The following is a 288,358-nucleotide window of genomic DNA, read 5'->3' as shown; positions in this document are numbered from 1 at the left end:
ATATTAGATCATCAGGATGTGGTGGTGCTTCTTTATGAATCCAGTGCACAGAGCAAAGGTTTGGTGTATCGGTTATGTAGAGGGGCCCCTTGGGGATGGGGGACCTGATGAAATGTCCCATGTGCATTCTCCCAATGCAGCTTTGATGATAAGAAGTGACTGACTTTATTGTATCTATATTGTAATAACACCTACCTTCCAATTTTGAAAGAGAAGAAAGAGGAAACATTCTACTACATGTGCCATAGCAATTTTTATTTTACGCTAAGCCTCTTCTCTAATCCATGAATTCATCCACACAGTTACAATAGCCTTCTCATAGCCCCCCCAATAGCCCACAACACAGTATGATATTCTTACAGTACATTCCCCCCACACAGTAATGTTACCCCACAGGCTCTCACACACTTTGATGCCCACAGTTGCTCTGCCACCCCTCACACAGTATGCTACCATACAATACCCCACACACAGAATAATAACCCACAGACCCCCATATACATAATCTGAAAAAATCAAGCTTCGAAGTCCAGAAAATATAAACATTCGTAGATGTTTATAAAAAAAATTATTAATAAGTACATCATGCAGAAAGTTAAGTCCATAATAGGGGCAGTGAGAATTCTTTAAACAAATATATTGGGTAGGATCCATATAAAAGATTTTAAAAGACAAAATTAATAATACCTTGGTTAAATTAGAAGATTCCATTACTACTACCAAGGAAGGTAAATTCAAATGGGATCTCAATGATTATGAGACCAACAGAATTTATAATTGGCGTCAGTTTCGTAGGAACCGCAGATTTGAACCAAAAAAGGCTGAAAAAAATGCAACAAATAGAGTAAGTTTTCCTCTACTGTGCAAGAATCAATGGATTACAATACTGATGCTTCAGATTTAGAATCGGATCTCCCTTCCATTTCCTCAAATATACGGACATCTATTTAAAAAAAACCTTTTCCACAAAGACAAAAAAATCAAGAAAAAAAACAAACAGGAGAGCCGGCCGCAAACACAGGAGGACAAATCGGTCACTCTACCAGGAGGAAGGATTATTAGAACATAATGAGGAGTTTACTGTCATCAAGTTGTCAGCCTGTACTTTGAACAGTTCTGAATTACAAGTGTTAAAAAAAAGGACACAATTTTGTACCCAGTGCTAAATTTGATCTTTTTGATACCATCATGGACGTTAATAAATTTATCAGAAGATTAACTATTAGGAAACATTTTTTTCTGGAAGATGACATAAATACAACAGATGTTTCTGTACCAAGCTTGCATGAATTTGCTCCTTCTACCTTTACTGAACAAATGGCTTTACAGAGCTTGCATGATCTACCTAATTCGGAATGTAACATACCAAGCCTTCATGATGCGGCTTTTCTGGATAGGGTTCCTAACCCCAGATTTTATCTGGTGCAATCAAGGTGTCAACAAATGGAAGATTTTCAGAAAGTAATAGAGCAAGAACTAACGAAATTATGTAAAGAAAATAAACCTATATCACTGAAATTGTCGAATCCTGAAAAAGCCACCATTAATCCCTTAGAGATAACACAAATATTGTGATTAAGAATTCTGATAAAAGGGGAACACTGGTTATCATGGATGTTGGTCTTTATGAAAGAGAAATTATGGAAATGCTGAAAGATGGAAATGTATATAAAAAAATTTCACAGGATCCCATTAATGAGATTAAAATATCTTTGGAACATCTTTTGGAAGAAGGTGTACACTTAAATCTCATTACAATGAAACAAAAAGAATATATTAACCCTGAACTCCATTATTACATGCACTTCCAAAATCACACAAAAATTCCTTTCCGCCTAAGTTAAGACTTACAGTCCCTGACAGAAGTTCTGTCGCTTATCCATGTTATGTAAATAAAAGCTTATAACCTGACTTTAAATTCATCCATTGGTTTCATAAATTACTCTTTTGAAAGCTGAAACCCTCCCAAATTTGGTTTAGGTTATGAAAATAAAGTTGCTGCAAAGCTGAAATATTGATCATTTAATGAATACAGAAAGGTCAGATTATGGCAAGACAAATGTTTTGTCGCGTTGTCATATAATGCACCCAAACCTAGTTTACATCCTCACCTGCGCTCACTAAATGATCGGTTAATTAGTGGGTGTGTATAAAAAGAAACCCAGCACCCCAGACCTTCAGTTGAACTGCAACTTGACCTCTGACAATATGCCAAAAATCCACCCTGCGACCAAAGCCTTGATTATCAAGAGGCTGAAGGCCAGATCTACTGCAGAGGTGCCTGGCACCTTTAATGTGTCTCAGCGTCAAGTACAAATAATTAAAAAAAGATTTGAAGAGACTGGAGATGTTTTTGACAAACCCAGGTCCAGCAGACCCCGCAAGACAACTGCTCAGGAGGAACGATTGTTGGTTAAAAAATCCAAAGCCAGCCTCTCTTCCACTGCAGCAGAGCTACAAAAGGCCTGGTCACCTCAAGTCCCTGTGTCAACTAGAACAGTTTGTAGGATTCTGCAATTAAAAAACCGTGTGGCATTTGCCAAGTCCCACAGCTTGCTAAACAGATGGACGCTGGAAAAGTGGCAGAAGGTGGATTTCTCTGATGAATCTTCAGTTGAATTAAACCAGAGCCACCGTAAATACTGCAGGAGACCTAATGTAGCCCGTATGGATCCAGAAAACAGTTAAGTTTGGTGGTCGAAAGATCATGGTCTGGGGTTACATTCAGTATGGGGGTGTGCGAAACATTTGCAAGGTGGAAGGCAATATTAATAGCCTAAAATATCAAGAAGTATTAGCTACCTCTTACTTTCCCAATCATAAAAGGGGTCAAAATGGATGGTGCTCCATCTCATACATCCATCTATGCAACAAAGTTCCTCCTGGCAAAGAAGATCAAGGTGTTCAAGGACTGGCCAGTTCAGTTACCAGACATGAACATCATTGAGAATGTTTAGGGTAGGATGAAAAAGGAAGCTTGGAAGACAAAACCAAAGAATCTAGATGAACTCTGGGAGGGACGTAAGACTGCATTCTTTGCTATTCCTTATGACTTCAACAATAAATTGTATGAATCATTGTTGAACCGCATTGATGCAGTCCTTCAAGCTCATGGAAGTCACACAAAATATTAAATATGGCTCTAATAGCACCACAACTTCATTCACCAATGTTATGCAACATATCTTTGTATTAGAAGTTAATTATTTGTTTGAATTTCACATTACTTTCTGTGGGAGACATAACTTTTGTCTTGCCAAAATCTGACCCTCCTGTGTTCATTAAATGAGCAATATTTCAGCTTTGCAGCAACTTTATTTTCATAACCTAAATCAAATTTGGGAGGGTTTCAGCTTTCAAAAGAGTAATTTATGAAACCAATGGATGAATTTAAAGTCAGGTTATTAGTTTTTATTTACATAACGTGGAAAAGCGAAAGAACTTCTGTCAGGAACTGTATTATCAGAGGGATTGGTTCAGTTTCTGAACATCTATCTGAGCGGCTGGACGATAGATTACGCATCTTGGCACAGATTTCTCCAAGTTACATATGTGACAGCAAACATGTTCTAACCATTCTTAAACATGTAAAATGGCATAATGACCATAGTTGGACAAAATGTGATGTACAAACCTTGTATACCGCATTATTTGGCTATTTTGGCCTGCATCCCCAACACAATCCCTCTCTCTTTCCTACTCACTGATCACGGGCGTCTCGCTGCACGGCTGTCAGAAATCTGCGGCGTCTTTTCCTCTTTAGAAAATGGCTGCCGCTTCATTATTCAATCAGGTATTCCGTGCTTTCCCCGCACACCGGCGCCCATGATTAGTTGCAGTCAGACACGCCCCCACGATGAGTGACAGCTGTCTCACTGCAACCAATCACAGCCGCCGGCGGGCGGCTCTATATCGTGCAGTACAATAAATAAATAATAAATTAAAAAAAATGCTGTTCCCCCATATTTGATACCAGCCAGGATAAAGCCGCACGGCTGGAGGCTGGTATTGTGAGGATAGGGAGCGCCACAGTATGGGGAGCCCTCCAGTTTAACAAGATCACCCAGCAGCCGACCCGGAATTGCCGCATCCATTAGATGTGACAGTCCCGGGACTCTACCTAGCTCATCCCGAATTGCCCTGGTGCGGTGGCAATCAGGGTAATAATTTGTTTAATCATGCCAGGCGTCTCCCCGAGCTACCTTCCATGATTAAACTGTAAGTGAAAGTAAATAAACACACAGCGAAAAATCCTTTATTTGGAATAAAAGACAAAAAAACACCCTCTTTTACCAGTTTATTCATTCCCAAATACACATCCAGGTCCGACGTAATCCACACGACACTGTCAGCTCTGCTACATGAAGATGCAGCAGCACCGTAGAACACAATCACACTGTGTCCTCTCCACGTAGCAATGAAGTGAATCGCGCTGTCAACAGGGACTACACTCTGCAATGCAGACGTCAAGATTACCAAATCTGCCTATCTTTATCATTAGAGGCAGTATCTCAGTGGATAGAACACTCGCTGAAGAAGCATAACTTTACGAGTTCTAGTCCCGGTCAAGATTTTATTATTTTTTTTTTATTTTTAATTTTAAATTATAATTATTATATATTTATAATTATAATTTAATTTAATTATGCACTGAGGGGAGTGGCTGGACATCAGCTGTGAGCCACGGGACACACCTCTAAAATTGGAGCAGTTCACGGAATGAGGCTGCATTGCTCTCTCCTCACTCTCTTCTCTCTCTCTGTCTCTCTCACTCTCTATCTCCTCTCTCTCCTCTCTCTCTCTTTTTCTCTCTCTCTCTCTTTCTCTCTCTCCCTCCTCTCTCTCCTCTCTCTCTCTTTTTCTCTCTCTCTCTCTTTTTCTCTTTTTCCCTCTCTCTCTCTCACTTTCTCTCTTTCTCTCTCTATCTCTCCTCTCTCTCTATTTTCTCTATCTTCTCTCTCTCTCTTTCTCAGACCTGGCGATGATCAGCTGATGCGGTCACCTGACGGAATCAGCTGACACTATAAGTCGAGCGGTGAGGCCGGCTTTTTACCGCCCAGCCGGCTAAACTATCAGCTGATGCTGTCGGACAGGAATCTGCACTGAAGTGTGTAGGTTTGGGTTTTTTTTTTGCACTAATGCATCAGCTGATTGTATAAAAGCCGTTTATACAATCAGCTGCTGTGTCATGGAATTCAGGCCCTTGAACCTGACACATCATCTGATCGCTTTGCCTTCCAGCAAACCGATCAGATGATATTGGATCCGGATTGGACGGCGCGGGACCCTTGACCCAGGATTACTGCGGAGGGGGTTCTTTATATCAATAAAGATGGAGTCACTAATTGTGTTGTGATTTATTTCTAATAAAAATATTTTTGTGTGTTGTGTTTTTTTTTATCTGTACTAGAAATTCATGAAGGCCATGTCTAATATTGGCGTGACACCATGAATTTCGGGCTAAGGGCCAGTTGATAATATACAGCTATCCCTAACTCCATTATTACCCAGTAGAGTTGGATCCAGCGCCAGAAGATGGCGCTTCTATGAAAGCGCCATTTTCTGGGGCGGCTGCGGACTGCAATTCGCAACATGGGTGCCCAGAAAGCTTGGGCACCTTCAGCTCCGGATTCCAATCCCCAGCTGCCTAGTTGTACCCGGCTGGACACAAAAATTGGGCGAAGCCCACGTCATTTTTTTTTTACTTATTTCATGAAATTCATGAAATAATTAAAAAAAAAAGGGCTTCCCTATATTATTGGTTCCCAGCCGGGTACAATTAGGTAGCTTGGGGTGGGGGCAGCCCGTAGCTGCCTGCTGTACCTGGCTAGCATACAAAAACATGGCGAAGCCCACATAATTTTTTTGGGGGGCAAAAAACTCCTGCATACAGTCCTGGATGGAGTATGCTGAGAATTGTAGTTCTGCAGCTGCTGTCTGTCTGTATGGAGGAGAGCAGACAGCAGCTGCAGAATGACAAGGCTCAGCATGCTCCATTCACTAGTGTATGCAGGAAAGCAGACAGCAGCTGCAGAACTGCAAGGCTCAGCATACTCCATCCAGGACTGAATGCAGGAGTTTTTTTCCCACCAAAAAAATGACGTGGGCTTTGCCATATTTTTGTATGCTAGCCAGGTACAGCAGGCAGGTACCACTGCCCCCAACCCCCAGCTGCCTATTTGTACCCATCTGGGAACAAAAAAAATAGGCAAGCCCTTTTTTTAATTATTTCATGAATTTCATGAAATAAATAAAAAAAAAAATTGACATGAGCTTCGCACCATTTTTGTGTCCAGCCAGGTACAACTAGGCAGTTGGGGATTGGAATCCTCAGCACAGGTTAGCCCGAGCTTTCTGGGCTCCTTTGCTGCGAATTGCAGTCCGCAGCCGCCCCAGAAAATGGCGCTTTCATAGAAATGCGCTGTATCCAACTCTTCCAGCTGCCCTGGTGATGGGTCGCTTGCTGGGTAATAATGAGTTAATACTAGCTTTGTTTTACTAGCTAGTATTAAGTCAGAGATTCTTAATGTCAGGCAAGTTTCACCTGGCCATTAAGAATCTCCAATAAAGGGTTAAAAAAAAAAAGACACCACACAGAGGAAAAAATACTTTAATAGAAATAAATACACAGACACACTTAGAGACTCTATGTTCATTACTCCCTCGCATCCCTCCACGATCTATGGTCTTCTGTCTCCTTTCTCCTTCAACCCATGCAGCTCTGCTACATCAGAAAGCGCTGCATGGGAGGAAGACGCTGCTGCTTCCCGTGCAGTCTATATCACTTAGTTAGTGAGCTGAGGCTGCAGGCTGTAAGCGGTGACGTCACCGCTGACAGGCACGTTGCTATAGCAATGGTGATCTCCGTTATTGACCGGCTGTGGCATCCGGTGAATAACGGAATGGGGAAGCAGAACGGGAAGCCTACTATGTGCCAGAGCATCTCGCCGGTACACGGGGATGCACAAACAAGCACCGCGTACCAGAGAGATGCACTGACAGGACCTAGCAATGACGTCTAGCCATATGACCAGTCTGTAACCAATGAGATAATAGACACGTGACTGGTCACATGCTTTTTTTGACGTCACGGAAGGTCCTATCTTCAGTGCTGGTTACCGGGAGGACGCAGCGATTATCAGAAGGAAAAGTGGCGGGAGACAGAGTGCAGTACGCATCGCGGGGACCTGTAAGTGTTATGGCAATGTTTATTGACTGTATGTGTACATTTATAATGTGTTTTTATGTGTTTTTGTTTGCCTCACATTGTTTTCAATGGGGTTCGAAAGGTTCGTCAAATGGTTCGCCGAACAGAACTCGAACACGGCCTCCGTTCGACAAACCAAACCGAACTCGAGCCTTGAGAGGCTGGCTCATCTCTAGTTACGAGTTTCTTGTTGAAAAATAATTACTTCTCTTTTTTGGGCAATTTTTTTGTACAAATGCAAGTCTGCTCAATGGGGGCCCACTTCTCATCCTTCTTGGCATATATCGTTATGCTTTGGTGGGAAGAGGAGTTTATTTTTAACAATCTTAACCCCTTCTATTCCGATATTATCATTTACTTAAGGTATATAGACGATATACTCATAATCTGGCGTGATCCTGTGTCTGAAATTTCTAATTTCATATTTATACCAACAATAATGCTTATAATCTGTCTTTTACTCACCAATATGAACATCGAACAATACCTTTCTTGGATATCACACTAACTGGTAATTCCTATACTAATAATATTGATCATACTGTGAGGCTAGCGTCCCTCACCTCTTGGTTCACTAGCCAGGTCTATTACAGGGTCTGCCAGGGTCTCAGGTATCCTGTTCGTCAAAAGGTACGGAACCTGTATAGGGAATGGCTAGGAGTGTAGTGGACAGCTGCAGGTGAGTGAGGAGGTGTCCCATCTTCCCCCTCACTAGTGCTAGGGCCCACCATTGTTAAAGTGTCCCTGGTGTACCCATTGTGTTGTAGATTGCTGTGTTGTGTTCCATTGTAGTTCAAATTTGGAGAGAAAAGGGTTAATAAACCGTGCTGCCATAGAAAAGAAGATCCCTATAGAGGGAATGATTTTATTTGTCTACACGTTTCAAAGCCTTATGGCTTCTTCCTCAGGACAAATCATATATGTATATAATATATATTATGTATTAACCCTTTTCTCAGCAAATTTGAACTGCATGTCCACGTGGGTTCTGCTGCAGCCGTATTTACGCCATTAGGCTAAGTTAACACAAGGCATTTCAACGTAACCCAATACGTTTGACAAATTCTATGTGTGGAGTAAAACATATCGGTTTGTTCATTGTTAACCCCTTCAGCCCCAGAGCGTTTTCGCATTTTTGTTTTTTGGACCCCTTCTTCCGAGAGTCGTAATGTTTTTATTTTTCTGTCAATCTTGCCATATGAGGGCTTGTTTTTTGCGGGACGAGTTGTACTTTTAAATGAAATCATAAGTTTTACCATATAGTGTACTGGAAAATAGCAAAAAAATTCCAAGTGTGGAATACTGCAAAAAAAAGTGTGATCACACAATAGTTTTTGAGATATTTTATTCACCATGTTCACTATATGGTAAAACCAATATGTCATTGTGATGTCTGAGGTTGGTGCAAGTTTGTAGACACCAAACATGTATAGGTTTATTTGTATCTAAGGGGTTAAAAAAAATTCACAAGCTTGTCCAATAAAAGTGGCGTACGTTTTGTGCCATTTTCCGAAACCCGTAGCATTCTCATTTTTTGGGATCTATGGCTCAGTGATGGCTTATTTTTTGCTTCTCGAGCTGAAATATTTAATGGTACCATCTTTGCGCAGATGCTAAATTTTGATCGCCTATTATTGCATTTTGCATAAAACTTGTGGCGACCAAAAAACGTAATTTTGGCGTTTTTAATTTTTTTGCCCCTACGTCATTTACCAATCAGGTTAATTGATTTTATATTTTGATAAATCGGGCATTTCTGAATGTGGTGATACCAAATATGTGTATATTTTTTATATTTTTAACCCTTTAATTTTCAATGGGGTGAAAGGGGGATGATTTGAACTTTTAGGTTTGTTTTTTTTTTCATTTTTTAAACCTTTTTTAACTTTTTTTTTTTTATTTTGCTAGTCCCCCTCGGGGCTATATGGATTAACAATGCGATCGCTCTGCAATATCTGCTGATCACAGCAACACAGCTGTATACAGCAGATATGATCACTTTCTGATTCATTCAGCTCCGGGCCGAGTGAAACCAAAAGTGAGTCATGATAGCTAGAGGCGTCATCACATGACCCTGTGCTACCATGGAAACCACCAAAAGTCACGTGATCACGCACATGACTTCTGGTGGGGGCGGCGGTAAGTGAAAATAATGGCCGCGCGCATATACATCTCGCTGCCAGACTTTGGCGCGATATGTAAGGGGTTAAATGTTCCGGGTGGAATGCGATTCCACTTGCAGGCACACATGTCAGCTATTGAAAACAGCTGATATGTGCGCAGATCGCCGCGACCTCACACGATCCATGACGGATAGATCTGTCCTTGGTCGTGAAGGGATACAATAAAGTTTTCTGCGGACAATTTTTTTTTTACACACATTGGTACTTACATTCCTCAGGTAGCTGGGATTAATGTTATCTCTCCAATGTGCAATGTGGTAGCAAATGGCCGCCTGAACACTTCCGGTCACGTTAGAACATCACATGATGGGTTACATGTCTTTGTTTATATTGACAAGGTTTCTGAAACACAAAAATAACGTTTACCACAAATATGTACAATCATGGATCATACGGTACAATGCTTTTTCCAAAGACTCTAATGTTAAAATAACCGTTAACGTTTAGTGTACGTTTTCTACAAAGTACAGAAAAACGTAGTAGTATACGTTTTCCGGTACGTTTAAAAAAACGTACATTTACCAAACGTATGCTATTTTTCACATGCGATAGCATACGTTTCTTAATGAAAGTCTATGGAAGCGTTAACGTATACGTTTGGGGTGGATTCAAACGTATACGTGTAATGGACTGCAGAAACGCAATGTGAAAGGGGCCTTATTCAGAGATTTCTCAGTCTCTCTGAGTATGTGGACATCCTTATCAGTAAACTCAAACATAAATGAGATAGGATTACGGTTTCATTAGACGAGTAAGTGACTCACTGCAGGCGATGACAAACTGACATTTTTTATGTTATTCTAATGTCATCTAAGCGGAAGCTGAAAGGATGTTCAAACTGTGAAACAAAAGTAACATTGTATGTAAGTTATTTATGATATCTCCTACTAAGGTTAAAATATGTAGATTACAGACACAATAGTGAGGATTGGCATGTTTGATAAAATTACGTGTTTTAAAATGGTCATTTCCTTTTCAGAAAATCTTGGTCCCCGGGCACAATTTCTTATTAATAAACAAACCAGACTTTACTCATCATTGCCAGGTTTAGCAGTGAGTCTCCTGGTATTTACAGTGAAGGAAATAATTATTTGATCCCTTCATGTTATCACCCCCACACAGGGGCGTGATAACACGGAAAGAGGGCAGACTAGTCAGGGTGAAACAACGACCTTGCAACTAGTCACAGCCCTAATTAGCATAGGAAAAACGTAACTTAAAAATCCTTTTGTAAACATTGCTTTTATACTATATTATTAAACAGGGATGATAGGCAGGGATTCTTGGCCCACACATGTCCGTGCTGCAAGGTTAGAGGGCATATGGGACCTGATAGGTTCCCTTTAAGAATATTATAGACAGTTTTGGAGCTAAAGTCAAACTGGATAATGGCCATTTTGTGGAATCATTCCATGATTACCCAAAAAGAATAAAATCATTGATCAGAAAGGTCTGTAACAAAGTCCATATATTTTCAGAACAAAGGTTATTTTGAAATGAGTAGGACTCAACGAGAAGACTTGTATTGAGAGAATAGTGAACTTGATGCAACAATTTCCTTAACATCTTTTCCTCACGTAGGCTACCAGCAGATACACAAAAAAAATTCAATGGTTTGTTTGACTTCTGCATGGCCAGAAAAGTGTGAAGAGTGTGCTTAGGGCAATACTTTCAATGGAGATTGCTGGAGATAAAAGATCAACCTTTGTGAAAAACAGGAGATATAGTAGAGATAGTTGCTAAAATACATGTAGCTCTGGCATCCCTTCACTGTCTGCAGGGATACTGACTTACCGCCCCAGCCGGGTTGCATCATTCCTCGTTTCCTTGTGGCTGTCCATGTGTACTCCTGCTCCTTCCAGGGCCTGTGCATACTGTACAGGACTCGTGGGCATGCGCTTAGGGTGTACGCGCCCATGTACACCCATCTTCCTCTTAAAGGGACAGCACGTCATTTGTCAAAACTGCCTCTCAACCTATTGTGAGAGGTACTAAATATTTTAGGCACCCTCCCATTATGGGAGGTGCCTGCACAATACCTTTAGTTAGCCTTCCAGTCTGCTAGCTAGTTGTCAGGTTTACGTGCTCCTGTCATGCTACCTATTCCTAAGTCCACCTTCCCATACCTTTCTGATTCTGCCGTGCCCACTACACCTGTCTGTACCCACCTTTGCTGTCTGCTTCAGCCATCCCACCTGTAATTGCCTGTACCGGTGCCCATACCTGAGTTCGTATCCTGTCCTTGGGGTAAGTTGCCATAGTCCCTGTCACTGCCCTGCGAGTGGTAAATGGCATCTGCCTTGTGGCAGGCAATTAGTTAAGCTCCTCCTAATAAAGGGTAAGCTCAGGTCCCTCCTGTGGTCCAGTGGCTGCACTCCTACTAGCCGCCTCAACAACACTGATTGTGATTGTTACAATACATTGAAGTTCGATAGCATTAAAAGGCGTATTTGAGATCTTAAAAATAAAAGTAAAAGTATCTTCCCTGTGATTCTTTCCTGTTGATTGGTACAAAGTCAAGCTGGGAGATAAACACTATCAATCTTGATGTGGATTCACTTAGGAGGCAAATTAAAGGTATTCCAGACTTTTATGGCCAGGAAAGATTGTCAATCGATATTTAGCATCGTCCAGAAGATGACAATTCTTCCAAGGCTAATTTAATAGCTAAAAGTTCCCAGTCTCCAAAGAAAGTCTCTTAGAAAAGAAGCAGCATGGTTTCTGGACTCATGATAAGTAGGTTGTAATAGATCGACTTATATTGCATGGAAGTGACATCAGCCTCAAGAAAGAATGGCTTGTTGACATCAGAATAATGCAGCACTAAAAAGAAAAGAAAATTTGGTTTTGGAGAAGACTGAAAATTTGGATAGAAAAATTTACCATGTTTTGAGAAGCTGCATCCTTCCCAGTTAGGGCTGGCAGAGGAGAAACTACTTAGTTCTTGATTAACTGTCCATTGTCATTTGTGATAACAAGAAATCTTTTAAGAGTTTGAAACCCATAGGTTGTGGTGAGTCCAGGATAGCTGAGACCATCTCTGTATACATCTGCAGACCTCCTGAAAAGACAGTGCCTCCATTAGGGCATTACAACCCTTACTGGTGTATGGGGCGCAGAAGGAAGGAGGGGGGCCAGATTCAACGTAGACACCACCTGAAGCGATAAAGGATACGAGAAGCTGCAAAGCTAATAAATGGGGAAGAGCAGGTCAGACCTGGCTGCTGGAGAGCTAATACCCAGGGTGAGGGCTGGAAAGTACCCAACAGAACAGTGGCAGCAGAATAGGAACATAGAATGAGAGTGCCCATGTCTGTCCAGGAGTTGTCTGTCATGGAGATTGCAAGTAATATAAAGAGTTTGTTGTTGTGTTGCAAAGAATCTCTCAGCGTGATGTTATCCACGTACGTTTCCCATGGTGACCGGCAGTGGGGTGACGAATGTGCTCCTGAAGATTCAAGTAAGTGTTGCACCCGCTAGCCGGGGCGGAACACGTGCACAAGTTCAAACTAAGGAAGGGGTGTGGAGCCCTGTCAGCCATCACCTGGCTCCCCCTTTCAGCAAGATGGAGACATATGGGGGCAGGAGGGGTAAACATATGGGGGCAGAATGAAGAAATATAAAAGGGGGGTATTGTTACACACCTGTCCCTTACCCTGGTGTGGGATCTGCTCCTTCCATCCCAGTCTGATATACTTTTTTTGTGCTCCCTATCTGGATTTGCAAGTAGCCCAGCGTGTTCTCATGTGATAAACTTCCTATGCCTATTTAAGGGCTTCTAAAAGACACACTTGGGTCTTGGTATTAACTGTTGGTGTCCTGCATGCCTCACCTGACTGCTGCACTTATACCTGTAGCCCATGTGCCCACCCAGACTTTGGGCTTAGAGGATCCTGCTCATTATGAGAACGCTCTAACATAACCATTGAGCTTCAGAATAGTCTGAAAACTTCCTGCTCCATACATATCATTTATAAGGATTACAATAATGGTAAAATAATGGATGCAGGAAACTTCTGGCAGGTGGATGACGTCCAAGATACAACAGGCAACCAGGCTGGATGCTGGAAAATGCTGGAAGGTGAAAGACTATGAGGAGATCGCAGGCAGGCAGGTGGTATGCAGGAAACTGCTAGTAGGAGGAAGATGTCCAGGAGACCACAGGCCAGCAGGTGGGATGATGGGAACCGATGGCAGGCAGAAAACGTCCAGGAGACCACAGACAGGCTGGCAGGATGCAGGAAACCCGTGGCAGATGGAGTTCCAGAGACTGCGGGCAAGCAAGTGGGAGACTGGGGTGTAGAGCAAGCCAGAGCCTTAGCAACACTAGAGTCTTAATACCAAGACACAAGGGTGTGTCTCGGTGAGCCTTATAAAGGTCAAAGCAGATGTTCACATGGGATCACATTCGGTCATTTACAAAGCCCGACACAGGGACAGTCATAAACCTATTGAGGACCAGGGGGTATAGAAGAGAGACATGAAAGGCATTAGGGATTTTCAAAGTAGGAGGTAGTGTCAACCAGAAGGTAACCAGATTGACTTGGTCAATAACTGTGAAAGGATCAGTGAACTTGGGCACCAGGTTTTTGAACGAGTCTTTAATTAGATGTTTTTAGTGGAGAGTCATACCTTATCTCTGAAGGCAATGTTGGGCACAGGTCAACAGTGTCAATATGAGCATTGTTCTTAGCCTTTGCTGCAGCTGTAGCTAAATTAGCTGAAACCTCAGTCAGATGTTATGGAGGTCCTGATAGATGCTGTTCACTGAAGGAAGTGGACCTACAGTCGGAGTAGTCAGAAGGAGACGCGGTTCTCGACTAAACACTGCAACAAACGGAGCTGTCCCAGAATACTCAGAAACAGAATTTTATGGGCGAATTTGGCCAAAGGAAGCAGGTCAGGTCAATTACTTTGGTAGAAGTTGGAGAATATTCACAAATATTGTTCCATGGAATTATTTCAATCTGCCCATCACTTTGGGTGTGATAGGCGGAGGGGAGGGCTCTCCAGAACCTAAAAACAAATTGTACAACACGGTCTGACTCTATACAAGCTGAAGGCCATGAAACCGGAAAATCTTTTTGAGAAAAAGCTTGAGCCAATTGTGGAAGGGATGGAAGACCTGGTAGGAGCACGAAACGTGACATTTTGGAGAATCCACAACAACCCAGATAGTAGTGAACTCCTGTGCTTCAGGAAGATCCTTGACAAAGTCCAAAGAGATCTCAGGTCAAGGCTCTTGTGGAATTGGAAGAGGCTATAGAGGATAGGGAGGAGCTTAACAGGAGAGTTTGAACCTGTGCACAATCAGGACAGGATGCTATGAATTCCTTGACGTATTGTCTCCATTTGGGCCACCAATAGAAGCAAGAGAGAAGTTCAGTGGTATGTTTAACTACCAGGTGACCATAGAGGAGAGATGAATGAGCCTAAGATAAGACCTTCCGGCAGAGTGCCTTGGACACCAAAGAACATCCCATAGATAGTTAACTAGGGGAGGAAAATATGGCAGCAGCAATACGTTCTGCTTCAATCACATGTGAAGAATGGTCATCTGTAGCATCAAATGGATCAAGGGACCATGATAGGATGTTAGCTCTTACACCAATAGCAGAGGCATCAACCTCAAGGAAGAACAGACTGTTCACTTCAGGATGATACAAAACAGGAGCAGTAGAGTATCAAAACTTGACTTCCTTAACACTAGAACTACTGGACTCGTCACACCTATATAGAAATACATGGTGCAAAGTAGTCAAAATGACTACCTCAGTAGTTCTAGTGTTAAAGGTTTGAATCAGATAGATAATACTGTGGAAGATAGAGCGTAATAGGGTCTTACCTGGTAGGGATATCAGACACAAAAAGGGATCAATGTACTCTCACCTTTTCAGGTTGTGAAAGTAAGAACCCCTGTGTAACACATTCAGTAGTGGTATCATCTGTGTAGAGTATGTAGTATGATATAGGTGGAAATCGGGTATATACCACGCTGATACTCAATAGTATATTAATATGAGTCTTTTATTGTTCGTACAGGTCTAGTGACCTGTACGAACAATAAAGGAATCATATTAATATACTACTGAGTATCAGCGCAGCATATACCCGATTTCCACCTATGTCATATTACATATTAAAGGTTCGAATAGCAGATTCCATCCAGTTCCAGAAAATACCGCCTTTCCGGGTTAGGCCCATAAGAAGGGAAACCACTTGAGAGTTGTTTTTAATAAACTGGTGGTAATAATTAGCAAAGCTAAGAAATATTTGGAGAGCCTTGAGGCCGACTGGCTGTGGCAAATCCAATCTGGCGGACACTTTTTTTTAGATCCATACGAAAACCACCAGTAGTGATGATGTAGTGAAGAAATGGCAATTCTTGTCACTCAAAGAGCCATTTCCCCAAGTCGACACACATGTGATTTTGTTGCAGTCTCTTTAGAATGGGGTGGACATGAAGGCAATGAGAGTCCAAGTCTCTGAAGAAGATTAGAATGTTGTTCAGATGGACTAAAGAGGGCTTTACATGAGGCGATAGATTGTGCGATATGTCGTCGGGGTCCCCGTTTTCGTGACGCACATCCGGCATACCGCACGACATCGTCTCGGGTGACACCTCCTAGCGACGCAGTATCGCTCACAAATCGTGAGTCATGTACTTGTCGCTAGGTTTTATAAAATTGTTTAATTAAAATGGCGGCGGTTGTTAATCGTTTCCGTGGCATCACACGTTGCTCCGTGTGACACCACGGGAACGATGAACAGCAGCTTTACCTGCCTCCCGCGGCACCCGTCGGCTTAATGGAAGGAAGGAGGTGGGCGGCATGTTTACATCCCACTCATCTCCGCCCCTCCGCTTCTATTGGCCGCCTGCCGTGTGACGTCGCTGTGACGCCGAACGTCCCGCCCACTCCAGGAAGTGGACGTTCGTCGCCCACAGCAAGGTCATCCGGAAGGTAAGTATGTGTGACGGGGGGTAAACGAGTTTGTGTGCCATGGGCAACTAATTGGCCGTGACACAAAAACGATGGGGGCGGGTACGATCGATTGTGCTATCGCACAATCTATCGTCTCGTGTAAAGCAGGCTTAAGACAAATTGATACAGGACATAAGTTAAGATCTAGTTCACAAAGTGCTTTAATACAGCTGGTGCATTGCATATTGGGAAAGGCATCACTAGATATTCATAGTGACCATCATGAGTGTTGAACATCGTCTTCCATTCATCATCCTTGTTGCAGATCAAGTTATAAGCGCCACACAAGTCTAATTTACTAAAGATGGTAGTAACCTTAATCCTGTTATATAACTCAGAGATGAGGGGCAACAGTGTGATTTTCCTCAAATCCTCACAGTGTATACATGATCTCAGAGAGCCGTATTTATTTTTAATGAAAAAGGCCTGGAGATGAAGATTTCCCACAGCAAAGAATCAGACATGTTGAAACTCTTCCTTCTCCTAACATATACTATGGGAGGAGTGAGGGCAGTTGCAAAGCCTTCTTACACATTACATCATCACACAATCTTCAGCACGTCTAAGCTCAAAATGAACCAATGACAGTCATTGGTTCATTTTTAGCTTACATGTGCTGAAAATTACGTGATACATTGTGTATCTAGTGCTGTGGGGTATTCTGAGGACTATTATGTGATACATTACATCATCAGTAGGGATGAGTAAACTAGAACTGTAAAGCTCAGGGTTCATACCGGACACTGGGTGTCAGGGGCTCGGATCAAACATGGAATTTAAAAAAAAATCTGTGTCCGAGATTGGTGTTTTGGTACTGTTCATATGTTAATAAAGTTAATTGAAATCAACAAGTCAATCAAGAAGCTATATTGCATGCATTAGATGACTGTATGCTGTTGTAAACAATAAGGATTAAAAAAAATGACGTGGGCCCCCAGCTGTTTTTGATAACCAACACAGGTAAAACAGACAGCTATGGGCTGCAGCCCTCAGCTGTCTGCTTTACCTTGGTTGGTAATCAAAAATAGAAGGGATTGCACTCCAGGTTTTTCAATTATTTAAATAAATAAATTTAAAAAAGCAGTGTGGACTCCACCCTGTTTTTGATAACAAGCCAAGGTAAAGCAGACAGCTGGTGGCTGGTATTATCAGGGTGAGAAGGGCCATGATTATTTGGCCCCTCACTGCATAAAAATAGCAGCTTGCAGCCGCCCCAGAAGTGGCACATCCATTAGTTGCACCAATTCTGGTGCTTTACCTAGCTCTTTCCAGTTGATGTCAGATATGAATAGACCACTGAAATCAAGCTCAATGGTTAGTAATGGATAAGTTTTTATCAGGCACCCCCATTACTAACCTGGCAAGTAAAGAGTTGAAAAAAGACACAGAGAAAAAAAATAAATACTCCCCCATACTACCTCAATCAGCAATTTATTACTTCAAAATAAATCCAAGACGTTCTGACGTAATCAAAATCCTTTGGAGCATTGTTCTGAGAACTTTATCAGAAGAAGGCTTAAGAAGTCACTCCCAGTCAGCAGCAGGCGAGAAATTTCTCACGAGTGTGAGAAATTAAATACCTACCACTGACCATGGGGAGTGATCTCTGGATCCTCGTTCTGAAAACTTTCTCAGAACGATGCTCCATAGGTCCCTGCTGTACTGGTTAGCGCAGGCCAGATATTCTCATGCTCATAACCTATGGAGTGTCGTTCTGAGAAAGTCCTCAGAACTCTCAGAACAATGGAAGGAATCGATGGGCTTCATGGGACTACTCTTTGGATTCCGTTAGAATAAGTAGATATGAGTGGATCAGGCAAAATTCTATTTCGACTCTTCATGTGGATTTTCCTGTTACATTTGATTCACAAAGAATTTTATCTCCATAAATGTAATGTCCCTTATGCTCTGGGATCTCTCCAGTCTCCAGAGCTTAATAAACATATTATGTAAAATTTAAATTAAGAAAAAAATATTTAAAAATTTAAGAAAAAAAACTTATATCATCCCTAAGCTTTTTTCTTCAGCCCCTCCATTACTCACCGCCACCCATCTGGTCCTCACTCATCTTCTGATTCTCCACCACTAGAGTTGGAATCTTTTAACCTCTCATTGGGTCAGACTTAAGACTGTCATGGCGTTCGGAAGAGTTATGACACTACGACAAGCGCTATGACTTTCCATGCATGTGAAGAACTTTCCTGAGCACCATGACATAGTCTATGAGGTTAAAGGGTATATTTGTTAAGCTAAATGTGCCAGAATTCTGGCATAATTTAGGCCAAAAAACATGAACATTATGTCCCAATATCTCTTGTTCCTCAGTTTTTACTGAACATGCATATCTTTATTTCTCCATCCCTGAAAACTATTTAAATAAATATCAGGACTATATTGGGCGGCAAGATTCACCATCCAAAGTGCTCAGTTTGTTCTTTGCTATGGACCGCTTCTTTTCTATTTACACCACTTGTACAAGTTCACAAACAACAACCCATTTTCTCACTTTTCTCACTTTTAGCTGGAGTTTTCCTTTCAGGCATTAATATATTACTATGTAGAAAAATGTTTATATTTTTCTCATTCATGTTTTTTTCTATTTTCAGGAAATTCATTCCACATTTAAAACATTTATTCTTTTCTCTGTTAAAACAAAAGCTGTCTGGCACGTTGCGAAGATAACTGAATTATCTGCCTATGGGAAAATGACTGCCAGCCGCACTGAGAAATGGATGCAGAATATGACGTTGATCTATGATGTGTATGAAATAAAGGAAGGTGGAAACACTAAATTCAGCTCAGGGAAAGAGCAATATAGACATCATGAAACAAAGTGATTTACTTAACGTCTCTTTGAGATGTACATTTCCTTGCTTTGAAGCATTGGCAAAAAGTCTTGTGGCATGTAATCTGGAAGAAATCCCAGGTCTTCATATCAACACTTAAAATCTCAATTTTTGATTGGTTTTTCATAGTGGGATTCTGAGCAGGTTTTCTCATTCCACATCTCATTAAACTACTGTCTTCTAATATCATATATCTTGGCTGTGAAAATCAATACAGCAATAGGTTTGAGTTGTTGGCATACGGATAATTTCTCAACACATGTATGGGCTAATGTTTTCTTTAGATGGCATATATAACCACATCGTATATTTATATATTATACTGGATCGAGGCATAGATAACATTTTTCTTCATCTTTTACTGGCGTGGACTGTTATAAGATAATGATATTGTACAGTATACTATATTTTGCATCGGTACCATACTTTGCATCTACTTTCAAAAGTAAACTATGAAAACATTATAATACAATTACAACGGACAAGTGCAATAAGTAAATCACTGTTTCATGTATAAATAGACTACTATATTCGGTGGCAGGCGTGGGTTGCCAGCACACGGGCAAGTCAAGTATTTTGTGGCCCCTAACCTGTTGACCATTAGCACCTCTTAGGCCCATTACATCAGTCCAGTATTGATAACGCTGCAGCCAATCAGTGAGTTCAGCAGCTTGTTCCATCAACTCATGCCATCAACTCATACAGAATCACTGAGCTCAGCACACTGTATCACAATGATATGGAATAAAAGATAATGTACTATATTTGTGAATACAGGGGATTTGTGAATAAAGTTATCTGTGACGCCACTGGCGGTGATGTGGCAAAGTTTAGGGAGCCACCGCTGCAGGTTTTGCTGGGGCTGATGGAATGTGCAGCTCTGATGACTGACTTGGGACCTCCGCAAGTAGGGTACTACTTGTGGCCCCTAACCTCTTAGGTCCATTACATCAGTCCAGTATTTAACCCCTTGTTCCCTAAGCACATGCATTCAAAGAAAATATTGATGTAATTAAAGTGACATTGAAATGTATATAATGCAAGTAGGGTACATTTTTCAGATTTGGAAAACCCCTGTCCTCCGGATGCAGTTTGTTTTAAAAACAAACAATCTGTATGTTACTCACCTTCCCTGGGTCCTGCTCCAAGTCTAAGCCATTATTCCTGGTGTCTGTTATTACCTGCAACAATGTCATCACATTGATAACGCTGCAGCCAATCAGTGAGTTCAGCAGCTTGTTCCATCAACTCATGCCATCAACTCATACAGAATCACTGAGCTCAGCACACTGTATCACAATGATATGGAAAAAAAAATAATGTACTATATCATCTTACAGTACTAGAAATCCAAGGCAAACACTGCTATATGTTTCTGGGTGTGGTGCACAGACAACTCCAGATTGGTTCATGGGCAAGTAGCTATGGAGAAATGGGAAGGATCCAGCATCTGCAGGGAAAATATAATTAAAACTCCCATTTTATTTAGAATTAGGGACTGTTAGTCATGACTTTTAAACTAATTAAAAATAAACTGTGCTTTCTAATTCTATTTTACTTGCAGATGTTGGACCCTTCTCACCTTTCCACAGCATTGTTATATATGCACTATAAAGCCTACTATAACATTTTGAAGATTTATTAGAAACCTACACTTAAGGGCCATTTACACGCTGCGACATTGCTAACGATATATCGTCGGGGTCACGGTGTTTGTGACGCACATCTGGCGCCGTTAGCGACATTGCAGTGTGTGACAGGCAGGAGCGACCTTAAACGATCGCAAAAGAGACAAAAATCGTTGGTATATTTTTGGTTCATTTACCAAGAATCGTTGTTTCGTATGTAGCGAGGTTGTTCCTCGTTCCTGCGGCGTCACATCGCTATGTGTGACACCGCAGGAGCGACGATCCTCTCCTTACCTCTGTCCACCGGCAATGAGGAAGAAAGGAGGTGGGCGGCATGTTGCGGCCGCTCATCTCCGCCCCTCCTCTGCTATTGGACAGCCGTTTTGTGAAGTCGCTGTGATGCCGAATGCACCTCCCCCTTGAAGGAGGGATTGTTCGGCGGGCACAGCGACGTCGCAGAACAGGTATGCACGTGTGACCCTGCTGTAGCGATAATGTTTGCTACGGTAGCGATCACCACATATTGCACCAATTACGGGGGCGGGTGCTAACGCTCGCGACATCACTAGCAATCGCTAGCGATGTCGCAGCGTGTACAGCACCCTTTAGATTTAAGACCACCGAAGCCAGGATGTACTCATAAGACCCTTATTGAGGAGATTCCATAATAACACATTCTGTGTCAGTACTTAGTATCTATGGCTGCCACATATCTCTGCATCGCTATGTACACACTCTGCCACATGTCAATGCCCTACACTCTTCTGCCTTGGTCCGCAGTTGGCACTGAGTGCAGACCTATCTGGCCAACCTCACACCTGAATCACTTCCTAGAGAATACAAGTTTTTTGCAAGAAAACAATGTGCTAACATCCTGTTTCCAACCTGCGGGATGCAGAAATTTGGTGCCTCACAAAATTTGGTGCCAGTTGCAACTGCCATTGTGCCAGCTAAACACCTTCCCCAATTCCTTATACAACTGACTATATTCAATAATGATTCTGTATGACTAAACTGTAATGTAAATCACACTATTACAAAGCTGCACGTCCTGGTGGAGCATTGAGTAGACAAGCGACAAAATAGAATAGTATCGGAATAGTATATATTTCATCGTGCATATTATAATGAAATGTCTACTTCTATAAAACAAAAGAACACAATGTTTAGAAAACACACTTTGTTAATGTATGTTTTCATCACAGTCTAACAGTAACATTTTAACAGGTTTAATAAAACTAGTTGCAGTAATAATTCTTTTGATCACAACTCATTGTCTGATAAATTTGGCACTGAAATAGCTGAAGGCACCGCGTTTGTGAGAAAAGAAAACAGAGCCCCAGAGACTACATATTGAGGAGTTGGAGGAAAGCCCACAAAGTCTGGGGATACAGAAAGGTTATATGGAAACAACCAATTTTTAATGAAAACCTACATTAAGCAGGTTTATATCATTGTTCATTACTAAGGAGATGGACATAAAGTATAACTGGAGATAGAGAACGCCATTATCTCTTAGCATGATTTAACTCCTGCAGCGTAATGCAGAAAACAGAACTATGACAAGGAGAATAGCATGTTCCAAACCAAGTCACATATCGTAGTAACATAAAGGCATAAAGGCAAAAACATTGAACAGAAATGTTTGTTGCAATCAGTTGGAGCTACTTATGTAGCACCCAGGGATATAGGGTACTCGGTTCCGGGCAGTGGCTTTATTGAGAGTGTCACGGTGGTGCCCGTTCCCGGTTCCATGCCCTGTGCCCTTTTTCTAATGGGGATGTTTACAGGGGATTTGTGAATAAAGTTATTTGTGACGCCACTGGCGGTGATGTGGCAAAGTTTAGGGAGCCACTGCTGCAGGTTTTGCTGGGGCTGATGGAATGTGCAGCTCTGATGACTGACTTGGGTCCTCCGCAAGTAGGGTACTTCCCTAGCGGGTGTATGGTGCAGTAGATGTCAAAAGAAGGAGTCCAGACAGGTATTCAGTGCAACTGGTTTACTCACTTTTCGGGTGTTAACTGGTTGCTCGAGGCCGGATGGTTTCGCCTCCAGGTCCCCTTCGTCCCAGTGCCAGTGTGGTTCTCTGGTACCTTCTTCCCCTGCACCTGTTTCTGGTAAGTGGGTCCCCGTGTTATGGAACACTGGGGGTCCCCGGTCTGTAGTTTGTCCACCTCTGTCCGCCTGATGGTAGCATGAACCCTGTGCGGATGGAGTGTCTGGCCCTGTCCCCTACACCCTCTTTGCTACAGAGTCTTCGGATTCTTTAGGGTCAGCAAGGTCCTTGGTGGTCCTCTTTGCTGTACAGGTGTTAACAGGTCGGCTTGAAGCTCTTTCTTGTCCTAGGGTCCTGCACCCCGTCGGTGCGTAGCTCCGGGAGTACTCCACCGGCAACTACCTCTCCTAGGTACTAGGTCACCATCAACCCCAGTCAGGGAGTCACTTCACTTCCACCTTTACACTTCCCCAGTCACTATTCAACTGACTACTCTCCACAGTCTGCCCCTCCCACCTGGTCAACTAGTGGACTGGAGTGGTTCCACCTCTAGGTGGCCATTCGGGGTCCCACCCTAGCTAGGTACCATTGTATGTTAGGGAAAACTGGGATTACCTGGGTTTTTGGTCTTACCGGCACTGGGGTTCTGGGTCCCTAAGGGGGTAGGCCCTGCATCCTGGCGGGGATGAAGAACCTTGTAGCACCCTAATGGTCTCAGGGGCGCTACACTTACACCCGTGTTCAAAGAAATCATGTAAAGTTTCAGCATTTAAATTGTTAATAAATAAGATTAATACAGTTTATTATGTCAGATTCACAATGAGCACTTTTGAGGGGGGACCTGAGGAACCTGATGAATCAATTTGCTAAAAGGGTCCACCACCACCCACATGACTATCACTGCCAGAGCTAGGCAATTCAATGACAAAGAGCATGGACAAGTGGGTCCAGCTGCGACAGAACATCATTAGGCAAGAGATAACCCACCAAAACTTGATGAAAGGCTTTAGCCCTGGCACAGACTCTAGAAAGAGATCTCCAAGTAGCAGAAGAACCCAGATGCCCAGCTGAAACAGAATCATTCACTTCATTAAGAAGAGCTGCTCGTAAAGAGGGCAGTATCTAAAGTTTGTTTATAAGTAAACCTTCCGGTGTTCTGTCCTGAGTATCTTGAATGTGCAGCCTGACATCTACTCCCAGAGCACCAAACACCCCCTCCTCACTAAAACTATTGACTGGACTTTTGTCCCTCAACTCTGAGACAAAAATACAGGACAATTCGTTAGCTTTGACATTCTTAGGGGCACTTTGCACACTATGACATCGCAGGTGCGATGTCGGTGGGGTCAAATTGAAAGTGACGCACATCCGGCGTCGCAGGCGATATCGTAGTGTGGAAAGAATTTTTGCTTTGACATGCTTGCAATGCTCATCCTGAGTGCGCAAGTAAATCAATATGTCATCCAGGTAAATTACCACAAATCTACCAAAAAAGAGAAAAAAAATGTCATTCATGATATTTTGAAAGACTATCTGAGCATTGGTTAAACCGAATGGCATGACCAAATTTTCAAACTGACCTTCAGGCATATTGCATGTGGTCTTCCATTTGCCACCTTGACAAATGCGTATAAGTTCATATGTCCCTCTCAAGTCAATTTGGAAAATTAGTATAAGGGGAAATGGTAAAGTAAAAGTCACAGCATGACATAAAGGGAATCCGTGATCAGGTTTTCTCATCCCATCTGAGAGCAGCATAATGTAGAGACAGAGACCCTGATTCCAGTGTGTCACTTACTGGCCTGCTTACTGTCATTTTGATAAAATTACTGTTTTCTCTGCAGCAGATCTAGCAGTTATTTGAATGTGAAGCTCTGTAACACCATCCACAACACTGATTGGCAGTTTTCTGTTTACACTGTGATCAGTGGTGTGGGTGGGCTTATACAGAGCTCATGAATATGCTGGACTACCTGGCAGCATGCCAAGTAGTCCTCTATTGATAATCTCCTGTTGATTAAAAAAATATTTTATCAAATCTACACTGAGCAGGCTAGTAAGTGACTCTGCTTGAATCAGTATCTCTGGCCTCACATTATGCTGTTCTCAGATTACGTGGCAAAAACCTTCTGACAGATTGCCTTTAATCTCTTCAGTCTCCAAATTGATAATAGAATTGTGCTTAATTAGCCATGGCAACCCTAACACTAACTTTGCAGGTAGAGAAGGAAAAACCATGAATGAATTGTATTCAATATGTAACACTCCTACCTTCACATACATTCCAGATTTTCAAAGTAAAGTGACTTTGTTAAAAAGGGGAGTTATCCATTGCCGAAACCTGAATGAGAAGGCCAAGAGAAGAGAAATCATATCTGCAGTTTACAGTGAAATCATGATCAATTAGATTCAAGGCAGAACCTAAATCCACAAATGCAGGTGTAAAAATAAAACTAGACATAAGGGTGCTTTACACGCTGCGAGCTCGCTAGTGAGATCTCTAGCGAGCGTACCTGCCCCCGTTGGTTGTGCGTCACGGGAAAATCGCTGCCCGTGGCGCATAACATTGCTTACACCCGTCACACGGACTTACTTTCCCTACGACGTCTCTGTGGCCGGCGAACCGGTTTCAGTGGCGGTTCGTGCGGCGTCACAGAGACGTCACACGGCAGCCGTCCAATAGAAGCGGAGGGGCGGAGATGAGCGGAACGAACATCCCGCCCACCTCCTTCCTTCCGCATTGCCGGCGGTCGCAGGTTCGAGGTTGTTCCTCGTTCCTGCGGTGTCACATAAAGCAATTTGTGCTGCCACAGGAGCGACAAACAACCTCGCTACTGACCAGACAACGATTATTGGTAAATGAACGACGTATCACAGACCAACGATTTTTGTCTCTTTTGCGATCGTTTAAGGTCGCTCATAGGTGTTACACACTGCGATGTCGCTAACGATGCCAGATGTGCGTCACAAACACCGTGATACAGACGATATATCGTTAGCGAGATCGCAGCGTGTAAAGCACCCTTTAGTCTCCAAGGATTCCTTTAAAATAAAATGCATGTTTGTATGAGTCAATCTCAGACTCTTAGCACCTGCAACTTTACATTTTAGAGTTTCCTCCTTTCCTTTTTTTAGAAATGCATTATTATATTTGAAACATTTAACCGCAATGTGACTTTAATGACCACAGTATAAACAAAAATGAGCTGATGTTCCAAGTTCTGTACACCCTCTGGGATTTCGGCAATAACCAATTTGCATAGCTTCACAAATTTCAGCTAATAGCAAAGAAGATGCCTTTAAATGTGCCTCTATCTTTCAGGCATTCAACTAAAAGAACAAAAGGTTTTATAGCCTCTGACAGGGGACTACGGACACTGTAGACCAGGGGTCTCAAACTCGGCTGAGCACATAGTAAAAAAAATTATTTGGGGGGCCACATTATTTGCTGGACCCAGTGACATTTTTAGCTATCCAATATTTTTTTCTCTACACCTTTGGATCACGTCTTTTGAACATTTTTTGCTTGTTTATTATAATAAATGTGCACATTTTTATTTCAATTTATATATTAAAAATACTTTTTATTGGAAAAAAATAATGCTTTATTTTGATTTATTTATTTTTTTATTTTTTTTACATTTTAACCCCTTCTTGTAAGTAATATTGTTTTACAATTAGCACCATATAGTAATTTTAAACATATTTCCTTCCTGGTCCTCATCTTTTAGTAATGTTCTCATCCTGTGGTAATGTGCCCATATTGTGCCCCTTTAGTAATGTGCCCATATTGCCCTCTTGTAGTAATGTACCCATATTGTGCCCTGTAGTAATGTGCCCATATTGTGCCTTTGTAGTAATGTGCCCATATTACCCACTTGTAGTAATGTGCCCATATTGTGCCCTTGTAGTAATGTGCCCATATTGTTTTCTGTAGTAATGTGCCCATATTGTCCCCTTGTAGTAATATGCCCATGTGGTGCCCCTGAGCATGTCAAGGTGCCACAGGGAACTGCACCCCCTCCCAAGAGATGCAGGGCCTACCCTCCCTTGGTTCCAGGTTCCACCCTATGGTATTGCTAACAACCGCATTCAAATCCCAATCCACGCTCACACCAGTACAGGACAGACAACCCAGTGGGTAGGTCTAGAGGGGAAAGGGCCGCCCACCTAGGGGTTATGCAGAGGTGGGAGGTGACAAGGCAGTCAGCTCCAGGGGAGCAAAGGGAGAGGAAGTGAAGTAGAAACTCTCCTAAGGAAGAGGGAACTGGGGGATGGAGCTCCCAGGAAAAGTGAAGTAGTGGCCCTCATAGTGTAAGGGGCTGAGAAGCTGAAGCTCCCGAGAGGTCAGACTAAATTGGGACATAGCAAAAGCAATACTATTGGGAGCAGATACCTAGACGTACTCTCCTTCCCAAGCAGCAGTGGTGCACTGGGACTTTTGGTTCACCTGCAGCATGTGTGTGTAATGACTTTACAAAACATCATCCAGCACCACCATAACCGGCCTGAGTGAGTACATGGTCATCCACTGCTTCCAGCAAGCCTGCACTCCCCCACACCCCACCATCCAGAGTCCCGTAGCCTTCCCTACCTGTGGAGGGAAAACGTCATCTAGCTGCCCCTATTCCATCAACCCTGGTACTTCCATCGGCAGCGCCGGTACTCTCCGTTACCGCACACCACGGGTGGCATCACAAACTATATCTCCCCTGTAAATAAACCCCCCTTTTACATTTAAGAGTGCCGCCAAGCCCCTGGGTCCGGAGACCCTCGAGCCACGAGTAATCACCCCCGGTTCTGAGCGGTTCGACGGCTGCAGGGGCGGCACACCCATATTGTGCCGTTGTAGTAATGTGCCCATATTACCCACTTGTAGTCATGTGCCCATATTGTGCCCTTGTAGTAATGTTCCCATATTGTCCCCTTGTAGTAATATGCCAATATTGTGCCCTTGTAGTAATGTGCCCATATTGCCTACTTGTAGAAATGTGCCCTGTAGTAATGTGCCCATAGTGTCCCCTTGTAGTAATATACCCATATTGTGCTCTTGTAGTAATATGCCCATACTGTGCCCTTGTAGTAATGTGCCCATATTGTACCCTTGTAGTAATGTGCCCATATTGTACCCTTGTAGTAATGTGCCCATATTGTGCCCTTGTAGTAATGTGCCCATATTGTGCCCTTGTAGTAATGTGCCCATATTGTCCCCTGTGGTAATGTGCCCATATTGTCCCCTTGTAGTAATGTGTCCATATTGTGTCGTGCAGTAATATGCCCATATTGCCCACTTGTAGTAATGTGCCCATATTGTGCCATATAGTAATGTGCCCATATTGCCCACTTCTAGTAATGTGCACATATTGTGCCCTTGTAGTAATATGTCCAGATTGTGCCCTGTAGTAATGTGCCCATATTGTCTCCTTTAGTAATGTGCCCATATTGTCCTCTGTTGTAATGTGCCCATATTGTCCTCTGTTGTAATGTGGCCATATTGTCCTCTGTTGTAATGTGCCCATATTGTCCTCTGTTGTAATGTGCCCATATTGTCCCCTTGTGGTAATGTTCCCTGTAGTATCCAGTTATGACGTTGTTCACACGCAAAAAAAAAAGATTTTTCTCCCCATTCTTTCGTTCCCTCGATGTCTTGCAGCCGGCAGGCACCTAGACCCCGTGACGATTGCTGTTCGGTACATGGGGCCGCCACCATCAGCGTTTTCCTACTGGGGAGTGATTTGCGGCACTGCTGCTCTTCTCACATTTTTACTAATGGCAGCCACGCCCGCCAATCAGAATACACCCATGTTAGCTACTGGCCTCTGATTGGCCGACGACAGTTGCCAATAATAAAGCTGTGTAGAGGTGTGCTGCTCTGCGCAGTGCCGCCGGAAAGTGCTGGCGGTAGCGGCCCGTGTTCTGGGCCGCAATCGTCACGTGGTCTAGGTGTCTGCGGGCCTCAACAAGCAGCCTCAAGGACTGCATGCGGCCCACAGGCCGCGTGCTTGATACCTCTGCTGTAGACCATCATATCCTTAATCTCATGCAAAAGTCCCTGGCAGAACTGACTGCGAAAAGCGAGGTCATTCCACGAGGTCTCTACTCTCTACTGCCCAGTGTCTAAACTCTGACCAGTAATCCTCACATCTACGGTTTCACCCGAATAAAGGTGCGGATCTTAGATTCAGCCACAGCAACTTTGCTGAGGTTGTCACAAATGAAACAAAGAGCCAAGAAAAATGCCTCAACAGAGGATAACTCCAGGGAATCCTCACATAGAAAATGCTCAATCTTGTGGATACCCATGGAGCAAATACAAACAATACCTAATTGCCAACTCTCAAACCCAGAGAAGTCATGATGCTGGCAAAAGTATAATTTACATGAGGCAGAAAAGAGTGAGAACTTACTTCTGTCCCTGTCGAAGCAATCCGGCAACTTTACCTTGAGTTCAACTGTGATGTTCTGTTGCTCGGAGACATTTGGAGCATCTCAATATGTGACATTGTTGACTCTTAAAATCCGCAACCTCCAAGGACAATGTTTGTACTTGTAACTTAACTTGAGCTGTACTGATGCCCCGAACACACTATAGGCTAACAATAATGCTATAAACGTAAACACTCTCACACATGGGTAAGTGAAGACCTACTAAAGGGAAATGCTGCACCCTCGCCTAATTGATCCCTATACAGACTAGAAAGACTCATAGCTGAAAACATCACCTTGGACCTGATTTTCTAAAAGCCATTCAAGGGGTTAATCGTACCTTCTGAAGGACTAGTGGGGGGGCCACAATACACTGTCAACAAGGGGAGAGGAAAATATGCAGGAAGATTCAAAAACCCACAGTGAGAAAACTAAAACATGTTGATATAAGTTAGAGAGGTAAAGCAAAAGAGAGTTACAAATAAGTGGAACAAGTAAAACCTCCCAGAAAACTAACAGAGTTGAAAGTAAAAAGGTGCTGGGCAGGAAAACAAACTAAATAACTGAAGGAATTAAACAGGTGTTTACTAGAGATGAGCGGACCCACGGATGTTCGTATTCACAAGGTTCGACTGAACTATAGTTAAAAGCTCGGTTCAGTATCAGAACTTGACCCCAAACCCCATAAAACTGAATGGGGATCTTAACGTTTGTGTTGTAAAATAGTTGTAAAATGGTCGTAGTAAGAGCTAGGGGGCTGCAAAAGGAAGTGAAATGGGAGAAAAAGCAGGACAATTGCCCTGCAAATAAAGGTGGATGGGGAAATTACTTAAAATATCGTAGAATAAACAATAACAAATAATCTTGAACCAGGAGTCAGAGGTCCAAGTGGGGGAGGAAGTTGAGGAGGAGGCGGAGATGGATGTGGCGGTGTAGGTGGAAAGGGGACAGAGTTAGCCAACAATGTTATTGTGTTTGTTAATTTCTAATTTGGGGATACCCCAAAACATTGAGAAAGGCAAATAGATTAAAGAAACTGCAGTGTAGTATAACAATGGCTTGGTGCGGTAGGTATACTTGTCTAGTCAGCAAAAGGTACGGACAAGTCCTAGTGAATGTGAGCTTGCCCAAGTGGGCTGTGGATAGGTGGATGTGCCTGTCTGGGATCACACCCCTTGCTGTGCTAAACACATGTTCCAACGGTACACTTGATGCATGGCAGGCTATTGCCTCCGAGGCATAAAGGGCAAGCTCAGGTCCTGTGTCCAATTTGGAAACTCTGAAGTTAAATTGGGCAGACCCATCACTCAGTACGTCGAGACGTGTGGACAAATACTCTTTCACCACGTTGTGTAAACGCTGTTTCCTGATAATATGGACAGTATCAGATGGTGGTGCTGGATGTTGTGGCATGCTGAGGAAGTTTCCCACATTTCAGCCAGGCATATTTCCCCTTTTCATGTTGGTGCCGCTGCCCCAGCTGTGTTGGCAACTTTCTCATCCTCCACTCCCTTTTGTTTCCACTGAGCAACCGCTGTCAGTGGGAATGCTGTAAGTAGTGCGTCGATCAGTGTGGCCTGTATTTTCTCACTTTCCGATCACACTCCAGAGATGGAAGTAAGGATGGCACGTTGTCGTTGTACTAGGGATCCAGCAGTGTGGCCACCGCAGCCATCATAACCATGCCAAGTATTGGCATGTTTGTGATTGGCCAGCACACAGGATGTGGCTTGATTGAGGGACAGCGTTAGGCTAATCCTCTTTTTTTATACTCAGAAAAAAAGGGTCTGTGGGGGTACTCTGCTATAGGCTCTGTGGGGATACTTTGCACCAGGCTCTGTGAGAGTATTATGAATAAAGGCTCTGTGGGGGTACAATCAAAAAAAGCTCTATGGAGGCATTCTGAAAACAGGCACTTTGGAGGGAATCTGAAAAAACCTATGGGGTTACTGTAAAAACAGGATCTGTGGGGGTAGTCTGTACCAGGCTTTGCGGGGTATTTCAAAAAAAGGATCTGAGGAGGTACTCTGAATACAGGCTTTGTGGAGGCACTCTGAAGAAAAGACTGTGAGGACACTGTGCACCAGGCTCTGTGGGTGTTCTCTAAAAACAGGCTCTGTGGGAGTATTCTAAAAAAGACTTTGTAAGGACACTCTGCACCAAGCTCTGTGGGGCACTCTGCATCAGGCTTTGTGAGGGCACTCTGCACCAGGCTTTGTGAGGGCACTCTGCACCAGGCTTTGCGGGGGCACTCTGCACCAGGCTTTGTGGCGGTACTTTGAAAACAGGTTGTATGAGGGAAACTCTGCACCAGGCTCTGTGAGGGCACTCTCCATAAGGCTTTGTGGAAGCACTCTAAAAACAGACTCTTTCGTGGTATTCTGAAAACAGGCCCAGAGGTGGCACTCTCAAAAACGTTTGGCAGTTCTCTGAAAAAAGGCTGTGTGGGGGTACTCTGAATACAGGTTTTGTGGGTGTACTCTGAATACAGGCTCTGTGGGGGTACTCTGAAAAGAGGCTGTGAGGGGGTACTCTGACAACGGACTCTGTGGGTGTACTCTATAAAAAGCGTCTGTGGGGGTACTCTGAAAAAAAGACTCTCAGGGAGTACTCTTCACCAACTTCTGTTGCGTACTCTACACTAGGCTACGTGGGGGGACTCTGCACCAGGCTCTGTTGGGTTATTCTGAAAAAAGGCTCTATGGGAATACTCTGAAAACAGGCTGTGTGGGAGTACTCTGAATAAATGCTGTGTGGATGTACTCTAAAAACAGGCTGTCATGAACGGGCCGGGGGGGTCACCTGGACGTCTCTCCGTTCGATCGTGACCCTGTCAATCTGTGACAACAGCATTCCACACAGCCCCTCTTGGTGTCTGTAATACATCGGAGCTACACAATATGACCTCGCCACTTACGCCAATATGCGACGTTCTGGACCCCCAAGGGGTACGCAAGGTTGGCTTGGCGTAATGCCGCACTGACACCTCCTGTCCCTGTGGGCACAGGAAGGCATGGGGTTGGGAAGAGAGCAGGCCACGTGACCTCCGGTCCGGCACCCAGCTTTCTCACAACCTGGACAGGCCAACAGAAACTTTACACTAGCCCCAGTGGAACACAATTCTTAAAGTCCATTACACTGCGGTAGACTGCCACCAGTTCCTCGTTAGATATAGGCTTGGTCTGTTAACAGGGCTATATTCAGGGCCGTATTTATCACTAGGCACCTGTGGTCCGGTGCCTGGGGCGGCGCTATGCGGGGGGGCGGCGCCTTCTAGCAGCAAAAAAAAAAAATTAATTTTTATTTTTTTTTTACCTATCCCACTAAATCCGCAGTCTTTTCGCGGCGGGGGGGGGGGTGTTGGGCGCACGGGCGCCCCTCTATTGATTTGCATGTATCCGCGTCTTTAAAGCGGATACAAATACACTGAAGGCAACAGGCACAGGGAGCTGATTGAACCCGGAACTGCCGACAGCTGCATTTCCGGGGTCACAACACGCGCGCTCCAATCAGCTTCTTGCCAAGAGCTGGGGCATCCAAACCTGTGCAGAGCTCACAGCAGGCACCAGTGTGACGTCTGGAGGATAATCACCGGGTCCGGAGCAGGTAATAAGCTGTCTATATGTGAAGGGGGGCTTTACTGCTAACTGTATGTGATGGGGGGAGGGGCGCACTGCATACTCAGAAATGCCTGTGCTATCTGTATGTGATGGGGGGAGGGGCGCACTGCATACTCAGAAATGCCTGTGCTAACTGTATGTGATGGGGGGAGGGGAGAGCCTAGAATGTATGGGCTCCTTACAGGTTAGTTGATGATCGTTGCGATGTTTCTTTTTGTCCACTATAATCATGCAAGGGGAGGCTGGGGGGAGAGAGGCTGAGGCTGGGGGAGGCTGGGAAGAGAGAGAGGCTGGGAAGAGAAAGAGGCTGAGGCTGGGGGAGGCTGGGAAGAGAGAGAGGCTGGGAAGAGAAAGAGGCTGAGGCTGGGGGGAGGCTGGGAAGAGAGAGAGAGGCTGAGGCTGGGAAGAGAGAGAGGCTTAGGCTGGGGGGAGGCTGGGGGGAGAGAGACGCTGAGGCTGGGGGGAGAGAGAGGCTGAGGCTGGGGGGAGAGAGGCTGAGGCTGGGGGGGAGGGAGGCTGGGGGGAGAGAGACGCTGAGGCTGGGGGGAGAGAGAGGCTGAGGCTGGGGGGGAGGCTGGGGGGAGAGAGACGCTGAGGCTGGGGGGAGAGAGAGGCTGAGGCTGGGGGGGAGGCTGGGGGGAGAGAGAGGCTAAGGCTGGGGGGAGAGAGAGGCTGGGGGGAGAGAGGCTGAGGCTGGGGGGAGAGAGAGGCTGAAGCTGGGGGGGAGGCTGGGGGGAGAGAGAGGCTGAGAGGAGAGAGGCTGATGCTGGGGGAGGCTGGGGGGAGAGGGAGGCTATGGGGAGAGAGAGGCTGAGGCTGGGGGGGAGGCTGGGGAGAGAGAGAGGCTGAGGCTGGGGGGAGGCTGGGGGGGAGAGAGAGAGGCTGAGAGGCTGAGGCTGGGAGGAGAGAGGCAGATGCTGGGGGGAGGCTGGGAGGAGAGAGGCTGATTCTGGGGGAGGCTGATTCTGGGGGAGGCTGATTCTGGGGGAGGCTGATGCTGAGGGAGGCTGATGCTGAGGGAGGCTGATGCTGAGGGAGGCTGATGCTGAGAGGGAGGCTGATGCTGGGGGAGGCTGGGAGGAAGGAGGCTGATGCTGGGGGAGCCTGGGAGGAGGGAGGCTGATGCTGGGGGAGGCTGGGAGGAGGGAGGCTGATGCTGGGGGAGGCTGATGCTGAGGGAGGCTGATGCTGAGGGAGGCTGATGCTGAGGGAGGCTGATGCTGGGGGAGCCTGGGAGGAAGGAGGCTGATGCTGGGGGAGCCTGGGAGGAGGGAGGCTGATGCTGGGGGAGGCTGGGAGGAGGGAGGCTGATGCTGGGGGAGGCTGATGCTGAGGGAGGCTGATGCTGGGGGAGGCTGGGAGGGGGAGGGTGAGGCTTGGAGGAGGGAAGCTGATGCTGAGGGAGACTTGGAGGAGGGAGGCTGAGGGAGGAGGGAGGCTGATGCTGGGGGAGGCTAGGAGGAGGGAGGCTGATGCTGGGAGGAGGGAGGTTGATGCTGGGGGAGGCTGGGAGGAGGGAGGCTGATGCTGGGGGAGGCTGATGCTGAGGGAGGCTGATGCTGGGGGAGGCTGGGAGGGGGAGGGGGAGGCTTGGAGGAGGGAAGTTGATGCTGAGGGAGACTTGGAGGAGGGAGGCTGAGGGAGGAGGGAGGCTGATGCTGGGAGGAGGGAGGCTGATGCTGGGGCAGGCTGGGAGGAGGGAGGCTGATGCTGGGGGAGGCTGGGAGGAGGGAGGCTGATGCTGGGGGAAGCTGGGAGCAGGGAGGCTGATGCTGGGGGAGGCTGGGAGGAGAGAGGCTAATGCTGGAGGAGGCTCATGCTGGGGGAGGCTGGGAGGAGAGAGGCTGATGCTGGAGGAGGCTCATGCTGGGGGAGGATGGGAGGATAGAGGCTGATGCTGGGGTAAGCTGGGAGCAGGGAGGCTGATGCTGAGGGAGGCTGGGGGTAGAGAGGCTGAAGCTGGGGGAGTCTGGGGGGAGAGAGGCTGATGCTGGGGGAGGCTGGGGGGAGAGAGGCTGATGCTGAGGGAGAGGCTGCTGCTGGAGGCGGGGGGAGAGAGGCTGCTGCTGGGGGAATGGAAGAGAGGGGCCAATGCTAGAGACAGAGGACAAGGGTTGAGGGATAGAGCAATGACAATATCGATGGGGGGGCAGTGTAAGGACTCAGAATAAGAGGGGGCAGCATTGGGAGCTCATTATGGAGAAGGGGCAGCATGTGTGGGCTCAGTATGGAGTGGAACAATGTAGGGGAGTCAATATCAAGAGTGGGGTAGTGTGTGTGTGTGTGTGTGGGGGGGGGTCTCAGCATAAGCGCTAGTGTGGTGGTCTTAGTATGATGAGTGGGGCAGCATGGAGGTGTCATTATGGAAAAGAGGAAGGCAGCATTAGGAGCTCATGGAGAGGGGCAGCATTGACGGGACACTGTGAGGAGGGGGCAGCATGCATGGGACATTGTGAGGAGGGGGCAGCATGCATGGGACACTGTCAGGAGGGGGCAGCATGCATGGGACACTGTCAGGAGGGGGCAGCATGCATGGGACACTGTCAGGAGGGGGCAGCATGCATGGGACACTGTCAGGAGGGGGCAGCATGCATGGGACACTGTGAGGAGGGGGCAGCATGCATGGGACACTGTCAGGAGGGGGCAGCATGCATGGGACATTGTGAGGAGGGGGCAGCATACATGGGACACTGTCAGGAGGAGGCAGCATGCATGGAACACTGTCAGGAGGGGGCAGCATGCATGGGACACTGTCAGGAGGGGGCAGCATGCATGGGACATTGTGAAGAGGGGGCAGCATGCATGGGACATTGTGAGGACGGGGCAGCATGCATGGGACATTGTGAGGAGGGGGCAGCATGCATGGGACATTGTGAGGAGGGGGCAGCATGCATGGGACATTGTGAGGAGGGGGCAGCATGATGTGAGGACAATGTGCAGATCATATTTCATAATTGAGGATGGTGTGGTGGGTATAATTTATAAGGGAGGGCAGTGTGACAGTCACAGTATATAAGTGGGGACGGTGGGAATATTTTATACTCATGCTATGTTTTGATGTGCCTGTGGTGATCCCCATTGGGGGGGGGGGTTAGTGCCCTTCGTTTCTCATTGATACTTTTTCAAGTGTTTTACAAAGTAGATCTGCCTTAAACAGATGTCGTGTGCGAAAACTCAGTTTTACGTTGTCACTAAGGGGCGCGACCACTTAAAGTGCCTAGGGCAGCATGAAGGCAAAATACAGCCCTGGCTATATTGGGCCAGAAACCAGCCCAGGTAGCTTTTAAAACTAAGCCGAACTCATGGACATGGGATTCGTGAACTGAGATAAAAGAAACAGCCCAAGATTAATGTTATATTTAATCGCCTTAAGGGCGCACTAGATAATACACTATATACAAGATGGAATTTACAGATATTATGTCAGAAGTACAGTTACAGCTAAGATATGGTTACAAACATACACAGATGGATCAGTTACCTTATTCCTTATGAATTTGCCTGGTGTTGCCTTGCACAGGGAGGGCACTGTGGAGCCACAAGTTCCTAGAACTCCAATCACGTGTTTTGCACATGACCTCTCAGAGAAGAACACCCACAAAATGTCCACTCTGATGTTATGAATCTATGTACATTTCATGTCCCCTCCCACCTGGTGACCTAAGACTGGGCTGGACATGGATGTCCCTTTTAGCTTCCAGACAAATATGGATTTTCAGTTTTCCTTATATCTCCGCCCCTGAGTATCCCATGCGGAAGATATGACCCTCATTTTTACAGTTATGATTTGATCTATCTATAGATAGGAAACGCGAGGTGTCTCTGGGCTTCCTATAGCTAGTTAATTATCGACAGCTATGAATGCCTCACAATTTAGCGGAAATCTGTGTAACGTGTGTTTCACCATCAAGAAACTGGAAATATACCTGTCCTATATGTGGGAGCGACGCACACCCCGATATTGTAACTCTTACATAGACACCTCGAAGTCTGCCCAAAATGCTTTAATGCTTGGTCATAAACTTGTAAATACCTGCCTATATCCTGAGCTGAATACTCAGCTCAGCAGGGGGACTTTCTGGCTTCCTTGGCCTTAATTGGATTATGTCACCTGGCCATTTGCTGATTTCTGCCAGAGACGGATGTGTGTTAATGGAATGTGACAGCTGGTTGACATGTATGAATGTCATAATCCTCACAATATTTTTCAGAATAATCCTCACACAGGCTTTGTAAGGATATTGTGCACAAGGCTTTGTGGTCAAATTCTGCACCAGGCTCTGTGGGGACACTCTGAAAACAGGCTCTGTGGGCGTACTCTGAAAAAAGACTCTGTGAGGGTACTCTGAAAACAGGCTCTGTGGGGGTACACTGAAAACAGAATCTATGGGGGCACTCTGCACCAAACTTTGTGGGGGCACGTTCCACCAGGCTCTCAGGTGGTACTCTGAAAAGAGGCTGTACTCTGAAAACAGACTCTGTGGGGCATCTCTGCAACAGGCTCTGTGGCTGTACTGTTAAAAAAAAAAAAAGAGACTGTTGCCTCCATCTTTATTAGGGTTTTTTGCTGCATCCTGTGAGTGCATTTGTTTCTGTGGACTGGGGAGGTAAACATTGTTGCCCTTGAAGGGGCACTTGTTTCGACCAAAATCTGATCTTAGGTCTCTTCTACACGTTCGCAATGTTACTGCATATTGGTTGACGTACTTGGATATGTGTACAGCTTTTTCTTCAACTCAACCCACAAGTGTTCATTTGAGTGGAGGCCTGGGGACTGTGGAGGCCAATCCAGCGCCTCTACTGTATTGTCATTAAACCATTCCTTTGCCAATCTCAATGTAACTTCGAATTGTTGTCCTGCTGGAACACTAGGTCATCCTTTTCAAACTCATATTACTCAAGTGTACAAAGTAACTCATCTTGTAGGACACTTTCAGCATTAATACCACCATCAAACCTAGTCAAGTATCCAACGCTTTTAGCTAAGAAAGCATGACAAAAATCTACATAACTATTCATATGCAAAATAGTTGCAAGTGAAATTTATGTACAAGATAGATAAGTTGATTGCCTATAAAATGACGGTAGTCTCAGGCTCAAAGCTGTAGTGGATGGTGAGCTATAGCGCCTGAAAGTCATAAGTTCAAAACATTGTTACCCTTTTGCTCATCAGTGTATTGTATATATTTAAGCTAAAATCACTTACAGTGTCTTGAAAAAGTATTCATACCCCATTAACTTTTCCACATTCTTTTTCCCAATACACTTACAAACTAAAATGTATTTTATGCGATATAACAACACTATCATTTCATAACACTTAAAAGTATTTGTGAAGTGTAAAGGAAATGATACATGGTTTTCTAAATATTTTAAATATATAAATCTGAAAAATATGATTTCTATTCATCCCCCCTGTGTCAATTCTTTGTAGGAACAGCTTTTTCTGCAATTACTGCTGCAAATCTTTTGGATTATATCTCTACCAGCTTTGCACATCTAGAGGCTGACATTTTTGCCAATTCTTTGCAAAATAGCTCTACTTGAGTGTGATTGGATGGAGATTGTCTGCAAATTGCATATTCAGATGTTGACTACTCAAACTGCTTAAACTGTGTATAAAACCTCTGTCCTATGTAATATATACAGCAGTCTCAGTGTATCCTATAGGATATAAACAGCAGAGTCTCATTTTATACTATACTAGCTGTAGTACCCAGGCGTTGCCCGGGATAGTAACTGTCTCTCTGTCTCTCTCCCAGTCTCTGTCTGTGTGTCGCTGTATGTCTGTCTCTTTCCTTGTCTGTCTGTGTCTATGTCTCTGTCTGTTTCCATTTCTCTGTCTTTGTATCAGTCTATCTCTGTGTCTGTCTGTCTCTCTCTCTGTCTGTCTCTATGTCTGTCTCTCTCTTTCCTTATCTGTCTCTTTCCCCGTCTCTCTTTCCCAGTCTGTCTGTCTCTGTCTGTCTGTCTCTATCTCTCTGTTTCTTTCCCCATCTGTCTCTTTCCCAGGTCTGCCTATTTCTCCGTCTGTCTTCCCGTCTCTTTTCCTGTCTCTTTCCCTATCTGTCTTTGTCCATCTCTTTGTCTGTGTCTTTTCATGTCTGTCTCTTTCCCTATCTGCCTGTCTGTCTCGTTCCTTGTCTGTCTCTATTTCTTTGTCTCTTTCCCCGTCTGTCACGATCAAGGTCTGTCTCTTTCCTCGTCTGTCTGTTTGTCTCTTTCCCTGTCTGCCTGTCTCTGTCCCTGTCTGCCTGTCTCTTTCCAGGTCTGTCTCTGTCTGTCTCTTTCACCGCCTGTCTCTGTCTGTCTCATTCCTTGTCTGTCTCTATTTCTCAGTCTCTTTCCCCGTCTGTCTCAATTAAGGTCTGTCTCTTTCCCCATCTGTCTTTGTCTGTCTCTGTGTGTCTCTTTCCCTTTCTGCCTGTCTCTGTCCCTGTCTGCCTGTGTCTGTCTGTCTCTTTCCCCATCTGTCTCTTTCCAGGTCTATCTCTCTCACTCTGCATCTTTCTGTCTGTTTGTCTCTTTGCCTGTCTCTATCTGTCTCTTTCCCTGTCTGTCTGTCTGTCTCTCTGTCTCTATCTATCTCCCCACTGACCTTTGTTCCTATAGCAACCAATCACAGCTGCAATTACCAAACTGTAGTTCCAGGCTCCATTCACTTTAATGGAGGCATGTTTTTTGGAGAGTAACTGTAAAGCGTGGGGTTAAATTTTCCTGTCAAAACATAGTCTGGGTCACATGAGGCGTCTGTGCAAAATTTTGTGATTATAAATGCGACGGTGTGGATTCCTTTAGCGGACACACACACACTCTCAGCTTTATATATTAGATGATGTATACAGCAAGCTCTTAGTGTATCCTATATGGCATATACAGCTGTTTTATTGCATCCTATGTGATGTATACAGAAGTCTCATTGCATCCTATGTCAGGTATACAGCACAGTCTTAGATTCAGTCTGTCTCAGCTACTGTATTACTGCTCCCTTCCATAAAATAGAAATTATATTGACAGATTTATGAAACTGTCTAAAATAAGAACGATCTATGCTTGCTGCCGGTGAGAGAGCATCTTTCAAGTTCAGAATACAAAACAAATTCTGCTGTATGATTTGATACAGGCAACAACAGTTTCTTGACAGTTTCATAAATCTTTACCCACATTTTTGGTTTCATGGGAAAATATACAGAGGAACAAAGCAGGGCTGGGTTGGAAGGAGTGAGACAGCTACTAAGGTGATGTCATTGGACTTAACAGGAAATAAGAAACTGACTTCCTGTTTATACATTAGCTCATGTAATGACCTGGCAGTCAAACTAAGGGTCACATGACTCAACTTCCTAAAATAAAGTAAGGGAAATGTATAGATGTGAGTAGGGTGGGATTAAATACATTTAAAAAGGAGAATATGGATGGTGAGTAAATATTATAAGTGTGAAAAAATTGCTTGTGTGCTACTTTATTTGCTCAAATTCTAATGTAAAGTTGTTGCAGCAAAATAAAATACTGCACTAAACCTTTTCCTGATTTATAGTGGACTAAGATAAATACAAGGAAAAAATGTCAGCTTTAAGCTGAAATTAGAGCATATATGATATGAAAGCTATTTTTTAACATACTTAAGCAGATCTCAATCCTATTAATCTTTTTTTTATAAATGTAATCCCTTCTACATTCTTTTCTGAACTACGGCAATAAAGATTACACATTATATTTTAAACAAAAAGTCCACTTAAACTAATTTTGGCTCCAAAACAAATTTGATGAGACAGGGGTCATTTAATAACCCTTCTACTTTTCAGGCGCTGCACTCAGACAGTTACACAGTGGTTATAGAGCAATAAAGTGGACACATTTCGACTGGAGATTCTGCGCCCTGATTCAATTTGGCTTCATATTTCGGTACAAGTTCCCTGGGACACATTAAATGAGCCTCTAGATAGACTGATGCATACAGACTTTTCCAACCATTGGACGATTCCCAGCTTTTGAATGGTTACAGACATTTGTGACAACAAACACTTTTTTTTTCCCAGACAGTGCAGTTGAAAGTTGAGGCCGTCTCTAGACACTTGCATCTGAATTAATGTCTACAACTCTGTATTGTTACATTTTTTTCTACCACCCAAATACTTAAGAAACAAGTTCTCAAACCGTCTCATTTATAAGTTTCTTCACAATTTCACAGCCATACTATAATGTCTGTGGGAAATAACCCCAACCTTAGAGATAAACATTGGTATGTAGTCCAAGATACTATTTCAATTTTATTCCTGGAGTTATGTCCAGAAGTCAAGCGCAGTGTCCCAATCTAAGACCTCAATCAAATGTCCATTTTCACATGTATATTTCTCACAAAAAGTTAGGGATATTTGTTTTTGTGGGTACAATTTATGAAAAACGTAAACCGTTCACGCTACAGTGACATTTTATCATGACAGTACAGCATTTACATAGAAACATGCAATGATGATTTCCACATCTCTAACAAATTTATGGAAATAAAAGCCAACAAAAGTGCTTGGGTGTACCCCACCAAAAAATGTCAATGTCTCAAAAACTTGTCATGTGGCCTTCAGCATTATTTATAGCTTGACAACGACATCTCATGCTGTTCACAAGTGGAGTTATAGACTACTGAGGCATGGCATCCCACGCTTCTTGAAAGGCAGCTGTCAGGTCATTGAGGTTCTGGGGTACAATATTATGAGCCTCTACACGAAAACTCAGCTGATCCTATAGGTTTTCAATGTGAATCAGGTTTGGAGAAAGTGAAGGTCACTCTATTTGAGGTACCCCAGTCTCCAGCAGCCATTTCCTAAAGATGCAACCATGATGAGTTGGAGCATTGTGGTCAATGAAGATGAAATTAGACTTGTGTTGTTGTTCATGCAGAGGTACAATGCCTGGATTAATTATGTTATTCACTGTATCATTCACAAAGTGTAGGACAGTGGTGTATTTATTGACTAGACGCACCTCCCCACACTGTGACACCACCACCAAAGGCTTGTCTGGTGACAACAGTGGCTGAAGCATAGTGCTCTCATTGACGTCTTCAACATCATTGGTGGCCATTATTTCTGCTCAGCATGAATTGACTATCATCAGTGAACTGAGCCCCACTGGTCTTTCATCCAGTAAAACAATGACATCTGTGCCTGGTGGTGCAGTGAGGCACCCTTGCAGGTTATTGAGCACGCAGACCACGTTGATATAAATAGTTTCAAATGGGCTGATGTGAAACTTGACTGCCTGTTACTTCCCTTAAATGTGCCTGGAGTTGTGAGGCATTCATCATCTGGTTCGAAGGACATTGTTCAGAATTAAGCGGTCACCAGTGTGGGATGTGGCCAAAGAACGTCCACTTCTCTGCCTTTCTGTGACTCTTCCATCTCTCCGTTTCTCTGTTGCAACCTGCTGTTGACACTTTTTTTTTTTTTTTTAAATTCTTTATTTATACAGCAGACCCTTACAAACCATAGAGCAGTCAGTTGGCAAAATAGACAAAAACAGTTGAGCAGAGTTTGGGAGAATACATGTCAATACAAAATCACTAGCATCTGAGCCAACCCCACAAATTGTCGAACAGGTCCGTTCTTTTTCAATTTTTATCATAGACAAGAAAGAGAAGTACCAAAAAGGAGGCAAGAGTGCCTAAAGATCATTCAGACATCTCTCAACATGGGCTGTTGACACTTTTTGACGCTCTAAGCTCAGTGGCCACTCTGGTCTGAGAACATCCTGCTTGAAGCCTCACAATAGTGAGGAACTGTTTATCAAGTGTTAGGTGTTGTCTTGGTCTTGTGATGTCAAAATGTGAACAGCATGATGAGGAGGACTGTTTAAATACCAGTTCTAATTGAACCCAGAAATGTATTGGGCGGTTCATGAATCAAACACTTGTGAAGTTTGCCATTAAGCATCTTGTTAGAGAACAGGAAGTTGTGCAAAAAGTACTGAAACATTGAACAGTTTAGAGAAGGTCACATTAAATTTAGCTGAAAACAGAGTGCATTTTAGGATCAACCTGAAATTTCACCCTAAAGCCAAATATCCCTAACTTTTTGTGAGTAGTGTATGTTCTATCCATGTTTTTCACAAACAGAACACATACCTATTATAGTCTGTAGGGTTCACATTTTTTTCTGGACTGTGTTTGTGGGGAAGAAAAAAAAATCATAGACACATCCAAATGCCGGATAAAAATGATCCATACAAGTTCATGGGCCTATGAAAATGACAGACAGCATATGGATGCCATACATGTGCAAATCACGTGCTGCCTGCTTTGCCTTCTATTTTGTATGCATACAGGAAAACCAATTGAAAAAAAAAAAGACACTAATGAAAATCTGATCCAAAGCAATGCTGAAAATCAAAATATTCTTAGCATATAAGCAAAATCAATGACATCTGAATGAGGACTAAAGGCTACTTTACACGCAGCGACATCGCTATCGATGTCGCTGGTGAAAGCACCCGCCCCCGTCGGTTGTGCGTCACGGGCAAATCGCTGCCCGTGGCACACAACATTGTTAACACCTGTCACACATACTTACCTTCCTAGCGACATCGCTGTGGCCGGCGAACCGCCTCCTTTCTAAGGGGACGGTTCGTGCGGCGTCATTAAGCGGCCACCCAATAGAAGCGGAGGAGCGAAGATGAGCAGCCGGAACATTGGGCCCACCTCCTTCCTTCCTCATTACCGGCGGCCGCAGGTACAATGTTGTTCCTCGTTCCTGCGGTGTCACACATAGCGATGTGTGCTGCCGCAGGAACGACGAACAACCTGCGTCCTGCCACAGCAATGATATTTCAATGATTCAACGAATAGGATGAGTCATTTTGATCATTAGCGGTCGTTCGTGCGTTTCACACGCAACAACGTCGCTAATGAGGCTGGATATGCGTCACGAATTCCGTGACCCCAACGTCATCTCGTTAGCAATGTTGTTGCGTGTAAAGCCCCCTTAATTGTTATCTGTTAAGGTAAAGGTTTGCCACTCATTTCCTTCCAAAATAATGATTGCTACCTGGAAACATTTGGTGTCATCTTTGCTCTGGTTTCCATTTTTCACTGGTTTATACCTTTGATGTGGTATAAAAATGCTGGAGGAAAAATAATGCCAGAACTGATCCCAGGTATCCGACCCATCAGTTGTGGCACCATATTACTACCACTACTACTGATGCAAACTCAGCATTCCATCACTGATCTCTTTCTCAGGTCCAGTGTATGTACCTGATGAAGAAATTAAAAATCTTGAATTGCATTGTCCTACTCATAATAAAGAGCTTAAACTTTATCTCCGGTCTGGGCAACACCACTGTTGTCTGCAGTGCTCTTTCCCTGTGTATTGGCATGTTCCACTACAGATCACCAGTGACCACAGATTAACCCCTTTGTGACATGGTGATCTTCCGTGGGGTTTTTTTTCCTCCCCTTCTTTCAAGAGCGTGAGTAAATAGATATTCTATTGTTAAAATATAGCTTTTAATAGTAACCTTTAAATATAGGGAAATACCCAAAATAATGACCAAGAACCTATGCAGATCAGCTTTTAACATGACAAAGGACATAAATAGGTATATGACAGGTTAAGTAGATGCTATAATGTGCAATGCGGATATCGGTATTAGTAATACATTGTTGTAATCTCACCCAATCCAGGTGACAGGTTCTTGTAATTCTTGGAGGAACTTTAGGTGCCACATCAGCATGGATGCCTGATTTACCCTAGTTCTCCCTGTCATGTCCCGTGTAGTGGCTCCTGCTCTCACAAGGGGTGTACCCAAGTGTAATGCTGCACCTCATGTACCCAAAAACAAAACGCTCCCAATGAGTTTCTGCCTTTTGCTAAGGAGTCGGGGGGGGTTTCTTTTTGGGGACACAAAGTGCAGCACTACACTTGGGTACTGCCCGTGTGAGAACAGGAACCACTACATGGGACACCACAGGGAGAACTAGGGTAAATCAGGCATCCATGCTGATGTGGCACCTAAACAGGCTCCATAAATTTAAAGAACCTCTCATCTGGATTGGGTGAGATTACAACAATTTACTACTGACACCGATATGTATTGCCTTTTATGGCATCTACCGTATTTTTCGGACTATAAGACGCACCGGACTATAAGACGCACCCTGGTTTTAGAGGAGGAAAATGGGAAAATAAAACTAAGCAAAAAATGTGGTCATGACACACTGTTATGGGGCGAGGATCTGCTGCTGACACTGTTATGGGGGTAATGTCCCCAAATTCTCTACTAAGGTACCCCATCCTGGTAATGATCCTCCTGCCTTGTATATAATCCTGCTATAAACCCCCATCCAGCCTGTTCACATACCCCCCATCCAGCCTGTTCACATACCCCCCCATCCAGCCTGTTCACATACCCCCCCCATCCAGCCTGTTCACATACCCCCCCATCCAGCCTGTTCACATACCCCCCCCATCCAGCCTGTTCACATACCCCCCCCATCCAGCCTGTTCACATACCCCCCCATCCAGCCTGTTCACATACCCCCCCCATCCAGCCTGTTCACATACCCCCCCCCATCCAGCCTGTTCACATACCCCCCCCATCCAGCCTGTTCACATACCCCCCCCCATCCAGCCTGTTCACATACCCCCCCCATCCAGCCTGTTCACATACCCCCCCCCATCCAGCCTGTTCACATACCCCCCCCATCCAGCCTGTTCACATACCCCCCCCATCCAGCCTGTTCACATACCCCCCCATCCAGCCTGTTCACATACCCCCCCCCCATCCAGCCTGTTCACATACCCCCCCCCCCATCCAGCCTGTTCACATACCCCCCCCATCCAGCCTGTTCACATACCCCCCCCATCCAGCCTGTTCACATACCCCCCCATCCAGCCTGTTCACATACCCCCCCCATCCAGCCTGTTCACATACCCCCCCCATCCAGCCTGTTCACATACCCCCCCCATCCAGCCTGTTCACATACCCCCCCCATCCAGCCTGTTCACATACCCCCCCCATCCAGCCTGTTCACATACTCCCATCCTGCTATATGCCCCCATCGTGCTCATATACCATCCTGGTATATGGCCTGTATCCTATAGCACAGAGAAAAAAATAAACGTTTATACTCACCTTTTCCTAACTCCCTGCAGCACCGATCATATCTTCCTCTCTGGCACGCTGATCTGTGTGTGTGGAGCCGTTCCCCTGCAGCACGCGATGTCTTCCTGTCTGTGCCGATCAGCTGACCAGCTCGGCACAGATCAGCTGACCGGCACAGATCAGCTGACCGGCACAGACAGGAAGACATCGCGTGCAGCAGGGGGGCGGCTCCACACACGGGGACGGGTGAGTGCACTGATTCACTGCACCCCGCGCTGGTAATGACGCGCGGGGGGCAGTGAATACAGCCGCACATGATCACTCCAGGCTGTAATTGCCAGGGGTGATCATGCGGCCAGCTCTTTACTATGCGCGCGTCACCGCTCGTCCTCCCGCCCACCTGTCAGCGCCGGCTTCAGCGCTGAGAGATGGGCGGGATGATGGGTGTGCATATGTAATGAGCGGGCCCACGTGGTCACAACAGGCGCTGCTGCTGCCTGCTCGTGCCCCCGATGACCTGCAGCACCCTCATTCCCAGCCGCAGCCCTATAGTCAGACCATAAGACGCACCCCCAACTTTCCCCCAACATTTGGGGGAAAAAAAGTGCGTCTTATGGTCCGAAAAATACGGTATTTATGCTTTGATATACCTATGTATGTCTTTTCTTGTGTTAACAGGTGGTCTGCATAGGTTATTGGTCATTGTTTTTAAATGTTACTATTAAAAGGTAAGGTTCAGTCCTTGGCCCTCTTCTTTTCTCCCTGTACACTGCCCCAATTGGAATGACCATCAGCAGATTTGGCTTTCAGTACCATCTCTATGCTGATGACACACAGCTATACACCTCATCCCCTGAGTTCACCCCCGCTGTACTACAGAACACAAGTGACTGCCTGACTGCAGTTTGCAACATCATGTCTGCTCTCTATCTGAAACTTAACCTTTCCAAAACTGAACTTCTGCTTTTCCCTCTATCTCCCAACCTTCCTAAACCTGACATCTAGCTCTCTGTGTGTGGCACAACGATAAGTCCTAGGCCGCAGGCCCGCTGTCTGGGTGTTATACTTTACACTGATCTCTCCTTCACCTCCCACTTACAATCTCTTGCCCGCACCTGCCGCTTGCACCTCAAGAACATCTCTAGAATCCGCCCCTTTCTCACAATGGAAACGACAAAAACCCTTACCGTGGCCCTGATCCACTCTCGCCTTGACTACTGTAACTCTCTATTAATTGGTCTCCCCCTAACTAGACCTTCCCCTCTACAGTCCATCCTTAATGCAGCAGCCAGGGTCACCTATCTGGCTAACCGCTACTCGGATGCTTCTGCTCTTTGCCAGTCATTGCACTGGCTGCCCATACAGTTAGGTCCAGAAATATTTGGACAGTGACACAAGTTTTGTTATTTTAGCTGTTTACAAAAACATGTTCAGAAATACAATTATATATATATGGGCTGAAAGTGCACACTCCCAGCTGCAAAATGAGAGTTTTCACATCCAAATCGGAGAAAGGGTTTAGGAATCATAGCTCTGTAATGCATAGCCTCCTCTTTTTCAAGGGACCAAAAGTAATTGGACAAGGGACCTGTAATCAATGAAGTAGTTAAAAGGTCTGGGGTTGATTACAGGTGTGTGGTTTTGCATTTGGAAGCTGTTGCTGTGACCAGACAACATGCGGTCTAAGGAACTCTCAATTGAGGTGAAGCAGAACATCCTGAGGCTGAAAAAAAGAAAAAATCCATCAGAGAGATAGCAGACATGCTTGGAGTAGCAAAATCAACAGTCGGGTACATTCTGAAAAAAAAAGGAATTGACTAGTGAGCTTGGGAACTCAAAAAGGCCTGGGCGTCCACGGATGACAACAGTGGTGGATGATCACCGCATACTTTCTTTGGTGAAGAAGAACCCGTTCACAACATCAACTGAAGTCCAGAACACTCTCAGTGAAGTAGGTGTATCTGTCTCTAAGTCAACAGTAAAGAGAAGACTCCATGAAAGTAAATACAAAGGGTTCACATCTAGATGCAAACCATTCATCAATTCCAAAAATAGACAGGCCAGAGTTAAATTTGCTGAAAAACACCTCATGAAGCCAGCTCAGTTCTGGAAAAGTATTCTATGGACAGATGAGACAAAGATCAACCTGTACCAGAATGATGGGAAGAAAAAAGTTTGGAGAAGAAAGGGAACGGCACATGATCCAAGGCACACCACATCCTCTGTAAAACATGGTGGAGGCAACGTGATGGCATGGGCATGCATGGCTTTCAATGGCACTGGGTCACTTGTGTTTATTGATGACATAACAGCAGACAAGAGTAGCCGGATGAATTCTGAAGTGTACCAGGATATACTTTCTGCCCAGATTCAGCCAAATGCCGCAAAGTTGATTGGACGGCGCTTCATAGTACAGATGGACAATGACCCAAAGCATACAGCCAAAGCTACCCAGGAGTTCATGAGTGCAAAAAAGTGGAACATTCTGCAATGGCCAAGTCAATCACCAGATCTTAACCCAATTGAGCATGCATTTCACTTGCTCAAATCCAGACTTAAGATGGAAAGACCCACAAACAAGCAAGACCTGAAGGCTGCGGCTGTAAAGGCCTGGCAAAGCATTAAGAAGGAGGAAACCCAGCGTTTGGTGATGTCCATGGGTTCCAGACTTAAGGCAGTGATTGCCTCCAAAGGATTCGCAACAAAATATTGAAAATAAAAATATTTTGTTTGGGTTTGGTTTATTTGTCCAATTACTTTTGACCTCCTAAAATGTGGAGTGTTTGTAAAGAAATGTGTACAATTCCTACAATTTCTATCAGATATTTTTGTTCAAACCTTCAAATTAAACGTTACAATCTGCACTTGAATTCTGTTGTAGAGGTTTCATTTCAAATCCAATGTGGTGGCATGCAGAGCCCAACTCGCGAAAATTGTGTCACTGTCCAAATATTTCTGGACCTAACTGTATATCACAGGATCCAATTCAAACTGCTTGTTCTCACCCACAAAGCTCTCCACAGTGCAGCACCCCCCTACATCTCCACCCTCCTCTCTGTCTATCATCCCACCCGTTCTCTACGCTCTGCAAATGACTTTCGACTAACATCCACACTAATTCGAACCTCCCACTCCCGAATCCAAGACTTCTTCCGAGCTGCACCAAACCTCTGGAACGCTCTACCCCAAGAAGTTAGGACAAATCACCACTTACTCAGCTTCAGACGCTCCCTAAAAATGCATCTTTTTAGGGCGGCCTATCACACTCCCTAGCCAAACTAATTTCACCTAATCCCTCTACAACTTCTCAGAACATAACCCCACGTCAAACTCCATGGCACCCAAATGCATCTCAAGGCTCTGGCCAACTGGTCCAGGAAGCCATTATCTATCCCCCATGAGATAGCTGGATTGTCATTGTAAATAAGCACTTGTACCTTGCTCCTCCCCGCATCTCATTGTAGATTGTAAGCTCTCACGAGCAGGGTTGCCATTTTTCCCTTCAAATATTGTATCTTCTATAATTGTTACTTGTTTGTATATGTTTATCTATATGACTAGAAGGTGGCCCGATTCTACGCATCGGGTATTCTAGAATTTACGTATTGTGTAGTTAATGTATGATTTTTGTTATATATATATATATATATATATAGATGTTGTTGTCTGTAGTTACCAAGTGTTTGTGTAGGGCCCTGTACATGTTCTGGGTGTTGTCTGGGTGTGGCGGGGGGTGAGAGAGGTGTTGTATGTGTGTTGCGTGTGTTGCGTTGTTTGTGGAGCGCTGTGTGTCTGTAGCGTTGTGTGTGTGTGTTGCGCGGTTTGTGTGGGTGTGGTGTGTTTTGGGGGGATGTATGTTTTGTGCAATGTGTGTGTTGTGCGGTATGTGCGTATATTTGTGTGTGCCGCGGTGTTTGTGTGTTGGGTGTTGTGTGTGTGCAGCGTTGTCTGTGTGTGTGGGTGTCTGTGTAGGGCAGTTGTTTGTGGTTCCCAGTGTGTGTGTGTGGTGTGTTGTGCAGTGCGCGCGCGTGTGTGTGTGTGTGTGTGTTGGGGGGAGGTGTGCACTTCCCATCGTGCTCCATCCCCCATGCAGCGCACTCCCCATCGTGCTCCATCCCCCATGCAGCGCACTCCCCATCGTGCTCCATCCCCTATGCTGCGCACCCCCCATCGTGCTCCATCTCCCATGCTGCGCACTCCCAAACGTGCTCCATCCGCCATGCTGCGCACTCCCAAACGTGCTCCATATACCATGCTGCGCACTCCCAAACGTGCTCCATCTGCCATGCTGCGCACTCCCAAACGTGCTCCATTCGCCATACTCCGCACTCCCCATCGTGCTCCATTCCCCATGCAGCGCACTCCCCATCGTGCTCCATCCCCTATGCTGCGCACCCCCCATCGTGCTCCATCTCCCATTCTGCGCACTCCCACACGTGCTCCATCCGCCATGCTGCGCACTCCCAAACGTGCTCCATCCGCCATGCTGCGCACTCCCAAACGTGGTCCATCCACCATGCTGCGCACTCCCAAACGTGCTCCATCCGCCATGCTGCGCACTCCCAAACGTGCTCCATCCGCCATGCTGCGCACTCCCAAACGTGGTCCATCCACCATGCTGCGCACTCCCAAACGTGCTCCATCCGCCATACTCCGCACTCCCCATCGTGCTGCATCCCCCATGCTGCGCACTCCCAAACTAGCTCCATCCGCCATGCTGCGCACTCCCAAACGTGCTCCATCCGCCATGCTGCGCACTCCCAAACGTGCTCCATCCACCATGCTGCGCACTCCCAAACGTGGTCCATCCGCCATGCTGCGCACTCCCAAACGTGGTCCATCCACCATGCTGCGCACTCCCAAACGTGCTCCATCCGCCATGCTGCGCACTCCCAAACGTGCTCCATTCGCCATACTCCGCACTCCCCATCGTGCTCCATTCCCCATGCAGCGCACTCCCCATCGTGCTCCATCCCCTATGCTGCGCACCCCCCATCGTGCTCCATCTCCCATTCTGCGCACTCCCACACGTGCTCCATCCGCCATGCTGCGCACTCCCAAACGTGCTCCATCCGCCATGCTGCGCACTCCCAAACGTGGTCCATCCACCATGCTGCGCACTCCCAAACGTGCTCCATCCGCCATGCTGCGCACTCCCAAACGTGCTCCATCCGCCATGCTGCGCACTCCCAAACGTGGTCCATCCACCATGCTGCGCACTCCCAAACGTGCTCCATCCGCCATACTCCGCACTCCCCATCGTGCTGCATCCCCCATGCTGCGCACTCCCAAACTAGCTCCATCCGCCATGCTGCGCACTCCCAAACGTGCTCCATCCGCCATGCTGCGCACTCCCAAACGTGCTCCATCCACCATGCTGCGCACTCCCAAACGTGGTCCATCCGCCATGCTGCGCACTCCCAAACGTGGTCCATCCACCATGCTGCGCACTCCCAAACGTGCTCCATCCGCCATGCTGCGCACTCCCAAACGTGCTCCATCCGCCATGCTGCGCACTCCCAAACGTGGTCCATCCGCCATGCTGCGCACTCCCAAACGTGCTCCATCCGCCATACTCCGCACTCCCCATCGTGCTGCATCCCCCATGCTGCGCACTCCCAAACTAGCTCCATCCGCCATGCTGCGTACTCCCAAACGTGCTCCATCCGCCATGCTGTGCACTCCCAAACGTGCTTCATCCGCCATGCTGCGCACTCCCAAATGTGCTCCATCCGCCATGCTGCGCACTCCCAAACGTGCTCCATCCGCCATGCTGCGCACTCCCAAACGTGCTCAATCCGCCATGCTGCGCACTCCCAAACGTGTTCCATCCGCCATGCTGCGCACTCCCAAACGTGGTCCATCCGCCATGCTGCGCACTCCCAAACGTGCTCCATCCGCCATGCTGCGCACTCCCAAACGTGCTCCATCCGCCATGCTGCGCACTCCCAAATGTGCTCCATCCGCCATGCTGCGCACTCCCAAACGTGCTCCATCTGCCATGCTGCGCACTCCCAAACGTGCTCCATCCCCCATGCTGCGCACCCCCCATCGTGCTCCATCCCCCATGCTGCACCAGCATCAGCCTCTCTACCCGCAGCATCAGCCTCTCTGCCCGCAGCATCAGCCTCTCTCCTCCCAGCATCAGCCTCTCTCCTCCCAGCATCAGCCTCTCTGTCCCCAGCATCAGCCTCTCTCATCCCAGCATCAGTCTTTTCTGTCCCCAGCATCAGCCTCTCTCCTCCCAGCATCAGCTTTTTCTGTCCCTAGCATCAGCCTCTCTCTTCCCAGCATCAGCCTCTCTCCTCCCAGCATCAGCCTTTTCTGTCCCCAGCATCAGCCTCTCTCCTCCCAGCCTACCCCACCCTCAGCCTCCCCCAGCATCAGTCTCCCCCAGCATCAGCCTCTCTCCTCCCAGCATCAGCCTCTCTCCTCCCAGCATCAGCCTCTCTCTTCCCAGCATCAGCCTCTCTCCTCCCAGCCTACCCCAGCCTCAGCCTCCCCCAGCATCAGCCTCTCTCCTCCCAGCATCAGCCTTTTCTGTCCCTAGCATCAGCCTCTCTCCTCCTAGCATCAGCCTCTCTCCTCCCAGCATCAGCCTCTCTCCTCCCAGCCTACCCCAGCCTCAGCCTCCCCCAGCATCAGCCTCTCTCCTCCCAGCATCAGCCTTTTCGGTCCCCAGCATCAGCCTCTCTCCTCCCAGCCTACCCCAGCCTCAGCCTCCCCCAGCATCAGCCTCTCTTCTCTCAGCCTCCCTATCCCAGCCTTCCCCAGGATCAGCCTCTCTCCTCCCAGCCTCCTCCAGCATGCCGTGCTCCTCTGCCGACACTCACAGATCTGATCGCATACACTCACACACACACCCGATCGCATACACTCACACACACCCGATCGCATACACTCACACACACCCGATCGCATACACTCACACACACCCGATCGCATACACTCACACACACCCGATTGCATACACTCACACACACCCGATTGCATACACTCACACACACCCGATCGCATACACTCACACTCACCCATCAGAACACACTCACACACACACGATCGCATACACTCATGCACACACACATTGACGATATTTCACATACGTGCTCACACTCACAACATCCGGAGATACCACTTGCTTCTGGCCATGTGATCCTCCGGCAGGTCCTGGAAGCTCACAGCACAGTATCGCCGCCGAGAAGCAAGCGATATCCCAGGATGTTGTGAGTGTGTGGATGCGATGTGAGGTGTGTGAGGTGTGTGTGAGAGTGAGTGTGATCTGATGTGTGTGTGTGCTGTTATGTGTGTGCGTGTGTGTACGTTCCGCCGCTGCAGGACCTTGATGCGCTGGTAACTATGCTACCATGGTTACCAGCGTATCTCGTCCCCCGCTCGCATGGGAGCCCACACCAGCATACGCCGGCCAGCCCCAGCAATGCGAGCGTATGTGTCGGCGGCGTACGCAGATGTGGGCTCCCGGGGGTACAGTACTCACCTGGGAATCGTGACCGTGTCGGTTCGGGGAATGTGTGGGGGGGGCGGGGCCAGAGCTAGCGTGCATTGCGTGAGAGGGCGGGGCGTGGCCGGGTTGTCAATGCCTGCAGGTTGCCGTGGCGAGAGGCCAATCTGTGGGGGGGGCGGAGCCTGGGCGAGCCACTGGCCAATCCGTGTGGGGGCGCAGCCTGGGCGAGCGGCCAATCCGTGCGGGGAGGCGGGGCCATGGCGAGCCCAGCGGCCAATCAGCTTTGTGTCACCGTAAGGACACAATTTTGGAGCAAGACAGACAGACAGACAGACAGACAGAATAAGGCAATTATATATATAGATATGTATATGTATATGAGCCTCCTGAATTGTAAAGCGCTGCGGAATATGTTGGCGCTATAGAAATAAAGATTATTATTATTAAAAGCTATATTTTAACATTAGAATCTCTTAATGGTATTAACTGATTATCACTATACAGTACATCCTTCCAACAACCATAATGATTTTTCAATTTTTTTTGTCCACAAAGCCATATGATGGCTTTTTTGCAGGATGAGTTGTAAAGTTATCATTTTTTGGGATATGGGGCTGTGTAAGAGCTTATTTTTTTGTGACCTGAGCCATCATCTGCCCAGAAGGATGCAGGCTTGTAAGGACTCCAGATATGACGTACATGTACATATGTCGTGACAGGGTTAAGCTGCAGGAGTGACCCTTCTATTTCACCTACTTTCACTAGAGTTGGGCCTACTTTGCTGAACTTAGCCAGCTGAGTACATTAGATACTGAATACTTTTTAATATACAAATTTCCCATTTGATTTCACCCATGGTGACATCTGTGGAATCTTTTAAGTTCCTGTTTTGTTGCTAATAGCGTAGTCATTCACAAAAACATCCTATTGTTTTGCTAAAAAACATGGTAATTATGGTGAAGTGCATTTCTTTATCCCACACTTCTCGAATGCATCTAGCATAGTATTAAAGGGAACCTGTCATTTTATTAATGCTGCCCTAACCTCGACAGCGTAAATCAGAGCCTGGCTGCAGGATTCAAGTCAGGTATATTTTTCTGTAAAATGCTCTGGTGTTTCAGAGAAAATATATCTTAAAGATCCAGTCAGGGACCATTGGTGGAGATTAAACTAATCTGGCTCCGTCCTGGCCAACTCTTCCCAGTACCACTACATATGACAGACAAGTGTCTCCCATAGACTAGTCCAGCTGTGACCCTTGCCGGCTTCTCCCAGTACTGCTAAAGGTGATTGACCAGTTTCACATAATGGGAGGGACCTGTCAATTAACTGCAGCAGCACTGGGAAGAGTTGACCAGGTGCAGAGCTGGACTATTCTCTGCCTTTGGTCCCCGGCGAGCTCTGAGTAGTCCCGACACATCATGAGTGACAGGTTTCTGTGTTCACTGCTTGTCTGTCTATTATGCTGCTCTTAGTTTATAAGTGCTCAGGAAACCACTCCAAAAAATGCTAAAAAAAAAAAAAAAAAAAGTTACGTTTACACATACCCTATGGATGCAGACATGATGAACTCCTCAATAACTACTTACCGGTAGGGCCAATTCCTACTTTCAGGGACTTTCATCCTGCCAAAACCACAAAAAAAGTACCAAAGGACATTAGGAAGGAATAAGAGAATGATTTTCCTTAAGTTTCTACCTTCAGGGAGGAAGGATGGATCTATCTTTAGGTAAATATTGTCTTACAGAATTTTAAGGTAGGGTTCTGTAATGGAAAATAGCATGAATCTTCCCAATTTTGCTAGCTGATGTTATAGCTACAAGGAAGGATGTCGTCAAAGAAATATGTATTAAATTTGGATATGAGAGAAACAAGTGTCCCGTCAGGCAGTATCTCAGCAGGAGAGGACAGTATGGGGTATGTAAGTAATTTCTGTTTGGATGATATACATTACATTAATCCCCTAGATTGTGGTTCCCTACTTTATAGCCATAACATATGAGACCCACTGTTGAAAATAGTATGTGTCTGTCTGAGTATAGTTGTGCTTGCTATTAGTCTCTAAGCCAGTTTATTTGTTCTTAATGTGTACCTCCCGCATAGGTACTTTGCCATATACAAGTGCTTCTCAATAAATTAGAATATCATTAAAGTTAATTTATTTCAGTAATTCAATACGAAAAGATAAACACATATATTATATAGAGTCATTACAAACAGAGTGATATATTTCAAGTGTGTATTTCTGTTAATGTTGATGATTATGGCTTACAGCCAATGAAAACCCAAAAGTCATTATCTCAGAAAATCAGAATAAGTACCACAACACCTGCAAAGGCTTCCTAAGCATTTAAAATGGTCCCTTAGTTTGGTTCAGTAGGCTACACAATCATGGGGAAGACTGCTGACTTTACAGGTGTCCAGAAGGCAGTCATTGACACAATCCACAAGGAGGGTAAGCCACAAAAGGTCATTGCTAAATAAGTTGGCTGTTCACAGAGTGCTGTATCCAAGCATATTAATGAAATAAATAAACTTTTTGATGATATTCTAATTTATTGAGATGCACTTATACTTTAGGTAACTTTTTATAGGGGAGTATGCTCTTCTTATTGCTGAAGTTTGACTATTCATAGCCTGTGTCTTATTGTCTGATTGAGATTAACACAAATGATATCCCTATGCCAAGGATTAGTAATAAATTTTAAACTTTTATTGTGTTTAGTAATAAAATCTAATATATTTTTCCCTATCGTTCATATTAAAGTGACACAATGTGCACAAGTGCTGTTAAACCAGCATCCACCCTGGAGATAAAACAATACGTTAACATACAGCAACATAAATAGTCAATGGCTAATTCCCTACTACGGTAGGTAGGGAATGTAGATATAAATCACAATGGCTGGGTTACTTTCCTAGGTCTTGTGTTTTGATACAGGTAAAATATATCTTTGTACCGTGTTAGCCAGTAGAGGTAAAAAAGTGACTCTTCAGATTTTGTGTTATACCTTGCCTGATGAAGAGACCTGAGTAGTCTCGAAAGTTTGCTATTATTACCATCTTTTCAGTTAGCCATTAAAAGGTATCAACTACTGAGGACTCTCAGTACTTTTAAACAAACTTTTTTTAGGTCTTGTGGAAATTTTTCAGCTATTAGGCACTTTACAGTCACCAGTATCCTGGTGAATGACAGTTTGCAGTGTTAACTAATGTCCTTTCAATGGAAGTGTCAGTGCCTATTGTCTAACATTCAAATGATTTTAATTGTTTAACTCCCTATGACTTAAATATTAATAACTAGATGCTACTTAAATTGAAGTCCTGTAATGGTAACAAAATTAAAGGGTTGCTCCGACATACCCAATAAATCCCTATTTATTTAATGCCATAATCTAAACTGGAAGGGATCAAAGTGCGCATACGCAAGAGCGCAATGGATGCCTCTCTGTGAATGACGCAGGACATGTCATGCACACGGGGTTCGGCAGAAGGATGGCGATTGCACGATATGAAGGAGGCGCCAGACCGAGACCAACGACACCCATTGGACCGGATCGCCCCCTAGGTGAGTATTATAAAGATTTTGAACTACAGAGCAGTCATTCTGGAATGCTGTATATAAGGGCTTACCGATGGTGGTTGCAACTTAAACGGGAAAAACCTGGTGATAGGCTCCCTTTAAACCTTTACCATATGTTCAAAGGCAGTATTTATTTATTTATGCTTCTATAGCAACTTTTGCTAATTTTTATCAACTTTTACTCCTTCACGACCACGGGCAGTAAAATTACGTCCTATTTTAACGTGACTTAACGACCAGGGACGTAATTTTACGGCCTAAAGTTCATTTGATTGCCGTGGCCATAGCAACGGCTTTCAAATGATGTCCCCTGCTGTTTCTTACAGCAGGGGACCTTTGCTTCACCCCAGGGGGGTGGCATCGCCACCCCCCATCGACGATCGATGTTATTGGCTGTTCAAATCTGAACCGCCAACCACATCTTTCGCACTGATTTCGGTAAAAATAATGCCGGAAATAGTGCGATACTGTGAGATTCGGCTATGAGATGCCGTAGCAGGTACAGCAGATCATAGGTGGATCTCAAACATGCCGCCCCCAGCCCCTGCAGCACTGATTGGAGCTATCGTGCTATGACGCACAATCGCTCCAATCAGTGTGCAGTGGGGCGGTTTGATTTGCTGGTGGCCACCCTCACCAGGCCTGTGCTGGTCTGGGGATCCTCCCCCAACATGTCTGCAGCGTGCAGCACTGGCTGGTACTAGTGGTACCACGCCACCACTGCTGCTGCCACTGCTGTCACGTGGAGCAGGAGCGGTGAGTATTGTGCTCACCTTGCAGCCCCTGCACGCTCCTGTGATTGCTCCTGCGCGCTCCCGTAATGGCCCCTGCCCGTGCACCCCTGCGATCTGCCCCCCGACATCCCAATCTGCCCCCGACATCCCAATCTGCCCCCCGACATCCCAATCTGCCCCCCGACATCCCAATCTGCCCCCCGACATCCAAATCTGCCCCCCGACATCCCAATCTGCCGGCCTCCCCCGTGATATCTATTCTGCAGCTCCTCCGGTATCTCCCTCCTCCTCTGCTCTCCCCCTTCCCTCAGCTGTCCCCCCGACGTCCCCTTATCTGTCTTCACCGGGTCCTCCGAGGTCTTCACTGGCCCGATCACATCTGCCTCCATCGCTGGGTCCTTCTTCCTGGGTCTTCTGCTGAGCTGTCCAACTTTCTGCCTGCTGCTCCTGTAAAGCTGTTACTCCTGCTAATCCTCTGGGTACTGTGAGTATTTTTTTTTTTTTTTCCTCTATCCCCTGTCCATTTTTACACCTCATGCGTCCGTGCGTCCAGCCGAGCGCTGATCAGGGATGCAGATAACGTATCTGCATCCGTGGTCAGTTTTCGGCGGGACTTTTTTTTTCCCATATCCCCGACGCTTTTTGTATCGCATCAGTCCGTGCATCCCGCCGAGCGCAGATCAGGGATGCACATAACGGATCGGCATCCCTGCTCAATTTTTGCCGTGACAAAAAGCATCGGGGATACGGAAAAAAAAAGTCACGCCAAAAATTGAGCAGGGATGTCGATCCGTTATGTGCATCCCTGATCAGCGCTCGGCGGGACGCACGGACTGATGCGATACAAAAAGCGTCGGGGATACGGAAAAAAAAAAGTATCGCATCTGTCCGTGCGTCCCGCTGAGCGCGGATCAGCATCCCTGCTCAATTTTTGGGGTGACTTTTTTTTTTTTCCGTATCCCCAGCACTTTTTGTATCTCATCCGACCATGCCTCCTCCAGCGGCCGATCAGTGCACTGCGTCTGTGCGTTTGAAAAGTCAAATGGCGTTCCTTGTCTTCTGAGCCCCGTCATGCGCCCAAACAATTGATATCCACCACATATGAGGTATCTGCGTACTCGGGAAAAATTGCACAATACGTTTTATGGTGCATTTTTTCCTGATACCGTTGTAAAAAAGAAAAAAAAAAGCTACCTTGTTGCTGCAAAAATTTAAAAAAAAAATTAAAAAAAAATAAATAATTTTCATGGTTCAACGTTATCAACTTTCAGTGGAGCCCCTGGGGGTACAAGGGGCTCACTAAACATCTAGATAAATTCCTTGAAGGGTCTAGTTCCAAAATGGGGAAATTTGTGGGGGAGCTCCACTGTTTAGGCACCATAGGGGTGGTCTAAAAACGTGACATGGCGTCCGCTAATGATTCCAAACAATTTTGCTGTCAAATGGTGCCCTTCTCTTCTGAGCCACGCCATGCACCCAACAATTACTTTCCACCACATGTGAGGTATCTGCGTACTCAGGAGAAATTGCACAATACGTTTTATGGTGCATTTTTTTCCTGATACCCTTGTGAAAAAAAAGCTACTTAGTTGAAGCAACAGTTTTGTGGTAAAAAAAAAAAAAATCTTTTCACAGCTCAACTTTATAAACTTCTGTGAAGCCCCCAGGTGTTCAAAGTGCTCACAGTTCTGTGGTATAACAAAAGAAAATTGTATTCATGGCTCAACATTATTAACTTCTGTGGAGCCCCTTGGGGCTCACTAAACATCTAGATAAACTCCTTGAGGGGTCTAGTTTCCAAAATGGGGTCACTTGTGGGGAAGCTCCACTGTTTAGGCACCTCAGGGGGTCTCCAAATGTGACATGGTATCCGCTAATGATTCAAACAAATTTTGCTGTCAAATTGTGCTCCTTCTCTTCTGAGCCCCGCCATGCGCCCAAACAATTACTTTCCACCACATATGAGGTATCGTCGTACTCAGGAAAAAATGCACTATATATTTCATGGTGTATTTTTTCCTGATACCCTTGTGGAAAAAAAAGCTACTTAGTTGAAGCAACAGTTTTGTGGTAAAAAAAAAATATTCTTTTCACAGCTCAACTTTATAAACTTCTGTGAAGCCCCCAGGTGTTCAAAGTGCTCACCAAACATCTAGAAAAATTATTTGAGGGCTCTAGTTTCCAAAATGGGGTCACTTGTGGGGGAGCTCCATTGTTGAGGCACCTCAGGGGGTCTTCAAACCTGACATGGCGTCCGCTAATGAGTGCAGCTAATTTTGCGTTCAAAAATTCAAATGGCGCTCCTTCCCTTTCGACCTCTGCCGTGCACCCAAACATTTGATTTTTACCCCATATGGGGTATCAGCGTACGCAGGAGAAAATGCACAGTAAATTGTAGGGTGCACTTTCTCTTTTCTCCCTTGTGAAAATGAAAATGTTATGGCTAAAGTAACATTTTTGTGTTAAAAAGTACAATTTTCATTTTTTCCTTCCACATTGCTTTGGTTCCTGTGAAGCACCTAAAGGGTTAATAAACTTCTTGGATGTGGTTTTGAGCAGTGTGAGGGGTGCAGTTTTTAGAATGGGGTCACTTTTGGGTATTTTCTGTCACCTCGGCCTCTCAAAGTCACTTCAAATGTGATGTGGTCCCTAAAAAAATTATTTTGTAAATTTTGTTGGAAAAATTAGAAATTGCTGATGAACTTTGACCCCTTCTAACTTGCTAACGAAAAAAACATTTCTTTCGAAAATTGAGCTGATGTAAAGTAGACAAGTGGGAAATGTTATTTCGTAACTATTTTGTGTGACATATCTCTCAGATTTATGGGGATAAATTTTCAAAGTTTGAAAATTGCAAAATTTTCAAAATTTTCGCACAATTTTCTAAATTTTCACAAATAAACGCAAAAAGTATCGTCCTAAATTTACAACTGACATGAAGTACAATATGTCACGAAAAAACAATGTCAGAATCGCCAGGATCCGTTGAAGCGTTCCAGAGTTATAACCTGTCAAAGGGACACTGGTCAGAATTGCAAAAAATGGCCCGGTCATTAGGGTGTTTTAGTGGCCGGGGGTGAAGGGGTTAATATTTATCCTACCCATTTCATTAGCAATATAACATTTTTCCATGATAGCATTTGCTTTTGACCATTATGCACTGTCTGTAGTGCTTCTCTACCATGATTTTTTTTTGCCTTCATCCCTTTTACTTTCATTGTCTTGTTGACAGTTTATTAAAAATTAAATATCAAAGTTATGCCGCTCTGAGAGGTATATAAATAGTTTCAAATGGTGACAATGCATCATAAATTTTATATCTGTATAATTGTTTTAATCATGGATGAACATAGATTTAATTTTACTGGGTGTTGTCATATTTTTAGGATGATTATTAAATGGCTACAGTCAGCAAATCGTGCTGCAGCTTTCAGCAAATATATTTCAGTTCAGCACTGGACTCACAGCCACACAGCTTAATACTGCTGTATAATGCCCTCCATGAGAAAGAATAGCTCCACTGAGAAAGAGCAAGAATCAGTTTCTATGTCTACGGTGTATAGGAGATATCATAGAAGCTAAACTCTATCCACTGAGTGGAGACAATTGAGAATTAGTGATAGAGGCTGCAGAAGGGAGAACGGATGAAAATGCAGGATATAAATACAACCACTTTTTCTGAAACGTTACTCAAATCACAAATATACTTTATATAGTTGGAGACTGGGCCTCTATACCCTCTGTTCAAGATCAGGCAAATATAAACATTTTTTGCATACGAGGTTTTAAAACTTCTTAAAAAATTTCATTTGGATATTTAATAATTCAATAGATTTTTCCCCTCTTTTTTTGTGGTACATGAGCCCTAATCTTTAGGTCACCCCCCCCCCCTATTTTGCAGATACAGTTGGAGTATGTAAAGAAAGAAAGAAGCACTTATCTGTCACTTTTTTTTTTTTTTATTACTGAGCACAAAGGGCCAAGAAAATACATTTTAAACAGTGTTTTCTTTTTAAAGCAATTCACAGGTCTGCAAAAAAATTTTTTTCGAGAGCTGTTTTGGTTATTCCACATAGTCTTTATGTTTTTGAGTGCGCTGAATCCAAAAATGACCTCCGTTTTGTCATAGGACATCACGTTTTCTGACCATTTAAGTAACTATTAAATAAGACAATACCTCAAAATAAATGAAAACAGACTCATTAAAATTTATTTTTTATTACAAATGTTTCATGAAAATCATTTTTTTAACTGCAATGAGCTCACTAACACACACTAAAATCGATTCTTCTTCCCTGTGAGTCTTCTCTTGGTACATTTACGCTTGTGAGTAGCATCTGTAATGTCTCTCTGAAGCGTCCAACAGTAGTCTGCCATCATTGTAATGCTCCATCTTCCCTGGTATCTTCTTTCCATCTCTTTAATGTCCTGGTGGAATCGTTCACCTTGCTCTTCACTCACAGCTCCCAAATTTTCAGGAAAGTTGCCAAGGTGGGAATGGAGGAAATGCACTTTCAAACTCATCAGGCAACCTAAAGCTTGAAATGCTTTCAGCATTCGCCCGACGATTTGTTTGTAGTCAGGGTCTCTGTTATTGCCTAAAAATTTCTCTACGACCTCTTTAAATGCAATCCACCCTTTTTTTTGAGGATGCGTCATGGTATTGATAAACTCTTGATCAGCTATAAGCCTTCTCATGTCTGGTCCGACGAACACACCTTCCTTCAATTTTGCCTCCGAGAGTCCTGGAAATTTGGCGACCAAGTATTTGAAGCATTCTCCATCTTTTGGAAGTGATTTTACGAATTGCTTCATCAATCCCAATTTGATGTGGAGAGGTGGTAGAAGAACTTTATGGGGAGGAACCAAAGTTTCTCGGAGGACATTTTTTCACCAACTGTGAGCACCCTCAGCTGCAAATTCTTCTTGGTCCAGTGATTTTGTCGGTCTCGACTGTCCCATAGACACAGAAAACAAGGGTATTTGGTATACCCAGCATGTTGCCCGAGCAGCATGCACAAGACTTTCAAATCCCCGCACACTTGCCAACCGTGGTCTTCATATTTAAGTTTACGAAGAACCAATTCCAAGTTCTCCTAGGTTTCCTTGAGGTGTACGGAATGACCTACAGGGATGGAAGCATAAAAACCGCCATTGTGGAGTAAAATTGCTCTGAGACTTCTTTTTGAAGAATCTATAAAAAGACGCCATTGCGCTGAATCATATTGGATTTTGAATTGACCCATCAAACCTTCAACATCAATGCAATAAACCAACTTATCTTGCTGGGCAAAGTAAGGAACAAACTCGTCTTCACGATGTCTGTACCATGAAAAAGACACTCCTGGCAACAATAAATTCTTGCTTTTGAGCCTTGAGCCGAGTAACTCAGCAGCATCTTTGGGAAGATATAAGTCTCTTACCAAATCATTCATCTCCTCCTGGGAAAACAATTTTGGTCTTGTATCATCTTCAAAGTCAGAACTTGATTCATCTGGTTCAGGTATAACTCCACCTTCATCGGACATAGTTATCTCTTCCAAGGTAGCAGGGGCCTTGTGTACTGGTATATCTGTGCCATGGGGGATAGGACGAATAGATGAGTGAATATTGGGGTATGAAATGGAATGCTTCCATTTTGAATTATACCCTTTCACATCGCATGAACAAAAGTAACAATCGTCACTATGGTTCTTTTGCTCTCGCCATAACATAGGAATCCCATAACGGAAAGCTTTTTTTCTTACCCTTGAACCAATTTCGGAGGTCCTCAACACACCGTTTGCACACTTTATGAGGCGCCCAAGCTTTATCTTGATTTCCAAGCTTTAGTCCAAAATATGAGAAGTATACTTTTTTCACAAAGTCTGTAATATTCAGCTGTTGCTTCAACACTGTATATTCACCACAAATGTAACAGAAACTGTCAGGCGAATTAATACACTTCCGCTGAGCCACAATGCTAATTTTGGGAAACACGGTTGAATATGAAGAGCTAACACGAACGGAGATTAAAAAGTGTGAACAAGCGAGAAGAAAGATAAAATTATTGAAACGAGCCCGGGATTGTCAGAGCCCGCTCATTCAGCTTGCAAAATGTTGATGCTGGTTCCATTAGCTCACTCTGAAAGTTCTTTTCTTTGAAAGTTATATTTTTTTGGCATTATATATCTTCAATGCATTGATGTGAATTAATTTATAGTAATTTTGACTTTCAAAACCCTAAAAAAAAAAAAAAGAAAATATTATGAGAAATGTACTAAATTTGAAGAGAATTTTGCATTTTGTGGCAAATCCGGACGTCCAGGATTTTTTTCAATATTTTTTTCATTTTCAGCACACCAAAATACATGGAAGTTAGATGAAAATAATCAAACAGCTTTTTAGTCGCAGACCTGTGAATTATTTTTGTATATTGGCCAAGTTATTTATTTATTTATTTTTTACAGGAGCTAGAAAAAGCGACTCAGACTGGCAGTGAGTAATTTTTATTCCACACATTGTGCCCCTCCATAATACCATAAAAAACCCATGGGAAGCATTAAATACATTTTTTTTTATTATTGTTCTTATACCATATATGGTAATTAGGGCTGGCATACATTCATGGCTAAAAGATTTGAAACCAAAACAAATTAGTTTTTTTTTTTTTACAAATTTTACTGCTTTAGTGTTTTTAGATGTTTTATTAGTCAGATGTTTCTAGGGTTACTCAATTACAATTATAAACATTTATTAAGTTTCTAGATTTGTTTGCAAAGACTAAATGTTTACAGTGTTGACCCTTATTTTTCAAGACTTTTGCAATTCACCCGACCAAGCTGCATATCCGCTTCTGTGCCAAATCCTGACTGATGGCCTATTCTTGGGCCTGATCAGTGCCTGGAGTTTATCTCAATTTCTGTGTTTTTGTCTGTCCACCCACTTATTGAGGATTGAACAATGGAATTGAGATCTGGGAAGTTTTCTGGTCCTGTACCCAAACTTTCAATGGTTTGTTACCAATTTTGCCATAGTACTGTATAATGCTGGAAACATCATTTTTCATCACCGAATAGGTGGAAAAATTAGCTTTTCAAGGATGTTTAGATATCATTACTCATGACAATGTTGTAAGGCAAACGTTTGTGTGAGCCAACTTGCCTGCATGAAAAGAAACCCTATATACAGTTAGGTCCAGAAATATTTGGACAGTGACACAAGTTTTGTTATTTTAGCTGTTTACAAAAACATGTTCAGAAATACAATTATATATATAATATGGGCTGAAAGTGCACACTCCCAGCTGCAATATGAGAGTTTTCACATCCAAATCGGAGAAAGGGTTTAGGAATCATAGCTCTGTAATGCATAGCCTCCTCTTTTTCAAGGGACCAAAAGTAATTGGACAAGGGACTCTAAGGGCTGCAATTAACTCTGAAGGCGTCTCCCTCGTTAACCTGTAATCAATGAAGTAGTTAAAAGGTCTGGGGTTGATTACAGGTGTGTGGTTTTGCATTTGGAAGCTGTTGCTGTGACCAGACAACATGCGGTCTAAGGAACTCTCAATTGAGGTAAAGCAGAACATCCTGAGGCTGAAAAAAAAGAAAAAATCCATCAGAGAGATAGCAGACATGCTTGGAGTAGCAAAATCAACAGTCGGGTACATTCTGAGAAAAAAGGAATTGACTGGTGACCTTGGGAACTCAAAAAGGCCTGGGCGTCCACGGATGACAACAGTGGTGGATGATCGCCGCATACTTTCTTTGGTGAAGAAGAACCCATTCACAACATCAACTGAAGTCCAGAACACTCTCAGTGAAGTAGGTGTATCTGTCTCTAAGTCAACAGTAAAGAGAAGACTCCATGAAAGTAAATACAAAGGGTTCACATCTAGATGCAAACCATTCATCAATTCCAAAAATAGACAGGCCAGAGTTAAATTTGCTGAAAAACACCTCATGAAGCCAGCTCAGTTCTGGAAAAGTATTCTATGGACAGATGAGACCAAGTTCAACCTGTACCAGAATGATGGGAAGAAAAAAGTTTGGAGAAGAAAGGGAACGGCACATGATCCAAGGCACACCACATCCTCTGTAAAACATGGTGGAGGCAACGTGATGGCATGGGCATGCATGGCTTTCAATGGCACTGGGTCACTTGTGTTTATTGATGACATAACAGCAGACAAGAGTAGCCGGATGAATTCTGAAGTGTACCGGGATATACTTTCAGCCCAGATTCAGCCAAATGCCGCAAAGTTGATCGGACGGCGCTGTCATGATGTATTTTACCTTCTCACTGTATTTGCTGTAATACTATGTCAGGATGTGATGTCACTTTCCTTTGGTTGTACTTACTGAACACTTTGAAATGTCTTGGGATGTAAGTAACCATACCTTCCCCCCATCTCCTGTGTCTCTGGGCCCATAATGCAATTATCTCTTGTCCACACAGCCAGGGGAACTTCTCATTGTTTCGTAAGCAGTGGATAACGCCAACTACACAAACCTGTAGACATCTCGGAGCCAACCTTCTAGAATCTTCTAGTGGGCCCAACCATTGCATAGACCTCTACCCTTGAGGGGCGGGCCCACGAGCTCAAACAATTCACTCCTGTTTCTAAATGCAGTTGGGAGTTGAGTTTTTGGAAGAGGAAGGGAGCGAGATCTGAATCTGCGGACAGACCTCGCCGTCCAGTGGATTGTGTGGGATTTCTGGGACTCTGAAAAGGACTATTACGTTGTGATCTGGCATTTTGGATTATCGGGAGGTGCCCCCGAATCTGTTTTATTTGGACTTGTCGTGTGCTGTTCCTGTATTCCTGTTAGTAAACCTGTTGGATCATCCTCGGCCTGTTGTCTCTCTTTGCTCTGATGTACACCCCGTCACAAACTGGTGGCAGCAGCGGGATCAGAGCAGAAGAAATGGAGGACAACAGCCAATCGACGTCTGAAACCAGAACCTCAGGATACAAGAACTGGACTGTGGCGAGTCTACAAACAAAGGCCCGTGAATTAGGTGTCGGCTACAAAGGACTCTCTAAGGAGCAACTAATTGAGGCATTGGAACACGCTTGCCTGCAAGATGGCACCGAGGAACAATTTCCACAGCAAGGGGAGCAAAGACGGGAGCCGGAGGTGAATACCCAAAAAAGTCAATGGGTTGTGTGGTACAAGGAAAAGATGGCACTGCTTGGAGATGAGGCCACCATAGAAGATAAGAGGGAGGCCATGCGTGGAGCTGAAGAGAAGGAGCGCAGGATGGAGGAGATGGCATTGCTGGATAAGCAGCTCGCTGTGGAAGCCGCGAGAGGTTCCAGACAGACTGTAACCCCAGCACCCATCATGAGGGAACTTCCCAGAGTGTCCCGCAAAGACTTCAAGCAGTTTAATGAGGCTGCTGGTGACATTGAGGGCTTCTTCCAGGACTTTGAGCATCAGTGTCGATTAATGGAAGTCCCAGAAAGGGAGCGCGTCCGGCATCTGGTTGGGCTCTTAGAGGGTGGAGCTGCTGCAGCCTATAGAGCTATGGACCCTTGGTGGAACTGTGAGTATGCGGATATTAAACAGACTATTCTAGAACATTATGCTGTAACGCCAGACACTTACAGGACTCAGTTCCGTACTCTAGCATGTGATGAGGAAGTGTCCTTCAAGATGTATGCCCACAAACTCAAACATCTGTGGCATCGTTGGTTGGAGGCAGAGGAGGCCTTAACCTTGGAGACCGTCCTCCAGGTCCTCCTAAAAGAGCAGTTTTACTTCAAGTGCCCCGCTGAGATCCGGGAATGGGTGCGTGAAAGGAGACCAGCCACTGTGGAGGAAGCTGCAGCTCTAGCTGATGAGGCTCTCACCATCAAGCCTCAGTGGAAAAAACTACTACCCAGTGAGAAAAAAAACACCAACCCCCCAACGCTGGTGGCCCCTGGTCCTTCTGGCCCCAATGTTCACCATCACCCTAGACCGTCAACTCATGGGGACCTTCGTGTGACTGTGCCTCGCATTACTCATGCTCCACCTTTGGGAATACGACGCGGAGGAAGAATCCCAGAGCGCAGATGTTATGGATGTGGGCAGCCTGGGCACATGCAATTCCAATGTCCAGGTGTTCGTAGACAGAACAGCTACAGACCGCCTTTGCCTGTTCATTACCTACAGACACCTTCACCAGGAGAAGAGCTGGATTCTGTGCCTGATGACTTGCCAAGTGACTCAGATATCCTGGCTCCCCTACCCGGAGTCTATGGGGTGCGAGCTCCAGCCACCTGTTCTTCTGATCTTCAGGACAAACATCTACAGGAGGTCGTGCTGGATGGCCAAAAAGTTGTTGGCTTCCGTGACACTGGGGCTTTCCTCACCATAGCCGATCCCCGAGTAATTCAACCACAAGCAATTCAAAAGGGACCAGGAATTGCCATTGAACTGGCAGGAGGTACCCAGAGATATATTCCAAGAGCGAGTGTGACCCTAGATTATGGCTTTGGGGCAAAACAATGTGTGGTCGGTGTGATGAGCGGCCTCCCTGCAGACGTTCTTCTAGGAAATGATGTGGGGAATCTTCATTGCCACTTTGTCGGTGCGGTAACCAGAAGTCAAGCCAAGAGAGCAGCCCATGTGGACGTGTACAACCCATCCATGGAACTGAGGCCACCAGAACTGCCATTACAGCCGGTGAGTGATTCTTCTTGTGGGGATAATAGGAATGTTACTTGGGATAAAGTTCAGTTTAGACAAGAAGTAGAGACTGACCCCACCCTTGCTAGTTTTAGAACTCGGGCTGAAATAGGGCAGCTAGGGGAAAACGGAGAAAGAATTATCAGAGAAAATGGACTTCTGTATCGGGTTGCCAATGCCGACTCCCTAGATAAGCCCTGGACTTATAGCAAACAGCTGATTGTTCCTCAGAAGTACAGAATTCCCCTATTACACCTGGCTCATGACATTCCTACGGCTGGCCATCAAGGCAAAACCCGCACCGAGAGACGATTGACTCAAACTTTTTATTGGCCGGGGATTTCCCAAGCAGTGGCGCATTTCTGCCGAACTTGTGACATATGTCAGCGTAGAGGGCGACCCGGAGATCACCCAAAGGCACCCCTGCAACCGCTCCCTATAATAGAAGAACCCTTTCAAAGAGTAGCTGTTGATATCATTGGACCTCTGGCTAAACCAAGTAAATCTGGAAAGCAGTACATTCTCACTGTTGTGGACTACGCCACCCGATATCCAGAAGCCGTGGCCTTGTCAAGTATCTCTGCAGCCAAGGTGGCCGAGGCCTTGGTTATTATTTTTACCAGAGTAGGATTCCCCAGTGAGATCTTGTCGGACCAAGGCTCCCAGTTTATGTCAGAGTTGGTCCAGTGTCTGTGGCGCACCTGTGGAGTACGAGCGATCCGAACGACCCCGTATCATCCCCAAACAAATGGACTTTGTGAACGATTCAACGGCACTCTGAAGAATATGCTGAGGGCCTTCACGGACCGAGATTCAGACTGGGAGAAGTACCTACCCCATCTCTTGTTTGCCTATCGGGAAGTTCCCCAGGAGTCCACTGGGTTCTCCCCCTTTGAACTACTCTATGGAAGAAAGGTCCGAGGACCCTTAACCCTGCTCAAGGAATACTGGGAGGGGCAAGTTGAAGATACAGGAACCCCTGTTGTCCCTTATGTCCTAAAGCTGCGAGAAACCTTTGCCCAACTTGCTAGTTTTGCACAGAGTCATTTGCGTATGGCTCAAACCAGACAGAAGACATGGTATGACCGTAACGCACGCTATCGGGAGTTTGTAAAAGGACAACAAGTCTTAATGATTGTTCCCCATCGGCAGAATAAACTGCAGACCACATGGGAGGGTCCCTTCCGGGTTCTCAGAAAACTGAATGATACCAATTACCTTCTTGCTTTAGATGATCAGGGGCTAAGGCAAAAGACTGTCCATGTGAATATGATTAAGGAGTACCATGACCGGAACATTCCAATGATAGCAAGCTGTCGGTTGGCTTCAGAAGATGGTCAAGAGGATGAGGAATCTCTACCTGATCTCGTGGAAGCAGCGAGAGCCCCATCCACTGTGGAACAGGTTCCCCTGGGAGATTACCTGGACTCCTTACAGGAAATCCAGATGCTGGAAGTGCTTCAACAGAGACGGGCTGCTTTCTCATCCCAACCAGGTCGAACCACCGTCACCCAACATCATGTGGACACTCAGGGCATCCGTCCCATACAACTGGCTCCTTACCGGGTACCTGAATCAGTTCGAAACACCATGCAGCACGAACTGGAGGAGATGTTACAGCTTGGGGTAATCCAGGCCTCCCATAGCCCTTGGGCCTCCCCTGTGGTGTTAGTACCCAAGAAGGATGGGAGTACTCGATTTTGTGTGGACTATCGGCGACTAAACGACCATACCGTCAGCGATCCTTACCCAATGCCTCGTATTGACGAACTTCTAGACCGACTGGCTGGGTCCCGATATGTCACTACCTTGGATCTCAGTAAGGGATACTGGCAGATCCCTCTAACGGATGAAGGGAGAGAACGGTCCGCTTTTATAACCCCCTTTGGTCTGTATGAATTTCTAAGCATGCCTTTTGGAATGAAAAATGCCCCGGCCACCTTCCAGAGAATGGTGGATCAGATCCTCCGGGGATGTGATGACTTTGCTTGTGCCTACTTGGATGATATCGCCGTCTTCAGCCACACATGGGAGGAACATCTGAATCAAGTAGCCATTATTTTGGACCTGATTCTTGCAGCCGGCCTAACTATTCGACCCGATAAATGCCAATTGGGGATGGGGGAAGTCCAGTACCTAGGACATAGAGTGGGAGGAGGGAAGCTCCGACCTGAGCCTGCCAAAATCCAGGCTATTAGAGACTGGCCTGTACCCCAAACTAAGAAACAAGTTATGGCTTTTCTGGGCACTGCCAGTTATTACCGAAAATTTGTTTCTCATTTCAGTACTGTGGCCAAGCCTCTTACCGACCTGACCAAGAAAACAATGCCCCGGCTGGTGATCTGGACTCCAGCCTGTGATGAGGCTTTTAACCGGCTGAAGGATGCTTTGATCTGCGATCCTGTCCTGGCTGCTCCAGACTACAAGAGGAGATTCATTGTGCAAACGGATGCCTCTGCTTATGGACTGGGAGCTGTCCTCAGCCAGGTGAATGCAGCTGGGGACGAGCACCCCATCGCCTATCTCAGCCGGAAACTGCTGGACCGAGAAGTGGCCTATGCAACTGTTGAGAAGGAATGTCTGGCTGTAGTGTGGGCCCTTAAGAAACTACGGCCGTATCTGTATGGACGGGAATTCACTGTGGTTACTGATCACAATCCCCTCACCTGGCTGAACAGAGTCTCTGGGGACAATGGACGCTTACTGCGATGGAGCCTGGCTCTGCAGCCCTATAACTTTACCATACAATATAGAAGGGGCAGCCAACACCAAAATGCAGATGGACTGTCTAGGCAAGAGGAGCCTTGAGTCCTGTCAGCCATGCCTGCGTGTACTTAACCAGCGACCTGTAGAGGTCCCTAGTACGTACACAAGTTGGGAGGGGAAGGAATTGTCATGATGTATTTTACCTTCTCACTGTATTTGCTGTAATACTATGTCAGGATGTGATGTCACTTTCCTTTGGTTGTACTTACTGAACACTTTGAAATGTCTTGGGATGTAAGTAACCATACCTTCCCCCCATCTCCTGTGTCTCTGGGCCCATAATGCAATTATCTCTTGTCCACACAGCCAGGGGAACTTCTCATTGTTTCGTAAGCAGTGGATAACGCCAACTACACAAACCTGTAGACATCTCGGAGCCAACCTTCTAGAATCTTCTAGTGGGCCCAACCATTGCATAGACCTCTACCCTTGAGGGGCGGGCCCACGAGCTCAAACAATTCACTCCTGTTTCTAAATGCAGTTGGGAGTTGAGTTTTTGGAAGAGGAAGGGAGCGAGATCTGAATCTGCGGACAGACCTCGCCGTCCAGTGTATTGTGTGGGATTTCTGGGACTCTGAAAAGGACTATTACGTTGTGATCTGGCACTTTGGATTATCGGGAGGTGCCCCCGAATCTGTTTTATTTGGACTTGTCGTGTGCTGTTCCTGTATTCCTGTTAGTAAACCTGTTGGATCATCCTCGGCCTGTTGTCTCTCTTTGCTCTGATGTACACCCCGTCACAGGCGCTTCATAGTACAGATGGACAATGACACCAAGCATACAGCCAAAGCTACCCAGGAGTTCATGAGTGCAAAAAAGTGGAACATTCTGCAATGGCCAAGTCAATCACCAGATCTTAACCCAATTGAGCATTCATTTCACTTGCTCATATCCAGACTTAAGACGGAAAGACCCACAAACAAGCAAGACCTGAAGGCTGCGGCTGTAAAGGCCTGGCAAAGCATTAAGAAGGAGGAAACCCAGCGTTTAGTGATGTCCATGGGTTCCAGACTTAAGGCAGTGATTGCCTCCAAAGGATTCGCAACAAAATATTGAAACTAAAAATATTTTGTTTGGGTTTGGTTTATTTGTCCAATTACTTTTGACCTCCTAAAATGTGGAGTGTTTGTAAAGAAATGTGTACAATTCCTACAATTTCTATCAGATATTTTTGTTCAAACCTTCAAATTAAACGTTACAATCTGCGCTTGAATTCTGTTGTAGAGGTTTCATTTCAAATCCAATGTGGTGGCATGCAGAGCCCAACTCGCGAAAATTGTGTCACTGTCCAAATATTTCTGGACCTCACTGTATGATCAGAATGTTTTACTTTGACATGACCACAGGATTCGTGGTAGAGTTCACCTTTTTTCCTTCAAATATTCTTCCAGATATCCCAAGAATTCTGGAGGGGTCCTATCAAAGAAAATAACTTTACCCCACTTCTCTGCAATCCAACCACTGAACCTTGAGCAAAATTATTTTCTCTGATGAAGACTGTTTGGGACATCTGAAAAAAATATTGTCCAGAGAAGAAAAGGTCACCACTTTATAAAAACAAAAATGTGGTCAATCTTAAAACTTTTGACCACAACTGATATAGAGTATACTTAGCCTCCTGAATATACAGTGGAACCCAGCTTAACGAGTAAAGGTCCAGTCACACTAAACAACTTACCAGCGATCCCAACAACGATAGGGATCGCTGGTAAGTTGCTAGGAGGTTGCTGGTGAGATGCCACACTGCGACGCTCCAGCGATCCCACCAGCAACCTGACCTGGCAGGGATCGCCGGAGCGTCGCTACACGAGTTGCTGGTGAGCTCACCAACAACCAGGGACCAGCCCCCAGCGCCGCGTGGAAGATGCTGCGCTTGGTAACTAAGGTAAATATCGGGTAACCAACCCGATATTTACCTTGGTTACCAGCGCACGCACGTGCAGAGAGCAGGGAGCAGCGCACACTGAGCGCTGGCTTCCTGCTCTCCTAGTTACAGCACACATCGGGTTAATTACCCGATGTGTGCTGCAGCTAAATGTGCACAGAGCAGGGAGCAGCGCACAATGCTTAGCGCTGGCTCCTTGCTCTCCTAGTTACAGCACACATCGGGTTAATTACCCGATGTGTACTGCAGCTAAATGTGCACAGAGCAGGGAGCAGCGCACAATGCTTAGCGCTGGCTCCCTGCTCTCCTAGCTACAGCACACATCGGGTTAATTAACCCGATGTGTCCTGCAGCTACATGTGCACAGAGCAGGAGCCGGCACTGACAGTGAGAGCGACGGAGGCTGGTAACAAAAGGTAAATATCGGGTAACCAAAGGACAGGGCTTCTTGGTTACCCGATGTTTACTGTGGTTACCATCTTCCGCAGAAGCCGGCTCCTGCTGCCTGCACATTTAGTTGTTGCTGTCTCGCTGTCACACACAGCGATCTGTGCTTCACAGCGGGACAGAAACAACAACTAAAAAATGGCCCAGGACATTCAGCAACAACCAACGACCTCACAGCAGGGGCCAAGTTGTTGCTGGATGTCACACACAGCGACATCACTAGCAACATCGCTGCTACGTCACAAAAGTTGTTCGTTAGCAGCGATGTTGCTAGCGATGTTGCTTAGTGTGACGGGGCCTTAACCCAGTTAGCGAGTATTTCGTTTAACAAGCAAAGCTTGCTGTAAATTTGTAACTGTTTATGAGCAAGCTTTGCTGCATAAGCAAAATACTCACCACACACACTTCCGGTTCCATACTTTCACCGGGCTCTAACCCGCTCGTGCAGTCTGCACAAACACGCACAAACACACACATATTATGCTTACCTTCCGTTCCATCGCCGGCCTCATGGTTCTTGTAGTTCGCCGCTAGAGGATGTTAGTCGGGTAACTATCGCGACGAGGGAGGAACTTCCGCTGCCAGCCGTTAATCAAAGGCAGCGCGCTGGCCAATCAGAGGCAAGTGTATCCTGCCATTGACGTCAGCGCTCTGGCAGCGGAAGTTCCTCCCTCATCGTGATGGTTACCCAATACACATCCTGTACCGGCGACTGCAAGTTTGTGTGTGTTTGTACGTGTGTGGAATAGCTCAATAGGGGACCAGGATTGGACATTTAACAAGTTGTGGAACGAATTGTCTGCATTGTAATGATTTCCTATGGGAAATCTTGCTTTGCTGAACGAGTAACTTGGTTAACAAGCACACTCCCAGAAAGAATTATTCTCGTTAACCAAGTACCACTGTACTCCAGAGCTGATCTGGGTGTGTTAAGTCTGGGTGATCAAATCATAGTTATTATGGTAGGATTAAGTGCAAATTCATTGCTAAACTGGATACACAAGCTCATTCAACAGTGATCAGGAAGGAAAATATGGCAATAAACCATCTTTGCCTTCTCTATGGGTTGTTTGTGTCTTACACTCGACTCTTGAATGCCGTGCAGCTGCCGACTCTGCCTTGCAGAGACATATGCGTAATAGCCCATTTCCAGGCTTAGGACATTTCATAAGAAGTTACGAATGCCGTATAAATTTTAATAAAGTATAGAAAAAAAAACTATAGCAATACAGTTAGTTTAATTTGGTCCAAAGATGTGATATATTTCTTAGGAGGCTATGCTATATGCACATGCCCTTTCCTTTTAAGTAACACATACCATTTTACATATTTGTATATTTTGATCTGGTATGTGAGACTACCCTTGAGAGAAAAAAAAAATCACGATGAGGAGACTAAAACCCATAACAAAGGAATGTTTATTATCTCAGCAGAGAAAAAAAAAGCAGACTACATGCTTTTCCCAATCCATTCCCATCAGATAGACTACTGCTTCCATGTCGAGACAAATGGTGTGGAGATAGAATGTGTTTGGGGGGGGGGTTATCTGATAGTAATAATCTTCTGTTCTAACATGATGCTTCAGCACTTGTAGAATCTTCATAGATAAGCTAAACATTAGAAGAGTAAATGCAAACTCAAAGATAAGTAAATAACGGTCATACACTACTTTGTGTATATTCTAATAAAATAAAATGTTCCAATCTGCATAAAAAGAAATAATATAAAATGTCTACCATCAGACAGTCAAATTAAGAAAGTCCAATACAGCTTTAAGAAATTCATTCTCCAATAAAAGGCATATTAATAGTATAAAAAAACAAACAAATAAAAAACTAAAACAGATCAGTCATGTTTAATATACTGTGCCATCTACAGCATTTGTTAAACAGGAATATCTTAGCAAACTTAAGGAAAAATAGTCTACAAGATGTACTCAATTAACCCCTTAATGATCGTTAATACAATCTTTTTACTGACCAAAGATATATGAATAACTTCCCCCGATGGGTGACAATGCAGCAAGTGACAGCTGTATACTAGAATACGTAGGACACTCTGCTGCATCATTCATGATTCGTGTTGGCACTGACCATGGCTGTTTAACAGCTTAGATGCTGCTGTCAATAGTGACTGAGGCAGCTAGATGGTTAACAGAGTGTGGGGGCTCCCTCTTTAATCCCTTTGGTGCCCGGAGATCATGATTGTGTGGTCCCGTTGGTTGTCATGACGTGTAAAACAAACCAGAATTTGTTAGACCTTAAATTCCTCAAAAGTACCCCATTTGTACTCTGATAACAGCATGCTCTCTAGGTAGTCACATAGAATGACTTCAAATGAACAGGTAAGCCTCATCAAAAGTTCATTTGTAAGTCCCTGGCCTTCAGAAGGGGTTTTCAACCATGGGGTATATTTTACAGAGGCAGTGTTGGTACAGTTTTATACAGTACTAAGCCCTAATCCACAACTGTTCTAAACCTGAATATGGCAAGAACAAATCAACTAAAAGAAACGACAGTTCATGATTACTTTAAGGCTAGAAGGTGAGTAAACCAGATAATTGCTAGAACCTTGAAGGTATCCAAGTGCAGTCATGAAACCATCAATTGCTATGATGGGACTAGCTTACTGCCTCTGGAAAAGATTAAGAATTACCTCTGCTGCACAAGATAGATGATAATTACTTACTGGTAATTGGATTTATAAGGACCCAAAACTGCAACGGAAAGGATCTCCCCCCTCCAGGGACAAGAATCCTACAGAATAAATAGGTGGAGCCTCTCCAATGCAACAGTGGTTTTCTGAGCATGAGAGGACATCCTTTGTTACTTTAGATATCGCCAGGAAGAAGTGGAGTAGAAGAAAAACATCAATCCTTTGGGAGTGACGATTGCACACAAAACGCTTCTCTTAAATGGAAGGATCAGCAGAAAAACCCAAGTCCAACCGATAGTGCTTATAAGAGGTACCAGGTAATGACTAGGCTGCTGCCTTACAGATTTGTTCAATACCAACATCTACCCTTTCTTCCCATGTTGTGTAAATAGCTCTTGTACAATTAGCTTCTATATCGTCCTATAAATTTTAAATTATTTGATTTCTGCTTTTTTGCACTTTAGAGGTCAGATTACTCAAAAATCCTTCCTTATCTAGTAGCTTCCTTTCAAATTTCAAACTGTTAAACACATGCAGAATACTCATTGGTGAAGAATTGGTCCTTGGGATAGTAGTTCCAGAACCTCCAGCAGAACCCAAGATTCTCGAGCAAAAGAACCAGAGTTTCTTCGGAAAGAAGGGAGCCATGAAGGCCACTTTTGCGCAGTCTTCCTTGAGCGTTCACACAACAGCCAGGATTAGAGCAATTGGAAGAAATGTGTAAGCAAACTGGAAAATTCATTAGAGTAGAAAAAAGCTCTATTGACTTTTGGAGAGCAACATTTACAGTTTTTCTTGTATATGAAAAGATCTCTTTCAGAGAACCCCCACAGATCTCTGATCGGATTGACCTCCTGTTTTAACGTCCATTATCCTTGTCCAAGTTGAAAATGAATTAGAAGTCTGCATTGTCACTTTCTGATCCTCTTATGTGGGGAACTAATAAGAGATACTGCAAATTCTTGGTATGGAAGAAATAACCCTGTCTTAACAGTCTTGGACTTCAGCCCCTTTGGTGATTTAGGTAGGCTGCTGTCAACAAGTAGTATGTGACAACTTCTAGCAAACCTAAAAATTTCCTGAAGTGCCGATTATGCTATCAAAAGCTCTTTTAGACTTGAAGAGGCAGAAAATTCCTGTAGAGTCCAAATTTCCTAAACAAAGACTTCCCCCATATGGGCTCACCAGCATTGCGTCTATGCTCATGACATATTTCGGATATACAGTGAAGAAAATAATTATTTGCTCCTTTGCTGATTTTGTAAGTTTGCCCACTTACAAAGACATTAAAAGTCTATAATTTTAAGGGTAGGTTAATTTTAACAGTGAGATAGAATATCCAAAATAAAATCCAGAAAAACCAATTGTATAAATGATATAAATGTATATGCATTCTGCAGACAGAAATAAGTATTTGATCCCCTACCAACCATTAAGAGTTCTGGTTCCTACAGACCACTTAGACGCACCTAATCAACTTTTTACCTGCATTAAAGACAGCAGTCTTAAATTGTCAACTGTATAAAAGACTCCTGTCCATAGACTCAATCCTCTACAACATGGGCAAGACCAAAGAGCTTGCTAATGATGTCAGGGTCAAGATTATAGACCTGCACAAGGCTGTAAAGGGCTACAAAACAAAAAGTAAGACACTGGGTGAGAAGGAGACAATCGTTGGTGCAATAGGAAGAAAATGGAAGAAGTACAAAAGGAGTGTCAATCGACATCACTCTGGGGCACCGTGCAAAATCTCACCTTGTGGGGTATCCAGGATCATGAGGAAGGTAAGAGATCACCTAATACTACATGGGGGGAACTTGCTAATGATCTCAAAGCAGCTGGGACCAGTGTCACCAAGAAAACCATTGGTAACACATTATGTCGTAATGGCTTAAAATCCTGCAGTGTCCGCAAAATCGCACTGCTTAAGAAGGCACATGTGCAGGCCCATCTGATGTTTGTCAATGAAAACCTGGATGATTCTGAGAGTGATTGGGAGAAGGTGGTCATATGAGAAAAAAATTGAGCTCTTTGGCTTTAACTCAACTCGCCATGTTTGGAGGAAGAGTCTTTCATGTCTTTGTCAGTGGGCAACTTACAAAGTCAGCAAAGGATCAAATAATTATTTCCTTCACTGTACCCCAGAAATGCCTCTGGACTGATTTTCCTCTTCTAACAACTATTAAAGAGACTGAATAATAGCCACAGACAGGATTATTTTTGTGTCTAGATGCCTCTTTAATTACTCTTTCACAGATCTCGCATTGAAAGACCCGAGAGTAACTTTGCACTCAAGCAACTGCAAGGCTTCCTATGAAAATGCAGTTATTCAAAAGCACTATTGTGAAAAAGAGGAGGAGGCAGCAACTGCATGGGCAAAGTAACCACACACCGTGTAACTCAATGTTACCAAGCACAGAACAGCCGCAGAAAAAAAGAAGTGCTGTCTACGTCATACACACGCGCCGGCATTGAGGTCCTGCGCAGACGCACTTTGATCTGCCCTACTCAGGGAAAAGTATTGTAGTGCATCTGCGCAGGACCTCAATGCCGGCACGTGTGTATGACGTAGACGCGTCATGCACCGTGGCTTCAGAATAAAGAAGACCAAGATGGTCAAAAGGGGAGGCGCCGCTCCCAGAGAACGGCGCCACCCATCAGATTGCCATGCACCGGAGCGACCTTCTAGGTAAGTATTATAAAGTGTTTATGTTTTACAGCACAGCCTGGGCTCTTATTTACAGCATGTTAGAATGCTGTATATAAGAGCCCAGTGGTGGTGGCCGCAGCTTATAGGCCGAAAATGTGGTGACAGGTTCCCTTTAAGTATTCTCATGCCTGTCTGGGCCTGAGCAGCACAGCCCCAGTCCCTGGAAAAGCGACCAGCACAAGCAGGTACTTGTAAGTCAGTTTAAGGGACGGATTCAGGGTATTTCCCCCTGCTAGCAAAGGGTGTAAGTTCCTTCTCCAAGGGCAAGAAACCACTGAAGGAATTGAGGCCCCACCTTTTTATTTTGTAAGCTTACTGTCTTTGGAGACCGGATCCTGTCTCTCGGTTGTTGTTATGGGTGAAAGGAAAAAGTTAATTTGATCATAGTTCCCACACTCAATCTGCAAATGACCAGAACCTCAGATAACAGTCCACATGAATGATGCAAAGATGTTTAGTAGAGGACATCTCAAATCATCGGTCAGTGAGAAACAAACATTTATGGTCAAATTACTGCAAAGAAGTCACTACTGAGGACTGCGAAGAAGAAAAGTCGTGTTTGGGCCAAGCAATGCAAGGGTTGGATATTAGATCAATGGAAATCTGTGCTGTGGTCTAATGCGTCAAAGTTTGAGATTTTTGCTATCAAACTCAATGTCTTTGTGAGATGCTGAGTAGGTGACTGGATGTGTTCTAGATGTGTGGTACCCTACATGAAGCATGTGAAGGTGCTAGGCAAATGAATCGGTCATTGATTTATTCCAAATTCAAGAAGAAAACTGTGGACACTTTTAGACATTTCCAAACCATCTAGGAATTTAAAAGTTTCTAAATTAATTACACAGTGCACACTTTATTAATTGCACTGTTACAATCAGAAGGGGGAAAAAACAAAACACAGAATAAAAGCAACACACAAAGTCAAATAAAATAAACAGGTTTTTAGTAGATTCTTAAATTACAATATTACAAAAATATGAATTGATCTGTCCAGGAAAAGTAAAAAGATTATGTTTAAAAACAATATACAGCCCTAGCCTCTTGTATCTTTAGACCATCCGTGTGAAATTGAACCATGGATAGTAATCACAATTCTTTAGAGCACAGTGGAAAATGTTGGTCATATCAGTTAGCATGTCATCTGATGCTCCTTTTTGCCATTGTCTCTCGAATTTGACGATCCAGCTCACTAATGATCCGATCTTCATGAGTATAGACACCTGTTCTTAACAAGGTGTCTCTCTCTTCAATTAGGCGAGACAAAAAGTCATCCAAACCTTCATTTTGTGGCCTGGACCCTGAGATTGTCGGTCTTAGTTCCTGGCTTTTAGAAGTGTCACTTTGTTGTTGTTTTCGGTCTTCTTGCTGCCGAAGTCTAAAGGAAACAGAAAATGTTTTTGTTTTAGGGAAATAACAGAAGTTCCTATTACAAATCCCCTACCAGAGGCGGGAAGACAAAGAAAAAACCTTAATTTATTCATGTATTTCAGCATTAACTTACGAAATGTAATGATAAAATTGAATTTATTTCAATGACATCAGCACGAAAAGCTGTGTAGGACAGTCAGTGGGCATTATAAAACGGAGGACATATCCCAACAAGATACAAACATATATACAGTGCCTTGAAATAGTACTCACAGTAAATAGTACTCATAGCCCGTAAACCTTTCCACATTTTCTTCACATTACACCCACAAACAAATCTAGTTTAAGATTTTTATGTGATATACCAATACTAAGTAAAAAGAATTTGTGAAGTGTAAAGGAAATGATAAATGCGTTCCTAAACATTTTAAAAACAAAAATCTGAAAATTGTGATGTTTATTTGTATTCCGACCCCCTAAATCAATACTTGGTAGGACCACTTTTTGCTGCAATTACTGCTGTAAGTCTTTTGTGGTAAGTCTCTACTAGCTTTGCACATCTAGAGGCTAAACGTTTTGCAGATTCCTCTTCGCAAAACAGCTCTAGTTCAGTGAGATTGGATGGTGAGCATTTGAACAGCAATTTTCAAGTCTTTCCACAGATTCTCAATGGGATTTAGGTCTGAACTTTAACTGGGATATTCAAATATATGGATTTGGTTTTATATAAACCATCTATTGTAGTCCTGCCAGTATGTTTAGGGTTGTCGTTTTGGTGGAAGGTGAATCTATGCCCCAGTCTCAAGTCTTTTGCAGCCTCTAAAAAGTTTTCCTCCAGGAATGATCTGTATTTAGCTCCATCCACCTTCCAATCAACTCTGACCAGCTTCCTCGTCCTTGCTGAAGAAAAGCATTGATGCTGCCACCACACTGTTTGACGGTGGGGATTGTGTTTTAAGAATGATGTGCAGTGTTAAACTTTCCACTACACACAGCGTTTTGCATTTAGCCCAAAGAGTTCCATATTGGCTTCATCTGACCAGAGTACCTTCATCCACATGCTATGTGTGCCCCCTACATGGCAGTACATGCATCTGAAGATTGACTCAATACAATAGGAATGCTAGCATAGATATAGAATATATTTATACATACACACACACACACACACACACACACACACACACCACAGGTATATATACAAAAACATACAACATGTTGGCACCCTTGAAATCGTTCCACAAAATGAAGTATTTCTCCCAGAACATTAGAGCAATTACACGTTTTGTCATACACTTTTATAATTTATTTCCTTTGTGTGTATTGGAACAACACAAAAAGGCAAAGAAAAAAAAAAAAAAGGCAAATTAAGAGAGCGTTATGAAGCATCCAGCAATGATTCCGGATCTAAATCCCATTAAACAGCTGTGGAAAAATCTTAAAATTGCTGTTGGGAGAAGGCGCCTTCAAATAGAGACCAGGAGTAGTTTGCAAACTGGTCCAAAATTCCAGTTGAGAGGTGTAAGAAGCTTGTTGATGGCTATAGAAAGCGACTGATTGCAGTTATTTATTCCAAAGGGTGTGCAACCAAATAATAAGTTGAGTGGCAACAATTTTGTAAGGACCATTTTTCACGTTTTGTGTGAAATTGTGTTCAATATGCATTTTTTTTTCTGTTTTGTGTTGTTCCAATACGCACAAAGGAAAGAAAACATATTTATAGCAAGACCTGTATTTACACTCTCTTGAACAATTTCAAGGATGCAACACTTTTGGTCAATGGTGTGTGATACACATATTCCCCAAGGTCTCAGGTGTGAATGTGGGGCAGGTGTGGCAAAATTTGGTGTCATTACTCATGCACTCTTTCATACTGGTAACTGGATGTTCAACATGGGACCTCATGGCAAACAATTTTCTGAGGATCTGAAAAAAATTGATGCTAAACACAAAGATGGCCTAGGCTATAAGAAGATTGCCGACACCATGAAACTGAGCTGGCCTGTGGTGTAATGAGACAAAAATAAACTTATTTAGTTCAGATGGTGTCAAGCGTGTGTGGTTGCAACCAGGTGAGGAATACAAAGAAAAGTGTGTCTTACCTACAGTCAAGCATGGTGGTGGGAGCATGAGTGCTAACGGCTGTGGGCAGCTATAGCTCATTGAGGGAACCATGAATACCAACGTGTCCTGTGACATACTGAAGCAGAGCATGATCTCCTCCCTTCGGAAACTGGGTCGCAGAGCAGTATTCAATGATAACGACCCCAAACACACCTCCAAGATGACCATTGCTTTACTAAATAAACTGAGGGTAAAGGTGCTCAAACCGTATTGAGTATGTGTGGGGCATCCTCAAACGGAAGGTGGAGGAGCGCAAGGTCTCTAACATCCACCAGCTCCGTAATGTTGTCATGGAGAAGTGGAAGAGGATTCCAGTGGCTCCTGTGAAGCTCTAGTGAACTCCATACCCAAGAGTTAAGGCAGTGCTTAAAATAATGGGGGCCACACAAAATATTGACACTTTAGGCACAATTTGATCATCTTAACTTAGGGGTGTACTCACTTTTGTTGTCAGCAGTCTAGACATTAATGGCTGTGCAGAGTTATTTAGGGGGCACGCCAAATTTACACTGTTATACAAGCTGTACACTGACTACTTTACATTGCATCTAAGTGATCAAATCTTCAGTGTTTTCCCATGAACAGATTTAATAAAATATATATGACCGGAACCAGGGCTGTGGAGTCGGTAAGCCAAACCTTCGACTCCGACTCCGACTCCTCAAATTCTCTTGCACCGACTCCGACTCCGGCTCCGACTCCGGCTCCGACTCCTACATATATTGCTTATAGTTAGGTGAAAAATTTATTGTAGTACATGAATATGTGTATGTGAACATCAGACATTTAATAATTTTTATGATACAATAATCAAGATATTTGGATAGAACATAAAATATATTTATTGGAATACAACTTTAGAACACAAAAAACTGTAATAAATTGTAAATATGTAATACACTATGTAATATACAGTAGATTACATATATATCTTGTGTGTGTGTATATACACTGTATATATATATATATTATATATATTACATATTTACAATTTATTAGTTTTTTTGTGTTCTAAAGTTGTATTCCAATAAATATTTTATGTTCTATCCAAATATCTTGATTATTGTATCATAAAAACAATTAAATGTCTGATGTTCACATTGTACTACAATACATTTTTCACTTAAATATAAGCATTATACTAAATGTTGTTATTTAGTAAAAATATTCAGCACATTCTGCATTGCACTCCTGTCCCCAATGTATTATATATTTTAGGAGTCGGAGTCGGTGCATTTTATACCGACTCCGACTCCACCAAAATGAGCTCCGACTCCGACTCCACGACTCCGACTCCACAGCCCTGACCGGAACTATATCGAATTCCTTAATTGCTGAAGTTAAGAGGGACTGTGGCATCTGTGGTATTTGACAGAGGTAGGAGACAGTATCAGTCCCTCATTAACAACTCCCACAGCCCTACGCAATGCAATAACAAAAAAAGCAACATACACACACACACACAATATTGGCGCTCATTTTGGTACCTATTTAATTCATTTCGGATTTCGTCCAGCTCTAGACGTTCGTTCTTCACCATATCTTTCTCTTCTGCTGCCAAATAGCGCAATCTCATTTGTTCAAGTTCTTCTTGTTGCTTTTTCAGTCTTGCCATAGCATTCTCTTGCTCACGCTTTATACATATATATATAAAAAAAGTATATGTATATTAAATTGCATTACAAATGTGTAAAATAATTGAATTACAAAATGTCAAAATTATAATGTTCAATAAATAACTGGGCATGTTCTTTTAATGGCACATCTCCACACAGGATTGTTCTGATTTGCTAAAATACTTTGTTGATGTAGAATTTCCTCCCTAATATTCTAATATATGAGGCAGAGCCAAAAGTTTTCCTAGACTTTTATTCCAAGGCTGTTAGTACTATCTAGACATATCTGACACTGGGTGGTTATCTGTAATCATATTACGGTTGGTTCGGTGCAGATGGGTCAAATGGGTGGCTCCGTTCTCCGGGTGCGGCGCCTCCTCTTTCGCCCATCTTTGTCTTCCTTCTTCTGAAGCCGGGGGTGCATGACTCGTCCGTCATGCACATGTGCCGGCATTGAGGTACTGCGCAGGCTCACTTTGATCTTCTCTGAGTAGGGCAGATTAAAGAGTTGTACTGCACCTGCGCAGGACCTCAATGCTGGCACGTGTGCATGACGTAGGACGCGTCATGCACCCCGGCTTCAGAAGGAAGACAAAGGTGGCTGAAAGAGGAGGCGCAGCACCCGGAGAACTGAGCCACCCATTTGACCCATCTGCACCGAACCGACCGCTTAAGTATTATAAAGTCATTTTTTTCGTTCTACACAGTGGCCAGGGCTCTTATATACAGCATGTTAGAATGCTGTATATACGAGCCCACTGGTGATTGCCGCAGCTTATAGTCACCAAATCTGGAGACAGGTTCCCTTTAAAGGGCCACTTTTGACTTTTAGGATTGCTATTTCCAATAGGTGGCACTAGAGTTCCTCTCCTTCCTCCCTGAAGAGACAATTTGAATATTTCCCAGAGGAACATTGCAGCTATAAGATTTCTCACTGGCAGCCAGACTGGTTTGTAAGGTCTCCACAAGGAGAAAGGTTTTCCCCTTAGACTCCTAATGATTTTGGCACACGTTTCAGCTGCCATTCGTCAACGTAAGAAATGTGCTCCAGCTCATGATGGAGTGTATATCTGTCATAACTGATGCAACTATACAGGTGTACATTATGATGCAATTGGCAGAACGACCTCCGCAAAGCCCCTCCCTCTAAACTTTGCATGGTAAAGATGCCAGAGGTGGCATAAAAAAAAAAATCCCAAAAGTCAGTTTTTTTGTGCTACATTTAGTTTTATGCCAGATTTCTGGTGACACTGTTGATGAATCAGTCCCAATGTCTGCACGTGAAAATACTACAACACCCTTTTATTAATTACAGTACTTCTTTAACCTCTTCACAAATCGGCCATTTTTTTAATTTTTGTGTTTTCCTCCTGTCACGAACAGGGGGGATGAAGAGGAAGTTACACCCCCCCTTTCCACCAGACAGAGCATGTGACTCGCTCTCTAGCGCCCCTCTTATAGTCAGGCCAATTATGGAATTGCCCGACAATAAGCAAGGAGGCCGCTATTCTACTATGCCGATGATTGAAGGGTTCCCGGTGAGAGTAAGGAATATTTCCCCCGACCTCTGTGGACGGAATATATCTAAACCTCCCCAGATCTCACTGGTTGCCCCACAATGATCCTTGGCATAAACTCGCTGCTACCAATCGATTACGATAACTATTAAGCCGAGCCAACAGACGTGGAATTCAGGATCGAGATAACAGAACAGCCCAAGATTAAATTATATATTTTAAACGCCCTAAGGCACACTAGATACTACAATATATACAATAAGGAATTTACAGAATATATATATATATATATATATATATATATATATATATATATATATATATATATAGGTCAGAGTACATTTACAGACAAGACGGGGTTACGACAGAGTCAGATCAAGCAGTTACCTTTTGCTACAGGGGGGCGCCGTTCGACCAGGGTTTCATGGACTTCCTCACATGTGTATAGTATGCATGGCCCCCGAGAAAAACAAGCCAAGAAGCCTACGTTGTCTTTATCAAACTGGCTACAATCCATGTCCCCTCCTACCTGGTGACCTCGCAGGGGTGTACTGCCCCACCCCTGTCCTGTCTAAAATAATATCCCAAAGATATCATCCGCAACTCCGGACTGGGAGGTCCGATCGGGACGGTTCTGGTGTCATCAGATCCGTCTGTGTCCCCTCTGCATACTGAGTCCAAGCACGACTCCTCTACTGGACTCCTACTCACAGTTCTCTGTATCTCGCCGCCCCAGGGCGCGACAAAGAATTCAAGGGTATACAGAGGTGCAGCTCGAAGTCCCGTTTTTAATGATGCAGTGGGTGTATGGCTCAGACGCACGGTAATATCATAACTGTGTATAACGTTATGGAGCAAGGAATATAAACTCATGCTGGGATAGAGCGTCTTGGATCTCTTTTGAAGCTTCCATTGTTTTTCTAGTTTCCCACCCACTCCCTTTGATGAATGGACATAACCCCCAGGGGGTCTTCCTCTGGCTTGGCCATGTAATTGGATTCAACACCTTCCCAGATGCTGAGCGATCTGGGGGAATCTCTGTGTGTGCAGGGAGGGGGGTGTATGTGTGGGACCAGCTGGCTGACATAAATAACTGTCATAATAATCCAGCATAATCCTCACATCTCCCCTTTATCCAAGAGCTATAACTAACTTTTTGTCCACATAGACATACGAGAGCCTCTTTGTTATGGGACGAGTTGTACTTTTGTATCACACCATTCATTTTACCACAAAGTGCACTGGAAAATGGGAACAAAAAATTCCAAGTGCACAGAAACTGCAAGAAAAAAATTCTGATATCGTTTTTGGGAATTGTTTTTATGGTGTATATTTGTGTGGTAAAATGACAATACAATTCTGATTATCCGTACAATTGCAGCAATACCAAACTTGTCCAATTTTTTCTTTTCATTGTGTCCCCATTTTTCGAGACCTGTATTTTTTCGGCCGATGGAACTGCATGATGGCTTATTTATTGCTGTGAGACTATGTTTTTATTTCTGTACAGTTATGATAGTTTGATTGCTTGTTACAGCATTTTCTGTGCTATTATGGAGACCAACAAAAACTACATTTTGGCAATAATGATTTTTTTTTTTTTGTTTATGGGGTTTACTAATCGGGTTAATTATCTTTATAGTTTGATAGATCAGACTTTTCAGAATGTGGCGATAACATGTATATTTATCTTTAAATGTGAAAAATGATACTCTGAACTTTGTTTTCTTTTTGTTTTTTTTATTTTTTTTCTTACTTTCACTGTATTTACTATACTTGAACCTGTGATCGTCTGATCACTTGTACTATATACTGTAAGGCTATGTGCCCACGGGATAACGTACCCGCGTATTTTACCATGGAAAAACCTGCGGATTTATCTGGATTTTCAGATAAATTCGCAGGTTTGCGCAAGTACAGACTGTGCTGTATCAATGCTATGGTATGTGCGGCTGCAAATTTCCCGCAGCCACACGTAACTGCATGTCAATTATTCATGCGGCAATATCCGCCTTTCCTCTATGGAGATAGAGGGCGGGACTTCGGAAGGTAATTCCGCACTTGTCCCGCAGATTTACCGCAACAAAAATGCTCGAATCCCGCAGCAATGTATAGCTGCAGATTCCGGGTAGCAGCTGCGGTAAACCTGCAGACAAACCTGCGACAAAATCTGCGGTATGTTGTCCCGTGGGAACATAGCCTAATACCACAATATTGCTACATGTATTAAAAATCACAGTCTCCTTTGAAGTCCAGCCATAGGCAGACTTTCAAAGGAGCCCCGTAATAACAAGCAGTCATTACAATCCATCAGCGCACCAGTGATGTGATCACATAGAATGATGCGCCCCCATGTCGGCGTGCTCTTAATGCCGCTGTTGGAGTTGGTTTATTAGACGCAGGTTCTTAACCGCTGTGTGTGGGATGAGCTCACCCAGTGAGCCCCGCACCATACACCCGCTACACACGTCTGCCATACAAATATGGCAGATATCAGTAAGTGGTTAAACTGTGAGGTGCTCTCCAGTTGCTGCATTGTCAGAATCAATAACTGACACATCTTGTACATAGTTTATTGCTACACAGAATTCAGGAAACAAAAAAAAAAAAAATAAGTTAAACGGTATTTTTGATTGTGGCATAATCTTGTATCATTAATGGTTAGGGACTACAACGGATTTAGATTGAGAAGCCTTGCTAAAAATGCAGAAAATGAGCTGCATATTTTGTAGAACCCTGTACTTCCACGTCTCAGTAACTTGTTAATATCTCTGTAGTAAGCCAACACAATAACTATAATAGAGTTGAGAAATGTGATGTAGGTAGGTTTTGCCAGAGAATTGGATATCACTTTAGTGCAAAAAGCAAAGAATATCCTTGACCATGTATTAAACCTATATAAAGATATGTCATGTCTTCGGAATATCCCTATGTAAGCATCGTAAAACTGGAGCAATTAATACAGAGATAGTGGGGATTTGGGGAATGTATAATTTACAGTACACAGTTAAATCCCACAAATCAATCTGTTCTCAAATACCCCAACTCCGACTCAAACAATTCAGCATTAACATTGAAGACATTCTGGAAAGTAGCAGGGGTGCAGCGATAGTTTGCATTTGCTGTGTTATGGGATCCTGCCGAGTGACTCCCTGAACCATGTCTGGCTCCACATTAGAACATCAATCTTTCACTCATATAAGCAGTGTTTTACTTGCTTCATCTGAAAATTAATTATCACTTTAAATATTCTCAATGTTTTGGCAAGCTGACCAAGTCATTAATACATGAACTCACTGGTTATACATGTAAAGTCTGATGGTTATGGTCCAAGACAAATCATAGGGCGGATCATAGATGCAAGAAGAGTAAAGGCTGCTTTACACGCAGCGACATGGCTAAAGCGATGTCGTTGGGGTCACGGAATTCGTGACGCACATCTGGCCGCTTTAGCGATGTCGTTGTGTGTGACACCTAAGTGCGATCAAAAATGGTCGCAAAATCGTGCAAAATCGTTAGTCGTTGACACGCTCCCCTATTCCCAAAAATCGTTGCTGCTGCAGGTACGATGTTGTTCGTCGTTCCTGCGGCAGCACACATCGCTATGTGTGAAACCGCAGGAACGAGGAACCTCAGATTACCTGCGGTCGCCGGTAATGAGGAAGTCCCGGAGCAGCGGAGGGGCGGAGATGAGCGGGACGTAACATCCCGCCCACCTCCTTCCTTCTTCATTGCCGGTGGGTGCAGACAAGGAGATGTTCCTCGTTCCTGCGGTGTCACACATAGCGATGTGTGCTGCCGCAGGAACGACGAACAACATCGTACCTGTAGCAGCAACGATATTTGGGAACTGGACAGCATGTCAACGAGCAACGATAAGGTGAGTATTTTTGCTCGTTAGCGGTCGCTCGTACGTATCACACGCAACGACGTCGTTAAGGAAGCCGGATGTACGTCACGAATTCCGTGACCCCAACGGCATCGCGTTAGTGATGTCGCTGCGTGTAAAGCGGCCTAACACAAACTCTTAAGGGTGCTTTACACGCTGCGACATCGCTACTGATATATCGTCGGGGTCACATCGTTCGTGACGCACATCCGGCGCCGGTAGCGACATCACAGCGTGTGACACCAAGGAGTGATGATCAACGATCGCAAAATCGTTCAAAAACTGTTATCGTTGACACGTTGCTCCTTTCCTTAATATCACCGCTGCCACAGGTACGAAGTTGTTAGTCATTCCTGCGGCAGCACACATCGCTATGTGTGACACCGCAGGAATGACGAACATCTCCTTACCTGCCTCCACCGGCAATGCGGAAGGAAGGAGGTGGGCGGGATGTTACATCCCGCTCATCTCCGCCCCTCTGCTTCTAGTGGCCGGCCGCTTAGTGACGCCGCAATGACGTCGCTATGACGCCGAACGCACCTCCCCCTTGAGGGAGGGATTGTTCGGCGGTCACAGCGATGTCACTGACAAAGTATGTGCGTGTGACGCTGCCGTAGCGATGTTTGCTACGGCAGCAAGCACCAAAGGTCGCACAAACGACGGGCGGGTGCTATCGCGCACGACATCGCTAGCAATGTCGCAGCGTGTAAAGCACCCTTTACACTTCTTTCAATCGCTTGTGGGTAGGTTTTCTTTTTTTGCTTTTTTTTACCACGTGGTCAACGCACTCTGGGACCATAACTTTTACAGCAATAACTCCCATACACAGTGGATGAAAGGCAGCAAAACCTGAGGATTTTGTCAGGACTGGATGACCATCTGGTGTGCATGAGAACCTGCAAACTCTCCCCTGACATAGGATGATAAGGGGATAGGGACGGTGAGTGGGGATAAATATGGCTTCTCAAACTTAAACACCTGACTTTTGCTTTTCCGCTCTCCCCCCAACAAAAAACCACACAGATGCTTTGTTAAGACAAACATTCACATATACAAGGGAAGTTGGTATAAGTGTCTGCCGAATGCAGCAACTAACTCATGTCTGTGGACATCTTGAAAGAACTGCTCATGGTCCTAACCTAGCCAGGACTCTGGTATGTTGACCCTTAAGGCTTGTTTTCCTTTTGAAGCTTGTATAGAAAATGTAGAACTCGTTCATTTGGTGTCTCAGTTCACCATCTGATGACCGAATAAAACAGTTTTCTTATTGAAAAATCCAATGGAGAGTGCCACATTCTATGTTTTCTATTGTCTACAAGTTTCAAAGTTGGATCTTTTTAAGCTGAGCCCCCATGATCTGAGCATATTCTCTGAATACTTTGATTCATTGGATTTTTTTTCTTGTGGATTCAGGTATATTAAGCAGTGCCAGCGTTTTTCTTTTTTACTTGTGTTTTTCATTTATTGGTGGCAATGCTGACTTAAGGCCCTGTCACACACAGAGATAAATCTTTGGCAGATCTGTGGTTGCAGTGAAATCATGGCCATATTGTTCCATTTGTACACAGCCACAAACCTGGCACTGATTGTCCACAATTTCACTGCAACCACAGATCTGCCGCAGACTTATCTCTGTGTGTGACAGGGCCTTTAGATGAATCATCCTGACATTTCACCTGAAAGACAATACACTCTACTCCCAAAAAGTTAGAGATAGGTCTTTTCGTCTAATGGTTATTAGCGTATCACTTTTTTATACTATACTTTTCCACTGTAATTGAGGCAGTTACAATTGCAACTTACAGACAGTAATTATCATATTAATGGCAGAATTGTTTTGTAGGTAAAATTGTGGTATCACCAGCAAAATCTCGCAGCCAATGACCACTATTTGAAAACCCCAGATGGAATGTGGTCATGGATTTGGCTTCCCCAGCGTTTGTCATGCGCTGTCCGGGTCCGCACACGCAAATTACTACTACGGCGTCGAACTTTGTTCACATTGCAGAGTCCGGCAGGTAACCTGGTCTCTGTTAAGTGCTCAGCTTTGCTGGGCGTCAGCTGAGTTGATTCACTGCCCTCATCTGTGCAAGAGTTAATCCTTTTTGAAGCAGCGTGCAACTCAGAGTCGGGTTACTGTTTAAGGCCCCCTTCACACGTCCGTGAAAATCACGCACGTTTCACGGACGTGTCAGCGTTTTCCCCTCCGTGTGCCGTGTTTATGGCACTACGTGTATTCTCCGTGTGATATCCGTGATAACACACGGAGAACGGAACTTTCTGCTCACCTGTCCCTGGCGTCGCTGTCCGTATTGCTGATCTTCGGTCTCCAGCTCTGAAGACTCCCCGCTGCTGCTGCTGCTGCCGGCCGCAGTGAAGTGAATATTAAATGAGCATAATGAGCGGCGGTCGGCAGCAAGTGACAGCAGCGGCAGAGACAGGAGGGCTGGAGAAGGGGAGTAAAGATTTTTTTTCTGACACGTGTGTTTCTCCGGCGCATGTCACACAGGACCGCATCCACACTACATCCGTGTGGTCCGTATGCGGGCTGTGTGACACCCGTGCTGACAGAGAAAAACGGACATGCATCCATGTAGAGCACACGTCTGCTCCACACGGAGGCATGGGCCAATGGCTGCACATGTGCATGCACATAAACCCATTGATTTTAATGGGTTTACGTGTGCCAGTGTCTCCGGTACATGTGGGCACGGACCTAGCAAGTAGCGGAGACACGTGCGTGTGAAGGGGGCCTAAGGTTGGGGAGTGTAGTAAGAGAAGATCGCATCAGCATAGCTCCAGAGATCCTGGTCTCAGTGGTTATTCCATTCATGGTGAACTACAGTTGCTGTTCTGCACGGTGTGAAGGTTCCCCTGTTGTGTGATTATTCCCCATCTGGTTTCTTTATTCCCCTGTACACATTGTCTCCCCTTTGTTTGAGTGCAGTGTATACGAGGTTTCATTCTCCCTTGTTCGTTTCTTTTTTCTGGGGTTTTGTTACTGGGTTTCCGTCCCACTCCCAGGGTGGGGGGAGTAAGATCAGGGCTCGGACTGGAGTCAGGGTCACGCTGGCGGCTCAGACCTGGCTACCATCAAGCTTATCACCGAGATAAGGCACAGCGTAGGGTCTCGAGTCTGAGGGTCATCTTAGGAGCCCCTGTTCTGTCAGTACATACTCCGTGACAACGTCACAACGTCAGAACATGGCCTGTATGTGCTCATTTAGATCGGCTGCACTGTATGAAAGCAACCAGGTGGGTTATTAAAAAAACATTTTCTAATATACTTCTGTCCCCCTCATTAGTAATCCACAGCTTTCTTATCACAAAGTGATACACTGCCTATGGTGTCATCAGATCCTGCAGTGATGTAACAGTCAAATATATGGAGTCATCAGTCACATCATCATTATAGATATTTTAGTACTGTCAAAGGCTGATGAGAACACTGCTTTCACCAAACTGATACAAACTGCTGAGAGGACACTACAAATGAATTCTAGTGTCCGCTCCGTTATCAAAGCCCTTAATGTCTTTGACACTTCCCCTTCATGTATTGTAGGCAAAACTAAAAAGGAATATAAAAATACAAGCAATGTGGAATAGAAAGGAGATAAAAGGCATTATCTGGACTTCAGGAAGATGCAGCTAGTACCAGTTATCAGCAGCTCTCTTACAGTAGGATGCCAAGAACTCTTTGTTTCCATCACATTTTCAGCACTTGCTGGGTGCGAGATCTCTTTCCACCCAAGTGATGAAAGTCCAGAAATCCAGCCATAAATATACTAAAGTGTCTTATGGAGACACAAGTCTTCCAGAATCAAAGAAAAAAAAAAATCACTAATCTGAAGAGACTAGCATCGTAGTTAAATATATTTATGGCGAGAATACAGGATGGTTGTCAGTGTGACATCCCTAGACACAATGTGGATTTACCATAATCCTGTACAGCTACACAACCCGCAAAATTATGCGGCCAACACAGTAGGACGCCAGGTGTCTCCATCACCAGTCCTTAGAGTGTGAGCCCATAAGGGCAGGAATTATCCTTGTACTGTCCATATCTTCTGTCCATTTTATACAACATGGTTTTGTTTAACCCTCCGATGACTGGGAAATTTTTAATGTTTGCACTTTTTTTTTTTTTTTAATACATTTATTTTTTCCATTGCCACAGCCATATGAGGGCTTGTTTTGTTGTGGGACGAGTAGCAATTTTACATGACACTATTTATATTACCATTCAATGATATGGAAAACAGGGGGAAAAAATTTCAAGTGTGGTAAAATTTTGAAGGGGAAAAAAAAAAAAAAAAAAAACAATTTAGCCATCTTTTGGGGGTTTTTTTTGCTTTTTTTTGGGGGAGGGGGAGGTGGAGGTGGTGAGTGGGTTTGTTTTTACGTTGTGAATAGTGTGGTAAAAAGGGCTTGCTTTCTCCACGTCTGTACGACTACAGAGTTAGAGTCTTTACATTAATTTTTATACGTTTTTTTCCCCATTCATTAGAAAGGGTTTGAAAATCAAGTGAGTTCCAAGTGCAAGCCACTCAAGCGAGCAGCGCTGTGCTTGGGTATGAGTGGTGCTCAGCCCTGTGCGAGCTGCGTGGTGTGTTTGAACGGCTCGCGCTTGGGGTAAAATCAGCGTGATCAGATGTTGTGTGCACACATAAAAATAAAAAATTGAAAAACCCCACCCACACTCCCCGGAGGTTTTCTGCTTATGGCTGGCAGCATGTGGTTGGAGCCACAAACTGCCCAATTGCAGACTTCCATTGAGGTTCCGATCAAGTCGGGGTCACAAACCAAACTTTTTTAAGGTTCGACTGTACCCGGTGAACCGAACTGCCAAAGGTTTGCTCATCTCTAGCCTTATGTCTCTAATAACAGCAGTTCTGATGTCCTCTGACAACTCATTTTTTTCACAATTGTGACAAAGGAACATGGCCTAACATGTGCCTTTTTAAAACTCTGAAGTCATCATTCATTGGCTAATTCATGTCACATGGGCACCAACAATTTATCACAAGTGATTTTTTTGTGATTTACCACAGGTGAGTCAAAATGTGTTTCCATACTAATATAATGTAAGGGGGGGGGGCAATACCAGTGCCACAGCAAGTTTTAGGTTTTTCTATTTTTCCCTCCCATTGTTTTGTGTTTTAAATTATTTTTATCATTTGCTCTTTTGTATTTAACATGATTGCTCTATACAAAAAGCTGTGTCACTTGATTCATTTACAGGAGATAATCCACATTATGCACTTGAATTTCATGGGTGCAAATAACAATGAGCAGGACTGTAACTCATGGATTTTGCTGTGGAATCCACTCAATTTGTGTGTTGTATACCTGCAATTTTAAATTTAATTGTAGCCCGTTCAACTGATACAGTCTGAATGTGTTCCAGAGACAAAAAGAAAAAAAAACAAAAAAAACGCTCATCTTCAATGTCTGTTATACTGATTTTATGAAATAGTGTTAATATTTAATTTTTTTCCACCCCTAGCTGTAACACTACAAATGTGGAGCTATGAGGATTGATATTAGAAATATAATTCAAGAAGTGGTAGTTATAAGGGAATCTGTCAGCAGATTTTTGCTACCCCATCTGACAGCAGCATAATGTAGGGTTAGAACCTGATTCCAGCGATGTGTAGGGGGCACGGCGGCTCAGTGGTTAGCACTGCAGTCATGCAGCGCTGGGGTCCTGAGTTCAAATCCCACCAAGGACACCATCTGCAAGGAGTTTGTATGTTCTCCCCGTGTTTTCTCCGGTTTCCTCCCACACTCCAAAAATATACTCATAGGGACCTTAGATTGTGATCCCCAATAGGGGATATTGATAGAATTAATTATTTGCTGCAGATCTAGCAGTTCTCTGAACGATTCCTTTAAGATCAAGCACAACCTTCTCTAAATGATATAGGAACCCCCCCCCCAAAAAAAAAGGTGTGGGGAAATAATGGTGTTATATCCTTAGGGAAGAGGCAAGATCTGAGGCAGAAATATTTCTTTTGTAAACATCTCTGCTCCTAATCCAATACGACTGAATGAGGATGTGAACCTAAGCAGTTACTGCCATTTATTATTTTAGTTAATCCAGACACTATAAGAGATTTCGATAAGTCGTTAAACAATATAGAACTCTTAAAAAACTTTGCCTATACAGTTTTAACTTCCTTTAGGGACCAGGGAGGTTAAATATTCATTAGAGACGTGCCAACCCAGAGAGTGAAGAGGACAAACGGCTTCTCAGTCAAGCAATCACAATCTTTCCTTTGCTCCGGCTGCCTATAAATCCTGAGAAGAGCGGTAAACACACATACAGTAGACTAAACAATCACTAAATAGTGGCCACTGCTTTCTCTCCCACTCGTACATACCAAGTCAGTCTGTGGGAAAATAATGCCTCTCTCGCTAAGGAACTCAAGTCAAGTTTTCTGAAAATAACCCAGATCTGACAAGCCAGTAGGAGGGCCTGGATGGTTTCAAGACACAGTTTTCACCCTACCCAAGATCCCCGACTAATATATTCTTAAACAAACTCTTGCTTCAAATGTTTGGCCAAACGACTTAATAATGAATCAAATTAATTATGGCGAGTGGATAAGCACGGGACAGGAGAGGGACAGTCCAGATGTCAGACAGAAAAATTTCTGCTGAGCAAAGGCAGAAAGAGAGCTGCTTGTGTGATTAGACGACAAATGACCTGGACATGCTTCTTTTATTCGCCCTTACAAAAATAAGGAAGAGAGATAGGCGGCATCCAGACAGCCTCAGATAATTAACATTTATGTCCCCATGTACAACGGCCAAAACCATTCTGTCCTGCACATCATCAAGAACGTTTGGACAAGAATGACTTTATAGGTTTCATGGTATGGGCCCAGGAAAAAAAGAATAAAGGTAAAGACCAAGTAAAGGATTAAAGTGAATAATGAAAAAAAATAATCCATTCTCAAGACTGCAGAGACTGGCGTGCATATGTTACATGGAGCCTCTTGCCCCTATACATCCACAGCCCCCTTTTGAGAAGTGAATGTCTGAGGCAACTACACGGCTTTACGAGCTCATGGTACTTAAAGGGAACCTCTGGTTGGATTATCCTAGTAATCTGCAGGTTAATAGTGTTATCAAGGTGCCTGGGATAAAATCTCCTCTATTTCTCCTAAGAGCTGCAAGCTTTCAGTCATACAGGTGTGCCTGGAGCAATTACAGTCACCGCTCACAGCCGCCTCTGTACTGATGCACTGCTGAGCAAACAGTCTATGTGCCAGGAATGCTTACCGTCCTGTGAGCGGTGCCTGTAGCCGCATGACTGAAAACCAGCAACTCCCAGAGGAAACAGTTCATATTCTTTCAGTACAGCATCCAGACATCCTCATAATGCTATTAATCTGCAGATTACCCCAAACACTGCATAATAGCATTATTTGACGTGACCAATTCCCTTTAAAGAGGTTCTCTAGAATGTACTTAAAGGGGTTGTCCACTAATAGGACAGCCCTTTCAGATTCTACGTTTCCCCCATGAAAAATAAAAAAAAGTCTATACTCCCCTCCGCGGCCGGCGCAGTTCCAGTGGTGCCAGGGTTTGCGTTTCTCATGTGACGTCATGTAAGCCCAGAATTCTGTAAAAAAAAGCCCCTAATCCAGCCTGCAGATTCCAAAAAATACCTATGGCGTAGTCCAGTTCGATCTCTGGTCTTGATCCGGCACCTCCTCTCTTCCTACAAAGACCATGGACCAGCTTGCTTAATGTGAACGAAGCGTCCTATGTCTTCCACACAGTGTCTTCCAATCAAATGCCTGTGCAAGCACTCTTCCCTCTGACCTGCTTCCTCTACATGAAAGAAGGTGGTGGACGGCAGCCATTATATGAAAAGAGGAGGCGCCGGATCCAGACTAAAGGCATCCAACAGACTGGACCATGCCACCAAAGGGGATAATAAAAGGTCTTTTTTTTTGGAATTTACAGAGGGGATTGTGGACATACGGTACATACTGCCATTTAATGTGCAGTAAAAACTGCCTTAAAAAGGTGCTGGCAGTATTTTACAGTGGCATGTAAAAGTTTGGGTACCCCTGGTCAAAATTACTGTTATTGTGAACAGTTAAGCAAGTTGAAGATGAAATGATCTATATAAGCCATAAAGTTAAAGATGACACATTTCCTTTGCATTTTAAACGACAACAAAAAAAATAAACCAAAAAGGAAAATTGGCTGATGCAAAAGTTTGGGCATCTTGCATGGTTAGTACAGACTAGCACCCACTTTGGCAAGTATTACAGCTTGTAAATGCTTTTTGTAGCCAGCCAAGAGTCTTTCAATTCGTGTTGGAGGATTTTTCATCCATATTGTTCCTTGGAAAAGTCTTCCAGTTCTGTGAGATTCCTGGGTCATCTTGCATGCACTGCTCTTTTGAGGTCTAGCCACAGATGTTCAATGATGTCTAGATCAGGGGATTGTGAGGGCCATTGTAAAAACCCCCAGCTTGCGCCTTTTGAGGTAGTCTATTGTGGATTTTGACGTGTTTAGAATCACTATCCATTTGTAGAAACTATCCTCTTTTCAACTATAACTTTTTTTTTACAGGTTGTGTCATGTTTGCATCAGGAATCTGTTGAAATTTCATTGAATCCATTTGCATCAGGAATCTGTTGAAATTTTATTGAATCCATTCTTACCTCAACCCGTGAAATGTTCCCCGTGCCATTGCCTGCAACACAACCCCAAAGCATGATTGATCCACCCCCCCCATGCTTAACGGTTGGGGAGATTAAATGTTGTGCACTTTTTTTCTCCACACGTAACTTTCATCATTGTGACCAAAGAGTTCTATGTTAATCTCATCGGTCCACAGGACTTGTTTCCAAAATGCATCAGCCTTGTTTAGATATTCTGTTGCATACTTTTGATGCTGAATTTGATGGTGAGGATACAGGAGAGGTTTTCTTTGGTTGACTGTTCCATGAAGGCCATATTTGTGCAGATGTCTCTGAACAGTAGAACAATGTACAACAACTCCAGAGTCTGTTAAATTGTCGTGAAGGTCTTTTGCAGTCAAGCAGGGGTTCTGATTTGCCTTTCCAGCAAACATAGGAAAAGCTCTCACAGAAATTTTGTTTGATCTTCCAGATCTTATCATGACCTCCACTGTTCCTGTTAGCTACAATTTAATTACATTTGAACTGAGTAGAGGGCAACTTGAAAACGCTTTTCTATCTTCTTATTGCCTTCTCCTGTTTGTGGGCCTCCACCATTCTGATTTTCAGAGTGCTAGACGAACCAGTGCTTAGAAGAACCCGTGGTCGCTGTTTTTTGTGGGTTTTTTTGCACAAGGTTATAGGAGGCTGGGTTTTTATAAAGTTGTGAAATTTGCATCACCTGGCCTTTCCAAACAATGATAGTGAACAAGCCATAACTCTTAGGCAATGTGCCCACGTTGCGTTCTGTTCCTGCAGAATTTTCTGCAGCGATTTGAACAGCACACATGCGCTTCAAATCGCTGCAGAAACAGTCCGTAATGAAAAGCCGATTTCATGCGCTCTGCATGCAGCCTCTCCTATAGACAGAGTGGGGGATGCATGCAAAGCGCATGAAAGAAGTGACATGTGACATGTCACTTCTTAGAATGCAGCGCTTCGGCAGCAGCCGAAGCGCTGCGTTCTTATACGCACGTGGGCATGAAAATGCAACTGCATGAAAATACGCTACGTGGGCACATAACCTAACAGGCTACTTAAGGTCTGAAACCTTGGTCAAAGTAATCTCCAAGGATGCCCAAACATGGCATGGCAAACATTCACCGGTTTGTAATTTAATGTAAAAGATGAAAATATATATTTTTTTGCCTAAAATACAAAGGAAATGGGTCATCCTTAAAGGGGTTGATAACCCATATTATTGACCTCAACGATATTATGTTGAGAAACAAGGCTTCTCTCAAATACCTTGTGTTGCCAATAGTGCCTGTGAGCGTCGCCATTGTAGACCCCCCCCCCCCATTGCCTGACTCACGGGCTTCGTGACCTCAGGGATCCGGGCTGTGGGTGGAGTTTCTACGCATGTCACAGCCGAGCGTCACAACGCAGAACCTCCCTGCTTACTCGTCCTTCACTGCAGAGCGCACAAGCAGGAGTGATGCTGGGCTGTGACAAGCGGTGAATCTCCATCCACAGACCAGTGACTCACAGAGACTGGGGCCGGCCGCGGTGATGTCAGGTGAATAGGAAGTTGATGTGACATCACCGGATCCCTGAGGTCACAGAGCCCGGGGAATAAGGCAATGGGGAAGAACGGTGCACAATAGCGCCACTCATAGGCACTATTGGCAACACAAGGTATTTGAGACAAACCTTGTTTCTCAACATATCATCATTGTGACCAATAATAAATATGGGTGAACCACTTCTTTAACTTTATGCCTTTTAGAGCTCATTTCATAGTCAACTTGCTTAACTGTTCACAATAACAGTAATTTTGACCAGGTGTGCTTAAACCTTTACATGCCACTATACATGGGGAAAAACATGACAGGTTCCCTTTAAAACAGTGTGTATGGATCTATGAAACTATGGGTCAGTTTGCTGTCCGAGGAAAAAACTGAGCACATGAATGTGTACAATGGATGTGGGAATGTAGCCTTAGCTGTATGTGTGGGTCAAGTTTGGTTTTCTCTTTAAGCAAAAAAAATAGAAATGGCAAAAAAAAAAATACAAAAAAGGCAAAACATTTTCTTTTCTCTTTCTCTCTAAACTTCTGCGATGACCAACTTAGCCTTTTTTGGATAAGATACAAACTGCCTCATTCCACTATTATAGAGATGATTCCCTATTTTCTATGGGAGAATTAAAGGGGGCAATTCCTTAAAATAGTTCTGCCAGAAATCTGTGGTAAACAACTTAAGTTGTCACAATATTTTTTTGCACAACTCCGCATCATGCGCAAAATAGAGACTTTTGGCGTTTATACGCCAGTCCCGGCCAACCACACCAATATAGGTGAAGCATGAGTGGGACGGGTTAAGGTCACACCCTCCTATCAAAATAAATCACAATTTAAGCCACTAAAATGGTGTAACGTATACCAGAAATGTATGCTGGGTATAAGACACACCCGATTCATTAAGCAGCAATCTCCACTTAATGGATCAGGATATTGCGCTCAAGCAAGAAGTTCCTCAAAAGGGAATCGGTCACCAGGTTTTTAATACCTAATCTGATTGCAGCATAACGTAGGGGCAGAGACCCTGAATCCAGCGGTGTGTCACTTACTGGGCTACTTAGTGTAGTTTTCATAAAATCACTGTCTAATGAGCAGTAGATTATCATTACAGGACTGCTTGGTATGCCGCAGGTAGTCCAGCATATTCTTCAGCTCTGTATAACTGCTAGATCTGCAGGAGAGAAAGCATTGATTTTATCAAAATGACAGCAAACATCTCAGTAAGTGACACACTGCTGGAATCAGGATCTTTGCCCCATGTTATGCTGCTCTCAGATACAGTAGCAAAAACTTGGTGACAGATTCCCTTTAAGACTGGCGTGCGCCATGTTTTTTTTTTTCTTTTAGAAATACATGGAAGTAAAGTTCCAGCAATGCACTGCTATTTGATTGACAGGTGCAACAGGAGAGGGAATATGTGGACCGGGTTTTGTTATCTATTCCCGCCCCTGTATGGCTTTGGTAGATGCTAGACTATATGGGCTCCTTCCCGGGACTACGTCATTTCTGTCATGTGATAGGGGTGCGTTTGAAATGCAGCCAATACAATCTACAATCTACAGGGACCAGGGAGCAGACAGGGGCGGGAATAGATAGCAAAACCCAACCCACATATTCTCGCCCCGATTGCACCTGTCAATCAAATAGCAGTGCATTGCTGTAACTTTATTTGCACATATTTCTGAAATAAAACCTCCAATCTCAGAACAAAAGGTACATTCAGCATCCTAGCACCAGGATAGCACTGGCTTTACTTTATATATGAAAATCCTGATGGTTGGTTCTCTTTAAATAGATCTTACACCTGATGAGACTGGTGTACTTGCTTTGAATATTCATGTCAGAATGGCCTTATAATCCTGATATTAAGACGAGTATTTTATGAATCCGGTTATTGAATGAAATAGCTCATGAGTCCAAAAGTATTCAGTGTCCACCCGCACACCCTTACAGTTAACAGCTTGTACTTAGTGTGAGATCTCAGTAGGAGGGACACTCTCAACCTAGATGGGCAGAGTTTGAGTTAAAGGGAACCTGTTACCAGTTTTGGGGCCTATAAGCTGCAGCCACCATAACTTGGCTCTTATATACAGCATTCTAACATGCTGTATATAAGAGCTCAGGCCGCTGTGTAGAACGTAAAAATCACTTTATAATACTTACCTAAACGGTCGCTGTGGTGTAGTTGGGTCATATGGGCGTCTTCGTTCTCCGATGCCGGCGCCTCCTCTTTCAGCCATCTTTGTCATACTTCTTCTGAAGCCAGGGTGCATGGCGTGTCCTACGTTATGCACACGCGCCGTCATTGAGGTCCTGCGCAGGCGCATTTTGATCTGCCCGGAATAGAGTAGATCAAAGTATTGTAGTGCGCCTGCGCGGGAACGGCAAGTGTGTATGACGTAGGACGTGTCATGCACACAGGCTTCAGAAGAAGGAGGACAAAGATGGCTGAAAGAGGAGGCGCCGACACTGGAGAACGGAGACGCCGATATGACCCAACTCCACCGCAGTGACCGTTTAGGTAAGTATTATAAAGTGATTTTTATGTTCTACACAGCGGCCTGGGCTCTTATATACAGCATGTTACAATGCAGTATATAAGAGCCCACTGGTGGTGGACGCAGCTTATAGGCCGCAAAACTGGTGGCAGGTTCCCTTTAAACGAGATCTATTGTGCACTGCATATAGTTTGTATTGTGAAATCAGGGGACAGATGCATATTAATCTACACAGCTCTGCACCACCATATATCTCATCCCTCATCTCTGTCTATCATCCTACCCGCCCCCTTCATTCCGCAAATCATCTTAGACTAACATCCTCCATAATACGAACCTCACACCTCCGTGTCCAAGACTTTTCTCGTGCCGCACCAGTTTTCTGGAATGCACTACCCCAAAGAATACAACTAATATCCAGCCCCCAAGTTTTTAAGCGTACATTAAAAACACATCTCTTCAGACAAGCTTATCATAATAACTTACTAACTTAACTCTCCCCTGTCCCACCTTCTAAATGTTACTCTACTCGTAACCTTCTCTCTCCTATTTCTGTCCTCACATCCTACATACAACCAATAGCACGTAAGGGGACCCAAAAGGTTACTGTCTAAAGACCAGATCATTCATCTTTATACGTAATCAATAAACTAGCATAACGATGGCCGGCCAGATCTACAAGTGTGCTTCACCTTTTGTGTCCCCCTTCTTCCCCATAGATTGTAAGCTTTCGAGCAGGGCCCTCATTCCTACTGTAGCTGTTGAATTATGTACTATTTCGTTTTGTTTTTGTCTGTACAACCCCCCCCACCTGATTGTAAAGTGCTGCGGAATATGTTGGCGCTATATAAATAAACATTATTATTATTGACAAATCCCATAAGTTTTCTTCGAGTATAACTTTAAAGAAAACTGTCATGTCAAAGGGAATAGCCTCAAAATTGTCTATGTGAAGCTATGTGGTGTTCGGGGTAGATTGCTGGCAGCTGGGAAAGGAGCAAATAAGGTTATAATCACATCACAATGCCTCCTTTACAGCCAATTAGGCGGAGCCTGACACTGAGAAGTCACAGCTGATCGTCAAATCCTTGCCACTATTCACTTGACTGATGTCCCACCTAGTCTGTGATTGTGCTGAGTGGTCAATTAAATGAACAGTGATCACTTTTGAAAGAACAGCTCAGTCTGCTCATCGATGCTACAGGTCAGATGGATGTAACAGAGCAAGGGCATTAGATGATATTTTTTTTTTATTTTTTATCCCTGCCAGCAAACTACAGTTGAAAGGTTCCTTCACAAAAATAAAAAAACACAGTGTGATCTGCAGGCAGCACATTGTAGTGAAGGCGTAGGGGAGCAGAATGATATATCTATTTTAGGAAAGGGTTCGATAGAACTGATAATGAACTTAGGGTGGTCCCATTCAGCATGAAGAGTCATTCAGGCTGCCCACCACCGAGTAGGACCGCCTACTGGACTCCGAAGTGCAGCACGACAAAGGTGTACATTAAGCAAATCATTTTATTACATATTATATTTAATATAGTTAATCTAAATTTGTATGAAATAAAAAATACTTCTCAATCTGCTCCGTTCATTCCATTGTACAACATGGCATCTGCAGGTTTGACCATATTTTTATTAAAGGAGATCCCTTTAAATGGTTCCATACTGTAGATCAAACACCATATAGCTCTACGTGCTGGAAAACACACCTTTTATTTCAGTCTTAGGAGCTTTAGATGTAAAACTCCAAGTTTCATTAACAGCCTTTTACACATTCTGGTGTGATTAACATTAAATCCATACAAAACACAGGCTACAGCTAAAAAGAAAGAAATATGGCTCGAGTGACTGTAATAAGTCAAGATTTATTATTTTTTTAATGAAGAAAATGCAGAAAGGGATCTCTCAAATCACAAAGAGGGCAGCTTTTCAAAATGTTTACTCTCTAGGCTAAGTCTTAGAATAATTCACTAAACGGACTTCGCGCAGGCACAAGTTAGTAATGGAAATCATTACTCACGGCTTATTGGCAGCGGGCACTCGCACAGGCCAGCCGTCTGACACTCTTACCAGTTGGGCTTTGTCATTAACATTTAATAACAATAAGACATAAATCCCAGCATCTAATTTGCATTATGGTTGGTATTATAGAGCAGTGCTCGGTACGTAGGTGTAACAAATGGCTGGCACCGGCAGCTTTCCAAGAGTGCGAAGAAGTATTCACAGGATACATTGTTTGAAGAAAGCATTTTCTACTGGCAGAAATATATGTGTGAACGCACATGTGCCAGACCGAAGAGTGCGGGGATTGCTAACAAGGACATAAAATCGTCAAACAGCCCCAGCTCCTTCTGGATATCACTCTCTGATCTCCGGCCATGGGCCCCTAAAACGCACTCCATGTTGGAGGAAAGCTACAGTCTCTAAAAACCAGAGCAGGGATTTTAGGCAAATGACACATTGCTGCAGTATGTGAGGTCCTGACGAACTCCCATGTTCATTAACCCATTGTCTAATCTTTTGGAAATTTAATTACAGTATGAACAAAAAGCCCCATATCCTTTTTGTGGGACTTGGATAATTTAAGTAGCTACATTTTGACCACTTTGCTTTAGGGTAAAACCAATATGGTATTGTTGACCATACTATGTCAACAGAAATGTAGTGAATGAAACCTGTCAAGTGCAATATGCACCCAGGACCACAAGCAGTTCTGTATGTATATTACCATTCTCTGCCTAAGGCTATGTGCCCACGCTGCGGAAAATACACGGAATTTGCCGCGGATTTTTTGCGGAAATTCTGCGGATTTTTAAAAAATCTGCGGCACAGCTACTCCCCAGCCATTTCTATGGCATTTGGGAACTGCTGTGCACACGCTGCGTTTTTTTCCGCAGCGGATTTTCCTGCGGAAAAATCAGCAGCATGGGAATTATTCCTGCGGACTTCTCCACAGGGTCCCAAATACTTACCTGCCTTGATAGAAGACAACGATGTCACTTTATCCGTCCGGTGCACAGGAGCGCGGTTGATCCAGGTACAGGAAGGAAGAGGTGGGCGGGGCCTGCACGAGCTCCGGTCATGTGACAGCCGGAGCTAGTGCAGGCCCGCCCACCTTCTCCAGCACAGTGCACCAGACGCTAACAGAGTGACCCGGTCGCCGGAAAGCGAGGTGCTGCATGATGGAGATAAGTATGAACGCCCCGATCACTGCAGCACTTGTTCTGCATTGAGAATGCAGTGCCGAAGCCATGGTACTGTATCCTCAATGCAGAATGCCCGCACCATATCCGCAGGACATTCTGCAATACATCCGCAGCATGGAAACAGACAGAAGTTTTGCTGCAGTTTTCTGGGAGCACCTGCGGAATGTCCTGCGAATACAACCGCAGGACACTGTCCCCGTGGGCACATAGCCTAACAGTTCCTGAATCTAATAGTATAGATAAAGGAATCTTTAAGTATTTCTAACGATTCTTTATGATATGCTAATGAGCGCAGGGACTAGTCCCAAGGGCGTTAGTTCTTCCGACTAGTCTGCCCTTTTGGCATGTTAGCACGTGCTAACATACAAAGAGGATGGACTAGTGGGAGGAACTAAAGCCCTTTCGAATAGTCCCTGGCCTCATTAGCATATCATAAAGAATCTTTAGAAATCTTATATCTATATATATAATTGCCTTATTCTGTCTGTCTGTCTGTCTGTCTATCTGTCTGTCTGTCTGTCATGCTCCGAAATTGTGTCCTTACGGTGACACAAAGCTGATTGGCCGCTGGGCTCGCCATGGCCCCGCCCCCCCAACACGGATTGGCCTCTCGCCCCGGCTCTCTGCAGGCCCCGCCCCCTCACGCAATGCACGCTCGCTGTGGCCCAACTGACACGGGGCTCCGATTCCCAGGTGAGTACACACACATCAGATCACACTCACTCTCACACTCACTCTCACACATCACATCCACACACTCACAACATGCTGGGATATCGCTTGCTTCTACACCGGCTCCGTCAGGATCCCGGCAGCGCCAGACATAACCTTGCGATGCTGGGATCTTAACGGAGGCCGTGAAAGCTGGTAACCATTATACACATCGGGTAACTAAGGTCCCTTAGTTACCCGATGTGTATCATAGTTACCAGTGTACACAGGCTCACACTCACACACACATCACATCGCATCCACACATCAAGGTCCTGCAGCTGCAGAACATACATAACATAACAGCACACACACACACACACACACACAAATCAGATCACACTCACTCACATACACACATCACATCGCATCCACATACTCACAACATCCTGGGATATCGCTTGCTTCTCGGCGGCGATATTGTGCTGTGAGCTTCCAGGACCTGACGGAGGATCACATGGCCAGAAGCATGTGATATCCCCGGATGTTGTGAGTATCAGCGCGTATGTGCAATATCGTCAGTGTCTGTGTGTGTGAGTGTATGCGATCGGGTGTGTGTGAGTGTATGCGATCGGGTGTGTGTGTGAGTGTATGCGATCGGGTGTGTGTGTGAGTGTATGCGATCGGGTGTGTGTGTGAGTGTATGCGATCGGGTGTGTGTGTGAGTGGATGCGATCGGTTGTGTGTGTGAGTGGATGCGATCGGTTGTGTGTGTGAGTGGATGCGATCGGTTGTGTGGGTGAGTGGATGCGATCGGTTGTGTGGGTGAGTGGATGCGATCGGGTGTGGGTGAGTGTCGGCAGAGGAGCACGGCGTGCTGGAGGAGGCTGGGAGCAGAGAGGCTGATCTTGGGGAAGGCTGGGAGGGGGGGGCTGATGCTGAGGGAGGCTGGAAGGAGAGAGGCTGAGCAAACGTGCTCCATCCGCCATACTGCGCACTCCCCATCGTGCTGCATCCCCCATGCTGCGCACTCCCAAACGTGGTCCATCCGCCATGCTGCGCACTCCCAAACGTGGTCCATCCGCCATGCTGCGCACTCCCAAACGTGGTCCATCCGCCATGCTGCGCACTCCCAAACGTGCTCCATCCGCCATGCTGCGCACTCCCAAACGTGCTCCATCCGCCATACTGCGCACTCCCCATCGTGCACCATCCGGCATGCTGCGCACTCCTAAGCGGATGGAGCATGATGGGGGGTGCGCAGCATGGCGGATGGAGCACGTTTGGGAGTGCGCAGCATGGCGGATGGAGCACGTTTGGGAGTGCGCAGCATGACGGATGGAGCACGTTTGGGAGTGCGCAGCATGACGGATGGAGCATGTTTGGGAGTGCGCAGCATGCCGGATGGTGCACGATGGGGAGTGCGCAGTATGGCGGATGGAGCACGTTTGGGAGTGCGCAGTATGGCGGTTGGAGCACGTTTCGGAGTGCGCAGCATGGCGGATGGAGCACGTTTGGGAGTGCGCAGCATGGCGGATGGACCACGTTTGGGAGCGCGCAGCATGGCGGATGGAGCATGTTTGGGAGTGCGCAGCATGGCGGATGGAGCACGTTTGGAAGTGCGCAGCATGGCGGATGGAGCACGTTTGGGAGTGCGCAGCATGGCGGATGGAGCACGTTTGGGAGTGCGCAGCATGCCGGATGGTGCACGATGGGGAGTGCGCAGTATGGCGGATGGAGCACGTTTGGGAGTGCGCAGCATGGCGGATGGAGCACGTTTGGGAGTGCGCAGCATGGCGGATGGACCACGTTTGGGAGTGCGCAGCATGGCGGATGGAGCACGTTTGGGAGTGCGCAGCATGGCGGATGGAGCACGTTTGGGAGTGCGCAGCATGGCGGGTGGAGCACGTTTGGGAGTGCGCAGCATGGCGGATGGAGCATGATAGGGGGTGCGCAGCATGGCGGATGGAGCACGTTTGGGAGTGCGCAGCATGGCGGATGGAGCACGTTTGGGAGTGTGCAGCATGGCGGATAGAGCACGATGGGGAGTGCACAGTATGGCGGATGGAGCACGTTTGGGAGTGCGCAGTATGGCGGATGGAGCACGTTTCGGAGTGCGCAGCATGGCGGATGGAGCACGTTTGGGAGTGCGCAGCATGGCGGATGGACCACGTTTGGGAGCGCGCAGCATGGCGGATGGAGCACGTTTGGGAGTGCGCAGCATGGCGGATGGAGCACGTTTGGAAGTGCGCAGCATGGCGGATGGAGCACGTTTGGGAGTGCGCAGCATGGCGGATGGAGCACGTTTGGGAGTGCGCAGCATGCCGGATGGTGCACGATGGGGAGTGCGCAGTATGGCGGATGGAGCACGTTTGGGAGTGCGCAGCATGGCGGATGGAGCACGTTTGGGAGTGCGCAGCATGGCGGATGGACCACGTTTGGGAGTGCGCAGCATGGCGGATGGAGCACGTTTGGGAGTGCGCAGCATGGCGGATGGAGCACGTTTGGGAGTGCGCAGCATGGCGGGTGGAGCACGTTTGGGAGTGCGCAGCATGGCGGATGGAGCATGATAGGGGGTGCGCAGCATGGCGGATGGAGCACGTTTGGGAGTGCGCAGCATGGCGGATGGAGCACGTTTGGGAGTGTGCAGCATGGCGGATAGAGCACGATGGGGAGTGCGCAGCATGGCGGATGGAGCACGTTTGGGAGTGCGCAGCATGGGGGATGCAGCACGATGGGGAGTGCGCAGTATGGCGGATGGAGCACGTTTGGGAGTGCGCAGCATGGCGGATGGACCACGTTTGGGAGTGCGCAGCATGGCGGATGGAGCACGTTTGGGAGTGCGCAGCATGGGGGATGCAGCACGATGGGGGGTGCGCAGCATGGGGGATGGAGCACGATGGGAGGTGCACACCTCCCCCCAACACACACACACACGCGCACTGCACAACACACACACACTAGGAATCACAAACAACGCCCTACACACACACCCACACACACAGACAACGCTGCACACACAAATATACGCACATACTGCACAACACACACATTGCTCAAAACATACCTCCCCCCAAAACACACCACACCCACACAAACCGCACAACACACACACACACACAACGCTACAGACACACAGCGCTCCACAAACAACGCAACACACGCAACACACATACAACACCGCTCTCACCCCCTGCGACACTCAGAACATGTACAGCGCCCTACACAAACACTTGGTAACTACACACAACAACATCTATATATATAACAAAAATCATACATGAACTACACAATACGTAAATTCTAGAATACCCGATGCGTAGAATCGGGCCACCTTCTAGTACTTTTATAAAGATCTCTATCTATGCTACTAGATACAGGGACAATTAGGAATGGATTAGCAACATGCACCCAGAACTGCTCGTTGTCCTGTGTGCATATTGCACCTGACAGGTTCCCTTTAAGGCATTAAAGTAATACCTGCCCTCCTGTACAACAACATTAGCCATATGGACTTAAGGGTAATGCCACAATCATCACCTATGCACAGGATCCACAGCGTAGGAGATTGAAGGGGTTGTTCTCAAGTGGTATAATGGGTAAAGTTACTAAGTGCTTGTAAAATCAAACACTTTCCAATTTAATTATTATTTATAAGTCCCTGTTCTCAAGAATTAAGGGATTTTTCTTTTAACGTGTGTTGCTCATTACCCAGGTTACCGACCATTTCTGCAGTTGATCAGCATTAGTCGGACGCCAGGGCAAGGAACACGGGACTTATAAGCTCTTTCCAAGTGCTACTATTAGGCTATGTGTGCACGTTGCGTACAGTCACTGCAGAATTTTCTGCAGCGATCTGAAGAGCACACGTACGCTTCAAATCGCTGCAGAAAATGTCCGTAATGACAAAAAAAAGCCGATTCCATGCGCTCTGCCTGCAGCTCCTGGCATAGACAGTGCAGGGGCTTCCGGCAAAGCGCACGGAAGAAGGGACATGTCTCTTCTTAGAACGCGCGCTTCTGGCAGCAGCCGAAGCGCTGCGCTCTAAAACGCCACGTGCGCACGGCCCCTGCACAATCTCCATAGATTATGCAGGGGACGCAGGACATATGCAGTTACGCCACGCTACAAAGCGCAGCGTAACTGCATGTATTTACGCAACGTGCGCACATAGCCTTAATCTGACTGGATAAGGCCAGTGCTGTAAGGCAAAGAGGTGCGGTGATGCTGCTGGTCCACACTGACAAGCAAATCAAGAACGCAGCCCCTGGAAATCAGGAAGCTGGGGCGTGTGGAGTTACTGAAAAGCTATCATTAGACCCCTTTAAATGAACTGGTCACGTCTGGAAACACTATTTCCCTTAAAAATATAGGAGCAATCTGCAGGTAAATATGGCTTAAATCCTGTGCAGCTGGTTTACTGGAGCAGCGAAAAAAAAAGAAAATTGAGTTATATTTTACCTGCACCCACTCACTTCCACTCACCGAGGCGGTGCAGGGAGCAGTTACCCTCACCGCTCACTATACTGTTATAATCAATCCCACCACACTGACTAACAGCCTGCTGTGTACACACATGCAGCAAAGAAGCCTGCTGACCAGTTGCCTTTAGGCTATGTGCCCACGGGACAACGTACCCGCGGATATTTCTGCAGGTTTCCCGTAGCTGCTCCCCAGAATCCGCAGCTATCCATTGCTGCGGGTTCCGAGCATTTTTGTTGCGCTAAACCTGCAGGACAAGGGCGGAAATACCTGCGGAAGTCCTGGCCTCTATCTCCATAGTGGAGGAGCGGGAATTCCGCAGATATTTCCGCATGAATAATTGACATGCAGTTACGTGTGGCTGGAGGACATCCGCAGCATATTTTGCAGCCGTACGTAACGCAGCATTGATACAAAATCCCACAGGATAACCTGGGGACTGTCTGTACTTGCTAGAACCTGCGAATTTATCTTGAAAATCCAGATAAATCCGCAGGTTTTCCCGCGGCAAAATCTGCGGGTACGTTGTCCCATGGGCACATAGCCTTAATGTTTAATCAGCAGTGGTATTCCACTGAGACCTAACTGATCACAAAATGGGATTTCACTGTCCCCTATGTGGGTGGGGTGGTTGTGTCTGCACTAGTGTTCACATAGTCACTTATTTCATGCATGCCCACTACCACTCCATTCACAAAGGTGTCCGGGAAAGCTGTTCTCAGGATCATACAGTTATGGCTACATTTTAAGGCAATCATTTTATTTTTGAAGTTTTGATGGGAAAAAGGAAAAGGTGCCAATGATTTTTAGGATCTTTTGTATGCCCGTAGCTGTGTAGTAAGGTCATTCTTCATGTTTAATGATTACATTGATAACAAATCTGAACGTTTATTTTACTATTTTTATGGCTAAATGGGATGGGTTTATTTTTATTCTTTTCATCATATTTAAAAACTTTTTATATATCATATACCTCCCTAAACATCTTCAACAAGAGCCGTCTAAGGCTGCTTTCACGCTACCTTTTTTTTAGCATGCGTCATGAACGTTTTTTTGCTGCAAAAGCGGATCCTGTTTTTGCAAAGAAAAACGCATGCAAACGCATGTGTTATTTTGCAGGATCCTGTCAGTTTAAGTTTATGGGCGGGCATTGGAGTCATGTGAGCAGGAATGAGGGGAAACTGAACGTGAAAGACTGGGAGCCGACATCTGATAGCTGCGGAGGCTCGTAACCAAGGTAAACATCGGGTAACTTGCTTGGATACCCGATATTTACCTTGGTTACAAGCGTCTGCAGCTGCTAGGAGCAGGGCTGGCTGCTCCTTGCACACGTAACTTAGGTAAACATCGGGTAACTAAGCCCGCGGTTACTTGTTATTTACCTTGGTTACGAGCGTCCTCCGCTCTCAGGTGGGGGAGAGAGAGAGAGGGAGAGGGAGAGAGGGAGGGGGAGAGAAACTGATCACGCCAGGCTGGTTTCTGGGCATGCTCAGTAGAGCAAGCAGGATCCTGTCTATCCGCATGCCAGCGTTCACCTGCTGTTTAGTCAGGATCCAGCAATTTGCAGTATTTGGACGCAGCTCAAAAACGCTACAAGTAGCGTTTTTGAAAAAAGTTAAAAAACGGCAAGTCGCTGGATCCTTACTTTAATGCATGCAAACGCAGGTGAACGCATGTTGACGCGAGTCCATTGCAAATGCATTGAAATGAAAACGCATTTGCACTGGATCCGTTTTTGCGTTAAAAAAAACGTTCATGACGCATGTTAAAAAAAACGTAGTGTGAAAGCAGCCTAAGTATTTACATAAGCGCTCACCTGTTTTATTCTTGCTAGTTCCTTTAACGCTCTTCCCCATTGCTGCTTATAGTGCAACTTGGATTTTGTAGTCGATTCCAACTTTCTTTCAAGTTCAACCTAAAGACAATAAGATTTCCCAAATTACATTCATACTACCATAACATTTTTAAGAATGGCTTCATATAAACATATTTTTTGTTTTTAAGCCCACCATCCCACAGTTTCTATAAGCAGTTTTCAGCATTAAAGCCAGACGTATATGAAGAGAAAGGAGAAATACCAGTCTTTCCGTTTCATTAACCATTCCCATTAAATCCATTTCTGATTTTTTTCCTTGAAAAAAGTGCCCCAAATAAATAAAAAAACAAGAAGAAAAAAAAAGCTGTGTGTAACAACCCTCAGGAAAACTTACATTTACATAAACTATTAGTGTTTTTGAGCGTCCAGAGTAAATTACAAACTAAAAACGATCAAAATTACTAGTTTTGTTTAAAATTAAGTGACAAAACGTAGATTTTCTAAAGATGACGGACTGTGCCAAATATATTTACAATTAAATGGTGGCCCGATTTCCATCACGATTCTGGACCGTGAAGAAGGCGGATTTTACCGCTGAAACGCGTAGTCCTATCTGCGCTATTTTCCTGCGATAATGCTGTTCTGAATTGCTTGGACCATTATATTTTAATGAATTTATGAATAAAAAGAAGGAAAAAAATTTTTAACAGCATCCTGGATTGCTCACGTTATTGCTGGATTCTGCCTTGTTGTTGTTCACATTTGTATGGATGGACTCCTACGTCCTGATCCAGGCACAACGGAGTTAACCAGGTGAGCTGAGGATCCAGGTGATTCACAGGAGTGAGCTGGTCTACATTGTTGGATATATATATATATATATATAGATAGATAGATAGATAGATAGATAGATAGATACGTGCCCATGACACAGGTTTAGGACCACTCTCTTATGGCAAGCTACGCGTGCTACGTGACAACTTCCTGCGCAGGGCAAGACATAGGGTGTCTGTGCCTTACATGGCATTGGAGGAGATGGAAGAAAAGGATCTATTCGTGCTGCCAGAAGAAGATCACTGACGATCAACGGGGATTAAGACATCGTGTTTTAATGTACATTATTGATTTTTGTTCCTGAAGAAAGGGTTTTACAGCTCTGAAACGCATAAAACAATAAAAATCTTCTGGCAGCGCAGATAGATCCTTTTCTTCCATCTCCTCCAATGCCATCTTCCTGGGTTCTGCAGCAGCCTTCCTCAACACGTGGTTATAGGGGTTGTAGAAGGTAAAGAGAGGGAAGTGGACCCAGCATCAATCCAGTAAAAATGTAAAAAAATCTTTATTGGTATGCTTTAAAAATAAGCCAGGAAACACACTGTACAGAATTATGTCACGGGCAAACTAACCAGGCACTGCTCATCACCTGCCCAATACAATCCCAACAGTGAAACATGGTGGTGGCAGCATCGTGTTATGGGGGTGTTTTTCAGCTGCAGGGACAGGACGTCTGGTTGCAATTAAAGGAAAGATGAATGCGGCCAAGTACAGAGATATCCTGGAAGAAAACCTCTTCCAGAGTGCTCTTGATCTCAAACTTGGCCAAAGCTTCACCTTCAAAACAAGACAATGCCTCTAAGCACACAGCTAAAATAACAAAGGAGTGGCTTCAGAACAACTCTATGACCATTCTTGACTGGCCCAACCAGAGCCCTGACCTAAACCCAATTGAGCATCTCTGGAGAGAACTGAAAATGGCTGTCCACCAACGTTCAGCATCCAACCTGACGGAACTGGAGAGGATCAGCAAGGAAGAATGGCAGAGGATCCCCAAATCCAGGTGTGGAAAAACTTGTTGCATCATTCCCAAAAAGACTCATGGCTATACTAGCTCAAAAGGGGGCTTCTACTCAATACTGAGCAAAGGGTCTGAATACTTATAGATTAGCAAAAGGAAAATGAAGGATTCAGCTCTCCCATTATGAGTCCATATTCAGTGGTCAGTGCAGGTTGGCTCCTGGGCATAGGTTCCAATAGATTCGATAGGTTTTGTCCAGCACCATCCAATATATTTCTTTTAATCCACGATAAACTTTCTTAGATTAAAATGATATTTTTTTTATTGTGCATACTTAAAAAATTCCATGCTTTAAAACCACGTCTAAGTATGAACAATAAAAAAATATAATTTTAATCTAAGAAAGTTTATCGTAGATAAAAAGAAACATATTGGATGGTGCTGGACAAAACCTATTGAATCTTCTGAATACTTATGACCATGTGATATTTTAGTTTTTCTTGTTTAATGAATTTGCAAAAATTTCTACATTTATTTTTTTTGTCAAGATTGGGTGCAGAGTGTACATTAATGAGAAAAAAATGAACTTTTTTGAATTTATCAATTGGCTGCAACGAAACAAAGCGTGAAAAATGTAAAAGGGGTCTGAATACTTTCCGTACCCACTGCATGTATAATTTATTTTTTAATACCGCAGGGACATGATGGCATTAACTGCATCATCCATTTACTATATTATGCATTACTATTGCAGTATTTAGTAAAACGTCACAGTCTCTTAACCTTTTAGACCCAGTGCATGTATGGAGGACTTCACTGGACTGCCAAGACAGCAATGATGAGGCATTAAGAGTGCCCACGGGGGTCCATGGCAACCTACAATCCTGGTAACAGAGTGGTTACCCACAATCCTGATGGATATCCCTCCAGGACTGCTCCATGAAAGCGCTACTGTCAATCTCCAGCCATTATTTGAGCTAGCACTGATCGCTGCTGTTATAAACAGGAGCTAGATGTAATAACTTCCCTATGCTATGCAGGCTCGACTCCTGAGCCTGCATTACATACCAGAACTCACAACATGATGGATATAGAATTCACAGAGAAACTTAATTTTATACCACAGTGATCCCGTACTAATTTGTTTTAAATCCATTTCACAAATCTCAAATTTTTGATCTGAACAATAAAAACCCTACCTCTCGGTCATGGTTAGTCTTCTAATATCAGTAGCCTCAATGACTCTTACAAATGTACAGTAAAAAGATGTCATGAGCAGACACAGCAATTCTGCATACCAGTGTTCGGTGCTCTCACAGGTCGGTGGTGACCCTCTAATACTGTGTGTGCCGACAGCTCGCAGGTCTGGTGAGGCATTTTCAGCCACTCACTCTAAGCATTTGGTTAGAGGGGGGTGTAGATAGAGGGGGTACAAAGTCTGAATCAAAATGCTTATTTTTACTTGCCATAGCTGATCTGTTATAACTGAATTCGAGCCAACCTGGCCTTGTTTTAGGAATGTACTTTCTCAGTCTCAAACAGAGAAACAAGTTGGCTAAAGCACTCAGCAGACAACGTTTTACTCTTTATTTTAATAAAATGATAGCAAGTTTAAAGAAACACAAATGTCAGCCCTCCTTTACCGTGCACTTTCAGAAAAGAAATCCGCTCCAAAGCAAATAAATTATATATTTAACTCTGCTCAGAAATGAACCCTCTGCTGTGTTGACTAGTTAATATCAATAGAAGACGGGAAAATGAATGGCTCTGTTTGTATGTATAGGCACAATAATAACAGTGCCGTTACTGGACTCCTTATAACAGATTACAGGACGGTGTTTATACTGAAAGCTGTTACATGAATGATTAAGTCGTTTTACAATATAAGACTTCAAAACAACCTAAATCGGTCATTGTTTACACGGGGTAAAAATGCCGAAAACCACAAAATAATGAGATTTAGAACTGCACAGAGTCAGACATGCTGGGAGTGAACTACTGCATTACTTCTCGGTAGTATCAGTTTGGAAGTACTAATCGTAGATTACTCAGAAAGCAGACTGTAGAAAACGCCAACAGGGATTGGAAAATGGAGAGGGCCATGAAATTTTACTATGAGGGTAGATAAAGGGAACCAGGTGGTTGATTCATGCTTCCCAAAACACGGGCAGCATGAATCAGAGGCGGGCAGCATGAATCAGAGGCGGGCAGCATGAATCAGAGGCGGGCAGCATGAATCAGAGGCGGGCAGCATGAATCAGAGGCGGGCAGCATGAATCAGAGGCGGGCAGCATGAATCAGAGGCGGGCAGCATGAATCAGAGGCGGGCAGCATGAATCAGAGGCGGGCAGCATGAATCAGAGGCGGGCAGCATGAATCAGAGGCGGGCAGCATGAATCAGAGCCGGGCAGCATGAATCAGAGCCGGGCAGCATGACCGCAGCCTGGTTTGTTTTTCTATGAAAAGCTCCATGTGTCACAGAACACAGCTTGAAGGGTCACGGAATCATAGAATAGTAGAGTTGGAAGGGACCTCAAGGGCCAATGGGTCCAACCACCTGCGAGTGCAGGCTTTCCTAAATCATCCCAGCTATACGTTTATCCTGTTTCTACTTGGAGATTTCCATTGATGGAGAGCCCACCATCTCCCGTGGTAGCCTGATCCACTCACTCCCTGACTGCCCTCACTGTCAGAAAGTTTTTCCTAATGTCTAATCTGAATCTCCTTCCTTTAAGTTTGATCCGACTGCTTCTGGTATTTCCTTGTGCTAATGAGAATAGGGTAGTTCCCGCTGCACTGTGATGACCTTTCAGATATTTTGTAGACTCTATTAAGTCTCCTCTCAGCCTTCTCTTTTTCAAACTAAACATCCCCCCCCAACCCGGCCTCCTTATCCCCAGAGTGCTCAATTAACTATAACGTTGCAGGGAGAAACCATCCGGGAGCGGTGCTGGACTAGTCTCATCTCGCTCTATAGTCCCCAGCCAGCGTTTCAAACAATGTTTTGTCTAAAATGTTGGAGCTCTGTGCTTGTTGAAATGCCCCGGTGCCTCAATGTGGAAATACAGTGATGACCATGTAGACTGCAGAACAAACCACGGAGTGTATTATAGCAGAACTTGTGCTGAGTTCTACTAATACTACAGCACCGCTACTCACCAGAATGGTCACTAAAGGAGAGCCTGACCTGACAGAAGCCCAGAAGTAAAGGAAACTATACTGCAAACCTCTGAAGCTGCTTGAGAGACAACTTAAAAATACCCCTTTTATGTCTAAAAAAGGTGGACAACCCCTTTATTTATTTTGGACCATCAAAATTATAAAAAAAAAAAACAAACAAAAAAAAAAAAAAACACAAAAACAAAATACAGCCAATAAAAGGAATGAATCAAAAGGTTTACATATTAATTGTCCTTTTTTATATAGATTCCTTTCAATCTTGCCAAATAGCCCCAATCTGTTCAGAGAATCTTGTCCTCCCAATGTAAGGGTTTGTATTTACTTTACATACCAGGAGTGCTTAAAATGCAGCAATTAGTAAAATACAGTAGGCACCATGTGATTGCATACAATTGCTTTCCAATTACAATCAGGGTCATTATGACTATGAAATGAAGGGGAAATCCATCTAGAAAATGAGTCTGGGAAGCAGACTCTATTGGGAATGGATGTTAATCATTTTATTTTCAGGGAGGTTATCAGGGTGAAACCTTGTTCTAATGACGGACTTGAAACATTTCTGACTGTGAGCCAGGCCATTGTCTGGGGCACTGTAGGATTAGAAGCCAAGAAGAGAATTAACTTTATGACAATTCATACAGCACAGAAGAGAGGGAGGTCTACTTCTCCAATACATAGAGCAGTTCTCACCATTCACTACATTAAGCACATCCACTGGTCGGACTAGAACAATTTACACAGGAACTGGTGCTAAACGCTCTCTGAAAAGTGGTGTGAGCAGGGCTTAACCGTTTAAAGGGAATCTGTCACCAGGTTTTTTGCTCTCCCATATGAGAGCAGCATAATGTAGAGACAGATACCCTGATTCCAGCGATGTTTCACTTACTGGGCTGAGTGCTGTCGTTTTGATAAAACCAATGTTTTCTCTGCTGCAGATCTAGCAGTTATACAAAACTGCTGAATATGCTGGACTACCTGCAGCACACCAAAGAGTCCTCTAATGATAATCTCCTGCTGATTATACAGTGATTTTATTAAAACTACACAAAGCAGCTAAGTAAGTGACACATTGCTGGAATCAGGATCTCTGCCCGTACGTTATGCTGCTCTCAGATTAGGTGGCAAAAAGCTAGTGACAGATTCCATTAGGACATAACGGTACGTCCTATATCATGAAGGGGTGATCACCGCCAGCTGCTGCTGAGTTGAACAGCAGACACGTGTGCCTTGCAGGTGCAGGTGGATCTGCGATCCACCCATGCCTGTTGGCTTCTTAAATCGCACTGTCAAAATGTGACAACATGATTTAAATGGCCGCAGCAGGGAACACTTTTCCCAGACGCCATTGGAGGCCCCATGATCGCGTCATGTTGCCTATGGTTGCCATGGTAGCACAGGGTCATGTGAGGACTCCTGTCGCTATCATGTCGTAGTACCTGTTACAGCCAACAGAGCAGCGGCTGTAACAAGAATGCAGCATTCCTGCTGACCAGCGCTGTGCTGCTCTAATCAGCAGAAATAAATCAGCGATCAGATACTGCTGACCCTTAAATTCCCCTAAGGGGACTAGTAAAATTAAAAAAAAAAAAAAATGGGAAAAAAAAAACCCTAAAAAGTTTAAATCACGACCCATTCAACCCTTTAAAAATTAAAAGGTTAAAAACAATAAACACATTAGGTATCACAGCATTCTGAAATGCCTGATCTATCAAAATATAAAACCAATTAACCTTATCAGTAAACGGCAAAAAAAATTCCAAACTCCAAAGAAGGGAATTTTGTTACTTACCGTAAATTCCTTTTCTTCTAGCTCTTATTGGGAGACCCAGACGATTGGGGTATAGCTACTGCCCTCTGGAGGCCACACAAAGCACTACATTAAAAGTGCAAGGCCCCTCCCCCTCTGGCTATACCCCCCCCGTGGTATCACGGGTTCTCCAGTTTTAGTGCCAAAGCAAGAAGGAGGAAGCCAATAACTGGTTTAAACAAATTAACTCCGAATAACATCGGAGAACTGAAAAACCGTTCAACATGAACAACATGTGTACCCGCAAACAACAAAAAAACATCCCGAAGGACAACAGGGCGGGTGCTGGGTCTCCCAATAAGAGCTAGAAGAAAAGGAATTTACGGTAAGTAACAAAATTCCCTTCTTCTTCAGCGCTCTATTGGGAGACCCAGACGATTGGGACGTCCAAAAGCTGTCCCTGGGTGGGTAAAGAAATACCTCATGTTAGAGCTGCAAAACAGCCCTCCCCTACGGGGGTGTCACTGCCGCCTGCAGGACTCTTCTACCTAAGCTGGCATCCGCCGAAGCATAGGTATGCACCTGATAATGCTTGGTGAAAGTGTGCAGACTGGACCAGGTAGCTGCCTGGCACACCTGTTGAGCCGAAGCCTGGTGACGTAATGCCCAGGACGCACCCACGGCTCTGGTTGAGTGGGCTTTTAGCCCTGAAGGAACCGGAAGCCCCGCAGAACGGTAGGCCTCTAGAATTGGTTCTTTGATCCATCGAGCCAGGGTGGCTTTAGAAGCCTGCAACCCCTTGCGCGGACCAGCGACAAGGACAAATAGTGCATCGGCACGGCGCATGGGCGCCGTGCGGGAAATGTAGATTCTGAGTGCTCTCACCAGATCTAGCAAACGTAAGTCCTTTTCATACCGGTGAACCGGATGAGGACAAAACGAAGGCAAGGATATATCCTGATTAAGATGAAAAGAGGATACGACTTTAGGGAGAAACTCCGGAATAGGGCGCAGCACTACCTTGTCCTGGTGGAACACCAGGAAGGGAGCCTTGGATGACAGAGCTGCCAGCTCAGACACTCGCCGAAGCGATGTGATCGCAACAAGAAACGCCACTTTCTGTGACAGCCGAGAAAAGGAAACTTCCTTCAGAGGCTCGAAGGGCGGCTTCTGGAGAGCAACTAGTACCCTGTTCAGATCCCATGGATCTAACGGCCGCTTGTACGGGGGCACAATATGACAGACCCCCTGCAGGAACGTGCGCACCTTAGAAAGACGTGCTAGACGCTTCTGAAAAAACACGGATAGTGCCGAAACTTGCCCTTTAAGGGAGCTGAGCGACAAGCCCTTTTCTAACCCCGATTGCAGGAAGGAAAGAAACTTGGGCAATGCAAATGGCCAGGGAGACACTCCCTGAGCAGAGCACCAGGATAAGAAAATCTTCCACGTTCTGTGGTAGATCTTAGCCGAATTCGACTTTCTAGCTTGTCTCATTGTGGCAACGACTCCTTGAGATAATCCTGCAGATGCTAGGATCCAGGACTCAATGGCCACACAGTCAGGTTCAGGGCCGCAGAATTCTGATGGAAAAACGGCCCTTGGGACAGTAAGTCTGGTCGGTCTGGCAGTGACCACGGTCGACCGATCGTGAGATGCCACAGATCCGGATACCACGACCTCCTCGGCCAGTCTGGAGCGACGAGTATGATGCGGCTGCACTCGGATCTGATCTTGCGTAGCACTCTGGGCAAGAGCGCCAGAGGCGGAAACACGTATGGGAGCTGAAACTGCGACCAATCTTGAACCAAGGCGTCTGCCGCCAGAGCTCTTTGATCGCGCGACCTCGCCATGAATGCCGGGACCTTGTTGTTGTGCCGGGATGCCATTAGGTCGACGTCCGGCACTCCCCAGCGGCGACAGATTTCCTGAAACACGTCCGGGTGAAGGGACCATTCCCCTGCGTCCATGCCCTGGCGACTGAGGAAGTCTGCTTCCCAGTTTTCTACGCCTGGGATGTGAACCGCGGATATGGTGGATGCTCTGTCCTCCACCCACATTAGAATGCGCCGGACTTCTTGGAAGGCTTGCCGACTGCGCGTCCCTCCTTGGTGGTTGATGTATGCCACCGCTGTGGAGTTGTCCGATTGGATTCGGATCTGCTTTCCTTCCAGCCACTGTTGGAAGGCCAGTAGAGCAAGATACACTGCTCTGATCTCCAGAACATTGATCTGAAGGGTGGACTCCTGCGGAGTCCACGTCCCCTGAGCCCTGTGGTGGAGAAATACTGCTCCCCACCCTGACAGACTCGCATCTGTCGTGACTACTGCCCAGGATGGGGGCAGGAAGGATCTTCCCTGAGACAATGAGGTGGGAAGGAGCCACCATTGTAGGGAGTCCTTGGCCGTCTGGGAAAGCGAGACTTTCCTGTCCAGGGACGTTGACTTCCCGTCCCATTGGCGGAGAATGTCCCATTGAAGTGGGCGCAGATGAAACTGCGCAAAGGGAACTGCTTCCATGGCTGCCACCATCTTCCCTAGGAAATGCATGAGGCGCCGCAAGGGATGCAACTGGCCCTGCAGAAGAGATTGCACCCCTGTCTGTAGTGACCGCTGCTTGTTCAGCGGAAGCTTCACTATCGCTGCTAGAGTATGAAACTCCATGCCAAGATACGTTAGTGATTGAGTCGGTGATAGGATCGACTTTGGAAAGTTGATGATCCATCCGAAAGACTGTAGGGTCTCCAGCGTAGCATTCAGGCTGTGCTGACATGCCTCTTGAGAGGGAGCTTTGACCAATAAATCGTCTAGGTAAGGGATCCCCGAGTGTCCCTGAGAGTGCAAGACTGCTACCACCGCCGCCATGACCTTGGTGAAGACCCGTGGGGCTGTTGCCAGACCAAATGGCAGAGCTACGAACTGAAAATGGTCGTCTCCTATCACAAAACGTAGAAAACGTTGATGTTCTGTAGCAATTGGCACGTGGAGATAAGCATCTTTGATGTCTATTGAGGCAAGGAAGTCTCCTCTGGACATTGAGGCAATGACAGAACGCAGGGTTTCCATCCGGAACTTCCTGGCGTGCACATGTTTGTTGAGCCGTTTTAGGTCCAGAACAGGACGGAACGAGCCGTCCTTTTTTGGAACCACAAAGAGATTGGAGTAAAACCCTTGCCCTTGTTCCTGAGGAGGGACTGGGATCACCACTCCTTCCGCTCTTAGGGAGCCCACCGCCTGCAGCAGAGCATCTGCTCGGTCTGGATGTGGGGAGGTTCTGAAGAACCGAGCTGGAGGACGAGAATTGAACTCGATTCTGTACCCGCGAGACAAAATGTCCGTCACCCACCGGTCTTTGACCTGTGACATCCAAATGCCGGAAAAGCGGGAGAGCCTGCCCCCGACCGGCGATGCGGAGGGAGGGGGCTGGAAGTCATGAGGTAGCCGCTTTGGAAGCGGTACCTCCATTTGCTTTCTTGGGGCGCATGTGAGCCCGCCACGAATCTGAGTTTCTTTGCGTCCTCTGAGTCCCTTTGGACGAGGTAAATGGTGTCTTGCCCGAACCTCGAAAGGACTGAAACTTCTGCTGCCACTTTTTCTGCTGAGGTTTGGTTGTTCTGGGTTGTGGTAAAGAGGAGTCTTTACCCTTAGACTGCTTAATGATATCAGCCAATGGCTCGCCAAACAGTCTATCTCTAGATAAAGGCAAACTGGTTAAACATTTTTTGGAACCAGCATCTGCTTTCCAGTCCTTTAACCACAAGGCTCTGCGCAAAACTACCGAATTGGCGGACGCCATTGAGGTGCGACTGGTAGATTCTAGGACCGCATTGATAGCGTAAGACGCAAACGCCGACATCTGCGAGGTAAGGGACGCCACTTGCGGCACTGCTGGATGTATGATAGCATCCACTTTTGCTAAGCCAGCTGAAATAGCCTGGAGTGCCCATACGGCTGCGAATGCCGGAGCAAACGACGCGCCGATAGCTTCATAGACAGATTTTAACCAAAGGTCCATCTGTCTGTCATTGGCATCTTTAAGTGAAGCGCCATCCTCCACTGCAACTATGGACCTAGCTGCGAGTTTGGAAATCGGGGGGTCTACCTTTGGACACTGTGTCCAGCGCTTGACCACCTCAGGGGGGAAAGGGAAACGCGTATCTTTAGATCGTTTAGAGAAACGCCTTTCTGGGTGAGCGTCGTGCTTCTGGATTGATTCTCTGAAGTCAGCGTGATCCAACAAAGCACTCAATTTACGCTTGGGATAAAGGAAACGAAACTTCTCCTGCTCCGCAGCCGCCTCTTCTGCTGAAGGGGCTGGGGGGGAAATATCCAACAGCCTATTGATGGCTGAGATAAGGTCGTTTACCATGGCATCCCCATCAGGGGTATCCAGGTTGAGAGGGGTTCCAGGAATGGATTCCTGATCACTCTCATCAGACACATCACAGGGAGACTGATTGCGCTGAGACCCTGAGCAGTGTGATGACGTCGAGGGTCTTTCCCAGCGAGCTCGCTTAGGGTGGCTGGGGCTATCATCTGACTCATAATCCTCGGCCTGTGAAGCCGGGGACTCCCCTGTGGGCTGGATTAATTCCAAGTGAGGGGGACCTGAGGACAGAGGCCTCGCCGTGCCCAAAGACTGAGCCCCATGCATAGATTGCAAGGTTTCAAGTATTTTTGCCATAGAGACAGACATATTATCAGCAAAAACTGCAAAGTCTGTCCCTGTCACCGGGGCAGGACTTACAGGCGTCTCAGCCTGGGTCACTCTCCCTCCTGACTCCGGCTGGCGAAGCAGCACCGGGTCGGAGCATTGCACACAATGGGGGTCATCGGAGCCTGCTGGTAGATTAGCCCCACATGCAGCACACGCAGTATACACAGCCCTAGCCTTGGCAGCCTTGCGTTTTGAGGATGGCATGTTGTTGCTTCCACAGAGTGATCTGGGAGATGCAGCCAGAAGCGACCTTACAGTGCAAGAAATACAATATCTCTATATCCTACACAGTACACCAATACACCGTGAGGCACTAGAGGGACCAGCACAGAAAAATCGCTTACCGCCCGCTTAAAAAGCGGGTGTGTGGTCGCCAGATAGCCCCTAGTCCAGGTCTCCCAGAGCCTTGCGTCCTTCCTCCAGCCAGACTGCATGTAATGGCTGCCGGCGTCCTAAGAGAGAAGGGGGGCGGGCCCTGGGCGTTCCTGGCTAAGAGCGGGAAGCCTGCTTCCCTCTGTGCCTAGTGTGAGGGCTGGAGCATGTAAATCAGGCTCCAGCCCTCGTCGCTGCTAGCGAACAGCGTCTCTCCCCTACCCTGAATGACAGGGTGGGGGCGGGAACGAATCGGAGCTGCCGGCGTCCTAGGCCCAAAAAGCCGGAGACTCAATTTATAACCGCCGCCGCCGTAAAAGCGCGGACGGCGGATCCCCGGCGCACCACAAGTCACAGCAGCGCCGCCCGGTCCAGAGGGGGTCGGCGCTGCGTTCCCATACACAAACAATCCCCCAGTAATCTGTAGGGACACTAGCTCCAACGTTGCGGTCCCCGGCGCACTACAACACCCAGCCAGCCCGGAGTGTGTCTGTGCCTGCCGGGGACACAGAGTACCTGTATGATGCAGGGCCTGTCCCTGATCGTACTCCTGCTCCGTCTCCATCAGGTTCTAATGGGTCTGTGGATGGAGCCCGGCGTCAGAGCTGAGAGGCCGGCAGGATCCCACTTCCACAGAGCACTACCAGGGGATGTGGAAGGAAAACAGCATGTCAGGCTCCAGCCCTGTACCAGCAATAGGTACCTCAACCTTAAAACACCATCCAGGGGTGAGAAGGGAGCATGCTGGGGACACTATATGTGTCCTCTTTTCTTCCATCCGAAATAGTCAGCAGCTACTGCTGACTAAAATCTGTGGAGCTATGCATGGAATGTCTGACCTCCTTCGCACACAAAGCTAAAACTGGAGAACCCGTGATACCACGGGGGGGGTATAGCCAGAGGGGGAGGGGCCTTGCACTTTTAATGTAGTGCTTTGTGTGGCCTCCAGAGGGCAGTAGCTATACCCCAATCGTCTGGGTCTCCCAATAGAGCGCTGAAGAAATTCTGTTTTTTGGTCGTTGCAAATTTTGCACAAAATGCAATTACAGGCGATTAAAACGTAGCATCTGCGAAAAAAATGTACCATTAAAAACGTCAGTTCGTGTGTTCGAGACGCAAAAAATAAGCCGTAACTAAGCCCCATATCCCGAAAAATGAGAATTCAACGGGTTGCGGAAAATGGCGCAAAAAGTGCGCCACTCTTTTTGGATAAACTTCAGAATTTGGTTTAACCAATTAGATAAAAGTAAACAAATATTTGGTGTCTATGAACCTGTACCGACCTGAGGCATCACACAAACAAGTCAGTTTTACCATATAGTGAACACGGTAAATAAAATACCCCTGAAACAATTGTGGAATCGCACTTTTTTTTTTGCAATTTTTTTGCACTTGGAATTTTTTTTTTATGCTTTCCAGTACAATATATGGTAAAATCTATGGTTTAATTTAAAAGTACAACTCGTTCCACAAAAAGCAAAGCATTCCTCATGTGGCAGGAGTCAGGGAAAAAAAAAAAAAAAAGTTACGGCTCATGAAAGAAGGGGAGGAAAAAAAAAAAATTTGCCTGGGGGTGAAGGGGTTAAGAAGAGGCTATTTTTCTCTTTTGCGGTTAGTTTTTTCTTCCCCTCATTCCAAGAGGTATAACTTTTTATTTTTCCGTTGATATAGCTGTGTGAGAGCTTGCTTTTGCAAAATGAGTTGCACTTTTTAATGACATCATGCATTTTATCATATGACTAGCTAGCTGTAGTACTTGGCGTTGCCCAGGATAGTAACTAAAGGCCCCGTCACACTAAGCAACATCGCTAGCAACATCGCTGCTAACGAACAACTTTTGTGACGTAGCAGCGATGTTGCTAGTGATGTCGCTGTGTGTGACATCCAGCAACAACCTGGCCCCTGCTGTGAGGTCGTTGGTTGTTGCTGAATGTCCTGGGCCATTTTTTAGTTGTTGCTCTCCCGCTGTGAAGCACAGATCGCTGTGTGTGACAGCGAGAGAGCAACAACTAAATGTGCAGGCAGCAGGAGCCGGCTTCTGCAGAGGCTGGTAACCACAGTAAACATCGGGTAACCAAGAAGCCCTGTCCTTGGTTACCCGATATTTACCTTTGTTGTCAGCCTCCGCCGCTCTCACTGTCAGTGCCGGCTCCTGCTCTGTGCACATGTAGCTGCAGGACACATCGGGTTAATTAACCCGATGTGTGCTGTAGCTAGGAGAGCAGGGAGCCAGAGCTAAGCATTGTGCGCTGCTCCATGCTCTGTGCAGCTGCACCCTGTACTCTATACCCTATATATGTACTCTGTGCAGCTGCACCCGGTGTGCGCTGCTCCCTGCTCTGTGCAGATTTAGCTGCAGAACACATCGGGTAATTAACCCGATGTGTGCTGTAACTAGGAGAGCAGGGAGCCAGCGCTCAGTGTGCGCTGCTCCCTGCTCTCTGCACGTGTAGCTCCGTGCGGTGGTAACCAAGGTAAATATCGGGTTGGTTACCCGATATTTACCTTAGTTACCAAGCGCAGCATCTTCCACGCGGCGCTGGGGGCTGGTCACTGGTTGCTGGTGAGCTCACCAGCAACTCGTGTAGCGACGCTCCAGCGATCCCTGCCAGGTCAGGTTGCTGGTGGGATCGCTGGAGCGTCGCAGTGTGACATCTCACCAGCAACCTCCTAGCAACTTACTAGCGATCCCTATCGTTGTTGGGATCGCTGGTAAATTGTTTAGTGTGACTGGACCTTAAGTGTCTCTCCAACTCTATCACTCTCCGCGCGTCTCTGTCCCTGCATGTCTCTGTCCCTGCGTGTCTCTGTCCCTACCGATGTCATATTACCTCACACAAACTTCTTATACTAAGAATGTCCATTTTCGTCTATAGCAACCAATCAGCGCTGCCATTAATCACCTGTAGTTCCCAGCTCCATTGACTTTAATATATCCAGGTTTTGTGGTGAATAACTGTAAAGTGCAGGGTTAGATTTTCCCCTCAAAACATAGTCTATGACGTTCCCTGAGTCACATGGGGCGCCTGTGCAAAATTTCGTGATTGTAAATGCGACTGTGTGGATTCCTTTAGCGGACACACACACACACACACACACACACACACACACAGCTTTATATATCAGATGTAATGGTAAGCGGCAAAAAAAAAGTGAAATTCTCCAATTGTTTTTTAATTTATTGTATTCATTTTACCATAAAAGTGTCCTAGCGGTATTATTCTCCAGGTCGGTATGATTATGTAGGTTCCAAACAGGTCTGGTTTTTCTTTTTTATAGATGGTGAAAAGGAAAGAAAAATATCAGAAATTTTGAAGAAAAAAAAAAAATAATCTTATTGTGTTGACAAACACAGGGGTCTTCAGTAGACCCCTGGCTGTCAAGACAACTCATTGGGCATCCAACAACCATGGCATGGCAAACCTTGATCTGCCAACGCTCATTAAAAGCAGCTGTCAAAGATTGACAGAGGCATTTAAAAGGTTAACAGCCACAGACGCAGCACCACTCCACCCGTGGCTGTAAAGGGGGCTTTACACGCTACGACATCGCTAATGCGAACTCGTTGGGGTCACGGAATTGGTGACGTACATCCGGCCGCATTAGCAATGCCGTTACGTGTGACACCTATGAGCGATTTTGCATCGTTGCAAAAATGTGCAAAATCGCTCATCGGTGGCATGGGGGTCCAGTCTCAAAAATCGTTGCTGCTGCAGGTACGATGAAGTTCGTCGTTCCTGCGGCAGCACACATCGCTCCGTGTGACACCGCAGGAACGAGGAACCTCTCCTTACCTGCCTCCCGGCCGCTATGTTGAAGGAAAGAGGTGGGCGGGATGTTACGTCCCGCTTATCTCCGCCCCTCCGCTTCTATTGGGCGGCGGTTCAGTGACGCAGCTGTGACGTCGCTCTGACGCTGAACGAATCGCCCCCTTAGAAAGGAGGCGGTTCGCCGGTCACAGCGACGTCGCCGGACAGGTAAGTAGTGTGACGGGTCTGGGCGATGTTGTGCGGCACAGGCAACGATTTGCCCGTGTCGCACAACAGATGGGGGCGGGTACCCACGCTAGCGATATCGGTACCGATATCGCAGCGTGTAAAGCGGCCTTTAGAGGTAGTTGAATTCTGTTAAATGATTCAGCCTTCTGCAAGGAAAGAATCAGGCTCGACGTGCAAGCCCACATCAAAGGCAGGGAAGCAACTCGTGTCATCCTACGTCATCCACACTAGCCAGCATTAAGGTCCCGTGCATGCGCTCTACAATACTTTCATCTGACCTGCTCAGGGCAGATCAAAGTGTGCCTGCGCAGGACCTCAATGCCGGCTAGTGTGGATGACATAGGACGCGTCATGCACCCAGGTTTCAGAAGAAGGACGACAAAGATGGCTGAAAGAGGAGGCACTGGTATCGAAGAACGGAGACACCCATCCAACCAGTCTGCACCGCACCGCCCCTCAGGTGAGTATTATAAAGTGATTTTTACGTTCTTCACAGCGGCTTGGGCTCTTATATACAGCATGTTAGAATGCTGTATATAAGAGCCCACTGGTGGTGGCTGCAGCTTATAGGCCCCAAATCTGCTGGCAGGTTCCCTTTAAAGGGAATCTGTGAGCCCAAGAATAAATGTTCAAATCAAGTATACGTGCTCAGTGCATCATGACGGGACCAGTCATTTAAGTGCATCTACCCAACTGCTTGATGTCCTTCGACCCTCAATCCCTTTTCTTTCATTTACAGGTTTGGCTTTATATAGAGGCAGAAAAGGGAGGAGACCTAGAAAACCAGCCTGTGGGAAGCTGCACTTAATGATTTGGTCACATTATGATGCACCGAGTGCTTGCACTTGGTTTGAACAGTCATTCTGTGCTGACAGACTCCATTTAAACGGGCTGTACAGGACTAGTAAAACAATACAAGCCTTTTGTACATATTCCAGGGTTCTGTCTGGTACTGCAGCTCAGCGTCACTGAAGTGTTGAGGCCGAGCTGCAAACAATTTGTGGGAAGTCTGCCATGTTTTTGCCACCAACTAATGAGCAAAAGACTGGAAAGACCGGGCATTTTGAACGTAAATGCCTGATCCATTCAGCAAGTAACTTTACAGTAAGTACACAGCTGGGACTGAAGATCTGGGGTACAGGTATTTCCACTAATGGAGATCCCTCTACACGCTTTGGGAATCTGTAAAAATGAATGTCCAGAGAAGAAAAGATGACCACTACCAAGAGAACTGTGTCCTGCCAACAGTGTCCTGAGACCACTTATGTGCGGGGTTTCTTTTTATCCAAGTGGAGGACTCATAATTTTGCCTGGGAGCACTGCCATGAGTAAGGACTGGTTACAAGCATCCTCAAAGAGTAGCTTCTCCCAGCGATCAAGGAGCAATTTAGTGATGAGCAATGATTTTTCCAGCATGATGGAGAACATGTCAGAAGACAAAAGTCATTACTAAGTGGCCCGGCAAACAAAACATTTGTATTTTAGGTCACCAGCCCATAAACTCCCCAGATCTCAAACCCATTGAGAACCCACAAAAAAACGGGTAGACAAAAATAAAAAAAAAAAAGATTTTGTGATAACCTATTCTTGCCTAATCAGTGCTTTGAGTTGGTCAATAGTCAGGATACACCCCTGAAGCAGATATACAGCAAAGCAGGGTGACTTGCAGAAGTCTTTAAAAATAAGGGTCAACAATGCAAACGTTGAGTCTTTCAATAAGCGATTCAAAACAGAGCCATTTTCCCCATTCCTAATCAGGCATTTTCAATTTTTATCAAATGTGCCATTAACCCCTTCAGCCCCGGGGCACTTTCCGTTTTTGTTTTTTGCTCCCCTTCTTCTGAGAGCCGTAACGTTTTTATTTTTCTGTCAATCTTGCCATATGAGGGCTTGTTTTTTGCGGGACAAGTTGTACTTTTAAATGAAACCATAAGTTTTACCATATGGTGTACTGGAAAACAGCAAAAAAATTCCAAGTGTGGAAAAACTGCAAAAAAAGTGTGATGGCACAATAGTTTTTGGGATGTTTTATTCACGGTGTTCACTATATGGTAAAACTGATATGTGGGTATGATGCCTGAGGTCGGTGCGAGTTTGTAGACACCAAACATGTATAGGTTTACTTGTATCTAAGGGGTTAAACAAAATTCACAAGCTTGTCCAATAAAAGTGGCGCACGTTTTGCACCATTTTCCGAAACACGTAGCGTTCTCATTTTTTGGGATCTATGGCTCAGTGACTGCATATTTTTTGCGTCTCGAGCTGTCGTTTCTAATGGTACCATTTTTGCGCAGATGCTACGTTTTGATCGCCTGTTATTGCATTTTGCGTAAAACTTGCGGCGACCAAAAAACGTAATTTTGGCGTTTGGAATTTTTTTGCCACTACGCCATTTACCAATCAGATTAATTGATTTTATATTTTGATAGATCGGGCATTTCTGAACGCGGCGATACCAAATATGTTTATATTTATTTTTTAACCCTTTAATTTTCAATGGGGGGAAAGGGGGGTGATTTGAACTTAGGTTTTTTTTTTTTTTATTTTTTAAAACTTTTTTTTTCCCATTTTTTTTTATTTTACTAGTCCCCCTAGGGGCTATAGCGATCAGCAATCCGATCGCTCTTATCTATCTGCTGATCACAGCTATACAGCTGTAAACAGCAGATTCAGTCACTTTCTGTTTCTCTCTGCTCGCGGCCGAGGGAAAATGAAAGTGAAACTTCATAGCTGCAGGCGTCATCACATGACCCTGTGCTACGATGGCAACCATCGAAAGACACGTGATCACGCACGTGACTTCCAGTGGGGGCGGCGGTAAGTAAAAAACATGGCCGCGCGCATATAGATCTTGCTGCCAGACTTTGGCAGCGAGATTTAAGGGGTTAATGGCCGCGGGTGGAATCGCTGATATGAAAATATCGTTGAAAACAGCTGATGTGTGCCGACCGCCGCCGCATGCCCACGGCAGGGGGCGGGGCTTAACGGAACACGCTCCATGATGGATATATCCGTCCATGGTCGTAAAGGGGTTAAAGGCTAAAAAAAAAAAAAAAATATTCATATTAAATTTTTTTCAACTTTTTTGTGACACATGGGGCTTCATTTCAACATATTTTTTATTGTTTTGCTGATATTGGGGGAAAATAAAGAAAATAAAAACCTAAATGCATGTATTTTTAGATTATACCAGAATGAACCGCTAAAACCATTTTAAGTTGAGCTATGTTATGTTATCTTTTCCCACATTGAGCTGCTCGCAGATGAGGTAGCAAGAACCCAGTGACAGATTCCCTTTAAGGCTCAGCAAGTACTGACATATAGTCACCATTGGTGGTCATTAATAGGTTAAAAAAGTTTCTTGAAATGTTTAAAAAAAAAAAAAAAAAATGCTATATTTCTTAGGGCAAACTGCCCCACATTGGTATTTGGTTACTTTATCATTTTACTCTTATAGACTATTTACTCAGCAATGGCTGACAACGGCAAACTACGGTATGCGAGGCAGTTATTGACACCATATCTATATCTTATAAATACACTTTGTACTTTCTTCTGTTTGGTGAAGAAGATAATTTATATACATTATACACATATCTAGCTATCTATCTATATATACACACATACACACACATGCACACACATACACACACATACACATAATATACATAACACACACGCTTTATAATATATACCGTATTTTTCGGACTATAAGACGCACCTGACCATAAGACGCACCCTGGTTTTAGAGGAGGAAAATAGGAAAATAAAACTTTAAGCAAAAAAATGTGGTCATGACACACTGTAATGGGACGAGGATCTGCTGCTGACACTGTTATGGGGGTAATGTCCCCAAATTCTCTACTAAGGTACCCCATCCTGGTAATGATCCTCCTGCCTTGTATATGATCCTGCTATAAACCCCCATCCTGCTTATATACCAGCATCCTGCTCATATTCCCCCATCCTGTTCATATACCCCCATCCTATTGATATACCCCCCATCCATCCTGCTCATATTCCCCCATCCATCCTGCTCATATACCGCCATCCTGTTCATATACCCCCATCCTGTTCATATACCCCCATCCTGTTCATATACCCCCCATCCTGTTCATATACCCCCCATCCTGCTATATGCCCCCATCGTGCTCATATACCATCCTGGTATATGGCCTGTATCCTATAGCACAGAGAAAAAAAAACAAACGTTTATGCTCACCTTTTCCTCACTCCCTGCAGCCGATCATCTTCCTCTCTGCACCACTGACCTGTGTGTGTGTTGAGCCGTTCCACTGCAGCACACGATGTCTTCCTGTCTGTGCCGATCAGCTGATCAGCAGAGATCAGCTGACCGGCACAGACAGGAAGACATCGCGTGCAGCAGGGGGACGGCTCCACACTCGGGGACGGGTGACTGTACTGATTCACTGCACCCCGCGCTGATGATGATGCGCAGGGAGCAGTGAATACAGCCGCACATGATCACTCCAGGCTGTAATTGCCAGGGGTGATCATGCGGCCGGCTCTTTACTATGCGCGCATCCCCGCTCGTCCTCCCGCCCACCTGTCAGCGCCGGCTTCTGCGCTGAGAAATGGGCGGGAGGATGGGCGTACATATGTAATGAGCGGGTCCACGTGGTCACAGCAGGCTGCTACAGCCTGCTCGTGCCCCCGATGACCCGCTCCACCGCAGCACCTCATTCCCCGCAGCCACAGTCAGACCATAAGACGCACCCCCAACATTTGGGGGGGAAAAAGTGCGTCTTATGGTCCGAAAAAAGAGAATTTTGTTTACTTACCGTAAATTCTTTTTCTTATAGTTCCGTAATGGGAGACCCAGACCATGGGTGTTTAGCTTCTACCTCTGGAGGACACACAAAGTACTACACTTAAAAGTGTAGCTCCTCCCCCTGAGCTTATACACCCCCTGGTGAGCAGACCCAGACAGTTTAGTGCAAAAGCTGAAGGAGAATAGCCACCCACAAGTAGAACAGAGCAAGAGCCGGAACAACCGGAAACTCTGTCCACGACAACAGCCGGTGATAACACGCAGAACAAGAAAAGTGCCAACAGGCAACAGGGAGGGTGCTGGGTCTCCCATTACGGAACTATAAGAAAAAGAATTTACGGAAAGTAAACAAAATTCTCTTTTTCTTTATCGTTCCTATGGGAGACCCAGACCATGGGACGTTCCAAAGCAGTCCCTGGGTGGGAAATAAACCGAACAAAGTAAGAAGTAGGCAAAACCTAACTTCACAAATGGGCGACAGCCGCCTGAAGGATGCGTCTGCCCAAGCTCGCATCTGCCGAAGCATGAGCATGCACTTGGTAGTGCTTTGAAAAGGTATGCAGGCTAGTCCAAGTGGCAGCCTGACAGACTTGTTGAGCCGTAGCCTGGTGCCTGAAAGCCCAAGAGGCACCAACAGCTCTGGTCGAATGTACCTTGATCCCCGGCGGGGGAGGCACCTGAGAACTCTGGTAGGCGTCCGAAATGGTCGATCTGATCCAACGGGCTAAGGTCGGCTTAGAAGCAGAGAGACCCTTGCGCCGACCTGTGGTTAGCACAAAAAGAGAAGTGCACCGCCTAATAGAAGCGGTGCGAGACACATAGATCCGGAGCGCCCGCACCAGATCCAGAGTATGCAGCGCTTTTTCAAAGCGATGAACAGGAGCAGGACAAAAGGAAGGTAGGGTAATGTCCTGGTTAAGGTGGAAAGGGGAGACCACCTTAGGAAGAAAGTCCGGAGTCGGACGGAGAACCACCTTGTCTTGATGAAACACTAAAAAAAGGTGACGCCGAAGAGAGCGCGGCCAAATCAGAGACTCTCCTGACGGAAGTTATGACCACCAGAAAAGACACTTTCTGAGAAAGACTATGCAAAGAGACCTCCCTAAGAGGCTCAAAGGGGGGTTTCTGCAAAACCGTGAGAACCAAATTAAGGTCCCAGGGATCCAAGGGCCGCCGGTAAGGCGGAATGATGTGAGACGCGCCCTGCATGAAGGTGCGGACATGAGCCAGCCGAGTGAGACGCCGCTGGAACAGTACTAACACAGCTGAGACTTGTCCCTTGAGAGAGTTGAGGGACAGTCCTAGCTGCAGACCGGACTGTAGAAAAGACAGAAGGGTCGGCAAGGAGAATGGCCAAGGAGGATGGTCAGTAGAGCGACACCATGACAGGAAAATTTTCCAAGTCCTGTGATAGATCTTAGCGGAGGAAGACTTACGGGCCCGAATCATAGTGGAGATGACTTCAGGAGGAATACCAGAAGCCGTCAAGAGCCAGGACTCAAGAGCCACGCCGTCAATTTGAGGGCCGCAGAATTCAGGCGGAAGAACGGACCTTGTGAGAGTAGGTCTGGACGGTCTGGGAGATGCCATGGCATCTCTACGGACAGATGGAGCAGGTCTGGATACGAAGCTCGCCTGGGCCAGTCCGGTGCAATGAGGATGACTCTACAGCCCTCCATTCTGATCTTGCGCAGAACTCTGGGCAAGAGAGCTAGAGGGGGAAACACGTAGGACAGACGAAACTGGGACCAGTCCTGAACCAGTGCGTCCGCGGCGAATGCCTGAGGGTCGTGGGAGCGAGCCACGTAAACGGGAACCTTGTTGTTAGGACGGGATGCCATTAGGTCCACGTCCGGGGTGCCCCATTTGCGGCAGATTGACTGGAACACTGCCGGGTGCAGGGACCACTCGCCACCGTCCACGGTTTGACGGCTGAGATAATCTGCCTCCCAGTTTTCCACGCCTGGGATGTGGACTGCGGATATGGTGGACGTGGAGTCCTCCGCCCATTGAAGAATGCGTTGTACCTCCAACATTGCTAGGCGGCTGCGTGTCCCGCCTTGGTGATTGATGTAGGCAACCGCTGTCGCGTTGTCTGACTGGACTCGAATGTGCCTGCCCGCCAACAGGTGGTGAAAAGCTAGGAGAGCTAGAAGCACGGCTCTGGTTTCCAGCACATTGATTGGAAGGGCTGACTCGGACGGAGTCCAAGTGCCCTGCGCTCTGTGGTGGAGATATACCGCTCCCCAGCCGGATAGACTGGCATCCGTGGTGAGAATCACCCAGGACGGGGCCAGGAAGGAGCGTCCCTGGGACAGGAAGAGAGGCCGAAGCCACCACTGAAGAGAGCTCCTGGTTTGTGGCGACAGAGCCACTAACCTGTGTAAGGAGGAAGGCCGCTTGTCCCAACAGCGGAGAATGTCCAGCTGCAGGGGACGCAGATGGAACTGGGCAAAGGGAACAGCCTCCATTGACGCCACCATTTGACCCAGCACCTGCATCAGACGCCTGAGGGTATAACGGCGGGGCCTCAGCAGAGAGCGCACCGCCAGTTGGAGGGACTGCTGTTTGACTAAGGGCAACTTCACAAGTGCCGGCAAAGTCTCGAAATGCATCCCTAGGTACGTGAGACTCTGGGTCGGAGTCCGAGTGGATTTGGGCAGATTGACCAGCCACCCGAATTGGGCTAGAGTGGCGAGAGTGAGCGAGACACTCCGCTGACAGTCTGTGCTGGATGAAGCCTTGACTAGAAGGTCGTCCAGGTAAGGAATTACTGCCAACCCCTGTAGGTGCAGAACTGCAATCACTGCTGCCATGACCTTGGTGAATACCCGAGGGGCTGTGGCCAACCCGAAGGGGAGAGCCACAAATTGGAAATGATCTTCTCCGATTGCAAAACGTAGCCAACGCTGGTGTGAAACTGCAATTGGCACATGCAGATAGGCATCTCTGATGTCGATGGACGCCAGGAAATCCCCTTGGGTCATTGAGGCAATGACTGATCTCAGAGACTCCATGCGAAAGTGCTGCACCTGAACATGCTTGTTGAGAAGCTTGAGATCCAGGATGGGCCGGAAGGTACCGTCCTATTTGGGAACTAGGAAGAGATTTGAGTAGAAACCTCTGAACCGTTCCCGAGCGGGAACCGGTACAATTACTCCATTGGCCTGCAAGGCTGCCACGGCCTGTGAGAAGGCGGCGGCCTTGGAGCAGGGAGGAGTTGAGAGAAAAAATCTGTTTGGCGGACTGGAAGAGAATTCTATCCTGTAGCCGTGGGAGATGATATCTCTCACCCACTGATCGGAGACGTGTTGAAACCAAGCGTCGCCAAAATGGGAGAGCCTGCCACCGACTAAGGACGTTGCTGGAGCGGGCAGATAGTCATGAGGAGGCTGCCTTAGTGGCAGCAGCTCCTGCGGTCTTCTGTGGACGCGCTTTTGGGCGCCAGTTGGATTTCTGGTCCTTGGCTGAGTTAGCGGACGAGGCCGAGGGCTTAGAGGACGACCAGTTGGAGGAACGAAAGGAGCGAAACCTCGACTGATTCCTACCCTGGGCATGTTTCCTGGCTTTGGTTTGTGGCATGGAAGTACTCTTCCCGCCAGTTGCTTCCTTAATAATTTCATCCAAACTGTTTCTCCGAACAGCCGGGACCCAGCAAAAGGGAGCCCAGCAAGGTACTTCTTTGAAGAAGCATCTGCCTTCCACTCTCGAAGCCACAAGATTCTGCGGATAGCGAGGGAATTAGCCGAAGCCACTGCAGTGCGGTGAGAAGCCTCCAGCATGGCTGACATGGCATAGGATGAAAAGGCCGAAGCTTGGGAAGTTAAGGCATCCATTTCGGGCATAGATTCCCTGGTGATGGAATGCATCTCCTCTAGAGAAGCAGAGATGGCTTTGAGAGCCCACACTGCTGCAAAAGTCGGAGAAAACGCGGCCCCCACCGCTTCATACACGGATTTGGCCAGAAGGTCAATCTGGCGGTCAGTGGAATCCTTAAGGGAAGTGCCATCAGCCACCGACACAACGGTCCGGGCTGCGAGCCTAGACACCGGAGGGTCTACCGTTGGGGAGTGAGCCCACTCCTTGACCACCTCAGGTGGAAAGGGAAAACGGTCATCAGAACCACGCTTTGGGAAGCGTTTGTCAGGACAGGCCCTGGGTTTGGTCACAGCGGCCTGAAAACTGGAGTGGTTAAAGAACACACTCTTTGCTTTCTTAGGCAAGGTAAACTGGTGCTTTTCTGCCAGAGAGGGTTGCTCCTCTGATACTGGCGGATTGAGATCCAGTACAGAATTAATAGAAGCAATCAAGTCACTAAGATCTGAGTCACTTTCGGACAGATCAATGGGGTACATGGAGTTAGCCTCTGAGCCCCCTGTAAAGGCATCCTCCTCATCCTGCGAGTCAGCTCTGGAATCAGAGCCACGGGAGGAGGAGGGAGAGGGAACCCTGCGTCTCTTCTCAGGAGGACGGAATCTGGGCCCTGATGATGAATCCTCTGTGAGCTCCGGTCCTGAGAGACCCCTAGCAGCAGAGGCACCCTGTGAAGGGGGCTGATGCATATTCATCAATTCATCAGAGTCCTGGACAGAAGTCCCATGGACTCAGCAAAGGACTGGGAGATAGACCTAGAAAAGGATTCTACCCAAGCCGGGGGTTCAGCCACAGGAGCAGGAACAGCCTGAGAGACCACTGGGGGTGAGACTCCAGGCTGTGGCACCGCCAAATTAGAGCAGGCATCACAATGTGGGAAGGCTTACCAGACCGCTGGAGCGGTGTTGTGTGCCCTCCAGATCCCGAAGCCCGGACCCCCAAGCACAGCACCTCAGCAGGGATGCTGCAAACCAGCGCTGCTATGACTGATCGCAGAGAGAACGCTGAAAAAATGGCCGTCGGAGCGAAGAGAGGGCGGGACTTGCTTGAGGAGCGGGATCTGGAGGGCCATTGAGACCTACAGGGGAGGGGACACACACTGTAGTGGGGAGTGTCCCTCCCCTGTACAGAACGGCCGCCGGGAGGAGCCGAGCCTGTCCCTCTGCATGAGTGACATGCGAGGGCAGTGAAACAGAAACTAGGCCTCCGGCGAAGCCGGGGCCTAAATTTGAGCAGCGCGGCCGACGCGCAGGCACCATCGGCGCGATTCTCAGGCGACAGCTAGAGAACCCGCCGGAAATGTCAGTAAACATACACTCTCCCCCAACAATAAAGTACAGGGACCCCGAAATATAAACGTCTCAGGTACTTAGCTTCTGAGACGCAGGGCCAGGTCCCTGGGGATGAGCGCTCCGTTCCAGCAGGGTCCTGAAGGGCTGTGGATGGAGACCGGTCTCCTGCCAAGCATGGAGACCGTGCTGGCTCCCACTTCAAGCCAGAGCCCAGGAGGGATGGTGAAGGAGCACGGCATGTAAGGCTCCAGCCTAAGAATCAACCTTACAACACCACCGACACAGTGGGGTGAGAAGGGACATGCCGGGGGTCCAGACGTGGACCCCACTCTTCAATCTCGTTCCAAAAGGAAAAAATCATATGAGAATGCATGTGTGGATGTATGCCTCCTGAACACAAAGCGATAAACTGGCTGGGTCTGCTCACCAGGGGGTGTATAAGCTCAGGGGGAGGAGCTACACTTTTAAGTGTAGTACTTTGTGTGTCCTCCAGAGGTAGAAGCTAAACACCCATGGTCTGGGTCTCCCATAGGAACGATAAAGAAAATACGGTGTATATATATCTCACACATACAGTGCCTTGCAAAAGTTTTCGGCCCCCTTGAGTTTTTCAACTTTTTCCCACATTTCAGGCTTCAAACATGGAGATAAAAAAATGTAAATTTTAATGGTGAACAATCATCAACAAGTGGTACACAATTGTGAAGGTGAATGATATTTATTGCTTATTTTAAATTTTTGTAAAAAATAACTGAAAATTCGGGCGTGCAATATTATTCATCCCCTTTACTTTCAGTGCAGCAAACTCACTCCAGAAGTTCATTGAGGATCTCTGAATGATCTAATGTTGTCCTAAATGACTGATGATGATAAATATAAGCCACCTGTGTGTAATGAGGTCTCCGTATAAGGCTATGTGCGCACTTACCGGATTTTGCCGCGGATTTTCCGCGGATTTGCTGCATGTTTCGCTGCAGAAAATGTTCATAACATCTCTGCAGTGAATCACCAGCAAATCCTATGGAGAAAAAAAATCCTGTGTGCACTGGGCGGAATTTGACAGCTGCATGTTTTGCTGCGGGAATCCCGCAGCAAAAACAAGTGCATGTCACTTCTTTTCCGCACATCGCTGCGGGATTTCACTCCATTGACTCAATGTTAATCATGAAATCCCGCAGGGAATAATGCAGGCAGCAAATTCTGTGCGGTTCACTGCGTTTTCCTGCGTTATTCCCTGCGGTATTTCGCGGTTTACCTCCGGTAATGTGCATCGCTTGTCTGCGGTTTTGCAGGGAAGTGATGTCATTACAGGAAGAGGAAGCAAAGCAGACTGTAAACACACAGATCACACACACACAGACATCACAGACATAGAACACATAGACACATAGAACACACATAGAAAGAAAACGGAAATATAGGAAAAAAAGAACGTGGGCTCCGCTGTATTTTTACCTTCCAGCCGAGGTAAGCACACAGCGGCGGCCCGGTATTCTCAGGCTGGGGAGGGAGAGGGGCAGGGTTAATGTCCCCCGCCTCACTCCCCCTCCGGCAGCCGAGAATATCAGCCGCAGCTGCCCCGCCACTGTCGCATGCATTATGCGGCACTACCGGAGTGTCCTCGGCTCTTCTTGCCACCGTGTAGCAGTGGTGGCAAGGTAATACAAGGGGTTAATGTTGGTGGGGGACCACCGCCATTAACTCCAGGCTTGATCATGGCAGCGTCTATGTGACAGCTGACATGATCAACCCGTAAGTAAAGTGAAAAAAAAACACAGACACCGAAAAATCCTTTATTTTAAATAAAACAAACAAGCCTCGTTCACCATTTTATTACCCCCCCCCAAACAAAGCTCCGTCGTAATCCACAGGTCCGACGTCCTGCACTGCTGACATCCAGCCGCGACTGTCAGACACAGCGCTGAATGAATGCAGCAGACAGCAGAGGTAATTACCGGTCATTTCCCACGGCCGGTAATGTGAACTCACTGCCGACCGTGGGAAATGCAGCGATCTGTCCTCTATCTATCTATCCCTCTATCTATTCTTCTGTCTATCTACTATCTCAGAATTAAATGACTTTTTTTTTTTTTTTTTTTCAATGTGCTTTATTGCATTGAATGCAATAAATCACATCCCAACCCGCACGCGGCAAAACCGCGGCAATACCGCGAATAATACCGCGGTAAAACCGCAGCAAACCGCGGCAAACCGCATGCGGTTTTCGGGTGCAGTTTCCTGCGGTTTTTTACCGCGGGTGCGGTAATCTTTGAGAGCATGCGGAATTTTCACAAGAAAATTCCATTTCCCAGTGTGCACAGAGCCTAAATGCACCTGCTCTGTTATAGTCTCAGGGTTCTGCTTAAAGCACAGAAAGCATCATGAAGACCAAGGAACATGAAGACCAAGGAACACAACACAACAGGCAGGTCCATGATACTGTGGTGGAGAAGTTTAAAGCCAGATTTGGTTGCAAAAAGATTTCTAAAACTTTAAACATCCCAAGAAGCACTGTGCAAGCGATCATATTGAAAATGGAAGGAGTATCATACCACTGAAAATCTACCAAGACCCGGCCGTTCATCCAAACTTTCATCTCAAACAAGAAGACTGATCAGAGATGCAGCCAAGAGGCCCATGATCACTCTGGATGAACTGCAGAGATCTACGCTGAGGTGGGAGAGTCTGTCCATAGGACAACAATCAGTCGTACACTGCACAAATCTGGCCTTTATGGAAAAGTGGCAGGAAGAAAGCCATTTCTCAAAGATATCCATAAAAAGTGTTCTTTAAAGTTTGCCACAAGCCACCTGGGAGACACACCAAACATGTGAAAGAAGGTGCTCTGGTCAGATGAAACCAAAATCAAACTATTTGGGCACAATGCCAAATGATATGTTTGGCGTAAAAGCAACACAGCTCATCATCCTGAACACACCATCCCCACTGTCAAACATGGTGTGGCGGCATCATGGTTTGACGGATGGAGCCAAATACAGGACCATTCTTGAAGAAAAGCTGTTGGAGTCTGCAAAAGACCTGAGACTGGGACGGAGATTTGTCTTTCAACACGACAATGATCCAAAACAAAGCAAAATCTACAATGGAATGGTTCACAAATAAACGGATTCAGGTGTTAGAATGGCCAAGTCAAAGTCCAGACCTGAATCCAATCGAGAAGAGCTGAAAACTGCTGTTCACAAACGCTCTACATCTAACTTCACTCAGCTCCAGCTATTTGCAAAGGAAAAATGGGCAAGAATTTCAGTATATCGATGTGCAAAACTGATCGAGACATACCCCAAGCAACTTGCAGCTGTAATCACAGCAAACGGTGGTGCTACAAAGTATTAACTTAAAGGGGCCGAATAATATTGCACGCCTCATTTTTCCGTTATTTATTTATTAGAAAATTTTAAAATAAGCAATAAATTTCATTCAACTTCACAATTGTGTCCCACTTGTTGTTGATTCTCCCTTACCATAAAATTAAAATTTTTATCTTCATGTTTGAAGCCTGAAATGTGGGAAAAGGTTTATAATATATATATATATATATATATATATATATATATATATATATATATATATATATATATATCTTGGTATTTTTTTTCATAAAAAAAATAAATAATCTACAATCAACAAAAAGGTAAAGGAACAAAAGTAAACTAATAGGATCGAAGTCTGTGTTACCTTTTCTAGTGTGAGAAGATTGATCTCGGACTGTAATCGGATTTCTGGCTTACTGCTTTGCTGCTCCTTATAATGCTGAAACTCCTTGTCCAGTAATTTAAACTTCTGCTCCGCTTCTTGAAGCTAGGAGGAAAAAGCAGACAGACATTGATATAAAACCCATTAAAACTGGCTACTTAAAGAAGCAAGCTGAGGACATAGAACATGTCAGTACTCAACCCATGAACTCTATGTTTACAGACATTAAACAGATATCAAAATAGCACTGCCACCATAAATTACAGCAGAAAAGACAAAACCAACCATGTTAAAACAAGCGCTTAGGAAACAAACGTGAAAAGTTATTTATTTCCTAGTGACATAAGAAAAACACAGACAGGAGATAAAATACAGAAACTGCCCTTCACTAAATCCTACTAACAGCGACAGTTTGGATGTGTGATTTATATATTTAAATGCATTATTTATTAACATACAATACACTTTTTTACCTAGGAGAAATTTCCTTTAATCTCCTTCCCGACCGGCAACTTTCCATTTTTTTGTGCTTTTGTGTTTTTTTTCTCCCCTTCTCCCTAGAGCCATAGTGTTTGTTTTTGTCCTGCTACATACCCATTTGAGGGTTTGATTTTTTTTGTAGGGCGAGTTCTACCATTCAGTGACCCCATCAATGCTACTGTGATGTACTGGAATATAGGAACAAAAGTCCAAGTGCAGCGAACTAGCAAAAAACCAAAAAAAAATGAAATTCTACAATTGTTTTTATTTATACCATCCATTATACAGTAAATATGACTTGCCAATTTGATTCTTAAAAGGATTGTTTACTATTTTAACACTGAAGGCCTATGCATAGGATCGGTCATCAATGTCTTTTCATATGGGGTCTGACACCCAGCAGCCCCTCTGATCATTTGTTATCGGTGTGGGCAGTGGGCGGTGGAAACCAATCAGTTCCGGAGCTGGCCACAGGGACTTAAATGGACAGTTACAATGTTGCGCCCCCTTGCTGGCGTGCTGCTAATGCAGCTTTCACAGACTGACAGAGGCATTTAACAGGTTAAGAGCCGTGGGCAAAGCTCTGTTCCAGAGCCCACATCAAAATCAGGGAGCCAGCATTGAATGTACCAGTACATCTAATGTCGGTAAGGGGTGATCTACCATATGCATCATTAGGTTCCCTTACTGAGGACAAATGCTATGTCGCACGCTGAGGATTTACCGTGGATTTTACCACGGATTTGCTGCAGAAAACGTGTCTAACATTACTGCAGTCATTCCCCAGCATATCCTATGGGTTTAAAAAATGCTGTGCGCACACTGCATTTTTTTATACCCGCGGATTTTTCGCTGTGGAATTAATGAGCATGTCACTTCTTTTCAGGTACCTGCGTTTTTTGCCATAGATAATGGTAAAAATCCGCAGGGACCAACCTGTGGAAAATACGCAGCAAACCGCGGTAAAACCGCAGGCGGATTTCGGTGCGTTTTTTTACCGCAGGTGCGGGATTGTTTAAGAGGGTCCGGATTTTCCTTAAGAAAAAGTCACTTTCTAGTACGCACATGGCCTAAAGCAAATGTAGAAAATGATTCTTTGGAAACTCAAATAAATTGAGAATTAAAAGGGAAGCTTTGGTTTTTGCCACCTAATTGGAGAGCAGCATAATTTATATACAGAGACCCTGTTCTAGCGATGTGTCACTTACTGAGCCCCTTAATGTAGTTTAGATAAAAATCACGTTCTGTCATCCACGTTTAGTCTGGTCTGATTTATCAATTTTCCTAGTATTTGAACAAAAACAAAAGACTAAGGTTTCGCACCCTTCTCCTATCTAATAGTCGATGAAAAGCAGAGAGCACTCGGATGGTATCCAAATACTGTCCGATTTATTCACAGACCCATAGACTTGCACTGCAGTGTTTGATATGACACTGATCAATATCAGACAGGTCTGCGTGATTTTACATGTACTACTATAAAATCACAGATCGGTGAACAGTCCCATAAATTACCATAGGTACGAGTACTATCCGAGGAAAAAACACTGATAGCATTCATATGTCAAAAAAACTGACTTGTGAACCCCAAGTTGAATTTATTTGAAGATTCTTTCGTGGTATTATTTATTTATATTTTTTTTTCTTTTTTTGGTCTTTGCCCTGGTGTTTTCAGGACTTTTTTCCACCAATAAAGAAACTGGTAGCGATTTCTGAATGGAAATGATGGCAAAATGCTTAGAAACACAATCTGGCATTTTCTGGGCATACATGCAGGATAAAACAGTTCTACAAATATTCCTCCTCTTTAACACTTCAGAATATCTTTCATCTCAAATTTCAATTTATTTCTGGTCAAATTGGCATGGTCAGTCTGGCTTGTGATAAACTGGCAGACAAATGAAGATATTTGGTACAAGGAAAGTATCCCCCAATGAAGGCTATGACAAGGATTTTACAGTGTGCACCAAATATCTTTATTTATCGATTGCTTGATTGGGGGACTCAGGAACCATGGGAGGTCCTAAAGCTGTCCCTTGGGTGGGAAAATTAATACCAGTACGGAAAAAGGAAGAATAGCAATCCCTCAGATTAGTACCCATGCAACTGCGCTTGTACTATCATTCTGCTAAGACTTGCATCCAAGATGTGGACTGAAGACTAAGTAGCAGCTCTATTGAGAAGAATAGAAATGTAGATGAGTAGGACCCAGGAGGCTTCTACCCCATGTAGTTATTGAGCAGCGCCCTGGCAGGGGTGCCCCAGCTTAGTCCAATCTCTGCATTGGCAGATCGAAACCAGAGAATAATGGTAGCCTTAAAGATGGTCTGACCTTTGCAAGGGCATACCAGAATGACCCACAATGCATCCAAACATCTGAGAGACCTGTGAGAGAAAGGTAGAGCTGCATGAGGACTACATTAGATTGTGTCAGAACCACCTTATTAAGGTGAAAGGCAGAGCAGATGCATAGAAGAAAGGAAGAAGCTAAACACCAGACCACCCTGTCTTGGGGAAGGAGACAGGCAGGCAACAGCTCTCACTTGGAGCCTTGCCTGATGGAAGAGATTGTTAAAGAAGAAAAAAAGATCACCCTGCCGGAAAGCCGAAATGGAAAGATATCTCTGATTGGTAAGAAAGGAGAGGACTCAAGTTGACCCTGACCAGGTGAGCAGTCCTGACCTATGGCCTACAAGTCAAGTTCCACTGGACTAGGATAGCCAAGGCAGGATCCTGGGAATGAACCCTGGCTCAAGATAGGCATGCAAAAATTAAAAAGAGGATATTGCCATATGACCATGGTCGATAGCCTTTTTTTCCATATATGTGAGAATCTTTCTAAATGAAATGGTAGAAACATTATGTCTAACGCCCTTGTTCCCAATCCCTAGTTAGGCACACCTGTTTCAAAAGGTCTGAAGTCTTGTAAACTGTGGTCCCAACAGTCCAGCCCATAAAATGGAGTAGAAAAAGGGAGCTTTGGGAATCTGCAAAGAACAATGCAAATTCTGGACTCAAACTGAAAAATCTTAAAATTTTAGTCAAAACTGGGGGAAGGAGAATCCTACCCTGATAGACCAAGATTCCTCCTGGAATGTAGAATGTAACACAGCCTTGACATCCGCCTTGACCCGTCACATACAGGCGGAATCTCTAATGGTGGAGGTAGGCTCCTTTAGATACTATCAAAGGCATAAAATCTCCAAGCTCCTTGGTGGTCCAGGCAATGCAACTAAAGTCAGTCATCTGAATTACCCGCCCTAACCCTAGAAAGAGACAGATCTTGCTAGCACTCTCAAAGTTGGTGAAAAGATGGAAGCACTGCTAGCATTCTCTAAGCCAGCCATCAATGTCCTGAAGAGGCTTGAACCTGTGGCTAAGCAAAGGAAGTCTCAGCTCCATACGATCCATGCAATCGTGCCACCCTATGCATGGCGGGCAGTAGTCAAAGGCAAAAAAGGGCCATCGCCCCATGTACCTGATCGCCAACTGTGTCAAGGTATAAGGTCTTGCCATACCAACGAGAGAGGACACAGGCTGCCAAGTACAGCTGTAGTCTTCATCGCTCCATGAAACCAGTGCTGTGGAGTCGGAGTCAGTATAAAATGGTCAGACTCAGACTCTTAACATATATAATACATTGGGTACAGTAGTTCAATACAGAATGTACTGAATATTTTTCATAAGAATTATGAAATGTCCTTTAAATGTCTGCTCCACCCTTATATAAGGATCTGGGCTTTTAGTTGAGATGAACCTGTGCTGCACTTTATGTACATGCTTTGTAGTGATCTACAGATCAGAGGAGAAAGGCACTGGGAAGGACTGTCTGCACTCATCTCAGAACTGCTAGAGTGAATGAGAAAACAGCTGAATATAGAAAAAAGAAACTTTGACAGATGTAGCAGTTAGGAAGAGTGGGCAACAGGACTGCCAAGAGCAAGAGGACATAAGTCCTGTCAGTGCTACTGCTGCTGTAACTGCAGACTGATCAGAGGCAGATATTTGGACAACATGAAGCAGCAAATCGTTGCCGCAGGAAAAAGATTTCACTCCCATATTGAACAGATTGACCATATTTCAGCAAAATGTTTCACTTGCTCTCAAAGAAGTAGAAAAGTTCAACCATTCATCAAAACTGTGCATGAGGTGTTGCCTGTGTGGTCACCGCTTTGCCTCCAACCCAAGTTAGTGAAGAGAAATACTTTCGTCCTGGAGGTTCCAAACGTAATCGTATAATTTAAAAAGTTTGGAATTGCTACAATAAAGGGAAAGATTTTATGCACTATGAGCTACAAATACCAGTGCGGCTATGAGAGGTTGTCTGGCCTACCACCATAGTTGTGCCTTACTCATACAAACTTCTAATCCATAAAAAGTACACTTACCTAGTCTAGTGTGGCAGCTCTGCCAGGGCACACGTTAACTAACAAACTTTTTGGAAAAGTAGCATTTAAGGTAATGCAACTGTATTTTATCGATCTTTTGCATTACTAGACATGATATCATGTAAGCTTTGAACAATGGTGTCGTTATGTCTGGTTACTTATTACTGTAGATACTTCGATGGATAACTATGGACCCTCCTTATACAGTACATCGTATGGGCACTAATTGTTCACGATGTATTAAACAATATTTTAAGCGGTGTTATAAAATAATACAATTACATCCCGGGGATAACAGTAATAATCAGTCAGTTACCTGCTGCTGAAGCCGGAGCTTGTCCTCCTCCAGCTGCCTGACCTTCAGCCTCTCCATCTCGATCTGATGTACGCAGTCTTCTCTCACTCTCCGTATGGAGTCCTGCCGCTCCTGGACGCTGCGCTCACACTGCAACTGAAGCTCAGCCTTAGCCTTTTTCAACTGGAAAGTAAAACACAGCAAAAGCTTTAGAGAAAAGTAGCGCAAGAAAGCAGCAGGGAAATTGGAAGTCATGACAAAACCGCATTTTAAGTGGAACAGTCATTTCAGATGTAATTCATAAATCAATAGTACACATGAAAATAAGGAACTCTGTAATGCATCTTATCAGACAAATCTGCTTCTTTCTCTGCCAGAATGGATCAGTTATTATCAAACTTCTCAATTCTGAGGTAAAATCTTTATTTGATGAAGTCTTTCACATTACTGAGATAGGAGAGGGCAGTTTGTACTGATGAGATTAAAAAAGGGAGGAGGGGGCGGAGCTCTGCTTTTAGCCCGCACCCCTCCGCCTCTAGCCCGCACCCCTCCGCCTCTAGCCCGCACCCCTCCGCCTCTAGCCCGCACCCCTCCGCCTCTAGCCCGCACCCCTCCGCCTCTAGCCCGCACCCCTCCGCCTCTAGCCCGCACCCCTCCGCCTCTAGCCCGCACCCCTCCGCCTCTAGCCCGCACCCCTCCGCCTCTTCCCCAGCAAAGTCTATGAGTTTTCATTTTTGCTGTCCGCATACAACTTTTTTTTTTAAGCTGCGTTTTTGAGCTTAAAAAAAAAAAATTAAAAAAATGGACATGTCAATTCTTTCCTGCGTTTTCCCCCCATGCAATGCATTGGAAAAACGCAGAAAACCGCAGAGATCAAAAACGCAGCAAAACAGAGCCAAAAACGCACCAAATCGCAGTAAAAACGCATGCTTTTTTGCCGCGGGTGCGTTTTTGTGCGTTTTTAGAAGCCAAAAACGCACAAAAACGCAGCGTCAAAAAAACGCAGCGTGTGCACATAGCCATAGAGGACAGTTGGTGCTCATAAAGCTCCATGGAGAATGGTAACTGTTGTTCCATTAGTTTCTGCTCCTGCCTCTAACTTCTTCTTCCATAGAATTTTAGAAGCACAAATTGTCATTTATATCAGTAATGGGAAAATCCGTCTTAATTGACAGTGAAAGATCAATCCAGGAGCAAATTTCTCTGATAAGATATATTACAAAGTTGTTTATTTACATCTGTAAATTTCTATCAATTTATGAAATAGACATTTTAATTTACCTTACAGTACTCTTAAGGTAAAGAACCCCTTTAACCATCAGTGATAAAGAAAAATATTGGTTATCGGCAAGAAAGAAGTGACTTGCCTAAAACAAGAGGAGAACGAAAGCACAAATCTAATAGTAACCGGCTATAGGATACTAATACAAAGTGAATTAGGCATATGTACACGCTTACACTGTAACAGAAGGCAATCTTAATAAAACTTTCCTAGTACACATCCAGTATGTCAACATGTCCAGAATAAATTAATGCGTCTTAGATAAGGAAATGTTTAAGGCACCAGAGTTACTTTCTGCTTTATGTCTGTATCATAGCAAATGTCGGATTTTACCAATAGGATTGTGCCAAGAACACAAAGCAGGATATTCTCCATGACCCCGAAGATTTATGACTCCTCTACTCAATCCTCGCCAGGCGGAAAGACTTACATTTCATAGGTGAAACTATGGCAGCGTGGTCATATTTTACAATATATGAGAATGGAGAACAAACGTGAACAACTTATCACTGTCAGCATCAAGACACAATTTCCAGGTCTATACTGCTGTATATGGGACTGACGTGAATAAGACATCTCCACTACAATATCCTAACAGGACTTCTCTATTTTTATTCTAAATTTTGTGCTATTTCACTATTCCCGTGATTTAACATTTTACCTTTCTAGGATTTATTGCTTTAAATTAATGACTTCATAAGAAGTTAATAAATATTAAGGCTACTTTCACACTGCGTTTTGCCTTACATTCAGTGGTCCCGTCGGGGCATCCGTCCGAACCGCCCCTCCCCCACCCTGCAAAACGTGCTTTGGACGCATGCGCGACAGGGCCATTGACTATAATGGAGCACACTACGTTAGCGTGTGCTCTGTTTTGTACCATTTTTGCACATATACGTTTTCTGCAGGCGGACACCCGAACGCAGTCGACTACATTCGGGTGTCCGCCTGCAGAATACGTATATGCACGAAAATGGTACAAAACAGAGCACACGCTATTGTAGTCTGCTCCATTATAGTCAATGGCCCTGTCGCGCATTCGCCCGAAACACGTTTTACAAGGGGAGGGGCGGTACGGACGGATGCCCCGATGGGACCACTGTTTGTAAGGCAAAACGCAGTGTGAAAGGGGCCTAACTATTTTTGCACCCAAACTATTTCCTCATAGTTGACATCTATTTTATACTTTCAGTAAAAGGATCGGGGAGGCGATAATACCTCGAGTTCGTCGCTTGATATTAGAAGTTCTCTCTTTTTTAAATCAGCCAACGCTTTCTGCAGTTGTTCTTCCTGTGCCACGTAGTCAGCCACCTGGAAAGGATGAAGCAAATAGCAATCAGCAATTACAATTTTGAAACAAACAACAAGAAAAAAAAAACGAAACTAAAAATGCGTAAAAACTATACTTTTCTACTACACAGTGACAACTAATGACCATTCCAATCAATCGAACTCTAAAACAGATTTGTATACATAACTTAAAGGGAACCTGTCAGGTCCAATATGCACCTAGAACCACGAGCAGTTCTGGATGCATAGCTATAATCCCTGCCAAACTGTCCCAGCATATAGTAGCATACAGAAAGAGATCTTTAGAAAAAGTATTTCGAAAGATTCTTTATGAGATGCTAATGAGTGCAGGGACTAATCGAATGAGCGTCATTTCCCCCAACTAGTCCGCTCCCCTAGCATGTTAGCACGCCCCGCCCCTGTAGGTGTTCTAACTTTTTATTCAATGCCTAATGTCATGCTATTAAACGCCCAACGTCATCGGCATAGAGACGCGTACCTGTGTCCGCTGAAGAATTACATATCCGTCACTCAAACTTGTGGAACATTCACGAATTTTTAACTTAAACGCGTATAGAATATATGTGTGAATATAAACATGTGACCTTTCGGTCAATATGACCTTCCTCAGATTCACACAATTGTCTTGTACTATTTAGGTCCTGGAAAAAGGCGCTGTATTGAATGCTGCCACCCTTGGTCTCTGTGCGTGCGTGCGTGCCAATAAGCATGGGTCTTCCCAACCGTGACCGCGACTACTGTAGCCATGACCTTGGTGAAAACCCGGGGGGCTGTCGCCAGGCTGAACGGCAGTGCCACGAACTGGAGGTGTTCGTCTCCTATGGCGAAGCGCAGGAAGCGCTGATGCTCTGGAGCAATCGGAACGTGAAGATAAGCATCTTTGATATCGATCGATGCAAGGAAATCCCCTTGGGACATTGAGGCGATGACGGAGCGGAGGGATTCCATCCGGAACCGCCTGGTCTTTACGTGTTTGTTGAGCAGTTTTAGGTCCAGGACAGGACGGAAAGACCCGTCCTTCTTTTGAACCACAAACAGGTTGGAGTAAAAACCGTGACCCTGTTGCTGAAGAGGAACAGGGATCACCACTCCTTCTACCTTCAGAGTGTCCAACGCCTGCAGAAGAGCATCGGCTGCAACCGCCGTACGGCTCGCAGAGTCCAGGATAGCATTAATAGCGTAGGACGCAAATGCCGACGTTTGAGAGGTTATGGAAGCCACTTGCGGCGCAGACGTACGTGTGAGTGCGTCAATTTGGGCTTGACCCGCTGAGATAGCTTGGAGTGCCCATACTGCTGCGAATGCTGGAGCGAAAGACGCGCCGATAGCCTCATAGATGGAGTTCAAACAGAGCTCCATCTGTCTGGCAGTGGCATCCTTGAGTGAAGCCCCATCTTCAACTGCAACTATGGATCTAGCCGCCAGTCTGGAGATTGGAGGATCCACCTTGGGACACTGAGTCCAGCCCTTGACCACGTCAGGGGGGAAGGGATAACGTGTATCCTTAAGTCGCTTGGAAAAACGCTTATCTGGACAAACTCGGTGTTTCTGAACTGCCTCTCTGAAGTCGGAGTGATCCAGAAACATACTCGCTGTACGCTTGGGGAACCTGAAACGGAACTTCTCCTGCTGAAAAGCTGACTCCTCTGCTGGAGGAGCTGAGGGAGAAATATCCAACATCTTATTTATGGACGCAATAAGATCATTCACTATGGCGTCCCCATCAGGAGTATCAAGGTTGAGAGCGGCCTCAGGATCAGAATCCTGGTCAGCTCCCTCCGCTTCATCATACCGAGAGTCATCTCTCTGAGACCCTGAACAATGTGATGAGGTCGGGGGGATTTCCAAGCGAGCTCGCTTAGGCGGTCTGGGACTGCGGTCCGTGTCAGAGACCTCACCCTGGGATCTATGAGACACCCCGGGGGGACATTGTTGTTCCAACTGAGGGGAACTAGGGGGCAGTGATTCCACAGTGCCCATGGTCTGAGATACCGGTCTGGACTGCAAAGCTTCTAGTATTTTAGCCATAGTCTCGGAAAGTCTGTCAGTAAAAACTGCAAACTCCGTCCCTGTCACCTGGACAGTGTTAGCTGGTTGTTCCCCCTGGGCCCCTCTTAGCAGAGGCTCCGGCTGAGTAAGTGCCACAGGGGCCGAGCAGTGGACTCAATGAGGGTCAGTGGAACCTGCCGGTAGCGAGGTTGTACATGCGGCGCAGGCAGCATAGTAAGCCTGTGTTTTGGCACCCTGCTTCTTGTGGGCGCCATATTGTTGTCTCCTTTGAGCAACACAACAGGGTATATAGCCAGAAATCAACTGTGCACCATACAGTGTAAAGTATAGCCTGTAAACGTATAAACTATAAGCACACTACTGCACAAGTGGGGCCAGCACCTCAGGTGCTGCTTACCGGCCGCTTAAAGCGGTTGTGTGGCCACCAGAATCCCTGCCTGGGACCCCTAGAGTTTGTCTCCCCTCTGCAGCGTCCTAGGAGCTGACAGTAATGGCTGCCGGCGTCCTGAGGAGAGGAGGGAGCCGTGGGCGTGACCCAGAAAGTGCGGGAGCTGGTGCCTCACTGTGCACAGTGAGGGGGGTGGAGTATGCAAAGCATGCTCCAGCCCTCAGTGCTGCCGTGCTGTACAGCGTCCCGCCCTTCCCCTGACTGGCAGGGCTGGGGGCGGGAAGAAAAAGAGACTAGGCCCAAAAGCCGGGGGCTCGAGTTATAAGCGCGGCCGCCGTATAAGCGCGGCCGGCGCAGAGTCCCCGGCGCACTAACAGTCCCAGCCGCGCCTCAGTAAAAACAATGGCAGCGGCGGTCAGCGCGGTAGTCCCCATACACAAATACACTCAGCGACGCTGCAGTGTATAATGGCACAAACGCGGTCAGCGCCGCGGTCCCCGGTGCACTAGCACACCCAGCAATGCTGGAGTGTTGCTGTGCGCGGTCCCCACGGGGACACAGAGTACCTTAAAGTAGCAGGGCCATGTCCCTGAACGATACCCGACTCCTATCCAGCAGGCTCCTCAGGAGTTGTGGATGAAGCCCGGTCTCAGTGCCTGGAGACCGATAGGATCCCACTTCACCCAGAGCCCTAAGGGGGATGGGGAAGGAAAACAGCATGTGGGCTCCAGCCTCCGTACCCGCAATGGATACCTCAACCTTAACAACACCGCCGACAAGAGTGGGGTGAGAAGGGAGCATGCTGGGGGCCCTATATGGGCCCACTTTTCTTCCATCCGACATAGTCAGCAGCTGCTGCTGACTAATCTGTGGAGCTGTGCGTCCATGTCTGCCTCCTTCGCACAAAGCAAAAAAACTGAGGAGCCCGTGGGAGCACGGGGGGTGTATAGGCAGAAGGGGAGGGGCTTTACACTTTTAGTGTAATACTTTGTGCGGCCTCCGGAGGCATAGCCTATACACCCAATTGTCTGGGTCTCCCAATGGAGCGACAAAGAAAATGCCCTTTGTGAACATAGCCTTACAGCGGCAGCCAAAAAAACATTCTGCAGTTTCAATTTTTTTTCTCATTATGTAATCTCTTCATGTTTAATGGGGGAAAAATAGCGGTGATGTAAGCTTTGATATATTTACTTTTTTTCATGTTTTAGAAACATTTATTCTACTGCATGGGCCTTAAGGTGGCTTTACACGCTAGCGATATCGGTACCTATATCGCTAGCGTGCGTACCCGCCCCCATCGTTTGTGAGACACGGGCATATCGCTGCCCATCGCGCACAAAAACGCGCTCCTCCGTCACACGGCTTACCTGCCCTGTGACGTCGCTCTGGCCGGCGATCCGCCTCCTTTCTAAGGGGGCTGGTCGTTCGATGTCACACGGCAGGCGTCCAATAGCGGCGGAGGGGCGTAGATGAGCGGAACGTATCATCCCGCCTACCTCCTTTCTTCCGCATAGCCGGTGGAGGCAGGTAAGGAGATGTTCGTCGCTCCTGCGGTGTCACACACAGCGATGTGTGCTGCCGCAGAAACTAGGAACAACATTGCTAATGAGAGATAAACAATTTTTTGTTTTAGGGCAACCTCTCCGCGGCAAATGATTTTGGCCGCTTTGGCGATCGTTTTAGGTCGCACATAAGTGTCACACGCTGCGATATCTTTAATGACGCCGGATGTGTGTCACTAACGATGTGACCCCGACGATAAAACATTAACGATATCGTAGCGTGTAAAGCCCCCTTTAGGGTATGTGCCCACGATCAGGACTCGCTGCGTTCAGAATGCAGCGCAAGTCTCCATACCGGGGGGCCGCATGTCTCCTCAGCAGGAGAACGCAGCTGTCAGTATCCACGATCAGGGTACCGTGCGTTTGTGTTCCCCCCACGGAGGATGCATGCGATTCCGCAGCAAATAATTGACATGCTGCAGTCTGGATAGACACTCTGCAGGTCAGTGTAGAAATCCTGTCCACTATGCTTGTACTGTACCCCGCAGCAGTTTGGATGCAGCTAATGTTGGCTGCGTCCAAACCACTGCAAATACTGATCGTGGGCATGCACCCTTAAACTGCGATCATTCAACTGCTGGTACTAACACACAATTACCATAGTAGTACTATGTATAGCAAAATTCATGGTATCCTATAAATGGCAGCTGCTGGCTGTCTTTCACAGGAGTAGCAGGATGACAGAGGGGACTTCAGCAGATCCCTGGCTGTGCACTATATATGCCGCTGTCAGTCAGACTGACAGCAGCATTTAACAGGTTAAGGGGAATCTGTCAGCAGGTTTTGGCTATGCAATCTGAAAACAGCAGTAGTGGGGCTGACGCACACATTTGAGGGCTGTGTCAATTATTAGGCTGTATGCGGTTGTTCACTTAGGCTAAGTGCACACACTGCGTTTTTTTGACGCTGCGTTTTTGTGCGTTTTTTAGCGCTAAAAACACGCGTTTTGGTGCGTTTTTTTTTTTTATCAGTGAACATTGCCATTAAAGGTTGTTGAAAAAAAAAAGAAAAAAAAAAAAAAAAAGGTCTGATGTCATTTCCTTCTTCCATATGTTCTTCATTCTCCACTAGTGTATGCAGGAGAGCAGACAGCTGCAGAACTACAAGGCTCAGCATGCTCCATCCAGGACTGTATGCTGGAGGGCGAGTCAGGCGGAGCAGACCTACAAGGCTCAGAATACTCCATCCAATAGTGTATGCAGGAGAGCAGACAGCAGCTTCAGAACTACAAGGCTTAGCATCCTCCATCCAATAGTGTATGCAGGAGAGCAGACAGCAGCTGTCGAACTACAAGGCTCAGCATCCTCCTTCCAGGACTGTATGCAGGATTTCTTTGCCCCCCAAACAAAAAAATATTACGTGGGCTTCGCCATATTTTTGTATGCTAGCCGGGTACAGCAGGCAGGTACGGACTGCCCCCAACCCCCAGCTGCCTATTTGCACTCGGCTGGGAACCAAAAATATAGGGAAGCCCTTTTTTTTTTTTTTTATTTTTTTTTTTTTTTAATTATTTTATGAATTTCATGATTAAAAAAAAAAAAAAAAAAAAATGACGTGAGCTTCGCCTAATTTTTGTGTCCAGCCGGGTACAACTAGGCAGCTGGGGATTGGAATCCACAGTGCAGGGTGCCCATGCTTTCTGGGCACCCCCGCTGCAAATTGCAGTCAGCAGCCACCCCAGAAAATGGCGCTTTCATAGAAGCGCCATCTTCTGGCTGCCCTGGTGACGGTGGCTCGCTGGGTAATAATGAGGTTAGGGCTAGCTGTATATTATCAACTGGCCCTAAGCCCGAAATTCATGGTGTCACGCCAATATTAGGCATGGCCACCATGAATTTCTAGTAAAGATAAAAAAAAAAAAAAAAAACACAGCACACAGAAAAATATTTTTATTAGAAATAAAACACAACACAATTAGTGACTCCATCTTTATTGAAATAAAGAACCCCCCCTCCGCAGTAATCCTGGGTCAAGGGTTCCGCGCCGTCCAATCCGGATCCAATATCATCTGATCAGTTTGCTGGAAGGCAAAGTGATCAGATAATGTGTCAGGATCAAGGAAGTGAATCACATCACACAGCAGCTGATTGTATAAAAGCCATTTATACAATCAGCTGATGCATCAGTGCAAAAAAAAAAAAAAAAATACTCACTTATGTGCTGATTACCGGCAGCTCCTGGAGCAAGTCTGATCCCGTCTGATCGCTGCAGGAGCTGCCGGTAATCAGTGATGAAGTCTCCTGACGGCATCCGCTGATAGATTAAACCGGCCGGGCGCCGGCGTCACCCCGAGACTTACGATCAGCTGACGCGTCAGGTGACTGCATCAGGTGATCCATCGCCAGGTCCTGCAGGCATACGTACCCGGGGAGACTGCACACAGCCGGAGCGGCGGTACCGGGAAGAGGAGCTGGGAGCGGACATGGCACCGGGAGTCTGCAGACAGGTGAGTATGACTTTTTTTTTTTTACTGTTCACTTTTGATTTCGCAGCTGCCTCCACCTCCCGCCCAGACATGGCGCCGTACGGCAGCAGACATGCACAGGACTGGAGGTGGAAGCGGCGGTGACGGTACCGGGAAGATTCACGCTTCTGTGTTTACTGACAGAAGGAATCCTCTTCCTGTACATGTCACTTTACTGCCCACCTCCTGCGTTTTTAGCTATAATAACAATTTGCGTTTCTCATTGCGTCTTTCAACATCCCATTGCACTCAATGGATGAAAAACGCGGTGAAAAACGCGGGAATAATTGACATGCTGCGTTTTTGTGGTCACCACAAAAACGCAGCTGAAAAAAAACCCGCTGTGTGCAGACAGCAAAAATGAAAACTCAGACTTTGCTGGGGGAAGCAAAGTCATGCAGTTTTCTGGGCAAAAACGCACCCGAAAAACGCGCAAAAACGCACTTTGTGAACTTACCCTTACAATGAAGGTATTATCACTACCGACTACGGCTCATGTGACTGCTAGATAAGACCATATCCCCCTCCTCCGATAAGCAACTCACTGTCAACAGATAATGTACCAAGAAAGCTGTGGTGTAGATGGGGCTACCTTTCTGAGCTTATGTTGCTCACAAAAGTGGTAGCAAAAACTTGGTGACAGATTCCTTTTAACAGCTGCGCTAGAAGCAGAGCTGTAAAGAGGCAAATAAAGAATGAACAACACAGCCATCATATACAAGGAAAAATGAGGGCTCAGCTTGCGAGCCTGCATCAAAGTCAGGTACCCAGTATATAATCTAAATGTACAATATACAATACAGACCAAAGGTTTGGACACACCTTCTCATTCAAAGAGTTTTCTTTATTTTCATGACTCTAAAAATTGTAGATTCACATTGAAGGTATCAAAACTATGAATTAACACATGTGGAATTAAATACTTGAAAAAAAAAAAAAGTGTGAAACAGCTGAAAATATGTCATATTCTAGGCTCTTCATAGTAGCCACCTTTTGCTTTCATTACTACTTTGCACACTCTTGGCATTCTCTTGATGAGCTTCAAGAGGTAGTCACCGGAAATGGTCTTCCAACAGTCTTGAATGAGTTCCCAGAGAAAGAAAAAACTCAAACTTGGCCCGTCGTGAAGAGGATAAGGTATATAAAATACAGGGAGGTCAAAGTTAGGCCTCAAGTTGCCATAGTAACCCATAGACATCCTACGATTACACTGCGAGAGTCATAATGGGCTGATGGAGGCAGTGCTCTCCCACTGCCAAGCTTATGTGCTGTCACTATTAGGCTATGTGCCCAGGGGGAAAAAGTGTCCTGCGGATATATCCACAGGAGCTCCCAGAAAAACGCAGCACAACTTTGTCTGTTTCAATGCTGCGGTTGTATTGTGGAATGTCCTGTGGATATGCTGCGGGCATTCTGCATTGAGGTTACAGTACCAATGGCTTCGGCACTGCATCCTCAATGCAGAACAAGTACTGGCGTGATCGGGGAGTTCATACTTGCCTCCATCACGCAGCGCTTCACTTTCCGGCCGTGTCTGTGTGCACATTGCCGGAGAAGGTGGGTGGGCCTGAACTAGCTCTGGCTGTCACATGACCGGAGCTCATGCAGGCCCCTCCCATATCCTGCTTCCTGCTCCTGGCTCCACCGCGCTCCTCTGAACTGGAGGAAGTGACTCCGGTGTCTGCTATCAAGGCAGGTAAGTATGGGATCGTGCGGAAAAATCCACAGGAATAAATTGACATGCTGCAGATTTTTCTACAGGGAAATGCGCATTATTTCCGCTGCGGAAAAAAATGCAGCTTGGGCACAGCAATTCCAAAAGGCCATAGAAATGGCTGGTGACTTGCTGTACTGCGGATTTTTGAAAAATCTGTGGAATTTCTGCGAAAAAATCGCGTCAAATTCTGCAAATTTTCCGCAGCGTGGGCACATAGCCTTAGCAAGAAGGGATAAAGGGGTGTTCAAAACAACAAAGTTAATTTTACAGTTAATTTTAATCAATAGATCTTAGAATTATAATAAGTTCCACAATCGGATGTGATTAACAAAAAATGTTCCTATGCTGAGATAATTTTATATATGTGTTCCTGCTATGTACTGTGTAATGGCCGTGTCTGACCATAGAGGGACATGGTCTGATCATACCACATCTCCTGGGCAGGGGAGGACACAACAGAGTAATCAGACATTACAGTATGGGATCACAGCTGATTCTTTTTGTGAGGTAAAACATGTCCCTGCAGGTTTTCAGGTTTTTAAAAATATTTTACCTCAAACAAATAATTATTTGCAATCCCCTGCTGTGCTATCTGTAGAATTTTCTCCTTCCTCCCTTGCCCAGGAGATGGGGTATGATCAGACCATGTCCCTGCACGGTCAGACACAGCACATAGCAGGGACATACTAATATTATATTATATATATATATATATATATATATATATATATATATATATATATATATATATATATATATATATATATATATATATATATATATATATATATATATATATATATATATATATATATATATATATATATATATATTTATTTTTTTTTTATTTATTTATTTATCTCAGCACAGGAACATTTTGTTTTTTGTTTTTTTTTTAAATACATCCAATTGTGGAATTTGTTATTATTCCAAGATCCATTGATTAAAATTAACTTTATTAGTGGGGAAAAACCCTTTAAACTGCTAGGATCTGTGAGACCACAAATCCAAGCAGTTACAGCAAGGAGCCAGGCTGTGTATATCAGTCAGGCTTCTGCAGATGATTGCAGCAGTACAGAAGTTAAGCTGTACAACCAGCATGGAGCAAAAAGTGACATGCTCAGGACTGACACTGTACATATGTCACATAGCACTAAGGGTTTACGTAATCATCAGTGCTACAGGAAAATATGGATTAACAAGAAAGAAAACGTTGCAGATCTCAAATGGTAGTACAGATCCCCCATACACTTTAGTGGTTGTCACCAATGGTGCAAAATGAGATAAAGTGCATAATTGCTAAGAGTTGAATAGAGAAAATTATGGCACTGGACCAAGAAGAAGCACTTTCTAGGCACAAAATGACTGTGGTCTATGTGGTATTCCACATCTTTACTACCTCCTTGCTACTCTTTTTTGCAAAAAACATAATTTGGCATTGAAGAAGGGAATTTTGTTTACTTACCGTAAATTCCTTTTCTTCTAGCTCCTATTGGGAGACCCAGACAATTGGGTGTATAGCTACTGCCTCCGGAGGCCACACAAAGTATTACACTTTAAAAAGTGTAACCCCTCCCCTCTGCCTATACACCCTCCCGTGCATCACGGGCCCATCAGTTTTGGTGCCAAAGCAGGAAGGAGGAAACTTATAAATTGGTCTAAGGTAAATTCAATCCGAAGGATGTTCGGAGAACTGAAACCATGAACCAAAAGAACAATTCAACATGAACAACATGTGTACACAAAAGAACAAACAGCCCGAAGGGAACAGGGGCGGGTGCTGGGTCTCCCAATAGGAGCTAGAAGAAAAGGAATTTACGGTAAGTAAACAAAAGTCCCTTCTTCTTTGTCGCTCCATTGGGAGACCCAGACAATTGGGACGTCCAAAAGCAGTCCCTGGGTGGGTAAAAGAATACCTCGATAAAAAGAGCCGAAACAACGGCCCCCTCTTACAGGTGGGCAACCGCCGCCTGAAGGACTCGCCTACCTAGGCTGGCATCTGCCGAAGCATAGGTATGCACCTGATAGTGTTTCGTGAAAGTGTGCAGACTCGACCAGGTAGCCGCCTGACACACCTGCTGAGCCGTAGCCTGGTGCCGCAATGCCCAGGACGCACCCACGGCTCTGGTAGAATGGGCTTTCAGCCCTGAAGGAATCGGAAGCCCAGAAGAACGGCAGGCTTCAAAAATCGGTTCCTTGATCCACCGAGCCAAGGTTGACTTGGAAGCCTGCGACCCCTTACGCTGGCCAGCGACAAGGACAAAGAGCGCATCAGAGCGGCGCATTGGCGCCGTGCGAGACACGTAGATCCGGAGTGCTCTCACTAGATCTAACAAATGCAAATCCTTTTTATATTGGTGAATTGGATGAGGGCAAAATGAAGGTAAGGAGATATCCTGATTGAGATGAAAAGTGGACACCACCTTAGGGAGAAAGTCCGGGACCGGACGCAGAACCACCTTATCCTGGTGAAATACCAGGAAAGGGCCTTTGCATGACAGCGCTGCAAGCTCTGACACTCTACGGAGTGAAGTAACCGCCACTAGAAATGCCACCTTCTGCGAAAGACGTGATAGAGAGACATCCCGCAGCGGTTCAAAAGGTGGTTTTTTGAAGAGCCCGTAGAACCATGTTGAGATCCCAGGGTTCCAGCGGATGCTTGTAAGGTGGGACTATGTGGCAAACTCCCTGCAGGAACGTGCGGACCTGCGGAAGCCTGGCTAGACGCTTTTGAAAAAACACGGAAAGCGCCGAGACTTGACCTTTGAGAGAGCCGAGAGACAACCCTTGTCCAACCCCGATTGAAGGAAGGAAAGAAACCTGGTTAAGGCAAACGGCCAGGGGGTAAAACCCCTCTCAGAGCACCAGGCTAAGAAGATCCTCCAAGATCTGTAATAGATCTTGGCGGACGTTGGTTTCCTGGCCTGTCTCATAGTGGCAATGACATCTTGAGACAACCCTGAGGACGCTAAGAGCCAGGACTCAATGGCCACACAGTCAGGTTGAGGGCCGCAGAATTCAGATGGAAAAAAGGCCCTTGAGATAGCAAGTCTGGTCGGTCTGGGAGCACCCACGGTTGCCCCACCGTGAGATGCCACAGATCCGGGTACCACGACCGCCTCGGCCAATCTGGAGCGACGAGAATGGCGCGGCGGCAGTCGGACCTGATCTTGCGCAACACTCTGGGCAGCATTGCCAGAGGAGGGAATACATAAGGCAGTTGAAACTGCGACCAATCCTGAACTAAGGCGTCCGCCGCCAGAGCTCTGTGGTCCTGAGACCGTGCCATGAATGCCGGGACCTTGTTGTTGTGCCGAGACGCCATGAGATCGACGTCCGGCGGTCCCCAGCGGCAACAGATCTCTTGAAACACGTCCGGGTGGAGAGACCATTCCCCCGCGTCCATGCCCTGGCGACTGAGGAAGTCTGCTTCCCAGTTTTCTACGCCCGGAATGTGAACCGCGGAGATGGTGGAGGCTGTGGCCTCCGCCCACAGCCGAATCCGCCGGACTTCTTGGAAGGCTTGACGACTGCGAGTGCCGCCCTGGTGGTTGATGTACGCAACCGCCGTGGCGTTGTCCGACTGTATGCGGATCTGCCTGCCCTCGAGCCACCGATGGAACGCCTTGAGGGCTAGATACACTGCCCTTATCTCCAGAACATTGATCTGAAGGGAGGACTCTGTCGGAGTCCAGGTTCCCTGAGCCTTGTGGTGGAGAAAAACCGCACCCCATCCTGACAGGCTCGCGTCCGTCGTGACCACAGCCCAGGATGGGGGCAGAAAGGATTTTCCTTTTGACAGAGAAGTGGGGAGAAGCCACCACTGAAGTGAGGTCTTGGCTTCCAGAGACAGAGAGACGTTCCTGTCTAAGGACGTCGGCCTCTTGTCCCATTTGCGGAGAATGTCCCATTGGAGAGGACGCAGATGAAATTGCGCAAATGGAACTGCCTCCATTGCTGCCACCATCTTCCCCAGGAAGTGCATGAGGCGCCTCAAGGAAAATTGATGATCCACCCGAACCTCTGGAGAGTCTCCAGAGCAACGGTCAGACTGTGTTGACAAGCCACCCGTGAGGGTGCCTTGACTAGGAGATCGTCTGGGTAAGGGATCACCGAGTGGCCATGAGAGTGTAGGATCGCTACGACGGATGCCATGACCTTGGTGAAGACCCGTGGGTCTGTCGCCAGGCCGAAAGGCAGTGCCACAAACTGAAGGTGTTCGTCCCCGATGGCGAAACGCAGGAAGCGTTGATGCTCTTGAGCGATCTGCCATGGAGATAGGCATCTTTGATGTCGATTGATGCTAGGAAGTCTCCTTGGGACATCGAAGCGATGACAGATCGGAGGAATTCCATGCGAAACCGCCTGGTTGTCACATGTTGGTTGAGCAATTTGAGGTCCAAAACGGGACGGAATGAGCCGCCCTTTTTTGGCACCACGAACAGATTGGAGTAAAAACCGCGACCGCGTTCCTGAAGGGGAACGGGGATCACCACTCCTTCTGTTTTCAGAGTGTCCACCGCCTGAAAAAGCGCAACGGTCCGTTCGGGGGGCGGAGATGTTCTGAAAAAAACGAGTCGGAGGACGAGAGCTGAACTCTATCCTGTAACCGTGAGACAGAATGTCTCTCACCCATCGGTCTTGGAAATGTGGCCACCAGGCGTCGCAAAAGCGGGAGAGCCTGCCACCGACCGAGGATGCGGTTTGGGGCGGCCAACGACCGCATTAATCTCAGCCAGAGAAGCTGAGATAGCTTGGAGTGCCCTCACGGCTGCGAAGGCCGGAGCAAAAGATGCGCCTATGGCTTCATAGATGGATTTCATCATAAGCTTTATTTGCCTGTCAGTGGCATCCATGAGAGATGAACCATCTGCCACTAATACTACGGATCTAGCCGCCAGTCTGGAGACTGGAGGATCCACCTTGTGACACTGAGCCCAACCCTTAACTACGTCAGGGGGGGAAAGGGGAACGTGTGTCATTAAGGCGCTTAGTAAAGCGCTTGTCCGGAAAGTTCTGTGCTTCTGGACAGCCTCTCTGGAGTTAGAGTGATCGAAAAAACGCACTCCGTGTACATTTGGGAAACCTAAACTGGTGTTTCTCCCGCTGTGAAGCCGACTCCTCCATAGGAGAAGATGGGGAAGAGAGGTCTAGCACCTGGTTGATGGACGCTATAAGGTCATTTACTATGGCGTCCCCTTCAGGTGTTCCAGATTGAGAGCAACGTCAGGTTCAGAGCCCTGAGCTGCGACCTCCGCTTCATTCCCCCGAGAGTCCTCAAGCTGAGACCCCGAACAGCGTGATGAAGTCGTGGATGGTTCCCAGCGAGCCCGGTTAGCCTGTCTGAGGCCGCGGTCCGTGTCGGAGTTCTCACCGTGGGATCTGGGTATTACCCCAGGAGCCCCTTGTTGTACCGACCCAGAGGGGCCTGGGAGCGATGAACTCACAGCGCCCTGGCCCTGTGTTACCGGTCTGGACTGCAAAGCTTCCAGTATCTTAGCAGCCCCTCTGTTCATAGACTGGGCCATGGAATGTGAAAGCGACTCAGAGTTGCTCAGACAAACGTGCAAACTCTGTCCCTGCCATCTGTGCAGTGGAAACCGGTGGTACCACCTGAGCCGAGGGTCCCACCAGTGCCGGAGGCTCCGGCTGAGTGAGTGCCCCAGGGGCCATTCATTTGCAATGATAGGTGGAACCTGCCGGCAATATAGCCGCACAAGAGGTACAGGTTGCAAAGAAAGCCTGTGCCCTGGCACCCTTACTGTTTGCGGACGACCTGCTGTTGTCACCTCTTAGTAATCAGCGAGGGTATATAGCCAAAAACAAATAGTGCAATCATATACCATATAAATATATAAATATATGTATTATGTATTATGTATTAATATATATATATATATATATATATATATATATACATATACATACATATATATACACACACACACACTTCGGCACCCAAGGGTGGCCAGCACCCGAATGGGAAACTGGTGCCCCACAGTGCACAGTGAGGGGGGAGGAGGATACCAAGTATGCTCCAGCCCTCACTGCCGACGTCCAGTCGGCCGTCCCGTCATTACCCCTGACTGGCAGGCCCGGGAACGGGAGTATATGGTACTAGGCCGCAAGAGCCGGGGACTAAAGTTAAAAACGCGGCCGGCAAACAGGCGCGGTCGGCGCGGTAGTCCCGGTCTCACAAACCACACGCAACCGCTGCGGCGTTTGCAACCCAGGTGCTGCATGCAGCGTCCCCAAAGGGGACACAGAGTACCTCATGGATGCAGGGCTCTGTCCCTGATGATGTCCAGTCTCCTGTCCGTCAGAATCCCCCAGGGGCTGCGGATGGAGCCCGGTCCCAGTGCATGGCGACCGGTTAGGAACCCCCTCTCCCATTAGCTGCAGAGCACATTCTGAGATTCTCCACCGGCAGAATCATACTGAGAGCCATATAACAATGGCTGCCGGCGTTCCGAGGGGAGGAGGGAGGTGAGGGCGGAACCACAAAAGTGCGGGAATCTGCGCCCCATAGTGAACAGTGAGGGGGGAGGAGGACAGCGAAGTGTGCTCCAGCCCTCACCGTCGGCGTCATACCGACCGTCCCGCCCTTCCCCCTGACTGGCAGGCCCAGGGGCGGGAGATTACTACACTAGGCCGCAAAAGCCGGGGACTAAAGTAAAAACCGCGGCCGGCAAACAGGCACGGTCGGCGCGGTAGTCCCGGTCAAAAAAAAAAAAAAAACACACCGCAGTCGCTGCAGCGTCTGAGGCCAAGGTGCTCCATGCACCGTCCCAAAGGGGACACAGAGTACCTGTAGATGCAGGGCCATGTCCCTGACGATACTCAGTCTCCTGTCCGGCAGATTCCCCCTGGGGCTGCGGAGGGAGCCCGGTCCCAGTGCCTGGATGACCGGTTAGGATCCCACTTCACCCAGAGCCCCTAAGGGATGGGGAAGGAAAACGGCATGTGGGCTCCAGCCTCTGTACCCGCAATGTGTACCTCAACCTTAACAGCACCGCCGACTCAGTGGGGTGAGAAGGGAGCATGCCGGGGGCCCTGTTAGGGGCCCTCTTTTCTTCCATCCGATATAATCAGCAGCTGCTGCTGACTAAAATGTGGAGCATTGTGTGAATGTCAGCCTCCTTCAACACAAAGCATTAAACTGATGGGCCCGTGATGCACGGGAGGGTGTATAGGCAGAGGGGAGGGGTTACACTTTTTAAAGTGTAATACTTTGTGTGGCCTCCGGAGGCAGTAGCTATACACCCAATTGTCTGGGTCTCCCAATGGAGCGACAAAGAAATACAATATTACTACAGTGGAACCTCGGTTTACGAGTAACTTGGTGAGCGAGTATTTTGCTTGCTGTAAATTTGTAATTCAGTTGACAAGCAATGCTTTGCTGTACGAGCAAATACTCACCGTACACACTTCCAGTTCCGTACTTTCACCGCGCTCTGACCTGTTTCTGCAATGTGCAGGAGCACACACACACACACACACACACACACTGCTCACCTTACCCTCCGATCCCTCGGCGGGCTCCTGGTTCTTGTAGGCCGCAGGTACAGTATGTGTATCCGGTAACCATCGCGACGATGCAGGAGCTTCCACTGTCAGCCGCTTTTCAAAGGCAGCCAAACAGAGGCAAACGGCTCCTGCATATGACATCTGCTGTTGAAGCGATGATAATGGAAGCTCCTGCATCGGTTGCGATAGTTACCGGATATACATGCCTGCGGACTACAAGAACCAGGAAGCTGCCGAGGGAACGGAGGGTAAGGTGAGCATAATATATATATGTGTGTGTGTGTGTGTGTGTGTGTGTGTGTGTGTGTTTGTGGAATGACACAATAGGGGACCGGGATGGGACATTGCACAAGTTGTGGAACGAATTGTCTGAGCTGCATTTATTTCCTACGGGAAATTTTGCTTTGCTAGACGAGTAACTTGGTTTACAAGCACAGTCCCAGAACGGATTGTTCTCGTAAACCAAGGTTCCACTGTACTATTATTCCAAGTGCACATAGAAAATTATGTCCTTCACAAAACAATAGAGATGGTAGCCATTGGTGCCCTCAGCAGGCTCCAGGTTGCCATGAAAACCCATCGATATCTTGCAATCATGACATGGAAGGCCAATGGGAGCCACTGTGTGCAGACACTGGCCTTTGAGCCATCTAAAATTCTGTGTTCATTTCAATTGCTGCTGTTACAGGTAGATGCTGCTGTATAACACACTCCATTTATTACATGCTTACAATCGGGGAAAAACACAATGAAGCACAAATAAAGAAAAAATACATTCATATAAAATAATTTGCCGACGAGTCTTACCTTTTTCTTTACCAACGCTTCCCTTTCTTGCTCTCTTCTTTTCCATTCCTCTACCAGGACTTGCATGTGAGCCAGTTCTTTCTTTTTCAACTGTCCATGAAAAAAAAATTAAAAAAAACAAACAAAAAAAAAAAAACAAAACAAAAAACTTAGTTCTCAATATTTTTACAGACTGCGTCAATAAGAAAAAGCAATACCAAGCAACAAGCAATACAATAATGAAAAATCACAGCAAAAGTTGAAATACGAATTACGTTAGGTCTATGTAGTAAACGCATCTTGGTTCAGAGCTGAAGAAGGATTCATTGTGCTCTAGTTACAAATGTATATTACATGAAGAATAGCGGAAATGCTAAAGAGGTACTTAAAATAAAAAACGTGCCCAAGCACTAACAGGCAGGTAGTTGCTAACCATCTGACTGCTGGACCCGGTGCCATTCTTTGCCAGCATAGAGCAGTCACAGACCATTAGTGTCGGTGATCCAATGGCTTTGCCAACAAAGCGAGGGCTTCTTTTCCGCTCTGGTCTGTAGATGGTGGGGGACAGCCGACATCGTGCTGGCTCACAGCTGGCTGTCCGCTGCCTAACTGGGGAAACCGGATGTCAATCAGAAGGATGTCGGCCCAGTCTACAGAGCAAAGCGGATGAGAAGCCACCGCTCCATTGTCAGCAAAAACAGCTGAATCGCTAGCAGGAATGGTCGGTGACCACCCTGTGTTGGAGAAAAACGGCGCTGGGCACAACAGGCAGGAAGGTAGCAACTACATGCTTGTTCGTTCTTTGGAACTTTTTTTTGCAGGCTGCGCTGAAGGAAAAGCACGGTCTTCTCTAGATTCAGATATTGCAAGATAGGAAATAAAAGACAAAAAGAAAATCACCAGAGTTCACTTAAACAGTGATAAAACCTGTTAGAGAGCTTAATACCAGCCTTCAGATGCCAACAGCCTACCCATCCATGCTGCCGGAATCTGCTTCCCCTGTGAGCCACAAAGCAGAAGACATGCTTCAGTGCCCCACACCACTTAAAAGATGCCACGCCGCGAGGAAGAGGCGGAGCCAAACGAGGAGGGAAACACAGTGTGTTCAGCCACAGTCACTGATTGGCTGAGAGCTCCAAACAGCCACACATGCTTACAGACTGCCAGTAAGACCCTCAGCAACATCATTCAGCCCACTACATGCAACGCAGAGGGAGAGAGGCTCGCAGAAAAACAGTTAGCCGCAAAACATGGTCCCACTCCAGCCCACCGAGCAGACCAGGCTCACCAGTCCTCTGCATATAGATCGTCCACCAATACCTGCTAACTACTACCCCAAGGAAAGGAATAAAGGGGAAGGTTGGGGACAGGAAAAAAAAAAAAAAAAAAAAAAGGAGGACTCCTGAAGGGGCATACATGCCTGTCCTGAAGATCCAGAACTCCCCATCTTCTGCCCCATGCACATATGCGCTGTGTAGGGTGGCGGGCAAAAGCTCATTGGCTTACGGCCTCGGGCCCAATACCCTACCAGCAACTGAGTAAAAGTACAAATGGTCGGGCCACACCAGCGGGAGAAAATACAGACTAAACAATTACATGCTATACTCTCAAATCGCTAAGCGGGTGAAACATGGTACACAATTACTTTGTTACCCAAAAGATATCTATCTGAAAAGAAGGGAATTTTGTTTACTTACCGTAAATTCCTTTTCTTCTAGCTCCTATTGGGAGACCCAGACAATTGGGGTGTATAGCTTCTGCCTCCGGAGGCCACACAAAGTATTACACTTTAAAAAGTGTAACCCCTCCCCTCTGCCTATACACCCTCCCGTGCATCACGGGCTCATCAGTTTTGGTGCCAAAGCAGGAAGGAGGAAACTTATAAATTGGTCTAAGGTAAATTCAATCCGAAGGATGTTCGGAGAACTGAAGACCATGAACCAACAGAACAATTCAACATGAACAACATGTGTACCCAAAAGAACAAACAGCCCGAAGGGAACAGGGGCGGGTGCTGGGTCTCCCAATAGGAGCTAGAAGAAAAGGAATTTACGGTAAGTAAACAAAATTCCCTTCTTCTTTGTCGCTCCATTGGGAGACCCAGACAATTGGGACGTCCAAAAGCAGTCCCTGGGTGGGTAAAAGAATACCTCGATAAAAAGAGCCGAAAACGACCCCCTCTTACAGGTGGGCAACCGCATCCTGAAGGACTCGCCTACCTAGACTGGCGTCTGCCGAAGCATAGGTATGCACCTGATAGTGTTTCGTGAAAGTGTGCAGACTAGACCAGGTAGCTGCCTGACACACCTGCTGAGCCGTAGCCCGGTGCCGCAATGCCCAGGACGCACCCACGGCTCTGGTAGAATGGGCTTTCAGCCCCAAAGGAAGCGGAAGCCCAGAAGAACGGTAGGCTTCAAGAATCGGTTCCTTGATCCACCGAGCCAAGGTTGACTTGGAAGCCTGCGAACCCTTACGCTGGCCAGCGACAAGGACAAAGAGCGCATCTGAACGGCGCAGGGGCGCCGTTCGAGACACGTAGAGCCGGAGAGCTCTCACCAGATCTAACGAGTGCAAATCCTTTTCCCATTGGTGAACTGGATGAGGGCAAAATGAAGGTAAGGAGATATCCTGATTGAGATGAAAAAGGGGATACCACCTTAGGGAGAAATTCCGGGACCGGACGCAGAACCACCTTATCCTGGTGAAAAACCAGGAAGGGGGCTTTGCATGACAGCGCTGCCACTAGAAAATGCCACCTTCTGCGAAAGACGTGATAAAGAGACATCCCGCAGCGGCTCGAAAGGTGGTTTCTGGAGAGCCGTTAGCACCCTGTTAAGATCCCAGGGTTCCAGCCATCTTGAGATAACCCTGAGGACGCTAGGAGCCAGGACTCAATGGCCACACAGTCAGGTTGAGGGCCACAGAATGCAGATGGAAAAACGGCCCTTGAGACAGCAAGTCTGGGCGGTCTGGGAGCGCCCACGGTTGACCCACCGTGAGATGCCACAGATCCGGGTACCACGACCGCCTCGGCCAATCTGGGGCGACGAGAATGGCGCGACGACAGTCGGACCTGATCTTGCGCACACTCTGGGCAGCATCGCCAGAGGAGGAAATACATAGGGCAGTCGAAACTGCGAGCAACCCTGAACTAATGCGTCCGCCGCCAGAGCTCTGTGATCTTGAGACCGGGCCATGAATGCCGGGACTTTGTTGTTGTGCCGTGACGCCATGAGATCGACGTCCGGCGTTCCCCAGTGGCGACAGATCTCTCGAAATACGTCTGGGTGGAGAGACCATTCCCCCGCGTCCATGCCCTGTCGGCTGAGAAAATCTGCTTCCCAGTTTTCTACGCCCGGGATGTGAACTGCGGAAATGGTGGAAGCTGTGGCTTCCACCCACTACAGAATTCATCGGACTTCCTGGAAGGCTTGGCGACTGCGAGTGCCGCCTTGGTGGTTGATGTATGCGACGGCAGTGGCGTTGTCCGACTGAATCCGGATCTGCCTGCCCTCCAGCCACCGATGAAAGGCCAATATGGCTAGATACACTGCCCTTATCTCCAGAATATTGATCTGAAGGGATGACTCTATCGGAGTCCAGGTTCCCTGAGCCCTGTGGTGGAGAAAAACCGCCCCCCACCCTGACAGGCTCGCGTCCGTCGTGACCATAGCCCAGGTGTAGAAAGGATTTTCCCTGCGATAGAGAGTTGGGAAGGAGCCACCACTGAAGTGACGTCTTGGTTGCAAGGGAAAGAGAGACGTTCCTGTCGAGTGAAGTCGACCTCCTGTCCCATTTGCGGAGAATGTCCCACTGGAGTGGCTGCAGATGGAATTGCGCGAAGGGCACTGCCTCCATCGCTGCCACCATCTTCCCCAGGAAGTGCATGAGGCGCCTCAAGGGGTGCGACTGACCCCGAAGAAGAGATTGCACCCCTGCCTGCAGCGAAAGCTGCTTGTCCAGCGGTAGCATGACTACTGCTGACTGAGTATGAAACTCCATCCCAAGGTACGTCAGTGATTGGGTCGGTGTCAACTTGGATTTTGGGAAGTTGATGATCCACCCGAACTTCTGGAGAGTCGCCAGAGCGACGGAAAGGCTGTTTTGACACTCCATCTGAGAGGGTGCCCTGACCAGAAGATCGTCTAAGTAGGGAATCACCGAGTGGCCCTGAGAGTGTAGGACCGCCACAACAGATGCCATGACCTTGGTGAAAACCCGTGGGGCTGTCGCCAGGCCGAAAGGCAATGCCACGAACTGAAGGTGTTCGTCCCCGATGGCGAAACGCAAAAAACGTTGATGTTCGGGTGCGATCGGCACATGGAGATAAGCATCCTTGATGTCGATCGATGCTAGGAAGTCTCCTTGTGACATCGAAGCGATGACAGAGCGGAGAGATTCCATCCGAAACCGTCTGGTGCTCACATGTCTGTTGAGCAGTTTGAGGTCCAGAACGGGACGGAACGAGCCGTCCTTCTTTGGCACCACAAACAAGTTGGAGTAAAAGCCGCGACCATGTTCCTGGAGGGGAACAGGGATCACAACTCCTTCTGTCTCCAGAGTGTTCACCGCCTGAAAAAGTGCATCGGCTCGCTCGGGGGGCGGAGATGTTCTGAAGAAACGAGTCGGGGGACGAGAGCTGAACTCTATCCTGTAACCGTGAGACAGAATGTCTCTCACCCATCGGTCTTGGACATGTGGCCACCAGGCGTCGCAAAAGCGGGAGAGCCTGCCACCGACCGAGGATGCGGCTAGGGGATGCCGAGAGTCATGAGGAGGCCGCCTTGGAGGCAGTGCCTCCGGCGGGTTTTTTTTTTTTTTCTGGGGGCGTGCCTTAGACCGCCACGCAAAAGAGTTCCTCTGGCCCTTCTCTGGCCTGTTGGACGAGGAGGATTGGGACTTGGCTGAGGACCGAAAGGACCGAAACCTCGGTTGTATTTTCCGTTGCTGAGGTCTCTTCGGTTTGGACTGGGGTAAGGACGAGTCCTTTCCCTTGGATTCCTTAATAATTTCATCCAATCGTTCGCCAAACAATCGGTCGCCAGCAAACGGCAAACCGGTTAAGAACTTCTTGGAAGCAGAGTCTGCCTTCCATTCGCGTAGCCAAATGGCTCTGCGGACTGCCACCGAATTAGCGGATGCTACCGCTGTACGGCTAGCAGAGTCCAGGACGGCGTTCATGGCGTAGGACGAAAAAGCCGACGCCTGAGAAGTCAAAGACGCAACTTGCGGAGCAGAGGTACGTGTCACCGCATTAATCTCAGACAAACAAGCTGAGATAGCTTGGAGTGCCCACACGGCTGCAAAGGCCGGGGCAAAAGACGCACCTGTGGCTTCATAGATGGATTTCACCAGGAGCTCTATCTGCCTGTCAGTGGCATCCTTGAGCGATGAGCCATCTGCAACTGATACCACAGATCTAGCCGCCAGTCTAGAGACTGGAGGATCCACCTTGGGACATTGAGCCCAACCCTTAACTACGTCAGAGGGGAAGGGGTAACGTGTGTCATTAAGGCGCTTAGTAAAGCGCTTGTCCGGAAAAGCTCTGTGCTTCTGGACAGCATCTCTGAAGTTGGAGTGATCAAAAAACGCACTCCGTGTACGTTTGGGAAACCTAAACTGGTGTTTCTCCTGCTGCGAAGCCGACTCCTCTGTAGATGGAGCTGGGGGGAGAGAGATCTAGCACCTGGTTGATGGACGATATAAGGTCATTTACTATGGCGTCCCCTTCAGGTGTATCAAGATTGAGAGCAACGTCAGGGTCAGAGCCCTGAGCTGCGACGTCCGCCTCATCCTCCAGAGAGTCCTCAAGCTGAGACCCCGAGCAGTGTGAGGAAGTCGGGGAAGATTCCCAGCGAGCCCGCTTAGCCGGTCTGGGACTGTGGTCCGTGCAGGAGTCCTCCGCGTGAGACCTAGGGCCCACCCCGGGAGCACGCTGCGGCGCAGACCGAGAGGGGCCTGGAGGCGATGATCCAACAGTGCCCGGGGCCTGTGTAAGGACCGGTCTGGACTGCAAGGCTTCTAGTAGCTTGGCAGACCATTTGTCCATAGACTGAGCCATGGATTGTGAAAGTGACTCAGAGAGTTTCTCAGCAAAAACTGCCAACTCTGTCCCTGCCGCCTGGACAGGGGAAGCAGGAGGGTCTGCCTGAGCCGAGGGGCCCACTAGTGACCGAGGCTCCGGCTGGGCAAGTGCAACAGGGGTCGAGCATTGCTCACAGTGAGGGTAGGTGGAACCCGCAGGTAACATAGCCCTACAAGAGGTACAGGTTGCAAAAAAACCCTTTGCCTTAGCGCCCTTGCTCCTTGTGGACGACATGCTGTTGTCTCCTAGGAGAGTGATCACTGAGGGTATATAGCCAAAAGCAAACAACCCGGCCGAACAGAGAAAATATATATATATATATATATATATATATATATATATATATATATATATATATATATATATATATATATATATATATATATATATATATATATATATATATATATATATATATATATACACTCCGGCACCCTACGGGGACCAGCATCGGGTGACCGGTGTGGCTTACCGACCGCCCAAAGCGGAGTGTGTGTCCACCAGATTCCCTGCCTTAGGTCTCCCAGAGCTCGTTCCTGAAATCCTCCACCGGCAGAATGTTGTATAAAAATGGCTGCCGGAGCTCTCAGGGGAGGAGGGAGCCGTGGGCGGCGACTATTAAAGTGCGGGAATCTGGGGCCCTACAGTGATCAGTGAGGGGGGGGGAGGACACCTAAAGTATGCTCCAGCCCTCACTGCCGACGTCAGGTCGACCGTCCCGCCCTTACCCCTGACTGGCAGGCCCGGGGGCGGGAGTTATGCTACTAGGCCGCAATGAAGCCGGGGACTAGATTTAATACCGCGGCCGACAAACAGGCGCGGTCGGCGCGGAAGTCCCGGTCTTCACAAACCAGCAGCTGCTGCAGCGTCTGTGAAACAAGCGCTCCATGCACCGTCCCCATGGGGACACAGAGTACCTTTTGATGCAGGGCCTGTCCCTGAGGATACAATAGACTCCTGTCCGGCAGATTCCCTCAGGGGCTGCGGAGGGAGCCCGGTCCCAGTGAATGGATGACCGGTTAGGATCCCACTTCATCCAGAGCCTCTAAGGGATGGTGAAGGAAAACGGCATGTAGCTCCAGCCTCTGTACCCGCAATGGGTACCTCAACCTTAACAGCACCGCCGACTTAGTGGGGTGAGAAGGGAGCATGCCGGGGGCCCTGTGGGGGCCCTCTTTTCTTCCAACCGATAAAATCAGCAGCTGCTGCTGACTAAAATGGAGATGCATGAGTGGATGTGTGCCTCCTTCTACACAAAGCATAAAACTGATGAGCCCGTGATGCACGGGAGGGTGTATAGGCAGAGGGGAGGGGTTACACTTTTTAAAGTGTAATACTTTGTGTGGCCTCCGGAGGCAGAAGCTATACACCCCAATTGTCTGGGTCTCCCAATGGAGCGACAAAGAAATCACAAGTCAAAAACTGTCCAATGGTTCTGTGTCCCCCAATAAGACGAAAGAGAACTTTTTATGTGCTGTGCAATCAGCTGTGCAATCAACTTTTTGATTGCACTTTATTTCACTTTTTTGGCAGTATGATGAACAAGCATAGTTTTTCCCAGAAAACAAAACAAATTGGTATCATATTTTACTTAATTTTATTATTCTTTATTTTGTGATTTTTTTTTTATTTATTAGATGTATATTTTTACCATTTTAACATTTTTACTTAGTCCCACTATGTGACTAACTTTTGTCACTCTAGAAACTGCTACGAGTAATGCATTGGAATGCATTATACCTGTCAGTGTTACACTGACAGAACACCTTTTAGACCATGCTGTTGGCCTGATCTAACTGGCTACTATACCTGATAGAGCCAGAGGTTGTCATGATGACCTTGGGTTGCCATAACAACCTTTGGGTCCTCGAGATGCAGTTGCAGGGATGCTGATCGGGTGGAAGAGTGCACGCAATCCCTATCAGTATGGATAGTGGCATTTGGGGTGTTAAATGGCCCAGTGTGGTGCGGAGAGCATCCCTGGCTGTGACAACCATTACCTGGCTATCACTTAAGTCGAGATTCTGGCGTGGTCATGCAGGTACCACTGCTGTGCCACATGATTGCCATGATGCAAGTTTACCTTATGCTGCAGGAAACCCTTTCAGACTATGACGTATGCTGTCGTCAAATGTTGTAAAGGGGTTAAAGAGATTCTCTGAGAAGTAATCTAAGATGAGCAATGTCATCTATTTCAGGCAGCAACACATCCTAAGCAGGGGCATGCTGTTCATATTGAATGTCAGACATTTAATAAGATGTCCCCATTTATTCTGCAGCCCAGCTGTTTCTTAAGTGTTAATCTGCAGGAGGAAAAAATGGCTGTTTATAAAGGGTTAATATGCTAAAATAGAACACAACTGCTTGTAAAGGGTTAATCTGAGTCTTTTGCTACATACTATACAGAGTCAGGAACAGCTGACCTATGTAGAGAAGAATGTAAGATTTCCTTCTACTCCTGCTTTTATCTTTCTCCTCCAAACTGAAGTTGGAGACTCTCCTGTGTTGTTTGCGGCACCCTACCAGTCTCCTCCCATACAGTATCTCCCAGTTTAGAAGCAGGAAGTCTCACATAGCTACTGAAATAGAGAGACAGTGGAGAGCAAGACCTAGGCAACCTTGACCCTCCTCCTATTAACAGAAGTTTTTATCACTCAATGAGGAAATGTTTTCATTTACCTAATTATTCATAATGTATTGGGAAAAAGAAGGGAATTTTGTTACTTACCGTAAATTCCTTTTCTTCTAGCTCCAATTGGGAGACCCAGACGATTGGGTGTATAGCTACTGCCTCCGGAGGCCACACAAAGTATTACACTAAAAAGTGTAAGGCCCCTCCCCTTCTGCCTATACACCCCCCGTGGGATCACGGGCTGCTCAGTTTTAGTGCAAAAGCAAGAAGGAGGAAAGCCAATAACTGGTTAAACAAATTCAATCCGAAGGAACATCGGAGAACTGAAACCATTCAACATGAACAACATGTGTACCCGAACAAACCAAAAATCCCGAAGGAAACAGGGGCGGGTGCTGGGTCTCCCAATTGGAGCTAGAAGAAAAGGAATTTACGGTAAGTAACAAAATTCCCTTCTTCTTCGGCGCTCCATTGGGAGACCCAGACGATTGGGACGTCCAAAAGCAGTCCCTGGGTGGGTAAATTAATACCTCAAGTTTGGACTGTAAAAACAGCCCTTCCCTACATGGAGGCAACCGCCGCCTGCAGGACTCTTCTACTTAGGCTGGCATCCGCCTAAGCGTAGGCATGCACCTGATAACGCTTGGTGAAGGTGTGCAGACTCGCCCAGGTAGCCGCCTGGCACACCTGCTGAGCCGTAGCCTGGTGCCGTAATGCCCAGGACGCACCCACGGCTCTGGTAGAATGGGCCTTCAGCCCTGATGGAACCGGAAGCCCAGCAGAACGGTAGGCTTCAAGGATTGGTTCCTTGATCCATCGAGCCAGGGTGGATTTGGCAGCCTGCGACCCCTTGCGCTGACCAGTGACAAGGACAAAGAGTGCATCCGATCGGCGCAGGGGCGCCGTGCGGGAAATGTAGATTCTGAGTGCTCTTCACCAGATCCAACAATGCAAATCCATTTCATATCGATGAAATGGATAAGGACAAAAGGAAGGTAAGGAGATATCCTGATTGTGATGAAAAGGGGATACCACCTTAGGGAGAAACTCCGGAATCGGGCGCAGCACTACCTTGTCTTGGTGAAACACCAGGAAGGGAGCTTTGGATGACCGCGCTGCTAGCTCGGACACTCTCCGAAGAGACGTGACCGCTACCAGAAAGGCCACTTTCTGTGAAAGTCGAGAAAGTGAAACATCCCTCAGAGGCTCGAAGGGCGGCTTCTGGAGAGCAATTAGTACCCTGTTCAGATCCCATGGGTCTAACGGCCTCAGTACGGAGGGACAATGTGACAAACCCCCTGCAGGAACGTGCGTACCTGAGGAAGTCGTGCTAGGCGCTTCTGAAAGAATACTGACAGCGCTGGAACTTGTCCTTTAAGGGAGCCGAGCAACAAACCTGTTTCCCAACCAGATTGCAGGAAGGAAAGAAAAGTAGGCAATGCAAATGGCCAGGGAGACACTCCCTGAGCAGAGCCCTAAGGTAAGAATATCTTCCACGTCCAGTGGTAGATCTTGGCAGACGTCGGCTTCCTAGCCCGTCACATGGTGGCAATGACGTCATGAGATAATCCTGAAGACGCTAGGATCCAGGACTCAATGGCCACCCAGTCAGGTTCAGGGCCGTAGGATTCAGATGGAAAACGGCCCTTGGGACAGTAAGTTTGGCCGGTCTGGTAGTGCCCCCCGGCTGGCCGACCGTGAGATGCCACAGATCCGGGTACCACGACCTCCTCTGCCAGTCTGGGGCGACGAGGATGGCGCGGCGGCAATCGGAGCTGGTCTTGCGTAGCACTCTGGGCAACAGTGCCAGAGGGGGAAACACATAGGGTAGCTGGAACTGCGACCCATCCTGAACTAAGGCGCCTGCCGCCAGAGCTCGTTGATCGTAAGACCACACCATGAAACTCGTGACCTTGGTGTTGTGCCTAGACGCCATTAGGTCGACGTCCGGCCTCCCCCGAAGGCCCCAGATTTCCTGAAACACGTCCGGGTGCAGAGACCATTCCCCTGCGTCCATACCCTGGCGACTGAGGAAGTCTGCTTCCCAGTTTTCTACGCCCGGGATGTGAACTGCGGATATGGTGGATGCTCTGTCTTCCACCCACATCAGAGTCCGCCGGACTTCTTGGGAGGCTTGCCGACTGCGTATTCTGCCTTGGTGGTTGATGTATGCTACCGCTGTGGAGTTGTCCGACTGAACTCGGATCTGTTTGCATTCCAGCCACTGCTGGAAGGCTTGCAGGGCAAGATACACTGCTTAGATTTCCAGAACATTGATCTGAAGGGTGGACTCCTGCTGAGTCCACGTACCCTGAGCCCTGTGGTGGAGAAAGACTATTCTCCACCCTGACAGACTCACGTCTGTCGTGACCACCGTCCAGGATGGGGGTAGGAAGGACCTTCCTTTTGACAATGAGGTGGGAAGAAGTCACCACTGAAGAGAGTCCTTGACCGTCTGAGAAAGGGAGACGTTCCTGTCTAGGGACGTCGACTTCCCATCGCTTTGGCGGAGAATGTCCCATTGAAGTGGACGCAGATGAAACTGCGCGAAAGGGACTGCCTCCATTGCTGCTACCATCTTCGCTAGGAAGTGCATGAGGCGTCTTAAGGGGTGTGACTGGCCTTGAAGGAGAGACTGCACCCCCGTCTGTAGTGAACGCTGTTTGTCCAGCGGAAGCTTCACTATCGCTGAGAGAGTATAAAACTCTATGCCAAGATATGTCAGTGATTGGGTCGGTGTCAGATTTAACTTTGAAAAGTTGATGATCCACCCGAAACTCTGGAGAGTCTCCAGCGCAACGTTCAGGCTGCGTTGGCATGCCTCTTGAGAGGGTGCCTTGACAAGTAGATCGTCCAAGTAAGGGATCACAGAGTGACCCTGAGAGTGCAGGACTGCTACCACTGCTGCCATGACCTTGGTGAAAACCCGTGGGGCTGTCGCCAGACCTAAGGGCAGGTCTACGAACTGAAGATGCTCGTCTTCTATAACGAATCGCAGCAAACGCTGGTGCTCTGGAGCAATCGGCACGTGGAGATAAGCATCCTGATGTCTCTTGATGCTAGGAAATCTCCTTGAGACCTTGAGGCAATGACGGAGCGGAGGGATTCCATCCGGAACCGCCTGGTTTACACTGCTTTTTGAGCAGTTTTAGGTCTAGAACGGAACGGAAGAGCCGTCCTTTTTTGGCACCACAACCAGATTGGAGTAAAAACCGTGACCTTGTTCCTGAAGAGGAACAGGGATTATCACTCCTTCTGCCTGCAGAAGAGCATCGGCTCGGTCGAGAGGTGGGGAAGTTCTGAAGAATCGAGCCGGAGGACGAGAACAAAACTCTATCCTGTACACGTGAGACAAAATGTCTCTCACCCACCGGTCTTTGACCTGTGGCAGCTAAATGCCGCCAAAGCGGGAGAGTCTGCCACCGACCGCGGATGCGGAGAGAGAGGGCTGAAAGTCATGAGGAAACCGCCTTGGTAGCGGTTCCTCCGGCTGCCTTCTTTGGGCGTGATTGAGCCCGCCAGGAGTCTGAGCCCCTCTGAGCCTTTTGAGTCCTTTTGGACTAGGAAAATTGGGACCAGCCCGAGCCTGGAAAGGACCGAAACGTCGACTGTCCTTCCTTGGGTTTTGTTTGATCTGGGCTGGTGTAAGGAAGAATCCTTACCCTTGGCCTGTTTAATGATTTCATCCAATCGCTCAGCCAACAGTCTGTCACCAGATAATGGCAAACTGGTTAAGCCCTTTTTGGAAGCAGGAGCTGCCTTCCATTCCCTTAACCCCAAGGGTCTGCGCAAAACCACGGAGTTGGCGTACGCCACCGGCGTACGGCTCGTAGAGTCCAGGACAGCATGAATAGCGTAAGTCGCAATGCATGCGAGGTTAAGGACGCCACCTGCGGCACAGATGTACGTGTGACAGTGTCTATCTGCGCAAGACCAGCTGAAATAGCTTGGAGTGCCCATACGGCTGCGAATGCCGGAGCAAACGACACGCCGATAGCTTCACAGACAGATTTCAACCAGAGGTCCATCTGTCTGTCAATGGCATCTTTAAGTGAAGTCCCATCTTCCACTGCAACTATGGAGGATGGCGCGGCGGAGAAAAGCTTGTCTGGATAAGCGTAGTGTTTCTGGACTGCTCCTCTGAGTCAGAGAGGCCCAAAAAGTACTGAATTTACGCTTGGGATACCTGAAATGGAATTTCTCCTGCTGAAGCTGCCTCCTCCACTGGAGGGGCTGAGGGAGAAATATCCACCAGTGTATTGATGGGCGCTATGAGATCATTCACCATGGCGTCCCATTAGGAGCATCCAGAATGAAAGCGGTCTCAGGATCAGAAACCTGATCAGCTACCTCATCATACAGAGAATCCTCTCGCTGAGACTCTGACCAGTGTGTGAAGTCGAGGGTCTCTCCCAGCGAGCTCGCTTAGGCTGTCTGGGACTGTCGTCCGTGTCAGAGCCTTCAGTCTGGGATGTATGGGACCCCCTTGGAGCACGGATTAGTTCCAACTGAGGGAGACCGGGGAGCCTTGATTCAACAATGCCCATGGTCTGAGTCACCGCCCTGGACTGCAAAGTTGCTAGAATTTTGTTCATAGTCCAAGACATTTTATCAGCAAAAAAACTGCAAACTCTGTCCTCTGGACAGTTTCACAGGTGGCCCTCTCTGGGCCACCACTAGCAGAGACTCTACCCATTAGGGGTTAGTGGAACCTGCCGGTAAAACAGCCTCACGTGCGGTACAGACAGCATAGAAAGCCTGTGCCTTGGCCCCCTTGCTCTATGCTGACGACATGCTGTTGTCTCCTCAGAGCTATCTAGGGGTATATCGCCAAGAAGCGACCGTACAGCCACAAGTCTCAGCCGCGCCGCAGCCTCCAGCGCGGCAGTTTCCCACAGATAAACTCACTCAGCTAAGCTGCAGTGAGTATAGTCCAAGCGCGCAGCGCTGTTGTCCTCGGCGCACTAACACGCCCAGCAATGCTGGCGTGTGTCTGTGTATGGTCTTGCAAATATAAGTACAAGGATAAAGTACACAAAAAAACACTGTGGCAATAGTGGGGTCAGCACCAAGGTGCTGCTTACCGCCCGCATAAGCGGGTAAGTGGTCGCCAGAATCCCTTTGCTGGGTCTCCCAGAGCCTGTGTCCGTTCTCCAGCTTAGATTGCCTGCAGGAATGGCTGCCGGCGTCCTGTGAAGAGGGGCGGGCCGTGGGCGTGCCCCAGACAAGAGCGGGAAACTGGCGTCCCCCTGTGCCCAGTGAGAGGGCTGGAGTATGTAAATAAGACTTCAGCCCTCGGCGCTGATCATTGTACAGCGTCTCGCCCCTTCCCTGACTGGCAGGGTTGGGGGCGGGAACGAAACGTAACTAGGCCGCAAAAGCCGGGGACTAGATTTATAAGCGCTGCCGTCGTAAAAGCACGGCAGCGCGAAAGTCCCCGGCGCACCACAAGTCTCAGCCGCGCCGCAGCTCCAGCAGCGGCTGGCGCGGTAGTTCCCGACACATAAACTCACTCAGCTAAGCTGCAGTGAGTAAAGCCCAAGCGCGCAGCGCTACTGTCCCCGGCGCACTAACACACCCAGCAACGCTGGAGTGTGTCTGTGCATAGACTGTACGGGGACACAGAGTACCTTAACGTTGCAGGGCCTGTCCCTGACGATACTCCGCTCCATTCCAGCAGGATCTCCGGGTCTGTGGATGGAGCCCGGCCTCAGAGCCTGGAGGCCGGTAAGATCCCACTTCACCAGAGCCCTCAGGGGGATGGGGAAGGAAAGCAGCATGTGGGCTCCAGCCTCCGTACCCGCAATGGGTACCTCAACCTTAACAAACACCGCCGACAAGAGTGGGGTGAGAAGGGAGCATGCTGGGGGCCCTAGTATGGGCCCTCTTTTCTTCCATCCGACATAGTCAGCAGCTGCTGCTGACTAAAACAGTGGAGCTATGCGTGGATGTCTGACCTCCTTCGCACAAAGCTTGAAAACTGAGCAGCCCGTGATCCCACGGGGGGTGTATAGGCAGAAGGGGAGGGGCCTTACACTTTTTAGTGTAATACTTTGTGTGGCCTCCGGAGGCAGTAGCTATACACCCAATCGTCTGGGTCTCCCAATGGAGCGCCGAAGAAAGTCTAAATACAATCCTTCATTTTGAGGTTTTATTTTTCTATTGGACTGAAAGATAACCTAAATTACTTTAAAATAAACTGGTCAGGCAGCTAAAGCCATAAAAAGCCCAAATCAGAGACATGCTCCCTAATTGGAAATATTGGAAAGATCTCAGAAAAACTGAGAATAGAAAACATATAGCAAGCAATAAAGATAGCTCACATAATTGGGGTCAGGTCTGGTTCGAGTTGCATCCATTGTTTCACTAAACTTAAGGAAAATAAGATCTATAAATTTCAACAATTTAGGTATGCTTTATCTTCCCTTTTACTTTATAGCTGTTTAACTTACAGATAATAGACAATTTATACAATCCTGGAATCCATATTTTTAAGATCAGCGGTGCATTCAGCACAGAGCCGGCTGTCACTCAAAGTTACGGGGTGTGCTTACAGCCGCCACATATAGTATAGCGAGCAATGACTAAAGCCGCGTTGGGACGTCACCATGACTGAAAGCCAGTGGCTCTTTGGAGAGATAAAGTTCATTTTCTCCCGAGTGCTGCACTTCTGTACAGCGGCCAGGAACCTTCAGAACACTAATAACTTGAAGATTAACCCTATAGATGCAAGTTGGTAGCATAATCGGACAAAACAGGTCCCCTTTTTTTCCCTTTTCAGTCTCGACATATAACCTACCTAACATGGTGTGTGAACAGGCATAGAAAAATAATAACTGCAGCCATGCCAGATCAAAAGTCCAGAATGTTCTAATGGTATTTAATAAAATACGAGTTTACATTAAAACAAAGAATCTCACGAACAGTACAAGAATCCTGCCAACAATATCTATATTACTGCTAGAAATCATGATAAAAGTATGTTGGCATATAATCATTATACAGACCCGGTATGAGAACCCCGGATATATTGCTAAAAGGGTAGGACTGGAATTCATTTATACACAAAACATAGAGGTCACGTCTAGAGCAATACAACTGCTGCCCTAATCAGCCATGCACAGGCCTTCTAAAGGCCCCGTCACACACAGAGATAAATCTTTGGCAGATCTGTGGTTGCAGTGAAATCATGGACATATTGTTCCATTTGTGCACAGCCACAAACCTGGCACTAATTGTCCACAATTTCACAGCAACCACAGATCCGCCGCAGATTTATCTCTGTGTGTGTGACAGGGCCTTTAGTCATGCCTGGAAGCAAATGCAACTAGTTCTCTCACATGGTTGTCTACTAAATGGGCCCAAAGTGGTCTTATATTTAAACAAAACAAAAAAAAAAAAAAAAAAAAAAAAAAAAAAGCTATTCATCTATAAGACCTCTACAAACAAAAAAAAAGGTATTCACCTATAAGACCCCCAATGGTTCACAGCACAATTGCTAGTGTCTCCGGCTGGTCCTCGGTTAACTAAGCAAAACAGACATTTTTTTTCCTCAATCTGCAGTCCTGCTGTGTGCTCAGTCTCCGTGCCCTGCTGTAAACCTTTCTGATGGACCCCGCAGAGCAGGTTCAAAAATGAGCACGGAGGACTGAACCCTGGGAGAAACAAGCCTACTGTGCTCAGTCAGCCAAGGAGGAGTTTTGTATTTTTTTTTCATCTCCTGTCACAGCCCTGCTCCATGGAAGAATTAACTATTCAGGTACGTTTGTTCACGATGCTGCTCTTCCGATTGTCGAGACACGTCTCAATCTGTTTTTTCAGGCTGCAACCCATCTGACAAGTGTCTAGAAGAAGTTGCAGATTGAAATATAGGACGACTGCAATTTTTATCACTTTCTAGGTGAAACCCTTGAAAGGATTGGTTGAACTACTCTGCTGCATGCAATAACCATATTTTTCTTTGTTTAACTTTTGCCTTCATCACTGCAAACAACTTATATGCTTGCAAACTAAAATATCTATCTATCTCTATATCTATATCTCTATATCTATCTATCTATAAAAAGGGAACATATGGAGGAGTGACCTTTGGAGAAAAGTTGAGAAGGCTTCCACAGTAAAATCAACATTCACAATTGAGTCCTCCACACCGCGTACCTGAGATGTGAAAACTTCCTCCTGCATTTCCTTCCACATTTCCAGCTCAAGGGCAGCTTTGTACTCAAGGGTTTCACGTGGCTCAGAAACATGTTTCGGAGAAGAAGGTGATTTCTGGGGAGGAGGATTCGGAGGAGCTGAATTCTGGAAATGTACAAAAATTAAAGCGTTACAATTAAATGGGAAACACATCATAGGAAGGACATGAAACTCCAGAAAAAAGCAAGAGCTGCTCATAGCTTTAAAGTATGGTCCTATCTTTTATTATTTTACCAAGTGATCAATTATTACCATTTCTTTTATTGTATGCTACGATTACATGCTAGGCCTTACTGACATCACAGCCTTGTATCAGATGTATAGATTGTGCACAGCGTCTACCTCTAAAGGCCGCTTTACACGCTACAATGAAGGGAATTTTGTTTACTTACCGTAAATTCCTTTTCTTCTAGCTCCAATTGGGAGACCCAGACAGTGGGTGTATAGCTACTGCCTCTGGAGGCCGCACAAAGAACTACACTTAAAAGTGTAAGGCCCCTCCCCTTCTGGCTATACACCCTCCCGTAGGAGTACGGATTCCTCAGTTTTAGTACCAAAGCAAGAAGGAGGAAAGCCAATAACAGTTTCAAAAACAAATTCAATCCGATAACAAGATCGGAGAACTTAAGAAACAACATGAACAACATGTGCACCCGAAAAACGAAACCCTAAGAACAAATAGGGCGGGTGCTGGGTCTCCCAATTGGAGCTAGAAGAAAAGGAATTTACGGTAAGTAAACAAAATTCCCTTCTTCTTTTTCGCTCCTAATTGGGAGACCCAGACAGTGGGACGTCCAAAAGCAGTCCCTGGGTGGGTAAAAAGATACCACATGAACGGGCTGTCAGACAGCCTCTTCCTACAGGTGGGCCACCGCCGCCTGAAGGACCTGTCTACCTAGGCTGGCATCTGCCGAAGCGTAGGTATGCACTTGATAGTGTTTGGTAAACGTGTGCAGACTCGACCAGGTAGCCGCCTGGCACACTTGCTGAGCCGTAGCCTGATGCCGCAATGCCCAGGACGCACCCACGGCTCTGGTAGAATGGGCCTTCAGTCCAGATGGAATCGGAAGCCCAGCAGAACGGTATGTGTGAAGAATTGGTTCCTTGATCCACCGCGCCAGGGTGGATTTGGAAGCTTGCGATCCCTTATGCTGACCAGCGACTAGGACAAAGAGCGCATCAGAACGGCGTAGAGACGCCGTGCGAGAAATGTAAATCCTGAGTGCTCTCACCAGGTCCAACAGATGTAAACCCTTTTCAAATTGGTGAACTGGATGCGGACACAAAGATGGCAAAGTGATATCCTGATTGAGATGAAAGGAAGAAACCACCTTGGGAGAAAACTCTGGAATTGGACGCAGTACTACCTTGTCTTGGTGAAACACCAGGAAGGGAGATTTGCAAGATAACGCCGCTAGCTCGGACACTCTTCGAAGAGACGTGACCGCCACAAGAAAAACTACCTTTTGTGAAAGCCGAGAAAGGGGAACCTCTTTCAAAGGCTCGAAAGGCGGCTTCTGGAGAGCAATGAGAACCTTGTTCAGATCCCAGGGTTCCAATGGCCGTCTGTAAGGAGGAACGATATGACAAACTCCTTGGAGAAACGTGCGTACTTTAGAAAGCCGTGCCAAGCGCTTCTGAAAGAATACGGATAGCGCGGAGACTTGACCCTTAAGCGAGCTAAGCGACAAACCTTTTTCCAACCCAGACTGCAGGAAGGAAAGAAAAATTGGCAATGCAAATGGCCAGGGAGAAAACCCTTGAGCCAAGCACCACGCTAAGAATATCTTCCACGTCCTGTGATAGATCTTAGCTGAGGATGGTTTCCTAGCCTGTCTCATTGTGGCAACAACTTCATGAGATAAACCTGAGGCCGCTAGGATCCAGGACTCAATGGCCACACAGTCAGGTTCAGGGCCGCAGAATTCAGATGGAAAAACGGCCCTTGAGACAGCAAGTCTGGTCGGTCTGGTAGTGCCCACGGTTGGCCCACCGTGAGATGCCACAGATCCGGGTACCACGACCTTCTTGGCCAATCTGGAGCGACGAGTATGGCTCGATGGCAGTCGGACTTGATTTTCCGGAGAACTCTGGGTAACAATGCTAGAGGTGGGAACACATAGGGGAGTCGGAATTGCGACCAATCCTGAACCAAGGCGTCTGCCGCCAGCGCTCGGTGATCGTGAGACCGTGCCATGAAAACTGGGACCTTGTTGTTGTGCCGTGACGCCATCAGATCGACGTCCGGCGTCCCCCAGCGGCAACAGATCTGCTGAAACACGTCCGGGTGAAGGGACCATTCTCCTGCGTCCATGCCCTGGCGACTGAGAAAGTCTGCTTCCCAGTTTTCCACGCCTGGGATGTGAACTGCGGATATGGTGGACGCTCTGCTTTCCACCCACGTCAAAATCCGCTGGACTTCTTGAAAAGCTTGGCGACTGCGTGTTCCCCCTTGGTGGTTGATGTACGCCACCGCCGTGGAATTGTCCGACTGAATCCGAATCTGCTTGCCTTCCAGCCATTGTTGGAAGGCTCGCAGGGCAAGATAGATTGCTCTGATTTCCAGAACATTGATCTGCAGGGTGGACTCTTCCTGCGTCCACGTCCCCTGAGCCCTGTGGTGGAGAAACACCGCTCCCCACCCTGATAGGCTCGCATCCGTCGTGACCACTGCCCAGGACGGGGGAAGGAACGACTTTCCCTGTGACAATGAGGTGGGGAGAAGCCACCAACGCAGAGAGTCCTTGGCCGTCTGAGAGAGGGAGACAGTCCTGTCGAGGGACGTCGATTTCCCATCCCATTGGCGTAGAATGTCCCATTGTAGAGGGCGCAGATGAAACTGCGCGAACGGGACTGCCTCCATTGCTGCTACCATCTTTCCTAGGAAATGCATGAGGCGCCTCAGTGAGTGCGACTGGCTCTGAAGGAGAGATTGCACTCCAGTCCGTAGCGAGCACTGCTTGTCCAGTGGAAGCCTCACTATCGCTGAGAGAGTATGAAACTCCATGCCAAGATAAGTCAGAGATTGGGTCGGGGTTAGATGAGACTTTGGAAAGTTGATAATCCACCCGAAACTCTGGAGAGTGTCTAGTGCCACCTTCAGACTGTGTTGGCATGCCTCTTGAGAGGGTGCCTTTATAAGCAGGTCGTCTAGATACGGGATGACCGAGTGACCCTGCGAGTGCAGAACAGCTACTACTGCTGCCATGACTTTGGTGAAGACCCGGGGGGCTGTTGCCAGACCGAAAGGTAACGCTACGAACTGCAGGTGTTCGTCGTGTATGACGAAGCGTAGGAAACGCTGATGCTCTGGTGCAATCGGCACGTGGAGATACGCATCTTTGATATCTATTGATGCTAGAAAATCTCCTTGAGACATTGAGGCTATGACGGAGCGTAGGGATTCCATCCGGAACCTCCTGACTTTTACGTGTCTGTTGAGCAACTTTAGATCCAGGACGGGTCGATACGATCCGTCCTTTTTTGGGACCACAAACAGATTGGAGTAAAAACCGTGACCTTGTTCCTGAAGAGGGACGGAGGTCACCACTCCTTCCGCCTTTAGAGCGGCCACCGCCTGCAACAGAGCATCGGCTCGGTCTGGTGGTGGAGAAGTTCTGAAGAAACGAGTTGGCGGACGAGAACTGAACTCTATCCTGTACCCGTGAGACAGAATATCCCTCACCCAACGGTCTTTGACGCGTGACAGCCAAATGTCGCCAAAGTGGGAAAGCCTCCCACCGACCGCGGGTGTGGGAATCGGAGACCGCAAGTCAGGAGGACGCCGTCTTGGCAACGGTTCCTCCGGCTGTCCTTTTTGGGCGTGACTGAGACCTCCAAGAATCTGAGCGTCTCTGGTCTTTTTGAGTCTTTTTTGACGAGGCGAATTGTGACCTGCCCGGTCCTCGAAAGGACCGATAACCAGACTGACCCTTCCTCTGTTGGGGTTTGTTTTGTCTGTGTTGCGGTAAGGATGAGTCCTTACCCTTGGAGTGTTTGATGATTTCATCCAAACGCTCTCCAAACAATCGGTCACGAGAAAAAGGCAAATTGGTTAAGCACTTCTTGGAATGAGAATCTGCTTTCCAATGTCTCAACCACAGGGCCCTACGCAAAACAACGGAGTTGGCTGACGCCACTGCCGTGCGGCTTGTAGCGTCAAGAACAGCATTAATCGCGTACGACGCGAATGCCGCCATTTGCGAGGTCAATGGTGCTACCTGCGGGGCAAATGCACGTGTGACTGAGTCGACTCGCGCAAGCCCGGCTGAGATAGCTTGGAGTGCCCATACGGCCGCAAAAGAAGGCGCTAATGACGCTCCAATCGCTTCATAGATGGATTTCAGCCAGAGCTCCATCTGCCTGTCAGTGGCATCTTTAAGTGCCGCTCCATCTTCAACTGCAACCAAGGATCTAGCTGCAAGCCTGGAAATTGGAGGATCCACTTTTGGACACTGGGTCCAACCCTTGACCACCTCAGGGGGAAAAGGATAGCGTGTATCTTTAAGCCGTTTAGGAAAACGCCTTTCAGGATAAGCGTGGGGTTTCTGGATTGCGTCTCTAAAGTCAGCGTGGTCCAGAAAAGTGCTTAATGTACGCTTAGGGTATCTGAAATGGATTCTCTCGTGCTGCGAAGCTGACTCCTCTACAAGAGGAGCTGGTGGGGAAATATTTAACATCTTATTGATGTTAAATATAAGATCATTAACTATGGCGTCACCATCTGGTGTATCTAGATTGAGAGCGGTCCCAGGATCAGAATCCTGATCAGTTACGTCCGCCTCATCACCCATAGATTCATCTCGCTGGGATTCTGACCATTGAGATGAATGTGAAGGCCCGTCATAGCGAGCCCGCTTAGGCTGCCCGGGGCCATCGTCCGAGTCAGAGTCTTCACCCTGAGGTGTATATGCCCGTCCCGGAGCTTGGAGGTAATTCAGCTGAGGGGGACCAGGGGGCAATGATTGCACAGTGTCCGTGGCCTGAAGTACAGGCCTAGCTCGCAATGTGTCAAGAATTTGTGACATAGTGAGAGACATTCTGTCAGCAAAAGCTGCAAACTCAGTTCCTGTCACTTGGACAGCATTCACAGGTGGTACACCCTGGGTCACGTCCAGCAGAGGTCCCGACTGTGCAAGCGCCGCAGGGGCCGAGCACTGCACACAATGGGGGTCCGTGGAGCCTGCCGGTAGAAAAGTCCCACATGCGGTGCAGGAAGCATATAATGTCTGTGCCTTGGCACCCTTGCGTTTTACGGACGACATGCTGCTGGCTCTCTGCAATGTGAGAGAGTCTATAGCCAAAGGGCGACCAGCGCTATGTAATACCAAGTATTTGTAGAAACAAAATACTAAGAATAATACTGGCACAAGAGGGGGTGAGCCCTGAGGGCTGCTTACCGCCCGCTGAATAGCGGGTAAGAGGCGCAGAATTCCTTGTCTGGGTCTCCCCGGCTCCCCTCTGCAGCTCAGCGTGTCAGCAGGAATGGCTGCCGGCGTCTGTGGAGAGGGGCGGTCCGTGGGAGTTTCCAAACAAAAGTGCGGGAAACAGTGTCCCCTCTGTGCCGATTGTGAGGGCTGGAGTATGTAAAACGACTCCAGCCCTCGGCGCTGATGCACTGGCCAGCGTCCCGCCCCTCTCCTGACTGGCAGGTCTGGGGGCGGGAACGAACGGAAGCAGGCCGCAAAAGCCGGGGACTCGAGTTATCAGCGCGGCCGCCGTAAAAGCGCGGGCCGCGCTGAAGTCCCCGGCGCACCACAAGTGCCAGCCGCGCCGCAGTCCCAGCGGCCGGCGCGACCGATTCCCAGAAGTGTGCCTGCTTCAGCGAAGCTGAATGAGGCCATGGCACAAGCGCCGCAGCGCTGATGTCCCCCGGCGCACTACAACACCCAGCATGCTGCGGTGTGAGCGCCAAATGCACGGGGACACAGAGTACCTTGAGGAAGCAGGGCCATGTCCCTGATGTACTCCGCTCCATCCAGCATCTTCTCCAGGGGCTGTAGATGGAGCACGGTCTCAGTGCCTGGAGACCAGTAAATCCCACTTCACCCAGAGCCCTGTAAAAAGGGATGGGGAAGGAATCAGCATGTGGGCTCCTGCCGCCGTACCCGCAATGGGTACCTCAACCTTACAAACACCTCCGACATACAGTGGGGTGAGAAGGGAGCATGCTGGGAGCCCTGTATGGGCCCTCTTTTCTTCCATCCGACATAGTCAGCAGCTGCTGCTGACTAAAAACAATGGAGCTATGCGTGCGTGTCTGACCTCCTGCGCACAAAGCTAAAACTGAGGAATCCGTACTCCTACGGGAGGGTGTATAGCCAGAAGGGGAGGGGCCTTACACTTTTAAGTGTAGTTCTTTGTGCGGCCTCCAGAGGCAGTAGCTATACACCCACTGTCTGGGTCTCCCAATTAGGAGCGAAAAAGAAAAATCTTACGACGTGACCCGGCCGACACATCATAAGTGACGCACATCCGGCATCGTAAGTATGATTGTAGTGTGTAAAACCTCCGTACAATTGCGATTGAACGAAAATCCGTTCATCGCATGCATGTCGTTCATTCCTCAAAGACTGAACGTGTGGTTGTGAAATGTTCCTGAGGCAGCACACATCGCAGTGTGTGACACCCTGGGAACATTGAACGACAGCTTACCTGCGTCCCGCGGCTCCCGGCCAGCAATGCGGAAAGGAGGTGGGCGGGATGTTTACGTCCCGCTCATCTCCGCCCCTCCGCTTCTATTGGCCGGCTGCCGTGTGACGTCGCTGTGACGCCGAATGTCCCTCCCACTCCAGGAAGTGGACGTTAGCCGCCCACATCGAGGTCGTATGGTCGGGTAAGTACGTGTGAAGGGGGTTAATCGATTCTGCGGCACGTTCAACAAATTGAACGTGCTACACATACGATGGGGGCGTTGCAAATCGCATACGATATCGTATGTGAAATTGCAACGTGTAAAGCAGTCAGAGCCTAGAGTAAGATTTCTGGCTTAAGGTATGCCACAGCTTTACACCAGAATTCTTGCATAATCGCTCTGAAGAATCAGGGACATAGAGCATAGTCCACAATTTTCCAATGGATCTCTGCATAGAATAGTGTAATCTACCAAACGATAAATATGTATACCAACATAAACTAGGATAACCTTTTTGGCCTCCTGTGGCAAAATGGAGCCCTATGGCTACGTTTTACATTTACACTGGATATATGGAAACTAGAGGGCTTAAAAGTAATGTGAACAGTGCTTTAGAGAGTGTGTAATTAGGCAAACAAAGCCTTCTGGCTCCCTAGTTTACATTGCATATGAATTCCATTCACTGCAGAGCTTGGGTTTGTTAGCCGCCATTTAGGAAGTAACAGATGGTTGTTCGGACACGGTGAATATCACAGTAGCACTTCCTACCGATTTCAGGCTTTTAGGCACTAACGAGTATAAAGTACTGGACATCATTGACCCATTTTACTTCCTTTTCAAAGTGCATCCTCCACGTTTCATTTTTTGCATGTACACTTATCATACCTGAATACAGTATATATTGCAGTTTGGGCCTGTACTGGTTCTACACGTTGTGTCTGCTCAGATTATAAAGCCATCGGACGGTCATCAAATAAATCAAATATAATAATACCTGAAATGACTCGGACACAACAACTTCTCGTTCTTTCACCAGTCCATAGTCCTCTAATATGATAGAGTATGAAAGATCGGCCACTTTGTTTTCAGATCTGAAAGGATTATATGCAAATGTTCATCATAGCATTCACAATAATGTAAGAAAAAGAACAAAATAAGAAGTAAACCACAGGAGAACAGAAAATGGCTGTGGGGAACAGAAAAAACAAACCACAATCTATGTAACAATGAAAAACATCAACCTTATTTTATGTAGAGATACTGCTCAGTTAACGTAAAAAAAAAAAAATATATATATATGGGATATTACAATTTTAAACAATTATTTAATTGATTGCATAATATTAATTTATACATCTTTTTTAAAAACACATTGTTTTATTCACTGGAGGAAATAATCTCATAGATCAGCATAGCCTCTATCCTGGATTAATGTAGAAAGCAGCACCCTCATCTACATACAGCTCATATCCAGCCTATATTTCTGGGAGGGAAAATCCCATAAGAAAAAAAAAAATCTGAAACTTGAATCAAACTACAGAATGCACATCAGATGGTTTAGAAATGAATGAATGAATGAATGAATGAATGAATGAATGAATCAATCAATAACATTTGCAGACTGAAAGTAAAGGCAATTTACTTAACTAACGGAAAACACTCACATATGTAAAGTCATTTTACCACGTCTAAGGTGTATATGTTTTTTTCATAACACATAATTGATAACTCACTGTTTGTTGGGTGTCCCCGCATGTGACACATTAATCCCAAGAACACATTTGAGCAGCGCGCGGCTCAATCCCACCTCTTCATTACCTATTCATGGTCTATGGGACTTCAGTAAACAGAAAAGTACCATATTTTCCAATGTATAAGATGACTTTTTTAACCCCTGAAATCTTCTTAAGTCGGGTGTCGTCTTATACGGCGGTGTATGCTGTCTGCCGTCATGGCTTTACTGCTGTTGAATGCTTTACGGCGGCGCAAACCATTCAACTGCAGTAAAGTCCTGACAGCAGCAGCAGCCCTGTGTATTGGATGCGATCATTGAGGGGTCTATGTACCTGCGGTCCACAATAAGCACTCCTGCATGATTGCATCCCACACGGCGCCGCAAAGCATTCAACTGCAGTAAAGCCATGATGGCAGCCAGCAGCGGCCATTCCGTGTACCAGACAAAATCACCGAGGAGGTCTATGTGCCTGCGAACTACAAGAAACAGCTGAGGACACCGCAGGAACGGAGGAGAGGGGAGAATATTTTTTATGGTGTGTAAACAACGGCATAATAGGGGACAAGAAGGTGACCTGTAGGAGGACATTACTAAACAATGGGCACATTACTGCAGGGGACATTACTAAACAATGGGGATATTACTAAACAATGGGCACATTACTCGGGTCGGCTTATACAGTATATCCCAAACTCTATATTTTAACTGGAAAAGTTGGGGGTCGTCTTATACACCCAGACGTCTTATACGTCGGAAAATACAGTATTGTACTTCAAGCTCTCTGGACTAAATACAATGAAAGAAGTGGTGATGCTCATGTAAGCCCATCACTCATTGAAAACAGGGCACTCCAAAGCCCAGTTCTTGGGATTAGTGGGGGGTCCTAAGGAGAAGTCTTAGCATATTCTGTGGATAGGTGATAACTTGCTATTATGATCCTACAGGCTTAAAAAGCAATGTCCAGTCAGACAAACTGTTTCCATTTGTTCTATACACGAAGACGGACAGGATCCCTTCTAACAAATAACATCTGACTTCTAAAAATAAATAAATTATAATATGCCTCTGTACCAGTATATTTTCTAATACATTGTCAAATTGTCACCTAGCACATTACAATCATGGACATCTTCATACAAATTTTAATCAAAAATCCTTAAAAAGAATCTGTCAGCAGAATCAGACTGACGGACAACAGGGCGCGTAAGGATTCATCTATGCGCCTCTTACGCTTATGGTGTCGTGCAGAAACGTTCTTGGCGAAATCTAAAATTGTAAACCCTGGCTAAATACGGATGTTTAGTGCAACAAGAATATACATAATAAAGCACAAGATCATGGAGGTATCTAGTGTATGCTGACATATTAGGAATGCTCTTCTCCTATAAAAGGGCACTATAAACAAAAGCCGACTATAATGTGAGTAATGATCCGCAATGATTCCTTTTCAGACAGCGCCATCAATTGGTTTGAATGTGTATCGTTGTAGTGCTCTAATCACACTTGCATGTGGGACACAATAGCATAGCAAGTACTGAATATTAGGCTACTGGAAAATCCCTTTAAGTCTGGCCCAAACTTTCAGATTGTGGGATCGCGACAAAGAGCAGGATTACACAATACTGCAATATGCTGATGGAGGCTTGTGATATGTGCTATCCTAATCCAGCACCCATCATGCCCCAATACTTGATCGTGGCGCCTCATTGGGTTGCCATGTCATCTGAGGAGTACCCATTCACAGCCACACTGGTCCTCCAATGAAGCTTTGCCACATTATTATTTTCACTATTGATATATTCAACATTAAAAGTAAAATATATATATATATATATATATAAATATAAAAAATATATATATGTATAATTTTTTTCTTTCTTTCTATTTACTGTGTGGATAGAGATAGAGATAGATATATATATATATATATATATATTTGCCTTATTCTGTCTGTCTGTCTGTCTGTCTTGCTCCAAAATTGTGTCCTTACGGTGACACAAAGCTGATTGGCCGCTGGGCTCACCATGGCCCCGCCCCCCGCACGGATTGGCCGCCACTCAGACTCAGACTCACTCACTCACACTCAACGCAGCAGACACACAACACCCAACACACAAACACCGCGGCACACACAAATATACGCACATACTGCACAACACACACATTGCACAAAACATACCTCCCTCCAAAACACACACACCCACACAAACCGCGCAACACACATACACAACGATACAGATACACAGCGCTCCACAAATAACGACACACAACGCAACACACAAACAACACCGCTCTCACCCCCCGCTACACCCAGACAACACCCAGAACATGTACAGCCCCTACACAAACACTTGGTAACTACACACAACAACATATATATATATATATATATATATATATATATATATATAACAAAAATCATACATTAACTACACAATACGTAAATTCTAGAATACCCGATGCGTAGAATCGGGCCACCTTCTAGTATTATATATATATATATATATATATATATATATATATATATATATATATATATATATATATATATATATATACACACATACACACATACACATATATACATACACATATATATATATATATATATATATATATATATATATACACATACATATATATATATATATATATATATATATATATATATATATATATATATATATATATATATATATATACATACACACATATATACACATATATACATACACACACACACAAGTGTAGTTTTACTTGTAAAAAAATATACGCACACACAAAATACGACTTATCCCACAAAAAAAAATATACAACTTGTGGTTATATAGGAAGAAATTAGGGTGTTGAAAACTAAAATTGGCTTCGAAAGTGGTTAAAACTAATCTGGTCATCTCCCGTTTTCGAGGGAACTTTTTATCACCCCTAGAGAAGCTATATAACGTGAAGTGTATAGTAAGGTGGGTCCGCACGCTACATTTGGCAGCAATCTGCGAGAATTGCATGGCATTCTGCTTAGCAAATTTCTCATTGATAAGTAAAAACCAAGAAATTCCAGCACACATTCATTCTACAGTAATGAAATGGAAAAAGGTGACACTAGGATTAATATTTGGGGATTGCCCAAGTCCTTTGCTCATGACCATGTCTTACCCCTGCATGGACAGAACTGGAGCCTTCTCATTAAAGGTCTGTCTCCAGCAGTTGTCTTCATTTTGTCCTAGGAACCGTGTCTTTTCTGTACTTAACACATTTGATAAATGAACTCTCGCTATTCCGATGAGAAGATCCTTTGCAGATTTGTCCTTGTGCCACACTTCAACAAGCAGCGGCATCCTAGAAAAGATCAGGGGATCAGACAAGGGATGATGTGAGAACAGCGGTATTCTACATGGACAGAGCCACACTGCCCTCTAGTGGTCATATGAAGAAAACAAATGTAACATAGTAAAAGGGGTTTTCAATTTTTTAATAAAACCATTAGATTAACCTTAATCTGTAACTTGCGGTAAATGGCGGAAAAAAAGTGAATTAACTTCTGGTAAATTCTGACAAACACGATCCAACTTTAATCAGGTCAATTCAAGACTTCAGGAGTTGAAACTGAATGTCGATGTGATCCACCCCCAAACCTGCTTATAAGGGTATGCGACCCTTTAAACGTCACAAATCTATACATTAGTCTGCAATCAGATACTCAATTAATGGGAAAATCACAAGGTCTTCTTCCTTATGTAAATGAGACTTTTGCCGCAGCATATCTCGAACCGCTGCGCCCCGGTCTCTATACACGACCTTGTGCCAACGTCTCACCGGTAGTGTAATCAAACCCATGTAAGCGGGTTCTGAGGGTGGATTGTGCGGATAGATTCCTAGTGTGGATCATAAGCAACATATATATAACCTAATGAAAGAACACAAGATAAAAAGTACAACTGCAGGAGGTCACGCTGCAGGAATCCCCGCTGTTAGAGATATAGGGAGTCCAGAGACCCGTTATTGAGAAACTGTAGTCACTAAGTTTAATCTCTAGGGCTACGTCCCCACGATCAGTGTCTGCAGCGTCTTGGACAAACCGCTGCATTGTACAGTACAAGCACAGTGGATGGATTTATAGAAATCTTGTGCCCACTGTGCTTTTTTCCACAGCATAAACTGACACGCAGCGAAGCTTTCCAAGCCACAGCACGTCAATTTATATTTGCAAAGACATGTGTGTTGTTGGTGGGAAACCACAGCGAAAATTTACTGAGCCCAGAACTCTGATCATGGGCACTGACGCTGCATTCTCCTGTCGAGAAAACCGGTGTCTCCCCAAGAGAAGCCATGCTGCGCCTAGAACGCAGTGTGTCCGGATCAAGGGCACTTACACTACGCTCACTAATCACAGTAAGTCCTATTAGTCATGGGCGCTATTTAAGTACAATGGGGCATTTACGGTACAAGAGAATCGCAAACGAGTATTGTATAAAAGTAAAAAAAAAAAAAGCTTGTTCATTGAAATTGTATTTTGTGCAGCAAAAAGAAGGGAATTTTGTTTACTTACCGTAAATTCCTTTTCTTCTAGCTCCAATTGGGAGACCCAGACAATTGGGTGTATAGCTACTGCCTCCGGAGGCCACACAAAGCACTACACCCAAAAGTGTAAGGCCCCTCCCCTTCTGGCTATACACCCCCCCGTGGGATCACGGGCTCCTCAGTTTTAGTGCAAAAGCAAGAAGGAGGAAAGCCAATAACTGTTTTAAATACAAATTCAACCCGAGAAACAACCTCGGAGAACTGAACTGTTCAACATGAACAACATGTGCACCCGAAAAAAACAAACTTCCTAAGAAAACAGGGCGGGTGCTGGGTCTCCCAATTGGAGCTAGAAGAAAAGGAATTTACGGTAAGTAAACAAAATTCCCTTCTTCTTTGTCGCCCCTAATTGGGAGACCCAGACAATTGGGACGTCCAAAAGCAGTCCCTGGGTGGGTAAAAGAATACCTCGTGATAGGGCCGTCAAACAGCCCTTTCCTACAGGTGAGCCACCGCCGCCTGAAGGACTTGTCTACCTAGGCCGGCATCCGCCGAAGCGTAGGTATGCACCTGATAATGCTTGGTAAAAGTGTGCAGACTCGACCAGGTAGCCGCCTGGCACACCTGCTGAGCCGTAGCCTGGTGCCGTAATGCCCAGGACGCACCCACGGCTCTGGTAGAATGGGCCTTCAGTCCTGATGGAATCGGAAGCCCAGCAGAACGGTAGGTGTGAAGAATTGGTTCCTTGATCCAACGCGCAAGGGTGGATTTGGAAGCTTGCGACCCTTTACGCTGACCAGCGACAAGGACAAAGAGTGCATCCGAGCGGCGCAGAGGCGCCGTGCGGGAAATGTAGATCCTGAGTGCTCTCACCAGATCCAATAAATGCAAAACCTTTTTCAAATTGGTGAACTGGATGCGGACACAAAGACGGTAAAGTGATATCTTGATTGAGATGAAAGGAAGATACCACCTTGGGAAGAAATTCTGGAATTGGACACAGAACTACCTTGTCCTGGTGAAACACCAGGAATGGAGATCTGCATGATAACGCCGCCAGCTCGGACACTCTCCGAAGAGACGTGACCGCCACTAGAAAGGCCACTTTCTGTGAAAGACGAGAAAGGGAAACCTCCTTCATAGGCTCGAAAGGCGGCTTTTGGAGAGCAATTAGAACCTTGTTCAGGTCCCAGGGCTCCAACGGCCGCTTGTAAGGGGGGACGATATGACAAACCCCTTGCAGGAACGTGCGTACCTGAGGAAGTCGCGCCAGGCGTTTCTGAAAAAATACGGATAGCGCGGAGACTTGACCCTTAAGGGAGCCAAGCGACAAACCTTTTTCCAACCCAGACTGCAGGAAGGAAAGAAAAGTAGGCAATGCAAAAGGCCAGGGAGAAACTCCCTGAGCAGAGCACCAAGATAGGAATATCCTCCACGTCCTGTGGTAGATCTTGGCGGAGGATGGCTTCCTAGCCTGTCTCATGGTGGCAACCACTTCATGAGATAAACCTGAGGCCGCTAGGATCCAGGACTCAATGGCCACACAGTCAGGTTCAGGGCCGCAGAATTCAGATGGAAAAACGGCCCTTGAGACAGCAAGTCTGGACGGTCTGGTAGTGCCCACGGATGGCCTACCGTGAGGTGCCACAGATCCGGGTACCACGACCTCCTTGGCCAGTCTGGAGCGACGAGAATGGCGCGGCGGCAGTCGGACCTGATTTTGCGGAGCACTCTGGGCAACAATGCCAGAGGTGGGAACACATACGGTAGCCGGAACTGCGACCAATCTTGAACTAAGGCGTCTGCCGCCAGAGCTCGGTGATCGTGAGACCGTGCCATGAAAACCGGGACCTTGTTGTTGTGCCGTGACGCCATCAGGTCGACGTCCGGCATCCCCCAGCGGCGACAGATCTCCTGAAACACGTCCGGGTGAAGAGACCATTCCCCTGCGTCCATGCCCTGGCGACTGAGAAAGTCTGCTTCCCAGTTTTCTACGCCTGGGATGTGAACTGCGGATATGGTGGATGCCGTGTCTTCCACCCACGTCAGAATCCACCGGACTTCCTGGAAGGCTTGCCGACTGCGTGTTCCCCCTTGGTGGTTGATGTATGCCACCGCTGTGGAGTTGTCCGACTGAATTCGGATCTGCTTGCCTTCCAGCCACTGTTGGAAGGCTTGTAGGGCAAGATAGACTGCTCTGATCTCCAGAACATTGATCTGAAGGGTGGACTCTTTCCGAGTCCACGTACCTTGAGCCCTGTGGTGGAGAAACACTGCTCCCCACCCTGATAGACTCGCATCTGTCGTGACCACCGCCCAGGATGGGGGTAGGAACGACTTTCCTTTTGACAATGAGGTGGGAAGAAGCCACCACCGGAGAGATTCCTTGGCTGCCTGAGAGAGGGAGACCTCCCTGTCGAGGGACGTCGACTTCCCGTCCCATTGGCGGAGAATGTCCCATTGTAGTGGACGCAGATGAAACTGCGCAAAAGGAACTGCTTCCATTGCTGCTACCATCTTCCCTAGGAAGTGCATGAGGCGCCTCAAGGGGTGCGACTGGCCCTGAAGGAGAGATTGCACCCCTATCTGTAGCGAGCACTGTTTGTCCAGTGGAAGTTTCACTATCGCTGAGAGAGTATGAAACTCCATGCCAAGATATGTTAGTGATTGGGTCGGGGTTAGATTTGACTTTGAAAAGTTGATAATCCACCCGAAACTCTGGAGAGTCTTCAGTGCCACGTTCAGGCTGTGTTGGCATGCCTCTTGAGAGGGTGCCTTGATAAGTAGATCGTCCAAATACGGGATCACGGAGTGACCTTGCGAGTGCAGGACTGCTACTACTGCTGCCATGACCTTGGTGAAGACCCGAGGGGCTGTCGCCAGCCCGAAAGGTAGAGCTACGAACTGCAGGTGTTCGCTTCCTATAACGAAGCGTAGAAAACGCTGATGCTCTGGCGCAATTGGCACGTGGAGATAAGCATCCTTGATGTCTATTGATGCTAGGAAATCTCCTTGAGACATTGAGGCGATAACGGAGCGGAGAGATTCCATCCGGAACCTCCTGGTTTTTACGTGTTTGTTGAGCAGCTTTAGATCCAGGACGGGACGGAACGACCCGTCTTTCTTTGGCACCACAAACAAATTGGAGTAAAAACCGTGACCTTGTTCCTGAAGAGGAACAGAAGTCACCACTCCTTCCGCCTTTAGAGCGGACACCGCTTGTAGCAGAGCATCGGCTCGGTCGGGCGGTGGGGAAGTTCTGAAGAAGCGAGTTGGAGGACGAGAGCTGAACTCTATCCTGTACCCGTGAGACAGAATGTCTCTCACCCAACGGTCTTTGACCTGTGACAGCCAAATGTCGCCAAAGCGGGAGAGCCTGCCACCGACCAAGGATGCGGAGAGAGGAGGCTGAGAGTCATGAGGAAGCCGTCTTGGTAACGGTTCTTCCGGCTGGCTTTTTTGGGCGTGATTGAGTCCGCCAAGAATCTGAGCCCCTCTGATCCTTTTGAGTCCTTTTGGACGAGTAGAATTGGGACCTGCCTGAGCCTCGAAAGGACCGAAAACCAGACTGTCCCCTCCTCTGTTGGGGTTTGTTTTGTCTGGGCTGAGGTAAGGATGAATCCTTACCCTTGGAGTGTTTAATGATTTCATCCAAACGCTCACCAAACAATCGGTCACGAGAAAAAGGCAAACTGGTTAAGTACTTCTTGGAAGAATCTGCCTTCCATTCTCTCAAGCACAGGGCTCTGCGTAAAACCACAGAGTTGGCTGACGCCACCGCCGTACGGCTCGTAGAGTCTAGGACAGCATTAATCGCGTAAGACGCGAATGCAGACATTTGAGAGGTCAAGGGTGCCACCTGCAGAGCAGATGTACGTGTGACCGTGTCGACCTGTGTAAGGCCAGCTGAAATAGCTTGGAGTGCCCATACGGCTGCGAATGCTGGCGCCAACGACGCTCCAATCGCTTCATAGATGGATTTTAACCAGAGCTCCATCTGTCTGTCAGTGGCATCTTTAAGTGCCGCCCCATCTTCCACTGCAACTAGAGATCTGGCTGCAAGCCTGGAGATTGGAGGGTCCACCTTGGGACACTGTGTCCAGCCCTTGACCACGTCAGGGGGAAAAGGATAGCGTGTATCTTTAAGCCGTTTGGAAAAACGCTTATCTGGATAAGCGTGGTGTTTCTGGATTGCGTCTCTAAAGTCAGAGTGGTCCAGAAAAGTGCTTAATTTACGCTTGGGATACCTGAAATGGAATTTCTCCTGCTGTGAAGCTGCCTCCTCCGCAAGAGGAGCTGGTGGAGAAATATCTAACATCTTATTGATGGACGCTATAAGATCATTCACTATGGCGTCACCATCCGGGGTATCTAGATTGAGAGCGGCCCCAGCATCAGACTCCTGATCAGTTACATCCGCCTCATCACACAGAGTCGTCCCGCTGGGACCCTGACCAGTGTGATGAAGTTGAGGGTCGCTCATAGCGAGCCCGCTTAGGTTGTCTGGGACTGTCGTCCGAGTCAGAGCCGTCACCCTGGGGTGCATGTGACACCCCCGGAGCTAGGAAGTGGTCCAGCTGAGGGGGACAAGGTGGCAATGAATCAACAGTGCCCATGGTCTGAGTTACTGGTCTAGACTGCAATGTTTCAAGAATTTTAGACATAGTCATAGACAATCTGTCAGCAAAAGCTGCAAACTCCGTCCCTGTCACCTGGACAGCATTCACAGGTGGTTCTCCCTGGGTCACCTCTAGCAGCGGCCCCGGCTGAGCGATTGCCACAGGGGCCGAGCACTGCACACAATGGGGGTCAGTGGAACCTGCCGGTAGAGTAGCCCCACATGCGGTACAAGCAGCATATAAAGTCCGTGCCTTGGCACTTTTGCTTTTTGCGGACGACATGCTGTTGTCTCCTTGAGAAATCTAAGGAGGGTATATAGCAGAAAATCACCAGCGACTGTACAGTGCAAAGTATTGCCAGCACAAAATACAAAGTACACTATGGCACAAGTGGGGGAGAGCCCTTGAGGGCTGCTTACCGCCCGCTGAAAAGCGGGTGTGAGGTCGTAGAATCCCTTGTCTGAGTCTCCCCGTCTCCCCTCTGCAGCTCAGCGTGCAGGCAGGAATGGCTGCCGGCGTCCTGTGAAGAGGGGCGGACCGTGGGCGTCACAAACAAAAGTGCGGGAAACTGCGTCCCACTGTGCCTAGTGTGAGGGCTGGAGTATGTAAAACAGACTCCAGCTCTTAGCGCTGCTGGTCTGTACAGCGTCCCGCCCTCCTCCTGACTGGCAGGTCTGGGGGCGGGAACGATACGAACCAGGCCGCAAAAGCCGGGGACTGTAGTAATCTAGCGCGGCCGTCATATATGCACGGCCAGCGCGGAAGTCCCCGGCGCACCACAAATCCCAGCCGCGACGCAGTAAAAACTGACCCCCGCGGCCGGATCGGCCGATCGTACTAAGTCACCTCACTCAGCAGAGCTGTAGTGAGTAACGGCACAAGCGCAGCAGCGCTGTTTACCCCGGCGCACTAACACACCCAGCAATGCTGCAGTGTGCGTGCGATAAGCACGGGGACACGGAGTACCTTGATGGAGCAGGGTCCTGTCCCTGAGGAAACTCCGCTCCGTATCCAGCAGATCCTCCAGGGGCTGTGGATGGAGCACGGCCTCAGTGCCCGGAGACCGGTAAAGTCCCACTTCACCCAGAGCCCTAATGGGGATGGGGAAGGAATCAGCATGTGGGCTCCAGCCTCCGTACCCGCAATGGGTACCTCAACCTTAACAAACACCGCCGACAGAAAGTGGGGTGAGAAGGGAGCATGCTGGGGGCCCTCGTATGGGCCCTCTTTTCTTCCATCCGACATAGTCAGCAGCTGCTGCTGACTAAACAGTGGAGCTATGCGTGGATGTCTGGCCTCCTTCGCACAAAGCATAAAACTGAGGAGCCCGTGATCCCACGGGGGGGTGTATAGCCAGAAGGGGAGGGGCCTTACACTTTTGGGTGTAGTGCTTTGTGTGGCCTCCGGAGGCAGTAGCTATACACCCAATTGTCTGGGTCTCCCAATTAGGAGCGACAAAGAAACAACTGTTGTGATCAGTGCATCGTCCTGTGTAAACAGGGCTCGGCCAATGAGAACTATGGCTCACTCAGTGTGCATCATTTGTTTTGGTCTGCTAGTGTAAACAGGCATTTAAAGGGGTTTACCCACTAAGAAAGTATATTTTAATCAATAGATCTTTGGGGGGGTGTTGTTCAAACTGTTTTATCTCATGGAAAGTATCATCTAGGATAGCGTGCTGTATTGTCTGTATACTATTTTACATCCTTCCCTGCCCAGGAGCTGTGGTATGATCAGACCATGACCCTGTGCGGTCAGACACAGCCATTACACAGCACATAGCAGGGGCACATATATAAGATTGTCTCAGCACAGGAATAATTTTTTTTAACATTCAATTATGGAACTTAGAATTGTTCCAAGGTCTATAGATAAAAATAAATTTTGTTTGAGGGAAAGTCCCTTTAAATAATCACCATTCAGTAAAAGTTTATCGATTGGCGGTTGTATCGTGCCACTAGTCGGTCCATGTAAGTTTAAACCTCTTTTTATCAGGTACTGCATTCAAAAGAAATGAGCATTAAAGAAGGGAATTTTGTTTACTTACCGTAAATTCCTTTTCTTCTAGCTCCTATTGGGAGACCCAGACAATTGGGTGTATAGCTTCTGCCTCCGGAGGCCACACAAAGCATTACACTTAAAAGTGTAAACCCCTCCCCTCTGCCTATACACCCCCCTGTGCATCACGGGCTCCTCAGTTTTGGTGCAAAAGCAGGAAGGAGGAAAGTTATAAATTGGTCTAAGGTAAATTCAATCCGAAGGATGTTCGGAGAACTTAAACCATGAACCAAAGAACAATTCAACATGAACAACATGTGTACACAAAAGAACAACAGCCCGAAGGGAACAGGGGCGGGTGCTGGGTCTCCCAATAGGAGCTAGAAGAAAAGGAATTTACGGTAAGTAAACAAAATTCCCTTCTTCTTTGTCGCTCCATTGGGAGACCCAGACAATTGGGACGTCCAAAAGCAGTCCCTGGGTGGGTAAAAGAATACCCCGGTAATAGAGCCGAAAGACGGCCCCTTCCTACAGGTGGGCAACCGCCGCCTGAAGGACTCGCCTACCTAAGCTGGCATCTGCCAAAGCGTAGGTATGCACCTGATAGTGTTTCGTGAAAGTGTGCAGACTCGACCAGGTAGCCGCCTGACACACCTGCTGAGCCGTAGCCTGGTGCCGCAATGCCCAGGACGCACCCACGGCTCTGGTAGAATGGGCTTTCAGTCCTGAAGGAACCGGAAGCCCAGAAGAACGGTAGGCTTCAAGAATTGGTTCCTTGATCCACCGAGCCAAGGTTGACTTGGAAGCCTGCGACCCTTTACGCTGGCCAGCGACAAGGACAAAGCGCGCATCCGAGCGGCGCAGGGGCGCCGTACGAGAAATGTAGAGCCGGAGTGCTCTCACAAGATCTAACAAGTGCAAATCCTTTTCACATTGGTGAACTGGATGAGGACAAAAAGAAGGTAAGGAGATATCCTGATTGAGATGAAAAGGGGATACCACCTTAGGGAGAAATTCCGGAACCGGACGCAGAACCACCTTGTCCTGGTGAAACACCAGGAAGGGGGCTTTGCATGACAGTGCAGCTAGCTCAGACACTCTGCGAAGTGATGTGACTGCCACTAGGAAGACCACCTTCTGCGAGAGGCGAGAAAGAGAAATATCTCTCATTGGCTCGAAAGGTGGTTTCTGAAGAGCCGTTAGCACCCTGTTCAGATCCCAGGGTTCTAGCGGGCGCTTGTAAGGGGGGACTATGTGGCAAACCCCCTGCAGGAACGTGCGTACCTGCGGAAGCCTTGCTAGACGCTTCTGAAAAAACACAGAGAGCGCCGAGACTTGTCCATTAAGAGAGCCGAGAGACAACCCCTTTTCCATTCCGGATTGAAGGAAGGACAGAAAAGTGGGCAAGGCAAATGGCCAGGGAATAAAACCCTGATCAGAGCACCAGGATAAGAAGATCCTCCACGTCCTGTGGTAGATCTTGGCTGACGTTGGTTTCCTGGCCTGTCTCATAGTGGCAATGACCTCTTGAGATAACCCTGAAGACGCTAGGATCCAGGACTCAATGGCCACACAGTCAGGTTGAGGGCCGCAGAATTCAGGTGGAAAAATGGCCCTTAAGACAGCAAGTCTGGTAGGTCTGGTAGTGCCCACGGTTGACCCACCGTGAGATGCCACAGATCCGGGTACCACGACCTCCTCGGCCAGTCTGGGGCGATGAGGATGGCACGGCGGCAGTCGGACCTGATCTTGCGTAACACTCTGGGCAGCAGTGCCAGAGGAGGAAATACATAAGGCAGTCGAAACTGCGACCAATCCTGAACTAATGCGTCTGCCGCCAGCGCTCTGTGATCTTGAGACCGTGCCATGAATGCCAAGACCTTGTTGTTGTGCCGGGACGCCATTAGGTCGACATCCGGCTTCCCCCAGCGGCAACAAATCTCTTGAAACACGTCCAGGTGAAGAGACCATTCCCCTGCGTCCATGCCCTGGCGACTGAGAAAGTCTGCTTCCCAGTTTTCTACGCCCGGGATGTGAACTGCGGAGATGGTGGATGCTGTGGCTTCCACCCACAGCAGAATCCGCCGAACTTCCTGGAAGGCTTGGCGACTGCGTGTGCCGCCTTGGTGGTTGATGTATGCCACCGCCATGGCGTTGTCCGACTGAATTCGGATCTGCCTGCCTTCCAGCCACGGATGGAACGCCTTTAGGGCTAGATACACTGCCCTTATCTCCAGAACATTGATCTGAAGGGAGGACTCTGTCGGAGTCCAGGTTCCCTGAGCCCTGTGGTGGAGGAAGACCGCTCCCCACCCTGACAGACTCGCGTCCGTCGTGACCACAGCCCAGGATGGGGGCAGAAACGATTTCCCCTTCGACAAGGAAGTGGGAAGAAGCCACCACTGAAGGGAGGCCTTGGCTGCCCGAGAAAGGGAGACGTTCCTGTCGAGGGACGTCGATTTCCTGTCCCATTTGCGGAGAATGTCCCATTGAAGTGGACGCAGATGAAACTGCGCAAATGGAACTGCCTCCATTGCTGCCACCATCTTCCCTAGGAAGTGCATGAGGCGTCTCAAGGGGTGCGACTGGGCTCGGAGGAGAGATTGCACCCCTGTCTGTAGTGATCGCTGTTTGTCCAGCGGAAGTTTCACTATCGCTGGGAGAGTATGAAACTCCATCCCGAGATATGTCAGCGATTGTGTCGGTGTCAGTTTTGACTTTGGGAAATTGATGATCCACCCGAACCTCTGGAGAGTCTCCAGAGCAATGTTCAGGCTGTGTTGGCATGCCACCCGAGAGGGGGCCTTGACAAGAAGATCGTCCATCACTGAGTGTCCCTGAGAGTGTAGGACTGCTACCACTGTTGCCATGACCTTGGTGAAGACCCGTGGGGCTGTTGCCAGGCCGAAAGGCAGTGCCACGAACTGAAGATGTTCGTCCCCGATGGCAAAACGCAGGAAGCGCTGATGCTCTGGTGCAATCGGCACGTGGAGATAAGCATCCCTGATGTCGATTGAGGCTAGGAAGTCTCCTTGGGACATCGAGGCGATGACGGAGCGGAGAGATTCCATCCGGAACCGCCTGGTTTTCACGTGTCTGTTGAGCAGTTTGAGGTCCAGAACGGGACGGAAAGATCCGTCCTTTTTTGGTACCACAAACAAGTTGGAGTAAAAACAGTGACCCCATTGCTGAAGGGGAACAGGGATAACCACTCCTTCTGCCTTCAGAGTGTTCACCGCCTGAAGAAGAGCATCGGCTCGCTCGGGGGGCGGAGATGTTCTGAAGAAACGAATCGGAGGACGAGAACTGAACTCTATCCTGTACCCGTGAGACAGAATGTCTCTCACCCATCGGTCTTGGACATGTGGGCACCAGGCGTCGCAAAAGCGGGAGAGCCTGCCACCGACCGAGGATGCGGTTTGGGGAGTCCGCAAGTCATGAGGAGGCCGCTTTGGGAGCGGTTCCTCCGGCGGTCTTTTTAGGACGTGCCTTAGACCGCCATGAATCAGAGTTCCTCTGACCCTTTTGAGGCCTGTTGGACGAGGAGAATTGAGACCTGCCTGAGGGCCGAAAGGACCGAAACCTCGATTGTACCTTCCGTTGTTGAGGTCTGTTAGGTTTGGACTGGGGTAAGGACGAGTCCTTACCCTTGGATTGTTTAATGATTTCATCCAATTGCTCGCCAAACAGGCGGTCGCCAGAAAACGGCAAACCGGTTAAAAACTTTTTGGAAGCAGAGTCTGCCTTCCATTCACGTAGTCACATGGCCCTGCGGACTGCCACTGAATTGGCGGATGCTACCGCTGTACGGCTCGCAGAGTCCAGTACAGCATTCATGGCGTAGGACGCAAACGCCGACGCCTGAGAGGTTAATGACACAACCTGCGGAGTAGCGGCCCGTGTGACTGCATTAATCTCACACTGACAAGCTGAGATAGCTTGGAGTGCCCATACGGCTGCAAATGCCGGAGCAAAGGACGCGCCGATAGCCTCATAGATGGATTTCATCAGGAGCTCTATCTGCCTGTCAGTGGCATCCTTGAGTGATGCACCATCTGCCACTGCAACTATGGATCTGGCCGCCAGTCTAGAGACTGGAGGATCCCCCTTGGGACACTGAGCCCAACCCTTGACTACGTCAGGGGGGAAGGGATAACGTGTGTCATTAAGGCGCTTAGTAAAGCGCTTATCCGGAAAAGCTCGGTGTTTCTGGACTGCATCTTTGAAGTCGGAGTGATCAAGAAACGCACTCCGTGTACGTTTGGGAAACCTAAAATGAAATTTCTCCTGCTGAGAAGCTGACTCCTCACTCGGAAGGGCTGGAGGAGAAAGATCTAACACCTGATTGATGGACGCTATAAGGTCGTTTACTATGGCGTCCCCTTCAGGCGTATCAAGGTTGAGCGCGGCGTCAGGATCAGAGCCCTGATCTGCCACATCCGCTTCATCTTCCAGAGAGTCCTCATGCTGAGACCCTGAACAGTGAGATGAAGTCGAGGGAAGCTCCCAGCGAGCCCGCTTAGTCGGTCTGGGACTGCGGTCCGTGTCGGAGTCCTCCCCGTGGGACCTATGAGTCGACCCAGGAGCACTTTGCTGCTCCGACCGAGGGGGGCCTGGGGGCAATGAATCAACAGTGCCCGGGGCCTGTGTTACAGGTCTGGACTGCAAAGCGTCTAGTATCTTAGCAGACCATCTATCCATAGACTCAGAAAGTTTGTCAGCGAATACTGCAAACTCTGTCCCTGTCACCTGGACAGTGGGGGCCGGTGGTTCCACCTGGGCCGGGGGTCCCACCAGTGGCTGAGACTCCGGCTGAGTGAGTGTCACAGGGGCCGAGCATTGCACACAATGAGGGTAGGTGGAACCTGCAGGTAGCATTGCCGCACATGAGGTACAGGTTGCAAAGTAAGCCTGTGCTTTGGCACCCTTGCTTTTTGCGGACGACATGCTGTTGTCTCCTCTTAGAGCAATCAGTGAGGGTATATAGCCAAAAGCTAATAGTGTGGCCGTACAGAGTAAATGTATACAATATAAGCATATAAATATACTCTTCGGCACCCAGGGGGGCCAGCACCTAGTAACAGGTGCGGTTTACCGACCGCTCTCAGCGGTTGTGTGACCACCAGATTCCCTGCCTGGGCCTCCCAGAGCTGTTGGAGCTCGGAGTTGTCTATCCTCTGAAGTTCTCCAGCGTCTGAAGTGCTGATAGCAATGGCTGCCGGCGTTCTGAGAGGAGGAGGGAGCCGTGGGCGTGCCTGTAAAAGTGCGGGAATCTGGTGCCCCACGGTGCTCAGTGAGGGGGGAGGAGGATACAAAGTATGCTCCAGCCCTCAGCGCTGACGTCCAGTGCAGCGTCCCGCCCTTACCCCTGACTGGCAGGCCTGGGGGCGGGAATATGCGGTACTAGGCCGCAAAAGCCGGGGACTAAAGTTATAAGCGCGGCCGGCAAACAAGCGCGGTCAGCGCGGTAGTCCCGGCGCACAAACACACCCAGCAGCTGCTGCAGTGTCCATTACACAGGCGCTCTATGCGCCGTCCCCAAGGGGACACAGAGTACCTCAGAGTAGCAGGGCCTTGTCCCTGATGATACCCGGTCTCCTGTCCAGCAGATTCCCCCAGGGGCTGCGGAGGGAGCACGGTCCCAGTGCCTGGTGACCGGTTAGGATCCCACTTCACCCAGAGCCCCTAAGGGATGGGGAAGGAAAACAGCATGTGGCTCCTGCCTATGTACCCGCAATGGGTACCTCAACCTTAACAGCACCGCCGACCAGAGTGGGGTGAGAAGGGAGCATGCTGGGGGCCCTGTTATGGGCCCACTTTTCTTCCATCCGATATAGTCAGCAGCTGCTGCTGACTAAAATGTGGAGCTTGCGTGGATGTGTGCCTCCTTCACACAAAGCAATAAAACTGAGGAGCCCGTGATGCACGGGGGGGGTGTATAGGCAGAGGGGAGGGGTTTACACTTTTAAGTGTAATGCTTTGTGTGGCCTCCGGAGGCAGAAGCTATACACCCAATTGTCTGGGTCTCCCAATGGAGCGACAAGGAAATGCATATGTAATTGAGTCATTAAGTGCTCTGGGTGTGACAGAGCCCTTCCCAAACCTCTGAGTCTCCGCACAGCACCAGTATCGTTAACTTGATCACTGTATGATATCCATGCCTGGCACCCAACATCACACAGCATTAATGTATATATATAACAACAACAATAAAACGAGGAATAAAAATCTTCCAAAAGCTAAGCAGATACTCACAAACTAATGGAAGAAGATGGAAACTGCCGATGCCAAAAAGACTAATGCACTGCCAGCATGCAGCAAGACCTCCATTAAATGGAGACATCACAGGTGCAAAAGAAGATGGTAAAATTGCACACTTGTGGCTTGCATAGGTCACTGTTCACACACACAGGTTCACAGTATCTGGTATGCAGCCCATTAGTTACGCCTCATCACAATAGATGCAGGTGGGCTGCACCAGTACTATAAACGTGCACCATGCAGGGACAGTGACTATAGTATGCAAGGCCTAACAAACAGGCCTGGCTGCATCCTGTATAAAATATTCTGTGCAAAAGAATAAATAAATATATGAGGTATTGGTAGGTAATACGGCCATAGTATGGAAGCCCACAATCCACGTCACGGATCCTCATTTTTGTGGATCCCTACACTAATATATTATATTATTATATATATACGTCCCCTGAGGAAGAAGGTGAAACGCGCGTTGGGACAGGCAGGTGTTGCGGTATCTATCTTACTGGTCAGTACATGGTTGGTTTTTGATGTCCATACTTTTTTAGGGATTACACTATCCTTTACGGAGGCTGATTAACTGTTAAAGCCCTAGTAGATGTTTGGTTGTACCTTTCCTTCCAAACTATGGATGGAATACCATTATTAACTGTTGCTGACAAGTCTCTGTGAACGTCTCATATACTTCTTATGTATGATACCAGCTCACCTTCTATTGAGGATTTACTGCTGTGAATGTTGCTTTTTGTCAATGTTATGTTTTGATTTTATAAATTTGAAATAAAAATATTTTGTTTTATTTTATATTGGAGTTATACCATTTTTTTGTTTCTCTGGCCTATATATATATATATATATATATATATATATATATATATATATATATATATATATATATATATATATATATATATATATATATATATATATATATATATATATATATATATATATATATATATATATATAAAACAACAACAAAAAGAGGAATACAAATCCTCCAAAAGCTAAGCGAAAGCTCACAGACTAGTGGCAGAAGGTGGAACCTGAAGAGGCCAAACAAACAGCAAGACCTCCATTAAATGGAGACATCACAGGTGCCCGCTTGCATCTACTGTGATGGGTGTAACTATTAGGCTGCTTACCAGATACTGTGGACCTGCGTGTGTGATCAGTGAATTATGCAAGCCACAAGTGTGCAATTTAACCATCTAGCGCCTTTTGCACCTTGATGTCTCCATTTAATGGAGGTCTTGCTGCATCCTGGCAGTGCATTAGCCTTTTTGGCCTCGGCAGTTTCCATGTTCTGCCACGAGTCTGTGAGTTTTCACACAGCATTAACTATCAATCAAGCCAAAGAGGCTGGCGCTGGGTGAGGAAACAACCTTGGGGGGCAGAGGCTTGGGGAGTGCTTTGTCACACCCAGAGCACTTAACACCACATTTACATATAAATGAAAGCCCTGATTACCCATGGATACAGCCACACTAAGAAGCTGCATGAGCATTTATGCAATTTTGGAGGGGCGGGTGTGTGATCTTTCTGACAGATGCTTTCTCATGATTATTTTTTTTGGGGGGGGGGGTAGAATAGCCTAGCATACTACTCTATTCTGCTCAGTAAACACAATGGATATCTGACAAGACAAAAGCTTAGCGATACTAAAGCAGCATGAGTATGTATAGGAAATACACTGCACTTTATTAGTTACCAATACGGGCCAGTGCTGACAAGGTGAAAAGCTCCATACCTTATGAACGTTTCCTGAAGTTTATGAGGCATAGCTGCAAAATCAAAGGTGCAATAAGACTGTGGAAGCAACACTTCCATATTTCTCCGTACTTCCACTGGAGGGTTTGTCATAATGGGGGCTGCACTGCCGAAGAATGAGTAAGTGTACCTGAACCGGAGAAAGAAAAGAAGGGCAGCTCAATTTCTGATTACTCAGCCAGGTTAGTCTGTTTCCACTCTACACAAATTGGGAACTAGTGATGGACATACTGACTGCAAAGTCTGACAGAGATAAATGGTCATTTAACCAAAAGTTCTCCCGAGAGTTCTTGTGTTCCCACATGTCTGCCATGAGGCTGGATTTGCTCGGCAGTCAGGTGCGAGGCTGAAAAATCCATGACGTTGCCAAGTGAATCTAAAGTTTGTTCTCAAACTATATACAAGAGGGATAAGTGAAAGCAATTTACTTGTGTGAAGGATATCCAATACATGGGGGACTACTCTAAATTAAGTGCTTGGTAACCCAACATTACCCCAACACAATAAGAGCAAGAATTAAAAAAAGATATCCAACCTTAGCATACAGTTTATAGGAAATCCAACATCTAGATTACTAATGCTCCTCAGGTCAATGGAGAGGCAGAAGTGGTGTGCAGCCGGGGGCACTGCGATCTTCAGGCCAGAGACAGACTCCGAGAGACTCTTCACAGCCTCCACTGAACTGTGAGGAGCACAAGGTGGTGACTGGGCAGCTGTGGTAGACAATGGAGAGATAGAAAATACGGTCATTTGAAGAGCAGGCTAAAGGGGTGGACAACCAGAAAGTTATAATTATATTTTTATTCTAACAAATGATCAAATCAGTCAGGATTCATGTCTGCCAAATCAAGTGGATTGTCCAAGGAAATTCGATTTGCAGTGGAGTTATTCTATATGAATGTTCCTTATTATGCTCTGGCTGTGGCTTCCTGCACAACTAGGCCTCCGACATCAGTTGGGGGTCTGCGTGTCGTATCATCACGACGCACAGTGACAACATAGCGCACAGTGATGTCAGAAATTTAGTTGAGCCGCAAGACACAGTCTGGGGCCAGAGGATGCACAACAGGATACAGGGCATGGAAGAGGCATAGAGGGTGGACTTCAGGAGCGGCGGGACAGGTGAGCGATGAGGTATAACTATTTGTCTGGCCTTCCACGGTTCAACAAAAAGACAGGCATAGCTGGCTGCCATTTTTAACATAAATACCAAAGAAATTAGCCTGAGGATAAGTTAGTGTACATGCAGTGTATAGCAGCATGTTCACACTGTGGTCATTTAACAGACAAAACCTAAGATACAAACAATATGAGCATGAAGTGGAGGTGCTGGGACTTCACTGCAAGAGGAATTATTCATTTGTACATGTTTAATTTTTAACCACATTTTTATTCAGCTGGGACACCACATTATATAGCGTATTTTTCGTTTTGTAAGATGCACTGGATTATAAGACGCACCTCAAATTTAGAGATAAACAATAAAAACAAAAAACTGTGGTCCGTCTTATACTCCGGTGTTGTCACGGTGGAAGGGGTTGGCAGTGGTAGTAGAGTGGAGTCACAGGAGGCAGGGGCAGTGCTGGTGGGGTCGGTCCTGGCAGTGGTGGGGTCGGTCCAGGCAGCGGTGGGGTCTGTCCTGGCAGCGGTGGGGTCTGTCCAGGCAACAGAAAATGCGGTGGCTGTGTGGAGCCGGTGTATATGTGTCCCTAATGCTCTGTCGGCAGTCCTGGCTTCAAAGAAGAGCTCCATCTGTGCACACGCCGACTCCAGGCACCATCATTTGAACCCAAAGCATCTGGGATACCTGCCGCACTGGCCTGCTCCATACAGCCACCGCAGCCTGCCTGCTCGCATGGAGAAGCAGACAGCCGCACCGCACAAACAGGCCTGCGCCAATTCTCCACCTGGTAAGCAATATTCAGATTTTAAGATGCACCCCTCATTTTCTGTCCACATTTTGTGAGGAAAAGTGTGTCTTAAAATCCGAAAAATACAGTAAATGGCCGATTAATAAGAAGAGACAAGATTATATACATTAATAATCAATCAATTAGAGACAATACAGACAATCAATCGAAGACTATTAGATCATATGAATGTTGCAGCCACTTACTCACTTAAAATCACCCCCCTTGACCCAGAGCAGAGATGTTCTGGGGGAACTCTAGTTGCACATACATTATAATGGCATTACATTACAGACAAGGAGCCATGCCAGTGACAATCAATTGATCGCCTTGCAGCTTAGAAAACTATAACAAGTTTTTTTACATCCGCTATATAAATGGCTTTGTTTAGTAAGAGGAGGGATTTTTTTTTCTAGGTTTTACACAGCGTGTAATTAAATAAGTGGATATTTCGCCATCAGAAGCAGAGTGGTGTTCGTCAGGTGAAAGTACGTATATCAGCCAGCCATTACCTGGTACGAGGCGTTCAAATGCGTCATTAGATACAGACTCAGCTTGTGGATAGGAACTTGCGGCTTCTGCTTGCACAGATTTTATACTTTCAATGTCGCTGTCAGTGGCATCGTCTTTGGTAGGTGGAGAACCATTGTACATGGGGGGTTTGGGTAGTAACACATTTGCATTTCCTTTAGGATCCTTGGGTGGTGTAGATGGCTCTTTCACGGTTACATTTTCACTGCGTTCTTTCAAGTGAAGTGAAGCCTGTGGAAACAAATAAGTACGTTTTCCAATGCAAGATTAAGGATTTGCTAAGACGTGTGAAGAGACGGGCATCTTACCTGTAGGGGAGCGTCTTTGTACAGAGAAACAGACACTCCAATGGTGGGGGAGCGATCTGCCGGCACTGAGGGTACAGTCTGCTTGGCTCTGTTAGGAGGCGTAAGGACAAAAGCACCTTCTACGACCACTGGATGATGCGCCATTTCTGTACTTGCCTTCTTCAGCAATCCTGATAACGGAATATCGGTGCTGCCGAGGGACTGATCACCACAACACAGATGAATCTTTGAAGACATAAAAAAAAGGAATAATGCTATAGAAAAGCTGGTCATGAACCGAATCTGAAGTCATGTACATAACTGGAAATGCCAAGATTTCACCATTTTATTGGCATACACAGGGGTCTCACTGGCTTTTAATGTTGATGTTTCACCAGACTTCACAACACAAGCTGCACATATTACTACACAGATCTCTTAAACCTGATAAGGCGGGTGTATTTATTTTGAAAATCTATGTCAGGCGGCCTGTACAATCCTGATATTAAGATGACAATTTAATGAATGCTGCTATAGAATGAAATAGCTCCCGAGTCCAAGTGTATTCAGAGTCCAAACACCAGCCTGACTGACAAGTGCAGCATGTACTGAGCATTGGGAGAGCTCAGCACAGGGAAAAAGGGACAAGGAGCAGCTGTGGCTGGAGACTGAGCATGCAGCCACTCTAACTAAGTACATTAAACTCAAAAAGGCTCAGAGCTCAACTCCATAACGTGTGAAGAATGTAATTACAGCTCTACTGGTTCTATTAATCAGAACAATAAGTAGAGACTCTTACCTGCAGCTTAGGCTGCACAGACAGATACATACACAGCACCTCAGCACTGCTGCGGATCTTCACAGATGCCCTCTCCGGCTCAAAAGCTGGATTGATCAGATCAGTAAATGGCTCATTTGTCACATCATTTCCCAATAAAGAATAGTAAAAGTAAAATTCTGGCTTTGGTTCTGGAAGTCTAACAGTACTAGAGATTAACTGAAAGAAAGCAGACAGGAGATATCAGGAAAATGCATCACCAAGAGGGTAAATTAATATAATACCATATTTTTCAGACCATAAGACGCACTTTTTTTCCTCCAAATTTGGGAGGAAAGTGTGGGGTGAGTCTTATGGTCTGAAGCTGCGGGGTAGGGAGCTGTGGGGAGTCAGCGCTATGCAGTGGGATCACAGGAGGCAGGGAGGGTCGCTGCTGCAGGATGCCGGCGGCTGGAGAAACCACGTGTGCCCGCTGCTTAAAGTAAAGGAATATTCATTAGCTGCTCCCCGCCCACCTCTCTCTGCAGTCAGCGGGTGTGAGGAGCAGCTAATGAATACTTGTTTAATGTAAACAGCGGTCACACGTGGGAGCTCCAGACGCTGGCTTCCTGCAGCAGCTGGGGAGACTGTGTGTTCGCTGTTTAGGAGGCAGGAGCAGGGGGCCGCTGCAGTCATGTCTGGCCCGGGGGAAGTGCAGATCGGCATACCTTCACAGCACAGCCGCAGTCTCTGTGCTGAGGGCTCAAATTACTTTCACTTTGTTCCTGCCTCTGCTCTAGAAACGAAGTCTCTCGTAACAGCAGGACCTGCAGTGATGTAATGAAGAGGGGTGGGCCAGAGCAGCACAGAACAGCACAGTGCCCGCCTCTTCATTACATCACTGCAGGTCCTTGGGATATGGGAGACTTTGTAATGCCAGGACCAAACTGAAGCATGGTGAGCATCACATCAGTACAAGTAAGGCAATAAATAATATAGTATAAAGGTATTACTGTACACCTGGATGGGGTTGGATCACACACACACACACACACACCAGATTGGAGGATCACACATATAATGATGGGGAATATACATATTCCACGATGGGGGCCATATATACCTGGAAGGTACCCAGAATGGGAGATATGAGGACAGAATTCGGGGATATTATTACCTCAATAACACTGTCAGCAGTAAAATAAAGTGTGTCATGACCACATTCTTTTACTTCAATTTTATTTTTTTTTCTATTTTTTCCTCCTCTAAAACAAGGGTGCGTCTTATAGTCCGGTGCGTCTTATAGTCCGAAAAATACGGTAATTATATCTGTATAATCACCTATACTATAGATATATAGATATATATATATATATATATATATATATATATATATATATATATATATATATATATATATATATATTATATATAATAAAAATCCCCCTCCCCTTCACACCCCCCACCCAAAAAAAAAAAAAAAAAAAAAAAAAAAAATGAAAAAGCCATTTTATTAAATCCGATTTAAAGTTCCATAGAAACACATACACGGTCACTTCTACTAATGTACATACAGGAAAAACACTAAAGAACAGGCGCAGCATTTATTTATTATTTCATGGATGTCAGAGCTACAATTCAGTCCATCAGAAAATAATTCCAATACCTCAGAAATTGGTTTACTGGAGGCCATATGCTAAGCAGTTACAATGAGAAGGTCTCTGATCATAGAGCTTTGAAAATGTTATTACCTGCTCCAACTGAGTAGCAAATGCGATGGTTACGGAGAGAACAAAGTAGTCTTTGCAGTACTCCACAGGCCCAATCTGGTGGTAGCCCTCCGCTTCATTGAGAATAGGCACAAGACTTTTGGGGTCAAGTTCTCCTGGGACTAAGGAAAATAAAAGACAAAACTAAGGACATATAAAATGACGGATTAATAGAGCATTTCTCTGGAACTGAACTTGGCTATTTGCAAAACTGCTTTACATAAGAGAATGCACAACCTGCAGGACCAGGAAGACCCCTTTCTATCTCCATCGGTCACCTGAATGCTCGGTTTATGTTGGACCAAACATTTTAAAATGATACATAAAAAAATTCCCTCTATGACAGACGCTCCACCCTCCTCAATCCACTCAGACTTCACACTACATCAATGTTAACATGAGGACTGGCCCAATACGTAACTCTGCTGTATGACAGTAAAGCCCACCTGACGTACCAGGAGTCAGCATTTGAGACTTACTTGGGGCAGAACTAATTGTAAGTGAATGGTGTTTGTAATAGTCCAAAAATGTGGTCCAAGGGAACTCAAATTTTGTGAATCAATTGGATTTCTAGTTATACAAAGTTCTGCGTCAAATCTCCAACATGTGCATATACTCGAACAACAAGAAACCCCTGAAAAGGGCCTCAGTAGCTGGCGTAACGTGTGGGGCTCGCTCTCCCCTATCTTAATTAGGCTTTACACCATACACGTCACACACTCTCTTCTTATTCTGGCATGTGTACTCATCTTATATATTCCAAATCGATATAACATTTATATTAATCTCATCTACCCTCTTATTAGGGGTCTTGGTGGCCTGATGTCTTACTGCTACTAATATCTAAAATATTATATATATATATATATATATATATATATATATATATATATATATATATATATATATATATATATATATATAAAAATAAATGACACTTTTTACTAAATTCATCAATATCCTATAGGTCACATGTCCACGACTGCTTCAATTTGGCATCTACCGTATTTTTCGCTTTATAAGACGCACCTGATTATAAGACGCACCCCCAAATTTGGTGAAGGAATAGAGAATTTTTTAATAAATGGGGTCAGTCTTATAATGCCAGTGTCCGTCTAACAAATAATATAGGGTATATGTCCCTCATAGCCCCCTCATCCTAAAATTAGCCCCCTTAATCTGGATATGGCCACCTTATATTGAACACGTCCCCCAGTGATGCCACATTTCCCCTATGGCTGGCACACATCCTCTGTGGCAGGCAGACAGGGCCACTGTGGCAGGCAGACAGGCCCACTGTGGCAGGCAGACAGGGCCACTGTGGCAGGCAGACAGGCCCACTGTGGCAGGCACACATCACCCTCTGTTACATATCGCCCCCATGTTGCTGCTTTTAGTATAATAAACTCTTTACCTCCTGCAGCACAGTCCTGTCTCGTGTGTCCCTCCTCGGGGTTGAACTCCTACTGTCTCCTGCACGTCCTACTTCCTAGTTCTAGTGCAGGTCATGTGATCGGGACAGCAGAGAGATATCTCTGCATGCCTAATCACAGCCAGCAGGAGGGAGACCGGGCAGACCTGGAGGAGAGTAAAGAGTTTATTATTTTACTATGGGCAGCACGGGAGGCCATATCTAACACAGGGGGGAGGTAGGATCCTGTGCAATCAAAGGTAAGCACAGGCAGATAATATGCACAGCTCCCCAGCCCATCAGCGTGATGCAGTTTCAGCACCACGCTTCTGATGGACAGCGGCTGTGCATATTATATGAGCGGGAGCAGGAGATCAAACGCTGCCGCTCCCAGCCCCAAGCAGTCCACAGCACCGCTCCAGAGCTGCCCGCACCTCCACTGGACTTATATATAAATATATTTTATTTATATATATATATATATATATATATATATATATATATATATATATATATATATATATATATATATATATATATATATATATATATATATATATATATATATATATATATATATATATATATATTTATTATATATACACCCCCCTCCCATATATTCGGATTATAAGACGCACCCCCTACTGTCCCCCAAAATTTGGGGGAACAAAAGTGCGTCTTATAAAGCGAAAAATACGGTATATTCACATGTATTTTTCGACCTTTCACATTCATTATATTGACTTATTGATGTATTTTAGTCACTGTTCTTTATTTTTCGTTATTGACATATATTCACAGTATTTGCAATATCTGGCTATTGTGTTTTTACCCCAATATCCATATTCAGGTTTAACTTTATTTAGAGGCCAGATGTGTTTTGATCTCCACATATACATCTATATGAAAAATCAGATTCTGTAAAAAAAACACCTTTTTTTCCCTCCTTTTTTGCCTTTTAATGCCTTGCTTGTTCACCACGATCATCTAATAACATGTATTCGTGAATTTTGCGTGCAGGGTGTTTCATAATCTGATTTTTTGGAGTTACTAGTGCCTTTTGCACACCATTTCATTTCTTACTATATTTAATATATCCAAATAAAAAAACTTAATTAAGGTCCTTCATAAGAGTAGATTGTAAAGCACCGATGATCACGTATGGATGGACAGATATCGTGCTACCAGTGTGTGTTGCATGGGAGTATGAAAGACTCAAGTGCGGAGCTGAATTTACAGTAACCCGGTTCATCTATGGTTAATTGACATGATGGCTCCTTTGTGTCATCCACAGGCAACTATAAATGTCTCTGCCCATAGTAAGGTGGGCACATACTGTACTTGGATGGTTCACTACACGCAGAGGATTCTTGTATGTTATGTGTATGCACCAAGGTGACAATCAAAGACGAAGGAGCTGTCAAGGAACCGATCACCAAGTCTAAAGGGGGCTTTACACGCAACAACATCGCTAATGAGATATCGCTGGGGTCACGGAATTCGTGACGCACATCCGGTCTCGTTAGCGACGTCGTTGAGTGTGACACCTATGAGTGAGTGTTAACAATCAAAAATACTCACCTAATCGTTGATCGTTGACACGTCGTTCATTTTCAAAAAATCGTTGCTGGACGCAGGTTGTTGGTCGTTCCTGAGGCAGCACACATCGCTAAGTGTGACACCCCGGGAACGACAAACACCACCGTACCTGCGTCCTCCAGCGAGGTGGGCGTGACTTTCATGCGGCTGCTCTCCGCCCCTCCGCTTCTATTGGACGCCTGCCGTGTGAGGTCGCTGTGACACCGCATGAACCGCCCCCTTAGAAAAAAGGTTGTTCGCCGGCCACAGCGACGTCGTTAGGAAGGTAAGTATGTGTGACGGGGACTAACGATATTGTGCGCCATGGGCAGTGCTTTGCCCGTGACGCACAAACGACGGGGGTGGGTGCTTTCACGAGCGACATCGCTAGCGATGTCGATGCGTGTAAAGCAGCCTTAAGGGTGAGTGCAAAACATTGAACTGCATTCAGATGTCATAGGAGTGCAGCACGAGATACGCTGACAAAGACCATGGAAAAGACAAAGAAATTAAGTTCTCCTTCTTCTCCTCACTTGTGCTTCGATTCTCACATGCTAGAGAATCAGATCATACCATGCTGAGTTTGAGCAGATTATGCAACTGACAATCGGCCCGATTCTCTTGCATGAGAATCAATGGGCACATGAGGGTACCCTTATTGTAAAAACTCATCAGATACCACCTGAACGTCAGGAATTAAATACAAGTGCGTGACTTACAGAAAAGATTATTGTAAGCTAGGACATGTCCTCCTACTCTGTCAAGCTACTAACAGGGGAATTAATTACTGGATTAGAGAGATACAAATGGATTCTTGACCAAACTCCCTGTTCATATAGTGAAACAAATGAACCCAGTTGATCTTTAGCAAACATGGATATTAAGAAATGCAAAAGATGATAAAGTCAGTATACATATTACAACAAGAAAAGACCACATAGATCTGCAGTTATTGGGTTGTGTAGAAACAAATGCCCTTCAGTCTCTGCACAGCAAAAGGTATGTATGAAGAACAGGGTACTGCACGATATACAGCGTATACCTGTAATCCGGTGAAATTATCATTAGCTACTGCTAAATAAAACAGAGCGATCAATAATTCAGCAGTCTGGGCAGAGGGAAATAACTACATGCAGCACAATTACCTAATTATGGTTTACCATTTCAAGGGTGGACGCTTATTTCCTGATCCTGGCCCGAACATGTGCGGTCAGCCCTCTACGTCTGCATTGTCCTGTGCTCTAACAGTTAGGCCTTGGAGTATTGTGCGGTCAGCCCTTTACGTCTGCATTGTCCTATGCTCTAACAGTTAGGCCTTGGAGTTATGTAAAGCCTTCAGTGTCTAGGCTGTTGTGATATTGCCTTCTCCTCACCTTTACTGGCCCGCGGAGGAGCATCTTTGGCTTTGAAGGCGTCTGCGGCAGGCTTGGTGTCTGTCTCCAGAGCGATATTAAGCTGCACTTCGGGCTTAAATTTGGTGTATTTACTGCTCAATAAAGAATACCATTTTGGGGCCTGAAAAAAAAAAAAAAATAAATATATATAATAAAACAACTGCTACATATATTTATACACTTTGTTTAAGGCAAAACTGAAGTACAAAATCCTTGTAGAGGTATATGCAGCCCCCTTAATCTGACATTGAAAACGAGAAGATACTTCTGCAAGACTGGTGGGATAGATGCCGAGACATCCGTCTCACATCACAGTCTAGGACGCAGGCATGATACTTGCCGGGCATCAGACATCACTTGGGCATCTTTAACATCCAACATCAGATCAGGAGAAAAAGAGGGATTGTACAACTATTGGTTACCTACAATACTCAATATAATTGAGTACACCCTCTTTGAAAAGTAACATTTTAATCAGTATCTCACTGAACACAAGAATAATTTCCAAAATTTTGACGTTATCTCATAGAACTATTTTTATCCCATAACAAAAATTTTTATTACAAAATCCTCAGTTTTATTAAGCTTAGTAGATGCCAAAATAAATACACCCAACATCAAAACCACTATGTCTAGTATTTTGTATGAGATTCATGATTTTTACCAGGTCTTGTAGGACTGGAATGAGTAAGTTGGTGACATATAGCAAAAATTATAATTTGGCCATTCTTGAAGTACGACCTCTTTTAGAGCCCGGATGCTGGATGGAGAGTGATGACAACTTGTCACTTCAGAATTCCCCATAGGTGCTCGATTGGATTTGGATCAGGAGACACTTGGCCACTGAATCACTTTCACCCTGTTCTTCTTAAGAAATGCAACAGTGGCCTTAGATGTGTGTTTTGGACCATTGTTATGTTGGAAAAGTGCACATCTACTAAGGGCACGGAGCGATGGTAGTATCTTCTCTTTCAGTATAGCACAAGAAGTGAGGGTGGTCCTGCACCACTGCGTGTTACCTGCGGTACCGCGTACGTTCTGGAGGACAGCTGCAGATCTCCTTCATCCAAAGCGGGGTGCTCGTCACAATTAGAGATCCATGGGAAGCAAGGTAAGAAGAATAGACCGCACTCCCGCTGTGCAGGATAACTTGTTTATTCAAAAGGTGCAGGATAAAAGGCTGGAAACAACCTGTGAGCCGGCTCCTATGCAGGGACGACGGCTGTTTCGCCTACTGATTAGGCTTCCACGGGTCCACATGTGGAGCTGAGACAACACGCCTTATATAGGAGTGCTCACAAGTTGTGTCACAAACCACATAAAAACAATGGGGAATGTACATGCATATAAAATCAAGTGGTTGAGCAAAACATTGAAATGCAGATATAAAATAAAGCTCATACATCACAATAGGGCAAGAGGTAAAACCATAAAGTGTTCATAAAAATACCGTCAGATCAACGCGATCATTAAGACCCAAAGCGCCTTGTGCCCCATAGTTGATTATTAATTTGGCCTCTGTTTGTAACAAGAGTTTGTGCAAGTCACCCCCTTTAGGAGGGAGGGTGACTTGTTTGAGGCCATCAAAACGCAAGACATTCGGGTTACCCTCATGTTGATCGCGTACATGAGTGATCAGCCTCGGGGAACCTTTACCAGATGTAACGGAATTGTAGTTGAATGTGTGTTGATGTTGTCAAGTGGAGGATAGATGCGTACTGAAGCCGGGAAGCTTACACCAGGCATCAATTTAGTGTGCATGATCGGAAGTCCCGGGTACTCCGGATCATGTGCAGAGCGCATTCATCCTCCGCCGGCCACCATGAAGAGTGAGGTATGTGCAGTGTCGCTGCGCTTTCAGTAACATGTTAGTACACCCACAGGGGCGTGCTAACATGCTATGTGAGCCAACTAGCTTCACACGCTTGTGACTAGTCCCTTGCTCATTAGAACATAAGAAACAATCTTTAGAAATACTTTTTCTAAAGATCTCTTTATCTATGCTAGTGTATACAGGGACGGATAGGCAGGGATTAGCAATATACACCCAGAACTGCTTGTGGTTCTGGATGCATATTGGACCTGAAAAATTCCCTTTAAAACGTCAGCTCAAGATGCAAAAAATAAGCCGTCATTGAGCCCCATATCCTGAAAAATGAGAAAATTATGGGTAGTGGAAAATGGTGCAAAATGTGCGTCACTTTTTTGGACAGACTTTTAATTTTTTATTTATTTAACACATCAGTTTTACTATATAGTGAACACGATGAATAAAATACCCCAAAAATAATTGTGCAATCACACTTTTTGTGCATTTTGGCCACACAATTTTTTTCCCATTTTCAAGTACAATATATGGTAAAACTCACGGCTTCATTTAAAAGTACAACTTGTCCTGCAAAAAACAAGCCTGCATGTGGCAAGATTGACGGACAAATTAAAAAGTTGCGGCTCTCGGAAAAAGGGAAGCAAAAAACGGAAAACTCGCCAGGGAGTAAAGGGGTTAAACCATCAAATATTACCATATAGTGTACTAGCAAACGGGGGGAAAAAAATACAAATGCAGTGATGATGTCTCACAGCCGACGTTCACAAGCAGTTAGTTATGACAGACACAGGTGTCATCAGGTACCTCCTGTCATGACAATCCTTTGGCGCCCCACGATCACGTCACAGGGCCGCCAATTGGTGCAGGGAATGGCACTCTCCACAACGGAACATGTTAAATCCCGCTGTCTGAGAGTGACAGAGAGTTTTAATTGGCTAACAGCCATGGGTGGGTCTCCGATCTACCCCTGGCGGTTAGAGGCACATGTCGGCTGATCGGATCAGCCGACATCTGCACAAAAAGATGTGAACTCGTCATGTGAGCCCGCATTCAAAGCAGAAACATGTCCAAGGTCGGGAATGGGTTAAAGAATAATTAGACTTACCTATGGTTAAATTCTTGAAATTTTAGTAGTCTAAGCTTTGCTCATAAGACGTTTACTAGTGAGTACTCATTTTTAAAACATGATGGTGAATTAATTTCTTAGGAAAATTACTTATTGGGTGTGCAAAATAGAAAACCAATGGCCCACATTGTATATACTGAATGGTATCCCCTAAAAAAAATGTTGATTCTGAAAAGAAACCAAAGATTTTCTGACAAATGTGTGTGGGGGGGGAATACTCATGAGCAATGTCAGCCATTCACATACAGGTAATAGAAATCACCAAAAATTGCCATAAGGCACCCCACATGGCTTCCAGTCTTCAGCACTGGAATGTGGAGTTAGGTAAGCAATGAAAACGTCCTCTCTACAAGGCTGGGCTCTGCACAATCCCCGCTGAAACATTTCTCTATATAATGGCAATAGAATTACTTGTTTCTTTTCTTGAGCAGCTCTCAAATCTAACACAACATATCCGACAGACTCTTTGGCTGATGTTAACGTGTCCAAGGCGAAACACTGGAGCTTGATCGGCGTTCGCTGCAGCCTACAACAAGAACAGAGCGGTATTGTTACAGGAACATTTTTACATATCGTAGCGGCATTATAATCCCACACACATTGCACTGCGCCGAGAGAGAAAGCTACAAAACAGATGAGGTTTCCTGTAATGGTGAGCTCAGAAATACAAGGCAGGAAATACAGCATCAACTCCAGGATTCCTTAAAGAGATTGTCCTACTTAATTAAAAATCAGCCCATGGGCACCAATACTGCTGAAATAAATAAAAAGGATTATTACAGTATATATGCACACTCTTCCTCCCATCCATCCCCCATGCTGTACACCGCTGAGATCAGTAACTGGCTGCAGTATATGGGGATGATGGCTGCTGACAATGTAAAAAGGACAGCAAGAAGCAGCACTGGAGTGGAGAATAGAGGGATGAGATATATTTAAAGGGGTTGGCCACTACCATATTTTTTTTTTTTATGTATGGCCTATCCTTACAAGAAGCCCTCTATATCAGGCAGAAGTGTAACAGACAGTATTTTCGGAGTCTCACCCTACAGAGGTTGATTCCCCACCCATCACCAACGCTTTACACCCAGGATGAAGCCGCAGTGAAACATGTGGGCTTGCACGTGCTAGGATTATATGGTCGGTACACGCTACTTGCTTACTAGGATCTGCTATAGCTATGTTCTCTATAGCAGCCCCTTCCTATACTTTACATGCACTAGACACAATCAGTCTGATTTTAGAGAGTTAACCCATTTTTTGCTTTATTGTATTTGCCAAAGAGTACAGTCATGCCCAAATGTTTTGAGGATGCTACAAATATTAATTTTTACAAAGTCTACTGCTTAAGTTTTTCTAACGGCAATTTGCATATACTCCAGAATGTCATAAAGAGTGATCAACTTAACAGCAATTACTTGCAAAGTCAATATTGGCTAAGAAAATGAACTTCAACCCCCAAAACACATTTCAACATCATTGCATTCCTGCCTTAAAAGGAGCAGCTAACATTGTTTTAGTGATTGTTCCATTAACACAGGTGTGGGTGTTGATGAGGACAGGGCTGGCGATCAATCAGTCATGATTAAGTAAGAATGACACCACTGGACACTTTAAAAGGAGGCTGGTGCTTGGTATCATTGTTTCTCTTCAGTTAACCATGGTTATCTCTAAAGAAACACGTGCAGCCATCATTGCTCTGCACAAAAATGGCCTAACAGGGAAGAGTATCGCAGCTACAAAGATTGCACCTCAGTCAACAATCTATCACATCATCAAGAACTTCAAGGAGAGAGCTTCCTTTGTTGCCAAAAAGGCTCCAGGGCGCCCAAGAAGGACCAGCAAACGCCAGGACCGTATCTTAAAACGGTTTCAGCTGCGGGATCGGACTACCAGCAGTACCGAGCTAGCTCAGCAATGGCAGCAGGCTGGTGTGAGTGCTTCTGCACGCACTGTGAGGCGGAGACTGCTTGAGCAAGGCCTGGTTTCAAGGAGGGCAGCAAAGAAGCCACTTCTCTCCAAAAAAACATCAGGGACCGACTGATATTCTGCAAAAGGTACAGGGAGTGGACTGCTGAGGACTGGGGTAAAGTCATTTTATCAGATGAATCCCTTTTCGATTGTTTGGGACACCTGGAAAACAGCTTATTAGGAGAAGAGGTGAGCGCTACCACCAGTCTTGTCTCATGCCAACTGTTAAGCATCCTGAAACGATTCATGTGTGGGGTTGCTTCTCAGCCAAGGGAATCGGATCACTCACAGTCTTGCCTAAAAACACAGCCATGAAGAAAGAATGGTACCAGAATGTCCTCCAAGAGCAACTTCTCCCAACTGTCCAAGAGCAGTTTGGCGCCCAACAATGCCTTTTCCAGCATGATGGAGCACCTTGCCATAAAGCAAAGGTGATCACTAAATGGCTCATGGAGCAAAACAGAGATTTTGAGTCCATGGCCTGGAAACTCCCCAGATCTTAATCCCATTGAGAACTTGTGGGCAATTATCAAGAGACGGGTGGACAAACAAAAACCAACAAATTCTAGCAAAGTGCAAGCATTGCTTATGCAAGAATGGACAACTATCAGTCAGGATTGATCCAGAAGTTGATTGAGAGCATGCCAGGGAGAATTGCAGAGGTCCTGAAGAAGAAGGGTCAACACTGCAAATATTGACTTGCTGCATTAACTCATTCTAACTGTCAATATAACCTTTTGGTACTCATAATATGATTGCAATTATATTTCTGTATGTGATGTAAACATCAGACAAACACAATTAAAAACCAGAGGGCAACAGATCATGTGAAAATATAATTTTGGTGTCATTCTCAAAATGTTTGGCCATGACTGTAGTATTTTCAGCTACTCTGGATCGTTTATGATAAAATCTTGATAACCACACTGTAGGAGAATAACTGCACATTTTTGTTGTGTAGGAACTTTTATGAGCATTAAGGCTATGTGCCCACGTAGTGTATTTTCATGCAGTTACACTGCGCTCTGCACCGCAGCGTAACTGCATGCGTCCCCAGAACAATCTATGAAGATTGTGCCTAATCCATGCCCACGTGGCGTATTAGAACGCAGCGCTTCGGCTACTGCCGAAGCACTGCATTCTAAGAAGCAACATGTCACTTTTGTCATGCAGCCCCCTCTCTGTCTATGGGAGGGGCTGCATGCAGAGCGCATTAAATCGGCTTTTCAGTACAGACTGTTTCTGCAGCGATTTGAAGCGCACGTGTGCTGTTCATATAGCTGCAGAAATTTCTGCAGGGACAGAACGCAACGTGGGCACATAGCCTAATACAGTAAACTTTATGATATGCTGATATAAATTGAGAAGATGATCACTACATGGGTGAGCATTGAAATGCTCAGTACGAGTCCAGCTGGTCAGAGGCTCTGAATGGACTCAACTTGAATAACTAGAATAATGGAAGTCACTGATTGGGCAGTTCGGCTCTCCGCCCACACACCGCCAGCTATATACAGAACATTTCCAGAGAAGGGATGGTTTTGTTTTGTCATACAAGATCCGAAAACATTGAATTACTCTCACTAGGGATTAAAACAGACACTGCACATAACTCTCCCAGGGATGCCGGCGCATAACTCTCCCAGGGATGCCTGCACACATCATGCAGTGAAGCAAGCCTGTGCTTTATTGTCGTTGTATCACAGATGAAGCATCCAAGCACCCGCGATAGGTGGCCGAGCCCCCGCGATAAGCATGAGAGGGCTCGGCCACCTAAGTACTGAACAGTGGAGAGCACGCTCGCTCAACACTTATCATTAACTCCATCTTGTGTAGGCATTATTTTAAATTGGATATCTAATATACTTGTGCAATAAAAAAATAAAGCTTTATTTTTAAACTAAGGGGATGAATGGCCCATTTTATTTTTCTACATTGTCACTATATGGCGGCAGTAAAATGCGGGCACCGCCACACCAATTCAAAGGGGCTGACTGTGGTTCCCCACCCAAACAGGTGACTGGGACCGCCTCTATAAAAAAGGGTAGATAACGTGCAGTGCCAGCCTATAGCAATACAACTCATAAGTTAACCTCTGGTGCACATATAAGAAACAAAGTAATTCACATAAACAGATAACAATAACATTACCCTGATCACTGTCACATACTACAGTGCCATTATATGTACAGACAGCATCTCACTACCAGAAACTAATGCATCCCAATGCAACATGATTGGGAAGTTATGAAATAGTTAATAATAGAGTCTTGGTTGGTATGGCAGCCACACTGATTCAGCAGAGCCCCTGAACAAGCCCAATACGTCAGATAACAGCAGATCACGGTCCAAGTACAATAGAAAATTCCACCACCTCCGCATGACAATGAAAACTAGACAAGACCCTGGAATGAACAGACAACGCTAGTAGCGAGATGAAAGCAGAGAACAAGATTATTATGTACAGGGAACACTATGCTCCTCGTTAGTAATTCATCTAAAAAAAAAAAAAGGTAATAGAACGACACGCTCAGCGGGAGATACAGCAGAACGCCACCTCTAGCAATATCCTGACATTGGGAATATATCAGTGGTCAGAGTCCTGGGGCTATAGAGACCATCACTCTCCGAGAAGACGGCTGCGTACGGTGCAGTGTTAGGGCCACCAGCAGCAGACCTCAGAACCACCACTGTGTGCGACAGCCAGGAATCCGTATCACAGGCAGCATCTGGGAACAGCCCCATAAATGTATCCACATACGCACTGCAGAAGGCATTAAACATCTCCATATTTATAAGGACCACATACGTGATATCACTGTGGGAGATGAAGGCGCTTCCCGACATGGCAAGAATATAGGTAGAAAGTTCTAAAGACCCCACCAGACACTCCCGCAATAGCTCTCATTTGGCCATTTGTGGAGCGGCGGCAGAGCTGAAGAAAATATAGCTCATATATTTTTTTTTTAATGCTATTTACCATTAGCATAAATTAGAATCTAAACTTTACAAGCTAAGACCAGTGTAGTGTGAGCACAGATTCATCTCTAGGGGCATGTAATCTCAGCAACACGCATCAACGCGATCCGCAGAGGCCGAAGTATGCTCCCCAGCTTCAGCAGAACACTGCTCATGCCTACAGGCACATTAGTGCACCTGCTTCACTGCGGCCTACTAAAAAGGGGGATCAGTCACTAATGTCACCAGCCTGGGCATGTGCAGTGTGGTGATGAAGCTGGGCAGTGTACATCCGGTTGCATCTCATGCTGACCGTCATACCAGCAGCACACTCCTACTCGTGCCTCTGGTCTGAGCTTTTCACTTTGCCTCTACAGCATGGGAGAAGCGCAGGGGCACCGAGGCCAGTCAGATCCGGCAAGCTCCAGTGTGATCAGCCTATGAAGCCTACGGCCTGCTCCCACCACTTGCTACTTGCCTTAGTAATGGGCTACGCTGGGGCTGCTGTATAGCTGCTAACTTCCCAGGGGGCTTTGCTCTAGAATCACTGCGTTGAGAAACACGTGATGGTGTTTCCGCAGTGGATATGTTGATCTCCCTAAGGTCAACAATGCTTGCTTAAGTAGTCTTTTACTAGGCATTGCCCCCACTAGCCAGATTCCTACTCCACACTGATGAGGGGCAAATACCCCGAAACGGCTGTCTGTGGATGGATACCATGTTTGGTATAGGTGGTCTCCTTGACTGGAGACTGCCCTTCCCGTGGTTGTTCCTTCCCGGTGAAAGACCTGGCTAGTTTCCTGCCAGCGTTGAGAAACATGTGATGGTGTCTCCGCGGCTTTCTCATTAGCTGCTAACTTAGGCAATACGCTGCACACAGTAGAATTAAAAATCCCTCCATTATTGAAAACAAAGAGAATTTAAAAAAAATAAATTGCAATGTTGATTATTTTTACAGGCAGTTTGCAATATTACAGATTATAAACTTGAGACAACCCCTTTAAAAAGGGGGGTTTCCAATCTCCAAGATCCCATCCAAATATGTAGTAGGTGTAATAATAATATTAACAAATACCTCAAATTAGAAATGTAGTAGAGTTCTCCAAAACAAGCGATGTCACTTCCCTCATGTGCAGGGCATTGCAGCTTGCGTATCCATGGTTACGACCACCAGCAACTAACTATCACTATATGATTGGTTGTAACCATGGATACCCAAGCTGCAATGCCCTGCACATGAGGCAAGAGACATGGCTATGTCAGAAGAACTATACTACATTTCTAATTGGAGGTATTTGCTAATATTATTATCCTTACACCTTCTACATATTAAGCTAGGATAAGGGCAGGATACGTTATAGTTATGATTTATGTTTTAAGATTTTGGTTTACATAGTTTATTAACACGTTTTATTAAATTTTCTGCAATTTCAAGACATTTTAGTACTTTTTTTTTTGTTTTTAACATATCCTAATAGCCCAACTCTGAGAGCACTTGGTTGGCCGACAGTTGCCATAAAAACCCATCAGAGATTCCTTCCTCTGTCAAATACCTTTGGAGTTAGGGTACTATCACACTTGCGTTGTTTGGCAGCCATTGCAATCCGCCACTTTGGGAAACAGAGCAATCCGTTAATGGATGTGCGCTGTTCCCCACTGACTTGTATTGATGACGCATTGCGACGGATGGCCTTGCATTGCATCTGCCGGGCGACGCTGCGTTGCATCCGCCGGGCGGAAAGAACGCAGCATGTAGCGTTTTACTGCGCTTCCGTAAGCGTCAAAAAACCGCAATGTGCAGGATTCCGTCGGCGTCCGTCATTTTTATTGTGGAAGCCTATGGTGGCGGAATCCGTCTTCACACAACTGCGCATGCTCAGTTGAGTAAATTGCTGAAAAAAAAAGCTACAACGGATTCCGTTGTTTTGCAGGATCCGTCGCATCCGTTGTGCCACTATATGCAACGCATCCGCTACATCATGTGTTATGTACTCATAGTGCTAACTGACCCGCATGGACCTGGTGTTGTGCGTCATTTATAGGCCATTATTCAGACACTGTGCGTCTCGTGTATCCGTGCGAGATGCGCCTATATAGTGCTGTTTTGCCCGCCTGACCTGGGTTTCTGGCGTCATTTATAGGTCACAGTTCAGACACTGTGCATTTCACTCATTATATGATGGGCTCCCAGTGCAAGCCTTATTAGTGTGCATGTCTTATGCTAAGCAGCCGCCCCTCCCCCCTAGTGTGGAGGTTGAGTGGCTGTGACATCAGCATCTTGCACCTCGGCTGCAGCCATCTTTATGAGGAAGGCTCACCACATTCTGTGTGTGCACATATCATTTGTCTTGGCTCCTTTTTGGTGGTTTTTTTTTTTTTTTTTTTTTTTTTTAAGCATCTCACTGTGGGAAGATAATCTCTCCACTCTGCTTAAGAAGTCCATTTCAGCAAACCAGTCTCCTAAGGCTAAGTTAACACATCAGTTTTTTTCTGTCTGTCTTCTTCTGTCTGTCTGTCCGAATCCGGCTCAAAAACCTATGCAACCGATGCGGCGAAAAAAACTGATGCGTTGTATGAGTTTTTACATGTGGCCCGTCCGTTTTTTGCTAGATCCGGTTTGATACTGAGCATGTGCAGTTCAAACAACCGCATCCGGATGCGTTTTTTTGCCGCAGGACGCCGTGTACGGCATCCATAGGCTTGCATTGCAAATGGCACCGCATTGCGCCGGATCCGGTACAATGCGTTTTTTTCGCCGTAGCAAAAATCGCAGCATGCAACGTTTTTTCCGGCCGCCGCACTGACTAAATATGCCGCATACGGCAAAAAACGGATGCAACGCGAGGCCATGCGGCACAATCCGGCGCTAATGCAAGTCTATGGGGGAAAAACCAGATGCGGCGACAGCTGTTGCCGCATCCGGTTTTTCAGAAAAGCGCCGGATTGTGCCGCACAGCAAAAACCTGATGTGTGAACATACCCTAAGGCAGAGGCATTGGATGACGGCCACCTTCTAGGAATTATTGAGTGTGCAGTGGTCACGCAATGTTTCAAAAGACCTTGTTTAACTAATAGACCCTGGAATTATGGACAGCAGGCCAATTTGTGGGGTTCTAGGTACCATCTCACCAGAGACATGTGAATGAACGTCAAAGATTTTATTCCAGTTGCTGAATAGCTGGGCAATCCCACCATATACAGTGCCTACAAGTAGTATTCAACCCCCTGCAGATTTAGCAGGTTTGATAAGATGCAAATAAGTTAGAGCCTGCAAACTTCAAACAAGAGCAAGATTTATTAACAGATGCATAAATCTTACAAACCAACAAGTTATGTTGCTCAGTTAAATTTTAATAAATTTTCAACATAAAAGTGTGGGTCAAACCCCTAGGTTTAATATTTTGTGGAATAACCCTTGTTTGCAATTATAGCTAATAATCGTCTTTTATAAGACCTGATCAGGCCGGCACAGGTCTCTGGAGTTATCTTGGCCCACTCCTCCATGGAGATCTTCTCCAAGTTATCTAGGTTCTTTGGGTGTCTCATGTGGACTTTAATCTTGAGCTCCTTCCACAAGTTTTCAATTGGGTTAAGGTCAGGAGACTGACTAGGCCACTGCAACACCTTGATTTTTTCCCTCTTGAACCAGGCCTTGGTTTTCTTGGCTGTGTGCTTTGGGTCGTTGTCTTGTTGGAAGATGAAATGACGACCCATCTTAAGATCCTTGATGGAGGAGCGGAGGTTCTTGGCCAAAATCTCCAGGTAGGCCGTGCTATCCATCTTCCCATGGATGCGGACCAGATGGCCAGGCCCCTTGGCTGAGAAACAGCCCCACAGCATGATGCTGCCACCACCATGCTTGACTGTAGGGATGGTATTCTTGGGGTCGTATGCAGTGCCATCCAGTCTCCAAACGTCACGTGTGTGGTTGGCACCAAAGATTTCGATCTTGGTCTCATCAGACCAGAGAACCTTGAACCAGTCTGTCTCAGAGTCCTCCAAGTGATCATGAGCAAACTGTAGACGAGCCTTGACATGACGCTTTGAAAGTAAAAGGTACCTTACGGGCTCGTCTGGAACGGAGACCATTGCGGTGGAGTACGTTACTTATGGTATTGACTGAAACCAATGTCCCCACTGCCATGAGATCTTCCCGGAGCTCCTTCCTTGTTGTCCTTGGGTTAGCCTTGACTCTTCGGACAAGCCTGGCCTCGGCACGGGTGGAAACTTTCAAAGGCTGTCCAGGCCGTAGAAGGCTAACAGTAGTTCCATAAGCCTTCCACTTCCGGATGATGCTCCCAACAGTGGAGACAGGTAGGCCCAACTCCTTGGAAAGGGTTTTGTACCCCTTGCCAGCCTTGTGACCCTCCACGATCTTGTCTCTGATGGCCTTGGAATGCTCCTTTGTCTTTCCCATGTTGACCAAGTATGAGTGCTGTTCACAAGTTTGGGGAGGGTCTTAATTAGTCAGAAAAGGCTGGAAAAAGAGATAATTAATCCAAACATGTGAAGCTCATTGTTCTTTGTGCCTGAAATACTTCTTAATACTTTAGGGGAACCAAACAGAACTCTTGTGGTTTGAGGGGTTGAATAATAAATGACCCTCTGAATAAAGTTTCCACAATTTAAAAAAAAAAAAAAAAACTATTCTTTTTTGCTGCAGTGCATTTCACACTTCCAGGCTGATCTATAGTCCAAATGTCACAATGTCAAGTTAATTCCGAATGTGTAAACCTGCTAAATCTGCAGGGGGTTGAATACTACTTGTAGGCACTGTATGTAGCATGTTGCCAGAGGCTGAACCACATCTCCAGCAGGAGTCTGATACTGAGGGGTATATTTTGTGTAAGTACATTGGACATCTGTACCATCTGGTAATAAGTTTATAATTTTGTTCCTGGCCTTTACAGGTCAAGAGGAGCTTCTGTGTACAAAAAAAACAAGCTTTTTCCAATTGGTCAGTGGTAAATACCATTCCTAGCCTAGCTCCTTTTCCCATACTCTTTCAAACCATGGCTTAGTCCCATCATTTTGCTGGGTAAGGATTGAGTAGACCTGAGAGATTGAGTGCCGGGGAGGCGTTTCCTGAAGCAGCAGAGAATCAAAATGCATTAGTTCCGAACAAGGCACCTGAGACGGCCGGAGGGCATGTAGAAAGGATCGGAGCTGTAAATACATAAACCAGGGTATATGCTGCTCCGGGAGGGATCGTCTCAGGCTTAAGAAGGGATCGACTGGAAGGTAGACAACATAAGTCTGGTTTTATGACTAATTGTCCACATTAAAAATCTCTCCACCCCCACTCCCGGTGGGAAGTCAGGATTGTCAAATATTGGTGTCATGGGACACCCGAGAGATCTCGTGTCAGTGAAGCAGGTAGTGTGAGCTGTTGACGGGACTTTTTGGAGACCCAAGGGAGTGAAGATTATTTGACTAATGAAATATAATGCTCAAGAAAGACCCACTGCTTTACATCCGCCCCATGGAACCAATCTATAATTCTGACAAGGACAGCTGCTCTGTGATAATTCCTGAAGTCTGGTAAACCTGCCCCTCCTCAACTTTTAGGTTTGCAGAGAAGCTTCCGTGCAAGTCTTAATTTTGGATTGCCCCACACCAATTTAGAACATGCCGTATTAAGTTGCTTAAAAAAAAAACTATTTGGTAACGCTATCGGCACAGCCTGGAAAAGGTGGAGTAGCTTGGGAAGGATGTCCATTTTAATAACATTAATTTTGCCAAACCATCAGTTTCACACCCCTGTATTTCTGAAGGTCTGTCATTATACGAGTGAGTAAAGGTTTATAATTGAGTCGAAATAGTTGTGAGGGGTCTGGTGTCAGTCTTACTCCCAAATATTGCATGGAGGAAAAGCACCAATTAAATGGAAAAAGGTTTTGTTTTTCTGTTTTCTGGAAAAGGGGCCTGTTGTTCTGTTGTCAGTAGATTAACATTTAGTATTTCTGACTTAGTAAGATTGACCTTAAATTTACTCACAAAGCCATACCCGTCGAACTCCCTCATGATCACCAGCAGAGACACCCTTGGATTTGTGACATATAACAAAAGATCATCTGCATATAGGGACAATTTATGTTCATTTTAGCCTATTGAGATGCCATGGATGTGTGGGTTGCTCCTCAGCGCAACTGCTAGGTGTTCCATTACAATGGCATACAATAGTGGTGATAATGGGCATCCCTGCCTTGTGCTATTAGTGATTCTGATGGAGCCCGAGTGTATCCAGTTACAACTGACCCTAGCTGACGGATTATGGTATAGGGCCATCATTTTATTAAGTAAATTAGGACCGATGTTTATCTGTTTTAGGGCACTATGAAGAAATGACCAGTCTACTCTGTCAAATGTCTTTTCGGCATCGATTGGTAAAATACAGGATGGGATATGGCTTGACTTGGCATGAGACATAAGTAATAGTGTCTTTATAGTATTGTCTCGGGCTTCCCGTGCTGGGATAAATCCCACTTGGTCATTATGAATTAAAGTATGGTAGGTGAGTGGCTATTATTTTAGAAAACAATTTAACATCGAGGTTAAAGAGCGAAATGGGTCTATAATCTGAGCAAAGATTTGGGTCTTTCCTCGGTTTCGGAATGAGAGAGATATGCGCTTCCAGTGTTTGATTAGGGAACGGCTTCGAGAGTGAGACATCATTAAACACTTTGACAAGAAAGGCGATAAAAGTGGCAATAGTAGTTTATAGAATTTCGCCGTAAAGCCGTCAGGGCCCGGACATTTATTGGGTGGGGTTAATTTAATTACCTCCACTACTTCTTCCGCTGTAATATATCGGTCTAGATCCTTACTAATAGTACTCGACAGAGTGGGGAGTGCCGTTTGCTCAATGTATTGATCAATTTTTGCCCGTTTCCGTGACTGGGACATATCTGCGTATTGTCCTCTATATTATATAAAGACTCATAGTAGTCTTTAAAAATGTGGGCAATCCTATTAGATTCATGGACATCCTCCCCCTTAGCGTTACAAATCTTTGGAATATATGTGTTGGGAGCTCTTTGATATACTGTATGTGTCTTGCTAATGGACCTCCACATTTGTCCGCAAATTCATAAAATAAGCTACGCATCTTTTCCCTATGTGAAAGATAACGCTGATCCACCAATTTCTTCAAATCTTCTCAAATCTTATTCAGTTCGATCATAGTTACATCTGTTGTGTTCTGTTTGTGTTTCCTCTGTAGACCCTGAATTTGAGCTATCAACTCAGTGATGTGAGCCGCTCTTTTTTTTTTTAGTTGTGACCCTTCCCTTATTTAAACGCCACTAATGACACATTTCATAGCTTCCCACTGAATAGGCCGTGGGGTCTCATCTTTATCGTGAACACGAGGAAATTACTCAATCGTTTTTTTTACTGCCTCAACCGTAGTCTCATCTTGCAATAAATTGGGGTTGAGACGCCAACTCCATTGTTTGGCACCTCCACCCGGTGGTTAGAAGGAGATAAAGATGGGTGCATGATCGGACCAGGTCATAGTGCCAACTGAAGCAGCAGGTCGCCAACCCAGAAGATGATGCGAAATAAAAAAGTTATTAAATTCTACTAAATGTATTTTGGAGGGACGAATAGAAAAGTATAATCCCTCTCTCTCGGGTATAGGATCCGCCAGACGTCTACTGCCTGTAATTTGGCTAAGTGTGCCCACATTGAGGCCTATTTTTGACCCATGGTAAGGTTTTAATATTAGAGAGTGTAGGTACTGTCCCAACCGGGTACACCTTGTCATTGGTGGGATGGCTTAATGCTTTTTATGATCAAAAACAGTGTTTACTAAGTACCCTATGTTTATCTGCAAAGGAAAAAGGATAAATATTAGCTCACCACATAGACGTCTCTTCACAGTAGCCAACGGGAGTGTGTAGAAACAGTGCACAGATCCTGTGGCCGATATCCATGTAGAAGCACAGGGAAAAAAGTTTGAATCCAGTACTGCTAAAATAAACTTCTTGCTTTATTCCATTACGTTAAAAACACACTAGTGAAAAAGATTATGGCATCTCCAAATTAAAACGTGGCTAAATGACGCGTTTTGAACATAGTTGTTCGAAACGCGTCATTTAGCCACATTTTAATTTGGAGATGCCATAATCTTTTTCACTATTGTGTTTTTAATGTTATGGTAATGGTAATGTTTTAATGTTTATTTTAGCAGTGCTGGATTCAAACTCCTTTGCTCCTATGTTTATATGCACTGTGCTTTTATTCAATTACAGCAGGGTATACGTTCATTTTTCCCTTGGTTTTTCACTATCTCAGCACAGGTTGTCAAGAGATTCAAAACGTGGTGGTGAATGTCTGCCGTAAACACAATTCTCGCTCTCACACATGACATTGAAGGCGGCAGATAGATCATTACCTGTGCTGGTGAAGCGCCTTCTTGTCAAGCTCCCAGGCTAGCTCTGTAGCAAACTGTGGCTGATCTAAGTGGGGTACGGGGTCCGTGGATAACTGTTCCCCATCAAACTTGGCCTCCACCACCAGCATATGCCGAGAACGCTTTGGAAAATGACGCCCTACGGAGAGAAAGGTAAGGTCAGTGACACTTCTGTACAAAAAAAGGTCAATATTAATATCTAATAAACACAAGATCAATGTACCACAGTCCCTCCACATTATCTTACATTGCTTTTCTTATTTATCTTCATGAATCTTCTAACAAAAATGTGTCAAAAATGTACAGGAAAAGATCAATGTAGCCAGTAAATCAATGAATAATAACATATGAGAGTCCTCAGTGGTTCACACCTTTTAATGGCATCAACCACTGAGGACTCAAATTTTATTATTTTTCTATCAAATATTTAGTATATTTTATAAAAACAATGATTTTAATGACTGATCTGACTCACTCTTCTTCAATCCTTATTTTTACAGCTTTGTCATCGGTATTTTTCATGTCTCTAACACTTATCACATGCATGGGGAGAAATTGTATGTACTTTCTTGTGACGACAGCCCCGTCTTGTATGTACCTAGATAATCGCGGGGATATGGCTTCTGTGACCCCTGGCGATCAGCTGTCACGTCCAGAAAAAAGCCATGTCTGCCACAACATTCCCCTGCCGAAGAGGCCACATTACAGGCCATCCTTCCATAATAATGAAAAGCACAGGGCGCGCTGGGGCTGCAATAGTGGGAGCAGAACCCCACAGTAGACCATACAGGGGGACAAGCAGGGCAAATAGTACATATGTGCAAGTGTTGTCTAAGAACAGACATTTGTTACTGGTCTTTGGGATATCATGTTCTGTACAATCTGACACCTGAGGAGCATTAAAGTGGCAGCAGCCCTAGAAAAGCACCATGACACTTTATTGAAGTCCAGAGATGAACGAGAGCAATCCAAAGATGGCAGAGGTTATGTCTAAGAAGTATCACTCCAAAACGCGTCAACCAAAACAGTGTCTTCTATGGGACGTATTTCCTGTGTCATTTTGGACATGGTTTAACACTTAATAAAATCTGCTTTTATGGAAGTGATGGCTCATCTGCCATCTTTGGATCACACTTAGATTACAACTACCACGGAGCCTGGACCCGTGCCCTCAGCAGAGGGGTGAGCTGGTTATCCTGTCCTGACATTTGCATTTCCAGGTTCACTTAGCTTTCTTCAGTATTGTGATTAGTATCTAATTTTGCCATGACCTGAAAAAGGTCCTAACAGAGCCCACAGAAGATGAAGTGGAACTTATCTAGGGCCACTGCCACTTTATTCTAGGGAAAAGCAATCAGACCACGTTACACTGGACATTGGTGTCTCCTGGTGCTAGGCCACCAACGATGCAAATCCTGAGATAATTCCTTTAAAGTGACACTTCACCATGGAGTATACATTTCTCATGTATAATCACCCTACTACCTGGTGCCCTCTATTTGCCTACTCTGATGAACATCGATGTTCATTTCCTCCTGCTTCCAAAATGGCGTCCATCGCCTCTGGCGGCATCAGGGGGCCTCCATCGCCTCTGGCGGCATCAGGGGGCCTCCATCGCCTCTGGCGGCATCAGGGGGCCTCCATCGCCTCTGGCGGCATCAGGGGGCCTCCATCGCCTCTGGCGGCGTACACTGGGAAGTCTAACCCATGCTTCCCATATGCTGCAAGACAGGGAGTGAAGAGGCCAGATATAGACTGACCACCCTGCTCCCAATCCCACCGTGCCGGCAATCTTGGAAGCAGGAGGAGAGGGCCCCTGCTCTGAGCACAAGAGGTAGGAAGCTTGTGGAAGACCACAGGTAAGGTGACACTAGGTGAATAATGTTTAATCACTTTACAATTCTCGCATGGAGGGTCGCTTTAATTTTCCTCAGTTTCCATAGTTACTTATTACCCTAGTAACATTATCGCATTTACATTTTTTATATGTTTAGTACATGCATTAGCATAGCACGGCTATCAGAAAGAACTGCATTTGCTTTTAGCCTTTTTTTAATTTTTAGTAGTTTAGTTATAATATGCAATTACCAACATTGCTCCCTCTTACAAAGAAGCACGGTGATATTGTCACAATGAGCGGCACATACTGCAGAAAACAGCAGAAATCTATACAATTCATTTTTCCGTTTTAACAGATGCTGTGACGTCTCAGAAGGCTTCTCAGATGACAATTATTCCTCAGGAGAATGAATCCGGTACCGCTGTAACAATAAACCATCCCGTCCGAAAGGGATTTGCCTCCTGCCCAAATTGTGGGAATGTTTTTGTGTCGAGGATGTTGTACATCAAATAGATATGTCTTCTGTGGTAAGAATGAAAAATATTCAAGAGAATCAATCAGCAGGATTTTGTATTATGAGGTAAGGGCAGTGCCACAGAGACAGTAAGATGCTGATTGCAGGCATAGCTGTTATAGAAAGATCCGATGCTTGGTTGGTGAAATGTCTTAAAGGGAACCTGTCAGGTGCAATATGCAGCCAGGACCACGAGCAGTTCTGGGTGTATATTACTAATTCCTGCCTACCCGTCCCTGTATACACTAGAATATATAAAGAGATCTCTAGAAAAAGTATTTCTAAATATTTTTTACCGTATGCTAATGAGCACAGGGACTAGTACCCTGGGCATTACTTCCACTGGCTAGTAGGCCCCATTAGCATGTTAGCACAGTACAGCCCTGTGGGTATGCTAACATGCTAAAGAATACATATCGTCACAGGATGATCTCACTCACCTCTCCGCCGCCATCGCGCTTGACAATGGATTTCGGCTCAGTGCGCATGACCCGAAGATTGGGACATGCGCACTACTTCAGTTTGAAGCCAGGACGCGTAAACCCGGCTTCATAGTGCGCATGACCCAAACTCTGGGGTCATGCGCACTGAGCCAAAATCCAGCGTCGGACGCGATGGCAGCGAAGAGGTGAGTGAGATCATCCTGTGATGCTGCACATTCATTAGCACACCCACAGGGACATAATAAAATGCTAATGGAGGCGACTGGCCGGGGAAATAACGCCCAGGGGACTAGTCCCTGCGCTCATTGGCATACGATAAAAGATCTTTAGAAATACTTTTTCTAAAGATCTCTTTATCTATGCTAGTGTATACAGGGACAGTTAGGCAGGGATTAGCAATATGCACCCAGAACTGCTCGTGGTACTGGGTGCATATTGGACCTGACAGGTTCCCTTTAATCAAAGTTGCAGAAAAGCACTTTGACATGTGCAGTGGTGGGGACCTTTGTAGGTTGGGTCCTGTGTATATTCCTCCTCTGGCATCCTCCTGGCTTGCCCCCTTTCCTTTGTTTGAATATTGCTGTTGTTGGCGCACAAACTCTGCGCGTGTGCGTGCTGCGATCTCCGGCACCATTTTGTTGAAGACACTGTGGTAAAAATTGGGAGGCATCAGCGCGTGCTCCAGAGGAGGAATAAACGCTGAGGACCCGACCCACACAGGCCCGCACTGCTGCACATGTCAATCAAAGTGCAGAGCATTTCTGCAAATTTGATTAAAGCTATTTCTGCAACCAAGCATCCGCTCTCTATAACGGCTATGCCTGCAATCAGCATCTTACTGCCTGTATGGCACTGCCTTTACCTCATATACAAAAAGACGGGTGGTTTGTTCTTTAACACAATATTTTAACCAAAAGTTAGCTAAACCATACACAATAGATCGTGCCTTGAAAAAGTAATCATACCCCATGTCGTTTTTCACATTTTTTTTGACAGTACACCCACAAATTTAAAATGTATTTTAGTGGGATTTTGTGTGATATACCAATCTTAAAAACAGAACCAGTCACCAGGATTCTCCCTCAAACTGCACCCAGCACTGAATGCTCTATACAAGAGCCCAGGCCGCTGTGTATAACATAAAATAGACCTTTATTATACTCACCTGCGGGTGGTCAGGTCCGATGGACGTCGCTGCTCTCGAGCCCAACGCCTCCTCTTCCGCCTATCGGCGTCCTCCTTCCTAGCCCCATGTGGAAGCCGCATGCTATGTCATCCACACTGAGACTGCCATCACGCTCCTGTACGTGCACTTTGATCCGCCATACTGAGGCCATATCGAAGTACTGTAGTGTGCATGTATGAACGGTGTTTGACTTTTCTCGTGCCTGCACATTACAGTACTTTGCTCTGCACTCAGCATGGCACATCAAAGTGCACGAGCGCCATCGAGGCCTCTGTGTGGATGACGTAGGATGTGTCATCCACATGGTGCTGGGAAGGAGGATGGCAACTGCACAAGTTAGAGGAGGCGCCGGACAGAGACCAGCAACGCCCTTTGAGCCCAACCGCCCCCTAGGGGAGTATAATAAAAAGGTATTTTTTATGTTATAAAGAGCGGCCTGGGCTCTTATATATAGTATTCTAGAGTGCTGTATAAAAGGGCTCACTGGTGGTGACCGCAGGTTATAAAAAGGGAAAAACCTGGTGACAGGTTCCCTTTAAAAGGAATGTGACAGAAGGCTTTTGCTATGAAAGCTAAAGCCAGAATTATTAGAGGGGGGGGTCAAAAAAATAAATCAACTATGCCTCTCATCAGACTCCATGCTGTTGTTTACTTAACCTAAACTAAAAGTTTTATCACTTAGTGATTATCATTCCTAGGTCTATATGGCACATGCAGGGCAGTGCGTCACGCCCCCTCCTTTGATTGACAGAGAGGTGTCAATGTACAATCTCTATTGTGAGCCTGGTGTGGGAGGAACAGCCCTCCCAGCTCAGCTACATGACTAAAGCTAAAAATTCAGATTGTGCGAGAGAGGCTGCAGCCAGTAATCTAAGTGATACTTCCTTGGATTCAGAATCTCTTTGCCTACATCATGAGTTAGCAAAAACCTGCTGACATATTTCCCTTTGTAATGCCAATACTGTTATCTCCGGCACAGATGCCTGCTCCCTCACCTTCTTAGCTGCCCAGTGGTGGCTGCTCTGCCCCTGTTCATGCTGCTATCTCCCATTGCCTGCACACGCCACACTCCTTTTCTTAAACGGTCCAGTGCTTCTCCGCTCGGCTGAGAGTATTTAAAGCACCTTCCGCTTAAGGGAAGTGCCTCGGCATATAGTTCCATACGTTGCTAGTTCTCAGGTCTATTGTGCTGCTGCTGTAGTCATTGTGCTGTATGCTGTTGTTGATTTGTATCTGTGTTGCAATGCATCACAAGTCTGCTGCAACTATTCACGCTGGGCGCCTACCACAATATCTGCTGCTATAAGTATCCACATCGGCTGCTGCTACTGCATCCATCCATCCATCCCAGCTGAATCCATGTCACCAGCTGCTGCTGTTTCTACAACCAGAGACTGTATTGTATCCATGGCGCCAGCTGCCGAGGTACCGTTGATCCCCTGTGGCTGCCTACCAGCGTGGGTGCCTATCGCAACCACCCGTGGCTTTAATGAAGACTCGGTGGCCAGTCCAGTTTGCTCCTCCAGGCCAGTGATCTGTACCTTCGGTCCAATGGACCAAGTAACCCTGTGCTCGCCTTGCTAGCATAACAGTTTGCACACGCCATGGATCCCGTTGGCCCCAATCAACTCACTAGTCTGCAGCAAGAAAAGGTACGGCAACATGAACAACAGGATCGGATGCTGACTCATCTTCAGTCACTGGACCCCCTCTTTCAAGCCAAGTCTCTGTTGAACTCGATTCTGGCTGCGCTTCCTACTGCAACAACAAATCCGGCTCCAAGTTCCAGCCTTTGGCTATGTGCGCACTAGGCGTTTTTGCCGCGTTTTTAGCGGCGTTTTTTACCGCGTTTTTGTGCTGAAAACGCAGTGACATTGCTTCCCCAGCAATGTCAATGGGTTTTCAGAAGTGCTGTCCTCACACAGCGTTTTTTTTTAGCTGCGTTTTTGTGGTGACCACAAAAACGCAGCATGTCAATTATTTCTGCGTTTTCCACTGCGTTTTTCACTCATTGAATTCAATGAGATGTTAAAAACGCAATGAATAACGCATATAGCCGCGTTTCTATGACTAAAAACGCAGCTATACACGCAAGGGGTGGGCACTACAGTGACGTGTACAGGAAGAGGATTCCTTCTGTTGGTAAACACAGAAGTATGAATCCTCCCGGTACCGTCACCGCTGCTTCCACCTCCCGTCCTGTGCATGTCAGCTCCGTGCGGCGCCATGTCTGGGCGGGAGGTGGAGGCAGCGGCGAAAACAAAAGTGAACAGTAGAAAAATAAAAAAATGTCATATACTCACCTGTCTGCAGGGTCCGGTGCAATGCCCGCTCCCAGCTCCTCCCGGTCCCGCCGCTCTGGCTCTGTGCAGTCTCCCCGGGGCAGGACCTTGCTTGCAGGACCTGGCGCTGATCACCTGATGCAGTCACCTGACGCATCAGCTGATCGTAGTCTCGCCGGCTTTTTCGCGCCCGGCCGGCTATCAGCTGATCCTGCCGTCAGGAGACTTCATCAGCTGATTACCGGCAGCTCCGGCAGCGATCGTATAGGATCAGACTCCTGTCCAATCGATCGCTCCAGGAGCTGCCGGTAATCACCACAGCACATAAGTGAGTATGTATTTTTTTTTTTTTTTCTACTGATGCATCAGCTGATTGTATAACCGGCTTTTATACAATCAGCTGATGTGTGATGGGATTCACATCCTTGAACCTGACAGATCATCTGATCGGTATGCCTTCCAGCAAACCGATCAGATGATATTGGATCCGGATTGGACGGCGCGGGACCCTGACCCAGGATTACTGCGGAGGGGGGTTTATTTCAATAAAGATGGAGTCACTAATTGTGTTGTGTTTTATTTCTAATAAAAATATTTTTCTCTGTGTTGTGTTTTTTTTTTTTCATTACTAGAAATTCATGGTCGCCATGTCTAATATTGGCGTGACACCATGAATTTCGGGCTTAGGGCTAGCTGATAATATACAGCTAGCCCTAACTCCATTATTACCTAGCTAGCCACCCGTCACCAGGGCAGCTAGAAGAGTTGGATACAGCGCCAGAAGATGGCGCTTCTATGAAAGCGCCATTTTCTGGGGTGGCTGCGGACTGCAATTCGCAGTGGGGGTGCCCAGAAAGCATGGGCACCCTTCACTGTGGATTCCAATCCCCAGCTGCCTAGTTGTACCCGGCTGGACTCAAAAATTAGGCGAAGCCCACGTCATTTTTTTTTTTTTAATTATTTCATGAAATAATTAAAAAAAAAAGGGCTTCTCTATATTTTTGGTTCCCAGCCGGGTACAAATAGGCAGCTGGGGGTTGGGGGCAGCCTGTACCTGGCTAGCATACAAAAATATGGCGAAGCCCATGTCATTTTTTTTTTCTTTTTGGGCAAAAAACTGCATACAGTCCTGGATGGAGGATGCTGAGCCTTGTAGTTCTGCAGCTGCTGTCTGCTCTCCTGCATACACTAGTGAATGGAGGATGCTGAGACTTGTAGTTCTGCAGCTGCTGTCTGCTCTCCTCCATACACTAGTGAATGGAGGATGCTGAGACTTGTAGTTCTGCAGCTGCTGTCTGCTCTCCTCCATACACTAGTGAATGGAGGATGCTGAGACTTGTAGTTCTGCAGCTGCTGTCTGCTCTCCTGCATACACTAGTGAATGGAGGATGCTGAGACTTGTAGTTCTGCAGCTGCTGTCTGCTCTCCTGCATACACTAGTTCTGCAGCTGTCTGCTCTCCTGCATACAATGAACATTTTGAAGAAGGAAATGACATCAGACCTTTTTTTTTTTTTTTTTTTCATCAACAATCTTTAATGGCATTGTGCACTGATTAAAAACGCAGTGAGCAAAAACGCAGCAAAAAACGCACCAAATCGCGGCAAAAACGCATGCGTTTTTGCCGCGTTTTTTTAGCCGCGGGTGCGTTTTTTAGACAAAAACGCACATAAAAACGCAGCGTGAAAAAAACGCCTAGTGCGCACATAGCCATAGTCTGATGTCCCCTCCACGGTTTGACGGTGATCACCAATTAAGCAGAGACTTCATAAACCAGTTCTCCTTGCACTTCGAGATGTTGTCACATTTGTTCTCCTTGGATCGGACCAAGGTGGCCTTTACAATGCCACACCTGAGTGGTGAAGCCCTGGCTTGGATCAACCCACTGTGTGAGAGAAGTGATCCTATCATCCAGAACATGCCGGGTCGAGGTTCTTTGGCCGCATCCTTGCTGCTCAGACTGCACTGAGGGAGCCTCTCTGTAGGCCAATATGCCATCCAGTTTCCGTACCCTGTCCTCCAAACTGGGCTGGAATAACGCAGCACAGGTCTGTGAATTCTAGGATGGATTGTTTGGAAAAATTAAGGACAAGCTGGCGGGTTGAGATGTGACATCTTCTCTGGATGACCTATTATCGCTGGTAATCCTCATCAACCTTCGGTTCCAAGAACAATCCAGAGATATGAACTGAGAGAAGAGGTCAGCTTCAAGCTCCCATTTCTGCCCTGATGGTGGACAGAAAGCCACTGCCCAAGGTCATCCAGTTCGGCACTGAGGAAACGGTCCTTCATGTGGGAATGCTTCATATGGAGAAAATCGCCTTTCACGCGTTACCGGGAATGTTGCATCCACAGTTACTGGTCTGTGGCTTCGGAAGCATGAACCGGTTTTGGACTAGTGATTTTGATTCCTGAAGAAGGAGCTGTATAGACTCTGAAACACGTTGAATAATAAAAATCACAAAGATTACTTCTCCTGAGTGATTTCTTCTATCCACACGGCAGCGCGGGTTAACCCTTTCCTCTACTCTACGCATTAATGAAAGTTGTCTAGTTTCTATGCAACTGGCTCATATGCTTGTGAAACCTTTTTACCTTCCAGAGTTGCCACCCAATAGCTAGGCCTATGCAGACATCTTCAACAAGATAGAGGCTGAGACTCTGCCGCCACATAGACTGTACAACTGCACTATCAACCTCCTTCCCAGGTCCTCTCTCCCCACGATTGTATCTACCTTTGTCTCAGGCTGAGACCCTAGTCATGTCACAGTACATTAAAGAGAATCAGGCAAGAGGATTCATTCAAACGTCCTCCTCACTGGCCAGAGTCGGGTTCTCCTTTGTAAAAAAAAATAAAAAGGACGGGTCTTGTCGGCCATGTATTCACTATAGAGGTGCAATAAAAAATTAAATAAAATTATAATTTTATATGATTTCTAAATTATAAACCTCATCTGTGTGCATGTTTAATAGCAGCAACCACCCCCTCCTTTGTTATAGCGGGCTGTTGCATCATTTTTTGTATCATCTGTATGGTCAGTCAGAGGACATCATCATCACAGGACAGGTACATGGACCATCAGGCATCTTCTGTACAATCAGACGTGGGTGACATCAGCTGGGCACATACATGGTACAGAAGGCATGGGTATCAGACACGGGTGACATCATCAGTAGATCGGACATGATACATCGGCATCTTCTGTCCGATCAGACACAGATGACAATATTAGCAGATCGGGCAGGATACATCGGCATCTGTTGTACGATCAGACACAGATGACATTATTAGCAGATCGGACACGATACATCAGCATTACGATCAGACACAGATGACAGTAGGACAGATACATGGCTTGGTCCAGCGCCCACAAACACTGCTGTGCAGCGCACTGCCAATGTGTCCATCACACGTAGCTTACAGCAGGAGTCCGCAGTGGCATGCTGGGACTTGTGGTGCCGCACTGAGTGCACATTACACCTGCACACAGCCTCACACTGGGTAACTCCTGCAGACAACTCTCTTTACCTTCTAGGATGGACACAACGATGAGCAGCTGATCCGTCTTGTAACCCATGACTGTGCGGGGCAGGGCGGACACACAGGCCGCCGTCCAGCGGTCACTGCCAGGGAATGAGACCGTCACCCGCCGCTGGGTGTCTCTTTGCCGCTTCTCCCAACATACAAACACAGCGAGATCCTCCTCCTGACGACCAACTACTTCCGCCTGGCAACCGGGAGCTGACCAATCAGGGAGTCCGGCGGGTGAACTTGAGGGAAAGCGAGATCTGGCAACCAACCGCAGCACGCTTGCGCAGTGGGACGATTTCTCAGTCACATGACTATAGATGTGAAGCCATGTTTCATGTGGGCAGCAGGACGGGCAGAGCTCAGAATGTTCTCTACTGGAAAATGTGATGATTCTTGTTTCTATTTTGTCCAGTTTCTTATTTGCAAGATTGTATTTTGTGTTTCTTATGTCTAATTATAATTCTAAATTATCAGAATAATAAAAGTCAATGCGGTGATGTGAATACACATAACCAGCTACACAAATATAACAGTAGACTGGAAAAAGGAAATGTATGGAGTGTAGAAGACAGTGCCTTACATTATGATCATCAAAGAAAGGAAACAATAGCACAAGGGGTGGACAGGCAAGCAGAGATGTGATAGCTAATAAATAATGGCCACAGTATACAAACCAGTCTGACAGTGTGTAACAGAGAATAACCTGGATAGATAGATAGATAGATAGATAGATAGATAGATAGATAGATAGATAGAGGGATAGATAGATAGATAGATAGAGGGATAGATAGATAGATAGATAGATAGATACATGGATAGATAGATAGATAGATAGATAGATAGATAGATAGATAGATAGATAGATAGATAGATAGATAATGGATAGATAGATAGATAGATAGATAGATAGATAGATAGATAGATAGAGGGATAGATAGATCATAGATAGATAGATAGATAGATAGATAGAGGGATAGATAGATAGATATAGATAGATAGATAAAAAATAGATAGATAGATAGATAATGGATAGATGGATAGATAGATAGATAGATAGATAATGGATAGATAGATAGATAGATCGATCATAGATAGATAGATAGATAGATAGATAGATAGAGGGATAGATAGATGGATGGATGGATAGATAGATAGATAGATAGATAGATAGAGGGATAGATAGATAGATATAGATAGATAGATACAAAATAGAAAGATAGATAGATAGATAATGGATAGATGGATAGATAGATAGATAGATAATGGATAGATGGATAGATAGATAGATAGATAGATAGATAGATAATGGATAGATGGATACATAGATAGATAGAGGGATAGATGGATAGATAGATAATGGACAGATGGATAGATAGATAGATAGATAATGGATAGATAGATAGATAATGGATAGATAGATAGATAGATAGATAGATAGATAGATAATGGATAGATGGATAGATAGATAGATAGATAGATAATGGATAGATAGATAGATAATGGATAGATAGATAGATAGATAATGGATAGATGGATACATAGATAGATAGAGGGATAGATGGATAGATAGATAGATAGATAATGGATAGATAGATAGATAGATAATGGATAGATGGATAGATAGATAGATAGATAGATAGATAGATAGATAGATAATGGATAGATAGATAGATAATGGATAGATAGATAGATAGATAATGGATAGATGGATAGATAGATAGATAGATAGATAGATAGATAGAGGGATAGATAGATAGATAGATAGATAATGGATAGATGGATAGATAGATAGAGTTCTTACCATAAATTAATACAACACGGTTTATAAAGTAAGATTTTCATGAATATCTCTCTGAACACAACAATAATTTCCAAAATTTTGACAAGACTGAGTTCATAGAACATTTTATTAACCTATAACATGAAAGTAAGGTTAGTAATGTAACTTTCATAACAAAATCTTTAGCTTTACTCAAAATAGGTGATGCAAAAATGAATACCCCACAACAAAAACTCCTACAATCTAGTATTCTGTATGACCTCCATGATTTAAGCACAGAACCACGTATCTAATCATGGAATGAACATGTTCGCTGTAGATGCAACATCTATCTTTTTCTATTCTTCAAGAATGACCCCTATTAAAACCTGAATGCTGGATATTGTCACCACCATGTTTCGCTGCAGATATCATGAATATTTATAAATGAATTTCTCTATATGCATGGTGCCAACAGTTAAATATTTTGTTGGCAGTGTCCTTATGTGCACCTGCATGAATACTACTGGTGTTGGGAAGCTACTGTCACGAGTGTTTCAGGGCCTGATGTGATCTCAGGGGGATATGGGAGCAGAAGGTCAAAGAGTATTGTGGATTGCAGATCTGCTTTAGTGCCTACTCGTCGTTTACCCTGAGTTGGAGTGTATTTTACTCCATTTAGTACTGAAGGGGTTAAGATTCATTTTTATCCTGCAGTGATCTAACAGGTGATTTTAACCTCAGCTGCAGCTACTCCTTTGTGCTATAAATATCCGTTCCTCACTCCTCTCTATGACGGCTACAGCTAATACCTATGTTGTCCACTTTGAAGGAGCCACTCTCTGGAGAAGCTGAAGTGTTGCTTCTGTTGCAGCTGAGTAGTTCTTGCAGTAGAAACTGTTAAGTGTTATTTGTTGTGTGTTTCCCCACCTGTTTGTCTTATCTTCCTCGTTTTGTCTTATTGCAATGCTGGCATTCACTTGTCAGGATGAGTTCAGGGCCAGCGATGGCCTAAGCATGTGTTGGTGCACGGGGGAAAGAGCCCATTTAGGGACATTAGTGAATGGCGGGATCAGCCTCAGATGAGTGTTAGGAGGTGACCTCGCTCCCCTCTCCCTAGCTTCAGTGCTTTCCATTGTATTGCTAACCTGGTGTTCCCTGTGTGTTGCGCCGCTCGCCTCGCCAGGAGTCCTCTTGTGCCTGGCATGACACCTGCAGTCACATCAAGACATTATAACAGATGCAGACTTCATCTCTGCAAGTGATAGAATTGCAGTCACAGGTTCTGCAGCAGCTGCAGCAGATTGTGGGTCAGCTTGTCTCCCTAAATACCCCTTGCGAATAGCTATTCTGAGGGTAAGGGATAAATTTGTGGTTTTCATGGAGGCTTGTAAACTGTATCTCAAGCTTTGCCCTTGCTCCTCAGGAAGTGAGGAACAGCGGGTGGGAATTGTTGTCTCACTCCTGCAAGGAAATCCGCAGCTCTGAGCCTTCTCCTTTCTGACCGATCCTCAGTCCTTTTGATCAGTGGACACGTTTTTGTAGCCCTGGATCCTATTTATGATGACCCGGACCGAGTCTCCCTTGCTGACTTAAAGCTATGTAGGCTTCGGCAGCCGAGTCGGTTTGCAAAGGAATATTGTTCAGAGTTCCACCCTTAGAAGGCATTTTGTTAGGGCTCGTCTGAAAAAACAAAAAATGTGATGAGTCTTTAGAGGCCACAATGGCTTTAGCCATCTGGATTGATAGACGCCTAAGGGATAGACGTATGTAGACCTCTTTTTTTATGGATTTCATAGATTTCCCTGGAGGTTAAAGCTCTCCCGCGGTTCCAGGGTGAGCCTGTGTAGTAAGGGGGGCTTCTCCTCAGCCTGGACCTCCTGTGGTTCACCCCAAGGTGGAGGTTCATTTCTTTTTCGGTCAAAAGGTTAATTTTTTTGGTGCTTGTGGTTCGGTACTTAAACTAAAGAAAAATCCATCTGAAAAACTTTTGACCCCAGGCTGTGTGGAGGATTACAGCCCAGGAGTGTGCATTTCTCCCACATGTGCAACTTAGTTTGTCCTACCTGCAGAGATTGTTATAGATACAAAAAAAACTTACAAAAAATTATTTCTGCCGTTTTGGATAGTGGGGCAGAGACCAATATGGTCGCTGCTCGGTTTGCCCAGATGCATGGTCTTTCTTGTAGTATTCTGGCAAAAACTATCCCCATATTTGCTATCAACTCTGCGCCTTTAGGCCAGGGGAGTTTGATGCTAATTGTGCATTACTTGAACCTTCGCATAGGGGTCCTTTACAATTATTTTTTATCTCATGGTCTTAAAAATCTTCCTGCCCCTATACTACTGGGACTCCCCTGGCTGGTTAGGCACTGTCTGGTGGTTGATTGGTAGTCCAGGGAGATTATTAGGTAGAGTTGTCACGCTATACAAAGGGCTGGTAAGACGTAGAACAGCGTATTCCCCACTAGGTGGCAGAAGAGTAGTGAAGGAGAGTCAAAGTAGCACTGTAAGAGAAAGGAGGCTGAAGTACAGAAGAGTAACTTCAGCAGGCAGTTCACAGGCGAACCACCAGGAGGCAATAGAGTAGTCAAGCAGTCAGGGTCTAGCCAGGAAAGTCAAGTCACTGCAAAGGGAGGATCAGAATCAGGTCAGAAAACAGAACCAAAGTTGGAAGTCGGGCGATGAGGTATGAAGAGGGAAACAGAAAGGGCACAGGGAACAGAAGACAAGACCGGAGAGTGAGGAGACAAAAACACGGGGAAGGAGGATGAATCAGGATGGGCAAACAACTGACAGGAGCGGGAAGTCAGGGAGTGGGACAGATGGACAAAAGGAGGAGAGTACAGGTCAGGGCACGGTAAAAAGGAGTCAGATCAAACAGAAAATCTCACCAGAGCCAGTCACAGGCTGCAGAGCAAAACTATAACCAGAGCTGCAATGCTTGTGCAGCGACCAGATATAGTGTCTCCTGTAAAAAAACAAAACGAGGCTGATGTTTGTTAACCATTGACTTGACCAGGCCGAGTCTGGTAAACTCTGGAATGGGGAATACCGATCCTGGATCTACTGTCTCCACTATGTGCTCTGATCTTGAGGGTGAGGTGTTGAACACTCAGGGGGACACCTCTGCTGCTTGTTCTTCAGGAAATTTTTTGTGTCATTTATGCCTTCAAATTATAGGGGAACATCATAACTCAGTTCTTGCAGGTCACCGAGGTAGTAAAGCAATCTTGGACCTCTTTTCTCATCGTTTTTGGTGACTAAAGGGTGCTTTACACGCTGCGACATTGCTAACGATATATCGTCGGGGTCACGTCATTAGTGACGCACATCCGGCGCCGTTAGCGACATCGCAGCGTGTGACACCAAGGAGTGACGATCAACGATCGCAAAAATGTCTAAATCGTTGATCGTTGACACGTCGCGCTTTTCATAATATCGTTGGTGGTGCATGCCGCTGGTTGTTCATCGTTCCTGCGGCGTCACACATTGCTATGTGTGACACCGCAGGAACGACGAACATCTCCTTACCTGCATCCACCGGCAATGCTATTGGGTGGCCGCTTAGTGACGCCGCAGTGACGTCGCTATGACGCCGAACGCACCTCCTCCTTGAAGGAGGGATTGTTCGGTGGTCACAGCGATGTCACTGAAAAGGTATGTGCGTGTGACACTGCCGTAGCGATAATGTTCGCTACGGCAGCGATCACCAAATGTCGCACGAACGATGGGGGCGGGTGCTATTGCGCACAACATAGCTAGCTATCGCTAGCGATGTCGCCGCGTGTAAAGCACCCTTAAGATTGCATCAAGATCTGGTTGATTTTGTATCTTCCAATAATGTTTGTGCGCATTCTAAGACCTTGCATACTCGTCCGTTCGGATCTTCTCCGGCGCGTGTCACACGGGACCGCATCCACACTACATCCGTGTGGTACGGGTGCGGGCCGTGTGACACCCGTGCTGCCAGAGAAAAACGGACATGTCAGCGTGTTGGAAAAAGCACACACGTACAAACGGACACACGCTCCGTGTGGTTTTCCGTGTGTGTGCCTGCTACCATAGGGTAGCATTGGTGTACGTGTCTCCGTGCCGCCGGTACGTGCAAAAACGTATCAAACACGTACCGGCGGCACGGATGTGTGTCGGAGGCCTAAAGCTTATAGGGGACAGGTGTGACGCCCTGGACTAGCCAGGTAGTCACAGGTAGTGCCCCGCATAACACCGGTCCCCTAAAAAGGAGTCATCAGCCAACCACAAAAACCCTAGTCACCCCTCTCAGGGCTTGATGGACACACCAGGGGGTGGAGCCAGGTGGTTGGCCACGCCCTCTGAGGAGTTCGGAGAGCCTGAGACGGGAAAATGAGTAGTCAGATTAGTGACAGGAGTGAAAGAGAGTGGAAGCAGGGCAGTACACATCGACTGTTCTGGCATCACGAACAGGATACTTACCTATTCACTTACCTAGTGAAGTGCGCCTTAAAGTGAAGTCAGCGGTGATCCATTGCAAAGTTTTCAGAATCCGCCATCTTGCCGCCATCTTTTGGCGCAAAGATTCCCGCCAGAATCTTCTTCCTCGCAGAAAGGGCGTGAAAAACTGAAGCCCCACCCCCTGGGAACACGGCCGTGCAGCAAAGCGCGCGGTCGGAAAGCGAGACTTCTCAGAAAAAGAAGGGAGTGCCGCAAAAAGACCAAGGGGGAGCAGATGGAGGATGTCTGCTCCCAAGCCTGATGCCGGCCCCGCGCTGACCGCTGGAGCGGCGGCGCCCGCAGAGAATGTTGCCGGCGGGGAGGAGGTTACAGCTCCTACTCTGGTCGCAGGAGCAGCGGGTCCAGAGGCTCTGGTGGTGAGTCCCCGTGCGACAGCTGGCGGCGAACCGCCTGCCGCAGGAAGGATGTCGGCCCCGGCAGTCCGCCCGGCCGTGACGGGAACGGCGCCCAGCCCGGAAGACCCCGTAGGCGCTAACTCAGAACCGGAGACGACAGATGGCAGCAGCTCAGGGGATGATACGGAGTCCGTCTCAGAGGATGAGGCCCCGCTCGTTATTGGCGTCTTCAGAAACACGATGATGGCGCTCTGCAGGTACTGTTGGCAGCTAGGGCACTTTGCAGGCATGTGCCCTGAAAATGGCCGGCCTTAAAGGAGCCAGAACCTGCCGCAAGTTTGAAGTTTTAAAGTTGATGTTCCCGATGTTTTAAAGTTTAAATGAACATGGCCGAGAACTTGCAGGCCACCCAATAACTTTTGGGTTTTAAATAGTCCCGGACCACCTTTCCCATCCTACGGTCTCCGGAGAGGCTGGTTGGAGGAAGGGCCTGCGGCGGAGTAGGCTGGGGTCCCGTCACCAGTGAGACCGGTGACTACCCTCCGGACCACGGTTCCCCTGGATGTGGGGCCTCTGAGAGACTGCCAGGTAAGGAACTTTTTACCCGGACCTGAACCCATTTCCTGGACTGGGGAAAAGGGGTGCTGACCTAGTTTTAGAGGCAGCATCAAGGTGCAGGTTTGCTTGGGTGGGCAAATAGAAGGACCCGGTCCCATCCCGTTCCCGGTTTAATAAAAATGTTTTGTAACGTTTAAGCAAAATGCCTCCCGTCAAGGGATGAATCCTAAACCTTCATAATGTAAATATGTTATTCTATTTGTAACTGTTCTAAAACTTTTATCTTTTTCAGTTACAAAATAAGCGGTGGTGGTCGGACAGCCCGCGGACGGTCTGTGGTTAACCAAGGGGGAGTGTGACGCCCTGGACTAGCCAGGTAGTCACTGGTAGTGCCCCGCATAACACCGGTCCCCTAAAAAGGAGTCATCAGCCAACCACAAAATCCCTAGTCACCCCTCTCAGGGCTTGATGGACACACCATGGGGGTGGAACCAGGCGGTTGGCCATGCCCTCCGAGGAGTTCGGAGAGCCTGAGGCGGGAAAATGAGTAGTCAGATTAGTGACAGGAGTGAAAGAGAGTGGAATCAGGCCTGTGCCCATGCCTGCAGCAGTCTGACAGGTGCCGGGGTTGGAGCCCGAGCACCTTTGGCTAGGAGGCAAACGGTGGCCTTAGCCTGCAGGAGCCGGGAAGACGGCTCAGTGGAACCATGGTGGACTGGGACAGGGTAGTGGCCCGCCTGTACCGACCCGGGGAACCGATTCGAAAACCGGAGCACACAGGGGGGTTCTCAGACCCTGAAACGAGGTCCAGAATTCACTGGACTGAGTTAATTAACTGATTGCGGTCTGGACTATAGGTCGTTTCCCACCCAAGTCCCGACTGAAGACAACAGTCCATCGAGGGGGATAGAAAGCCACCGCACAGGCAGAGAGATCCCACGGGCCAGCGTCTGCGGGCAAACGGGCTCTCCCGACATACACTAAGTTGGGGAGCGGACTCCCGTCGCTGAAGCGCAGGCAGTCTACAGCTATGCAACACGGTGCAGGAGAAAGGCAGAGACCACCATCCGGGTGGGGGACCCGACCACAGCCGGCTGCGGGCACCAACCACCATCATCTTGGTTTACCATAGACTTGTATGTGTTACTAATCGTGAGCACAACAGTGCCCTCCGGCTGCGCACATCGCCCTGCACCGCCCAGCTATCCCCCCAACGGGCCCCGGGGCCACCATCCCTGGCCACGGAGGGGTTAACAACTTTCTGCATAACATCTCCCCCGGGTGCCCCGTAACTGCAGCGGTGGTGTCTACGTTCACCACATCCCGTGGGTGGCGTCACAAACTCAAGCGCGGCTCCGGCCGTGCACCTACCTAACCCCCACCAAAAGCGCCAGCATCCCCTTTCAGAGCGAAGTGACCCGGGTCCGGAGGCGCTCGAGCCACCCACCAGCGAGCCCGGATCCGAGCGGCTCGGCTGCGGCCGAGCGGTACAACAGGCACAAATGCATGCCTGATAAACATGTTTGTCAGGTCCGGGCCCGTGTGTGAATGATTATGTATGCCTGTCCACCAGAAATATTAAGGTGAGGATTCCTTCTTGGAAACCAAGTCCTAGGTTCATTGTTCCATACAAAGTGATCACCGTTATTATTCATCATGCTAATGAATGCGCAGAGACGCACACATACCTCACTCTTCATGGCGGCCGGTGGAGGATGGATGCGCTCTGCGCATGATCCAGAGTCCTCAGCACTTCCGGTCATGCGCACTATACCTTACTGAAGCCAGGAAGCTTACACCCGGCATCAGTTTAGTGCGCATGATCAGAAATCCTGGTTACTCCGGATCATGTGCAGAGCGCATCCATCCTCCATCGGCCGCCATGAAGAGTGAGGTATGTGTGCGTCGCTGCGCATTCATTAGCATGTTAGTATGCCTACAGGGGCATGCTACCATGCTATGGTATGTATGCTATGTGGGCCGACTAGCTAAGGGAACAAACGCCCTCCGGATTAGTCGCCACGCTCAATAGCATATTATATACGATCTTTAGAAATACATTTTCTAAATATCTGTTTATTTATGCTAGTGTATACAGGGACAGGTAGGCAGGAATCACTAATATGCACCCAGAACTGCTCATGGTTCTGGGTGCATATTTCCCCTGACAGGTTTCCTTTAACCTTAACCCCTTCACCCCCGGCCACTAAAACACCCTAATGACCGGGCCATTTTTTGCAATTCTGACCAGTGTCACTTTGACAGGTTATAACTCTGGAACGCTTCAACGGATCCTGGCGATTCTGAGATTGTTTTTTCGTGACATATTGTACTTCATGTCAGTGGTAAATTTAGGCCGATACTTTTTGCGTTTATTTGTGAAAATTTAGGAAATTGTGCGAAAATTTGGAAAATTTCGCAATTTTCAAACTTTGAAAATTTATGCCCATAAATCTGAGAGATATGTCACACAAAATAGTTACTAAATAACATTTCCCACTTGTCAACTTTACATCAGCGCAACTTTCGAAAGAAATTTTTTTTTCATTAGGAAGTTAGAAGGGGTCAAAGTTCATCAGCAATTTCTAATTTTTCCAACAAAATTTACAAAATATTTTTTTTAGGGACCACATCACATTTGAAGTGACTTTGAGAGGCCGAGGTGACAGAAAATACCCAAAAGTGACCCCATTCTAAAAACTGCACCCCTCACACTGCTCAAAACCACATCCAAGAAGTTTATTAACCCTTTAGGTGCGTCACAGGAACCAAAGCAATGTGGAAGGAAAAAATGAAAATTTTACTTTTTAACACAAAAATGTTACTTTAGCCATAAAATTTTCATTTTTACAAGGGAGAAAAGAGAAAGTGCACCCTACAATTTATTGTGCATTTTCTCCTGAGTACGCTGATACCCCATATGGGGTAAAAATCAATTGTTTGGGTGCACGGCAGAGGTCGAAAGGCAAGGAGCGCCATTTGAATTTTTGAACACAAAATTAGCTGCACTCATTAGCGGACGCCATGTCGGGTTTGAAGACCCCCTGAGGTACCTAAACAATGAAGCTCCCCCACAAGTGACCCAATTTTGGAAACTAGAGCCCTCAAATATTTTTTCTAGATGTTTGATGAGCACTTTGAACACCTGGGGGCTTCACAGAAGTTTATAACGTTGAGCCGTGAAAAGAGAAAAAAAATGTTTACCACAAAACTGTTGCTTCAACTAGGTAGCTTTTTTTTTCACAAGGGTATCGGGAAAAAATGCAACATAAAATGTATTGTCCATTTTCTCCTGAGTACGCAGATACCTCATATGTGGTGGAAATCAAATGTTTGGACACACGGCAGTGCTCGGAAGGCAAGGAGCGCCATTTGAATTTTTGAACACAAAATTAGCTGCACTCATTAGCGGACGCCATGTCAGGTTTGAAGACCCCCTGAGGTGCCTAAACAATGGAGCTCCCCCACAAGTGACCCCATTTTGGAAACTAGAGCCCTCAAATAATTTTTCTAGATGTTTGGTGAGCACTTTGAACACCTGGGGGCTTCACAGAAGTTTATAACGTTGAGCCGTGAAAAGAAAAAAAAAATTTTTTACCACAAAACTGTTGCTTCAACTAGGTAGCTTTTTTTTTCACAAGGGTATCAGGAAAAAATGCACCATAAAACGTATTGTCCATTTTCTCCTGAGTACGCAGATACCTCACATGTGGTGGAAAGTAATTGTTGGGCGCATGGCGGGGCTCAGAAGAGAAGGGCACCATTTGACAGCAAAATTGATTGGAATCATTAGCGGATGCCATGTCACGTTTTTAGACCCCCCCCATGGTGCCTAAACAGTGGAGCTCCCCCACAAATTACCCCATTTTGGAACTAGACCCCTCAAGGAATTTATCTAGATGTTTAGTGAGCCCCTTGTACCCCCAGGGGCTCCACTGAAAGTTGATAACGTTGAACCGTGAAAATTATTTATTTTTTTTAAATTTTTGCAGCAACAAGGTAGCTTTTTTTTTTTTCTTTTTACAACGGTATCAGGAAAAAATGCAGCATAAAACGTATTGTGCAATTTTTCCCGAGTACGCAGATACCTCATATGTGGTGGAAATCAATTGTTTGGGCGCATGGCGGGGCTCAGAAGACAAGGAACGCCATTTGACTTTTCAAACGCACAGACGCGGTGCACTGATCGGCCGCTGCAGGAGGCACGGTCGGATGAGATACAAAAAGCGCTGGGGATACGGAAAAAAAAAAAAAAAGTCACGCCAAAAATTGAGCAGGGATGTTGATCCGCGCTCAGCGGGACGCACGGACAGATGCGATACTTTTTTTTCCGTATCCCTGACGCTTTTTGTATTGCATCAGTCCGTGCGTCCCGCCGAGCGCTGATCAGGGATGTACATAACGGATCGGCATCCCTGCTCAATTTTTGGCGTGACTTTTTTTTCCGTATCCCCGATGCTTTTTGTCACGCCAAAAATTGAGCAGGGATGCCGATCTGTTATGTGCATCCCTGATCAGCGCTCGGCGGGACGCACGGACTGATGCGATACAAAAAGCGTCGGGGATACGGGAAAAAAAGTCCCGCCGAAAACTGACCACGGATGCAGATACGTTATCTGCATCCCTGATCAGCGCTCGGCGGGACGCACGGACGCATGAGGTGTAAAATTAGAAAGGGGATAGAGGAAAAAAAAGAAAAAAAAAAAAGTTATACTCACAGTACCCAGAGGATTAGCAGGAGGAACAGCTTTACAGGAGCAGCAGGCAGGAAGTTGGACAGCTCAGCAGAAGACCCAGGAAGAAGGACCCAGCGATGGAGGCAGATGTGATCGGCCGGTAAAGACAGGTAAGAGGACGTCGGGGGGACAGCAGAGGGGGACGGGGACAGCAGAGGGGGACAGCAGAGGTGGAGGCGGAGAGCAGAGGGGGAGAGCAGAGGAGGGAGATACCGGAGGAGCTGCAGAATAGAGATCACGGGGGAGGCCGGCAGATTGGGATGTCGGGGGGCAGACCGGGATGTCGGGGGGCAGACCGGGATGTCTGGGGGCAGACCGGGATGTCTGGGGGCAGATCGGGATGTCTGGGGGCAGATCGGGATGTCGGGGGGGCAGATCGGAATGTCGGAGGGCAGATCGGGATGTGGGGGGGAAGATCGGGATGTCGGGGGGGCAGATCGGGATGGCGGGGGGCAGATCGGGATGGCGGGGGGCAGATCGGGATGGCGGGGGGCAGATCGCAGGAGGGCACGGGCAGGGGCCATTACGGGAGCGCGCAGGAGCAAATCACAAGAGCGCGCAGGGGCTGCAAGAGAGCAGGGGAGGAGGGATACCGGAGGAGCTGCAGAATAGAGATGGCGGGGGGCAGATCGGGATGTCGGGGGGGCAGATCAGGATGTCGGGGGGGCAGATCGGGATGTCGGGAGGGCAGATCGGGATGTCGGGGGGGGGGGGGAAGATCGCAGGGGGGCACGCGCAGGGGCTGCAAGGTGAGCACAATACTCACCGCTCCTGCTCCGTGACGTGACAGCAGCGGCAGCGGTGGCGTGGTACCACTAGTACCAGCCAGTGCTGCACGCTGCAGACATGTTGGGGGAGGGCCCCACTGCACACTGATTGGAGCGATTGCGCGTCATAGCACGATCGCTCCAATCAGTGCTGCAGGGGGGGGCCACGGTGTGTGCTTGCTTCCAGCCAATGATCGGAGCTGCTGCAGCCCCGGTCCTAGCTGGATTTTACAAGATCACACTATTTTTGGTATTTTTTTTTTGCCGAAAACAGCGTGATCAATGTGATTGGCGGTTCCGATTTGAACAGCCAATCACATCAATCGCCTATGGGGGGTGGCGATGCCACCCCCCCTGGGGTCAAGCAAAGGTCCCCTGCTGTAAGAAACAGCAGGGGACATCATTTGAAAGCCGTTGCTATGGCCACGGCAATCAAATGAAGTTTAGGCAGTAAAATTACGTCCCTGGTCGTTAAGTCACGTTAAAATAGGACGTAATTTTACTGCCCGCGGTCGTGAAGGGGTTAATGACCAGTCCAAATGTTTGAAATGTGACCAGTGTCACGTTATGTGGTAATAACTCGAAAATGCTTTAATGGATCCCGGTGATTCAGAGATTGTTTGTATGTTATGTTTGTGGTAAATTTAGGTTGATATTTTCTTGTCTTTATTGGTAAATATATTGGAATGTTGGTGAAAATATAGAACATTTTGCAGTTTCAAACTTTCAATTTTTATATCCTTAAACCAGTTAGTCATACTGTACAAAATAATCAATAAATAACATTTACCATATGTCTACTTTATATCTGCATCATTTTTCAAATGTCATTTTATTTTGTTAGGATGGTGGAAGGGTTTAAACGCTTACCAGCAATTTTTTTTCTTTATGGATCTATTCAGATTTAAATGGACTTTAAAGTGCCTACAAGTGATGGACGAACTCGCAGATATCTTGGATTATTGAGACTAACCAAACTTTAAAAAAAAATTAGCTCCAGCCCAGAATTGATCCCAGATATCTGGCCAGAGGCCGGTCTCCATATAAGTCTATGTGGACCAGAATCCAGAGCTGAAAAATTGTGGTAGAAAGGATAGGGGGTTGAGAGCAAACCCTCTATACTTGTCAAGTCTCCGGTGTGGCTGTAACTCACTTTTATTTCGGGGCTGCTCATCTACCTTCACGCATATTCAATGCTTCCCCCACAGTCTTGGGGTCTGTGCTTTATTTCCCAAATTCCTGGACCCCAATCATTAGCCGGAGGTCCCTGAAAATTCCGGGCCAAGGACTGGCACCCGGATACTTTTGAAACCATGCGGATCCGAACTTACAGTCTGCCCATCACTACTGCCTATATAATGGAAACTCCCCAAAAGTGATACCATTTTAAAAATTGCACCCCTTAAATACTTCAAAACTGGTGTCAACATTTTTTAACCCTTCAAGTTTTTTTAAACAGTAATTAATGCAAAATGTAATTAAAATAATGTCATTTCTTCTCTAAAATTTGCCTTTGCCCCATTTTTCTCACTTTTACAAGGTATGGAATAAAATAATGAACCCCACAAATTATTACCAGTTTCTTCTGAGTGTGCTGATATCCCACATGTGGTTAGAAACTTCTGTTTGGACAAATGCCCAGGGCTCAGAAAGGAAGGAGCACCATATGAATTTTGAAACACAAATTTACCTGAAATAGATGTAGTACTCAAACCCCTCACAAGTGACCCCTTTTGGAAACTAGACAGATCAATGAATTCATCTAGGTGTGTGGTCAGCATTTTCAACCCATTCGTGCGTCACTATTCTTTTTAAAATGTTAATGTGAAATCAAAAATTATTTTTTTTTCCACTAAAATGTTTTAGACCCAAATTTTTAATTTTCACAATGAATAATTGGAGAAAGTAGACTCATAATTTGATAGGCCATTTCTCCTGAATGTGATGATACCCCCATATGTGATCAAGCACTGCTGTTTGGGCACATGGCAGGACTCAGAAAAAAAAAAGCGTTATTTCATTTTTGTAGCGAAAATTTGACTGAAATAGATTGGATATGTAATGCCGCAATTGCAGAGCCCAGGACATGCCAAAACAGCAGAAATCCCCCACAAGAAGCCCCATTTTGGATATTAGACCCCCTCAAAGGAATTTATCAAGTGGTTGTGAGAGTTTGCCTGCTCACTTGATGGGGGTCACTCACTTGGCTGAGTTTTAGAGATAGCACAGGAACACACAGTTCATTAACAGTCGACAAGGTTTATTTACACTACATAAACTGCTTCTCCAACAACGTATATAACATACTGATAACATGGGTACTAGTCCATTATCTCCAGAGTGGTTTCTGTCCCTCTACTCTGAGTCCAATAACCCCTTTACCTCTCAGAGGCTGTTCCTCAGGAACCCGGATGTCTGGTCCGTCTCTGTCGTGGTACGCCAGCTCAGGCTTGGATACCTCCACTCAAGCAAAGTATCCCAGTGGCCGTCTCCCTTCACTCACTGACTCCATTCAGCCTTCAGGCTCCTCTCCAGAAGGTTTCTCCATTGAAGCCTGGTAGCTTTCTCACACTGACTCCTGTCAGCTCACACATCACCTCAGACTCCACACGCTCTGACATGTGCCAAACTTTGACTCCCTTATACACATCATGGGACCTGTCATACATCATACATGTAAGGTGCAAATATTATAAACATCACACGAGTACACTGCACATATCACAGAAGAGCAGGACATTCAATTAACGCATTCATCAGACAAGCCCAAACGGACACAGTATGTGCAAAATTATTACATCACAAACTACATCACCATAAAAAAGTCAGTCTCACAGCTAAGAATATTTATCACAGGTACACATACACATACCATATACACACATGTACAGTACAGTAATACTGTACACGTATAATGTACAGGCACATACACACCTACAGTTAAAACCAGAAGTTTACATACCTTATTTAAAAAGACATATTCATGTTTTTCTCACTATCTGACATGAAATCAGCATAAACATTTTCCGTTTTAGGTCAATTAAGAACCAAAATGATTTATATTTGCCAAATACCAGTATAATCAGAGAGAGAGAATGTTTTAAGGCATTTTTATTACTTTCTGCAAAGTCAATAGTTTATATACACTAATAGTACTATGCTTTTAATATAGCACAGCCCATATGATGATGTCATGTCTTTGGAAGCTTCTAATAGGTTTATTGACAATATCTGAGTTAGAGACACATTTGTGGATGTATTTTAATGCACACCTGAAAAACACTGCTTATTGTATGCTTCTTGGTATGTATGTGTATATGTGCCTGTACAGTATATGTGTGTATATGGTATGTACCTGTATATCTGGTATGATGGTGCCTATATATCTGGTATGTACCTGTATGTTTAAATATATGGTATGTGTGTATGTGTCTGTATATCTGTTATGTACCTTATATACAAGTACAGACAAATCCTACAAGTATACTCACCTCTCTGTTTCTTCATAAGTTGCTGATGACCCCTGCAGTTTGTTCTACGCTTGCTCTCCTGCTGTCGAGCAGTGCGGCCTCCATCTTCCTGTTGTCCGCTCAGCTCTGCCTTGCACTCCTGCAGGAATCAGCTCCTCATTGGCTGTATCCTCCATCCTCTCCTGAGCAGTGAGACCCAACATTTTCTCCGACGTGCTCTCCCTCAGCTGGAGGAGGGGCACAATGTACTGTAGCTGCAGGGGAGCTTTTCAGTGGTAGGACATCTTACTGTTTCTGGGGCCCTTCAGGACTCACCAGAGACAGTTGGACCTTGGAAATATACAATATTCATTACAGTGCATGGCCCTCCTTTGGGACCCGGTGCAGTTGCACCAGCTATATGTCTTCCCCTGCTTATACATCATGATATACTGCGGTCCTTTGTCAGTGCTATACGATAGGAGATTTTCTCTGTGTATACATCAATTAGCCATTAACGTGATGTGATCATTTATTTTATGCCATGAAGCTTTCAAAGTGTTTGCAGTATATCATAATTTGTATGTACACTTCTGGTGGAAGAACAATGCCATTTTTTGTATTGTTGGCCTTGAATCATTTATTTGTCACTGAGAGAAATAAATAAAACAGCTTACCATTTCTAAACCCAATAAGCCCGGGAAAAAGAAAAAAAAATGCTCCATTATATTCATTAGAAACGGAAATTTAGCAATTATTAGATGTTACGTCCGGGTGGTGGAAGCACTGGACCGTACACCAATTTCCCCTGAGAAGGCAGCCAGGCTGGTCACCCCGCCAGAGGGTCCTGATGCACGGCAGCCGGAGCACTATAGGTAGCTGGACAGTCCGTAGAAAAGCAGGAAAGGTGGATGATGCTGAACCCACGGAGTTCTGGACGGTAGTCCGGGTGACGAGGCTCAGGGTCCGAGGCCGGGTTATAGGGTCAGGCGGGATCCGGAACCTGCTGAGCGATGGAACGGGTCACCGAACGGAGCCAGAGACTGGAGACTGGCGGAGCTGCCGAGGTGGTGGGACATCCGCCGAAGTCACCGTCAGGGTCCAGGGATGGACTTGGTTCGGAGCGACTGGCGTGGCAGGATAGGCTCTACGAGACAGGACAGGGTTAATGCAAGGCAAAGCACAAGGCAAAGCAATACGGGGACCTGAACACTAGCTTGCTAAACACGTAGAACAGGCCCCGCCCACCAGGAAAGAGAAACCTTATATACCCTGTACCTGTCTATGCAATATCCTGTTTCTGGATGCTGGCCCATTAAGAAAGGGTCAATGACCGCGCGCGCGCCCTAATGCGCATGCGCGAGGCCCGTGTGCCAGAAGCCAGTCCAGGAAGCGGTGAGGAGGAAGCAGGAGCGCCCGGCTGGGAGTCCCACGTCGCAGAGGAGCGCCGGGAGCGGGGAGCTGGACGCATGGAGGCCACAGGCGGGGAAGAGGAGGCCGGGACTGGAGTAGTAAGCAGGGGACGCCGCCGGGGAGCGGGAAGCGGACCACGGGGACCGGAGGACGGGACCAGGGGACCGGGAAGCGTGACATTAGAGAACTGTGCCCTGTGTTAAGGAGGTGACCCAACACCTATACAGCCCTTTATAAATACATATTTTTACGTCCTAACCCCTTTTGTAATTAGCTTTATTATTAAATTCCCTAAACTTCTCCCTATCTCACTATTTCCTAATAGTGTTGTTACTTTTATTTCAGTAACGTTTCATTTGAGAGGTGTCACAAGGAGGCTTTTGGAAGCATTGCCGACTCCCATGGTGGCGTCTTAATCTGTGTAAATGCCAGATTCTTGCACTCTGTCTTCTAACTTCTGTGGTGTCTGTGATCGGCATAGAGAGGCTCGGGCATCGACCCACAGACTTGTAGTTCATAGGCAGACTAGCAAGCATTAATCTCTGCTGCTCTGTTTGTCAATCTCCTTTAGTCACATGCTATGGGAGAGCCAGTTATATTCACTCCCCTCCTATGTGCTGGCTGGACACTTCTATTAGTGCTAACTATAGCTTGTCTATACTGGTCTGAAGAGGTGGTTTGATCCAGACTTACTGGTGGTTGTTGAGAATTATTGCTGTGAGCCGTTGTGGTGTTAACCCTTGTTGTCCTTTGTTACTGCCTTACTTCTCTTTATTTTCTCCTTAGTTTATTACTGTTTATTCCTGGCAGTTTGCAATGTGTCTGAGTTTTGTATTTTCTCTCTATCTAAATCTGTTTTTTCATCACACTCTGTCATGGAGTGACAAACGGGATTTTGGCAGGTACAAAGAAAACCCCCATCAGGTACTGCAACACACAGGGTATACAGGGGCCACAAAACAATGAAGGGTCATGGCACTAGGGGGAAGGGAACATGGTCACCACCTGCACTCATCTGATGCTGTACCTTGCACTCCCTGACATCCCTATATGGGTTCTTTCACCCCATTGCAAATCATGTGCCTAAGACCTTGCTTGCCTAAACTCACCCTGGCTAGTGAGAAGGCCAGTGAGAGCACTAGTCTAACTTCTGCAATAAAGAAACACAGGGTAGGATAACAGACAGGGAAAATAGAGCCAAAAATTAAAAGCATTCCAAGCAGCTACAATGCAGCTAACACCTCAGCTGCAAATGATACAAAACAAAAAGCTTCTTCCAGAGCCTGGCTGTCTCCAAAGGGGACAGCATAGAAGTAATGAGGTTCAGATTCTATCACTGGCGTCAGGTGATAGAACACGTGACTTTATATAGCGAAGGTGAATGGTAGCAAAAGGGTTGCACTTGGGATTTAAGTAAGTTACAGACAACAGGAGTACAGGAAAGATTGCTTAACCCTTATAGCACTACAAGCAAGTAGATGTTATTTAAATACAGTGGTACCTCGCTTAACGAGTAACCCACTTAATGAGAATTTCGCTTAACAAGCAAAGCTTTCTGTAAATTTGTAACCCGCTTTACGAGAAAGCTTTGCTGTACGAGCAAAATCCTCACCTCAGACACTTCCGGTTTCGGCCATCCACCGCGCTCTGACCCGCACTTGCAGTCCACACAAACACACACAAACACACACGCACGTACATACTCACAGTATTATGCTCACCTTACCTTCCGTTCCACCACCGGTCTCATGGTTCTTGTAGTTCCCGGGTACATTGTGACGTGCTCGCAGTGAACTACAAGTACCATGAGGCCGGCGGTGGAACGGAAGGTAAGGTGAGCATATAATATGTGTACCTTCCGTTTCATCGCCGGTCTCCTGGATCCTGTAGTGCGCCGCTCCGCTCCGCTCCACTCCAGGCATCTGCATCCATAGCGACGAAGCAGGAACTTCCTGGTTCATGTCACCGCGACTCAAAGGCAGCGCGCTGGCCAATCAGAGGCAAGCGGCTCTGTCTTTCACGTCAGCGCAGGAGGTTCCCCCTCGTCGTTATGGTAACCCGATACACGGCCCGCACCGGAGAACAGCAAGTCCCAGGAGACCGGCAATGGAACGGAAGGTAAGGTGAGCATATAATATGTGCATGCTTGTTTGTGTGTGTTTGTGTGTGTTTGTGTGAGTTTGTGTTAGTTTGTGTGTGTTTGTATGTGTATGTGTGTGCTTGTGCATGTGTGGAATGACAGAATAGGGGACCAGGATGGGACATTTAACTAGTTGTGGAATGAATTGTCAGCATTGCAATGATTTCCTATGGGAAATCTAGCTCTGCTGAACGAGTAACTTGGTTAACAAGCACAGTCCCAGAACGGATTGTTCTCGTTAAGCAAGGTTCCACTGTACCAGTAGTGAATCTGCAAACACTAAGGTGTTGTTATCTTCTAATTCCAGTCTTGCCTGAGATCTCTCTCCCCCGGGCAGGACACACTCATGACACACTCCTGCCCCTTCCTTCCTTGGGGGTGTTAGCTCTGGTCAGGAGTATAGCCAGGCATGAAACTCAGGCATCTCCACCATTAGGTGTAACACTGAGGACAGGGATAATGTAGGGTCTCCTAGCTTGAGGGACAGTATAGGAACCCCCTGCCCCTCACTATCCTGCAGTCACATTGTGACAAGAGGGGTCTCAAATGAAGCATCAAAGGAAGGTGTGGCTCTGCTCACTTCTCTGCAGCATTTTTCACCCCTCCTGGAACAGGACGTCATCAGGAGGTGACGCTGCAGTCATTTACCACAAATACTGTCCCTTGTTTCTTGATGACATCCTGGTTCAGTAGAGGTAATTGAACACCGCAATCTCTTTCCGTGAAACAAATCGTCCTCAGGGAGTGGTGATACAAGCAGCGTGAGTGAAACCAATGCTGCCCCACAGCTTCTATCACCGCCCTCAAAGGAATCATCATCAGGGGCGGTGCTTGTGTCACTTTCACTGCTTATATATTTGCTTCTATAATGATTCATTTGAGAGAAAGAAACTCTAGTGTTAGAAACAGTAATGGCGGCGACTGAAGATGTGGTTGCTTAACAATTACCTCTACTGAACCAGGATGTCATCAGGGGACGGAGGTGACAGTAGTTGTGGTAAGTGACCATAGTTCTGCTCCCTGTGACATCCCGTTTGAGACTCACAGGGAGAAAAATAAAATAACACATATAGGACATAGCAGGATAAGGAAAAGTGTAGGGAATTTAATAAAGCTAATTACAAAAGTGGTTAGGGCTCAAGATAAGTATTTATAAAGGGCTATATAGATATCGGACCAATCCTTTAATCATCGGCTTTAACCTCCTGTTTTTAGTGTGACAGAAGGCAGAATAATAAATGCTGTCTCCCTTGAAATTCTGATGAGATATAGAATTTAAGCTGCATCAACACTTACATGTACACAAATGAATAAAATATAAGTTTACTTTCTCACAGATGAAAGTAGACTTATGCTGAATAGTGTATGATGCAAACATTGTAGCTCAAAGGGAGAATGCTTCCTGCCTTTTTAATGAAGACAACTATGCGTATATACAATGATATGCAAGAAACACTGAAGGTGGCCGCATATTAAGGTCGCTTTACACGCTACGACATCGCTAAACCGATCTCGTTGAGGTCATGGATTTTGTGACGCACATCCGGCCGCGTTAGCGATGTTGTTGCATGTGACACCTATTAGCGATTTTAAATCCTTGCAAAAACGTTCAAATTCGCTAATCTGTGGCATCCCCCCTAATCTCAATTATCGTTGCTGCTGCAGCAGCGATGTAGTTCATCGTTCCTGCGGCGGCACACATCGCTGTGTGAGACACCGCAGGAATGAGGAACCTCACCTTACCTGCGTCCCGCCAGCAATGAGGAAGGAAGGAGGTGGGCGGGATGTTATGTCCCGCTCATCTCTGCCCCTCTGCTTTGATTGGGCGGCCGCTTAGTGACGTCGCTGTGACGCCGAACGAACCGCCCCCCGGAAAGGAGGCGGTACGCCGGTCACAGCAACGTCGCTAGGCAGGTAAGTAGTGTGACGCGTCTGAGCGAAGTTGTGCGCCACGGGCAGCGATATCGGTAACGATATCGCAGCGTGTAAAGCGGCCTTTAGACTTATGTTGACCGAGTCCAAGGATTCTAGTTGTACTGACTGACCATAATGTGTACAAATTGTTCAGCCATTGTTTGTTCAGCCTAGGTCAAGAGAAAAAGTATTGGGCATGTGGAATTAGAATATGCCTGATCCATTGTTTTAAAAGAATACCAGCTGCTGCCAGTCGTCTGGCAAGAGGATTTAAGGCCAAGTCACACACAACGACTTACCAGCGATCCCGAAAACGATGTGACCTGATAGGGATCTCTGGTAAGTCGCTGGGAGGTCGCTGGTGAGATGTCACACAGTCAGACCTTACCAATGATGCAGGAACAATACAGGTCGCAGTAGCGACCTGTATAACGATCTCAGCAGTCACTGTGACCCTGTCACACAGTGTCAAACATAGCAATGTGTCCTGCCTAGCAGGACTTCGCCTTTGAAGAAAATGACCTGGACCATTCTGCAACGACTAGAGATCTCACAGCAGGGGCCTGATCGCTGGTAAGTGTCACATATAACAAGATCGCTAACGGGATCGCTACTGCGTCACAGAAACGGTGACTCAGCTGCGATCTCGCTAGCGATCTCGTTAGCGATCTCGTTATGTGTGACAGTACCTTTACTCTCTTCCACCACTTCATGTTAAGGCAAATTGATTAGCTCTTGCTCACCTGTCCTGACTCAGGCCCAAGCTCATGGTTTCTTCTCCTTTGTGAAGGTCCACACCGAGTTATAAAACATGAGCATATAACCTGGATGAGTGATATCCGATGTTTTGTTGCATAGCACTCTGCACAATGTTATGCTATAGGCCAGTGCCAATCAGCACTTTTTTTCTCCTGTTGAGGAGAGCCATTAGAACAAATACTTCATTACCTTCTGGACGTTGAGGATTGTGAGAAGTGTGTTCAATGAAATCGATTCTCTATACATAAGCCAGTCTTCAGAGATATCCGAGATAGCCACCAGACGACGACATAGACCCTTGCATCACCGTGGATCCATCCAATGACGTCATAGACCCACCTACGATGACGCCCACCAATCAGCTCATGGACTAACACATTTGTTCAACCCACTGACCAATGAACACATCTGAGCATGCTCACTGTAGAGCCGACCATGCCCCTTTCCAAGGTTATATCAGGGCAGTGTTTCTCAACTCCAGTCCTCAAGACCCACCAACAGATCATGTTTTCAGATTTTCCTCCATCAGGTTTTCAGGGTTTCCTTAATGTCACACAGGTGATGGAATTATTCCCTGTCTAATATTGAGGAAAACCTGAAAACATGATCTGTTGGTGGGTCTTGAGGACTGGAGTTGAGAAACACTGTATCAGGGCATGTTTCAGTTGAAATAAAGGCAGTCTTGGGCCGAACTCGATCGAGGAAAGATGAATATCCGACTGTGTGTGTGATCTCATTTTTCAAGCATGCACTCGATCCACACCAATTAGGCCAGGCAGCAGGCAACAAGTGACCTCTGGTTAAGAGTTCACCTAACACTTCTGCTAACTCAACATGAGAAAAAAAAAAGTGCAGCATGGTACAAGCGGCAGTGCAAATTCGATGGTGACCACCCATTCAAGTCTATGGTCTATTCCTGTCTTTCCCACCATTCCTATCCATACCCGCCTGTTCAACCTGCCTCAGTCACCCTGCCGGTACCCGTTCAATTCCTGAGTCCATCACCTGCCCAGGGGTGACTGCCACAGTCCCGGTCAGTGCCCTATGAGTGGTACTTGGTGTCTGCTTCGCGGTGGTCACTTAGTTAAGACCCTCACACTAAAGGTTAAGCCCAGGTCCACCCTGTGGTCCGGTGGGTCCACTAATCCCGCTTGCTGCCACTACACCGGCCGTGAGCGTTACACATGGACACATAGAAAGGAGAAAATGGAGAAATTTCATTCTCCATCTTCTCCTCACCTGTGCTACGTTTTTCTCATGCAAGAGAATCGTATCACACTAAGCTGCTACTATGATAAAATTCTTGTCGGCAGGTTTGTCCTATGTATTCTGAGTACAGTATGAGGTAGGGGTTAAAACAAATCATTGTGTCACGAGTGTTTCATGTTTGCATATTACCACTATGGGATATGGGATCAAAAGGTCTCAACACTTAATTGATCACAGGTACTCTGTGGCGTTTACAGAGTGTAGAGGTAGATTTACGTTAATGTGATGCTGAAGAGGTTAATGATCTTTTCCTTTCTGGCTGAGATTACTCATAGTCTTAATCACAGCTGCATCATCTTATCATCACTCCCTTCCACTATATTTACCCACTCCTGGTCTCACTCTATGCCAGTAATAGATTTTTTATACTGACCACTTTGAAGGAGCCTGTTTCTGTAGAAGGTGAGCTGTTAGTTTTAGTTGCAGCTGAGGAATTTCCTACTGAAGAAGCTGAGTAGTGCTATTTCACCACCTATTTGTCTTACCTTACAGTTTTATTGCAGTATTCAAACTGGTGTCTCACTGGCCTACACACTTGTCAGGGTGAGTTCAGAGCCAGCAAGGATCTAGGCACGTGACGACGCACGGGTGAAAAACCTGTTTAGGGATGTTAGAGACTGCGGGTGTTAGTTGTTGACACTGCTAACTCCCCCTTATTGCCAGTGCCTTCCTGTACATCTTCTCTAATTTTAGCCTTGCGTTGTGACGCTTGTCAGGTTTCCCCTTGCACCTGGTATGACATATTGCATTAGTGTTCTTTACAGTTTACACAATTTCCTAACTTTTTTGAATTAGTGTTATAAATCTCGTATTGCTGTTAACAAACTAACGTGAAGAATTAAGTTGTCTTATCACAAAAAAATCAATCATATAGTATCATCATAAAAACTTCAACTCATCCTGAGAAAAACAAGCCCTTATATGGGTCTCTCAGATGAAAGACAAAAAAGTTGTAGTCTCAAACTATAGCATATAAATGTTTTAAAAAAGTTCAATTGCTTTTTATGTGCATAAGTAGGAAAAAAATATATATATATATAAATAAATCTTGTATCTCTGTGGTAGTACTGACCCAAACAAAGCTGTCATACCATATATGCTATTCAGTGAAAAAATAAAAATAAAACCAAGTCTTGAGCTTCTCTTTATTTGTTCATCGTGCCTTCCAAATATTAGATTTAGACCTGGCTCACATTTATCTTGTGCTCTAAACTGAGCACTGATATCGGGTATGGCATCTAATTTATTGAGGGATTTAGTTTAATAAAGTGATCACTTTTTTGTTGTTGTTTTGGCACATCAGGAGTTTTTCAGATGGGACATGACATCTGAAATCTATTCTAACCAAAATTGTGCTCTGAAAATCAAATAGAGCTTGTTCACTTCTGAGCACTGCCATATGACCAAACAAAAGTTTTTGAGAACATGTGAGGTACTTTACAAAAAACTACTTAACAAATTGTAGGGTCCATGTTCTTCTAATAGCCCTTGTGAAAATAAAAAAAAATGTGCTTAACATATGGTTTAAGTGTAAACATTTTTTTTTATTACACTTACGTTATTTCATGAGAAGCACCTGAATGGGTTTACTAACTTCCTGACATTTTTTTCAAATGGTATTACTTTTGCTTGTTTTCTAATATACTGACCCCTTTAAAGTCACTTCAAATCAAATAGGTTCATTCAAAAATAAGAATTTGTAAATTTGTTTGAAAAAGTGTAAAATTGCTGCTAAACTTTCAAGCCTTCTTCTCACGCTTGCACTGTTTGTGCTCACATGGCAGCTCTAAAGATGGCTACCACAAACAAACTTGATGCTACCTACTCTGTTTTCTAGAACCCAGAGGCTTCCCTCACCTTCACTCTTTAAACTCTATACACGGATGTGAATTTAATAGGGGCCACATAACTGTGGCCACAAGTTTAGCTGCTGTTCGTGGTGTGAGCTGCCAAGAAGACTGGTACGGTAGCAGGGTCAGAACCAGGAAGTCAGTGCAGGGAGAAAATCGTAAAGTAAGTCAGTAGTCAAATTTCAAGCCGAGGTCAAAGAATGGGATCAATTTGGACAAAACAACAGGAGCACAAAAAAGAGCTTACAGACCAGGAAAGCAGAGCTATATACTGGCATTGGAAGTCAGAGCTTCAGTTTTTTAAATAGCTGAATGTCTCACCCAAAGTTTTCAGGAAGGAGTGATAAAATCAGCGTAAAATTAACCAGCTAACTCCCGGATTGAGGGGCATCAAAAGTCCAATAGAAAAAAACAGGACTGTCACTGTCATGCTTACCCAGCAGCCAAAATAGAAACAGAAACATGAATTGGCACAGATATTACACTTCTAAAATCATAACAAAACAAAAATACGTGAGGTTGACAAAAAGAAAACATGGTAAGGCCTTGTGCACACGCTGCGTGTTTTTTCTGCGTTTTTTGAGTGCAGTTTTGGTCACAAAACTGCATGCATTTCCTTCCCCAGCAAAGTCGATGAGATTTCATTTTAGCTGTGCGTACGTTGCAGTTTTTTTTTTACTGCATCTTCGTGGTGACCACAAAGATGCAGCATGTCAATTCTTTTTGCATTTTGAAGGACTGGCAGATCAATCCCCCACTGACAAGGGGTTGGTGGGCGATTGATCCCTGGTATCTGGACAGATGCCGGTCCCCATATAAAGTCTATGGGGACCAGAATCTGGCGCAAAGGGGCAGAAGCAAGTACTTCATACTTACTTACTGAGACACCGGGGCAGCTGTCACACTGCTCCCACGGCCTCTTATTCTTCCTCCCGGGCCGCTCATTAGGCTGAATACATATTCACTGCTTCCCCTGCTCACGGGTGTCTGTGATTGGTTGCAGTCAGACGAGCCCCCAAGCTGAGTGACAGCATGGCTGAGGCTTCCAATCACAGACTCCAGTGGGTGGTTCTATATAGTACAGTAAAATAAAAAATTAAAAATTGGTGTAGGATCCCCCATATTATGATACCAACACAGATAAAGCCTGAAAGCTGGGGGCTGGTATTCTCAGCATGGAGATACCCATGGTTGTTGGACACCGCCCAGCCTAAAAATATCAGCCAGCATCCGCCCACAATTGCCGCATCCATTTAATGATACAGTCCCGGCACTTTACCCGGCTCTTCCTGAATGCTCTGGTGCAATTGGGGTAATGAAGGAGTTAATGGCAGCCCCCAGCAGTCACTAAGTCCTAGATTAGTGATGGAAGGTGTCTATGAGGCACCCCATCACTAATCTGTAAGTGAAAATAAATAAAATAAAAGACAAAAAATGCACCCTCTTTCACCACTTTAATAGCCCCCAAAACACCCTTGCAGTTCCAACCTAATCTACACGAGGTCCCATGACACTTCCACCACTGCTACATCTGAAGCTCACAGCGAGCGTCATAGAACATGACCGCCTGCTGTGAGCTCCATGCAGTAACGGAAGTGAGCTGCACAATCAGCAGTGATGTCACTCAGATTAGCCGCAGCCACAGCTAGAGTCCTCAACCTGTGACTGCAAATCACTTGAGTGACATCACCACTGATCGCGCTGGTCACTTTAGTTGTTGCGTGAAGCTCACAGTGGGCAGTTATATTCTATGGCGCTCGCTGTGACCTTCATATGTAGCGTTTTTGCTGCAGATGCGATTTTTGGGGGCCAGAAATGTGCATCTTTGTGGTCACCACAAAGATGCAACGTGCGTACAAAGCCTAAATGTTGTTCCTTAACTTTTTTTGTGTTGTTTGATTATCTGGCTTAAAGGCATAAACATTTTAACCCCTTAACGGCCTAAGTGGTCATAGTGTAATCCTTCTGGCTACTGCCGGCATCCCGTGGGGTACCTCGCAGGCACTAGTAGATCTGCGTTCCACCCGTGCCTGTTAACCCCTTAAATGATGCTGTCAAAATGTGACAGAGACATTTAAATTCCCACGGCAGTAAATCTTCACTTACCCGACTCCATCGGCGTTGCAGTGATGTGATCACTGTGAGCCGATGGTTGTCATGGTGATAACTCCTGTAGGTCACATGACTCACTTCCTGTTTCACCTAGCCGGCTGCTGCCAGTGACAAGATGTGAGTGTTTCTGCTGATCACAGCTGTATAGTTGTGATCAACAGAAATAAATGATCAGACTGCTGAACCTTATAGTTCCCTACAGGGACTAATAAAATAATAAGAGTGAAAAAAAAGTTTTAAAAAATTAGAAAAAAATAAAAAAAACTAAAAGTTCAAATCACCCCCCTTTTGCCCCATCAAAAATTAAAGGGTTAAAAAAATATACACATATTTAGTATCGCCGGGTTCAGAAATGCCCAATATATCAAAATATAAAATTGATTAATCTGATTGGTGAACGGCGTAGCGGCAAAGAAATCCAAATGCCAAAATTACGTTTTTTTTGTCGCCATCAATTTTGCGCAAAATGCAATAACAGGCGATCAAAATGTAGCATCTGTGCAAAATGGTACCATTAAAAAACGTCCGCTCAAGAAAAAAAATAAAGCAGTCTCTGAGCCATAGATCTCAAAAAATGAGAATGCTACAGGTCGTGGAAAATGGCCCAAAAAGTGCGCCACTTTTTTTGGACAAACGTTTGATTTTTTTTAACCCCTTAGATAAAAGTAAACCTATACATGTTTGGTATCTACGAACTCATACCGACTTGAGGCATCTTACCGATACATCAGTTTCACCATATAGTGAATATGGTGAATAAAATATCTAAAAAACCATCATGCAGTTGCACTTTTTTTGCAATATCTCTGTACTCGGAATTTTTTTGCCATTTTCCAGTACACAATATGGTAAAACTTATGGTTTCATTTAAAAGTGCAACTTGTCCCACAAAAAACAAGCCCTCAAATGGCAAGATTGGCAGAAAAAAATAAAAAAGTTATGGCTCTCGGAAGAAGGGAAGCAAAAATACACCCAGAAAAATGGAAAATCGGCCAGGGGTGAAGGGGCTAATGTTTACATTTTTTTAGTTGAAACCTATACAGAATTTGGTGGCTGAGAATTAGTGAATAGGTGTCAGTGAACCTGCATTTTCTTGATACGTAAGAGTTCCCAACCTATCGGTGATGTATGTGCATTACAGAAATGCCTGAATTGGGATAGTCCATCGATTGGTAAATAGGTCCAGTCTTTTAATTGTTAGTTGTTACTAACAGGTTCATGAAAATTAGATAATATACTTATTAGTAGTTATTTATACTCATATATGGTTAATATTGAAAGAAAATGTAGTTGGTACTATAAAAATAGCTATTTCTACTGTAGATAGACACTGATTGAGCAACTCTAGATACCTGTCCTTTCAGGTTGGTTGTGTTACTGTATCGAAATTACACGTTACCCAGGAATGCAGCATAATATAGTCAGCAAGTTTTTAAAAGATCATTTTCAGTTCGATACCATATCTTGATTTGGAAAAGCGCTCTGTCCAAGCAACTTCGAAAGAGGCATGATCTTCTGTGCTAGTCTAACTGGACCAGAATATGAAAAACATCCAACCTTGTGTGGTTTTCCCAAGCAACGTCATCAAGAGTATATCGACAATGATCTAATTGAAAAGAAAACATTAATGATAGGGGTCCTGTGGATGTAAAGAAATTGTTCGTGAATGGGCTTAGAGGAGTCTGTCAAAGATCATTTTGATAAAAAAAAAAGTGTAGCAGAGTCAAGCATATGGCATGGGAATACAATGCTGGTGTTCCAACTAACATGTCCAAGCGCACAACTGACAATCAGTTTGAGCGCCTTCACTGATGAGTGGAAAAACATGTTCTCATCAAAGAAATTCAGATTTTTGTAGCACCATGCTGATGAGAGTGTCAGAATTTGCAGCAAGCAGCATGAATGAATAAACTTATCCTGTAAAGTGTCCGAGTAATGGTGTGGAAAATAGGTTTTTTTAACACTCCCTTGGTTCTCTTCAAAACTTTGGATGTACATTTGGATAGTAGAGTTTACCTATGCCTTGTGACCAACAAAGTTCAAAGTTTATTGTATGGCAGAAGGACACTTTCAGCTGGACAATGCACTATACAGCAAGAGTATTGCCAGAGATTGATAGAAATATAAACATTTTTTATTTTTTGCTTCCCTATGCTTTACAGTCCTCAAATTGTAAAATTATACAGCAGAGGTCCCCGACCTTTCTGGCCTTGAGAGCCACACTTAGCTCTGAGAGGGTTGCGAGCCAGATTCAGCCATGCGATAGGGTCTCAAGCCACATTCAGCTCTGAGAGAGGGTTGCAAGCCACATCCAGCTCAGAGAGGGTTGCGAGCCACATCCCGCTCAGAGGGAGGATTGCGAGCCAAATTCAGCTCTTAGAGAGGGCCGTGATCCACATCCAACTCTGAGAGAGGGTCACGAGCCAAATCTAGCTCTGAGGGTGGATCGCAAGCCACATTCAGCTTTGAGATAGGGTCACAAGCCACATCCAGCTCTGAGGCAGGGTCACAAGACACACACAGCTCTGAGAGAGGCTCGTGAGTGACATCCAACTCTGGGAGAGAATCGCAAGTCACAGTCAGCTCTGAGAGAGGCTCCCAAGCAATATCCAGGTCTGAGAGAGGATTGCGAGCCCCATTCAGCTCTGAGAGAGGGTCGCAAGCCAATTGAGCTCTGAGAGAAGGTTCCAAGCCTCATTCAGCTCAGCGAGAGGGTCGCAAGCCGCATTCATTTCAGAGACAGGGTTGCGAGCTGCATCCAGCTCTGAGAGGCAATTTTGTGCCACTTTCTGCTCAAAAAGAGAGTTGCGAGCCACGTTAAGCTTTGAGATAGGGTCACAAGCCACATCCAGCTCTGAGGCAGGGTCACAAGCCACACCCAGCTCTGAGAGAGGCTCGTAAGCCACATCCAACTCTGGGAGAGAGTCGCAAGTCACAGTCAGCTCTGAGAAAGGGTCACAAGTTATAATTAGCTCTGAGAGAGGGTCCCAAGCCATATTCAGCTCTGAGAGAGGGTTGTGAGCCCCTTTCAGCTCAGAGAGGGACGCAAGCCAATTGAGCTCTGAGAGAAGGCTGCAAGCCTCATTCAGCTCAGCGAGAGGGTCACAAGCTGTATTCAGCTCAGACAGATAGTTGCGAGCTGCATCCAGCTCTGAGAGGCAATTGTGTACCACTTTCAGCTCAAAAAGAGAGTTGCGAGCCACATTAAGCTTTGAGAGAGGGTCACAAGCTGCATCAAGCTCTGAGAAATTATCGCGTCCCACTTTCAGCTCAGAGAGAGGGTTGCGAGCCACATTCAGCTCTGAGACAGGGTCGCGAACCAAGTCCAGCTTATGACCCAATCACAGTTGTGACACCCAGAACTCCCTTTAACGCTAAAATGACAACCAAAGCTTTTCCCCAGAAATCACACTGAGGTAGTACATCAAGATCCAGGGGTACCTACTTTACTCCCTTCAGATCTACTCACAAAAGTCAACATCTGGAAACCTGGTCTTCATAGCTGTTTGCTAGACCTGGTGCTAAGCTAAAACAAGAAGCTGGAAGACAGCCATAAGCCAAGCATCACGGGCCTGCAATCCACTTATGGCTCCAAACTACAGGTTGGGGACCCCTGCTATAGAGCATCTATTTGAATAGTTAGTGTTCAGTATCAGTATATCCATCTAATTATGGCAACTGTGGCAAGTTATCTTGTCCACATTGGCAATATTCCTATAGAATTATTCCTATACCTAGTAGAATATATGTCATGACGAATTGCTGCAGTATTGAAGGTCAAAAGTGGTCTGCCATGCTTCTAGATGGGCGTATTTATTAAAGTGTCAATTTATCTCCCTACCGACGCAATCACTTATTTTTCCTCCCTTAAGTTCAAATATGTTATTGGAAAATGTTTTATAAAAGCATTGAAAAAAACCCCAAAACAACTATTTTTCGGTGGGAGAAACCTGTAAGCTGTGAGGTGGACCTTCATGGATTAGACTAGTTCTTCTGGAGCAAAAACATTAATCTGATGCTCCAAAATATTTATATCTGGAGCTTTTAGAGGCCAAATCAATACCTTGACTATTTTGTTATTTTTCTTAACACCTTGGCACATAAAGACATAACTATACCTCTGCAGCAGAGTTTTCATTTTTGGAGCATATTCCACATGCGTCAGACGACATAGGTGTTACACAGCCGGCATCTGATTGTAATAGCAGTGACCAGAGCTAGGTCTGATTTCATTGACAGTGGCATTAAAATTGACCAATTACCAGCTTTCATCGGTCCACTGAGACGTGATCGCAGGAGACAGATGGATTAATATTGTAGTCAGGGCATGCTGAAGGCCTCATGGCTACTCTCTTGGTACTCCTGTGAAGCCTATAAAACTATAATTTACACGATATACTGCTATACAGCATTATTGCAATATTTAGAACAAGCGATCAAAGGATTGCAGGTTCAAGTTTCCTAATAACTAAAAATTTAAGTAGAAAAATGTTTATAAAAGTATAAAAAAAATAAAATCTTGTGCAGAGGTGAAACAACTCTTGACCAGTTTGTACTGTTGTTATGTCGAGGTGTACTTACAACAACAAGGTACTGTATGTGGTACAATATTTCCCACAGGTCATTGCTCAGACAATCACACTACCTCCATTGCGTTGGCTTTACCCATAGTGCATCCAGGTTCCATCTTTTCCCGACTAAAGTAAGGCAGATACTGTATGCATTATTACTTTGGCACTGAATGAAAAAATACAGTACAACAAAGAAAAAGGACCAAATTTCCAAATGCTTAAAAAATCCTGCTAAATGTATGTAACCAAAGAAGTGGTTAAGCTTTTAAATAAAATTCAATGATTGGAAAATTGTAAGCCTCCATTAGAATTAATGCAGCACTCACTGAGTTTTCCACACTTAATTTCACCATATGTCTATTCAGTTTTAAGAAGTCGTATAATACTTATGTTCTTCTTACTATCAGAGTACTTTGAAATGGAGCCACAATTGACATTTGGAATAAACTACGGTATAACAGACGTTCTCCTTAACAAGGACTACTGGATTTACAATCTATTTTCAGTGAGGAGTGTACTGAATCCAACTTCTTAATGGGGCATGAGAAGGATAACACTAATAAGTAGGTAATGACAAACCCATTAGGATTTAAGCTATGTTCTGTCTAAACTAACAATTGCCTAAATGAAATGTTTATGCTGTGTCATTTACAAATTTACTAGTAAACCTTTTTAGTTTCCCAAATGAGTTATAAAATTAGCAAAACTACAATAATTAAAAAATGGAAATGGCCAAATACTTTTAAAGGGATTTGTTATAAAGATGTGATGGTTAGGTTTCACACAATATCATGACAAATATCATTGAGTTATTAGACCAAAAGTACTATGCCATTAGAATATAAAGTATATAGTCAACTAGTCGTGTGTTCTGTACTAATGAACTTGGTGCTCAACCCGCAGGCCAGAGACTTCCCACATATGATATAGGACATTATACTCTAGAAAAGAACAACCCCTTTAATTTGATTCTTCTAAAATGAAAACACCAACTTTTTCTAGAGGTACACATCTACACTACAGTCAATATAAAAAAAGTCTAAACACTGCAATTAAAATACAAGGTTTTTGTCATGTTAAAAAAATTATAACCCCAAAAATAATTTCAAAACATTTTTCACTTTTAATGACACCCATAATCTGTAAAAATGCATTGAGATACAAACTGAAATTATTTTTAGGGGTAAAATAAAAATAAAGCTAAAATAATGTAGTTACATAAGTGTGAACAGAACACCCTCATAATTGGGGATGAAGTTGTTTTGCGAATTACCCAATCAAATTTGAACTGTGGTGGGGGGGTGGGAGGGAAAGATGTTAGAGGTGAAATTTAGTACAATGCATTTTAATTTTTGTTAACATTTTGATGGCTCTTTATGGTTTGGAAAAATGGCAGCCAGTGTTCACAATTTTGCTGAACCTGTGTGGAAGCGAATTGCAAAAAAATCTGCAGTTCGGAGAATGCAGTATTCTAAAAATTTGAGTAGAATTCAATTCCAATTAAATTTACTTTCTCATCTTTAGTCAGTACACAGCTGCCATCATTTAAAGTGATTCTAAGTACCTCATATAACGTTTTGTTGTTCTAATAGAAATTTCCTGACATTTACTTAGTTGCATTTTACAACAAAAGCAAAGGTCAATAAACAGCTAACAACACAGCACAGGAAGCTCATAATTGAATTGTATTAGTTAGGAGAAAGGTAAAAATAAAATTCCAAGATATTAAAACAAGGTGACTTGTGCAACAAGAATTGGGGCAATCCGAGACCATATATGTAATGAACCTAGGAATGCAGATACAAATCAAACCCCTATAGGGTGCTCTTGCAATACGAGCACTGTATTACCTGTCTTAGCTATAGTAAAGTATTGGTGGTCCAGAGGAAGCCCCACACAAATGCCCTAATGTACATTTCACGTATTTGTTTGTTCGGTTTATCAAGGGGAGTAGTCAGTGTACCTGTCTGGTCGTTTTTACAGCATGTGATCGTGGTCACATGGGCCGCGCGGGGCAATCACTGTCGATATGCTAGCGCCTACGCATCAGCCGCAATCAGTCTGTCCACCGCAGACAAGGCGTCAACCAGCTGATGCGCATGTCTGGGAGCAACTCAGAGTAACCATGGCATCCAGGTATGCACAGCAAAGCACAAGTCGCCGGGAAAGGGGAGGAGAGAGAGGCAGATAGAGAGCATGAGCACATCAACCGGATTGGAGCTGAAAAACAAATCTACATTTAATAAGGTACGACATAAGATGTTACGCAGGCGGAATAAAATCCATAGATAATGCGAAAAGTCCTTATTAGAAGATGTAACCAGGAAGCTGTATCCAAAAGCGTATCCAGGATATTCATATGGTATTTAATGATGTGAAAAAGATCCAAGGCAGGGAAGCTAACAGCCAGACACTATCATAAATTTTGTTTTTAAAAATTCACAAAAATGCAACAAAATTAAAAGTACACAAGAGGAAAAACACAGTATTAAGGCAGATTCAGAGGGCAGATGAACGCAGGATATTCACCAGAGTTCTACAAAAATGGAGAAACTCAAAGTCTCATTAAGTACCTGAGGTATCATAGTCAATTTTATGAGGATCACATCTGTGTGTCAATTTGATGTGATACTCATTGTCATTAAGTCTGCAGAAGAAAGTATCAAGCTGCTCGACTGTGCCCTGACAAAAAAATGTGCGGAGGCGACATAAACTGCTCCCCCCTAAACAAACTCCACTCCCAGTACCCCAGAAGGAGGTTTGCATAGGAGGGCGCACAGGACGCTCCCATAGCAGTGCAATCCACTATGGAAGAGAAGTGATCCAGTAGTTTCTAACCTGCATGTATTCCTGGAGACGTTCTGCAAGGTATTCTATGAACCTAGTCGAATGCTTGAGAGAGGTGAGCCAAGAGAGGAGATTGATGTGTCTTGTGCCAGTCTTCCAGAGACCAATCATGCTGATTTCCTGAGGTGTACAATAAGGTAAAGAGTTGCACACTAGTCACAATGTATGGGGAAATAATGAAAAGCAGAACTGCTATGGGAATACTAGAATGAAAAATACAATGAACTATCTGAAAAATTTAATAAACTTGAAAATGGAATATGCATAACTGCTATGAATAATAGGAATACAAGAGATGTTTAGCCATTGTATTGATCAATGCAAAAGAGCCCCAAAACAACGCCAAGGTAATCTCTATTTTTGGGGTCCCTAAGTTATGTGTAACCTCACATTAAAAAAACTGCTTGGTCCTTTGCTTCCCATACAGAGCAAGTTTTTTAACTGTAGGTGAGGTTACACAAGTTAAGGACCCCAAAAATAGAGCTTACCTTGGCATGGTTTGGAGCTCTTTCGCATTGATCAATACAATGGCTAAACATCTCTTGTATTCCTATTATTCATAGCAGTTCTGAATATTCCATTTTCAAGTTTTTTTTAATTTTTCAATGTTTTTGAGTTTTGCACCTTGTTCATTCCATTGGAGTTCCAGATGTACATTCTTTAATTAGTATGCACTTTCTGTCTGAGAACCCTGCCCCACCCATAGCCATGTGTTTCATTTCACATATATAGCTTGGTCCTTTGCTTCCCATATAGAGCAAGTTTTTTAACTGCAGGTGAGGTTACACAAGTTAGGGACCCCAAAAATAGAGATTACCTTGGCGTGGTTTTGCGGCTCTTTTGCATTGATCAATACAATGATTAAACATCTCTTGTCTTCCTATTATTCATAGCAGTTATGCATATTCCATTTTCAAGTTTTTTCATTTTTTCAGATTGAAAAATACATTGAACTATCTGAAAAATTGAAAAAACTTGAAAATGGAATGCTTCTATTGTGGAAGTCCTAAACATCATCTCCATTCCTGTCCAGTGAAGCCAGGGAACTCACAAGCCTAGGGTCTGTAGAAGAGGCTACCCTGGGTGAGAGAAAGTCCTCTCCGCCCTGCACCAGTTTCTGTGTGTAACCTCATCCTGAGGCAACTTCCGATTTAGTGATTTGGCCTATCTGGACTCCGGTTCTGGAGGAAAACATTCTGAAAAACGCCATGGTGGATCAGTATCAGATAACTATCCAGCGACTTCAAGCTCCCCTAGCAGAGTAATCAGTGGATGGAAAACCCCTGACTGAGGCAGTCCAGTTAATCACTGAACAAGTAGAGCTTCAGGTGGGAATGCTGCACTCTGAGAAAAACACCTTCTACGTGCTACCAGGGCAGTCATATCCACTGCTACTAGGACTAACATGGCTCCATATGCATGAGTCTGTCTTGGACTGAAGATCCGGTGAAGTGCTCAGATGGGATCAGTCCTGTCACAAGCACTGTTTTGTTTCTGTCTGTCCTACCTGACCACCAGCGACTCCATCTAATTTTTCAGCTCAGTCACCCACCTCCTGGTCCTATGTGGATATCTTCGACAAGAATGAGACATTACCACCACATTGGCTTTATAATTGTCCAAACAACCATCTTTTGAGTTCTTCAACTGCTCATGGTCGAATCTATCCCCTGTCCCAGGAAGAGACACAGCATCGCTCGTCCAGCGGCTCTGATGGCGGTGGCACACTGGGTAATAAAGGGGTTAATACCAGCTTTGTATTCTCAGATGATATTAAGCCCGAAATTCATAATGTCACGCCAATTAGACATGGCCACCATGAATTTCTAATAAATAGTAAAAAAAAACACAACACATAAAAAAAATTCTATTAGAAATAAAACAAAAAAACATTTAGAGACTATCTTTATTATACAAAAATCCTTAGCCCGACATAGTCCACAGGTAGAGCATTGTCAGCTCTGTTTCATCACTCTGAACAGACAGCGTCTATACAGAGTGAGAAGCAGATAGAGCCATATCAGCTCTGCTTCATCGCTCTGTACAGAGCGAGAAGCAGGCTGACAGTAAAGGTATGATTGCATCACCCCGCACGGTCTGACACTCTCTGGACAGGAGCATCTCAGTTGCATGGAAATACATGTAGCTGACCCGCTGCTGGATATGTGAAGGAGAGGGCAGAGTCAAGGGTTACCCCGAGGCAGCGAGCTTGTGAGACTCGGGAGAGTAAGCAGCCATTGACTCTGATGGATAGGTCTGTTGGGTGGTTGAGTGAAATGGGGAAAAGATGGTGAATTCTGTTTTTCCCATGTTAAGTTTTAGAAATCAAGAGAAGAAAAAGAATGATATGGCAGACAGACATTATTGGATTCTGAGTAGTAAGGAGGTTATATCAGGTCCAGAGAGGTAGATCTGCATATCATCAGCATAGACACGATACTGAAAGCCGTAGGACTCTATGAGCTGTCCCAGGCTGATGGAGAAGATGAAAGGGTGCAAGAACTAAACCTTGGGGGACACTGACAGATAGGGGCAAGATGAGGTAATGCCATAGGGTGAGACAATGAATGTCCAGTCGGTTAGTGTCACAAGTGTGTTACTCTTGGGGGATGATCAAAAAGAAATCGGGTTAAATGCTGCGCTAAAAACCACAATCCAAAGATATATTGTGAATTGCTTTTCTTTATTTTCACAGGTCAACGCGTTTCAAAGGCATCTCCGCCTTCTTCATCAGGACAAAAGTCAGAAAAGAACAGCATAACACATGCTGCATGCAGAGGATACATATATACAAATGAAGTAGCCACGTTTAAAGAGATGAAGTCAGCAGGCTGATGACTAAGAGTCACATGGGGAGGGCAAGAACATATAGACAAAAAGAAAACAAAGAAAAAAAAAAAGGGGAGGAAAGAAAAAAAGGGGAAAAAGAAAAAAGTAAAAAAGAAAAGAAAGAGAAAAAAAGAGAGAGGGGGAGAGAAAAAGAAACAAGAGCAAGGAGAAGAAGGAGAAATAAAAAAGGAAAAAATGAGTAAAAAACTGGAGTACGAATAATTATTATTAATAAAAATGCAATAATGTGAAAAATTGCTATTTTTTGATTATTTATCAGTGTAAGTAATAATAAAAAAACACACCTATGGGGGAAGTGTTATTTGTGAAAATGAAAAATCATGGTAGAACATTATAATCGGCCCTTGAAAATAATGTTATAAGGGGCAATGAACTGACTGGTGCCAGAAAAACCATATAGGGTTATAAAGAGGGATTTATGAAAATCATATTTAAAGATTGATTATTTATTTTTATTATTCACCAAAAAGGGATTGTATGGAGAAAAAGGTGAGTGTAAAAGGGAACAAAAATAGTTTCAAAGAATGTAAATGGGTCCTCACAAACAATTGTAATAGTCTTGGAGGGCCAGAAAAAGGCAAAAATCACTAGATGGAAAAGTAAAAAACCTTTTTTTTTTTTTTGTCGAATGCGAGGATACTGTAGCAGAGTGATAGGGGAAAAAGACCTGTGCTGTGAAGGAGGTGACGAGAGTTCAACAGCGTGAAAAAAATAAAGGTGAAATGAGTTCATAGCGTGGGGATAAAAAAAACCAAAAAACTATTTGCGCATGCGCGGGGCTCTGTCTACGAAGGAGCCATCCTGAAATGGGGTGTAGTGACTTCATGGTGCAAAAGGGGGGGGGGAAGGGGAGGGGAAGGGGAGAAATTAGAAAGGCTGATAATGATGAAGGGAAAAAAAAAAAAAAACAAAAAAAAAAAACGTGCAGGTTTAAATTTAGGAAAAAAGAACATATGGAGTTATAAACGTAGAAAATGAATGACAGCTACAACACAAAAATGAAGGAGAAAGACAAATATTGTGTATACATATGAAGAGAGTCAAAAATTGATATCTGAATAAATATAAAATGAATTAAAATGAGACGCGTTGAAGATTAAAGGGGTGGTTCACCCATATTTTTTATTGTCTAGATCGATATTATATTGAGAAACAATGTTTCTCTCAAATACCTTGTGTTGTCAATAGTGCCTGTGAGAGGCGCTATTGCAGATCGCTGCTCCCCGTCCAGTGACGTACCCGTCCAATGCTGCCTCGTCACATACGTGCAGCCGGCTCCAGTCTTCCAGACTTTGAGCTGTGAGCGGTGTTTCACTGCTGTCACAGCCCGTTTGCTCCCCCCTCCTCCTCACTCCTCCCTCCTAACACAGCACGGCGCGTCTCCTGCTCCCCCCTCCCTCCTCGCAGAACGCTGCAAGCAAGAGACGTGCTGTGAGGGAGGAGGGAGGAGGAGCAGGGAGCAGATGGGCTCAGAATGCAGCCGGCTGCACGGATGTGACGAGGCAGCATTGGACGGGTACGTCACTGGACGGGGAGCAGCGGTCTGCAATAGCGCCTCTCACAGGCATTATTGACAACACAAGGTATTTGAGAGAAACATTGTTTCTCAATATAATATCGATCTAGACAATAAAAAATATGGGTGAACCACCCCTTTAAAAACCGTAAAATAACCTGATACATTATTATTAAGGGAAAAATAAAATAAAAATTCATAAAAATATATAGTAACATTGATTTATAATAATAATTAGATAAAATACACATATATATATATATATATATATATATATATACAAATCTGAATAAAATGGAGAAATTACCCATATAGGAAGAAATAAAAAGATAACACTATGTGGGTAAAATAAAAATGTATATCTGATACTACAAAGATTTTTTGCATGTATATATGAATTTTAAAATGCATATCAAAACAAAGATTTATGGAAAAACGAACAAGCAATAAATAAATTAATAAAAGAGATCGGTAATTTCATTTAGACCCGCAGGTTTCAAGGTACCAAGCTTATGGATCCAGAAGGTCTCCTTTTTACTTAACATATCCAACCTATTGGGTGTGTTAGGTGGAATATGCTCAATGGGAGTGATTTTGAAAGACATAGTCTTATTATGGAACAAGGCGCAGTGTCTAGAGAGGCCATGTAGCATATAACCTATTTTAACATTATACCTGTGTGAATTCAGTCTATTGTGCAAAGCTTGACAGGTCCTACCTACATATTGTTTGCCACAAATACAGTCAATGAGGTAAATAACATGATCTGATAGGCATGTTAGATGGTCCTTTATAGGGAAATTTTCAGACCCTGAGTGGGAACAAAAAAATGTCCTCTTATGGTAAATGCTCTTGCAGCATAGACAATTTTTGGTATTGCATTTATAGGACCCTATCAGGGAGGTCAGGGTTTTAATTTCCTGTATCTCCCTTAATCGACTGGGAGCTATTATATTTTTGATAGTGGGGGCCCTCCTGAAAGTGATGCCAGGACGAGCGGGTAAAATGTCTTTGAAAATGGGGTCGTTCAACAGTATGTCCCGATGTTTGGCAAATATATTCCTAATTCGGAGATTATCACTGCTTAATGTAGTTAGGAAGTTTAGGGAAAAGGCATTATCCAGATCATCCACCCTTTTTTTCGGTTGAAGGGATTTTTTGGAGACTAATAAATCCCTTTATTTAAAAGTCCTGGTCGCGTTATATGCTTTCTTGATCAAGGTTTTGGGGTATTTTTTATCTTGAAAACGGTCCCTTAAAATGTCTACTTGCATCTTAAAGTCCTTTTCTGTCGTGCAGTTTCTCCTAATTCTTTTATACTGATTGATAGGTATATTTCGCAACCATTTGCTATTTTGTTCACTGTTATAATTAATATAGCTATTGGCATCTACCTGTTTGAAATAAGTTTTAGTGTATATTCTATTATCCTTATGGTAGATGGTCAAATCAAGAAAGTGAATCATATTATTATCAATAGCGGGTGTGAATTCAAGACCCCAAGTATATTATTAAGTGAATCAAGGAATGGTTCTATGGTGCCATGTTCATTGTCCCAAATAAAGAACAGATCGTCTATGAATCTTCTGTAAACGATTATATTATTTACAAGGCAACTATCAAATATATATAGGATTTCAAAGAGTCCCATGAATAAATTGGCATAAGAACATGCTGCTTTGGACCCCATTGTTGTACCGAGGCGCTGGTGGTACAGTTTATTTGAGAAGGTGAAAAAATTATTCTGCAGGATAAAACTCATAGCCTCCAAAATGAAATTCTTCTGCAAGGCAGGGATCCTGGTATCCTTTTTGAGGAAGTACCCAAAACTATAAAGACCCAAATCATGTGCAATATTAGAGTACAGTGCGGATACATCAATGGTAACAAAAAGGTAAGTAGGTTTCCATGGAATGTCTTTGATAACATCAATCAGATGGGAAGAGTCCCTAAGATGGCTTTTGAGACTCAATACATGTGGTTGCATTATTTGATCAACATAAGCGGCTATATTGGCTGTAAGCGAATTGATGCCCGAAATAATAGGGCGCCCTGGGGGGTTGACCGGATTTTTGTGCAATTTGGGAAAATGATAAAAGAATGCCATATTAAAATTATTGATTTGTAAAAACTTTCTTTCAGATTGATTTAATATATTATTATCAATGGCTCTTTGTATCATATCTTTATAGGCTACCAAAGCCACCTCATAATCAGTCCATTCCACTATATGATAGTATGTAGGGTCAGATAATATCCTAAGGGCTTCATTCACATAATCTCCTCTATCTTGGATGACTATGCCCCCTCCTTTGTCGGCAGATCTGATAACGATCTCCTGATTATCTTTCAAGTTTTTTAATGCTGATCTCTCTTTCTTGGAGAGATTGTGCTGCAGGTCTCTTTTACTATTTATGACCTCTTTTAGGTCTGTCAATATGAGATCACTGAAGGTCTTGATGTGGTGACCTTTGCTACCAGTAGGGTAAAATTTCGATTTGGGTCTGACAGTAGCATGAAAAACTGGGGGATCTGTCCGTGGAGCTGTAGTGCTGATGTCATTGCTGGTGGGGGTGTCGTTTTTTAATAAAAAGTGTCTTTTTAAGGTCAATTTTCTTATATAGTTTTGCATGTCCAGGAATATGTCAAAATCCTTGGACTTAAAGGAGGGACAAAAAGAAAGACCTTTATGAAGTACTGATGTTTCCCATTCATTGAGGCTATAGCTAGAAAGATTAAAAATGTTACTTATACCATTTTTGGGATCAGAACTTATATTAATCTGATTTCTTTATTGCTGGAGCCGGCATCCTGCTCGCACTCCTCTAAAGTATTTTTTCTTTTTTTTGTGGAGGATTCTGGAACAAAAAAA

At 45.8% G+C, this 288,358-nt stretch overlaps 1 protein-coding gene across 1 annotated transcript; it reads right to left on the bottom strand.

The window, feature by feature from the left end:
• Nucleotides 1-78,704: 78,704 nt before the first annotated feature.
• On the bottom strand, nt 78,705-246,338 carry CEP120 (centrosomal protein 120). Its single transcript, XM_075324926.1, has 20 exons — nt 246,145-246,338; nt 236,334-236,490; nt 223,418-223,532; nt 220,032-220,173; nt 215,652-215,791; nt 213,943-214,140; nt 213,165-213,389; nt 212,838-213,087; nt 210,951-211,128; nt 210,396-210,545; nt 194,406-194,588; nt 190,512-190,608; nt 182,845-182,988; nt 165,992-166,081; nt 149,424-149,516; nt 146,945-147,106; nt 141,743-141,865; nt 112,285-112,383; nt 83,864-84,009; nt 78,705-80,259 (listed from the first exon to the last, which is right to left on the bottom strand). Exons 1-20 carry the CDS (start codon nt 246,191-246,193, stop codon nt 80,022-80,024), a joined length of 2,979 nt encoding a protein of 992 aa, XP_075181041.1. The 5' UTR covers nt 246,194-246,338; the 3' UTR covers nt 78,705-80,021.
• Nucleotides 246,339-288,358: the final 42,020 nt, after the last annotated feature.

This window comes from Anomaloglossus baeobatrachus, chromosome 1 (genome assembly GCF_048569485.1).
Source record: "Anomaloglossus baeobatrachus isolate aAnoBae1 chromosome 1, aAnoBae1.hap1, whole genome shotgun sequence".
NCBI lineage: Eukaryota > Metazoa > Chordata > Amphibia > Anura > Aromobatidae > Anomaloglossus > Anomaloglossus baeobatrachus.
The sequence above is the reverse complement of the archived record's forward strand: the minus strand, read 5'-3'. Positions and strand labels throughout refer to the sequence as shown.

What these genes read in the sequence shown, in the direction of transcription:
- CEP120 (XM_075324926.1), bottom strand. Translation starts at nt 246,193, where the DNA reads ATGGGTTACAAGACGGATCAGCTGCTCATCGTTGTGTCCATCCTAGAA. An exon ending in CTTCAGGAAACGTTCATAAG is followed by an intron (nt 194,589 to 210,395) that starts GTATGGAGCTTT and finishes GATCTTTTCTAG; the next exon opens with GATGCCGCTGCTTGTTGAAG. An exon ending in AGCTCCGGCTTCAGCAGCAG is followed by an intron (nt 141,866 to 146,944) that starts GTAACTGACTGA and finishes TTTTCCTCCTAG; the next exon opens with CTTCAAGAAGCGGAGCAGAA.